The sequence below is a fragment of the Malus sylvestris genome, chromosome 15 (assembly GCF_916048215.2).
Source record: "Malus sylvestris chromosome 15, drMalSylv7.2, whole genome shotgun sequence".
Classification (NCBI taxonomy): Eukaryota; Viridiplantae; Streptophyta; class Magnoliopsida; order Rosales; family Rosaceae; genus Malus; species Malus sylvestris.
In genome coordinates, this window is record NC_062274.1 from 4,998,523 (window position 1) to 5,229,777 (window position 231,255).

The 231,255-nt window shown below is 38.7% G+C and overlaps 24 protein-coding genes, 6 long non-coding RNA genes and 6 pseudogenes across 45 annotated transcripts; 21 read left to right on the forward strand and 15 right to left on the reverse strand.

The window, feature by feature from the left end:
• The first annotated feature begins 502 nt into the window (after positions 1–502).
• LOC126601200 (3-oxo-Delta(4,5)-steroid 5-beta-reductase-like) lies at positions 503–2,140 on the forward strand. Its single transcript, XM_050267875.1, has 2 exons — positions 503–791; positions 864–2,140. Exons 1-2 carry the CDS (start codon positions 753–755, stop codon positions 2,001–2,003), a joined length of 1,179 nt encoding a protein of 392 aa, XP_050123832.1. The 5' UTR covers positions 503–752; the 3' UTR covers positions 2,004–2,140.
• A 6,711-nt stretch (positions 2,141–8,851) lies between these two features.
• Positions 8,852–13,045, forward strand: LOC126601220 (uncharacterized). Its single transcript, XR_007615698.1, has 6 exons — positions 8,852–8,936; positions 9,156–9,196; positions 9,318–9,378; positions 9,823–9,950; positions 10,565–10,637; positions 12,609–13,045. It is a non-coding gene; the product is annotated as an uncharacterized LOC126601220 (long non-coding RNA).
• Positions 13,046–13,668: 623 nt separating this feature from the next.
• LOC126601309 (3-oxo-Delta(4,5)-steroid 5-beta-reductase-like) lies at positions 13,669–22,134 on the reverse strand (annotated as a pseudogene).
• A 912-nt stretch (positions 22,135–23,046) lies between these two features.
• LOC126601312 (3-oxo-Delta(4,5)-steroid 5-beta-reductase-like) lies at positions 23,047–24,337 on the reverse strand (annotated as a pseudogene).
• Positions 24,338–26,625: 2,288 nt separating this feature from the next.
• Positions 26,626–29,085, reverse strand: LOC126601187 (uncharacterized). The gene is made up of 2 exons (XM_050267864.1): positions 27,177–29,085; positions 26,626–26,879 (listed from the first exon to the last, which is right to left on the reverse strand). Exons 1-2 carry the CDS (start codon positions 28,984–28,986, stop codon positions 26,797–26,799), a joined length of 1,893 nt encoding a protein of 630 aa, XP_050123821.1. The 5' UTR covers positions 28,987–29,085; the 3' UTR covers positions 26,626–26,796.
• A 531-nt stretch (positions 29,086–29,616) lies between these two features.
• Positions 29,617–30,614, forward strand: LOC126601221 (uncharacterized). Its single transcript, XR_007615699.1, has 2 exons — positions 29,617–29,726; positions 30,079–30,614. It is a non-coding gene; the product is annotated as an uncharacterized LOC126601221 (long non-coding RNA).
• Positions 30,615–32,018: 1,404 nt separating this feature from the next.
• Positions 32,019–35,035, reverse strand: LOC126601197 (uncharacterized). The gene is made up of 3 exons (XM_050267874.1): positions 34,272–35,035; positions 33,141–33,488; positions 32,019–33,058 (listed from the first exon to the last, which is right to left on the reverse strand). The coding sequence occupies exons 1-3, from the start codon at positions 34,704–34,706 to the stop codon at positions 32,435–32,437; spliced, it is 1,407 nt and encodes a 468-aa protein (XP_050123831.1). The 5' UTR covers positions 34,707–35,035; the 3' UTR covers positions 32,019–32,434.
• A 6,969-nt stretch (positions 35,036–42,004) lies between these two features.
• On the forward strand, positions 42,005–42,832 carry LOC126601215 (peamaclein). Its single transcript, XM_050267894.1, has 2 exons — positions 42,005–42,193; positions 42,511–42,832. The coding sequence occupies exons 1-2, from the start codon at positions 42,112–42,114 to the stop codon at positions 42,693–42,695; spliced, it is 267 nt and encodes an 88-aa protein (XP_050123851.1). The 5' UTR covers positions 42,005–42,111; the 3' UTR covers positions 42,696–42,832.
• A 1,753-nt stretch (positions 42,833–44,585) lies between these two features.
• Positions 44,586–49,677, reverse strand: LOC126601188 (aspartic proteinase 36-like). The gene is made up of 12 exons (XM_050267865.1): positions 49,338–49,677; positions 49,121–49,241; positions 48,093–48,520; positions 47,838–47,994; positions 47,475–47,557; positions 47,278–47,374; positions 46,811–46,880; positions 46,423–46,629; positions 46,084–46,205; positions 45,553–45,654; positions 45,357–45,454; positions 44,586–45,083 (listed from the first exon to the last, which is right to left on the reverse strand). Exons 1-12 carry the CDS (start codon positions 49,556–49,558, stop codon positions 44,903–44,905), a joined length of 1,887 nt encoding a protein of 628 aa, XP_050123822.1. The 5' UTR covers positions 49,559–49,677; the 3' UTR covers positions 44,586–44,902.
• Positions 49,678–51,331: 1,654 nt separating this feature from the next.
• On the reverse strand, positions 51,332–54,970 carry LOC126601190 (putative pumilio homolog 8, chloroplastic). The gene is made up of 6 exons (XM_050267866.1): positions 53,955–54,970; positions 53,649–53,811; positions 52,713–52,876; positions 52,363–52,621; positions 51,725–51,849; positions 51,332–51,627 (listed from the first exon to the last, which is right to left on the reverse strand). Exons 1-5 carry the CDS (start codon positions 54,935–54,937, stop codon positions 51,733–51,735), a joined length of 1,686 nt encoding a protein of 561 aa, XP_050123823.1. The 5' UTR covers positions 54,938–54,970; the 3' UTR covers positions 51,332–51,627; positions 51,725–51,732.
• A 4,130-nt stretch (positions 54,971–59,100) lies between these two features.
• Positions 59,101–62,367, reverse strand: LOC126601192 (metal transporter Nramp2-like). Its single transcript, XM_050267869.1, has 4 exons — positions 61,695–62,367; positions 60,960–61,096; positions 60,205–60,857; positions 59,101–59,891 (listed from the first exon to the last, which is right to left on the reverse strand). The coding sequence occupies exons 1-4, from the start codon at positions 62,294–62,296 to the stop codon at positions 59,670–59,672; spliced, it is 1,614 nt and encodes a 537-aa protein (XP_050123826.1). The 5' UTR covers positions 62,297–62,367; the 3' UTR covers positions 59,101–59,669.
• A 6,261-nt stretch (positions 62,368–68,628) lies between these two features.
• On the reverse strand, positions 68,629–71,173 carry LOC126601201 (E3 ubiquitin-protein ligase APD2-like). 2 transcript variants are annotated; one of them, XM_050267876.1, is made up of 8 exons: positions 70,971–71,173; positions 70,652–70,878; positions 70,423–70,519; positions 70,083–70,160; positions 69,727–69,947; positions 69,583–69,652; positions 69,185–69,485; positions 68,629–69,081 (listed from the first exon to the last, which is right to left on the reverse strand). In XM_050267876.1, the coding sequence occupies exons 1-8, from the start codon at positions 71,071–71,073 to the stop codon at positions 69,003–69,005; spliced, it is 1,176 nt and encodes a 391-aa protein (XP_050123833.1). In that variant the 5' UTR covers positions 71,074–71,173; the 3' UTR covers positions 68,629–69,002. The 2 variants fall into 2 exon arrangements, with proteins under 2 accessions (XP_050123833.1, XP_050123834.1); XM_050267877.1 differs by having other exon boundaries at positions 70,967–71,131.
• Positions 71,174–71,884: 711 nt separating this feature from the next.
• Positions 71,885–74,246, forward strand: LOC126601196 (cytochrome P450 81Q32-like; annotated as a pseudogene).
• An 812-nt stretch (positions 74,247–75,058) lies between these two features.
• Positions 75,059–77,355, forward strand: LOC126601193 (cytochrome P450 81Q32-like). The gene is made up of 2 exons (XM_050267870.1): positions 75,059–76,046; positions 76,669–77,355. The coding sequence occupies exons 1-2, from the start codon at positions 75,084–75,086 to the stop codon at positions 77,290–77,292; spliced, it is 1,587 nt and encodes a 528-aa protein (XP_050123827.1). The 5' UTR covers positions 75,059–75,083; the 3' UTR covers positions 77,293–77,355.
• A 9,888-nt stretch (positions 77,356–87,243) lies between these two features.
• LOC126601183 (receptor kinase-like protein Xa21) lies at positions 87,244–90,719 on the forward strand. 2 transcript variants are annotated; one of them, XM_050267859.1, is made up of 2 exons: positions 87,244–89,923; positions 90,122–90,719. In XM_050267859.1, the coding sequence occupies exons 1-2, from the start codon at positions 87,268–87,270 to the stop codon at positions 90,481–90,483; spliced, it is 3,018 nt and encodes a 1,005-aa protein (XP_050123816.1). In that variant the 5' UTR covers positions 87,244–87,267; the 3' UTR covers positions 90,484–90,719. The 2 variants fall into 2 exon arrangements, with proteins under 2 accessions (XP_050123816.1, XP_050123817.1); XM_050267860.1 differs by having other exon boundaries at positions 90,190–90,368.
• A 4,305-nt stretch (positions 90,720–95,024) lies between these two features.
• On the forward strand, positions 95,025–98,406 carry LOC126601184 (probable LRR receptor-like serine/threonine-protein kinase At3g47570). The gene is made up of 2 exons (XM_050267861.1): positions 95,025–97,538; positions 97,785–98,406. Exons 1-2 carry the CDS (start codon positions 95,087–95,089, stop codon positions 98,177–98,179), a joined length of 2,847 nt encoding a protein of 948 aa, XP_050123818.1. The 5' UTR covers positions 95,025–95,086; the 3' UTR covers positions 98,180–98,406.
• A 647-nt stretch (positions 98,407–99,053) lies between these two features.
• Positions 99,054–101,827, forward strand: LOC126601206 (putative cyclin-A3-1). The gene is made up of 8 exons (XM_050267885.1): positions 99,054–99,570; positions 99,805–100,037; positions 100,129–100,204; positions 100,318–100,394; positions 100,507–100,540; positions 100,634–100,783; positions 100,865–100,999; positions 101,089–101,827. Exons 1-8 carry the CDS (start codon positions 99,262–99,264, stop codon positions 101,158–101,160), a joined length of 1,086 nt encoding a protein of 361 aa, XP_050123842.1. The 5' UTR covers positions 99,054–99,261; the 3' UTR covers positions 101,161–101,827.
• Positions 101,828–106,871: 5,044 nt separating this feature from the next.
• Positions 106,872–109,506, forward strand: LOC126601204 (putative cyclin-A3-1). Of its 2 annotated transcripts, none has more exons than XM_050267880.1 (8): positions 106,872–107,368; positions 107,880–108,112; positions 108,201–108,276; positions 108,378–108,454; positions 108,567–108,600; positions 108,700–108,849; positions 108,930–109,064; positions 109,158–109,506. In XM_050267880.1, exons 1-8 carry the CDS (start codon positions 107,045–107,047, stop codon positions 109,263–109,265), a joined length of 1,137 nt encoding a protein of 378 aa, XP_050123837.1. In that variant the 5' UTR covers positions 106,872–107,044; the 3' UTR covers positions 109,266–109,506. The 2 variants fall into 2 exon arrangements, with proteins under 2 accessions (XP_050123837.1, XP_050123838.1); XM_050267881.1 differs by having other exon boundaries at positions 108,393–108,454.
• Positions 109,507–110,974: 1,468 nt separating this feature from the next.
• Positions 110,975–114,969, reverse strand: LOC126601191 (WD40 repeat-containing protein HOS15-like). Of its 2 annotated transcripts, XM_050267867.1 has the most exons (14): positions 114,746–114,969; positions 114,498–114,646; positions 114,063–114,399; positions 113,887–113,981; positions 113,751–113,797; positions 113,324–113,474; positions 113,175–113,238; positions 112,870–113,028; positions 112,668–112,789; positions 112,308–112,382; positions 112,055–112,108; positions 111,904–111,977; positions 111,608–111,682; positions 110,975–111,381 (listed from the first exon to the last, which is right to left on the reverse strand). In XM_050267867.1, the coding sequence occupies exons 1-14, from the start codon at positions 114,804–114,806 to the stop codon at positions 111,162–111,164; spliced, it is 1,683 nt and encodes a 560-aa protein (XP_050123824.1). In that variant the 5' UTR covers positions 114,807–114,969; the 3' UTR covers positions 110,975–111,161. The 2 variants fall into 2 exon arrangements, with proteins under 2 accessions (XP_050123824.1, XP_050123825.1); XM_050267868.1 differs by lacking the exon at positions 114,746–114,969 and having other exon boundaries at positions 114,063–114,407; positions 114,498–114,636.
• A 3,811-nt stretch (positions 114,970–118,780) lies between these two features.
• Positions 118,781–125,648, reverse strand: LOC126601195 (cytochrome P450 81Q32-like). The gene is made up of 2 exons (XM_050267873.1): positions 124,659–125,648; positions 118,781–119,535 (listed from the first exon to the last, which is right to left on the reverse strand). Exons 1-2 carry the CDS (start codon positions 125,565–125,567, stop codon positions 118,918–118,920), a joined length of 1,527 nt encoding a protein of 508 aa, XP_050123830.1. The 5' UTR covers positions 125,568–125,648; the 3' UTR covers positions 118,781–118,917.
• A 2,153-nt stretch (positions 125,649–127,801) lies between these two features.
• LOC126601214 (uncharacterized) lies at positions 127,802–128,127 on the reverse strand (annotated as a pseudogene).
• Positions 128,128–135,221: 7,094 nt separating this feature from the next.
• On the forward strand, positions 135,222–150,728 carry LOC126601194 (cytochrome P450 81Q32-like). Of its 2 annotated transcripts, XM_050267871.1 has the most exons (4): positions 135,222–136,059; positions 136,479–136,815; positions 138,215–138,666; positions 150,313–150,728. In XM_050267871.1, the coding sequence occupies exons 1-4, from the start codon at positions 135,485–135,487 to the stop codon at positions 150,485–150,487; spliced, it is 1,539 nt and encodes a 512-aa protein (XP_050123828.1). In that variant the 5' UTR covers positions 135,222–135,484; the 3' UTR covers positions 150,488–150,728. The 2 variants fall into 2 exon arrangements, with proteins under 2 accessions (XP_050123828.1, XP_050123829.1); XM_050267872.1 differs by lacking the exon at positions 150,313–150,728 and having other exon boundaries at positions 135,223–136,059; positions 138,215–139,204.
• LOC126601223 (uncharacterized) lies at positions 141,194–142,091 on the reverse strand. Its single transcript, XR_007615701.1, has 2 exons — positions 141,828–142,091; positions 141,194–141,741 (listed from the first exon to the last, which is right to left on the reverse strand). It is a non-coding gene; the product is annotated as an uncharacterized LOC126601223 (long non-coding RNA).
• A 425-nt stretch (positions 150,729–151,153) lies between the features above and the next one.
• LOC126601211 (MFP1 attachment factor 1-like) lies at positions 151,154–152,261 on the forward strand. The gene is made up of 2 exons (XM_050267891.1): positions 151,154–151,311; positions 151,451–152,261. The coding sequence occupies exon 2, from the start codon at positions 151,483–151,485 to the stop codon at positions 151,984–151,986; it is 504 nt and encodes a 167-aa protein (XP_050123848.1). The 5' UTR covers positions 151,154–151,311; positions 151,451–151,482; the 3' UTR covers positions 151,987–152,261.
• A 14,814-nt stretch (positions 152,262–167,075) lies between these two features.
• On the forward strand, positions 167,076–200,922 carry LOC126602482 (uncharacterized). The gene is made up of 2 exons (XR_007616133.1): positions 167,076–167,196; positions 200,892–200,922. It is a non-coding gene; the product is annotated as an uncharacterized LOC126602482 (long non-coding RNA).
• On the forward strand, positions 169,701–170,735 carry LOC126602480 (F-box protein GID2-like). Its single transcript, XM_050269363.1, has one exon. It carries the CDS (start codon positions 169,916–169,918, stop codon positions 170,510–170,512), a length of 597 nt encoding a protein of 198 aa, XP_050125320.1. The 5' UTR covers positions 169,701–169,915; the 3' UTR covers positions 170,513–170,735.
• On the reverse strand, positions 174,530–175,940 carry LOC126602479 (putative receptor protein kinase ZmPK1; annotated as a pseudogene).
• Positions 176,237–179,500, forward strand: LOC126602477 (protein MRG2-like). The gene is made up of 10 exons (XM_050269361.1): positions 176,237–176,550; positions 176,679–176,729; positions 176,900–176,913; positions 177,247–177,392; positions 177,781–177,821; positions 177,976–178,077; positions 178,168–178,244; positions 178,550–178,725; positions 178,910–178,994; positions 179,140–179,500. Exons 1-10 carry the CDS (start codon positions 176,335–176,337, stop codon positions 179,228–179,230), a joined length of 999 nt encoding a protein of 332 aa, XP_050125318.1. The 5' UTR covers positions 176,237–176,334; the 3' UTR covers positions 179,231–179,500.
• LOC126602474 (putative receptor protein kinase ZmPK1) lies at positions 180,463–183,094 on the forward strand. The gene has a single exon (XM_050269357.1). The coding sequence runs from the start codon at positions 180,481–180,483 to the stop codon at positions 182,953–182,955; it is 2,475 nt and encodes an 824-aa protein (XP_050125314.1). The 5' UTR covers positions 180,463–180,480; the 3' UTR covers positions 182,956–183,094.
• LOC126602475 (putative receptor protein kinase ZmPK1) lies at positions 183,703–186,312 on the forward strand. The gene has a single exon (XM_050269359.1). It carries the CDS (start codon positions 183,718–183,720, stop codon positions 186,136–186,138), a length of 2,421 nt encoding a protein of 806 aa, XP_050125316.1. The 5' UTR covers positions 183,703–183,717; the 3' UTR covers positions 186,139–186,312.
• Positions 186,505–189,446, reverse strand: LOC126602481 (uncharacterized). Of its 10 annotated transcripts, none has more exons than XR_007616130.1 (6): positions 189,087–189,442; positions 188,745–188,921; positions 188,484–188,578; positions 188,048–188,142; positions 187,316–187,419; positions 186,505–186,764 (listed from the first exon to the last, which is right to left on the reverse strand). It is a non-coding gene; the product is annotated as an uncharacterized LOC126602481 (long non-coding RNA). The 10 variants fall into 10 exon arrangements; XR_007616131.1 differs by having other exon boundaries at positions 186,505–186,879; positions 188,048–188,095; positions 189,087–189,440; XR_007616124.1 differs by having other exon boundaries at positions 188,048–188,095; positions 189,087–189,439.
• LOC126602476 (putative receptor protein kinase ZmPK1) lies at positions 192,580–195,099 on the forward strand. Its single transcript, XM_050269360.1, has one exon. The coding sequence runs from the start codon at positions 192,580–192,582 to the stop codon at positions 194,962–194,964; it is 2,385 nt and encodes a 794-aa protein (XP_050125317.1). The 3' UTR covers positions 194,965–195,099.
• LOC126602478 (transcription factor MYB44-like) lies at positions 196,840–198,216 on the reverse strand. Its single transcript, XM_050269362.1, has one exon. The coding sequence runs from the start codon at positions 198,052–198,054 to the stop codon at positions 197,101–197,103; it is 954 nt and encodes a 317-aa protein (XP_050125319.1). The 5' UTR covers positions 198,055–198,216; the 3' UTR covers positions 196,840–197,100.
• Positions 200,923–210,420: 9,498 nt separating the features above from the next.
• On the forward strand, positions 210,421–212,971 carry LOC126602136 (uncharacterized). Of its 2 annotated transcripts, none has more exons than XR_007615991.1 (3): positions 210,421–210,582; positions 210,718–210,915; positions 212,473–212,971. It is a non-coding gene; the product is annotated as an uncharacterized LOC126602136 (long non-coding RNA). The 2 variants fall into 2 exon arrangements; XR_007615990.1 differs by lacking the exon at positions 212,473–212,971 and adding an exon at positions 211,191–211,209.
• A 2,913-nt stretch (positions 212,972–215,884) lies between these two features.
• LOC126601947 (probable carbohydrate esterase At4g34215) lies at positions 215,885–218,523 on the forward strand. The gene is made up of 2 exons (XM_050268723.1): positions 215,885–216,547; positions 217,915–218,523. Exons 1-2 carry the CDS (start codon positions 215,924–215,926, stop codon positions 218,197–218,199), a joined length of 909 nt encoding a protein of 302 aa, XP_050124680.1. The 5' UTR covers positions 215,885–215,923; the 3' UTR covers positions 218,200–218,523.
• A 1,039-nt stretch (positions 218,524–219,562) lies between these two features.
• On the forward strand, positions 219,563–220,998 carry LOC126605388 (probable carbohydrate esterase At4g34215; annotated as a pseudogene).
• Positions 220,999–231,255: the final 10,257 nt, after the last annotated feature.

Genomic DNA, 231,255 nt, shown 5'->3' on the forward strand with positions numbered 1-231,255 from the left:
ACATTTTAATGGCCGAACCACATTTACAATCAAGACACTTATCTCTTTTGAGTATTTGTATCCGTACAGTCTGGTAACAGTTCAGCTTACTTATTTCTCACGAACATAATTCCTGGGACCTAACCCAGTGCTGATGATTCATGAACTTCGAAGAAACTAGCAGCCTTGTCTTCAGGCTCTAGAACCCAAAAGGCCAAAACGAGTTCCTTCCTCGGTTGCAATCGCAAGACGCAAAAGTCAGCAGTGCGCCCAATGCCACATCAACATATTTTACTCCCCGACCGAACTCGGCTAACGAGTTGGCACGTCTCGCACACAACCGAAGAACGTAATTAACTTATTAATTACTCGGCTTGTGCGCCACATGGGCTAGGTTGTTTTTAGGATCAACAGACCCTTATCTAGTTGCTTTTCATATCCTTAGTTCCCTTATCCAATGAAAGCTCTATATGAACCACTCATCTTGTGATAACTCATCTTGTGATAATAAACCAAAACACCTTTTGATCTTAATCACAATGATGCCATCAGATAATATTAATTTAAGATGATTATTTGCCTAATCGATCTCTTCCATCAAACTGAAATCAAGCTAATCTCTTCAGAATTTCAGGAGATAATTACCATGCTCTTGAAATCACAATAATATCGGAAAGATTTATCCTAACAAACCTTCTGTTAAATGATTTAGAATAACGGTCCAATAACGTAATATTACAACCTTCCTTCTTTTTCTCCCCCGATCAATCTAAATGAGCTGGTGGTGGGCAAGTGCTGTTGAAGCTGCCAAGGTAAGAACAAGTTACTATTTACTGTTCTAACTTCTTATGATTATCGTAAGTAATTATGAATTTAATTTGCAGAAGAAACACCAAGAAGATCGTTACGAACCACCAAGTATCCCCAAGAGCGTAGGGTTGGTGATCGGCATAACGGGTATAGTGGGCAACAGCCTCGCCAAAATCCTCCCGCTCTCCGACACTCCTGGCGGTCCATGGAAGGTTTATGGAGTTGCTAGGCGTCCGCGCCCGCACTGGAACGCAGACCACGCAGTGGACTATATACAGTGCGACATCTCAGACCCGGACGACACCCAAAAAAAGCTCTCCAAATTAAGTGACGTTACCCACATCTTCTACGTTACTTGGACTAACCGGTCCACTGAGAACGAAAATTGCGAGGCCAATGCCGCCATGTTGCGCAACGTTCTGCGCATCGTTATTTCAAACGCGCCGAATCTCCGTCACGTGTGCTTGCAAACAGGAACCAAACAATACATCGGACCATTCGAGACGTTTGGGAAAATTGATCATCATGACCCGCCTTGTTCGGAGGATCTGCCGCGATTGAACGCGCCTAATTTCTATTATGCCCTCGAGGACGTGTTACTGGAAGAGGTAGGGAAGAAGGAGGATATCACTTGGTCCGTCCATAGGCCCGGGGTTATTTTCGGGTTTTCGCCTTATAGTTTAGCGAACATGGTTGCCATGCTGAGTGTGTACGCGGCAATATGCAAGCACGAAGGGATGCCCTTGAAATTTCCCGGAAGCAAAGAGGCTTGGAACTGCTACTCTGATGCTTCCGATGCGGATCTGATAGCGGAGCAGCAGATATGGGCGGCGGTGGACCCATACGCCAAAAACAAAGCGTTTAATGTCAACAATGGGGATGTTTTCAAGTGGAAGCAGTTATGGAAGGTGTTGGCTGAGCAGTTTGAGATTGAGGAGTACGGGTTTGATGAGGAGGGTGAGAAGCTGAGCTTGGCGGAGTTGATGAAGGTGAAAGAGGGGGTGTGGGAGCAGATAGTGAAGGAAAATCAGCTGGAGCCGATGAAGTTGGTGGAGATCGGACAGTGGTGGTTGGTGGATCTTGTGTTCGGTGGGGAAGGCTTGATGACTAGTATGAACAAGAGTAAGGAACATGGATTTTTGGGGTTTAGAAACTCTGGGAATTCGTTTGTCAGTTGGATTGATAAACTGAAAGCTTTTAAGATTGTGCCTTGATGGTTGTCTTTGATTGGTAATGCTTTTAATTAGTTTGATGATGATGTTGAATTTTAGGGTCTGGGAAAATGTTTTGTTGCGGGTTTCATATCTTCTTGTGAACTACTTGATTTCTATAATAATGTTTTGTTTTGAAATTCTTATGGATATTGGATGAGCTTAGAGCCTATGGCAATTTGATATTTTATAAAAAAAAATTGCGCCTAAATAATAATGTTATTCTATAACATGTATTATATATGGCAACACAATTATTTAAAAAGTATTTAATAAATTTGACAACTGTTGTCAAATTAGGCAATAGAAAGTTTTGCCTTTAATTGACTCAACAACACGTAAGAAACAGATTCATTGAAGGTTCGGTTGAAGAGAATTTGCTGCTATTTATGTCTATTTATGTCTAGGTTTGGTTGAAGAGAATTTGCTAATATTTCTTTTGGAGATGTTCTTAGGTTAATACCACATGCTAGTGTTTTTTGGTTGACGTGTTTGGGGTCCTCTTTTGCAGATTACAAGTCCAGCTTTGTTTAAATTTGGCCTCATCAAAGTCCCGTGTTAACTTCCTAGCAATGACTAAAATATCGATAATATCGGCGAAATATCGCCGATATTATCGTTTTTCAAAGAGACCGATATTTTCCCACGTATCCCCATAATTGTCATCAAAATATTGCGATATTATCGAAACGATCGTCGTGGTTCCGTTGTTAGAAAGGCAGCCAAGGCTGCGTCGTCGCAGCTGCCTAGATCTCTCTCTGCAATCCAGGCTCAGACCCAAGATCTGCGCCTCTGTCGTCGAAAATGAAAAATCCATTTTCTCCGAATCCCAAAAACCCGCTCGGGTTTGAATCAAACCGTTTGATGGATCCCCTTGCCTGATGGTGCTCGCCGAAAGGTGAGAAAGGGAGGAAGAACGATCCACAGGTGGTGATGGTGCTCGCCGGAGTGTGCGCCATTGTGGTGGAGGTCACGGTGAGGTGTGGGTGTGGTGTGTTTGTGCTCCGGGAATGAGAGTTGCAGAGAGATAGTCATGGTTGCTTTGCTAGAGGTTTCTAGAAAAAGAGAGAGAGAGGGAGAGAGAGAGAGAGAGGGAGAAAGATTTCTAGGATTGTGTTTCACATGTTGATAGGAATTAGGAAATAAGAGAGAAAGAGAGAGAGAGAGAGAGACTTATGGGATACAAAAAAGAAGAAAATAAAGTAGAGGAAGAAGAATTGAGAAAGGAGGAACAAGATACGAAAAAGAAAATGTCAGATATAGGACTGGGAGTCTCAATTTGGGACCTTGGGTTATGTGAGGGAGGTGAGGTGGAGGGGTCACCATATGGTTTAAAGAAAATGGTCAACATTAATTTCATTCAAAATATCTTATATTTATTATTTTATTTTTTTAAATTAAATTGTTTTATTTGGGAAATCCATCTTTAAGACCTTGAAAGTCTCTTTGAAGAACAGATCATGCTATATACTTGAAACTCTAACGTCACATATACTATTTTTTTGTAAAAAAAAATAACACATTTTTCATGTCTTTCTTATATTGTACTAATTCATTATATATACATGATTATGGTGTGTTTAAACTTCTTTCATTAATTACTACATATTTTCTACACTCACAATGTTTGTCAGCTCGCTATATAATCAACTTAAATCAGTTAAATCCATCATGCAATGCATTTCCTTCCAATTTTTTGTGATAAACTAATAGATAATTGACTAAATAAACATTCTGCAAAGTTTCAATAAAAATTTACAAGTTTTTCTTACAATTTCCGTGGTTTTTATTCAATTTTTATCGATATTGATAATATCCCGATATTTCCATCGAAATTTCCGTATTTTTGGACTACCGATATTTCTGATATCATCGATATTTAATACCTTGCTTCCTAGTATATCTCTTTAATTGAAAACTACTTATTACTTTAGTCTAAAGAAGGTGGGAAAATTGCACTGTACAAATGAACAGTGTTTTGAACCACATTTCAGTTTATTTACAAGATTGCCACCGCCTCTTCAGTTTCAGATTGAAATTTTCGATTTATTTGCGAAATTGCCATCCTTCAGCGTGCACATGTTGACCATCGTAGAAAGGGTGGGGGTGGGGGTGGGGGATGGAAGCAAACCCGATTTTGTTCCAAAGATTTCTTCAACGACAAACTCATTTTGCTCTAGAGCTCTTCAACGACAAAGTTGATTCGGCGCCTCACCGTCACACACCTCGCCTTCCCTTCACTGTTGCACACCTCGCCTTACCTCGTTGCCGCACTCCTAACCATACCTTGAATCAATGGTAACATGCCAATTGTATATATTTTTTGTCAATTTTTATCATTATTCTGGAAATTAAGGTTTGATCTAAATTTGGTGTGGCTGTGCTTCAGCCAAACTCACGAATTAGGCTGAGAGGGAGATATATGGGAGGAATTGTGGACAGATTACAGGAAGAGAGGCGTGGGCTGGCAGGGAGGGGAACGGAGAAGGAGAAGTGAGGCTGCCAAAAAGGGGGTTATGGTTGATTTTTTCTCCTCAAATCAATTGTTGGTGTCGGTGATTGACGAGCATTGATTAGAGGGGAACTTTCATTTCCTTTGTTTGTTAACCAGAATGGGGTCGATGGGACCATGCTCTGTTGCACGTTCAGATGAGTGATTTCAGGGATTTGGGGGCAGAGAGAGTGATTTTAGGGATTGGTAATCCCATCTCGTGTTTTCCCCTCATCTCTGTCACGCTCAACCTCTCTCTATTCCTTTCTCTTTCATTCTCTTTCAGACTCTACCCTTCTCCCAACTCTCAATCTCTCTCAACTTTAGTGCTAACCCTAATTTGTTCTTTCTTTCCTTAATTTTCTCCATCCAAGCAATGAAAATTCGAATTGAGTTTTCATATTATTGATGCTTCACGGATAGAGAATGGAGAGAGTTGATTGAGGGAGTTGGTGAGTATGAGCTTGCACAGAGGGAAGAACGCAGAAAGAATGGGAGAAAACGATTACACAGAGACAAGGAGAGAAACAGAGAGAGATTGCAGAAAGAGGAGGATGACGAAAATTGAGGAGGAACCCATGTCTACAGAGAGTAAGTTCTGAACCAAAGCTTATTTTCTCTAATTTTTGGCTAACAAATTTCTGAAGCGGAAGAATCAAGGAACCTTGCGTTTAGAATTTAATCCTGTTGATGCATAAAACTGGAGGTCTTGGAACAACGTAAATCCGACCGTGAATCTGCAAGAAATGTAAATAACACAAGATGTATCGTGGTTCACCCCAAGGTTTGGGCTACCTCCACACTGATTGTATTTCTCTGAGAGTAATTATGAGGGAGAGAGTGTGAGAGCTTTTGCTAGAGGCTTAGGGTTTGTGAGGGTGAGGAGGCTCTTTTATAGAATAAGGGCTCCTTCTCTAATTACATATTTGCCTATTTTTTATTACATAATTACATTTAAGTCCCTCGAGTATTTATACGAGGTCTAAATACGAGGCCCTAAATATGGTATAAACAGTAGTCCCCTAAGTCTTCAGTCAAGAAAGTCTCTTGGCTGGAGACTTGAAATTCAGTCCATGTATGGGTCGAAGTAACTAGATGTTGTCTTGAACTGATGCTCGATATGAGGCAGTGCTCAATCTGAAATGACGCTCAACTAGAAGTAGCACACGCTGTGAGGCTGCTCGGCTCATGGCTTATGTTGCCTTGGTTAGCTCGGCTTGTGGCGTTTGAAGGTAAGGGAGTCCATTTTATAGAATAAGGGCTCGCTCCTTAATACATGAATGATGGGCTAGAGTTGATGCTCTCTAATGATGGTGAGGGAGTCCTTTTTATAGAATAAGGGCTCGTTCCTCAATACATAAATGATGGGCTAGAGTTGATGCTCGCGACGAGGCGGTTGCTCAGTAGGCAGCGATGCTCTCTAATGGTGGTGAGGGAGTCCCTTTTATAGAATAAGGGCTCACTCCTCAATACATAAGTTATGGGTTAGGAGTGACGCTTGCGGCTAGGCGGTTGCTCAGCTGGCGGCGTTGCTCTTTAATGATAGTAAGGGAGTCCCTTTTATAAAATAAGGGCTCACTCCTCAGTACATGAATAATGGGTGCTCTCTAATGAAAGTGATGGAGTCCATTTTTTAGAATAAGGGCTCGCTCCTTAATACATAAATAATGGGCTAAGTCCCCTAAGTATTTTTCATGAGGCCCAGTTGAGGCCCAATATATGGTACATAATGTAGTCCCCCAAGTCTTCGGTCAATAGAGTCTGTTGGCTGGAGACTTCAAATTGAATCCATGTATGGGCTGAAGTGACGGTTGTTCGGAGGCGGTATTTGTATACCCTGCACTGAAGCTTTGTAGGTGAAACTTTGCAAGTGAAGCTTTAAAGCTAGAGCTTTGTAAATGACGCTTTTGAAGCTAGAGCTCTGTAAATGAAGCTTTTGACATGAGTGATGCTAATGAATATTTATGTTGATTGACATGAGTGATGCTCATGGATGTTGACATGAGTGATGCTCATGAATGTTTATGTATGATTGACATGAGTAATGCTCATGAATGTTTATGTATGATTGACATGAGTAATGCTCATGTATGATTTGAAGTACTGTGTGTACTTTTGATTACCTGGTTGGTGGCATGAATGAGAGTACAGGTTGTACATTTCATCATCTGGTTGGTAGCATGAATGGCTAGTTGCCAAATGATATTAAAGTACGGGTTGTACATTTCATCACCTGGTTAGTGGTAATAGCGGCAGGTTGCCGAATAATTTTTGGAGTAATGGGCGTACTTTTGGTCACCTGGTTGGTGATAATAACGGCGGGTTGCAGAATAATTTTGGAAGTACTGGGCGTACTTTTGATGATCTGGTTGGTGGTAGTAGCGGCGGGTTACCGAATAATTTTGGAGTACTGGACGTACTTTTGGTCACCTGGTTGGTGATAATAGCGACGGGTTGCCAAATAAATTTTTGTGGTACTGGACTGACTTTGGTTCATCTGGTTGGTGCCATTTTGGGCTTATGGACATTCGCACGACATTCCAGCCCATTTATTTTGGGCTTTGCCTTTTCTTTTTTTTTACCCTCTGATGGGGTTTAAACAGATATCTCCGAAAGATAAGAAAAATAAATTACATCATTCAAAAACATTGTTGTAGGTGGGTATGGCAGATGGTTGGATAATGGGATAGTATATGCACAATTGAAGGTTGGGTAGTGGAATGGTAGATGGCTGCAGAAGCTTTTGCTTTACTTTTTCTTTTTCTTTCTGCTTTTCCTTTCTGCATGGTCCACGAGTCCCCTGCGATTATCCCTGGTCTTCCGCAATTATATCTGTCTACCCATGTTTTATGGCCTTTGAAGACCATTTGACTTTCCACTTTCTCCATCAGCTTTTTAGTCTCTCACTTCCTCTAAATTTCAGAAAAGCATTGATAAAGCTTTATAAGGCCTGCTCTGCTTAAACCCGGAACCGCCTTCCCCACTTTCGGTACCTCTACCTAATTTTTTCAAACCATCAGCTGGGTTCTTGGTAAAAAAAAGAAAAAAAAAACTCATCTTCATTGTGGAACCCGCCGGCAAGTCCATAGCTTCGGCTAGGAGCTGAGTGAAAGACCTGAAATCCGACTCAGGGTAGGTGTCGCCCCAGATCCGCCGCTGAAAAGGGGTTCTGCGGACGGTACTGGTCTTTACGTCGACAGCAGCGGCGATGTTGAAACTGTGACTTTGTCAGAGTCTTGGGTTTTGGAGGCTCAATTGGTTGGGCCTCGGCGTTGCAGGTTTTGCCTCGGATTTACGATGAGAGAGAAACAGTCTCAGATGGCTGCGTGTTGGGAAATAACCTCCTCCATGGATCTCTAGGTGTTAAAGAGTGTGTTGAGGACGACGGGGGTGGCGCACATGTGGGTGACGTCGTAAATGAGCCCTCATCGGCGTCTTCTTTTCAGCAGCAGCCCATAACATGGAGCTGCCAGTACTCGACGTCATGGAGTAGGTGGTAGGAGGCGCGAGCTCCGTGCGAAAGGGTGAGATCTCGGCGGGGGATGTGGAACCCGATGCCGTACAATCGTTCAGCAGTCGTCCGCGAGACCTCGCCGGAGCTCAATCAAGCTTATGTTGTTGTGTGAGTTGGAGTGTGAGCCTGTCCTCACTTTAGAGGAAATTTGGTATTTCTTGCAGCTTTTGCCTATGGCGGAAAGCTAAAGACGGAGAGAGACTGAGCGTTGACCACGATATTTTTTGTCTCTGTCGATGATGCCATCTCAACAGCCTTCTATAGTTTGATACAGATCAAGCTGCTTTTGTCTTTGTCGTTTTTTTCTTTTCAAAACAGAGATATGGGCTTTTCTGGGTATCTCAGAATTTTGAGAGAGAGAGAGAATGGTGTTCTTGGTTTATTGTGATTTTTACAGATTCACAGTGGAGGTGAAAAAATGAAAGAGAACTGACACAACTTTTCGTATCGATTCCCATAGACGGCGCCAAATGTTGATGTACAAAACCGGAGGTCTTGGAATAACGTAAATCCGACCGTGAATCTGCAAGAAATGTAAATAACACAAGATGTATCGTGGTTCACCCTAAGGTTTGGGATATGTCCACATTGATTGTATTTCTCTGAGAGTATTTGTGAGGGAGAGAGTATGAGAGCTTTTGCTAGAGGCTTAGGGTTTGTTAGGGTGAGGAGACCCTTTTATAAAATAAGGGCTCATCTTCTAATTACATATTTGCCCCTTCCTTTATTACATAATTACATTTAAGTCCCTCGAGTATTTATACGAGGTCTAAATACGAGGCCCTAAATATGGTATAAACAAATCCTAATTTTTTTCTCTTTGCAAGACAAAAAACTACCAGGGAAGGAAGAGACTGTTAGGAAAGTAAAACCCAGACCGAAGAAGACAAGCAATGGTGGAAGAACCAAGGCTGTAGATCTTTGATAAAAGGTATAAATCATTTTCGTTTCTGGTAGTTTGCCATTGCCTAAAATGTGAAATTTAATATGGTGTTGATGAGTGTGTTTGAAGGCGAAAGAGCTGATCCTGTAATTTGATTGCTTCTCACACTCGAAATCATTTTTGTTAAGTAATGTTTATATCTGCACCGTCTTCTAACTTTTTTATAAATGTTTTAACCCTGATCTATTGTTGATGATCATTTTGTAGCACTAACAATATCATCGCTCTTTCCATTCCTTTATTTTTTGGTGAGTGCTCACTTATTAATATTGTTGTTGCTTTTAGTTTTTAAATTTTATGAAAAAATGCAACCGTCAAACCCTGTTGAAGTGGATTTGGTATCTCAAGATTCCAAATTATTGTTTGCAGATGAGGGATTTGCATATTGCTAAAAGAGAGGAAGACATTGGCTACTGTGCTGGATATGTAGGTGAGTTGATGATTGTCCCTACTTACCTTTCGTATTCTTCACCATTTTGTTCCTTAACAAGTGTCTTACTTTGAAGGGGCTTCATAGATGCTTGGCAGAGTCCTGACATCAATTTTTTGGGGAATGGTGGCTGATATTGACTCAGATGAAGCCCCTATTTATATATCCTATTCATTTTTATGTTCTATCTTTTCTGACTTGGATGATGTTGATTGAATGAATGAGTTAGAAACTGAACAAATCAAATGGATGAGTTAGAAGCTGAAAATTACATTAGTTTCTTGCTGCTTTTTATGCTGAACAGATTTTGTGTATGTGTAGTGCTTTATTTTTAGGGTTATTTCTCTCAACACCATGTGAACGTACAAATGGTTCTTTCCCAATTCAACCAATTTAAAAATTGGGATTTTAATTGATGTTCGTCCATGGTTCCTTACTTTCCAGATGCATAAATTCACCTGGAAATTATTCATGTCAATGTCCCAAAGGATACAAACATGAAGGCATGGATGAAAAGAGTTGTATAAAAGACAACAAATGGTCAAAGGCCATTCTCCTCATTATTTCATTAGGTATGCATGTTTTTTTTTTCACATGTTAATATATAGCATATACGAGCCTAAATTTATTTTATTGGAGCCACTTTTGGATCCAAAATTCTCATAAAGTATGTCATTGATGAAAGTTATATTCTGGTGTCTTTTAGTGATCTTCATGTTTTTCGTACAAAATAAGATTGTTAGCTTTCTATGGTAAGCATTATTAACTATCAGGGATTTGTTTTCATATTGCATGAAATTTCCACTTTTTTCATCTTTGAATAGTCTCAAGCATGGTAAATAGAATAGCACTAGAAAGTGAGGAAATCCACTTTCTTTGGTCAGGTTGGATTCTCTACTATGACTACCATTTTTAATGGGAAGTGTTAAATACATCCTATAACATGACTGACTAACAAGCATGGTTGTTCAGATATACATGCAATTAAGATCTCTGACTAAATCAGATTTCTTTTATATTGAAGCAAATCTTGCCTATTAGGTGTTCATGAAAATTCCCCAGAGAGTTAGAAACAAGGATATGATGCAAATCTGAATGTAGGCTGTTTTGGTATGTGTGTGTGTACGTATAGGGGTGTTATATTGATATGACATGCTGCCTAATTTATCTATTTTTCGATTGTTAGATCAAAGAAGGAAGTTCAATTCATCAAGGATCAAGGTTTGGACTACTAGACAGCATGCTGACTTCGGTTAGAGGTATGGAAGTCTCGAGCTTGCAATCTTAAATTTCTGGTTCCCAAATAAGAAATATGCTCTATTTGATCCCGAATAAGAAATGACATAGGTATGTGGGTTCCATCGTTATTAAGTTGTATCATTTTCTACTTAGGTTACAAAAAACCATTATAATGAATTAATCATTTTTTTATTCTAAGGAAGTATGTATTCAACATTGTTTTTTTTCTGAACAATTTCAATCAATATAGCTATGACCATTTGTCTACTATTTTATATCTTCTGTTCTTTTTCCTTTTTGTAGACTCTCCTTGCCATGTTGGTCTCTTGCTGCTAACTGATTTAGTTGGGGTATCTTAAAAGAGTGCTGTCTTTACAGAGTCTTTTTTGTTTTTTTTTTGTTTTTTTGTGGGGTTATTTTTTACGGTGGGGATATTCCTTAATTTTTAAAGTGAGGAAGATTTAACAACGCATTTTTTTGTTTGTTTTGGTGGTGTTACTTTATGAATTTGTAGTTAGGGAGATTTAACAATGCCTTTTTTTGTTTGCTTTACTTTGTTAGTCTTGATAAGCGCATGTTCAACAACAGGTTGTTGAAATGATCACTTATATAGCCTCTACTGCAAAACAATTTCCTAAGAAATGTGTATTACTTTGTCTTCTAGATGAGCGTACTCTAATTTAGATTAGACATCAAGACTTGAAGCTTGGTTTGTTTTCTGTGTCTCCTTCACTGTATCTGTTCTGTGGATGAACAGGTAGATGTCAACTCTAGCATTTAATGGTGTTGTGCACTTTGATAGGTACATGTGAATGGCTCACAGGGTTTTTCTGAATCTGTAGGTCCAGGATTTATTTTTGAAAGGGCAAGTATGGTGTGATTCTTTTAATTCTCATCTTCAGTGCAAAAGTTGTGTGCAAAGTTTTTATTTACAGTTTTATTCTTCTGTATGCATTATGTTTATCTTCAAGTAAAGGTTGCTAATATTTTATTTATGAGTGTGTGCTGCTCGGTCTCCATTGATTGTTTATCTTTTTCGAGGGTATAAAGGGGAGGAAAAAATGCATTCCAATACCTCAGAATTCAACCTCCACCAAATTGTGAGGAATCCAATTCCTCCAAATTTTGGAGTTGGATTCCAAAATTTGCATGGTCTCCCAAATTTTTGATTCCCCAATATTGGGTAAACACCGGAGTAGTCCGTAATTGACTTTCAATTCCATTTTTTTGTTCCGATTACCCTTACATAAATGTATTTATGATATTTTAGTTTCAAGCCCAACTGTTGTTGCAAAATGTGCTATAGATGGAGCAACCAATGTCTTTCTTACTTATTTTTGGGCTCTTCTATCTTTATGTGAGGCATTTTGTACTACTGCTTTTGTAACATTGGGATGTTTCAAGATTTATGACTATGTGCATTCTCTCTTTCTGCACACTTTTTCTACCCTCGCTCCCTCTCTCATGTAGAGCCATTTTATGGTACAATGCGTTTATCGGTTCTCATGTCCAAGTTTTTTTTTCTGCTTTCAATTAAGTTTTGTTTGTATGTTATGTTTTCAAAGAATCTTTTGCACATATTTCAATTACGTTGTACTTGAATGTCCTGAACTCAAGTCAATCAGGATTTTTTTTTTTGGTTGAAACCATTGAATTTCATTGTACTTGAATGATATAGATGTGGGGATTACATTTACATAAGGATTGATTTTAACCATTGAATTTTATTTCATTTTTCCTTGGAGCTTGAGTAACAAGATCATCAAATTCTTATATTCGTTATTTGTGAGAATAAATCTACATGCATAACAATATTGTTACACTTCTACTTTTATTGGGTTTTTATACATTTTGTGTGTTTGCTTAGTCTTGTCTTGGAGTTGGATCCACTTTGTATAATGGATTGTGATTTGTTTGAAAATATCTTTAGTGATGATTTTGAGTATAATGTGTTTTTGTAATACTGTTTTTCTCTCCCTTTTGTAATCTAGTCGTGCAGAAGACATCTCCATTAACCGGTAACAGATGAAATTGTTTGCTGTCGAGGTTCCCGTGCAAAAGAGCGAAAATGCTGCAAGTGGAGGATAGATAATAGCTCAAGACACATGGTATGAGGGTGTAGATAAACTGTAAATATGCATCTGAAAAAGTTAAAAGTTAAGGCGGGGTTGGTTGTAGCTTCTCCTTCTCGCCACAATAGAAAATACTTTTGAACTGCATTAAGCTATTAATAAATTAAGCTTAAGCTATATTTTACTTATCAAGAATGGGTAAACTGTTTTAAATAGGAAAATTAAGTGCTTATATCAGGTAAACAATCAATTTTACAAAGTTTTCTAGTAAATTAGATATATAGTTTAATTCGAAGAGTTGTATTGACCTTTACTTTTGTTAAATTATATAGTTTAATTGCGTCCTCTTTTTCCAATCCCTATATATCTGCTCAACTCTTGGGTCAATTATTTACCAGTAGGAATGTTTAATTGCTTGATCAATGATGTTGATTCAATTTGAAGAAGAAATAGGACTTTTGTCCAATAGGGATTTGAAATAGGGATTGAGACTCTCACATATGAGTGAGATGTCCCAATTGTTCATTGATTCTAGGTGCTACGTCTTTTTAGTTGCTTTGTGCGAAAACTATTCATCTCTGTTGCGACTAATACATTCAAGTCCCGCTGCAATGCGCCGGCATATTTTCTCGTTTTCTTATCTATTTAAAGATTAAAATTGAATGAACAAACAAATGCACCTAACTTTAGATTTAAAATAACCCAGTATAAATTAAAGAAAACTCTCATCTTTGTGTTACACTTATCATCTATTTACATTTTACACTATCATTTATACTATCTCTCTAATATAGGTAAGGTCAGTTAACACATGTGAGTTCCATCTTTATTAAAGAGACAATACAAAAATAGTATAAATAAACAGTAAGAATAGCAATTTTTTATTGTAATTAAATATGCATGTTATAGGTACTCTCCCTAGGCTTCATTTTCTTATTTGTACACACACACACACACACATATATATATATATATGAACTCTATCTCTCTCTCTCTCTCTCTCTCTCTCTCTCTCTCTCTCTCTCTCTCTCTCTCTCTCTCTCTCTCTCTCTCTCTCTCCCTCTCTCTCTCTCTCTCTCTCTCTCTCTCTCTCTTCTTCATCATAATACATTTCACGGAACAATCTTGTAAGCCTTCATCTTCTTAATCCACGAAATGAAGGACTTTTGGGAATTCCTGAACCCCAAAAAGCCATGCTCTTTGCTCTTATTCATATTGTCCAACACACCCTCCCCACCAAACACAAAGTCAACAAATCACCACGCTCATTCTCCCTCACAATCTCATCCCATACACCGACTTTTGTAAACGTGAGTCTTCAAAAATAAGTATGTAAATATATTGTAAATATTAGGAATCCTTTTTTAGGAAGGATTATTTGTTGTGTCCTTTTTAATTTTAGTTTCCTTATAGAACAAGGATTGTATTTGTATATATTTCAAGGAAGTAATACAAGGAATTATCCCGTAAAAAATTCTATTTGGCATCAAGAGCCAGTGTTGCCGAAACCCTAGTTTTTCTGCTGTGCTTGGTTGGTTGTTTTTTCTACAAATCTTCTGCAGAAAACAGTGTTGTCGTGTGTGTGTGTACTCTTGCTGGTGTGTGCAGCAGTGTGGGTGGTGTTGTGTGTGGTTGACTGATCTTTGCACAGTGTCGTGTGTGTGTGGTATTGCTGCTTGCGCAGCAGTGTGGTGACTCATCGTCAGTTTTGCTGTTTCTGCCGTGTGTGTGTGTTTTTTTTTTCTGCACAGTGCCGTGTGTGTGTGGTAAAGCCGAATGGCATCAGAAAGAGGCAGTGGCGTGTTGAAGTTGAAAGGCAATAACTCAACCAATAATCCAGTATTGAATCCTGTCGTCATTCAGAGTGATGCGTCTGCTGTACCAAACACCGTGAAATTAAATAGATCAAATTATCCTCTTTAGTCCAAGGTTTTGGAGATGCACATCGCTGAACGCGGTAGGAAGGGCTTTGTGACTGGGAGTACCAAGGAGCCTGTTGAGGATAGTGCTGAATATATGACATGAGAGACAGGGAATGCAATAGTAAAATGGTGGTTAATCAATTCCATGGAACATGCTATCATGGGATTTTTTATTCACCTGCGTACTACGAAAGAAGTTTGGGAAGAGGTGGCTCGGACGTATTATGATGGTTCAGATATTTCTCAAATTTATGAACTGAAGGTTAAATCCTTCAGACTCCGTCAAGAGGGCCGGCCATTTGGTGTGTATTATGTTGACCTCAAGTCCGTTTGGCAGGAGTTAGATCAAAGGAGACCAATCAAGATGAAGTGTGTTGTGGATCTCAAGACCCTTCGAGAAGAGATTCAAATTGATCGTGTGTATGCTTTTTTGGCGGGTTTGGATGATATCTTTGATAAGGTACAGAGTGATATTCTACGTACTCATCCCTTACCACCTGTTGAGGAAGTGTTTTCTGTTGTTCGGCGTGAAGCACAACGACATGCTACTATGATGGTGGAAGTAACAACCAAGGTGGGCCGTCGTCCATAGCCATGATTTTTTAGCCAGCTGCTGTCCCTCGTCCTAATAATTCTTCTAATCACTCTTTAAATTCTCGTCCCTTCAACCGAGAAAATAAAGATGATTTGAAGTGTACTTTCTGTGGACAAACCCGTCATACTGAGGATACGTGTTTTGCTAAGCATGGGGTACCTGATTGGTTTCCAGAATTGAAGAAGAAATTGCATGCAAATGAACGTGGAAGTGCAGGGAACAATGGAGGTCGTGCCTCCCTAGCTACAGCCCCACCATCAGCAAAGGAGGCCGACACTCCTGGTAATGACCCGAGTCAATCCTTGCTGACTCGTTCTACCCATGGTGACTCGTCCTCCACCGCAGGTACTGTAGGGCATGGTCTTTTGGCCGCTGATCCTAAGCATCATACATGTTGGATTCTGGACTTTGGTGCAACGAATCATATGACATGTGATAAGAATATGTTTCAATGTATGACAACATCTCACAGGGAATATATAGCCACCGCCAATGGTACCCGTGCTCCTGTTATTGGTGCTGGCACCGTGTATCTCACGGCCTCTCTCCCTTTACACCGATGTTTACTTATTCCATCTTTATCACATCATTTACTGTCTATACCACAAGTTACTGAACAATTGGATTGTGTTGTTTTAATGTATCCGTCCTTTTGTCTACTTCAGGATATTCAGACCAAGGAGATAATTGGGCGTGGCACTAAGAGAGAGGGGTTGTACTATGTGGATGATGTCGTTCCTGGCAGAGCTCATGCAGTACGAGTGTTCCGTGATAGTAATATACAAGAAGTATGGTTATTGCATCGTCAATTAGGGCATGCATCCTTTAGATATTTAAGGCATATGGTGCCTAGTTTATTTAGTGGAATAAATGAATCAGACTTACATTGTGCATTATGTATTCTTGCTAAAAGCCATCGTGCTTCGTTTCCTCCTAGTATGAATAAAAGACCTTTTCCGTTTGATCTTGTGTATTCCAATGTTTGGGGGCCTTCTCCAGTTACTACTTCTTCGGGAATCCGGTGGTTTGTTACATTTGTTGATGATTGCACTCGTATGACATGGCTTTATGTGTTGAAAAATAAGAGTGATGTTAGTGACATATTTCGGTCATTTGCTCAGTTGGTTCAGACACAATATTCTTCTGTTATCAAGGTTCTCCGTTCTGATAATGGCGGAGAATACATCAATTCTGAGTTGTCGGGTTTTCTACGTGATCAAGGGATCCTCCATGAAACTACGTGTCCGCATACTCCGCAACAAAATGGGGTTGCAGAGCGTAAGAATCGCCACATTTTGGAAACAGCCCATGCCTTGCTCCTTGGGGCCTCCGTTCCTCCCCGTTTTTGGCCTGAAGCAGTTACATATGCCGTGTATGTTATTAATCGTATGCCTTCTTGGGTGGTTAGTTTTCAAACGCCTTTTCAAGTCCTCACACAACATGCTCCCGTGGTGTCACGTAATACTCTCACCCCTCGAGTCTTTGGTTGTGTGGCTTATGTTCATATTCAGAAAATACATCGTAGTAAATTAGATCCGTGTGCATTACGGTGTGTCTTTCTGGGTTTTTCTTCTCACAAAAAGGGGTATCAGTGTTACCATCCTGAAACCCGGCATATGTATGTAACCATGGATGTGACCTTCTCTAAAACAGAATATTTCTACACTTCGGTACCTTCTACTTCAGATCACCAGGGGGAGAATAATATTGTTGGTAATCTAAGTTGGTTGGATCTAGAGGGATATGTGATTATTGAACAGCGTGTAAGACCGGGAATTGTTGGTGCCGAATGTACAGAGAGTACCGAGTGTGTTGACAACTCAGATGATGGTGGTGATTTGACCGAGCCCATAAGAGAGCCTCGGCTAGAGGCTCGGCTAGCTAGTGCCGAGGAATGTCCTAGTGCTCAACAGTCCATTGCCGAAGCCACTACACTTGTTCTTGCTGAGTCCAGTACGCCCTCTCTCTCTAGTTCCAACGTGACGCCCAATACGTCTTCTTTGAATATTCCTGAGGTAAGTATTGTAAATGATTGTGTAACTGATCCAAGTAATAATGTGAGTACTTATAAATTCCACTAAGACAAAATCGAGGTGTGCCTCCTGATAGGTTTTCTCCTGAAGGGAAGGTGAAGTATTCGATAGCCAATTATGTATCATGTAACAAGCTTGCACCAGAACGTCAGACCTTGGTGAGCAATATGGAGTCTATTCAAGTACCAACTCGAGTGGAGGAAGCTCTAAAAGATCCAAAGTGGGCGAAAGCAATGGATGAGGAGATGTTGGCATTACAGAAAAATAATACTTGGGAGGTGATGATGCTACCCGCAGGAAAGAAGATCGTGGGATGTCGATGGGTATTTACAGTTAAATATAAGGTTGATGGAACGGTCGACAGATACAAAGCAAGGTTGGTGGCTAAAGGGTATACTCAAACATATGGGGTGGATTATCAAGAGACTTTCTCCCCAGTTGCCAAGATGAATACGGTACGTGTTCTTATCTCTTTAGCTGCAAATATGGACTAGCCATTAAAACAGTTTGATGTGAAGAATGCGTTTCTCCATGGAAATTTGGAGGAAGAAGTATATATGGATTTTCCTCTTGGATATAGCAATGGTGGGAATACTAGAGTATGTCATTTGCGTAAGTCACTTTATAGGCTTAAGCAATCGCCTCGTGCATGGTTTGATAGATTTACTCAAGTGATGAGAAGGAATGGATATCGTCAGAGTCATTCTGATCATACGTTATTTGTAAAACGTAAACAAAATAAAGTAACAGCCTTGATTAACTATGTAGATGACATGATTATAACAGGAGATGATGTTGATGAGATGTCCAAGTTGCAAGGAAACCTTGCAGCCGAATTTGAAATGAAGGATTTAGGAGATTTCAAATATTTTCTGGGAGTTGAAGTTGCTCGCTCACCTAAAGGTATCTTCTTGTCTCAACGTAAGTATGTGCTAGATTTATTAAAAGAGACTGGTATGTTGGGATGTAAGCCAGTAGAGACTCCTATTGTTGAGAAGCATCATTTGGATTTGAATCCAAGTCAGAGATTGGTTGACAAAGGTAGATATCAGAGGCTTGTAGGGAGACTTATTTATTTGGCTCATACTCGTCTTGATATTGCTTATGCTGTAAGTGTTGTGAGTCAGTTCATGCATTCACCAAATGTGGATCACATGACTGTTGTTATGCGTATCTTGGCATACTTGAAGTCGGCACCTGGAAAATGAGTATTGTATGGGAAACACGGCATTTGAGAATTGAAGGGTTTACTGATGCATATTGGGCAGGTGATGTAACTGATAGACGGTCTACTTCTGGGTATTTTACTTTTGTTGGAGGAAATTTGGTGACATGGCGAAGTAAGAAACAGAAGGTGGTATCATGATCTTCAGCTGAGGCCAAATATAGAGGAATTGCTCAAGGAATTTGTGAAATCCTTTGGCTACGAAAACTTCTTTTAGGACTTGGGTTTAAACCAGAGGAGACTATGAAGTTGTATTGTGACAACAAGTTCGCAAGAGATATCGCTGATAATCCAGTGCAGCATGATAGAACGAAGCATGTGGAGGTGGATCGACATTTTATTAAAGAGAAGCTTGAAAAGAAGATTGTATCAATACCGTTTGTAAAGTCAGAGGAGCAACTTGCAGATGTTCTTACTCATGCAGTGTGTGGACGAAAGTTTGGTGACTCACTTGTCAAGTTGGGCATGTGTGATATCTATGCACCAACTTGAGGGGGAGTGTAAACGTGAGTCTTCAAAAATAAGTATGTAAATATATTGTAAATATTAGGAATCCTTTTTTAGGAAGGATTATTTGTTGTGTCTTTTTTAATTTTAGTTTCCTTATAGAACAAGAATTGTATTTGTATATATTTCAAGGAAGTAATACAAGGAATTATCCCGTAAAAAATTCTATTACTTTCCCCTCCATCATCTCCACCAACCCTTGCCCAGCACTCTCCTCTTCAAACCCATACTCCTCAATTCCAAACTGCTCAGCCAACACCTTCCAAAAATGCTGCCACTTAAACACATCCCCATTGTTCACATTAATGCTTCGTTTTTCGCATACGGATCCACCGCCGCCCATACATGCTACTCCGCTATCAAATTCCCATCCGCAGCCACCGAATAACACTCCCAAGCTGCTTTGCTTCTGGGAAAATTCAAAGGTCTTCCTTCCTTCTTACATATAGCAGCATAAATGCAAAGCGCACCAATTATGTTCATCTAGCTATAAGGAGAAAACCCAAAAATATTATTAGGCCGATGTACCGACCAAGTTAAACCCTTTTTTTTCTCAACCTCTTCGAACAATACGTCTTCAAGAGTAGTAAAAATTGGGCACGTCAAGCCTAGGCAAGTCCTCCGTAAACGGCGGGTCGTGGGCTTTGACTTTCCCTATAGACTCAAACGGTCCGAGGTAGGTAGTGTTTGGTCCCGGTCTGTAAGGACACATGGCAGAGGTTCGGAGCCACTGGGATCAGAGCACACAAGACGCTGCGGAAAATGGCCCAGTTGACCTTAATATATAATCAGGCTTAAAAGAATTATTTTTTTTTCTTATTAAAAAAGTTCTTGTGCATTCAAAAGAACTTGGAAAAACCAATGTCTCAAAATCCAAAAAGATTCCTTCTTTTTTCCCTCAAACTATGGAAAATCATGCAGCGGTATTTGCAAAGATATAACAGACAGTCTAGAGCTTTACCGATGTTAACTCTAAGTGTTCAATCATTTGTATTTAATTACTACTTCTTCTTTCTTTCACATTCTAAAATCTAAGTATGAACTTCTCTGAAAAAATTCAAAACCTTGCACTGTCTCAACTAATGAATGGTCTGAATTGTAACAAAAATCGATTTCAAATCCTCCTTCAGCAACCTAATGACGTATAAAACATCAATCCCAAAAGAACCCACGTTTCAAAAACCAAGAAGGGCTCATTAATGTATATGAATGTATATGGTAACAAAGTAAATTACTTCGATGTGAATCTACAATCCCTGATACCAAACCCCCAAATTCAAATGGTTAAGCCTACCAGTCCCTCAAAGAAACTTCATGCTCTTCAGAAAGACACATCTAAAGTGGCCAAGAAAGTGAATTTAGGTTGCTACACCATAATTACGTTGGGGAAACCCTAATTCCTTCACTGCAACAAACCCCAAAACCCCCAATTATGTTGATCTCGCAGTTCTACACTAAAAAAGTGGGGGCGTGAATAATGTTATTTATTCTTCTATTTGTCATTTTGGTTCGGTGGTACTTCTTCGGACAATTGGGCTACTCATCTCCCAACGTAATTTGAGACTCAATTTTTTTAAAGGGGAATAACTAATGGTAAGTCACTGTTATCCATCCCTTTTGGGGGCCGGAAAGACGCACATAGGCATTTTAGCCTCCCCTGACCACAAGTCATTGTTGTAAGATGTTTGTGACAGGGTGGGGTTGGGTGTGAGGGTGCGTAGGGTGTTTATTGGCCGTTGGATCTAAACCAACAGACAAGATGAAAAATTAGCTTCCATGTTAAAAAAAAAGGGTTTAAATGTTAAAATGGTCCATGTGTTTTAGTCATTAGGTCAATTTAGTCCATATGTTTTCAATTTGGCCAATTTGGTCATTGTGTTTATAAATTATGATAAACTTATTTATAAAATTATGATTTATTTGATTTAAATTATTTAAAATGAAATAAAATTAAAAATTAAGAGAAAAATTATTCTCCTCTCAACTCTTTGATCTCCTCCCTAACATTACCTCCTCTATTGTCTATGTCACAACCTTAATCATTTTTTAGATTGCAAGTTTTATTTTTTATATGTGTAATTTCTCATTGATTTGCATTTTTTTGTAAAGAGAAAATGTAATTATTTCTCATATGATTATTATTATGAATTTTTTAAAAGAGATTGAATGAATTGTCCTTAATTAGCTAACAAAGACACGGGAAACTAAATTAACCAAATCGAAAACATGGAATTAGATTAGCTATATTACTATAACACAGAGACCATTATGAAATTTAAGCCAAAAAAAAAGAGGTCAAGGGCTGCTAAATGGTGGCGGCGGCGGCTGTTCGGTCCCAATCTTGGCCCTACACTTGATCTGACCCCAGTTTATCAATTTCTCTCGGCTGTTGGCCACGTTTTGGTTGATGGCGGATTTGAGTGTTTTCTTTTAGGGTTTGATTTATGATGTGTGTTCGACGTTTTAAGTTAATTTTGGTGGTTGATTTTTTAAGTTATGCAACCTTGTGAATTGTTGGTTGAATTGGGCGTTTTATTTGAATAGGCTTCTGCAAATTGTGTGATTTATGATGTGTGTTTGACGTTTTAAATCATTTACTATTGGATCACCAGCGCACAGTTGAGAAAATTATGTTGTTGGATTAACCAAAAAAGTTGTTGGTAGATTAAATAGAAGCATTAGAGCAGTTCCACCGGAGCAAAAAGAGGCCAGCACCCAGTGGAAAAAACAGGCTGGGACTCAGCCAATCCACTCCAGCCCGTGTGTTTGCCTGGCACCCAGCCCAAGCTGGTCTCCAAGCCAGCCCAGAATTGACAGACCTTGGGACTGGCCTATCTGACGCCAGCGTGACATCAGCCACCTTGGGACTGGCCTGTCTCGTTCCGGGGGGTTAATGATTTCGCACACCGCCAACAGCGCTGCGCCCAGTCCATCCACGACGCTGGCCGAGGGGAAATATTCCAGCTTCAAAGACGGCGCATTTCTTTCCGTGGTGGTCTCCAGCTTGAACACTACTGCCTCGTCCTTCAAAAGCTTGCCTCAGAAGTTGAGGGTCTGGACCAAGTCGAGAATCTGGACCCTCTGGGAGACGATCTGGTGAGAAGTGAGCAGCTTGGCCACGGAGGGATATGACAACGATGAGGAGAGAGGGGTGGAGAGGCATCTCTGCGGCTGCTCCATGAGGATTTTGAGAGAACAAGAGGAAGGCAGATCGGAAGGAGCAGTGAGGAAGGGAGAGTTATAGGGAACCTGACTTATCCTTCTTTTTTTTTTTAATAAAATTATTATTTTTATTATTTTATAATAAAAAATAATAATAGTTTAATAAAATTGACCAGGCTATTTTTTTGTTAGGGATGGAGATACTTTGGCCTATTACTGTTTATTAGGGTCTATTACTGTTCACTTGAGTGAATAAATGGGCTGGGTGCTGGCACAAAGTCCTTAGGGGTGGACTTGCTCTTAGTGGAAATTAAATGATAAGTTTTTCAAAACATTAAATACACAAGTTAAAGTAATAATTGAGTACACGTGGCAGAAAATGAATGAAAAAAGCAAGTAGGAAAAAAAGTCGGAGGGGAAGGTAGCTATGGTTCCTCGTTAATCTAACGACACTAAGAACCCACATCGCACTTTATTTTGAAATAAGAGTTTAGATGGCTGAGTGACAATTGTTTAATCACTTCAACTATAAAGCCTTATTTATAAATAAATTAAGAAAGCTTTAACCATGGTTCTCATCATCACTTTCAAAACTTGACATCTTTCCACTAACACTAGCATATGCCCCATACTTTGTGTTTGAAAATAATTTTTATTTTTATTTTAAAATGAGAAGGAGAAAGGGGGGAAATGTGGATTAGAGAAAGGAGTTTTCTTTTTATGTTTTATTTTTCAAAATTAAAGGATGTTAGGATCACTTTTGGTGAGATTTTAAAAAAACTGTAAAATTTAGTATATGTGAATTTACTTTACTGTTCACGATTTTGTTTTGTGGTAAAAAACATAATTATCTTTCTACTTTCTTTTAGTTAACAAAAATGTTATTATTAATATATAGTTTACATAACCATAGTTAAACTGGAACACTTCCCAACTAATAAAATTCTGAGTAACAATTATCTATGGTTTAGAGTGGGACGAAATAACGTACCCAAAAATAACAAATATCTCTTTGAATTTATAATACAAGCTCCTTTTTTTTTCGGTAACAATAATACAAGATCTTCATGGCACAATCTTGTAAGCTTTCATCTTCTCAATCCAAGAAACAAACGACTTGTACGAATTCCTAAACCCTAAAAACCCATGCTCCTTGCTGTTATTCATACTATCCAACACCGCCTCCCCACCCAACACATAGTCGGCAAACCACCACACCCCCACCTCCTCCAGCTTCGTCGGCTGCAGCTCATTCTCCCTCACTATCTCCTCCCACACCCCCTCCTTTCCCTTCATTTCCTCCACCAAGCTTCGCCGCTCTCCCTCCTCGTCAAACCCGTACTCCTCAATCCCAAACTGCTCCGCCAAACCCTTCCAAAACTGCTTCCACTTAAACACATACCCATTGTTGATATTAAACGCCTCGTTTTGGGCATTCGGGTCCACCGCCGCCCATATATGCTGCTCCGCTATTAAATCTCCTTCCGAGGCCATCGCCTAACACTCCCACGCCGCCTTTGTTCCCGGGAATTTCAACGGCCGACCTTCTTTTTTACAAATTGCCGCGTAAACGCAAAGCTCCCGATTATGTTCATCAAGCTGTGAGGAGAAAACCCGAAAATGTTGTACGGACGGTGGACCGACCACGTCAGGCCCGGGTTTTTCTCGACCTCCTCGAACAATATGTCCTCCAGCGTGTAGTAAAAATTGGGCACGTCGAGCCGAGGAAGATCCTCCATGAAAGGAGGGTCGTGGGCCGGGATCTTGCCGATGCACTCAAACGGTCCGATGTAGTGTTTGGTCCCCGTTTGGAGACTGATGTGGCGAAGATTGGGAGCCGCTGGGATAACGACACTGAGTACGTTGCGGAACATGGCGCCGTTTGCCTCGCAGTTTTCGAGTTCGGTGGCTCTGCTAGTCCACGTCACGTAGAAGATGTGGGTAACGTCAGTTAGTCCGGAGAGCTTGGTCTGGACGTCTTCGGGGTCGGAGATGTCGCACTGGATGTAGTCGACGGGGTGGTCGGCGCTCCAATTGGGGCGCGGGCGGCGCGCGACGCCGTAGACCTTCCATGGACCGCCGGGGGTGTCGTGGAGCGGGAGGATCTCGGCTAGGCTGTTGCCCACTATGCCCGTGACGCCGATTACTAGCCCCACGCTTTGGGATTCTGACGTGTCGGCTGCTTCCGACTTCTTCTGAGCAATTCACGTTAATTAATCAATTAAATAAGATAATCGGTGAGATGAGGAAACATATTATAGTAGTTAATAAACTGATTTAATGAGATTAGTGGTGTTATTCTTACCTTGGTAGCAGGAGCAGCTCCAGACCACCACCAGCTCATATTTTTGGGTATATGACGTAAGCTATGAGCTCTTCTCGGAGCAGTGTCCAAATGAAGAAAAGAGAGAAATTAACATTGTGGGCCTTATCCTACTGGGCTTGAAGCCCAACTACTCAAGCAAAATAGTACACTTTCAATCTATGCACTAGGCCCACATTTCTTTTGCGATCAAGGATCAGTTTCAGTGCTTAGGTTAAACTGTTCATGTGCTATGTATAGTAGCTCATCGGTTGATTGTGTTGAGAGTGTTCATCCTATTTTGGAGAAAGAATAGACTTTACATGTGCTTATTAATAAAGGAACCATCGTGTATTGCCAATTGATTTTATGATAAAACATCAACTTTCTTTGAATTTGATGTTGGAATCAAGTGATGGGTAGTTAAAATTTTAGTGTGACGCGCACATAGCTACATGATGTTAATTGAATATCAATTGTGATATTGTGTGTGTGTGTGTTTGTTAATTAACCTAGGTTCGAATGAATTAAAAGTCGGAAGTGTTTAGCTTGCCTACCACAAAAACTAACTAGGGTGGATATCAAATTGTAAATAGTAGAGATCTTGTCTATATTTTCTTTGCATGGTGTGGGTAAAATAGAGATCTTTTTCTTTCTACATATTCATAAACAAAATTTCTAAATTTAAACTCAACGTGCGATTTAACTGCTTCACCTAGGTGATTTATTTTGTAATATTTTGAGTCATTTAGCTTATATATAAGTATATAACACATAGAATTCGAGCCGTAACCTCCGGTTTAAGAATAAATGCTTACGCCACGTACAAATTACTCAATACAAACATTGGAAATAACCTTATGTTTTGTTTGAATTAGGGATTATCAAGTATCTTATGATTTAGTTTACTATAATTTTTTATTTTTCTTAAAAAGGGGGACAACTAGTTATCCATCCCTTTCGAGAGACGAGAAGACTCACAGAGGCATTTTAATCTCCCCCTAGCTACAAGTTTGGCTTCCACACCAACAGCAGGTTTCGAACCCAAGACCTCCAGTTTTTAATTTGAAGAAGGTCTCGCAATCCGTCATTTACCACTGGGCCACCAACTCGTGGTTAGTTTACTAGAAATTAGATAGAGAACTTTGAAATGATCAATAGGCAATCCATTGAGAGAGATTTGCAAGTCAGTATTTAAAATAAATCAATTGAAAATTCCTTATTTAGTGACTTTGTTATACGCAAGTCATGTATTATCAATCTGTCTATCTACTGTACCAGCAGCAGGTTTTGAACTCAAGACCTCTAGTTTTCAATTTGAAGAAGGCCTCACAATCCGTCATTTACAATTGGGCCACCAACTCGTGGTTAGTTTACTAGAAATTAGATAGAGAATTTTGAAATGATCAAAAGGCAATCCATAGAGAGAGATTTGCAAATCAGTATTTAAAATAAATCAATTGAAAATTCCTTATTTAGTGACTTTGTTATACGCAAGTCATGTATTATCAATCTGTCTATCTACTGTACCAGCAGCAGGTTTCGAACTCAAGACCTCTAGTTTTTAATTTGAAGAAGGCCTCATAATCCGTCATTTACAACTGGGCCACCAACTCGTGGTTAGTTTACTAGAAATTAGATAGAGAATTTTGAAATGATCAAAAGGCAATCCATTGAGAGAGATTTGCATATCAGTATTTAAAATAAATCAATTGAAAATTCCTTATTTAGTGACTTTGTTATACGCAAGTCATGTATTATCAATCTGTCTATCTACTGTCTTATAGTGTATTTCTAATTAATTTAGCCTAAATCCTTGATGTCCCAACACACCATTGTGATAAACACATGGACTCAAGATGATAAAGTTGAGTAAGTAGATCAGAAGACAAAGGCACTAAAGATAGAATTAGGTACACCTTTTTACCTTTTCATTTCGTCCTTCTCTTCAATGGAAAATTTTGTTTAATCGATATGCCTAAGTGGTCCTCTCCACCTTCCCCATATATTATAACAGTACATATATATAAATGCAGTTCAGTACTATTGTCTGGATTAACTACCAGACACAAAGTATGTTTTAATTAGATCATCAAATTAGAAATTTTGTTGCGCTTAACTAGCTCTCTAAATTCTAATTGACCAAGAAAACGCTTAACCTAAAGATAATACTAAGCTGATCGTGAAGAATAAATTAACGCATGCAGTAGTATATAGCTTTAAAAAGGACACAGTTTCAACTGCATAAACCCTAAATTCAACTAGAACATATCGTTAAATCTTGTGGTTATAAGTTTGCATCACTACTGATTTCCAATGACCCATCACGAAAACTTCCACTGATCAAGCCACGACCAAAGCTTACATCTTTTTCGTCCTTTCCATCTTTCTCCTACTCTCTTCCTCTGGTTGAATTAAAGGTTCTTCTAAAATGGTGGACAGACCTGAAAAAGATACAGCACAAAGGTGATTGATACTTCCACTTGATAAACCCTAAAAAGTTGCAAAGACGTACACACACCGCACGTTAGAAAAATGAAACAATTGTATTAACCTAATATTTGAATTTCAAACATTTACAAGTAATCTTACATGACATGAGTATATCGTCAATGTGTCGCTTTGTGCTAATGTTACAACCTACATAACGTTGTATTATTGGCACAAGACGCAACGATGGTTGAATACACTGTCTCATTCTAGTATTGGAAATTTCGAGTGCCAAATTTAATTTCACTTACCTTTCTTCTCCATCATAATTCTCCTCATTTCATCATGGTAATCTTGCTTGTAGTTGCCACTCTCGTATAAGTTAACCCTACCTTCCGACACTTGTACTTCTTTCATCGCTTGAAAGTCTTGATCATCACTTGTTGCCATCTTTGACCTGGCAGTGGCGAAGAGCCAAGTGGCGTCCATCTGTTTGTTGATCATACGTGCGGCATAGTATGGAACCTTCACCCGTTTTCTGCTCCCAGACTTGATGCAGCCATTGATGAACATCAAACAGTCCATCATGCTTTCTTTGGCCAATCCTTTCATGTCATAAGCCTGTGATCTTCTCCAAAGACTTCTGCTGTGAGAATTCACCGGACTCGACAAGCAGAGAGCTCTTGTCGAGTCTCTAATGGCGGCATTTGCTTTTCCAATAAGCAACTGACACTGAGCTCTATTGCTATAAAGCACCATTCTATCTTTTCTCAACCCTAATGGGCACATTTCTAATGCTTCAGAATACTTAATTATAGCTCCCTCTATTTCTCCCATACAAACCATATGATTTGCTTCTTGTTTAATTAAATCCACCAAAACCCTACTTTCCTCATTTTTTTCTTGAGACAACACTCTCTCCTTCCTTCTCCTCTCTACCTTCAAATTCCAAACCTCTTCCAAATATTTTTCAATTCTTCTGTTCTTGTTCAACTTGTTTAGAAGAAGTGCTTTTGTGATTGCTTCACCAACGTTTGATCTATCTCCAAGGCTTTTGAGTTCAACCAAATCTATAAGAAACGAGGCGGCCATATTAATAACTTTGTACCTCGTATTCGGGTCTTTGAGAAGCAACAAGAGGCAGTCGATCCCCATGTACTGCCAATCATCTGAAGACCTTGAGAGATTACACAGGCTCTCAATAGCTTCCTTTGATTCAGCAATTTTTTTCCTTCCATATTTACCATAGCACAAAATCCTAACAAGTCCAACGCCAGCTGGTGAAGATTGATTGACTAATCCACCCCACATTCCACACAATTGTTTCAAAAAATCCCCATTACAAATGAGATTCAAAGACCTCTCTTTGCAAGCAAAACAATTTAGGATATAGAGACACCAACACTGAAGCTGACTAGCCCATTCTTCTGCCTTGCGGTTCTCCATTTCAAATCCCCCAACACCTCTTGTGAGCAAATCACAATGGTATTTCTGTCTTTTTCTCTCATCTTTCACCCCCACAAAACTAACATACACCGCATCAAGACATGTAGAGGCTAATTTCATGGCTAATCTCACCACCTCTTCTTCGTACTCCGCCACAGCTTCGAATGTACTCTCGTAGCTTGCAAGATGACCTAGCGCTCGAACCGCAACTCTTTGCTCGACCCAACTCATCTTCCCTCTGAGGAGCTCCAAAAGCGGTGGAATCACGCCTGATGCCACTGCCTTTTCAGCGAACTCAGCCTTGTTCATGGTGTAAGAACCAATGACATGAGCTGCATAGTAAGGGATGTAGATGTTTTGGTCCCTCTGAAGCCAAGTATTACTCTTGTTGTTGATGCCTTTGTGGATAAACCGTACCATGCACTCAAAGATTCCAAGGGATGGGAACTCTGGGTCTTCAGGGTGAGCCATAGCAACATTCCATAGGCTGCTTAGCACTAGAACATTTCCTTGGTCTTCCTTGTGAGGTAGTTCCTTGAAACAGGCTGATGTTCCAGCTCTTCTCTTGAAGGAGTTTGGCTCTTTCATGGTACAAAAGAAGCAAAACTGTCTAGTGCAAGCCTGCTCTTTTGTGGTGAGCAGGTTTTTCTTCTCCCTTTTCTTCAGGGAATCCATGACTGAGGGCAAAGGTTGAGAATTTAGGGTTTTGGTTTTGTGGAGAGCAATAAGGGGAATTGAAAGGAAAAGGTCAAAATTGATCAAGTGGGCAGAGTGGCCAGGTGTTTGTAGCTTAGTGACATCAACGGCGCATGTATTGTATTTAAAATCTTATATTGTGAGGCATCTTTGTACTGTTGAATTATTTGTGCCTTTATTTTCGAGAAAGGTTAGTCTCCCCACGTAAAGGTTGTCATAAACAAAACTTTGCTTTCATGGTATATAGTTGTGTGTCTATCTCTTTAAATATATATATCAGTATATATATATATATATATATATATCATACATTGAGATTGCGCATTTAACCATTCATTACTCTGATTATGCTATATACTAAAGTATAATAAATTTTTGACTCATTATGTAATTACTGGATCATGTAATGAGAGAGATGGTGCGCGCGGCATGGAAGTTTCTCTTCAGTTTCTAGCTAGCTCATATAGAGGATCTGATTTCTAAGGTGGGTTTGTATTTTGTTCAATTCTTTTAATTGCATGAGGCGTTTGTTCATATAATTTGTAATATTATTGGATTCAATTTGTGTTGTGGAGTGGTCTTGGGTTTTTACAAATTGCTGGCCTTGTGACAGCCACATAGGTAACAAATAAAGAAGCATGTGGAATTGTCATCTGACATTGCAAAGCAAAGTGGTCCTCATTTCTGAAGGAAGGCCTTTCAGTTATTCTTCGAATCAGGTCTCTACTTTCTTCATTAATCTGCATTATTTTTCCTGTAAAATACTAATTTGTCTTAATACAGCTAATTAAGGATCGCGTAAGCAAGATATATCATAGATCCTCAAAATCTACCAAGTGTAATTCCAACCAATAAACATTTATTAGAACACAAACTTTCTGCTTTCAATGCACATTTGACATCATGTTGTCTGGAACCTTGATTTTCGTTTTAAGTTCCCTTGTCAACAGGTCTAATGCTACTCTACTATTAATCTTCTTCAAAAGCTACTCTAAAAACCAAAATCTAGGTCTTTCTATTCCACTTACTATTCTACTTATAATAATGCAGCAAAATGTATTGTGATTGCAGATGGGTTTGTTGCAAAAGGGAGTTGAGGGACCACAACCTGAAGACGTGGTATCAGTTTCCGACTTGCATGGCAAAGATACACTACCATCGTGACATCTCGTGTCATGTAAGTTGCTCTACTTCAGTCGGTTGTAACAGAAGGTGGTTCTTGTGGTCCTTCTCAACTTAACCTAATTCAAACAAATATTAAATCCATAACTAGCAAAACTTTTAGAAAACAGAGTTAGTAATTTAGTACAACTGGGTGGAGGTCTCAAGAATATGCGGCTGTTACATACACATACTATATATAGATTGGAAAACAAGAGGACATGAAAAGAGGCGATTTATTAGAGTTTAATCTTCTCTGGAAATGGTAATTAGGGTTTAAACAATACACTTCGATGATTCGTGGGAGTAACATGACTCTCTGGTGATTGGTAACCAAGTGTTGCGATGTGCAGACATGTTTCTGGTGTTTAGTTTATTGCTTGTTCGTAGGATTGGCGTGGAGAATAGCTACATCGGTTTATAAAGCTCATGATGATTAGAACTAATGCTTTTGTTTTTCAATATCCAAAAGATGATTGGAATGCAATGGTGTAGTAGTTAATTACCAGCAACTTCAAATCTGAGTTGCACACCTCTCTTTTTTTATTATTATTATTTTTGTTACAAGTGCTAATTCTGTAAAATTTGTGTCGTAGTTTATTCCAGTTGGTCTTCCATGTCTTCCCCAAATTGCTATTCCTTCGTTGAGTTTGAATGTTTTGGTAGGGCAGGAGGCGTATATATAATTATGCACACAAATTATGAGGAACTAATAAGACTTTCACGCAAATTATATGGTCCATGCAAGTTTTGTATGCATATGTATCACATAAACTTTGATTGGTTCAGGGAGGTCTCAGTTCTCGCAAAATAAAACGAGAATACAACTTTATGCAAGCAATCAACACCCAAAAAAATTGTTTGTGGGATATTGGAGGAAACTAATTTTATATCGCAAAAGATAGATTTCAATACACTAATCACACCTTAATTCTCTTGACACGGTTCTTAGTAGAGATATTCAAAAATTAATAACTTCAAATCTTCTACCAACAAAATCCCTATATCCTCAACCACTTGTCCTGTCACATACTCTCCGCAACCCAGCCCAATGGCAGCTGACTCCTCAACCACTCCTCCTTGTTTGCTTCCGCATAATCATTCGAAATGAGACCCCAACCGAGTCTGAGTACAAGATAGCAAACTTCAAGGTCAATAGCCAAAGCTCTTTGCAATCGTCCAAGTCAGTTGATTCAGTAACTCGCTTTCTGCAACTTTGTTAGTAATTTTTGAATAAATATTTTTGGAACATTTTTAGAGGCATCGAATCCACATGACTCGTCGATGGATTCCCGAAGACGACTTGCGCCCGAAGGATGATGGTGTTCTGCTATGTTAAGGGTTAGTGAATGTACATGTAAAATATGAGATAAGTCACACAGACGACACATGCATTTTAGTTGCATATGAATTTAATTTATAAGGCTGTATAATTATGGCTCATTTAAATTAACGTCTAATTGAATAAACCACTCAACAAATGTAAACATAGGACAACATATGTGTATATATACAAAAACCTTCCGTAAACAATCAAGAACCGTTTGATTCATTTTTTTTCCTTGTTTCTAAATTGTTTTGGTTGAAATCTTAAAAAAAAAATCAAGTACATTTTCCTTGCACGTGAATACGATTTCAAGCTCTCCCTCTATGTCGTAAACTAATATAGAGTATCGCTTTAGCTCTCATCCGGTGATCCTTTTGTTTTTGTTTTTTAGTCGTGCATAAGATTCAAGTCTGTAGACTTTACTACCAATACTTAAGCAGGCTTTGATTCTTTGGGCCAAACTCCAGACCTTTAGGCCTTGATCAGATAAAAAACCCTTACCAACAGGGGAAGAATGAAAGGGTGACTTCAATATTTGCATTTTTTCTTTTCAGTTTTGATTTTTCGCAAATCTAACTTTAAAAAGGTACAATGCAGAACCTCCAAGTCAATCTGAAATTAAGTACAATTTTGCATCAAACCCTACAAAATACGAATTTTACATAAATAGTAACTGATCTTAAGAGGAATCCTAATCAGTATTGGTTCTAAATGAGCTCCGTTACGCAGCTCAATCATCCACCAAAAACCCAAGTCCCGACTCCACAATGATTTTTGACTCGAGCACAACAATTTTTCAGGCACCTGAGAAAATCTACAGACAACTCACTATGTACAAGTTTGAAACTACATCGATCCATCACAGAAGTCCTGCATGCAACTCGGCTCCTATCTTACCATGCCTACCTTTGATATAAGTCAGTCCATACAATTATTCTTTCAAACATCCATCTTCCACATAAGATTACTTGCATTGCCTTCATGAGACTTCTCGAATGATGCAACTTTCGCCCGATATGCAGCTGCTGCCGCAGTGTTATTTACAGTCTGACCCTGAGGGAGCTCACAGGCTTCACTCATGGTAGCAAATCTTAGCTCAGCAGGAGGGATGAAACAGTCCATTGACAAGCCAGGGACATTGAATGCCACTTCCTCAACTGTCCAAGCTTCTTCCATCCTCGTCTTGGTGTGGCTCATTGCAGTTTCTCCAAACCTGAATAGGGTTACTACTGAACGTCCTGAGTGAGCGATCATAATCCCCTCAACGGGCTTGTAATCATCCAGGAATGAGTTGATTGTGGTCTCCCAGTAAACAGCATCACCTCCGTTGTTCTGAATGCGGGTCAAATGGGAATCTTCCAAGTGTACAAGGAGCCCTGTTTTCTGGCTGAAGTAGCCAAATAAAACATGCCTAATGATCTCCGCAGGCCCTTCGCTCCTGGCTTTCAGCGTCAAAGGATCTGCAGAAAGCTTGAGGATGAAACAATCCTCGCCATTTATCTTCTTTTCACCAATGCATCTTGAGCTGGTAAACATACTAGCAGTGGTTCGTGGGTCAAGCCCCTGTATTCAATAAATAAACACAGTGATTAAATTGTGCACGGCAAAGGCAAACCGAGCCAAACAAAGCAGGACTAGCATTTACCTGAAGTGCCCGTCGCAAGGGTCTGACAGGCCCTTTTGCAGCATGTGCACCAAGCCAAGGCGTGTGCCTCCACACAAGCTTTCCATTGCAACCAGCGTGAACCTTGCTGCCGCCAAGTGCCAGCTCCACATACCACATGTCTGGATGCATCTGCCACAGGACAAAGCCGCCCGAGTCTGCTGCTTTGGAGGAATTCTTGTTCCGTACAACCCTGTTGGCCGTTTCAAACTCCGAAGCGATCATTCTCACCTTTCCCATAGCATAAGCATTGTGGATTGAGTTCTGAAGCTTCTGCCCTCCTGATGCCGCTGTATACTGCTGCAATATATACTGAGCAGATGAACTCTCCTGCAAAACATATTAAAAAAAATTGTGTTTAGAGGGTTTCTGTAAAAACCGAAATGAAGAAAAAGGTCCTGTCCACTTCATATAGAATGATGAAATGAAATTAATCCCCACAGCCTTAGGTTTCACATCTGCAGATACACTTGGCGTCAAATACACAGATTCAACATTCCAGTTCAGTTCATATAAAATGCAGTTGAAAACTGAGAACTGCACGGTGAGATCACAGTTTGATGAAAATTGTAAAGGGTATGCGGTAAAAAGGAAAAGGAAAAAGTTGCACAAAGTGTGTATGAACACGATCGCCATCAAACCGAAAGATTCTTAGCTATCCACGGTTGTATATCCCCACATGTCCTCGTCGCGTGACACAAGGGACATACAACCGGTTGCAACGCAAATTCTTCTTTCGCTTATGATAATGAGATCAGCATGCGTGAAATCAAAGGAACTTACTCTAATAAACATGTGGAGCAGATAATCAAAATGTCCCACAAACTTTTATATAAAAAAATCCGACATGCATAGGAAACTAGTTGATGAATCTCTTTTTTTATTTTCTTTTCTGGAAATTGAAAAATGAATAAACAAAAAAAAAGGAAAAAAATCTACAGAAACATTAATTTTCACAAAAATGAACGTAAACTAAACCAAATTTATAGCTTCCAAAGTTGTCAGATTTATACTAAAATTTGGACCCTTTCAAGTTTTCAGCATTCAGAAAATCAATTTGGTTGGATTTGGAGGAGTAATCAGCAAAAGTTACATGTCAAGGGAAGGACTTACAATGGGTGTGTCTTTGATGCTAAGGTGAGGCAGAGGCTCAGTGGTGCTAACGTGCACCGGGGCGAGCGGAGCACCCAGAACCCCAAGCAGCAGGCGCAGATCCGACCTTTTGTAGGTGGAGCACGAAACCGAAGGCGCCCTGCACAGCTGCCCCTTCATCCAGTGGCCCCACTTCCCCTCCATCCTCGAATCTCCACCGTCCGTCCCATCGGGCCCTTCCTTCAGCGGCGACAGCGCCTCGGTGGGCCTCAAGTTCCCGGATCTCAGAATCATCAACGGCTCCGGCTGCGCCACGTGATGATTCCTCCGCCGCCTGAGCAGCCCCGACATTGGGGACCCACTCCTGGCCGGACTTTTCGCCCTCGACCTCCCCGGCGACAGCCCCCTCGTCACCTCCTCCTTCAAAGCCGAAAAAAAACCCTGCTTTCTCTCCATTTGACAGCTCTGCCCCTCACCCAAAATTCTGCAGAAGAAGTGGAAAAATGAGAGGTGTGGTTTGTGGGTTTTGCAGGGAAGAAGTGAGAGAGTGAGAAGAAAGAAGGGAGCTTTGGTGAAAGCAACTTCTGGGTTTTGATTTTTGGAGGAAATAAAAAGGGTGGTAATGATTAAACGAAGGAAAAATATTGCGCCGAGAGAGACAAGCAACAGCACACACTAGTATTACCACTACTGTGGGACTGGGGGAGCGAGCAGAGAGCTGTATTTATTTACATTCCCAGAATTTCCCTTCTTTCACTATGCCCTCCTTTTTTTATTTTTCTTTTCTTTTTTCTGTTTGTCTACTAATTACTGGAGAATAGTTGTATTTTCACTTTTGTACTTTTTTTCTTTGTCCGGCGGGGGATTTCGTTTTCGCCAACCAGCAGGAAGGTGTGAAGAGAAGAGCGGTTGGTTAATGGCTTATTTGTCATTTTCCACTCACCCATTTTCTTATTTGGTACCTTATTTTTGAGAAAACTTTTATGCTTAACGCAACACTGTAACATTATCATAAGCCAATTACGTACTGATAGACGTTAACTTATATAATTGTAACATTGTTATTGTGGAGAAAGTATTAAACAATCGGACCACGTGGCTATCTATCCATAAACACAAAAATACCCATCCAACCTTGCCCGTAGAAGACTGGTGCCACTATTCGGCCAGACAAACTTGTGGTCTGGTTGTTCAAACCAAATAATTTGTTTTCGAAATGCAACACTAGCAATATTCCTATAGCTTTTAATATCAAAAGTATTATTGATTTAAAACACTGTCACTGTAAAATTTTCGAAACATAAAATTTGTCCTCCTTATTATAAGGTTGCATAGGACCATAGCATTAGCATGAGCCGCTGAAGCGTGCAGGGCTACTACAATACGACGACGCCCTGACAAAATAAAAAGTTTTCTGGTTATGGAAAACTGGAAATTTTGGGGGCAAAATCTTTCTCGTGACCAAAATGATATGGCAGAGGCCGTGAGGATCTGTGACTCTGTGGGGGTTGGCGCCGTTTATCAACGGTCAAACGGCAAGTAATGTAATCTCCGATCTTTAGTTGTTGGATTGTTGCTTTATTGGCTGCTTCTTGTTGTTCGGTAAATTTAAAAACATGAAAACATGATATGTTTTTGGAATTAAAAAGTAAAAAAAAAAAAAAAGATCATGTTGGATGTCTTAATGAGTGTGAATCGATGGCTTCTCCTATTTTATTATCAGCGTGCAAAGCTTCCTAAGCATGCTCCATGGAACAAAATCTATATTTTTTTCCGTCGCGTAATATAATCAGCACAGCAAAACGCTAAATCATTCTTTAACTCAAAAAAAATATAAACAGGACAAATTTATGCACTCATGGAAAGAAATGTGTACCTTGTTTTTGACTTGGGAACCGAGCTTTTTTCGTTTGAATAATGCGTCATGTTAGAGCACCAAACTTTCAACGACTTTGATGAAAAATAACCTGCAAAACAAGTAAATTTTGGGGGTTGGTGTTGGCTACGGTTGGTCCTTTTGCGTTCAAATTGGTAAGGCTTAAACTCAAAGCAATATCTAGTTTGCGATTAATGTTTTTTATATATAGTTTCTATAGCTTCCTTGTTAGATGAGGAGATCGGTTATTGTAAATTTTCCTAGTTTGTAATTCCAAGAGTGAGAGGGAATAGTGATCAAAGGAAAATGTTGTTTATTTGTGACCGAATAATTACGAATTCAAGTTGTGGAAACAACATTTTAGCAAAATAAGGGTAAGACTATACTGTCTCCAATCCTTGCAAAACGGAGAGGTTTGTGGACTTGGAGTTGCCCTTTTGTTGTTGACCTTTTAATATATGACCACTTGTGATATTCTCATTAGTTTGCAACCTAATTGTCACGATTCAAAACAAAATCATTTGTTTTATAATTTGCAAGCCTCAATCTAAAGGATCGGCATGGACCTAGCCACCTAACATGGAGCCGGACTTGGGCGGGGTGACAAAGACAATTCCTTGATGGGTGTTAGATAGTTAGGGACCCCGAAAGGAAGCCTTGGTTGTTGAATTCGTGGGGACGTTTTTAATAGATTTTCTGTAGATTGACATAATTAATTGATTCTGCTACTGCCAGATGCCACGACAAACATCTTCCTGCGTGAGAGAGTTTGTTTGTCCCCTGCAATTATGTCCTGACCAAAAACTTAGGTAAACTTCTTCGGGTTCCAAAGGGAATTAGGAGGATGAGCTAACCATAGATTTTTGCAAAATTGAAAAATTAAATCAACTTACTTTTATACAAGTTATACGGAAGAGCAAGAAGCTTATCGGTGACATTTACATGAATGTTTCCAACATAGCTGAAACCCGCCATCAAATAAATAAGCCTTAATTCAAAAGAAAAATATCCTTTTGAAAGGGGAATTCGAACTCAATACCTCCTGTTGTGTATAAAGATGAATATTTTGTAACAACTAAGCTTCAAGTTTCTGACATTGTTATAATGGTTAAACATCTTATTTATCAACAAAAGAAACTCAAGTTTAAGATGTTCCTCGTTGCTGAAGACACCCCCCAAGAGCGGAAGTTTTCGTGACATTTCTGATTGTTTTGATAATTGGCAAAAAAATATCATTAAACTAATAACTAGTATAATAATATGATGTATAAACCAAATTTAACATCAATTAAAGGGACAAGAAATGTGGGATCTTGTTGCTTATACAAATTTATTTTCGTAACTCCAACTCACGTATGGTGGTCAACTTTATCTCGTATCATATTGGTCAATTTATTTCCTATATTTTATATTCATTGATGGAGACAATAACCGAAAATAAAATAAAGTGTCCCCCACTTACACACCTGCACTTCCTTGGTCTGAAAGGCGAAAAAGCACCAGCTACGCTAATCACGGGAATAAGTTAGGTTTCCATTTTTCTTGTTTAAGTGAAAAGTAATGGGCCCTCTCAGTCTTGCAGTCATGGACATCGGCCCATAAATGAGAAGAGTCAGGCCCAAAAAAGTTCATTTCAAACAGGCTGTGGCTTGCCAAGGCCCAAAGTTAAGGGCATCCCAGTCACGTGCTTTTGCAAAATATTACCGATTTGAATTTGGGAAACCCTCCAATAATGTAAAGAGAGAAGGGAACTTTAACGAAAAGCACCCGGTACTGTTCACTTTAACGAAAAACCACATTTTTACACTAAAAAGTCAATCCTGGTACTATTCACTTTACCATTTATTTTGTCCTTATCATTAAAACTCAAAGTTTTCAAGTCATTTTCATTAGTTTTCCTAAGAGAAGGGAAAACTGTTAGACCAGAGCGAGTTGGTTACATTTCAATTTTCCCATAGTAAACTAATTATGCATGTTGAAGACGACCACATGCAACCATTAATGATGTTTTTATGCATCAGTTGCCATAATATCATGGTTTTAAATGGCAATAATGACGCTTTTCAACCATGTTCGGACCATGAGCGCGTACATCATATGTCATTATATTAGTGAAGGAACTTTTGAAAACAAATCTTCTTTTCACTTGTATAATAGCATATTAAGTACTGCCCTGTGTTCCAAACACATTGAAAAATCTTTCCTATGAGTGCCCCATTTTTTAACATCAAACCAACTTTGATATGAAGAGCAACTTATAGAGAATGGGTTCACCACTATGTAGTGTTTTGGTTCAGTAATACATTGTCATTGAGAGAAAAACTTGAATATAACAATGCAATATTGAACAAAAAACACTACATAGTGAATTCATTCAGTATAAGTTATTCTAGTTGATATGGGTTGAGGACGACCCATTTACTTAGGACATACAATTTGGCACGTACATTTTCGGACCACCAGAGATTTTGTGGTTTTGGGTGGTCATTCATTTCACATGGAAGTGAGGCAACTATCAAAGACAGCAACATTTCACATTCAATTAATACTTTCGTTGTCCTTGGTTCAGGTGGTGGTTCCCTATCCTTCGTTCATTGTATCTCAACATGTTAATCTAGTATCGTATCATTATTTAATGTACATTGTATACGTGTTAAGTTCTTAATTTGATTGACGTGAAAAGACACGTTAAAAGTTATCTCGCATCAAAAGAGAAAACTTCGCCTAAATTATTTAAACGAGCTTGGAATTGAACTCCAATTTACATTAAAAAAAAAAAAACAATATCCAACCCAATTAATTTGAGGCTCTTTTTAAGGACTTAAAAATGTAGAACTCAAGACGATTCTCTCCAATTGTGTTCTTGTTAACTACTAACGATATGCATAACTTGATGGGCCCGAAGCTAATATTCTCATGGGCTCGAGCTCCGCTGGATGCCAGTAGGCAAGAATCCTCAGGCCTTTGTCTGCTTCGGACCTTCCTCAATATTTTGAAAACGATTTCTTTCTTGTCTTAAGGGCATGGACAACACAGCCCACACGCATTCGAAAATTAAACCGTGTTGGTGAGGAAACTGCCATTAACACATCTTTACTTACAAGCTACAACGTACCTTTGATCGATGGATATTACATCATCTCACATTTGTGTCTTGTGATTCAAACTCCTATCAAGTATATGAGCAATACCAATTAAGCCTAACCAAAAAAGCTTTTTTGCTTTTTTCCAAGGAGCATATCTTACGTCTGATAGATCATATACAAAAATTAAAGACAATCGTGTGAGACCAGCTCGTAGTAGTCTGAACAAAATACAACATTTTAGTTTGTGTTGGTTAGGGATTGCCCTTAGTAACTTGTCCAGCATGCATGAGATTTTATTATAAAATGACTCGATACAATAAAAAATGAAACTGCTTGATACAAGTTATATTTTGTTATGTGCAACTTCTTATCAACATAAATTTTAGGGAAATTTTTTAAAATGTCATATGAACTTGTACACATTTTCCAATTTGTTATATAACCTAAAATTTTAAGCAATTTGTCATACCAACTCTTTGAAATCATCAATTTGTCATCTCACCCTAACTCCGTTAAGTTTTCCATCCAAAATAAGTCCGCACATGACTTGTGTTCAAGATTATTTCTATCATTTAAGATCTTTTTACAAGTTTTTTACTTTTCTTTAATAAAAATCTTAAATTTTGTGTTCAAGGGTATTCATCTCGATCGTTGTGTTCGAGCATCGTATATGCATCTACAAATCCATTTTTTGGCACAAAACGTCAACTTGTTTCTTATATTACAGAGCCCATATAAAATTTGATTTCATAACATGCTAAACTGAATACCCTATAAATGTTTTGATCGAATGCAACTTAATAGAAGGAAGTAGAGTGTTAAAATGACAGAAATAATTATGAGCACAAGTCATATGCAAGGAACATGACTTATTTTAGATGAAAAACTTAACAGAGGTAGGGTGAAATGACAAATTAATGATTTCGAATAGTTAATATGACAAATTGCTTAAAATTTTAGTTTATATAACAAATTAAAAAATAGATATAAGTTCATCTAACATTTCAAAAAAAAATCCTAAATTTTGTCTTCTCTCGAATTCATGTAAGCCGACAAAAGTCAGCATCATGCCAGCTAAGTGATGCAACATGGAAGCTTGGAGATTCTTTATTGACATTGACTTAAAATTGAATGGATTAGAATTTTTGTTGAAATTAAGGAAGATAAACCAAAATATGGTTTGCAAGATGACGAGGAGAGGGCTTTGAATGTATTTGACTTGGTGTTTGGTGATAGGCAATGTTGAAATGGCAAATGACGGGACCGACCATCCTCCTTCGGTGGTAGTGGTATTATACACATTCACTAAAAGGCTAAAGTTTTGGCTCTCTGTTTTATTTCAACTTTAGACTTGGAGTTCTACGGTGTTCTAATTCTAAATCCGTCTAGAATTTTTTAGTTGTCAACAAAGTGGTTGGTTTACAGTTTAGGCAACTTAGGTATTATGTGTTCGTATCAGTAAGTGTGTAAAAGGACGCCCACAAGTTCATGAGCAATCGTCTACTAATACAAAATGCATTAATATCTGATGATCTCTTACACAGATTTGATCATACAACTCAGTGCTTATGTGTACCACTCTTTGCCTTTACCTACAACCTTCTTTGTTATTTAGGGACTGTTCGTTAACTTTTTGCAAAACAGTTTTTCGTTTTTAAGATACAAAAATGGGTGAAAAATGTGTTTGGTAGACTGAAAATATATTAAAAAAACAATGTTTAGCCTAAGTTTTGTAGAATATCAAATCGATGTTTTCTTTGTTTTTAAAAACAGTTTTCAAAATAATAGAAAATAAAAGATACATTATAAAACAAAGTTAAGAGTTCTAATAAAATATAAAATCATGTATGCCATGATTTTATCACTAATGTTGTTGCCGCCGCCGCCACCACCACCACATTCTTCATCGTCTCATCATCACCACTACCAAACATAAAATTATATATATATATATATATATATATATATATATATATTGATATTTGGTACTAGTAGTGCTTTCAATGTTTTTATTTTTTGAAGTCATTCTCGAACTACATTATTAAACGCATTCTCAAATCGCATAAATGCAAAATTCTATTTGTCGTTTTTTGTTTTACAGAATAGTTTTTCAAAAATTATTTTGTAAAGCGTTATTGGATAGACCCTTTAGCCATCTGTCCATTTAGTGAAAGATACAAAACGCGTTTTGTAGTCCACTTACGTGCCAATCCAATCTAATGCCATGTTTAAAGAGGCATGGGCAAATGTAAAAACATTTAACATTGACTTTTGGTCAACATTAAACTGACTAAATTCTTCGTTTTTGTTCTTTCCGGAGCTATATGCACTCCTTTTCCAGCTGCCTTCTCAATCCCCTTCTTCTTTTTATGAAAGTTATAGTACACTAGAACATCGAGAATCCTTTTTACGAAAATCTTTTTTATCAACTATAATCTCTGAGATTTAAAATCTATAAAAGTAGTTTCTGAAGTTATTCATCGTCAATTATTTTGGTTCTTCTGTGAGAAATTTTCGTTAAATTGAGGGTATTCAAATCAGCATTTCCCATGGTTTCTTCAATTTAATGAAAAAATTTCACCAAAATAATTGATCGTGGATAATCTTAGTGACCATCTTAATAGATTCATTGTCTAAAATTAATCTCCTATTTATTTTATTCTTACGTTGAAGCAATGATCTCCTCTGTAAATTTGCTTGTAAACAACTATTCTCTTATATTTAATTTAAACTGCATAAGTATTATACATTCCTACCCCTTTTACCTACCCCTCCTACTATAAATACCCCTCATTTCTCACATCTAAAGCACCATATACACTCACAAAAAAAAGGTTTCCATTGCTCGCCAGATTACTGATCTTTCCATCTTCAACCTCTCATCTTCTTCTTGGCAAAAATGAAGCTCGTCTTTGCAACCTTCATGCTTGTTTGCCTTGTCCTCAGCTCCTCTTTCTTTGAGGCATCAATGGCTGGGTCTCGTACGATCCTTACTTTTTTCAACTAGCTACTCTTTTTGTGTAATTAATTAACCATGTTTCTCTAGAGTTCATAATATTCTTCTTTCATTTTTCTTTCCTCTCTTAATTTGTTTCTAAAACTCGGAATATATGGCAAATTTGAGTTAGGTCAATTAGTTAGGATAATGTGTTCACTTTCTTACAGTCGAGTAAGAGTACCCTTTTATAGATTAAAGTAGTTTAGAATATAACTTTGAAACTAATATATATATATATATATATATATGGTGTTCTAATTAACCTACCTATTTGCATGAATTTTGTTATGAATTTTGCAGCATTTTGTGACTCGAAGTGTGGGGTGAGATGTTCAAAAGCTGGATACAAGGAAAGGTGCTTGAAGTACTGTGGAATATGTTGTGAGAAATGTCACTGCGTTCCATCGGGGACTTATGGGAACAAGGACGAGTGCCCTTGCTATAGGGACCTCAAAAACTCCAAGGGCGAGGACAAGTGCCCTTAATTGATTCATTTTCTTTTGTGGTCATTTGTGATGGTGTTGGTATGCATTTGTGCCTGGGAGGTACCCTACAAAATATTAACGAAAGTTGATATTATTGTGTAACTTTTATATATTAATAAAGTGGAGGTTCGTACCAATTGAAGGTGTATTTCATTATTTTCAAAGAATAATGATATTTTAGTAATCATTTAGCAAGAGTGTAACAACTCCGCCATTGTAAGCAAGCATTAATAACGTTCCTAACAAATTTTAACATTAAGTCGGTTAAGACCATTTATTTATGCATTCAAGATCTGCATTCAAGTCTTTCTCTTCAATAATATTGTTTTTTTGTATGTAACTTTGAAATATTGTATAACAATTGATATGAACGAGTTTATTCAGTTTTAAAATACAATGTATATGTCATTGTATTATTGAATTGGAGCGGTTGAAACCTTCCATATTCATACAGAGGAGGGATATGCGGGTGGATCTCTGGAGGAGGGTGGAGAAGAGATTATACAATATTGGTTGAAAAAGAAAAATATTTTGTGGGAGAGGTTGACAGATAACAATTTCACATGCATACATAGCACGTTTCATCTCTTCAGAGGCCATTTGTCATGCATGAGGTCCCCATCCCATATTCCGAGAGACCCAGTTGACACTCCGATTGGTACTCTGCCACGTCATATGTACTTGCAAGACCCAGCTTGTTACCGACTTGTTCCCGTCAAAACAATTTCTGCTCCCACCAAGTAACATGATGCCATGGCCTCAATTCCCCGTCACGTAAATGTTACGTACTCACAAATATATAGAGATGATGTCAACAGCTATGCAATCGAAGTACGACGTTAAGAGTTGTTATTGAATGATCGGAACATCCAACTAATTAGATTACCTGATTCAAGTTTTTTAGTCTCCCACACATTTAATGAATTCCTAGTAATTTATAGTGGATGTGGTTTCAATGCTACGTGTCATTCAATGCTACAAGTGTTTTACTTTTAGCGATTAGATTTGATTTCCACAACTATTCAAACCGATCTTCTATTTTCAATCTCAATCATTCAATTTCCTTTATCAATTATTGTTATGTAGTACTAAAGATACTTATGTCACCTTTATCAACGAGTGAACCAATGTCGAACCTAATTTTGTATCGGAAGTAGTTTCCACTCTCTCATATTTGTTTTCTACTCTTTTCCTATTTTCGGAAAGAGTAATGCTAGGTAGACTAAATTTGCAAACTAAATGATATATTACTAATAGAAAATAAGCACGTTAATAATTCAATCATCAACTTCTATGTCATTTAGTTGGCAAAAAAAATTCTACAAATTTAGTGTCTTCTTCCAAAAAAAAGAGGATTGCGGAAATTACTTGCGGTCTACTTATTAGGTTCCACTTGTTGCTTTGCAGCTAGATATCACATACGCATAGCTAATCTGGTTGCTTTCTTGGGGATAAAAACAGAAACTCCCCTTGCCCCCTCGAGGACGGTATCCAGCTGTGGCTGCCACTTTTAGACGTAAAACAATGTCATTGCTGGTGGGTTTTGTCTCTCACGTTTATTCCCGCCATAAGTATGTCTTTGGTACAACAAAATGATCCGTAAAGTTGATGCAATGCTACTCATACGGTTTGTGTTATGAGATGTGTGACAACACATCTTTAAGAGCGCGGACCATTTACGACATGACTTGTTAACTGCGTACAGTTCTATATACTGTTTTTCCACATCCCACCCACCCTCTTTTTACCATACTTCCATCTCTCATTTCTTCAAATGTATTTCTATTTATGTGAAGTGATTTTCGAACACCTCTTTTCTTCCGCTGCACATCCTTATTTATTTCTTTGACTTAAAAGTTAAATCCAAGCATTGACCATGAAAATCGATGGTTTACCGTTGAACCGAAGGCGAAAGGACAATTTATATAAAAATTAGCTGAAAGTTTGAAGAGTATTTTTATACGTACGTACAAGTAAAATGAAAAATATTTTATCCATAGTTTTCCATCACCTATTTGTCTTTCCATTTTCCTATACCGAAATTCTATTGCACAGTAATTGAGTAACAGAGGGATTGCAGATTTCATCTCCTCCGAATGTTCGGCTTCAATGCCCCCCCGTGTGTGTGTATTGCTTTCGGAGCTGCCCAATATCGGAATCTCCAGAGTGTGAGTCAAAGAAATTCTAACTACACTGGTACGAAGTTACTATCTAAGCGGTTGAAGCTCTTGCTCAGGAACAACGGCACTGGCACCAACAGGCTCGTACGAAACGATCTCTTGCAATCTATACTTCCTAACCAGCCATGTCCCCAATGCTAATAATCCGACAACTGAGGTAATTACAGATCCAACTACCACCGCCAAAGAGTGTTGATTCCACCACGACCTGCGATTCTCCAACACAGTCCAATTTTAACAACGAAATAATCTTCGTGTAAAACTCTAGCAAAATTCGAAAGCTAAACTGGATAAAGAAACATGAAAGGAAACAGAAAATCAAGTACGGCAAAGACAAACGTCCATGAGGCTATCATCATGAAAACTGGATGATGAAATCAACAAAATCAAATTTCCAAAACCAGACACTTAATTTAGTGAGGAGCAATTTTAGAGAGCGAGAAAAGAAAAGGATGAGAGAAAACGAGGTGAAGTAGCATACCGCTTCTTTTGAGGCTCAGCCTTCACTTCGACCAACTGATAACTTCCAAATTTCTGGGGAAGCTGCATATGATGCTCCTTTAAGCGTAGAATTATGCCCTGCAATATTGAATAATGATTAAGTCAACACTCTAGTCAGCAGATGGAAAAAACTCCAGTTGTAAGTACATGTTATCCAGCAACAGAAGATTTATTACCGTTGCTTTTGCAGTAGAAAAGCCAGTTGCAGATTCAGCAGGGAAGATTGTCCATCTAACAACGAAATCACTTCCTATATGGGTGTAGTTCATTAAGTGAACCTGAAAAAGAGTTAAGTGTTGTGGTTAGTAAGGTAATCGAAGATATACTAGCACACAGTAAGAACAGGAATTAAAGATCACCAAGGGTGGCAATCGGTTGGGCTAGAGTATGTTACCAAGAACAATGACCCCAAGCTTAAGCATTTATTTGACGAAATGACAATGGTGAAATCCACAGAATTAAGAAAGACCTCTAATTTTAAATATTATGGCACTTGGGAGAAGGGGGAATAATTTTATCTTGACTCTTTAGGCACAGGTCCAGAATCATACTTGAGATAAGCACAGTTGAGCCTTGGTAAAGCAAGATGCTACATGGTTAGGGCGACCCAGACCCAACCTATACCAATCATGCAGGACCCCCATAAAAACAAAACAAAAAACAAAAAACTACACTCTCAAGTCCAAGATAACGTAGCTAAACCATACCTGCGAAATATCAACTTCCAGCTCATGAGCAATAGAATCTGCGAGTTCTGTGAGGTTGGGTTTCATACTGTTATTGATGCTAAGCTTCATATCGAAACTTATTAGCCCTATTTGAAGTTCACCTACATATCAAACATTTGAGATGTCAACCAAAACAATTGAAAAAGTTGCAGTGGACAAGCAATTTTCAAATGCTTCACAAGAGAAATAGAGAAATTATAACTAAAAATGTTAAATTGGAGAAAAAATGAGAACCTAACATCAAAATGTCAGAGTAAGAAATTGTACATCAAGCATCATAAAGGTCATCAGAACATTTGACAGAAAAACTAACTCTACCTGGAAGAAGTGTTTCAGGCAATCCACCTGGGGCAATGTTAGGAGAAATTTCTACACTCATATTCCGGCCGTCAGAAGCTAAAGGTGCTGGAGGCGGGGCATTACTATAATTCAATTTCTTCCATAGTTCAGAACAATTAGTTTTCCAAAAGCCAATCTTATCGTTTTTCCGGTCATAAGTCACAAGAGTATTACGCGCAATGATTCCTGTACAATCAACAAACATATCGTAAGCTATCCCCACTTGCAGTTGTGCAAATGCTGGGACCAGTTTGGGACATATAAGGAGGAGGGCATATTTCCAATGTGTATGCAATACGTGGTTGTACAAAAGATTTGTAAAACAATACTAAACCATCTAATATAGAGTGATTTTGCAACCACTAACCTCCTAAAAGAGTAGTATCCTCGCTATTTTCAAAAATCCCCAGGCAATAAGCACCACCAACCTTTGTATGCTGAGGAAAAAGGGAACAAGCCAAGCAGAGAGAAAAACAATGCATCAAAATGGGTGTGTATTGTGAAATAAAAGTAATAAGACACACAATGTTAGTGCAACACATCCAGAGTTATAGTGGAGAGAGAAAATGCAATGTAGAAACGAGGCAAAACAAAATTATCACACTATTCTAAACTTTTGAACCCGGTATCAAAATATTTAAATAATAGAATATTTGATTTGTCCTATGGGATGATTGACAAGAGAGTTCTCTTAATCTTAACAATATTATAGATTATAGATAAGACTTCGAATTATGGAAGACAAATATACAGCCTCAGAACCATCTTAAATCAGATTTGCTACAATAATAATTTAAAAAATACATGCTCAAGAACAGTAAATAATCAAGTTACCGGGAACAGGTAATTCTCTGGAGACAGTGATAACTTCTGCCCATTGCCAAATACCATATCAACCTGTGGAAAAACTTTTGATAGTTGTGTGACATCCCTAAAGCACAATTCTGTGTTAAACTTTCAGATAAAGAACTAAGTCAATTAGTAAATCAACATGCAAACCTCAAGCTATGCGAGTTTTCTACAGGAATTACCTTCCAGCTCCTGAAAAACAAATATCTTGATAACTTGGGTCAGGACCATGGATTTGCTTGAGGGACTGAATTTGCCTCTTAATCTGCACATTTGCCAACCAAAAGATTTACCAATACTTGATGGTTAAAAGAGGGTGTCTGGTAAATAGATGACAGCAAACTGAAAAACCTCCCTTAAATCATTTCCTCAGGTAAATAGTTCAATTTTTTTCCTCTTAAGTAAACAATGAATCACCTTTTCCATTTACTTTTATAGTCAGAAAAAGAAAAGAAAAAAACCCTTGACCTTTTGATAGGTATCAGGATCAGCTAGATTTTAGAAGTATTAACACAGAGGAAGAAACTCAAAAGATGAAGACTTACAGCATCCTTGAACGCATGAAAAGCATCCTTTGGAAGGTACGCATAAGTAGTTCCACTATCCAATACAGTTCCATGCTTGCCATCAAAGATCTTGGGATTTAACTTCAAAGGTTTGCCGGCCACATGTATTTTCTTCAGGTCAATGTTGTAATATGGACTGTTTCAATCCCAAAACTAAAGTATATGTGTGAGATGCACAAAATACATTCTTCATGAAAATAAGTTTGAATTTATTGGTAATATAAAAGTCTGCACCTGCGAAAGCGATCTGAGTGAGCAAATACCATATCAGGGGGAGATTTCATCCCGCCAAGAACCATGGCACCCCCTCCTACACCCATCCCTCCGTAGCATAATGAGAATGAATCACTAATAACACCCTTGTCAGCAAGTTGATCCATCACACTAAGTTGACCACGACCCAAACCGATAATTCCATCAGCACGTTGACTGTAAAGATCACCAGTTTCAACATTTTCACAACCAAAAACAGCACGCTGGGGCACAAGCACACTCTCATTACCAAATGAAATGACGTCCTCACCAAGCACCCCACTACTAGAGCTCATCTCAGCATACCGCCGCTCATAAGTGCATTGAGCTTCTTTCCTGTCACAGTTACAATTGATATTGCACTTCACAGGTTGATATGTACTAGATAAATGAGGCTGGAACCTGGGGTCCTGCATAACAAAACCAATTTAGCTTCGATACAAATGAGTTAATTCAAATATATCCAAACATACAGAGAATCTGCAAGCAGTTAGTTAGGACTTCAACACACGAGTTGAATAAACCATCTACCTATGCAGAATGATTGACAAAAGGAGTCGGAAAACAGGAAGTGTTCAGCTCCAAACAAAAAAAGAACTAAGAACCCATTTGGTGAAGTTCTATTTTTAACTCCGATTCTTTCTTGCTTTTAGCACATGGAAAAGAAACTGAACACATTACTAGACTACAGCTAAACTAACGAATGTGATTCGCATTGTTTTAGACCCTACCTTCTTAATCTTAAGAAGCATACTAAACTTTATACTGAATTTCAATCAAGAATAGTAAACAACAATTATCGAGCTTTTATTGCTCCAAACAGCTGAAGTCAATCCTAAACCCCACTCGAACATTTCTGCGATGCAATTAACATTATTCGGATAGCATCCCAAACTAGAGGTATAGAAAATTGTAAAAACTAAAAGATATTACTGTATGATAGACAGGCAAAACCTAATTGCAGACTTAACGACTAATAACTAGAATTAAGCACGGAAATGAAGCCGAACCTGATGAATACCACACTGTTCACAGTCAAAGCAAGGCACATAAGTAACAGTACTTCCCGTATCCACAATCAGCGCGAATTGCTGCGGCGGCGTCCCAATCCACACCCGCGTCGTGTAGTACCTGTTTCCAATTCCAAGTTCCACGACCTTAAAATCATCACATAATTCGAAATATCAAAAGATACAAAATTTGGGAAATTTGGGAGGAAAGGCAAACCCGTTGGCGAGAAGATCGTCGTATAGCCTCATGTGGGCGTTGGGCACCGATCTCTGGAGCCGCCGGCCGTCGGGTCGCCGGTGGTGCCAATTGGATATGGGAGTCGAGAGATGGAGAGGGAGGATCATCGGACGGCGCTGATCGTCGGAGAGTGAAGCAAACACGGCGCAGAGGTTCAGCAGCAGGGAGTAGATGAGAAGGAGCGAGGTCCGCCGAGCCATGGCTGCTGCCTACTACGACGGAGGCGTAGAGTACTTTTGTCCTCCGTGGTCACACGGTTCAAAAGCAGTGCTTCACAAATGGAATTTCTTTGGACCTGAATTTACTTTTCATTTTTAGACGGCGGAATTGGCGGCGATTTGAATTATACGGCGGTAAAGATACTTTTGGGTCAAGGTCAACGGAAAAAAAGGTACTGATACGTGGGAGGGACGGAACAGAGTGCGACGAGGCATTCCGTCTCATGTTTGGTATGCCTAAAACGGGTGGAACGTGCTATTGTACAAAATGAATTTTGGGTAAATTTTCGTTCCGCCTCACTCCCATGAAACGACTCGTTCCACATCTGTGGAACACAAAATTATAACCTCTCCGTCTCCTTCTTCTTCCTCCTTGTTTCGATCCGAGGGAATCTTTGCTCCCTTTCCGTTCCATCCCGTCCCGTCCTGTCCCGTCCCATTTCCTTCCATCCCGTACCAGTGCCGGATCCAGGAAATAATATTAGGGGTCAGCAAATTTTTTTATACCAAAAATAGCATGCATATCGCTATTTCATCAAGTTCTGATAGGCCTAAAGTAATTGGAAATGCATACTACACACCTGTTAATGTATGCAAATGACAGCACCCAAGGTATTCATGGACATACATTGGGTTTTGATAGGCCTGAAGTCGGTTAGAAGGCATATATGAAGCCAACTCTAATCTTCAAAATGGCAGCACTCAAGGTATTTATGGGCATTCATCGAAATTCGGAGGGTCAGCATCTAAGGTATCTATGGATGTTCATCCAAGTTTGGGAGGTCAGCAAACCCCCATTGCCCCTTAATGGATCCGCCAGTGTCCCGGACCGTCTGCATACCAAAATGAACAAGGATTCTCTCACCCTCCTCTTTCCATCCTTTTTCTTTTCTTCATCTCATATTCTCTATTTTGTTTTTCTCATTCTATAGAAAATTAATATAAGATGTTAACGTAGTTTAATCATGACCGTTCAAATATGAGAAGAGATAAAGGGAGAGAATCCTACCCCAAAGAAAATGCCTTTGGAGTGGAATGTTTGCTAGCAAAAGCCAGAAATCTTCTCAATTATGTTTAGACTCAATAATTTTATTCGTTTTCTCTATAAAATATTTTCTTAATAGAAAGGAAAAATTGTCGCAAGCTTATTTAACTGTTGAATGAGAGAGGAAGAGGGGCGGTAAGCAGAGATAAAAGAGAGAATTGGTGAGTGGTGTGATTTCTTACCCTTTTTATTTATAGTAGTACAATCAGGAAATTATGTATTATTTATAGTAGTAAGAAACGAGATACATTACAATCAAGAAATTATTTTTAAAATGTTATAAATTCTATAATGATTTACTAGAATTTACACAAATTACATGCTGCAACAAAAATAACATTTTTCAGGCCTTCTTTGTCCTTTATTAGGAAAATAATTACCGAACACTTTTTCTCCTCCTACCTTCATGTCTGTTGTTTTCAATTGATTTACTTAATTCATATCCAATGGCAAAAAAACAAAGAGAGATGCATAAGAAACTAAAAAAATTGTGAAAATCAGCTCTAAAGATAAAACTAAATATTTATCAAGCGATTAAAAAAATATTACCGAACAATATTCCATCCAGAATTGTGAATAAACATTTCCCTATGTAAATATAAATAGCATCTGAAACTGAAACTTTTAGCAGTAAGAACACATACTATTACATTGTTTCCACTTTTACTGTTTTACATGGATAAAAGAAAAGAAAATTACTGCAGAGTTAATTCAGAATAATTTCTTCATAGCTATTGCCTTCCCAGTTGACATGACAGAGTACAACAATCAACTGTGGGAGCGATCACAATACAAAAACCTATTTCCCCAACACAAAACAGTTGGAGGATCACTCAACTCTACATCGCTCTATGATCCCCTCTGGACAGGATTTCGATGTTACAAAAACTAAAGTTAGCTCCTACCCGGCTGCTGATATCCACACGCATATTTTCCACTGTTCCAATTAACGAACCCTTGCAGCCCTACCGACAAATGTGACCTTGAAATGTAGGCGGAAGAAACCCTACAAGATAGCGAAAGAGATCAATCCCTCGACGATTCAGTTTGGGACAGAAAAATGAAACCAACGTAACAGACACCCTAGAGATGCAATTTCTTACTTGCTTGTCTATTTATGCCGCAGGCACCTGTCACGCCGAGCCAGTACCTTTCTTCCATAAGAATTCCCACGCAAGAAGTCGGAGTATAAACCAACCAGATTTAGTAGAGCTTCATGGTAGATACCCTGTTCTTGTGCAATAAATGAGATTTAAAAACCACACAATTGAAACTTAATCAAAATCGTCTAGGCTTCAAAGACAAAATGGACATATCAAAAGATCATTTCACAGCTACAGGGATCATAAGTTGATAATCAAGAAATGTAGAGTGCTAGGATAACGTATCAATTTAAACTTTCACAAAACATTATTATTTACAAAACGGATTTTGAGCCTTTTGCCTTTACATGGTGACCATATATGCACCCAAAAGAAGTCTAGAGACAGGGAGCTTAGCTAATTACGTTTACAAGTAAAATGAACAATACGGGCAAGTAGAAACATCCAAATGCAGTCCACCTTGCCGACACTAAATTCATATGTAATTAAAGAGAGTATGTCGAATGGATTAACACAAATATACATTATTGACCAAAAGGAGACACCATTTAACTCAAGCAACTCAATCGTTATTTGTACCGAAAAAAAAAAAGAGAGCAAGTCGATACTTAATAGGACAATCACTTAGATGATCTAACCTTAGAAACCTCGAGTGCTGTCTGGATGACATAGTTCCCATACTGGTGAACAAGAAGCATTGACACATTTGGGTGGGTAACCAACTCAAATATAATCTGTGAAGATTGTTCTTCGCTTGACTCAGACAAGCATTTCTCCACAACGCAACTACCGTACTTATTCAACGATACAGAAATATAACTGCCATGAAGTTGTCTCAAAAGATTTTGTGTGATTCGCGGGATCCTCAAACCCAGTAAATGTTGCACCACGTAGTTTCTAGGGTATCAGGAAAATAACGGAAAACATTAAGCAAAGATCCAGAGCAATATGTTAAAAAACTTAAGGACGAAGTTCCATAGGAACAAACCCGTAGCGATCTACTGCAAGTACTGTTGCTTTCCCTATGACAGCATTAACCAGGCGTTCTCTATTTTCACCACTAGAGTGCTCAACGCACTTTTGTAGCACACAACAGCCACTTTTGTCCTTCCCAATCGTAGAACAGTTAATAGCCACCACACATAGAAGGCCCTGCCAAAGAAAATGTGCCAGAAAATCAAGATATCATGTCCTGTACCTAGGTAGAGTGCATTCAAGAGCTAGTTACAAAGAGCTTCTAAAATGATGTTTTAAGCAATATGGAAAGATTGGTGCTTGTTGATCACTAAATCTTGTATCTGCAAGTGACATGCATGTCCCTTACTAGTTACGGTTATGAAGAAATTTTAAAATACAAACATTGGATGTGAAAATATGATGTGGAACGCAATATGTTTTGGGAGTGGGACAGATCTTCAGGTGAAAACCGTTGATATGTGAAGTAACTATGAAAAATAAAGATCATCTATCGAGCCTAATGATCTACATAACTTTCAATTACAAGATTCCATCATGTGATTCATGGATATAAAAGTCATGTGCTTCGCCGACATATTTAGAAATAAAAAGCCCAAAATTGTGGTTGTTTAATTAGGGTTGAAGCAAGATTAAAAACGACTTCCAAATGGATGTATTTGAATGAATCACAACCAATAATAGCCAATTACAAATAACATTAGGTACATGGATGATAGTTTCCTGCTTTCGAAAGCTAATAAGCTATAGTTGCATCTCTTCACAAGCTGTGAATCGGCTTAAAAATCACAACTTTAATGATCAAGAGTAAGTACTTATCATGGATTCGTGCAACCTATAACGATCACGAAAAAGACATGAGCAGAACTAGCAAACATCAAGCATGTAAGACTAGCATAATAAAATACAAAGATAGTTACAAATGGCGTAAACAAGACAAGAAAATTACCCTGTTGTCTTCCTCAGAAAAATTCTCTAAGCAATATTCGATCACATGTTGGCCGTTGTTGTTCTTACTCAACACAGCGGCACCAGGGCTCAGAGCTCCCATAATCAGCGACACTTGCTCTTGGTTAGTAACATACCGCAATAATTTCTGTACAGTGCGAGTCCTGTCACAAGAAAGATAGGAACAATTACCAAACAATTATTTGGTCAGCAATCTTAAAAGTTAGAACAATTACCAACACATGTACAAACAACACTGCAACGGACTTGTAACTTAAGTGGTTAAGAGCATTTACACAGACCATACCCGCGATTGTCCAGGGCAATACAAACCAGTGACGTATGACTCTCCATTATCAACTTCGAAAGCATACGGGTCCTCTGCTCTTCAGTGCAGACCTCCACAAGCTTCTGGACGACATAGTTCCCGTGAGGGTCAAGCATCAAAACGACCACATTTTCCATAACCTCCAAGAATATCAAATCAATCACATCCCTGTTCGGTGCAACATCCATTGTTTTCTGCAGAAAACGACAGCCGTGCTGCTCCTTGGCCAAAGCAGCAATTTTTCCGCGCAAATCAGCCAACGACAACCGATCCAGTGTTTCACTAAACCCAGCAATGTCAGAATGCACCCAGCACTCTTGATTGGGAACAAAGCCATTCGAGCCATTAGTAATATCAGAGTCCACCCAGCAATTTTCAAGACCAAGGTTCCCAAAAACCCGATCCCCGCCGCTCTGCAAGCTCAGAGCACTCTGTAACGACTCTCCGCCTCCAAAAGGCAACGAATTTCCGCCGCTATATCCGTGTTCGCTTGATGGGTAGTTCAGCGCCGATCCATTACTGTGATCTCCGCCGTCAATGCCAGAAATACGCGGCTGCTGGCGGCTGAAAGCTGACACATTTAGGCGAGAAAAGGCAGCCTCCAGGGTTTGATCAGAATGGGATTCTCCCCCAATGTGGTTCTGCGACGATGAGCTTCCGGGCACACATTCTGGCGACGAAAATTTCGGAGCCCAAAGCGACTTCGTTTCCGGGAAGCACCGAAAACCCTCCATTCTCCGCCTCAACAGGGATGAGATTCCGACTCTGGAGTCTTGAGAGAGAAAAAGCTTCGAACTTTCGGAGGTTTTTTGAGAGATAGGGGGATTCTGAAATTGCGATGGGGGAGAGACTGAGAGGAAGATTCTTAATTGGGGGGCAATTGAAAAAAAAGGGGAAAAGCTTGACCAGTCAGAGACTGAAATGGGAAGTGAGAGAGTTTCAATAGGGGTGTGAGTTTGCATGCAACTTATGGAAAGTTTTCATGCGAGAGAGAAAGCGTGAAGAGGAAGAGAAAAAAGTGGCCAAATCTCTCTCTCTCTCTCTCCGTGTTCGCGGCGTTTGTCTGTCACCTCAAACATTGGTCCCCAAAATAAAATATTAAAAAATATTGGGGGTCTCATTGACCAATAGGATCATTGTACTTTTAAGGCTTTGTACTTTCTTTCTTTGTGAATTTCATTCTTTCTGTGTTTGTTTGTTTGTTTTTTTTTTTAAATTTAAATTTATGTGCGAAAGAAGAGAAAAAATAAGAGAGCTTTTCGAGTACGTTTGTGGGGAGGTATGAAAAGTTTGAGAGAAAAGTTGGGCTCCTTTTAACCGGTTGACAGCAAGACCTGTTGCCTATAGTGTCAGACATAAAAGAATGGTCATCTTAGATATCTCGTGATCGTGATCGTTCATTGTACATCGTGTGATCAAAAATTATTTTAAAATTTAAAATTAAATATAAATAGTACTTAATGAAAACTGATTACATAATGTACGATAAATAGTTACGATCGCGCAAACTCAATACCAATAATAATTGCTGATAGTTCTAGTGTTATTTCTGCTCTTCAATCATCTGATTTTGATCATCCTTGGCCTCTTCATACGCAATGGTCTATTTGTTTGGATCGCATTCGAAAAATGACTTTCTACGCATCTCACATATATCGAGAAGGAAATCTTGTTGCGGACAATTTTGCTAACATGGGCTTGTCTTCTCCATCTTTAACATGGCATGATTCTCCTCCGATGGCGGTTCGTGCTACTCTGTTTTCTGACTATGTTGGCTTGCCTGGTTACCGCTTCTCAAATTAATGTGCATGTCGGCATCCAGGTTTGTCTCACTTTCCTTTTTTCTCCTATCTTTATGGTGTTGTTTGATTTGTTTTGCAGGTTTAGACCTTCATGTTTGGTTCTAGAGGGGGTTAGGTTTCATGTCCCCCCCTCTTTTCTTTGTATCATTCTCATTTTTTGTTTCTAGAAGGGTAAGGTTTATGTCCCCCCTTCTTTATAGTGTATTCCTTTTTGTTATCTCTGTTTTTTGGAGGGGTAAGGTTTATGTCCCCCCTGACTAGGTGTACCTTGTTTTTTCGTTATCAATAAAATTACCCTCGTACCGTCGAGGTTTTCCGAAAAAAAAAAAAAAAAAAAAAAAGTTACGATCACGCAGAATCCATCCCTAAAAAATTGATCCGACGATGATCATTTTCCCTCTCTAGGCTCTGCTTGAACGCATACCCTCCCCGGAGGGTTGACCATCATTAGTTTATTACACTGCCTCCTTTTCACTATTTTCATTGATAAATAATAATAAAAAAAAAAATAAAAAAAAAAACTAGCTAGGGACTAAGCTATAACCCGCAACGACCAATTGATCGATGATAAAATGAAATGTAACAAGCATAGAACAAAGTTTGAAACCGTAAATCACATGTGACAAGTATAATTATCTGCTACTTGATATCCTTCTCAATAAATATGTGTACATGCAAACTGCATTTGACAAAAACGCTATAGAAGAAACAAAGTCGCCAAAAACAATTTTTTCAGTCCATATAAAAAATAAGAGACCGCATTAAGAGCCTTGAAAAAAATTTAATGAATCACCTTCCCGTCTTTGACAGAAGCTATACGCACGGTAGTACTAGTAGTTTGTCTCACATTCTTTCTTGAAATAAGACGAAAATATAGGCCTCTCGGGTACGTTTTGTGAGTCAATTTCCAATGATAAAAGACTAGGTACGGCAGTGAGTCTTATAAGCTGTGAGTAATTGATGTTCATGTTGTTCACAGGAATTATTGCATGTACTGCTTACTTTTCAACTTAGTAGTCCAAAGACTAATGCTGGTGACAGAATGGATTCTACATATTTTTGATGTTATAGGTCTCACGTCATGTGAAAAAAGTCGAGATGAAATTGGAAGGAAAAATGAAACGTTGGTGTCTCTTGTATTTATTGATTTATCACGTTGATTTGTGCGATGTTGTTGGTCTCTAATGCAATGATGTATTGTGCGTATCAACTTTGGTAATACAAAATTCAAAGCAAAAGTTGAATTATTAAGTATGAGTAAGACTAATTGAATTATTAAGTATGAGTAAGACTAGACGCACTGACTCTTTTTTATTGTTTTTGCATAGTGACCTATAAAATTTTGGCATATCTAGCGTCAGATCTTAACAATTTGCCTCATTTAGAATTTTTCTAGGCATGTCAAATGTTGAGTTTTACAATATGGTTGTGTTCAAAGATGCAGTCCGCATATCAAGTGTCAAATTGAGACCCTCCCGCAATCGGTCTGTTGATCTACAAAACCGTTGTTTGCTGCTTAAAAGTTAAAACTGATCATTTCATTTCAAACAATCATTCATTGGTCCTTATTTACCACACACCAAACTGCTTGCTTTCTATTGAGTTTTAAAAAGATCCGACAATGTTTCCCTTTGTTTTTCGGCTTGCACGGTTGCAACCCCATCATGCTATAAGTAAGAACATCCACAATTCAACCAAAATTATCAGTCAATAAAAATTTTCTTGTTTTTTTTTTTTTTTGCATCAATGTTTAGTTTTGATTACCAAATTTTTACTGTATTGATGTTCAAGACTTTCTTCATCGTTTCATCAATTTTCTTCGGTGGTCTCATCTTTGTCACATTACCATTTGGGGAAAAACTTCATACTTGACTAGATCATACTGAATGAAAAAACTTTTTGACTAAAGGGTTAGAGGGTTAGATATTGTTAGATATTCAGAAAGATATGTTACTGATCAATTCTTAACCACATCGATATTGTCTCAACTTAATAATTTATTATTAGGTGTTAAGTTTTATCATAAAATATAGGGAACTTTAATTAAAAGCACCTGGTACTGTTCACTTTAACGAAAAACCACATTTTTACACTAAAAAGTCAATCCTGGTACTATTCACTTTACCCTTTATTTTGTCCTTATCATTAAAACTCAAAGTTTTCAAGCCCTTTTCATTAGTTTTCCTTAAAATATATTAGTGTTGTTAAAAGTAGAACCATACACGTATATATTGTATTTTATTTTCTCAATTCTCTTACGTGTGACTTATATTCAACGGAGGAGGATTCTCCTCCTTCCTAATCTCTCTCTCCCTTTTCCTCCCCTCATATTTGAACGGTCACAGTTAAACCACATCAACATCTTATATTGATTTTTTTATAAAGACAATAAAACAAAAAATAATGTGTGAGAGGAAAAGATGGAAGGGGATGAGAATAGGAGGAGAGCGAATTCTACTTCATAGTCAACAGATATTTGCTATGCAACTCAGAGAGGTTATATCACCCATGCATTGGAACCACAAGCTAAAACCTTCTTGAGGATGGTGTAGAAGTCTTCTTAAAGAAGACTCTCTAGCCTAGCCTTACAAGTAAGAGGGTTAGATATTGTCAAATATTTAGAGAGACATGTCACTGATTCACTCTTAACCACATCAATATTGTCTCAACTTAACCATCTATTACTAGGTGTTGAATTTTATCATAAAATGTCTCAGTGTTATTAAAAATAGAATCATACACGTATATATTGTATTTTATTTTCTCAATTCTCTTATGTGGGACACATTCAATAGATATTTCTCAGGGATCAGGATCCTCTCCTGAGCTAAGGATGAGGATCCTCGTGACCAAAAAGTGTTCATCCAACGGCTATAATTATTATAACTTTAAAGAGACCCCCTATTTGTAACCGTTGAATTTTCATCAAACGGCTCACACTCCTTGGTCACGAGGATCCTCATCCTCCTGATCCATTTCTCAGAGTGGTTATATCACCCTTGCGTTGGAACCACAAGCTAAAACCTTCTTGAGGAAGGTGTAGACTAGCCTCACCCTTTGTAACACACACTCAAACAGTAAAATACAATACAAATACGACTTATGAGTGAACTACTCAAATTTTCTTGTGTTATGCCAATGTTTGTTTGTTGATCTAACCATATTTTAGCACGAGCAAATCGTACGCATGTTGTAATCAGAACAGTTTCATTATCATAATCATCGCACAAAAAATCGTTCCACAAAATTTGGAAATCGTTTAATCGATTATGTACGGAAGAAATAATTTAGTTTTGGAACCATTCATTAAGGTCTACAAAAAGTGATTAAATTTGTCTGCCTGCATAAATTTTATTAAACTAAACTTTAAAGGGTCATTATATTCGCACATCAATTTACAAAAACGATACAAAAACAGTTGTCCAAACTTCACTTCCTCATTTTGTATTAACCCATCCTCTCAGAGGAATAAGAACTTACCAGTGTTACCATGGTACATGATAAAACTGTCACCTCAAGAATAACAAAGCAATTCGTTCTAATTTCTAAAGTTTAAAGAGGGGAAAGCTACATCTGTTACGGTGAAGGAAATTCATCCCAAATGTTGCAACGATGCTTTGTCCGTCCTCTAAAATGGAAAAAAGAATATTCCGTTCTCACTTTCGACCCGTGCAAAATGACTCTGTGTAGCTCCATTTTGCAAAGTTATTCAGTTGTCTGAATTTGTATACTCACTTTAACATATGCACCAAGGTTAGAGAATGTTATGTCGAAAGAATGCTTCGGTCCAGAAACAGTAGATCAGAGACCTCATGCCTAACTGGCTTGCTTTGGTCTGCAGCAGCACAACTCAGAAGTTCCGTGCTTCTTGCAATCTCGTGTGGATGTTGATTCAGCTACCTGAATCTGCCAACCTCTTGGACAGTGAACTGAAAAAAGTATAAGGAAGAACACCACTCCGTGAAACAAGATATATGACAAATGTTACATACGCAGCCGTGCCACTGCAGACCACAAGAGCAAACAGCACTCCTCTAACTTCAGAAATGAAGAAATCCAACAACAGATAACCATTGATCACCATCACCAAAACAGCCACAGTCCATGCCACTTTCTGCAACATAGATCTTGTCAATGAAATGCTTTACTTAACTAGTATCAATCCAATTTTCAGATTACAAAAAGTAAATGTTTTTTTAGCGTGCAAAATGAGCTGCTGATAACCATAGGATTAGATGTTTTCTCTTTAGAGTCCAAAAGAAATATGAAAGCTGAATTTGGGGATTTCAGAGCGATCCAAGATCAATATCAATCATGACTAGTTATTACTGAATAGATGAAGCAAAAACTATATAACGAAATGACTGTTCACTTAAAGCTATAAAGAGTATGGCCGAAAAGATAGAATAACGAAGTTAACAACATACCTCGAGAACAGGTCCAATCTTAAAGACCCCCATGACCTGCTCCTTGGACACCAAGGTAAGAAGTGGAATAAGAGCAAAAGGAATCTGAATCGACTGAAGGACATTGAGCCATTCATTCAAAACATCCAACGAAGCCTCAGATCTGTTAAAAATAATTGCTACAATTATAGTAGGCACAATTGCAAAACTCCGTGTGATCAATGCCCTCAGCCACTTCTTCAAACGGAGATTAAGGAATCCTCCCATTATAAACTGCCCAGCATACGTCCCCGTAATTGTGCTACTTTGTCCAGCCGCCAATAACCCAATACCCCAGATATAAAGAATCGGATAAAGCCCTCCTCCATACTTCTCCTGAAGAAATTGACCTGCATTTACTAGTCCTATACTGTCAGCTTGTTTCGTACCATAGAATCCCTTTGCAAAAACAGTGGTGACAAACAAATTGATCATGAAGGAGATCAAAAGTGCAATTGATGACTCAATTGAGTAGTAGTTTAGTGCCTCTTGAACCCTTCCTTTCTTGTTCGGATCAATGTTTCTTGACTGTACCAGAGCAGAATGCAAAAATACGTTGTGTGGCATAATGACGCAACCCACAACTCCCACAGCCTGCCGAATTGTTTTTGAGCTAAGTCTTGGAACCACAATACCTGCGAGGAGGAGGCAGTGGATCAACACATATCAGTACACCCCATAGTATTATAGTTTACTAATTTCAACATGTACTTTGCATAATAAAGTACAATTTTTACCCATTAGAAGTTCTTTCCCACTCGGTTTTGTGTCAACAAACATCCAGGCAAACGATAAACCCATAGTTGCTATGAGAACTGCAAACACAGCTTCCAACTTCCTCACCCCATAGTTCTCAAGAAATAAAAAGATGAAACTGTTGCACAAAAGAGAAAATACAAAACCCTAGTTAACAGAATTATCCCTACATGGCCAAAACCAGCCAACTCCCATACCCATTCACCATAAAAAAAGATATGAACTTGTCAATTGAAACATAAATTTACCACGAAACACTAAAAAATCTTTCATTCATCTGCAATTTTCACTGATAAGTAATTGAATTCTTCAAAACCATGAATCACCAACCCCTACTCATTGTAATTCAGTTGAATTTTCATCAAAAAGTTGAGTATTAATTGTGAGAGAATATTAAAGCCAACCAACTGGAATTTGACTCGATTCCAAATTTCCAATCCAATGCCACTTGATCAGCTCATTGTCCCAATAAATAGCATAAGTTCTTTTCAATCAATAGAAAATTAGCTACAAGATTAAATATTCAACCAAAAGTCAAGCTGAAAAATCACTACCCCACCTAATGATCCGCTTAAGTCAACATAATTAAGCAAAGAAAACCCAAAATACAAAAACAAATCAACAAGCATTTGACAATTAGAGATAACAAAAATCCCAAATCAAGAGTTAAAACAGAGTTAAAACGAGATTAACATAAGTAATCACTAAATACGAACCAATCCAACGCCGTAATCAGAACTCCAGCCCATAGCGGCAAGAACCCATGGCTCAGAATCTGAATCGCAATGGCGCTCCCAATGACCTCCTGAATATCCGCCCCAATCAACGCCAGCTCCGCCATGAACCAGAGCACGAACCCAGCCCATTTCGGATACTCCTCCCTACAAAGCTCCGCCAAGTGCCGACCCGTCGCGACCCCGACCCGGGCGGAGAGCAGCTGGACCAGGAGCCCCATGGCGGTGGCCCACATTAAAAGCCATAGCAGCGAGTAACCGGCAATCGCGCCCGACTGGAGATCCCCTTCTAAATTGCCCGGATCCAGAAATGCTATGCTCATCAGAAAACCCGGACCGGTGAACAGCCACAGCTTCTTCCACGAAAAAGGCGGGACCGCCGTGGAATCGTCGTCGACGGCGTCGTCGACGATCAGGATCTTCTCCCGCGCCTCGAAGGCCACCTCCTCCTCGCCGTCGTCCCATGTCGACGACGATGACAGCGAGAGCGACTGCGGCTGCAGAAGGCGGTTAGCTTCGTCGTCGTCGACGTCGTCTCGCAGCTTCAACGACTCGTCGTCGTGTTCGCGCAATTGGGCGCTCATGGTTTTTGTTCGTTAGTCGTCAACCGAAACGGAAACGCTTCCGTATCGGCGTTATTTTATTTTATTTTATTTTTGGGTTTTGTTATTGAGTTGGGATGGACTGTTGGGGACAGTGTTGGATTTGCGGCCCGACTGTGAGACGGGTCGGATTTTGCGGAGTGTGGAGTTGGCATTTTACAGTCGCTTTTTGACGTGGAAAAGAGAATATTTTGTTTTTCTGGCCATTAGGAGGTTGACACGTGTTAAATTGTCAATTTAGTGGTTATGGAAGTTTCATTTTACTTTTACCGTTTTGGAGCAAGCAAGGGATCAACTTAATTTTTGTTTCTTGCACCTTTGGAGAGAAGTGTTGGAATCTAAAGGTCTTCGCCTAAGCCGATCAAAGACAGAATATATGGAGTGCAAGTTCAGTGCAAATGGAGGCCAAAACGAGTTAGGGGTGAGGATCGGAGATCAAGAAATACCAAAGAGCGACCGTTTTCGTTACCTAGGATCTATCTTGCAAAAGAACGGAGAATTAGATGAAGATCTCAACCATAGAATACAAGCTGAATGGATGAAGTGGAAGAGTGCATCCGGCGTGTTATGTGACCGCCGTATGCCACTGAAGCTCAAGGAAAAATTTTATAGGACGGCAATAAGGCCGGCGATGCTGTATGGCACAGAATGTTGGGCGGTGAAACATCAACACGTACACAAAATGGGTGTAGCGGAGATGAGGATGCTTCGTTGGATGTGTGGGCACACGAGAAAGGATAAGATTAGGAATGAGGATATCCGGGGTAAAATAGGAGTAGCCGAAATTGAAGGAAAGATGAGAGAAAATCGGTTACGGTGGTTTGGACATGTGCAAAGAATGCCTACTGACGCTCCGATTAGAAGATGCGACTATGGGACAGAGGTTCAGGGCCGAAGGGATAGAGGAAGACCTAGGAAAACTTTGGAAGAGACTCTATGAAAAGACTTAGAGTACTTGGATCTAACGAAGGACATGACACAGGATCGAGCATAATGGCGTTCTAAGATTCATATAGCCGATCCCACCCAGTGACTTGGATTTTCCAAGTCTCCAACCGAGAAGTTTTCCTCACTCGGAAAATTAAGGGAACACTACCCCAACCTACATGCTCCACTCATAAAGCTTCAACATACAAGCTTCAACAAAAGAAAATTCAAAGAACTTAGCGAATAAGGCTTTGGTGTATTTAACACAATACGTTGAAATGAAGGAAAGCTTATTTATTGATATCCCCGATAAGCTACAAATATGTACATATACATGAGTCAAAATAAACACACAAGAGGGAGCCTTCACAAAGGTTGCTTAGGAGAAGTCTCAGCAGTCGGTAGAGCCCCAGAAAGAGAAGGCGCCGGAGGGGGATCATTTGGAACCTCAGTACTGGACAGAACCCTAGAAGGAGGAGGCATCAGATGTTGATCATTTGGAGCTTCATTACGCGGTACAGCCCCAGAAGACGAAGGCAATAAATGCCTTTGGAACAAACCCACAAATCTCTGATGATCAAGTAAAACCTGACCATCAGTTTCCTTCATCTGGTCAAGCTTCCTCTTCATGTTTGTAGCATAGTCATGTGCGAGCCGGTGCAACTGTTTATTCTCATGCTTGAGCCCTCTAATCTCCTGTTTGAGACTCATCACTTCAGCCGCCAATGATTCAACTTGGCGGGTTCGAGCAAATAGGCGTTGAGCCATATTAGACACAGAACCTGCACACTGAACACTGAGAGCCAGCGAATCCTTAACAGCTAACTCATCAGACCGTTTGGAAAGTAGTCTGTTATCTTTGGGAGTGAGAAGGTTCCTGGCCACCACCGCAGCGGTCATATCATTCTTCATCACGGAATCCCCAACGGTAAGAGGACCAGTAGGGGAGACGAAGGATGGGCGCCATATGTTGTCTGGAGAAGGCGGGGCTGCCTCTTCAACAAGGTTCAAGTCAAAACGACGATCGGAGGGGCCAGACATTTTCAAATGTGTTGAAGAGAGAAGAGGTCGGACAAATCAAGATCTTAGAAGTGCAAGAATGAAGCTTCTACTGGTGGAGATTTTAAGTGTGCTTTGGAACTTAATGCCAGCCCCTATAAAAATCTGCACTCGACGGAACTTCAGAAATCGAAGAGGCGCCTGCTCAGAAATCGAAGAGGCGTTTGCTTTCTCAAAAGCTGGGCTGCTTAGAGATCACGAGGGTTGATCTCAGAAATCGAAGAGGCGTTTGCTTTCTCAAAAGCTGGGCTGCTTAGAGATCACGAGGGTTGATCTCAGAAATCGAAGAGGCGTTTGCTTTCTCAAAAGTTGGGCTGCTCAAAGACCACAAAGGCCGATCTCAGAAATCGAAAAGGCGCTCGCTTTCTCAAAAGCTGGGCTCCCCAGAGACCACGAGGGCCGATCTCAGAAATCGAAGAGCCACCTACTTTTCCAGCCTTGTCAGCACCTGTCACACGCACACTCAGCTTTGCAGAAATTATGGGCATTCTGTCGAAGACTTCTGGGGAAGTAGAAAACACATGAATCTTACTGTTCAATCACCCACTTCCCACACGCAACAATAGCTCATGGGTACCACAGAAAACTTTGCCAAAGTTCTCTGCCAAAGTTGAGCACGTGAAGCTTGCAGCTCCCACTACATCGCTCTGACCAAGAAGGGTAAAAAAACAGCAAAGAAACATCACTAACAAAGTTTAGACCCATAAATTTTGAAGGTCTAGCTACCATATTATTACCCACAAGGGTAAAGGAACAGTACCACTACTGGATAATTGGAAAGTCCCTGTGTGTCAACCTCTGTGCTTCGTGGCAAGGTAGACTAGCAAACATGCCCAACATTTACTCACATTCGAGAAAACACTCCCAATAAGATTGCTTGCTCCAAAATCGAAGAGGCACCGTCCTCCGAATCTCGAGAGCCAGACTCCCAACATGACTACTTTCTTAAAAATCGAAGAGAGGGTAAAGGAACAGTACCATTGCTGGATAACTGGAAAGTCCCTGTGTGTCAACCTCTGTGCTTCGTGGCAAGGTAGACTAGCAAACATGCCCAACCTTTACTCACATTCGAGAAAACACTCCCAACAAGATTGCTTGCTCCAAAATCGAAGAGGCACCGCCCTCCGAATCTCGAGAGCCAGACTCCCAACATGATTACTTTCTCAAAAATCGAAGAGACACTGCTCCCCGAATCTTCGAGAGCCAGACCCCCAGCATGATTGCTTTCTCAAAAATCGATGAGGCATCGTTCTCCGAATCAATCAAAGAGGCGCTCGCTTTCTCAAAAGCTGGGCTGCTCAGAGACAACGAGGGCTGATCTCAGAAATCGAAGAGGCACCTACTTTTCTAGCCTTGTCAGCACCTGTCACACGCACACTCAGCTTTGCAGAAATTATGGGCATTCTGTCGAAGACTTCTGGTGAAGTAGAAATCACATGAATCTTACTGTTCAATCACCCACTTCCCACACGCAACAATAGCTCATGGGTACCACATATAACTTTGCCAAAGTTCTCTGCCAAAGTTGAGCACGTGAAGCTTGCAGCTCCCACTACATCGCTCTGACCAAGAAAGGTAAAAGAATAGCAAAGAAACAGCACTAACAAAGTTTAGACACATAAATTTTGAAGGTCTAGCTACCATATTATTACCCACAAGGGTAAAAGAACAGTACCACTGCTGGATAATTGGAAAGTCCCTGTGTGTCAACCTCTGTGCTTCGTGGCAAGGTAGACTAGCAAACATGCCCAACCTTTACTCACATTCGAGAAAACACTCCCAACAAGATTGCTTGCTCCAAAATCGAAGAGGCACCGTCCTCCGAATCTCGAGAGCCAGACTCCCAACATGACTACTTTCTCAAAATCGAAGAGAGGGTAAAGGAACAGTACCATTGCTGGATAATTGGAAAGTCCCTGTGTGTCAACCTTTGTGCTTCGTGGCAAGGTAGACTAGCAAACATGCCCAACCTTTACTCACATTCGAGACAACACTCCCAACAAGATTGCTTGCTCCAAAATCGAAGAGGCACCGCCCTCCGAATCTCGAGAGCCAGACTCCCAACATGATTACTTCCTAAAAAATCGAAGAGACACTGCTCTCCGAATCTCGAGAGCCAGACCCCCAGCATGATTGCTTTCTCAAAAATCGAAGAGGCATCGTTCTCCGAATCTCGAGAGCCAGATACCACAGACCACTTTTTCAAAGTGCTATGACAGAGTTAAAACATGTGAAACTGGCAGCTCCCACTACCGTGCTATGACCAAGCAGGGTAAAGGAATAGCATTACTACTTGTTGTTAGGGAGACTCCTATATATGTCGACCTCCATCCCTAACGGACAGGCAGACCTGCAAAAATGCTCAACCCTTCATCATATCTGAGAGGGCACTCCCAACGAAGCCTTTCAAAATATTCAGCTTTCTTTCCCCCCGATAATACCTCTGCAAACAAGCTATACTAGAGCAAGAATATCTCATATCATCAGGGTTAAAAGCAAGAGTATCCCATATCATGCTTTTTCCCTGTCTTTTCCTTTGGCCTTGTTTTTTTACCTGCAAGACAAGGAGAAAGAGAGCAATCAGTCAGCACTTGGAATCAAGCTTCCAGCCAGGAACTGACTGCCTGGAACCCCTTACCTGATTACTTACCTGGCATTGCTCTCGAGTACTCATCTTCAACATCTTACGTTTCCAGGGAAGATTCCGCATCTGCTTGAGGAACAGATAGGGCAAGTGCGAAGGATACAAGGAAGCATGTGGAGACAAGCGTAACAGCACACGTGCCGATACATCCATTACTCTGTCAAAAGCAAAAGTATCCCATATCAGCAGGGTGGAACGTACTCTAGATTTGATGGACTTGTTTTGACCCTCAAATTCTTCAGTCGGCCTTATACTCTGGAGGAAACCAGAAAACCCTCCAGCTCAGTTTAAGAATAAGCATGTGGAAAGTTACTTCTTCAAAAGCAAAAGTATCTCATATCATCTCTTCTCATTTTTCTTCTCTTTATCCTTCATGCTGCTGCAAGATGGGGAGAAGGTGAACAATCAGTCGGAGCTCTGATTGCTTACCTTGTCTGTCACCTCTTTCAGCAGACCCCCTAGCTCGGCGACTTGGGGGACTTCTACTACATGGTTTGTATCGCGCTTGACCAAGCCTGAAACTACAAGTAAGCTTCAAGTGAAATTGATACATTACCTTGTGCATCTCCACCAGTTAAAGATACCACCCCTAGATGGAGGAAGAGTACTTCCAGAGAAGATGCCACATCTACCTATGAGACAGATAAGGCAAGTCAAGACGACACCACACTCCGATACTTAGAAGTTTCGTGATTACGAGATCATTCTCCCACAATATTTCCTAATGTCATTTGTACTAAATCATTCACTTGTACTCACTAAAGGAGAGCTTGAACCTATGTACTTGTGTAAACCCTTCACAATTAATGAGAACTCTTATATTCCGTGGACGTAGCCAATCTGGCTGAACCACGTACATCTTGTGTTTGCTTTCCTATCTCTATCCATTTATATACTTATCCACACTAATGACCGGAGCAATCTAGCGAAGATCACAAAAAGCGATCGTTTTCGCTACCTAGGATCTATCTTGCAAGAGAACGGAGAATTAGATGGAGATCTCAACCATAGAATACGAGCTGGATGGATGAAGTGTAAGAATGCATCCGGCGTGTTGTGTGACCGTCGTAGGCCACTGAAGCTCAAGGGAAAATTTTATAGGACGGCAATAAGGCCAGCGATGTTGTATGGCACAGAATGTTGGGCGGTGAAGCATCAACACGTACACAAAATGGGTGTAGCGGAGATGAGGATGCTTCGTGGGATGTGTGGGCACACGAGAAAGGATAAGATTGAGAATGAGGATATCCGAGGTAAAGTAGGAGTAGCCGAAATTGTAGGAAAAATGAGAGAAAATCGGCTCCGGTGATTTGGACATGTGCAAAGAAGGCCGACTGACGCTCCGGTTCGAAGATGTGACTACGGGACAGAGGTTCAGGGCCGAAGGGGTAGAGGAAGACCTAGGAAAACTTTGGAAGAGACTCTAAGAAAAGACTTAGAGTACTTGGATCTAACGGAGGACATGACACAAAACCGAGCGCAATGGCGTTCTAGGATTCATATAGCCGACCCCACTTAGTGGGAAAAGGCTTTGTTGTTGTTGTTGTTGTTGTTGTTGTTGTTGTTGCACTCCATGGATGACGAAGTTCACGATGATAAAATTTAAATATGAAATTTAAAGTTTATGTTTATAAAATACATTATTAAATAGATAAGTGATACTGATCGATAATTGTGGCAGAAGTAGCAATAATACTAATTTTATTCCCATATAATTAATTTTCTTCTCAAGGAAGACAGAAGAATTTATACACAACTCTGCAAGTGATTGAATTTTTCAAAAACACGAGGCAATCTCCATTAGAGTTCACCAGACAGCTTCTTCTCCATGCTCCAGTGTTTGCTGGTAAATAAACCAAACCCGAATCGCTCTCTTCCACGCAGCTTGATCCGAAAAAGAAAATTTCCGTGTGTTTATTGAACAGTAAAGCAGTGGATTTTTGCATAAGTTAGAGTTTAATGGCACTCATTCTGTACATATACAACTCTTCTCTTTCCACACCCAAAAAATAAGATCCTCTCAATCACACTAACCACAAAACTTCACAGACCTTTGCTTCAGGGGTTGAACAATTTTCTCACTTTGTGAATCAGCCTTCTGCATATTGGACACACCTTATTCTCCCCCTCCATGATCCTGCAAGATTTATTTCGGTAAAAATCTCGAGAGCAAAAGCAATACATGTGTGAAAGAAGAATATGAAAGCGAGCGGTGTATCTATATCGGTGTATATATGTACCTTTGAGCACAGTCATAGCAGGTGGCACAATGACCACAAGGAACGAAGAAGGAATTGCGCTGCTCGTCGTAACAGATTACGCATAATTTTTCGTCGTATAATTCCTCCGAGGAGCTACTAGAAGCTCCTGAATCTTCATCTTCTTCATTTGTCCCGTATGTCTGTCGAAGAATCGTCTTCTGCGGCACTATAGGGTAAGTCTCGTTAACTTCTTCCACTGCTGTTTCAACTAAAGTACGATCCTCACCATCACAGGCTCCAAGGTATTTCAGTATCAGAAAAATAACCACCACAATAAACCCTGAAAGTTGGACATAAATAAATGATTGAAGCAATTACAAATTACTGAAAAAATACTGAAAGCTCAACAGAACTGAGGTCTATTTCAGATTTCGTACCTAAAATCGCAATGTAGGTAACTACGCGAGCCACGAACGAAAGCTCGATGTACCAATCACCAAGATCTCCCTGCAGCGACTTTGTTGGTTACGTTGGCACAAAATTAGTAACAATTTGAGACAATGTATGAGATCTGGCCTTACATTGTTAGGTGTTGTTAGTATGACATAGTGAGTATTGGGGAATACGAGGCTGAGCCGGCAAGACCCCTTCGTTGTTGAACAGACGTCCTTAGCTTTCGTAACATCATACATCGTTGATGAAACACTTACATTCACTAATGCAATTAGGCTCCTGGGATCTGTGTTTATGAATTCAAGGTAGTACTTGTCATCTTCCTCAATATTGTACTCAGCTTCTTTACCTAACAAAAAGCGCTTACGATGATCATTTTGCACATAAACTTTGTGATCAGTGTTTTTAGGCTCCTCGAACACGTTTTTTTACTTTCTGAAATCTAATTGTGCAACAATAGTTTCAAAAATGAAGAATCTGTTACCGATTTTGGGTTCATTGAGGGCGAGGCTGTCCTGAGAACTTGTTTGTTCCGGCTGCAATATTTCGACTTTTTGTTCCCCTGTCAAAACGTGCATTACATTTGTTTTAAGACGAGTCTAATATGTAATTAAGCTGCAAACAACAAACGATATTTTCTTTCGGAAGCATGACAGTTTTCATTAAATTTGCTCATCAAATGATGTTTATTTTTATTTAAATTTGGGTTCATAATGTAACCGAAACAGAAAATTTTGGGTTCTTAGTAAAATGCTGACGTGTATTGACGCATTCTTTGGAGAACAAAATTGGTCAAGAAAATAAATTGCAAATTGAAAACTTACCTTTAAGCATAACAACTTGTAGTTGATTTAAGATAGTAGCATGAGCTTCCAATCTCATGGACAAACTTGAACCCTTGTTTAACCAGAAGGAAAAACCCTGAACACAAAATTTCAACCTCTCTGGAGATCCAAATCAATAATTTGGAGGGAAAATGCAGAATTTGGGAAAATCCAAAACCCTAAAGGAAACAATTTGATTTAAAATAAAATGTAAATTTTCAGTTCCTACCTTGCGATTATATGATCCAAGAATCAAGTAATCGTGCACGCTCCAGTTTGTTTGGTGGTTCAATTTAGGCTCCTCCGAGAAAGCGTAGAGAGAAACCCCTTTCCTGTCAACGTCTCTCACTTCAACATGTTTGACAAACACGGCACTAGCCTTCATCAATCGCGACGAGCTCGGCCCGAGTTCCATCCGGCGGTCGCCATAGTACCCGTATCGGAGACTCACCGAAACTGCCAAAAAAAAAAAGTGAAATGCTCTGTTGAGATGGAAGGGTTAGCGGAGGAAAATTGGTACTGAAGATAAAAAATGTATGTGTACATGCCACATATCCAAAGGGTCAGAGGAGTGAGGAGTCGAGCCCAAGTCTCTTGGCACCGCTGAGGCCTGGCCGGAGGCGTCTGGTGGGCCCACATCGAGCGGTACATGGCTGCGAAGAAGGATGGCGAGGTAGCAGAGAGAGGTAGAGAGAGGAGGAGGTGTGAGAGGAAATTGTTGTTCTGCTGGAGGAGAGGAGAGGAACCCTTGGGGGATTGGGGGGTAGAAGACCAGTAGCTTTCCGTTTGGTAGTTGGTTTGGTTCTTCCATAAGCTCAACTAACCGTTTTTTGAAGTGGTTGGCGCAAACTTTGAATGGCAAGTTTTTATGAATGGTAGGTGTTAATTTCTGTTTGGGGCAATCTTGTACTTGTAAGTTGTAACTCGAGACATAGTTGTCACTTCTCAATGTGTGTTTAATACAAGAACCTTATAGTGAACACTTTTTTTGTTTTGTTTCACAAACGGTAAGATAATTACATTAGATTCATTCAAATTGAAGCATTATATAATATGAAAAAGCTAACGATTTTGTCGATTAATTTTTTTTTTATAAAAGTGGTGTAGTCGTCTATCATTTATTGAAATGTTAGGCATTGAATCTCTAGGTTCGATAATGAGCATTGAATCTCCAAAATCGATCCCCAACATCAGGTCCTCAAGTTTGGGTCCGAACTCCTGGTTCCAGACACAGGATCATGACACAATGAAAAATCTTTTAACAAACTATTAAGTCTTTTCTTAGGATGTCGTCCGACGCTGGAATTGAAGACGCTGTTTGTAAAAAGTTGGATGTCTTTGTATGGTCTATTTAAAATTATTCAAGCAGCTGTCTTGTTCGATACCATCGCTAAAATTTTGTACGCTTCTCTTGCATCTTATCAATGCTAATCAGTGACTAAAATTCAAGATAAAGTAAGATTAATTTTTCATGAACTAATAAGATGCTAAGACATTGATCTTATATTAACAAGAAAAAACAGCTCCAGCATCTCAACATATCAATGGAAACTTCATTCTTCTTCTTCTTCTACTTTTTACTCTTCATTTTCTTTCTTTTTCTCAAAAACTATTTGCAGAAAATTAACCAAAAACTCCCACCAAGCCCTCCTCTTTGTTTCCCCGTCGTAGGCCATCTCTACCTCTTCAAAAAACCCCTCCACAGAACACTTGCCGAACTCTCCAACAAACATGGACCAATCACATACCTCCGATTCGGCTCCCGCCCTGTCCTCCTCGTATCCTCACCTTCCGCGGCTGAGGAATGCTTCACCAAAAACGACATCGCTTTTGCTAACCGCCCGAAGCTGCTTGCCGGAAAACACCTCGGATACAACCACACCACCCTCACCTGGGCCTCTTACGGCTCCCACTGGCGCAACTTGAGACGCATAGCGTCCCTGGAGTTATTGTCACCTAATAGAGTTCAGATGCTTTCTAGCATCCGTCTCGATGAAGTCAGGTCCTTGATTTCCCGGCTCTTTCGAGGCGCGAAAGGTAGCAGCGAATTTCAGAGTTTGGCCATGAAGTCGGCGTTTTTCGAGCTGACTCTGAATGTTCTGATGAGGATGATTGCGGGAAAGCGGTGCCATGGGGAAAATGTGGCGGATTTAGAGGAGATTATTGCTGAGAACTTTCGGTTGAGTGGCGCTACTAATCTTGGAGATTTTCTGCCGGTTTGGAAGTATGTGGGGGTAAGTGGCCCCGAGAAGAAATTGATGACACTCCACTAGAAAATGGAAAAATTCATGCAAGATTTAATCCAAGAGCGCCGAGAAAAGCAGAGTGGCTCTGTTTCTGAACAGAGGAGCAAGTCCATGGTGGACGTCTTGCTTGCCCTGCAAGAAACTGAACCGGAATATTATACTGATGAGATCATAAGAGGCATGCTGCAAGTAAGCTCTCTCAACCAAAAAATAAATAAATAAATCTTTGAAGTTGAAGAATAATTGCAGTAATTTTCTGCTTAAAGATAATGAATTGTTTAATTGGTTTGGACGAAGATAATGTCCAATATTTGTTGTGTTATAATGCATCCAAGTTGCATTAAGGACTTGCCTGCACCAGGTACGCCGTTGTAGTGCAATATTCTAAATCAATAGCACAATGTAATGTGTTTTAACTATTGTACATGGAAGTTTGTTATTGGTTTATAATACCGTCACAGTCGCATAACCGGTGTAACTAAGTAAGTCCCTCTCCAAGTTACAATATAAAATTTAAGACAAAAACTACCAGTGTCAGCAAGTCTTACAAGGACTTGAGTTTGAGACAGTCTAAATAGAGATCTTCAGTTTCCCAAACTCCTAATTAGACCGCTTGACCAAAACATGTATACACAATTGTACCCAGGTCATGTTAGCAGCAGGGACAGACACCTCATCTGGAACCATGGAATGGGCTCTATCACTTTTGCTCAACAACCCAGAAGCCCTAGCAAAAGCTGAGACTGAAATGGATATCCACATTGGGCAAAGCAGGCTACTTGAGGAGTCCGACCTCGCCAAGCTTCCGTATCTCCACGGCATCATCAATGAAACCCTCCGGATGTACCCAGCAGGCCCATTGCTTTCCCCACACGATTCATCGAGGATTGCGCTCTGGGGGGCTTCCACGTTCCACGTGGCACGATGTTGCTGGTGAACATATGGGCCATACAGAACAATCCAAAGCTGTGGGCACAGCCTGGACAATTTAAACCAGAGAGGTTTATGAATGGACAAGGGGAAAGAGATGGTTTTGTGTTGTTGCCGTTTGGGACCGGGAGGAGGGGCTGCCCTGGGGAAGGGTTAGCAATGAGGATGGTTGGACTTGCATTGGGGTCTCTCATTCAGTGTTTTGAATGGAGAGGATTGGGGAGGAGATGGTGGACATGACTGGAGGGCCTGGACTCACCATGCCAAAGGCTCTCCCTTTAATTGCGAAGTGTAGGCCACGCCGAAAAATGCTTGCCCTGCTTTCTCAACTCTAAGAATATCCAGTGGGCCTTTTTGGTGGTTGTCTTATAGGAAAACTAATGAAAATGGTTTGAGAACTTTGAGTTTTAACGATAAAGACAAAGTAAAGGGTAAATAAATAGTATCATGATTGACTTTTTAGTGTAAAAATATGGTTTTTTGTTAAAGTGAACAGTACCAGGAGATTTTCGTTTTCATATATGTCTTCTCCATAAGTATTTGGGTGGTATAGTAGATAGGGTTTTTACCTCAAATGATTCTTGAGTGGATGGTGAAATACAAGACTTTGGTATCGTGCTTTACAATTTACACAGCACGTCAACATCATCATGACTACTAAATTTTGTTAAGGGTGTGGTATTCATGCACATTTTTTTACTTTTGACGCACATTTTCAATTTACGGTAGTTGGATAAGATGAATTCAAGAATATCAAAGGACATAAATTAACAAGAGGTGTGAGAGAAGTAAAAAATGATGTGTAGATAGCATGCCCATTTTGTTAAAAGAAATGTGTGGATAGAACACCCCTTTTGTGTGATGATATCGCACACATCTGGAGCCACAAATTGTCAATTGTGCCTAGCTTCTACTAATCTGATGCATACATTCAAATCAAAGAATTAAACAGTAAGATACAATCACGCACAAATAATATAACTATTTACAGAGTTCATAGTATATCCCATTACAATTGTCATTGTCACGTGATGAGTTAGTAACATGAGAGAAGTTCACCATGAAGTGGGGTTGCTTGTTCGATGCCATAACTAGATTCCAACGTCTCTCTTCCTTCTTATTTTTCAACAACCAACAAGATTTTTTTTCAAGTGGGGTTGCTTGTTCGATGCCATCACTAGATTTCAACATTTGTCTTCCATCTTACTTTTCAACCATTAATAAGAATTTTGACTAATTTTTCATAGGTGCTATCCACACACCTTATTTTATTTCTTATACACCTCATGATAATTTATATCTGTTGATCTTCTTCAATACATCCGATCCAACGGCCGAAAATTAAAAAAATATGTAAGAAGTAAAACAGGGTGTGTGAATATCACATCCATTTTTCATATAATCCTTGAAAATGTGAAATTTTAAACAATCAATATATTATAGAAAAAAGAAACTTCAAACATAAGTGTTGAAAGAAATGTGTGGATGGAGCACCCTTATATTAAGAAGTACATACAGCTTGCAGACATCAGCATATCAATGGAAACTTCATTCTTCTTCTTCTTCTTCTACTTTTTGCTCTTCATTTTCTTTCTTTTCCTCAAAAACTATTTGCAGAAAATTAACAAAAAACTCCCACCAAGCCCCTCTCTTTGTTTCCCAGTCATAGGCCATCTCTACCTCTTCAAAAAACCCCTCCACAGAACACTTGCCAAACTCTCCAACAAACATGGACCAATAACATATCTCCGATTCGGCTCCCGCCCGGTCCTCCTCGTATCTTCACCGTCCGCCGCCGAGGAATGCTTCACCAAAAACGACATCACTTTTGCCAACCGCCCTAAGTTCCTCGCAGGAAAACACCTCGGATACAACTACAGCTCCCTCACCTGGGCCTCCTACGGCTCCCACTGGCGCAACTTGCGACGCATAGCCTCCCTCGAGTTATTATCGTCCAACCGCCTTCAGATGTTTCACGGCATCCGTGCAGATGAAGTTAGGTCATTGATTTGCCTGCTTTTCCGAGGTTCTAACGGCCGTGAATTTCAGAGTTTCGAGATGAAGTCAACGTTTTTTGAGCTGACACTTAATGTTGTGATGAGGATGATTGCCGGAAAGCGGTACTATGGCGAGCATTTGGCGGATTTGGAGCAAGCAAAGCGGTTTAAACAAATCGTGACGGAAAGCTTTGAGCTTAGCGGCGTTACAAATATCGGAGATTTTGTGCCGGTTTTGAAGTATTTGGGAGTAACGGGGCTTGAGAAGAAGTTGGTGATATTGCAGAAGAAAAGGGATGGATTCATGCAAGATTTGATAGAAGAACATAGAAAATTGCAGAGGGGATCTGTTTCTGAACAGAAGAGGAAGACAATGGTGGAAGTTTTGCTTTCCCTGCAAGAAACTGAACCTGAATATTATACAGATGAGATCTTAAGAGGCATCATGCAAGTAAGTTCTTTTGTCCAAAATTTTTGAACTGTAGAATCAGATGCATTAAGTTTGTGCTTAAAGATAATGTTTTTTTAGTTTGTTTGGGTGAATACAATGTTCAACTAGATCTAAGAAATATAATAATAGAAATTTAGTTTTGGTCAATAAATACTGAGGAGTGATATTCACATATGTTTACTTCTCACGTACTCTTTTTAATTTTTATTCATCGGATCAAATAAATTAAAAAAAAAATCAATAACAAAAAATTACAAGAGTGTGTGCGGTCAACAACGTAAAGTTTAGTTAGTGTATATTTTATTGTTTAACATCTGGATATCTTAAATTTAACTAAGGTCAATGCCCCACTTTTTATGTAGTTAAAACTTATTTTTCAAATAAAAAAATGAGAATGTCGTTGTAACAGTATTTTAAATACATTACGCAATATAGTTTGTTTTAACTTTTTTACGCGACACTTCGTGGTCATCTTGTTATAAAACAAGAATGATGTTGACATTCTTGTTGCGAAGAAGTCCTTCCCGCATATTTGACCGCTGCACCAAACTATTTAGGTATACGCACTTCATAATCTGAAATAAACCTTATGGCTTAACTTTTTGCGCAATTCCACCCACAGGTCATGTTATCAGCAGGGACAGACACCTCATCAGGAACCATGGAATGGGCTCTATCCCTATTGCTCAACAACCCAGATGCCCTTGCAAAAGCCCAGACTGAAATTGATACCCACATTGGACAAAGCTGCAGGCTTCTTGAGGAATCAGACCTTCCCAAGTTACCCTATCTCCAAGGCATCATAAACGAAACCCTCCGAATGTACCCAGCAGGCCCATTGCTAGTACCCCACGAGTCATCAGAGGACTGCTTAGTGGGCGGCTTCCACGTCCCACGTGGAACCATGTTGTTGGTGAACATATGGGCCATACAACATAATCCAAAGTTGTGGGCACAACCTGACCAATTTAAGCCAGAGAGGTTCCAAAACCTGCAAGAGGAAAGAGATGGTTTTGTTTGGTTGCCGTTTGGGGCGGGGAGGAGGGGCTGCCCCGGGGAAGGCTTAGCGACTCGGATAGTCGGGCTGGCTCTAGGATCATTGATTCAGTGTTTTGATTGGGAGAGAATTGGCGAGGAAATGGTGGACATGAGTGAAGGTACTGGTCTCAGCATGCCTAGAGCTCACCCATTACTCGCAAAGTGTAGGCCACGCCCAAAAATGCTTTCCCTGCTATCTCAACTCTAAATGGGCCAATGCATGTTTTCGTACCCCGTTCTCTAATAACAACCGATATTCCAAAATATAGAAGCCATGTCCATCATGTGAAAGCTTTCTCAACCTAAATCCCTTTCTATTGGGATTTAGGTTTTGTTTTGAGTTGTGTCATCTTTTATTTACAATATCAGTCTTTTGTCTATGCTAAAAAAAAGAGATGATATTCCAACCAAAGTCTTCGTTACCATAAAAAACAAAAGCAAAGATAATTCCATATAGAAATTAAACTTTTATTATACATATAAGAAAAAACTCAAATCACATCAAACTGTTTATAAATTCCTCCATTAGTTAGCTCATGGGTTAAAATTTGAAACAATTCAGCAGAAGATTTGATCTCAGTGAACAATATCTGTAAAAAATCTCGAATCTCACAATATTGGGTAAGTTATGAAACCTGCAGCCCAAAATCTCATAATATTATATTTTTTTGAATTATGAAACCTGCAACCCAAACAGCTCTCAGTGTAGTTAGCTGTGGCATTATTGTCCTTGAGATTCTAACTTTGGACGAGGATGGTTGGGGACATGCAGAAGTGCGTCAAAAGTTCTATATAAAAAAATTGCAGCTACGACACGTTGTATTTGCTAAGTGTTAGTGGCAGAAAAATAGATACGACGAGATGATGCTGGAAGGAGGAAGAGGTCCGAAGGCTTTTTATTTAAAATGAGGCTCAAGCTATCCTGGTGCAGAGTTTATATGGGTGTCGAGATAAATTAATATGGCACTATACTAAACATGGTAGATATTCAGTTAAAAGTGGATATGAGTTAGCACAAAGTATGGAGAGGAATGGGGAATTAGGGAGACGGGGAGATGGGGAATCAAGCACTGAAGGTGTCCGAGATAAGGTGTGGAATGATATTGTTTAGATCAAAATTGTCCTCATACACTCGTTCTGATTCCTCGGGTGTCAAACCACGATAAAATGAATCCTGATTGACAAGGACGACGACGTCATGATCGTGAAGCTGTTCAGCTGTTGGATGACCAAATCACGGACCATCATCTCACTGGAAATCTGCCGAAATGCCAATGTGTAAGGGTTGGCGAGGTTGGAAACGATGGAACCGCGGAAGTAGAAGATCGGTAAGCGTGGGTGGAAGACGAAAAGAAGGCGGAGAGGAGAGGAGGCTGCCAAGTCGGATCCCCGAAAGAAGTGATGCTAGTTTCTCCATCACGTAGACGTAGTCAATCGTAGTCGTCCTCGGGGCATGATGGTTTTCCACACTCTCTCTCAGTCTTTCTCGTTTTCGCTCTTTATCTGGTTTTACGTTTTGGAATGGAAAGTCCCTGAAGATCAGGTTCCTTGTTCAAATTTCTTGCTCTAATTTATTTATTTATTTAATTCAACAAGCCTTATATATATTATCATTCTACAAACACATTTACTATCTAATTTTGGTTCATGTTGTGACTACTTACCTGAAGCCCAACCCCAAGTTCTCAGACTCGGGACGAGATGGTCGGAGACACCAACATGTGGAGGTGCCTCGTCGGAGTAAGGGCATAATTAATGGTTCTGTCCAAAAAAAGGTTGCTATGACACGTTGCATTTACTAAATGTTTAGTGGCAGAAAAATCTTCCTCGACATTTATGCGAAAACCCGCGCACCGTATGCTCTCTATGTGCTACATGGGACCCGCCCTTGTCTACTCTCTGCAAATTTAGATCATGTATTAGGTCAGCATACTTGTTTTTTCTTTGGCATTTGCTATCTAGCTCCCTGTTCACTCATGAGTCATGCTACAACATTATCCATAAAAATGTTATTTTATAGAAAATCTTGTTCTTCTGTGTTTAATCTTTGGACCTGGATTGTCTGCCCTTCCATTTCGGTGTTCTTCCGTGCTCTCTTATTTTGTGTGGTCACGGTTAAGCCACGTCAACATTTTATATTATTTTTTATAAAAATAATAAAACAAAAAGAAATAATAATATAAAATGTTGACGTGGCTTAACCGTGACCACACAAACAGGAGAGCACGAGGAGGGCACCGAAATGGGAGGGCAGACAATCCAAGTCCTTAATCTTTATGGTTTACCTTCAAAACTTTAACTTTACTGTTCAACATATGTCGAAAAGGTAGTTGAAAGTCTTAAGAAAATCATTCCAATATATTCTTGGAAGTGGTTGACAATGAACTAACACACCCTGATCCGGAGGATCCAGGTGTGCTGGCCGTCACGTGGGCGTGATGTAACCATAAGCACGACACGGAAGCGTAATAACAACAGAAATTCAAACCAAACTCAACATAACCACATACGGACATAACCGGACAAGTTTACAAGTAAACACATAAGTTCAGAGCATAGGTTATCTGCAGTCAAGTAGGACTAAAATAAGAATACATCACCCTCAGGTGAGTCCTACATGTCCCAAATCTGTCAGAAAGCCGGAAAGGACCTCGTGAGCCAACCACCGCTAAACTAGAACCCGGAGACAATTCAACATTGAACTCTACATCTCCGCCCGACAACAATCCAGGTAATTCCTCAGGGAAAACATCAAGAAAATGTCTAACCACCTTTACATTTTCCAAAATACTAAAAGCAACTCATTTAGCACCAAACGAGCTAAGTATCCTTGGCAGCCTTTCAATAACAATATCTTTGCTCTCACAGCATAAATGATGGCCTAACTCAATCCACTTTGCTCAATCACAAAGGTAACCTTTGATAATCCATATTGGCAAGATTATAACCTAACTAATCTGTGCTTAAAATCACATCGAAATCCACAATGTCTAACGGAATAAGATCAGCGGACATAATCACGCCCTCAACCATCACTGGACACCCCAGATACACACTATCCACAATACATTTATCTCCTCTAGGGAAGTTGTTTAAAGAATTGTTTAAGAAAAGTTCATTCCCCCGGCATATTGTGACGGCCAGCATGCCCTCCTTCGGGACGGGGTGTGTCAGTTTAAATCTTCCGATAATTACTCAATCATGATTAGCCCTCTACACAATAATTTTTCATCTGTGCTGAAAGTAGGTTGCAAATATGAATTGAATAGATTTATGTTAAAAATGTTATCATGTGATGTTACCATCAAACTAATAGATTTTTATAAGTTGTCTAATTTTGCACCGTTAGATCGCTATCTGAATTTTTCTCTCTTGTCAGCTAATTCCAAGAATGGCTTGACATGGACAAAAGCTAGTTGTATATATTGCTCCATATCTTTCTCTCCTTTACTTTTCTTCTACCTTCTATTTTGAGATATCTATGTGAGAGCGAAAGATTGATCCTCTTTCTCCCTTACCATATAGCCAGGTAGCATGCTAGTTTCCCAAAATAGAAAAGGAAAGGAGCAAATATTAATTTTTCGTTCTTTTCTACATAGTTAAATATGGGGAGAGTGAAGCTTCAGATCAAGAGGATTGAGAATACGACCAAATAGGCAAGTCACTTTCTCGAAAAGAAGAAACGGGCTGATCAAGAAAGCCTATGAAATAGCTAGTTTAATTATTTAGCACTCAGATTCATCTTTATATGCTAATATATCAAGGAAATATTGTTATTCTTTTTGGTCATTTGTTTTTTGTTTGATGGTATTGAAGCCTTGAAGAGATTCTTGCACGGTATAATAATCTTCCTGGGAATGAACGAGGACGGTAAGCAGATATAGACCATCATTATGGTTGTGATCACATTCGATTCGGTGCATGTAATCTTTCTTGTGTTTGTTTTGATGCATGGCTTTTCTTACTTATGGAATTATAAAGTCAACATAATCAAGAGGTAAGTAAGCAGCACTTACTATGTTACATATATTATTCCAAGAATATGTATATATATGTTTTTTAATTAGGAAAATAATTTTTACACTCTTTTGGTTTTCGTGCACACCCTGTTTATTTCTAACAATTGAGTCGAATACATAAATAGAAAATTAATGGACAGGAACAAACATGAGTAAAAAAAAAAAGAGAAAATGTTTGCAGAAAATCATTTCCTTTCATCAATTATTATCTTTATCTCTTTTAGATTTTTATTGAAATGATGATTAAATGTGCAGTTTCTCCAACGCGTTCTTGGTAAATTGTGGAAGGAAGCTAATCAAACCTATCAAGCAACCAGGTTTTGGTTACTTGTCTATCTTTTACTAAATCTCCTGGGCAAATGATCTGCTAAATCTAATTATTTGTACGTTGAGCAAAAGTTGATGAGATCTATTTGTAAAGGTGATTAATTGTTGCTATGATTTCATGTAGTCGATGGAGGCAGTCCGATGAGCAGTACTGATTCGGATCAACTGGAGGTACCTTATGAAAGAGAATTATTAGTTTTTCATATTCAAGCATGCACATACAAGTTGATTGACACGGCTTCATACATACTTTGTTTAAATCACAATTTATAAATTAATTACAGGAGATTAAACAAGAAATTATATGCTGCAAGTCACGATTGGAAGAAATGGAAAATCGACTAAGGTGATACTATATAATATACAAAACCCTAAATCCTATAGTGGCACATGTCTCCGATCACCGATAAATTACTATATATAATTAGCATGCATCCTATGTATGCATTCCTCTTATATACGAAGTGTCGACTGCTGGACCTTTCAAGGCGATGGTCTCTCTGAAATCAGGACATTGCATGAGGCTGGCTGAGTACCGGGAGCAGATCCTTGAGGAAATTTTAAAACGTTTGCGCGTGCACAAGGTATGTTACAGAATATAGAACTATAGTTGGTATGCTCTTTAGCTCAACTACATCTGTTCTGTTATACTGCGTATGTCGATTATATTAATTTCAGCTGAATTTTGTAATTGATGACATTATTTTATGGTAAAAACATGTACAGCAAGTTCTAGAGGAGTATGATTCTTCTGCTACAATACTACAGGTGTGTACAAAGATTTCTAAAGTAGCATTTGTTGTGTGTACTTTATTTTTAGGGATGTGATATCCACACACCCTATTTTACTTCTCACACACCTTTTTAATTTTCGACCGTCAGATTGGATGAATTAAAGAAGATCAACGGACATAAATTATCAATGGGTGTGTGAGAAATAAAATAGGGTGTGTGAGAAGTAAAATAGGGTGTGTGGATAGCACACCCCTATTTTTATAGTAATGTCCTAACTTTATACGGATTGGAGAAACTTTTATGCATATTGAGGACATCAACATGTGATGTTAGTTTTATACGTGGTAAAATATTAGTGAACGACAGACTTATCCTTTGTGCAAATACATATATTATAATTTAAATAAAATAATAACATCACGTGGTGGTGTTCTGATCCACTGAAAAATTAGTTACTCGATAATTATAAGAGCATATACTTTTTTTTTTTTTTTGTGAACGAGATAATATATTATCCGGACAAAGATGCCAAAGATACAAAGAAGCCTACCCGAAGGCAAAAGCAAATAACAGAAACTAGAGCAACTAGAGAGAAGTAGTACAAGGAGGTACAAACGACACCGCATCTAATGCTAAGTGTCACGTCTCATACTACCAAGAAGAGATTAAGGGGGACAAGAAAGACCATCATTACACAGAACATGCACAAGGGAGCATGGGGGTCTGGTGACCCAAACATTATCACATACCTCCCTACTTTGCCGCGACGCCAAAAGATCCGCAGCCATATTGGCCGATCTTGGAACCCAAGACCGGCGGCAGTCATTAAAAGCCTCCCCCATTCCTTTGTTCTGCGCTAGAATTGGGAAAGCTTTCCTTTTCAGTTCTGTCGCTGGTCTTGGATGCCAAGAACAGCCAATGGAGCCGCGGATTTCCTTGCGTCGCGGGGTTTTCAAGAGATGGGTTCTCGGGTTTGGGTTGACAGGCCCCCATCTTCTTTGGTTCTTGTTTTGAATAAGGATGGTCTTCCTTGCCCTCCTTAATTTTGTTTTGGTGGTGTTGGGGGTGACGCTCTTTGCTGGAGTGTCTGTGTGTTGGATCCCCTCTCATCGCTTTCTGTGTTGTCTGCCTCTGTGGTGTTAGCCTCCTGGTAGGCTTTTTTGTTCTGGTTGTTTGTCTTTCTTTTCAAAAAAAAATTGGGAAAGCTTCCCAACTGCCCATCATAGCCAAATCTCGAAGACAAGAAATAGATTCTAGAGAGTCAGATTCCAGATGACATAATTCCATCCCATATTTCTTCCTAACTCACACCCATGCAGCACAGGCAATGCTTCCGCCACAGCCGCAGTAGAGGCCGTCACCTTATATCTGACCGCTGCCACAAACCTGCCCACTTCATCCCGAGCCACCACACACACAAAAAGTATACATGCCGACAAGGAAATAACATAAAACTATTCATTATTTAATATTTTGAACTGTGTATATATGCAGCTACCGACAGCAACAAGAAATATAGATGAACTTGTTACAGGAAGTCCACACAATATTCTAGTTGATTGGCATCCACATGGAGATCCACAAGTTCAGATTCTAAACTTCTTGAATTCAAATGGCTTTCTTCCCCTAAGGGACTAAGGTGATAAATCAATTATATATTTTACTGGCCAAAGATGGTATATATGTTTATATATATCATTACAGCTATATAGAGGTTAATAAAAACTTATTAGTTTCATTTTAGTCAAATTAATGATTTTTTTTTTCTTGGTAAGGATTAGAGATCAGCCAGCTGAAAGTAGAAAAAATTGAAAAAATTGAAAAAATAAATAAATTTATTGGAAGGGAACGAACCCTTTCCTGCAGCTTCTTCAGGGGAACGAGGACTATATGTCGCCACAGTTCAATCCACCGCAAACCATCTTGCAAGAATTATCAAAGAGACGGGCCACATGGTTCACTTTGAGTACAACATCTTAATTGGAGTGAAGTTAGGATATTTAAACTCTTCTTTTATCAGATATACGATCGATGTTGGATATTACACAGCCCTTCATGTAGGAACCAATTAATGGGTCACACGTGGAAGATCCACATATCGACAACCACGTGGAGCTAAGGAGAGTCACTCTACACTCGGGGCCAAGGGACCCACCATCATCGTGCGTGGTCAAGGAGACCCACGCATCACGTGGCAATACGAGCCCGCTCATTGGCTCTGATACCAAGTAGAATTATCAAATAGTCGACCATATGATCCACTTCTAACAACACTAATATTGTCTCCAATTTGGTAATTACCACTTGCATAATCCGTCAGGTGTAGGGTATTATCATAAGAGACATCAATATTAGTTGGAGTGAAGTTAGGATATTTAAACAAGATACTTAAACTCTTCTTTTTTCATATATATGGTCAATGTGAGATATTGTAACACTATATACTGTAGTTACTACTCGCATGTTGGATGTCTCTAGAAAGAACTGTTTATGAATCCGTAATGAACTTTTAGTCTTTTACCTTGTTTGCTATCATGCTATAATAGTAATGCATCCTTGACGTTTTAGATAAAAGACTAGTTTTAATTAAGAAACGATGTAAGTAGTGGATTGCGCCTTGATGATTAGGCTTTTTATCTTTAACCCATTATATCTCGTGTTTAAACTCTTTGTTTTCGTTTACTATAGATTAGTGTTAGCGTAGAATGTTGTTGAACTAAAATTAAAAAAAAATTGATGGTGTGCGATGTCTCTATTTCTTTTTTCTTTCATGAAGAAAATTTGTATTGACAAGAAAACAAGTTTTGAAGACTCGAAGTATTAAGAGTCTGGTCCCTGAGATTTGTATAACTCATTACTTTGTTCCTTAACATTTCAAATCAATAAAAATGGTCCCTAAGATTGTTCACCATCTATCATTTTGGTCATTCCGTTAAAAACTCTATTAAGTGTTCCAGTTCTCTTGGCCGGAAGTTTGGGCAATTTTCAAAGCTTCGTAACTCAATCATTTCTTAACCAAATTCGACCCATAATACATCAAAATGAAGATAGAAAAGTGTAAAATAAGATTATACCTATTTGGAAGCCCAATGGCTGCCGGAGATGTCCGTAAAATAGCCTCAAAGTTGACTGGTCCGAGGGAAAACTGAAAAACTCACCGGAAACTGGGTAAACTTTAAACGTTCATAACTTCTTCAATACACAACGAAAACAAGTGATTCAAAAATGAAAATCATACTTCTCGATGAGACAAAGAGAATGATACCTTTTTTTGCATGGCTAACTTGCCGTGGTTTGGCCGGAAAACGGCTCGAAAGTGGCTAACTCTGATGGTATAAGATCAAATCCATATTACCCTTGGAGTTCCGCAAAGAGCAAAAAACAAATTCAACGTACGGATTTTTCCATTTCCACAGATTTCCTCAGTTTTCCATTTGTTCTTGTGCATTCAATCATAATATTTGTGAGTGTGGACTTGGCAAGCATTGAAAACAAAAAAGAAGTGAACAACCTTCTTTCTTCCTTTGAGATGCTAAAAGTCCAAATTAGCATACATTTTAAAAAGACCGCAACAAGATTTTTAAATCGAAAAGTCAATTGGCGTGAATTGGAATTCATCACTTTGATATCAAAATTAATAGCGAAAACAAATTACCTTTTAGTTGATTATTAAATAACTTTTGACATCAAACAGTGTTTGACATTATCAAATGGAGAGAAAACTTCAAAATATGTCAAAGTGTCATATAAGTCGTCAAATTTAAACTTTATATTTAAAATTTGATATCTTTTTAAAGATATTATGAAACTCATCTGCAACCAGTCGACTAGAGGTATCTTCTTCTTCTTAAAACTTCTACGATGTCTACTGAAATTCATCCTTATAAACAATAGTCGATCTGAAATTCATCCATATAAACATTTATTTGCACAACTAACACATCAGATAAACCCCTAAATTTGCATATTCTACACTATTGATGATTAAAGATTCCTCTTTGTAAAACTATCTAGATTCATCTATAGCATATGAACGAGTTTTGAAGACTTGACTCGTGAAGCGCGCAGCAAAGATAATTTGGCCAAACCATGACCTACTACGACTATCTCTATCATTTAATTACAAGGTTGGAAAGAATCCCAATAATCAACTGCTACTAGAGTTTAAACTCTAAACGTTATGCTTTGTAATTTTGCTATTTTTCACTATCACACATTCGTGTTTAAATCTGACTTTTAAATAAAATGTGTGCATAAATCATTTCCCTATAATTAACTTGTACCACAAAGTAAATTTTCAATACATCATTTGACGAACAAGGTTTAAGATTCAGCGCATCAAATCATTTGGACCCAGTCAAGCACGTCCAGCAAAGACAAATTGTCAAAATAAAGATCCATCTTCTTCAATCAATGAAATCCCACTTGACTATATATGCACTGACTAAGAAAATAATCCTTCCCCATACTATAGGCCTGACTAGTGAGGTTTGTTTCACGGTTCGTAAGTCGTCCATCTGTTTTCATGCATTTCAATAAATATTTTCACCCTAATTATGATTAGCAATTAAACCCATATGGAAATTTTACCCTTCCTGTATCATAGATACAAGTAACATATAATTTCCATTTCCTGTATTATATATACACATATATATATATATATATATGTGTGTGTGTGTGTGTTTGATAAAAATAATAGGCAGATCTTTTTCATATATAAAAACCCTTTGTACAATCACTTATTTTGCATCAAATAATATTTTTGAATTTGCTTATGTGGAACCTAGTCAATGAGTTTTATTCAAGTAAAAAAATTATGTTGGGTTTTACATTAAGAAACTTGTATTTCAAGGGCTAAAGTTATATTTTATTGATTTTTTAGAGAGAATTTTCATATAAAAATTTACAATATTAACAGTTTCGATCATAAATACAATTTTTTGATAACGAAGCACGAATTATTCTGCGAAAGAACTCCTTCTCATCATTTGAGAGACCAAGCTATTTCCTCGACTAATTAGTTGACTAACAATGCTTTCCCTCCCCTATAAACCCCATCTTGTAGTTCCAAATCGAAAAGCAAAACACAAAGCCAAGAGATGGATTTCCACTTCCATCTATTGCCACAACTTTCCACATTTTCTATTCTTCTGATATGCTTTTTTGTGACCATAGAGTCAGTAATTCCAAGCATTTCCACAGACAAAGAGGCCTTGATCTCATTCAAATCAACGGCCAATCTCCCTCCATATTTCTGGGACCAAAGCTCATCCCCCTGCACCAACTGGACTGGAGTTGTATGCAACAAACATGGCAAGAGAGTCATTGCTCTTGACCTCTCAGGCTTGGGACTCACAGGCTCCATAAGCCCTCACATTGGTAACCTCTCCTTCCTCCATTCCCTCCAACTCCATAACAACAAATTAACCGGAACAATTCCCACTCAAATTTTCAACCTGTTTCGCTTGAGGTCACTCAACGTAAGCTCCAACACCCTACGAGGTTCACTTCCACCAAACATAACCCAATTGATGGCACTCGAAATACTTGACTTGTCCTCAAACAACATCACAGGAATCCTCCCGCAAAACCTTGGACAGTTGAAAAATCTCCAAGTCCTGAATTTGGCACGAAACAATTTTTTCGGTCCGATCCCACCATCGATTAGCAACCTTTCATCCACCCTCACAAATTTGAATCTAGGTACAAACAGACTCAGTGGTACTATACCTAGTGAATTAGGTCACCTCCATAAGCTCAAAGAACTCGACCTCGCCGTTAACCAACTCACCGGGACCATTGCCTCATCCATATACAACATTTCCTCTCTAGTTTTGTTCACTGTGGCTTCAAACCATCTGTGGGGTCAGATTCCTAGCAATATTGGTGACACACTTCCAAATCTTTTGTACTTCAGGAATTGTATCAATCAATTCACAGGAAAAATTCCTCCTTCTCTACACAACATCTCTGGACTTCGATCAATTCGCATGTCTAACAACTTTCTTGAAGGAACAGTTCCACCAGGCCTCGGAAATCTTCCCTTCCTGGAAATGTACAACATTGGCTTCAATCGGATAGTTAGCTACGGTGACAATGGTCTTAATTTCATTACTACTTTGACAAACAGCAGTCGCTTAAGTTGGCTTGCCATTGATGAAAATCGGCTGGAAGGCCTAATTCCAGAGTCCATTGGCAACCTCTCCAAGGTTCTGTCAAAATTGTACATGGGAGGGAATCGAATTTACGGTAACATACCTGCCTCAATTAGTCAACTCAGTAGTTTAACTTTGCTAAATGTGAGCTACAATTCAATTTCTGGTGAAATCCCATCAGAAATTGGGCAGCTGAAAGAGTTGCAAATGCTTGGTTTAGCAAGAAATAAATTGTCTGGCACAATTCCAAACTCCTTAGGTAATATCATGAAATTGAACCATATTGATTTATCTGGAAACTATTTTGTTGGCCATATACCCCCTTCATTTTCAAACTTCCAGAAATTGCTTTCCATAGACTTATCTAACAATTCGCTCAACGGAAGCATTTCCGGAGAAATATTTCTAAACCTTCCTAGTTTGAGCACTATTCTCAATCTGTCTAACAATTTCCTGAGTGGAGCTTTGCCTGAAGAATTAGGATCTCTAGCAAGTGTTGCCACTATTGACCTCTCTAGCAACCAGTTTTCGGGGTTGATTCCCAGCTCAATTGGAAAGTGTACAAGCTTGGAAGGATTGTTCATGGCCAGAAACAAACTTTCAGGCCCCCTTCCAAATGCTCTTGGAGAAATGAGAGGTCTTGAGATTTTAGACCTCTCCTCGAACCAACTATCAGGCTTTATTCCTGATAAACTTCAAGACCTACGTGTCCTTCGATACTTGAACCTCTCATTTAATAACTTAGAAGGAGTGATTCCAAATGGTGGAGTTTTTAAAAATATCTCTAGTGTCCATCTTGAAGGCAACCCTAAGCTATGCATGCATTTCCCATGTGTGAAACGTAGGAGAAAGGTACTTGTTCGAGTTCTTATCACTACTGTTGCCTTGGCAACGTTGGCAACATGTATTACAGTTGGTCTTTTGCTACGTTTTAGAAAAAGAAGAGGCTCAGGCGGCAAAGCAACAGAAACTAATTCTGGTTTGCTACTAAAAGGGCAACATCAAATGGTCAGTTACGAAGAGCTACGTGGGGCAACTGGGAATTTCAACCCCGAAAATTTGATTGGAACAGGGAGCTTTGGGGCTGTATACAAAGGTCTTTTGAGAGAAGGAACTGAGGTTGCAGTGAAGGTGCTTGATATGAAAATGACAGCATCTTGGAAGAGTTTTATGGCAGAGTGCGAAGCATTGAGGAGCGTGAGGCACCGGAATCTTGTTAAACTGATCACCTCTTGCTCCAGCTTGGACTTTAAAAACATGGAGTTTCTTGCTTTGGTTTACGAGTTTTTGAGTAATGGGAGCTTGGAAGATTGGATTAGAGGCAAGAGAAAAAATGCAGATGGAGATGGGTTGAACATTTTTGAGAGACTAAATGTGGCCATTGATGTGGCGTGTGGATTGGATTATCTGCATCATGACTGCGAAGTTCCGGTTGTGCACTGCGATTTAAAGCCGAGCAACATTCTTTTGGATGGAGATATGAATGCAAAGATCGGAGATTTCGGGCTGGCGAAGCTGCTGATGGAGAGTACAGTGATTGCGCAACAGTCACTTAGCTCCACACATGTCCTGAAGGGTTCTATAGGATACATACCCCCTGGTTAGTACTAATTACACAGTTCTGAACTATTTCTCACTTGAAAGAATGTTTATTTATTTTTCAATATGCCATATGATACATGTCAATCATTGGTCGATTTTCGTGATAAGTAACACTTCGTACCAGTTAATCACGGGTGTCAAGTAAATTTGCTTGCTTTTTAATATACTAACTTGGAGAATGAATACCACACTGTAGAGTATGGTATCCACCAGAAACCCTCGACAGCGGGTGATGCATACAGTTTCGGTGTAGTGTTGTTACAGCTCTTCACCGGGAAAAGCCCCACCCATGAAAGTTTCACAGGAGATCAAAGCATCATCACATGGGTGCAGTCAGCCTTCCCTCACGACGTGATCAAAGTGCTAGATTCCGAGCTGCTAGACGATCTCATCATCACAGAAGTAGAACATAATTGCCTCATCTCAATCATTGAGGTTGGCCTCTCTTGCACGTGTGCTTCTCGCGACGGACGCATAAGCTTGAGGGACGCCCTTCACAAATTGGAAACTGCCAGAAAGACCCTTCTCAGCGCAAAGAGTGCCAAGCATCAATATTAACAACAATTGCAAGTTTATGTACTGATTATGTTGGAAAATAATAGTATTTGGGTTATTATTCGGGTTTTCTTTTAAGATTAGTTTTGGGTCTAGCCTATTAGTATTAGGGTTATGTTATAAATATAATGTCATGTAACTATAGAAAATAAGTTAGTCACAATGTGGTCGTATCGGTGATTTGTAGTCATCTCTCTCGTTTCAATTAATAAAGTTATATTATGTCTGTTTGTTATGTATATTCTGATTTTCAACTGATTATTGGTGATTTTATAATTTCAAATGCAATAAAATTAAAAGAAGGAAAACAATGTTTAGGAAATGATTTGAGAATTGAAAATTCACGGCTAATATATTATTTGATGTTGTCATATTCGAAAGTGAATTTTTTTGTAACTTTTCGAGTAGTTTTGAGCGATGAACACAAAGTTTTGCCCTATCAGGCTTGAGCCCTTTGCTTTCGGTAACTTAGTTGACCGTTTCTGTATTTACACGCTCAAACTTATTTCATCATAAGCACTACAAGAAAAGTGAGCAAAGTCACTAATATATTGTCACCAATTAATTATGATGTCCGTTGCTTAATTACATTTTTGTCACCAAAACATCATTGGTATGCATTACTCTTAGAGTCACTATTTCTATTGGCAATCGGAGAGTAAGTTTAGATTTGTAATATTTTTGCTACCAAAGTCAATTAGTGTCTAAAATAATAGTATTACTTAGGGGTGGGCAAACGGGTCTAGGAACCACGGGGCAGGCTGGGTCTAGCCGGTTAGGGGCGGGTACAAGTTTTGTAAAATCAAAATGGGGCGAGTCCATGTAATTGGCGGGGCGGGGCGGGTCTAAATTTCTGAAAAACCGGGTACCCAGGCCCAGATCGTTTCCACCGTTCATATATAAAGATTAAATCTCTACCATTCATTTCTACCCCTCTTTCTCTTAGTCGCTGACTCTCGCCTCCTCTCTCAACTTTTCCAGGATCCATCCTCTCTCAAGATGGACTCTTGCCTACTCCACCGTTTCCTCAGCGCCTACTCCACCACTTACTCCTCCTCTCGTTGAAGCCACGGTTGTCTTCATCGGTGCTACCCCAACCCCATCTTCTCTCAGATCAGAGTCGTCGCTCCCCTCTCCCACTTGAGTCGAGTCCTCTTGTGAACACCACCACCGCTGTCGAAACCCCCTCCATGAAAGACGCCTTCTCCAAATATTCTGATTACCTCAACAATCTTGTAATCCCTAATTTAAACTTCACCAATTTGCAGCTCTGCAAGCAACTCGAAGGTTTGTAGAATGACAAGCGGGAAAGGGTCGTAAAAGCAAGTCGCGATATCACCATTAATAGCTAAAAGGTCATCTTTAAGGTTCACATGTAATAAAGCTGCGACCTTTTGCTTGAAATTTTGTTTTTGTTTTTTGGGTTTTGGATTTTGGTTTTTTTTTTAATAATTTTATTTATATCATCACTGAAATGATGTTGCTGTGGAATTTGAACTTGAATAGAATCAGTAAACATAACAAAAAGGAAGTTCTGCAGAAAGCTGAAAAGGATTTAGTAGCTGTGACGGATTAGTACATTTCCCAGCTTGTTAAAGTGATGCAGGCTAAGTTTTTTCTTTTATTACTGTTACTCTGGGATTCTTTGAGAAAACTTGAAGCTTGAATTGTTTTTGTTTTCTGGATGATTTGGAAAATGGGCGAAAAAAAAGGACCCTTGTACCTGGCCCAAACCGGTCCATTTGAAACGGGCCGGGTTAGATCCGATTTTTATTTTAAAATTTGTTACATCCGGCCCGTTTCTTTTACACCCCGGTTCGGTCCGGTCCCTTCAAAATTGAGCCCAGCCCTAGTATTACTCTATTTGAGTCCCAATAAAAAAAATTAATACTCCAATTAAAAAATGAAATTTAATACTTCAAAATAAAATAATATAAACTTTCTATCTCTCTCTCGTGGTTTTTAAATTTTAGGGGTGTAGTCAATTTGGATTTCAAAGGATTTTAATGAACTTTTTTAAGTGATAGATTTCGAAAGATTTTAATAGATTCTACAATTTCATATAGATTTTGATAGATTATTATGGATTTTTATGGATTTGTAAGGATTTCTTATTTGACTTCTACAACATAAATTTTTTTCTCAGTGCACAATCTGAAAAAGACATAAGCATATATATATTTGTATGGAAATATAAATCAATCGAATATGTCTTTCTCTCTCGCATTTGAATTGTGATTTCTTTACAAAAAATAATTTTAACTAGCCAAAACAAGTAGTGCTTCTTAAATCAAATGTCTCAAAGTGGAGAGAGAGAAAGAAAATGGAGAGTGAGAAACAAAGATCGAGTTGCAAAGTGGAGAGAGAAAGAAAGCAAGGGGGTTGAAAATAAATTTTAGGGGTGGAGGTAGGATTTTGTTATGTTTACAATCCCTTCTCAAATCCTACAAAATCTCCTATTGAAAGAAATCTTTCAAAATCTATGAATTTATGAATACCCAAAGTATTTTAAAATCCTTTAAAATCCTCATTTGACTACACCCCCTAGAAGGTTTTCGAAATTTTATTATTTTATAATTTATTCTCTTTTTGGAGGTAGGATTTGCTACGACTATTTAAACATTTTTGAGGTTGTATATGAATTATCATTCATATCATTCAACACTAAACTTTGAGGTTTTCTCAAATTTTTATGGATTTCATTTGCTAATGGATTCTAGCTTAAGATTTTCGTTTGATTTCAATGTATTACAATGCATCATTATCTCTCATCATTATTTCATCACATGACAATTAGTCATTAGACAGATAATACACTTTCTGAACACATAGCAAATGTTTATTTGAAAGTTAAGCTATTAGGTCTAAAAGTTAGTTGCATGAGAGAATGTGTGTGTTATCATAATGCTGTAGTTTAGTTTTAGGCCAAAGAGTCATCATAATGCTGTAGTTTAGTAGGCCAAAGAGTCATCATAATGTTGTAGTTTAGTTTTAGGCCAGCCTCCCCCCCCCAAAAAAAGGAAAACTAATGAAAAAGGCTTGAAAACTTTGAGTTTTAATGATAAGGACAAAATAAAGGGTAAAGTGAATAGTACCAGGATTGACTTTTTAGTGTAACAATGTGGTTTTTCGTTAAAGTGAACAGTACCGGGTGCTTTTCTTTAAAGTTCCCAAAAAAAAAACCCACTCCACCCCACACAATAGGTTGACCCAAAGTGAAGGCCATCTTTAAGCCCATCACATAATGAATTGAGCAAAAAATCGGCTTACATAACGCCAGGCTGACGTCAGCCATATGAATTTTTTTTTTTTTTTTGCCGTTGGCGCGTGGGATACATGCAAACGTGGGCCCGTGTTCCAGCATTTAAAAAATAATAAATAAATAAAATGTCATAATCTTATCGTGGGCCACGTTTCTACTTTTAGGCTATTGGATTTCATCATTTTTTAAATCCAACGGTCTAGATTAATTAATTTAATAAAAATTGTTTAAAAAATATAGAAAAAAAGGATTATATATATACACGGAGATGGATTGTTTGCCCTCCCCTTTCCATACCCTCATGTTTTATGCGGTCACGGTTAAGCCACGTCAATATTTTATATTAATTTTTTTATAAAAATAATAAGACAAAAAATAAATGTTGACGTGGCTTAACCGTAACCGCACAAAACATGAGGGTATGAGAAGGGTATGGAAAGGGGAGGGCAGACAATCCATCTCCTATATCTACCTAACCATATTTCACAAAAATGGTACTTTCAGAAAATAACAGGTGACATGACAAGATTGGTTAAAAATTCTATACAAAATTTTTAAAAAATTATTTTTTTATTTTATTAAAAAATTAATAATATTTTAATACGAATTGACTAAACTCTTGGCCAGCTCATTTTTTTAGGGGTAGAGATGCACTTGGCCAATTATTGTTCATTGGAGTCAATTACTATTCGTTTGAATGGAGTAAATGGACTTTGGACCAGCTCATTTTTTAGGGGTAGAGTTGCTCTCATAACAACAGTCTACCGATCCCACAAAGGCAACAAACTATATCAGGAAAATGCTAGTGGTTCCCATAACCAACTGGTATTGGTTATCACACTTTGACTTTGAGATACGTCTAAAGTCGAATGCATTGATTACAATTTACAACATTGTGAAACAAGAAGTAGAGATATCACAATTTACACTAGAGTGAAGTCAGACATCAAATATACATCAGAAATTCATGATAACTCCTCTTGTTCCACTAAAATTAATTTAAACTAAAAACCAATATTGCATGGTACAAGAACCCAACTCTCAAATCACAGTGCCCATAACAACTAGATAGCTTAGGTTATAAGTATCAATGGAAATGAACATTAAGTACTCAACCACCACCAATGGGAACTATTCTCAAAACGCTCAAGAAATTAAGACAGCACGCGCACTTGACCTGATGCTAAGAACCGGGTCATCTTTTGCTTTTGGGCACTGAAAAGTCACTATTCTGGTATTAGCACACCAAATTTGACCAAGCACCTACATATCAGTTTCTGAACTGAACATGCATGTTTTAATATTTTTTCCATACGAGTTCAGAAGGAAACCCCCCAAAACACCATGAATTCTCACATTGCCGTAACATTATTATCTGTTCTTGCATGCATTTTCTTGAGTGTAGACTCAGCATTCACTCCAAGCAATGTCACAGACAAGGAGGCCTTGATATCATTCCAATCTACGGCCAATCTCCCTCCATTTTTGTGGAACCAAAGCTCATCCCCCTGCACCAACTGGACCGGAGTTGCTTGCAACAGAATCGGTGGGACTCAACGGGTTGTTTCTCTCGATCTTTCCGGCTTCGGACTCACTGGCTCCATAAGCCACCATGTTGGGAGCTTGACAGAGCTTCAAGTCTTGAACTTGGCGCGCAACAATCTCAGCGGTCCAATCCCGCCATCCATAAGCAACCTGTCTTCCACCCTCACAAGTTTGAATCTTGGCACGAACAGCCTTACCGGTATAATCCCAATGGAATTAGGTTTTCTTCGTAAGCTCAAAGAACTTGATCTTGCCGGCAACCAACTCACCGGCACTGTTGCCTTGTCCATATACAACATCTCTTCGCTAGTTCGCTTCACCGTTGCTTCAAACCAACTCTGGGGTGAAATTCCAAGCAACATTGGCGTCACGCTGCCAAACCTTCTCTACTTCAGAAATTGTTTCAATCTGTTTACAGGGAAAATTCCAGCGTCCTTGCACAACATTACGAAGATTCGAGAGCTCCGACTGTCCAACAATTTCCATGACGGTTCAGTTCCACCAGGCCTCGGAAATCTTCCCTTCCTTGAAATGTACAACATTGGTTTCAATCGGATCGTTAGCTATGGTGACAATGGTCTTGATTTCATTACTTCTTTGACAAACAGCAGTCGCTTAAGTTGGCTTGCAATTGACGAAAATCGGTTGGAAGGCCTAATTCCAGAGTCCATTGGCAACCTCTCCAAGGTTCTTTCGAAATTGTACATGGGAGGGAATCGAATTTATGGTAACATACCTGCCTCAATTAGTCAACTCAGTAGCTTAACTTTGCTAAATGTGAGCTACAATTCAATATCTGGTGAAATCCCATCAGAAATTGGGCAGCTGAAAGAGTTGCAAGTGCTTGGGTTAGCAAGAAACAAATTGTCTGGCACAATTCCGAACTCCTTAGGTAATATGATGAAATTGAATCGCATTGATTTATCTGGAAATTACTTTGTTGGCCATATACCCCTTTCATTTTCAAACTTTCAGAAATTGCTTTCCATGGACTTATCTGACAATTCGCTCAACGGAAGCATTTCCGGAGAAATATTTCTAAACCTTCCTAGTTTGAGCACAATTTTGAATTTGTCTAACAACCTTCTAAGTGGACCTTTGCCTGAAGAAATTGGAGTACTAGCAAATGTTGTCACTATAGACCTCTCCAACAATGGCTTATCGGGGTCAATTCCCAGCTCAATTGGAAAATGTACAAGCTTGGAGAGATTGTTCATTGCAAGAAACAACCTCTCCGGTCCTCTTCCAAATGCTCTTGGAGAAATCAGAGGTCTTGAGATTTTAGACCTCTCCTCGAACAAGCTTTCTGGTTTTATTCCTGATAAACTTCAAGAACTACAGGTCCTTAGCTTCTTGAACCTCTCATTTAACAGCTTAGAGGGAGTAATTCCTAATGGTGGAGTGTTTGTTAGAAATATCTCAAGTGTATATCTAGAAGGAAACTGGAAACTTTGCCGAGATTGGCCATGTGTGAAGAGTGGTGGTCAGAGGAGAAAAGTACTGGTTTTAGTTCTTATCATAACATCTGTTCTGGCAGCATTGGTAGGCATTGTGGTAATTGGCTGGTTGCTTTGTGTTAGGAAAAGAAAAGGCTTAGGCTGCAAAACAACACTTAGAGAAACTTCTCCTGATTTATTAATAAAAGGGCAACATCAATTGGTCACATACGAAGAGCTCCGCAGCGCAACTGGGAATTTCAACCCGGAAAATTTGGTTGGAAGTGGGAGCTTTGGGACTGTATACAGAGGGTTTTTAAGACAAGGGACCGAAGTTGCAGTGAAGGTGCTTGATATAAAAATGACAGGATCTTGGAAGAGTTTTTTGGCAGAATGTGAGGCGTTGAGGAACGTGAGGCACCGCAATCTTGTTAAGTTGATCACTTCGTGCTCGAGGGTGGATTTTAAAAACATGGAGTTTCTGGCCTTGATTTATGAGTATTTGAGTAATGGGAGCTTGGAAGATTGGATTAAGGGCAATAAAAAGAAAGCAGATGGAGATGGATTGAACATTTTGGAGAGACTCAACGTGGCCATTGATGTGGCGTGTGGATTAGATTATCTGCACCACGATTGCGAAGTTCCAGTTGTACATTGTGATTTAAAGCCGAGCAACATTCTTTTGGATGGAGACATGACTGCAAAGATTGGAGATTTTGGGCTGGCGAAGCTGCTCATGGAGAGAACAGAGATTACTCAACATTCTCTTAGCTCCACAAATGTTCTAAAGGGTTCTATAGGATACATACCACCAGGTTAGTACTAATTATTCTATTTCCTCACTTGCAAACATTTTTAGTTATGTTCAGTATATTCCATAATTCATTGCCGTTATATTTTGCATATTGTGTTGATATTTGGTCAATCTTTGTAACTTTAATGAATATTGTTAATGTATTAAGTACTATAGATTGATACTCGGTATCAGTTATTCGTGATTGTTTTAGCAAATGTGCTTTCTTTATAATTTTCTGACTTTGAAAATGAACACTACAATGTAGAGTATGGTTTTGGACAGAAACCATCGACAGCGGGAGATGCATACAGTTTTGGAGTGATGTTGTTGGAGCTCTTCACTGGAAAAAGTCCAACCGACGAAAGTTTCACAGGAGACGAAAACCTCATCAGATGGGTGCAATCAGCCATCCCTCACAACATGATCAAAGTGCTAGACCCCGAGCTGCTAGACCTCATGCACTGCCTGCCTAATGAAGGGCCGTATCTCATCCCAGCAGAAGAACATAATTGCCTGGTCTTAATTTTCGAAGTTGGACTCTCTTGCACTTGCGTTTCGCCTGACGGACGCAGTAGCTTGAGGGAGGCACTTTACAAACTAGAAACTGCTAGGCAAACTCTGTTCAAAGTTGAGAGTGTCAACTGTCAAGCGTTAACTTGAACAACAATTGCACATTCACGAATATGTTAACAGCGAAAATCTTCCGAAAACACGAATCTAGCACTCTCGGAGGCTCGGACATATGAGGGTGGTTTTCAATTTCATATTGCTGTGAATGACACACCCAAACCAATAGTTACGGCTGGTATGTATAAAACATTGTGTTTTCAGTATTTGGATTTGTAAGGACGATGATGAGAAGAATAATTTATTGCCTTTTTATGTTATTGTTTGATTTAGCTTTCTTTTTCATTCTGCTATGTTTGAATATCGATTGATTCAAAAACAAAAATTTTGAATATAATAATAAGGAATTAGACAAACGTCTAACATAAAAATGAAGAACCACTCAAGTTTTAATTGAAATCAAACAAAGTAAAAAAAAAAAGGGTCTGGGCTAAGCCTTTTTCGATCAAAAGAAGAATCAGTTGCACGTTTCTAGTCTCGATAAAGTGAAAGAAACCAATTTAAATGATTTGCTAATTTACAATTTACAAAAAAAGAAATTCAAACTCAAATAAAATAAAATAATTCTTTAATCAACTGACTTATACATATTTAAAAGAAAAATTATTGTACTTGATTTAGAAGAGTAGCACTTTCAAATCATGGCGCCCCAAATTTGTTTGCCCCAAAAGTGAATTATGAAAGTTTCAAAATTTGTAACCCAAATCAGACCCAAAAACAAACCGGACCGGGAAAAACCCCAATTTCAGGTTCACAAAGCGCGCAAAATCAAAGTTTTGAATCCGGTTCATTAGAAAGTCACGTCACGTGCGTTTCCACAAATTTTAAATTCGACCAAACGAACACGACAAACCGCTCCAAAAATTACTGAAAAACACAAAATTAAAAGCTTCAAATCCAAACAATTCGCATCAAATCAAACAGCGCGAAAAGAAGAAATTTTGAGGCTCTTCCAACATGGCGCTCTCCCTATCTTTCTCAAAACTTCAAAGCCTTCAACTTCCTCTACAAATCCCCATCTCCTCCCTCACTTTACACACCTCCAACTCTCTCTCTCTCTCTCTCTGCGTCCAAGCTACAGCGAGTAAAGTCCAAAGCTCGGTACTCTGAGAGCAATGGCCTCTACCACTGTGGCGGAGCAAGTGAACCGCAGTCGCATCACCACTCGCGCGGCTGCCAAGAGGAGGGCGATGGCCACCTTGGCGGAGGAGAACCAGTTGGGTAATAAGAAGCGCGCGGTGCTTGGAGATGTTACGAATTTGGTTAACGTCGTCGTTTCGGGCAACTCCAAACGGGTTGAGCTGCAGAAGCCCCATTGTGTCACCAAGAAGGAAAAGAGGGCCGAGGCGGCGCGTGAGTTTGAGGATCCGCATCTTTGTGGCCCGTACGCTTCCGACATTTATGCATATCTCCGCCGTATGGAGGTACAAAGATCCCACCTTTTCCCAAGTTTTTCGATTTCTTCATTCGATAAGTTGAACGGTGTTGGATTGTTCGATCGATCTTGATATTGGGTTAGGGTTTTGGGTTCCATTTTGATAATGGTGATTTGAATTTTGAAAAATCCTGCTACTTTTTGGGCTTAATCTCAATTGGGGTTTATGTTTTGTGAATTTGGGATTTTCGGTTTGCATTAATGATGGGTTGTTGTTGTTTAGGCGGAGCCAAAGAGAAGGCCGTTGCCTGATTACATGGAGAAGGTTCAGAAGGATGCAAATGCCAATATGAGGGCAGTGCTTGTGGATTGGTTAGTGGAGGTTTCAGAGGAATACAAGCTCCTTCCGGAAACCCTTCATCTATCTGTTTCTTACATCGATAGATTTCTCTCAACGAATGTTGTCCACAAGCAGAAACTTCAGCTTCTGGGAGTTTCTTCGATCTTCATTGCCTCGTGAGCTTGCATATCTTTGGATCTGTTTGTGAGTTTGTCTGATTGGTTCTGTTTCTTATGATCTGAAATTAATGATACTTTTAACTGATAGGAAATATGAAGAGATTGATCCTCGTAATGTGGATGAGCTCTGTGACATAACCGAAAATACATACACAAAAGAAGAGGTATTTGATCTTCTACTTTGTGTTTTATCTGTGATGATTGTCTCTTTTTACATCAGGATCTCAAGTAGATACATGTGCTTTATACTAAGAGTGATTTTTTGGTGGTTGTAAAGGTGATCAAGATGGAGGCTGATATCCTCAAATCCCTGAAGTTTGAAATGGGGAATCCAACTACTCGTACCTTCTTAAGGTAAGGATGAACCCGATGTTCAAAGGTCACTCTTTTTGGTATATTTAGTTGCTTCCCAAGCTTAAATGACCTTGGCTGAGTGTTTTTGTTCCTTTGGTGTATTGTTTTACAGAAAATTCACTGATGTTGCTCAAGAGAGTTACAAAGTAAGCTTTCCTTCTGCCCTCTAACATACATGTGGATTTGACATGTTTATGGTCTCTTGTACTAACTGCTTGACTGTTTTGTGTGGTTTACAGACTCCCAATTTGCAGTTAGAGTTCTTGGTTGCCTACCTTGCGGAGCTGAGTTTGTTGGATTATAAACTTGTCAAATTCCTGCCTTCTTTGATAGCTGCATCAGCTGCTTTTCTGGCAAGATTTATGACTCGAACAAAAACACATCCTTGGGTAAGGATATGATGAATTACTTATGCTGGCTTCCATAGTTCTATATGTATGAAAGCAATTACTAAGATGCATTCATTCCAGTGTCCAGCACTACAACAGTATACCGGATATAAAGCAGCTGATTTGAAAGAATGTGTTCTTGCCATACATGAGATGTGCTTGGGAAGAAGAGCAAGAAATTTGAATGTTATTCAAGAGAAATACAAACAACCTAAGGTACTTATATCAGAAATATGTTTGACCTTTTCTTATTTTCTAAATTTCGGAAACAATGATTCTAATGGAGTTTTATTTTTTGAATGCAGTTCAAATGTGTGGCACATATTCCTTGCCCTCAAGAAATACCAGTTCATTTCTTTCAAGATCTGAAAGCATGAAGAATGATCTTTGAGGCAAGGGCTTGTCCAATGTGATAGGAAGATCTGGCTTTAAGTTGATTATGGCGAGCTCAATGAAAGGGTGGTAATGTGGCCAATTGCCATTCGGTGAGGATGGGGCATCAAGTTTGATCTGCTTTGGTTTTTCATGATTGGATGCTCACTTCCAAAAACCGTTACTCCTGGTTAGCACATGATTAAACTTCTTCATGTTGGACTTCAGACATGGTGGTTCTATGCTTGCCATTCATTGGATCAACAGCGAATAAGCTTTGATGCAGGGTTATGGTCGAGCACTGAACCAAATTATCTGAAACCAAGGGGACATTGCACTTCCAACCAAATGTGGTGCAATGATGTGAACATGGGACCTAATTGTGGCAAGCCAAGATTTTCGAGCCACAGGTGGAACAATGTACATGAGCAAGAGCATTGCCCTTGTTAAACTGAAACAGCCAGCCCTTGCCCTTTTCGTTGATGAAACTAATTTAATGATCTCCCAGTATTGAGGACAAGAATGCTCATTGCTTATGGTCCCTTTATAGTTCTAGGTAGAATTTCATGGGTACACCTTTGTTCATGTAATAAGCTATGATGCAAATTTGTTTGCTGACTTCTGGTAAGTTTGGCTGTAAATGAGAATAGAAAATCATGATCTCTTACTCAAGTATGTTTCCTCATAAATTGGCGAATTGGAAATTCCAAATTTTAATTACATTGTATATTTGAAATTTTAATGAAAAATGTATTGAAAGCTGGAAATGATGAATTTATTAGCGAAGAACATATCAATTAGCAAGATTTATTTATAAATTATAAACATAAATAAACTAGAAAAACAAAAACTCATCAAAATTGTAACGACCCGTCCCCAAATTTTAAGGTTTTAATAATTTTAATTTGTGAATTTATGAAAATGCCCTTCAAAACAAATATGTTGATTGCTTTGTCGTGTCACATAAGATTCGTTTTCTTGGCGTATTCTCTTAGTACTCATCCCTACGAACACGTGGGCGTAAATGGAACACAATTTGGAGTTATTAACAAACGAAGTCGGGGACAAAATAGTAAATTGATTAATTTCTATAAGGCTCTAGATTTTTTGAGCCAAATTCGAAAAGCCACGTGTGTGGCTGAGATTGAAGGAAAGGAGAGATGATCGGTGGAGATGGAAAATAAAGGAGAGGTGAGGACCAATTGGGAGCAAGGAAGAAAATATCGGTAATATCGGAAATATCGGTAGTCCGAAAACACGGAAATATCGATGGAAATATCGGGATAATATCGATATAGATAAAAATTACATGGAAACCACGGAAATTGTAAGAAAAACTTGGAAATTTTTATTGAAACTTTACAGGATGTTTATTTAGTCAATTATCTATTAATTTATCATAAAAAATTGGAAGGAAATGCATTGCATGATAGATTTAACTGATTTAAGTTGATTATATAGCCAGCTGGCAAACATTGTGAGTGTATAAAATATATAATAATTAATTAAAGAAGTTTAAACACACCATAATCGTTTATATATAATGAATTAGTACAATATTTTACACTTTATACATTGCATGGTAAGATACATGAGTGACTAAGTACCACATAGAGTTCCTATGAGGTTCAAAATTTTCACTATCTTCATCATCACTATGTGTAGAGTAAGTGTATTGTGAAGAGTAGTCAGCAACCATAGCAATGGCTTTCAAGAACCGAAACCCAAAAGTCAATAGGAAACCGAATACTTCGGTATTTTTCGGGATTTCAGGATTACCAAACAAATGGGATTTGGAAACCAATCCCATATCGAAAATTTCGGTATTTTTCGGGATGGTTTTGGTTTGGGACTTTTTCGGTTTGGTTTGGGATTTTCGGGAATTTTTTCCAACCATACATGTAAGTGACCAAATAAAAAATAGAAAAATTAAAAACCACATGCCATTGACTAAGTAATCAATTGACACAATTTAAAATATAATACCACAAAAAATTTGGAATATGTGCAAATTTGTTTCTTGCAAAAAGAATTCAAAACAAAACCATATATATAAATAGTTTAGCATGTTTTCATAAAAACGTAAGTGGTATGGTGGTCAAGTCGCTGAAGGAGTTAGATGGGAGGGGTTCGAACCCCTTTATGTGCATGTTTGAGACTTTTCAGAAATTTTCAAATATTTTTAGGTTCATCTCGCGATATTATATATAATATCGCGATAATATCCACAATATCGCGATATTATCGATAATATCAATATTAGCGCAATATATTAACGAAAAGTAAAGGAATACTCACGAAATATCGTGATATGAAAAAAACGATAATATCGACGAAATATCGCCGATATTATCGATTTTTAAATCTATGATTGGGAGAAGGGAGAGGGTGAGTGACCAATTAGAGAGGAGAAAAAGGAGGGGAAATGAGAGAAATGAGGAGCACAGGATAACCCTTGACCCGATTCCTCCCCGCCGACCCGACTTGGTTTCTACACAACCCGGTGGTGATTCCGACGATTTCCTGGCGAATTGACCGTTGCCACCACCTAAAATCAACCCCACGACCTCCCTTTTTCACGTTACACCTAAAAATCGAGGGATTTGGGCCTTAATTTGTGAAGATCGAAGGCACAGCTTCAAGGGTACCCACGACGGTGAATCTGTCATTCCTGCAACGTTTTCGTTCAATTGCCACCACCAACATACTTCCCTTGAGTCCAGGAACAAAGCCGACCCTTTATAGGGTTTCCGACGGGTTTTAGTGAAATTGGAGCTTTTTTTCCGGCCAAATTGGTCTTGGTCGCAGGTATGAAAGTTGCTCCACACATCGAGATTTTAATTCCTGTAAAATTTGATAATTTTTGGAGTTATTGGATTTTCCGGCAAGTCGGGTGGCCGACCGCCACACGTGGCGGCATGTGAAGGAAAAACCCGAGGTTCCTCAACGTACTAAATTCAAATCCACCATCCGTTTTCCAAAATTATAACGTTTTAGCAGAGTTTTACTAATAGGCTCCTAATTGTGTTTAGGTGCGTTGGCAGGAAGTGATCACATTCTCGATAGTTCGAGCGGCTTTCGGGCAATGGAAAACTAGTGGGTGGACCCCTTCATAACTTATATATTTTTATAAAATATTGGCCTAGCATGCATTTCATATTTCGTGCATTTAATATGTTTTACATTATGCTTTCCCGATTTCTATAATTATGGTTTATATAGAATTCATGATTTAATTAAGTTGCTTTACAAAATATTATGATTTATTGAAATTACGTTTTTATGAGCAGATATGAATTATTGGATTTGCGTATATGGATTTCGATTATGATTTATATGATGGATTTACGAATATGGATTTATTATGGTTATGAAGATGGTTTGAGCTTTGATACAAGTTTTGAGTTATGTTTTCAATACTTACCTAGTGGGTTATCATACGGCACATCCGCACACCACAGGTATTGTCTATGGCCATAGGACACAGATGATGGAGGAGTGAAATATGATATATTATATACCCCCAGCTTCACCGCCGAAAGCGGTGTCAGACAACTTCACTAGTTTCGGCTAGTGTCGATGTGGATATATGCTATTTGATTATACTTTACCTGCGGGTGATGGACAAGTTATTCAGCTTCACCTTCGGGTGATGGACATGTACTGCCTTCGGACGACTATGATACCCCTAGTTGAGTACTTCACTGATGGCATTTACGAATTTTCCTTCTGGCAACGTTTTCAATATTTTAAGAATGGTTTTACACATATCAATTTTACAAACATCTTTCATTGCATGCTAGGATTTTCACAAAACCTACTATGTAGTATTACATATATGTTTTCAGAACATGGGGTTATTATGTTAAAAAATAAAATGTTTTCCTATTATTAGTATTATTATAAACTCTGGTCTACTCACCTTTTTTGGTTTTGCGCCCCCTTAGGAATTAGGATTGAGGCACATAATTCCAGCGTCAGGGCACTTCAGTTTAGTTATCCTCAAGTTTTCTCTGTATAGGTATCATTTTCTTAGTAATCCTTTCATATTATTCTTAGTAGTTGTATGCTCTGAACACGATTTTGCATCGGTTTATATCTTTCTAATTAAATATTTTATCGGTAAGCATGTTCAAAATGGCTTCGTCACCCTCGGGTGTCGACCAACACGTTTTTGCCTGGTATGTGGGGATATCGGGGTTGGGGCGTGTCAAAAACCATTTCCTGATTATTCTCTGTACTTCCAGCAACTCCTCCCTATCTTTGTTGGGTCTGTCTCCTTCTCGACTATTTTTGTATGATATTCTCGATGTCTTCCCCCACCTCTCCCATGCCCACCAATTCTTTGCGGTGGCTACTCCACCAAACGTCCGATGAATCTTTTCATTTTTCTTCTCTTGTGCGTGATAGGGACTTGCTTTTGCAATCCTGCTTAACTTCTATATGCAGGAGAAGGGAGAAGGAGGTTTAGAGTAGTGGTTGAGTGGTGGCTCTGATACTATCTCGGTTGAATCAGTTGAATGGGTGTAGAAAGATATTTAATTTTTATTTTCTTATTTTATTTTGTATAAGGGGTAAAATAGGAATTACAGATAAAGTTTTTATTTTTTTTAGCTGGGTGTAGAAAGAGTTTGGTTGGGTCTAAAAAAAATTACCCAAAAAAAAAATGTATTTAAAAAAAAAAAAACCTTGCCATTTATTCCTTCCTCAAATTCCTATAAATGAAAAACATTGCGTCTATGCGTGAGTTGTATGTCAAAATCATTCTATTAGATGAGATTAAAAAAACCTTTTTAATTATACAGAAATTCGGTGGACTAAACCAATTCCATTAACAAAAATTGATAAGGAACAACAAAAGTGGGATTTCTCAGCTCCATTCAATTTCATCCTCTGAAATTTGAGCCAATTTTTTTATTTTTTATTTTTTATTTTCGGGTAAAAATGTGAAATTAAAGAAAAGCCTCCGTAATATGATTTTTTCTACGAAGATTTATCAATTCGAAAAGGTTAAAATCGTCAATTAAGCTTGTACAATCCTTTGTAATTTTCTCATCAGATGGCAGAAATGAGTGTCCACAAGGTCTATGAAACACATGGTGGCTGAGGAGAGAGAGTTGAAATAAATATATACAATTTTAATTTTGAAATAATATTGGCAAAAAAAAGAAGTGAAATATTATTACTTTTTTTTGGTGGGTCTTTCTTTTTGTTGGAATGGTGAGTCAAAATAGAATATTATCTTAACATTGAGAATAAATTTATTAATGTCTTAAAAACTTCGATAATTGTAAAATTAAAAAATATAGAAGAGAAAAAATGCTTGACGAAAATTCAAGCAAAATTCTAAAATTTCAAAAAATTGAACCAAAATTGAAGCAAGGGCGAACCAAAGGTACCGTTTGGTACGTGAGACGGAACGGAACGGAGTGGGACGATGCGTTCTGTCCCACGTTTGGTGCGCCTAAAACGGGTGGAGCACGCTGTTTCACGGGGATGAATTTTGGATGAATTTTCGTTCCGCCTCACCGTTCTGGAACGACCCGTTCAACATATGTGGTGGAACACAAAATTATAACCTCTCCGTCTCCTTCTTCTTCCTCCTTGTTTCCATCCGAGGGCATCATTGCTCCCTCTCCGTTCCTTCCCATCTTGTCTTGTCCCGTCTAGTCCCATTTCGTTCCGTCCCGTCCCGTTTGCATACGATACCAAAATTTTGGAAACAGCAGAAACCCAGAGGCGCCAACTTTACTTTTTCAAAATGGCGCTCTCATTTTACTCACTACAAAACTCTCTCTCCTCCCTCACATTCACCCCCAAGAACCCTCTCTCTCTCTCTGAGTCTCCGACCCAAAACCTCGGGACTCACAGATTCAAACAGCGCCAGCCATGGCGGACAAGGAGAACTGCCTGCGCTTCACGAGGTCGATAAAGAGGAGGGCCGAGGCTGCAGTGACCCCGGAGCAGCTGGCCACCAAAAAACGCGTGGTGTTGGGAGAGCTCCCGAATGCCGTCGTTCCGGCGAATAAAGTGTCCGGGGCGGAGAAGCAGATCCAGAAACGCGGCGCCAAAGGCAAGGCGAAGAAAGCAGTGCCCCTGACCAAAACGATACAGCAGCCGGAGACGGCCAAGGACGTTGATGCGGCGTCGGATGACCCCCAAATGTGTGCGCCGTATGCTCGTGACATTTATGAGTATCTTCAGAAGCTCGAGGTAAAGGGTTATCGAATTGCAGCTTTCTTTTTTAAATTAGAATTTATTGGAAAATTGGGAGCTGGGTTTTGTTGATTTTTGGGTTCTTAATTTATCTGTGGGTTCTGGTTGCATTGAAATTTGAATTAGGGATAAAGGCTTAAGCTTTCTGGTGATTAGTTTATGTCATTTTTTATTAGCTAAAGATTAAGCTATATATAGGAACTTCTGGAATATCTGTAGTCTGGCCTTGGTTTGAAGTGGAATTTACTGGAAAATTGGAGGTGAGTTTTGTTAATTTTTCGGCTCTCAATTTACTAGTGGTTCTTCTGGTTGCTCTGAAATTTGAATTAAGGATAAAGGCTGAAGCTTTCTGGTGATAGTTTATGCAACTTTTGATTAGCAAAAAGTTTCAAGCTTAATTTAGTAAGTCTCATAGTCTCTGTATTTTGTTTTAGTTTGAATTGGAATTTGGGGGTTATTTTGGGTTTTGGGGTATCTGGGCTAATGGTGATGATCGGTTAACATTCAGGAGGATGAAGATCGAAGACCTTCACCCGATTACATGACAAAGATTCAAAAGGATGTCACTGCCAATATGAGAGGAGTCTTAGTGGACTGGTTGGTTGATGTTGCAGAGGAATGTGAACTCCTTTCTGACACTCTTTTCCTCACCGTTATGTATATTGATAGATTCCTATCTGTGAATGTTCTCAATCGGAAGAGGCTTCAGTTACTCGGTGTTTCTTCAATGCTCATTGCCTCGTAAGTCCCCAAATCAAAGAAATTTTAAGTCATGTTTCTTATTGCTAGAGATCCAAATTGGTAATCTTTTGGTTAATGTGGCAAACAGAAAGTATGAAGGGATCAGCCCTCCACATGTAGAACAATTTTGCTACATAACTGATAATAGGTATGATAGGGACGAGGTAAACTTTCGTATATCTTTTCCTCATCTTAGATTTTAATTTCTTGCATCTCATTCGGTTTTGTAATTGTAGAAGTTAGTTGATACTTATTTTCATTGAAGGTGTTAGCAATGGAGGCTGATATACTGAAGTCCTTAAATTTCAACTTGGGAAATCCGACAATAAAGACATTACTAAGGTAAGAAGTCTTGGTACTGATGTTCTTGGACAGTTTTTATCATATTCTACTGAGGTGCTGAGTTTGACAGCTTATCAGACTGATTAAAGTTCCTTCTCGTTTTGGTTTGCAGGAGATTCACTACATTTGCTCAAGAGAGCTACAAAGTAAGCAAAACCTCTGTCTCTCTGGCATGTGAATGTGCTACTTGGTGTTGCGGGTCAGTTCATGTGAGAAGCTAATTAATTGCTTTGTTCTTTTTATAGGATCCTAATCTACAGTTAGAATTTTTGGGATACTACCTGGCAGAGTTAAGTTTGTTAGATTATGAATGTGTTAAGTTTTTGCCTTCTTTGGTGGCTGCGTCGGTTACATTTCTTGCAAGATTTATGATCCGACCGAAGGACCATCCTTGGGTAAGTAACTCGTTGGAGAATTTTAACATCATTCAACTCAAAGTATTGAAGGCAATTGCTGAGTCATTTCATTCTTGCAGACTTTGTCCCTGCAACGATATTCTGGATATAAACCAGCTGATTTGAAGGAATGCGTTCTTCTCATATACGACTTGCATTGTAATAAAAGAGGAGCGTCTCTACAATCCATAAGAACAAAGTACAAACAGCATAAGGTATATTCAGGCTAAAATGTTTAACCCTACTGATTTTGATTTCATTATCCACACCAGAGGGATGTTCTGAATTGCGTTGTTTTCTTGAAACAGTTCAAATGCGTCGCAACCATTTCTTCTCCTGCAGAAGTACCATCTAACTATTTTGAAGATCCGAAAGAATTTAACTTTAGCTGTGAGATGAATCCGGGAGGCAGTTAGTTTGTCAAAATCCGTTCTGATGATGCAGCTGCTTACGTTAATCGTTGTGATATAATTTCGTAGGGTTTCAACTCTCAATGGTTTTGCTTAGAAAGTCCCCACTACCAGTAGGGTTTTAGTTTTCTTTGATCGTAGGTTATTTGTTAGTCGAGAGAAGTTAGGTTGATGCTTAAAGGGTGTGAAAGCTTGTAATATTCCATGTGTTTTCAATCCCTAGAAATTTAGAAATGGTGTTTATAAATCCCAGTCTCGTATTTTATCTTTTTTTCCTCCTTTTGTTTCACTCGCATTCTGCTTGATAGATTTGAATCAGGCAATTCAACACAATAAGCTACACATAATTGCAGACCTCGGTGTTGACAAGTTTACAACAATAGCGCCCTCTGCATTCAAGTTCTAATTCCGTGTTTTGATTAAATGATAATATCGCTTGAACAAATAGTGTTAATGCTATTTATTCTTGAAATAGCATTCCATACTTAAATTGTGAAATAATAATAGAGTGGTGTTGTATTTCCATGCTTCATAAAAAGTGAAAACGCAGATACTCTTTCCTCACCCACCAATATTCCCAAAACAACCTGACATAATTTTTTGTTAGATTTAAAAAAGTTATATTTGAAAACTTTGAGTTTTAACGATAAGGACAAAATAAAGGGTAATGTGAATAGTACCAAGATTGATTTTTTAGTGTAAAAATATGATTTTTCGTTAAAGTAAACAGTACCGGGAGCTTTTCGTTAAAGCTCCCTCATTAAGACCTTAGTTAGTTACAGCAATGGAGGATGGGTTAGGTTTACACCATGTTTGGTTCTAGAGGGGTTAGGTTTCATGTTCCCCCTCGTTTCTTTGTAGTATTCTCGTTTTTTTTTTCTAGAAGAGTAAGGTTTATGTCCTCCCTTTTTTCTAGTGTATTCCTTTTTGTTGTCTCTGTTTTTTGAGGGGTAAGATTTATGTCCCCCCCTGACTAGGTGTAACTTGTTTTTTCGTTATCAATAAAATTACCCTCGTACCGTCGAGGTTTTTCAAAAAAAAAAAAAAAAGCAATGGAGGATGGGTGCCATTCTCACTGACGTGAATTTGTACTCATCATCTCTTTACACCCCAAGCCAAACTGCCATGGACACCCCCAAACCCTCAACCCAACCGCAACACCCCCCAAAACCACGCCACACCGACACCCAGTTCCCCGCCTCGGTAGCCACCCATCGCAATACCACCACGCCTCAAAACTGCTCCGGTGCATAATCTCTATCATTATCCATTTTAATATAAATTTTCTGTGGAATCTTCCATGAAATCCTCTGTGAAAACCTCATGACGATCATTCTAACAACTCACTCAATATTGCGTTCGCCTTCCTCCACTTTGGTTCCTTGGTAACCAAAGAATATGAAACCAGTAAATGCAAGGATGGGAAAACCAAAACCACCAGATCCTATTGCAATGACGGATACAAATACAATTCCTGACAAGAATTTTTCATTGTATTGGAATGTTCACTAAGATGAAAGCAATCACCAACTTCTCACTATGATGTTTTAAGTATACAACTAATAATTATGTGGCAAAACTTGATTGGTTGGTCTTTAGGTCTTTAAGGGTCGTTTTACACGGATGAATTTATCAATAAAATTATTATTTCCAAATAGGTGAGAAAATAAGACAATTGAATGAGCTTAGCAGCACTAATAATATTAAGTGACACCTGAAAAAATCGACCGTTTTGATGTCATTTAACGCATACAATCCAGAAATAATTGGTAATCGGTGAGAAATTTAAGATGTCACATATTAAGATATAAAGCTTATATTCTATGTTACAATCCAACATGACCAAAAAAAAAAAAGAAAAAGGAACAGAAAAGTTCAAGGTAAATCATTAAAGTTGACGTTCTACATTCGGAAATCCATGACACATACTATGTTGTTAGCAAAACATGCCGCAACCTTATCGCCTTCCTTGTTCCAACAAACTTCAAATATCCCACCATTTCCTGTGTATGTTTTTACAATTTTGCCTTCCTTCACGGACCATATGTGCATGCACTTATCCATTGATCCACTCGCCAAGTACTCACCATCTGGGCTGAATGCAACAGAGTATACCGGATCCCTACGATTGCCATAAGGACGGTCAGTAGATTGCAAATACAACAAGTTAACAACGAAAACATTACACTCTCATCGACAAGTAAACATAACGCTATGCTCAAATATGAAAATTTTACAAGTGGCTCTTGTGTTTGTTGGTTTGAAATTGAATTCATTTTGCCTCATTTTGTTTTCAGGTTTAATACAGTAAGGGCTGTTAGCAGCCATATGGTATGGCTAGGAAGTACCTGTGGCCATCGAAGCTGTAGAGAAGTCTCCCTTGTTCCACATCCCATAGTTTTATAGTTGAGTCAAAGGAAGCACTGGTCCACATAAAATTTTGAGGAACATAAGGAATGTATAAATAAGGAAACAGCATCTACCCTTTTAAGCCAATGACTGAAACAAACGCGAGTAATCATGCATGCAGAAACACATATAGAAAAGGCGTTCACCACTACAAATCATGTAATATGATTAAACCAACAAGGGTGCAAGTACTTTGGCTCCACTTCCATGCATTCCAAAGGAGCCGCAGATTTACCTTGCTAGCACTAACTGCTGATTGGGATTATTTGTGCCTGGTCCTGTAGGACTCCATCGTATAGTATATATCTCCTGAAAATAATGCATCCATCACAAATTGTGACCTGGGATACTTTTCAACAAATTCACAAACAGAAACAAGCAGGTACCTTAACATGTTCCTTCAAATCATGCAAATATTTGTCCTGCTTCGTACTCCATATCTGCATGAAAAGATGAGTTTTCGGCACATTCAAGAAACCGACAATAATGAGAAACCCTTGAAACAACTGTTTTGTATTAAGGAGACATTAATAGGGTGTCAACGTATTGTAATCAGGAAACCCGTCACACGAGTGTAATATCATGCAACGTTACAGATTGGACATTTGAAAACAAAAGCATGTCAAATGTCTAGTTCACCTTAGCGGTATAATCATCAGAGCAAGAAGCCAACAAGGTCCCGGTTGGATCCCACTTAATAGCATTAACTTCGCCCTGAAACAGTAAAACTATGTAAGAATAAGCCAAGTGTATGTAGCTCTTGAAATTCATGCCTCCTCAAGTTATTTTATTTCACACGTATTCCCTAATGGGCAGCATCAAATGTATCATGACTCGTCAGGCACTCACTCATAATATCATACACCTTGGAATGGGCAGAGCAGAGTGCTAATTGGTCTATTTTATAACTGTAAACATTGTGTTTAATTCAAAAATTGACATAGTAACTAAAAAGCAAGGAGATACTAGAAGATTGGTTTGTTGAATTCTAGAACAAACCTGATGCCCTGAGAAAGTTTTGATTGGTTGGATCTCTCCAACCTTGCAAACATGTATCAAAGTATCGGTGGAGCAAGTTGCAAAAGAAATATTGTTCCGCCAATCAACATCCAGGGTTGGAGCTGAAAAATAATTTGTGGCTTGCTTAACATATTACAGAAATTGAAATTGAACAAGCCAACCGTAGAATGGAGTGCAGTACCTGAATGAAATTCAAACTGCTGTTTCCATTCTCCGCTCTTTATGTCCCAAACAATTGCTGTTTTATCCACACTGCCACTCAAAAGATAATCACCTTTCTTGTTCCATTTCAGAGAAAAGATTGGGCCTTTATGTCTGGTTAATGTAGTCTTTAACTCTCCTGCATAAAAATGTCATCAGTAATTAGAAGTAAATTAATGTTAAGAAGAACTTAGGGATAAGCGCATGCTATTTAAAATCAACTCGACATTACATTCACCAGACTTTACTCGCAAGCATGTTACGACGGTTAACATAACAACTCACCATCTTTACTCCATATTCTTGCTTGTCCATCATAAGAACCTGTAGCAAGCAACGTCCCATCACCCTACAAAATGACAAATGTTTTAGCAAATATATAATGTGAGAGAGTCATGTCAGGTTTTCAACTACAGAGGGTGATAAAAACTCACATTCCAATCAAGTGTCGTCACGTCCTTGCTTTTCTCATTGGCTCTACCTTTGAAATGCTTCAACACTGCAACATTTGCAGGTTCATTTTGCATGCCAGATCCACAACTGCCATCTGCAATGGTCCAAATTCGCGCCGTTGAATCTCCAGACCTACACAAATAATATACATCTTCCATGTTTACGCATGTGCCCCCACCTTTTATCTTACAAAGCTGTTGGCGTGAGTTGTTTTAGCTAAGGAATGTAATTATTAATTTATTTGTTTCCTTGTAGGATTTTATTTCCTATTACTATATGGTTCCACTCCTAAATTTAGCAAAAACAATATCTCAACTCAAGCCACTTCTTTTCGAGTCATTAAGGGATAAAACACAATATAAATCATTTGATGCTAATCTGCCCGGTTATGAAAGACAATATACTCACCCAGATGCAAGAAGGGAACCTGATGGACTCCATGCACAAGCAAAAACCTGCCAGGAATAAAGTAACAAGTTACGTCAATCATACTTGATGAATTGAAAATTCTAAGAAAATGTACAACGCAGGGATATATCCAAACCTCAGAGGTATGGCCTTCTAGAACTGTTAAATCGCGACTTGGAATTTCACAAGGCAAGGATGTTGAGATTGGAGTGATATCCATTGGTTCCACCCCTATTTCATATTCATGTGCAACTTAAAGTCTTAAACTTTACAATTGGGAAGCTTAAACAGATATAAAGACGCGAAATTTACCCCCAGAAGTTTCATTTTCTTCAGGTTCCAACTTCTCCATCAAATTACAATCCTCCTCGTGTGTCTTCTCCTCAACTTTACCAATTTCTTGCTCTTTGTCCTTCTCCAGCTTATCGTCTCCATCCTCCCCTTCTTCTTTTTCCTTATCTCTCCTCTCCTCCTCTACTTCCCTCCCATTCTCCCTTCCACCTTCCTCCTTGCTCACATTCCTCTCAATCGCCGCGGCGTTCATCCTATCCTTCTTCTCCCTCACCATTTTCTGCAACTGGTATGCATCTTTCGTGATGAGATCCAACGGTTGCAGAAACGACAAGTCTTCCTCCATCTCCGCATCACTCTGTAAACCTAACACAGCCACACATCAGCCCCAAACTCCACACTTCCAAATTCCGAAACCACGAAATTCAACAACGAATAAAAAAGAAAGCTACTTACATTGCTGCTCAAGTCCGCCTCCAGCTCCAGAAACTGAAGCCCTTTCTGGAGGAAAGTAACGAGCGCGCCCGGCGGAACTACATTTCCGTCGATCGAGCTTTTATCGATGCCCGCCTCGAATCCGAAAGCGTAAGCTGAGTGCGTGAAACCTGAAAAAATCGAGAAGCTAAATCAGTGAGCTTCGGAACAATTTGTAGCCAGAAAAATGAGTAATTGGAAGCAAAATTGGAGAGGGAAAAGAAGGAGACCTGATTCGTGGAGGTAGCGGAAGACCAGGTAGTTCAATTCGGTGGAACTGAGGGAAAGCATCGCCGGAAAAGTTCAAAGCTCAGCCTTCAAACCCTAGGGTTCAGGTGAAACCGCCAGTCCACCGCCTCAGTTGTTGTAACTCACTTTTCTTTTGGTCAGAGTTGTTGTAACTTACTGGCTGTGCAGAGAGAGGGATGGCCGTTGGGGGGCTGTTTGTGAAAGTGTCACGTGTTTTAACTGTAAGTAATAAATGAGGAGCATATCTGGCGCGGCTGGGCGCTTGTTAGTTATGTTGTAGTTGAGCGGCGGCAGCCGGCGTGGCGTTTTGGTTGGGTTGGGCCCATCTTGCATACCAAAAATTTGGGTCGGATTAACTCTGCACTAGAAGGATTCAGAAGTTTGGGCCAAAGTTTTTAGGTTCCTTTTACAGTTGGGCCAAACTTTAAACTAAAGAAAATAATTGCAGTTTTAGGCCAGCTGGACATAAAAAATTTGGCCTAATCGGATAATTGTTCGTCGGGATCATAAGGTATTCAAGAGATAGTCATGCGATAAAAAAAATCGAACTTAAATTTCTGTGATGAAGCTTGTTAGAATTTATGATCGATCGATTAGAGATGTCCTAAAACTACACCCCAAATATCTATAAGCGATTGATCTAAACTCTTTTGCTTCCAAGTCCATGCAAGAATTTCAAGACGTAGGCTTTCCATGCATGGCTCATATGCAGAGAGAGAGAGAGAGAGAGAGAGAGAGAGAGATTAGTACCAGTCACGGTGGCGTATAAGACAAGCAAAAAATGGTCGTCAGAGCTTGGATCTTTGAATAAATGGGTGGATGCCATGTCTTGGCGCTTCATTGGGAAGGAAAGGAATTCTCAAATAAAGCATGAAAAGGAAGACAGATTTTTCAATGTGATTGGTATACAGAGTGGTATACCATGTGTTATTATGTAAATAATGAGATATGTGTGCTAAAAAGTTAATAACTTAAAAATAAAATTTATCATCATTTTTATTAAAACACATGATGAATGGTGTACTACTTGTATTTCCGTGAACGAAAATTTCTCAAAATGGACGAAAGGAGAATAAAAACTTTGGAAAAGACTCGCGCACGCATGATTTGACCACTCAAAGTAATCCTCTACTTTAAGCAAATAATTGAGATATATTATAATTTATCTGTCTCCGTAAATAACAAAGAAAAAGAAAAAAGATTTGAATTATTGTATAGTTGCAAATTCGTATGGTAACCTTTTGCATGAAGAAGGAAAGTCCTTGTTCTTTGGATGCATATGAGGATGATGATTTCACACTTTCCAATGTTGTAAAAAGCAAATATGAGGGTGATGGTTTCACACTTTCCAATGTTGTAAAAAAGCAACATATATATTTTCATGGGAAATTGTTCGGTATTAGAAACATGACTCATTTTACATTTTATAATACAATTAGTTGAAGTTGATTTTTTTTTAAATTTAATTAATTGTATTTAATTGTGTTTGCGAAACACCGAAAAATTTCTGATATTTCTTTCTGTATTAAGCAGCTAGAGAGAGAATAACATTGACTACCTTCCAAAGCCGACAAGCACAACCCGTCCACACAACTAGCATAAGATATGGCCAACTTCGCTATACTCTATTTTAGGGTTTCTCACCTTCGTCCTTCTAACTTTTATTCTTCATAGTTTGGTCCATGAACATTTACAATTGTCTTTAATTAGGACAATTTGTTACTCTCTGTTATGAAAGTTGATACAAATAATCATGTGGCGTGATATAAGATGTAGGTAAAAACAAATAGACTTTTTCTATCTATAAAAAAATTGGTTGCACCCTTTCATTCTTCTTCTATTTCTCAGCGTTTCTCTCTATTGTTTCTTTAATATTTTTTTAGTTTTAGAGTGACAAAAGCAAACTCAATAACAACATGTCGGTGTAATCTATTTTGCTTTAGTCAGAATGCGCATAAAAAGTAATCATATGTAGGGTTGAGGGATTGAAGAAACAAAATAATTCGTGCAACATGATATACAACCAATTATGTCGACTGATAGAAGATGAAAACTAATTCACATCGACCGATCAATTGTCGGTTTGAAAAATCAATAAGCTACTTACAATAAATCCATTTAGTGTTTGCTATATTCCTTGTATCCCTTTCTATTTGTGCAAGTGTACTTCCTCTTAGTTTAGTGCATCGGACGATTACCAACCGATATGTCGGCACGGCGCGGTTTCGCCCAATACTCCACCCAATCCAGATCCAAGGCATAGTCACCCGATTGATGTCAATTTCTATAACAAACGTCACTATTGTCCTCATTAGATGCACTTTATATAGTTCAGGACCAAGTTGCGACGAGAAATAATCTAAGAACCAAAGTGAAACCATTCCAAAAGTTAAGGAACACAATTGCAATTAACAGAATAGAAGAAAAATAACCTTGGCTTGGAGTGGAGTGAGATGCATGAGTTTTAAGGGGACTGGAAAGCCTGGGAGGGTTTCTGACCAGAAAAAGAAAGCCAGGAAAAAGAGTTCTCGTGCAAAACAAAGAAATTTTATACAAAACAAAGGAAAAGCAAACAAAAAATGTGCTCTCGTGGGAAGCGTCCCTTGTCTGCAGGGTATACTCAATTGCACCACATGTCACCTTTTATTTTCCCCTCTCTCTCTCTCTCTCTCTCTCTCTCAAGTCTCAACACTTCCAAACAAAGTCATGCAGCTTTTCCACACTCTGCCTTTCTGAAACTCCCTCTTCAAACCCCTCCTCTTTTCATCTCTCCTCTCAAACCTGAAAGTTGAAACCCCACAAGCCACAGTTATGCAATTTCAGAAGTTCGTGGTGCTAATAGTCTTGGTCTTTCTCCCAATGCTGGTTTCCGGGGACAAGGAAAACACAATGCAACTTGGTTTGCGCAATCAGCACTACTCCTCGTCGTCACCGAATAAGCAAGCAGACAAGGAACAAGAGAATAATAGGCAGCAGCGGCGTTTGAATTCAAAGCACTCGTTTGAGGCCTTCTTTTCAAGCAAGAGGAGAGTTCCTAACGCTTCAGATCCTCTCCATAATCGTTGAGGAATTAATCTGAAGCAACAAACAAATTAACGTTTTGAAGGTACAACTACTCATTTTGTCAACTTCATCAGGCTTCATCGGTAAATGGTTTTTCTTAACAGACGTGGGTTCGGAGTGTGCCCACCTATATTAATCTATTTGGTTGTTTAGTATACCAAATTGTTGTGTAAATTGAACTTGTTAATTATATTAGCACCGGCGGGCCCCTACCCCTTCAGAAAAGAAGCCTGAAGTGAACCTGAAAGTTCCTGTTTCTTTTTTGGATTGTCCATTTCTGTCCCTTCCAGTTCTCTAATTTTAGGTCTTTTTTTAGGATATGCAATGTACCAGTGAGAGATCAGTTGCTATATGTAGTCTGATACTTGTTTTAGTAGCCACGATTTTACCCGCATTGCAATTTTTTGCTACTTATGTGTCTTCAACTTCAACGGCATCTTATTATCTTATTATCCTTGAACTTTCACGACACACGGTTGTATTGTTGTTGTTATATTCATGTCAATAAAATAAAGGAGTAAACTATATTTTACAACCTCTAACTTTGAACCACATAATTACAAATTCATACATCGTCCTTTGACGAAATGTCATGCATAAACTTACGAACTAGTTGAGTAAGAATCCTTCATGTATATAAGGTTAGAATGGTGCTATCCACACTCACTTGTTAATTTTTATCTTTTAATCTTCTTCAATTCATTTGATTTAATGATCAAGAATGAAAAAAAAGTTAATAAAAATAAAATAAAATGTGGATAACAGCAACCATAAAAATTATTATATTAATAGATGTTACGAGAAATTCACATAAAGATGATAACCTGGTTGCATTAGCTGTATCCTGAATGCTGTTGCCATTTGTCCCCCCCCCCCCCACCCCCCCCAAAAAAAATTGAAAATTGCCTTTTGACCTTTGAAATCTGTACGGATCATCCGATCAAGAACAGAACAAGCACTTTTTAACTGCAAGAATTATAACTTTGAACTTGATTATTACAGTCAAACCATATATATTGATTAACTATCAAGCAAAGCAAAGGAAATAATCTAGCAGTAGTATTGTGCTTTGGAATTTATGGTCCAATTTTTACGTGGAAGATAGCATGATCGGGCGTGGTTTGCAAATAGCCTCCAAGGGCTTCACCCTTGGCATCGTAAGCCCCAAGCCCTCACTCATGTCCACCTCCTCTTCACCGATCCTCTCCCACTCAAACGACTGAACCAAGCTTCCCAGCGCCAACCCAATCAACCGGTTCGCTAGGCCGGCCCCAGGACACCCTCGCCTTCCAGCCCCAAATGGAATCAGCTTATACCCTTCGGATCCCTCACCGCTCCACCCTTCAAACCTTTCCGGCTTAAACTTTTCGGGGTCCTCCCATATCTCAGGGTTCCTGTGGATAGCCCACGCATTGATCATCAGCATTGTGTGACGTGGGACGTCGAATCCCCCTACCACGCAGTCCTCTGAGTTTTCATGAGGCACTAGAATTGGAAATGAAGGGTACAAACGATGCGTTTCGTTGATCACATTTTGTAAGTAGCTCAGGTTTGGCAAGTCTTGCTCTTTCAACACACGATGATCTGGTCCAATCTTGGTGTCTATCTCGGCTCTTAATTTCTCCATTGCATCCGGATGGTTTAGCAAGAGCGCCATTGCCCATTGTAGGGCTGTTGACGTTGTGTCTGTCCCAGCTACCAGCAACACCTACAATTAGTATTTGATTAGTAGACATTGATAATTCAAAGGGAGAGATTCTGTTATATCATCGAGACGATACACACCTGTGGCGTGACTTGGCCACCTATATCGTGATCACGTTTACTCAATGTACAAACGCGTGGTTCCGTGACCATATGACGAAAGATGCATACAAACAGATGTATACACATAATCACTCAAATATTTGATCAATGCATCTACCTATATCAAGTTCATGTGGACAGGGATGGGCATTTTATCCATGATTTTTATTATGAAAAGTATTAGGAAAATTATCCTTTCATTTTCATTAACTCAATAAGGTTACACACTGATGCCTTATATACTAGTTACTCACTAGTATTAGATAGCTAACTAATTACACCTTCATCAACTCATCACTCACTAATTACAAAACAACCATAACAACCTTAACTGTTTACAGTTTTACCCTTATTATCCCCCCTCAAACCGAACTGAGGTAGCCGAAGGGAGAGTTTGTCTCGGAGAAGATGGAATCTGTGCTTGGACAGAGCCTTGGTGCATATATCAGCAACCTGATCTTGAGTACACACAAACAAAACTTGAACTTGATGAGCAAGCACTCTTTCCCGAATGTAGTGATAATCAATCTCCACATGCTTGGTTCGAGCATGGAAGATTGGATTTTTAGCCAATGAAATGGCAGAAATGTTGTCACACCAAATCTGAGGGGAAGAAGGAAGAGCAAGACCAACATCAAGTAGAAGCTTACTTATCCATGTCAGTTCAGCTGCAGTGTTAGCCAAAGATCGATATTCAGCTTCGGTCGATGACCGAGCCACAGTAGGCTGTTTCTTGGCACTCCAGCTTATAAGGGAGTCACCCAAATAGACACAAAACCCCCCAGTAGATCGGCGATCAAGACTGCAACCGGCCCAGTCGGCATCAGAGAAAGCAGTAAGAGTAAGAGGTTTAGGACATTTGGGAAACCATAAGCCAAGAGACAGGGTACCCTTTAGATATCGGAGAATGCGTTTGACGGCCTGAAAATGAGCTTGTCTCGGACAGTGCATAAATTGACAAACCAAATTAACTGCAAAAGACAGATCTGGCCGTGTCCATGTTAAGTATTGCAAACCACCAACCAAAGATCTATATTCCTCAGGGTTATCAAGCAGAGAAGAGTCATGATCCAATTTAGTTGTACTAAGAGGAGTGACACAAGGTTTGGAGCCTTCCATGTGGGCTTTGGAGAGAAGATCAAGAATATACTTGTGTTGAGAGAGAAGGATACCAGATGAAGACCGCTTGACTTCAATACCAAGGAAGTAAAGAAGAGGACCAAGATCTTTGACAAGAAATAAAGAACTGAGCTGAGAAATAACATCTTGGCAGAGTTGAGCATTTGGTCCAGTAACAATAATATCATCAACGTAGACCAAAATGAAGATCAACGCAGGAGCCTTCTTGACAAATAAAGAATGATCATTTGAGGAACCTGAGAAACCCAGAGACTTCAATGCAGTGGTGAGTTTGTCATACCAGGCCCTGGGGGCTTGCTTGAGCCCATACAAAGATTTATGGAGATGACAAACATGATTTAGCTTGGTAGGGTCTTCAAATTCTGGTGGTTGGATCATGAACACAGATTTTGTCAAGTTACCATGCAAAAAAGCATTGCTGACATCAAGTTGATTGAGAAACCAATCAAACTTTGCAGCCAAAGTGAGAAGTAACCGAATAGTAACAGGCTTAGCAACTGGACTAAATGTCTCAGTATAATCAATACCGTGCTGCTGATGGAAGCCTTTTGCAACAAGCCTAGCTTTGTACCTATCAATAGTACCATCCGGTTTTCGTTTGATTCGGAACACCCATTTCGCACCAACCAAGTTCTGAGTGGGAGATGCAGGAACTAGAGACCAAGTTCCAGTTTGAATGAGAGCATTAAATTCTTCTTGCATTGCTCGACGCCAATGAGGATGTTTAGAGGCTTGAAGATAGGTAGAAGGTGTATAATCGGGAGAGAGATCAGAAGAGATGGGATACTTGGTTGCCATAAGTGCTTTGGGTTTAAAAATACCCGATTTGGATCTGGTTTGCATGGAATGAGTATTGAGAGGGATTGAGGGTGCAGAAAGAGGAGGGTTAGGTAAGGCAGTAGAAGAGGGGACAGGAAGAGATGGGGATGGAGAGGGTGAAGAGGGAGTTGGAGATAAGAGAGGAGACAAAGAGGAAGAAGGTTGAGATAGAGAAGGAAAAGTTAAAGTGGTGGGAATAGGATTGGATGGTTGCAAAGGAGAAGAACTAGAGCTGGAATGTGATGGCGGAGGATGATCCTGTTGAGCAAAAGGAAATGTATCTTCATCAAAAATAACATGCCTTGAAAGATACACTCTGCCAGTGGAAGGATCAAGACATTTATAGCCTTTGTGGTTTAAACTGTACCCCAAAAAAACACATTCCTTGCTCTTGGGATCAAGCTTGGAAGTTGTATAAGGTTTCAACCATGGGAAACATCGGCATCCAAAAATTTTCAGTGAGGTGTAATCTGGAGATCTGTGAAATAGTAGTTCCCAAGGTGAGAAGTTGGTGGTTGTTGGCATCCGATTGATGAGATAGATAGCTGTGGCAAAAGCTTCAACCCAATAAGACTGAGGAACCTTGGATGCTGCTAGGAGAGTTCGAGCAGTTTCAACCAAATGCCGGTGCTTGCGCTCAGCACAACCATTTTGCTCAGGTGTGTGGGGGCAGCTTAACTGATGGGAAATGCCTTGTTCTTGAAGAAATCGGATAAACTTGAGACTCAGAAATTCCCCACCAGAATCAGATCGCAAGATAACAATCTTAGTACTGAGTAAAGTTTCCACCAACACTTTGAATTGCACAAATGTATCAAAGACATCAGATTTAGACTTAAGAGGAAAAAACCAAGTATACTTGGTGTAGTCATCAACAAAAATGAGATAATAGCGATATCCATTAACAGAAAGGAGTGGTGCAGGACCCCATACATCAGTGTGCAAGAGCTCTAGAGGCCTACTGGATGTACAAGAAACAGAAGCAAAAGACAACTTGGAACTCTTGCCTAGAGCACAACTGGAGCACACAGATTTATTTAAAGTACTGGAAACTGAAATACAAGAATGAGTTGCTAGTTTACGAAGAATGTTGAGAGCAGGATGACCTAATCTATGATGCCAAGTCTGCGGGGAAGCTTTAGCAGAAGCAGCAAATGCCTTTTGATTACCAGCAATAGAAGATGCATGAAATGGATAGAAACCAGCTCTCACAGGACCTTTAAAAAGCGTTTTCTCCGAAGAAAGATCCTTCACAATGAAGTGAAAAGGATACAAATGAATAGAACACCAATTATCAAGAATAAACCGATTTGCGGAAATCAAATCTTGCTTAAGATGAGGAACATGCAAGACAGTGTTAAGATCAAAACAATGAGAACCAGTATTAAGTGTAGAAGAACCAGAATTGAGAATAGGCAAACCTTTGCCATCACCAATATACACTTGCTTAGGTCCAGTGTAAGGCTCAGGATTCTGCAAATTGGTGGAGGAATGAGTCATGTGCGAGCTCGCACTAGAATCAAGAAGCCAAGTAGGAGGGGTAGATGCATGATAAGCAGCTGGAGAGTTCTTGTTACCAAAATTGGGATTCATGCGCTGAGGACACTCAACAGCTTCATGATCCAATTGGCGACAAATTTGACAGGAAATCTTTCTGTGAGAATTGTTGTACTGAGAACGAGGACCACGATTGTAACGAGGATTACCCTGAAACCCGCGATTGAATCGTTGATTGCCCTGAAAACCTTGATGATTCCGCTGTGAACCACGATTTGTGTAATTACGAGATTGAGAGAAATTGCCACGATTTGGAGTACCATAGGATTGGGAAGAAGAGCCGTTCTGAGTAAAGAATGCTTGCGGACCAAAATCACCAAGAGGTGTGGGAAGAAGACCAGCAGAAGCATTAAAAGCTTGAACGGGAGTAGAAGGTGAGGTTTTCTTGCGAGCAGTCAGTTGAAGCTCCTTACTCAAAAGCAGCCCATGAAGTTCATCAATAGTGGTTGAACCCAGGCGAAATTGGATTGCATCAATGAAAGACTCATACTCAGAGGGCAAACCATGTAAAATGACAAAAATCAACTCAGAATCTTCGATTGGAGCGCCTGCATTGGCAAGAGCATCTGCGATTTCTTCAATTTGTTGAAGATAGAGCGCAGCCGTAGAATCACCCTTCGTGATGCTACGAAGACGAGAACGAAGCTCATGAATGTGCGATTGCGAAGCCGTTGCAAGTCGCGATTCCAATTTGGACCAGAGCTCACGGGCCGAATTAACTCCAACAGTGTACGGAATTAGGGCATCCGAGAGAGTAGAATTGATCCAAATCAAGATATTCTGATCATTCTCAAACCAAGTAACATACTGAGGATTGAGAGTAGAAGTTTGAGTACCCGAGGAGTCAAGAAGGAATTTCGGCGGAGCAGACATCGTGCCGTCAATGATTCCGGTGAGATTGTACCGGCGAAGGATGGGAGCGAACAGAGCACTCCAGGTGAGATAGTTCGTCGATGTGAGCTTGATCGGCACCATAGATCCAATATTTTGGATCGTAATCGACGATGTCGTCGAGGAGAGAGAAGAATTAGGACAAGAAGCAGATCCAGAAGAAGGAGATCCAGCCATGGTGATTACTAGGGTTGGAAGAATCGAAGATTAAGAAGCGGGAGATTTCTAGGGTTTGAAGATTCGAAGAGGAAGAAGCGGGAAGCAGAAGGAGAGGATCGGCTGTCGTAGGAGTTAGGCGAGTGATACCATATTAGGAAAATTATCCTTTCATTTTCATTAACTCAATAAGGTTACACACTGATGCCTTATATACTAGTTACTCACTAGTATTAGATAGCTAACTAATTACACCTTCATCAACTCATCACTCACTAATTACAAAACAACCATAACAACCTTAACTGTTTACAGTTTTACCCTTATTAAAAAGTTCATATTTAATATCGACTACGACTTTGATATCAAATTAGGAAGAACCATGGTATGTTTAGCCTAAATTTTCACTTAACTAGAACATTGCTGCATACAAAAAGAGTTGCAGGATTATGTGTAATTTACCAAAATGATTCCCTTGACGATTTCGTCGGTGTATAATTGAGGCTCTGTTTGTTGTAGCGCCAAAAAGTTGTCGATCATCAATTTCTTCACCTCTTGGCCGTTCGATTCAAAACCCGCCGCCAAAATCCCACGGCGCTCCTCAATCAAACTCTGCAAGAAGCCGTCCATCGTTTTCATTAGCCTCACCATCTTCTTCTCCAACCCCGTCGCATCCGTCCACTGCAAAACCGGAAAAAAATCTCCCAAATTAGTCGCCGCCGATAAGTGCACCGCCTCCCTCATCACCTCCCGGAAATTCTTTGCCTCCTCGTCCTCTGCCACGTCTTCGCCAAAGTACCGCTTCCCCACCACCGTCATCGTCATCACGTTGAACGCAAGCTCCGTGAATTTGGACTTGAGCTCGACCTTTGACCTTTTCATGATCTGGGTCAGTAACAGACGGACTTCCCCTTGCCGGACGCTGGAAAACGCGGCGAGGCGGGAGGAGGAAAAAATCTCGAGAGTCATGATGCGGCGGAGGTTACGCCAGTGGTCGCCGTAGGGAGCCGCCGCGACGGTTGTGAAGTTGTAGTGGAAGTGTTTTCCGGCGAGCAGGCTTGGGCGGTTGGCAAAGGCGACGTCGTGCTTGGTGTAGCATTCTTCGGCGGCAGAAGGGGAGGAAACCAGGAGGACTGCGCGGGAACCCCATTGGAGGAGGATGATTTTACCCAAGTTTGAAGAAAGGGATTGGAGGGTTCGGTGGACTGGATGTTTGAGGAGGTGGAGGTGGCCGATGATTGGAATAGATGGCGGGGAAGGGGGTGGATTTGTAAATTTGGGTTTTGGTTTAATTTTGGTGAGCAGAAATGTGAGGAAGATGGCGATGAGAGCTGAAGTAGTATACCAGAAGAAGGGCGACTGTTCTTCCATCTTTTGATTGATTGATTTTTTTGGTCAAATGTTGAGTTTTGATTCATTTTCAGTGTTTTTGGTCATTTTCTTTAGTTTTAATTTGAGTTTTACTGCATAATTTTTAAAGATTTTGGCACTTTGTAAGGGAGACAGATTGACTGACCTCTTGGTTGAGTGTCCTTCTAATCTTCTTTTATTTGTGTAGTTAAGGTGAAGTCACTTTAATATTTTATATTATTATTATTTTTTATCTTATTATTTTTATTAAAAATTAATATAAAATATTGACATGATTTAATCATGATCGTACAAAATAGAAAAGGATGAAAAGAACATCCAAACAGAAAGACAGACAATCGGCATAAAAACCAAAGAAAAATAATGTAAAGAAATCAAAATTATTTGAGTGCAAGATAAGGGATAAAGTTGAGGAGCTAGAGATAAGACAAATGGCAGACACTTGTTCTTGAATAGAGCCGCTATGGAACATTTTTTATTTAAATTTCAACATTGTTTAGAAGCAAAAGCATTACTTATGAAGAAAAGTACTTTTTAAAGAAGCAATCCCAACAAGCCCATACTTTCTAGAGATGTAATCCCGAGCAAGACCGTAGACATTTACCTTAGGCAAGTCTTTGTTAATGGATACATTGTATAGGACTTGGATTGTCTGCCCTCCAATTTCTGTGCCCTTCTCGTGCCCTCTTGTTTTTGTGATCACGGTTAAGCCACGTCCACATTTTATATTACTATTTCTTTTTGTTTTATTATTTTTATAAAAAAATAATATAAAATATTAACGTGACTTAACTGTGATCACACAAAACAAGAGGGCACGGAGAGGGCACCTAAATGGGAGGGCAGACAATCCAAGTCCCATTGTATAGCCATCATCCTTGAACTTATAGTTCCAGACTTCGAGTTGCATTTTTCTCTCAGTTTTTTTTTTTTTTTTTTCTGGTTGTCTTTCAGCTTAAATAATATATAAATTATGCACTCCTCAAACTGGAAATGAAGCAAAGGAGAATCAAGAAACGAAAATAAACAAATGTGTATGACATTCTTCGGCGATGGAAAGCGAAGAGACCAGGACTCTACTGGAAACCCACCGGAGAAATAGAAGTTTGCCGTGTTTGGAAGAAAGAGATTGGAGGGTGCGGTGGATTGGTTCCCGGAGAAGATGGAGGTGGCCAATAATGTATAATTTTGGAGTACTGAACGTAGTTTTGATCACTTGGTTAGTGATAATAGCGGCATGTTGCCGAATAATTTTGGAGTACTGAACGTACTTTTGATCACTTGGTTGGCATGTTGCCGAATAATTTTGGATTATTGGGCGTACTTTTGATCACCTGATTAGTGATATTAGCGGCAGAGTGTCGAATAAATTTGGAGCCATAAGGCCTGATTCTTTTGGGCATATGGACCTTGGCCCTCCACATGACATTCCAGCCCATTATTTTGGGCTTCCCGTTTTTTTTTTTTTTTTTTTTTTTTTTTGTTTTTGTTTACCCTCTGATGGGGTTATACAGATGTCTCCGAAAGATAAGATAAATAAATTATATCATTCAAAAAATAAATCCGACCCTCTGCTCAATGGGTCACGCGGCCTATAATTCTCTTTTCTGCATGACATTACCATCGCAATTATGTCTGCTTCTTTTTATCTTCTTTTGCTTTCTGCTTTGCTTTTGCTTTTGTTTCTGTTTCTTCTTTTCTCTTTTCTTTTCTGCTCTGCTTTTGCTTTTGTTTCCCACTCCATTTCCTACAACTTTCAAAACTGTAGGGGTTGGATTATTTCTGCTTGCTGGGATGAAATATTAGGGAAGCATGATAGGAAAGCCACAAAGTTGCACTACTGTCGCTAGCCAATTGCCTTTTACTTTTCCTTTTCTATTTTCCAACGCCTGCAGACTTGCTTTTGCTTTTTCTTTTCATTTTCTACTTTTGCTTTTGTTTCCTTTTTTTTTGCTGCATGGTCACTGGGTTGAGATTCCGAGTTCGAGGGATCCGAGTCGGGAGCAAACGTTCTTTTGAGCTTTCACCTGCAAAGTCTTCGATCACCGGAGTCCTCATTCTTAAGCAGAAGGTGGAAAGAATGGGAACAGAGTCAGGGAAAACATCAGTGATGTGGGGGATGTTGAACCGCTTCTCGAAATCCCTCTGGAACTTGGATTTCCAGTCAGGATCGCTGAAATCAATCTGCTATCAGCTCTGCCTCTTGCTCTGGGTGAAGATGCAGCTGAATGCGATCACTCTCGTTCGCCTAAGAGAAGGCGAAGCCTAGAAGCGAAGAGACCAGTGGGCTCGAAAGAGGCCTCGTGGAGGAGGTCTCGCTTGATGTTCCTCGTGTGCTCGGCTAGGGCTTCCTGCTCCTCCTTGAGAGTTGTCGTGTCCTCCTGAAGATCGTGGAGGGGTACTTCTGGCCCAGCGATCTGATGCTCAGTAGCAGAATTTCAGTCATTGCGAATAACTGGATAAAGCTGTCATTGTGCTTCACAGCATTTGCTATGAACCCCAACGATTTCTTTGAGTTCTGGACACCCGCGGAGGAGCTTGGCGATGTTGATGATGCCATGACGACAGAAACTCTGTTACACATAGCGCAACGGTAGCGCGAGTGTGACGAACTGATAGAAAGTGAAGACAGAGACAGTGAACGGAGAATCGAAGACTCTAAATCCCGCCCAAAATTATTGGTTTCGGCGTTGAGGGTTTTAAGACTCTGAACCGGCAGCAATGGAGAAAAACAGTAGTGAGAAGAATCGGATGTATAAGTTATAACCCCGCTAGGTTGCTCAATTTTATAAAATGTGACGCATCAGAACAAGGTCTGTGGAACAAACAGTTGGATTGAAAGGAGAGGGTGGAATGAACGGCCGGCCCGGCTTACTCCATCTATCCCTCACCAAGTTCGTTGCCAATCCCCAAGTTTTCAATCCGTCCGAAGAGAACCGTGTCGCTTGAATTGCCCAAGTCGCCAGGGGGACTACAGATTCCCAAATGATATTAGTAAATAAAGTCGATGGGGGACTACAGATTCACGGTGGAGATGAAAAATTGAGAGAGAACCGACATAGTTTTTCGTGTCGATTTTCATAGACGGCGCCAAATGTTAATGCACAAAACCGGAGGTCTTGGAACAACGTAAATCCGACCATGAATATGCAAGAAAGTAAATAACACAAAATGTATCGTGGTTCACCCTAATGTTTAGGCTACGTCCACACTGATATTGTATTTCTCTGTTTGTGAGAGGATGAGAAGGTGAGAGAGCTATTTCCCATGACCTAAGAATTTGCCTCTCTTAATGAGGAGAGTGAGGAGTCCTTTTATAGAATAAGGGCTCCTCACTTATTATATATTTGCCCTTTCATTTATTACATAATTACATTTGAGTCCCCCGAGTATTTATACGAGATCTAAATACGGAGACCCTAAGTATGGTACAAACAAGTTACATGTATTTAATACAATCATAATCTTGATGAGTAATGCTATTCATACCATATTTTTATACCATATTTATATATCATCTTAGGTGATATCTGATGTAGACAGCCACATCATTTGATAAATTTGCAAAACCTAAGGAAATGAAGGAGAAAGACTCCTCGTATATCACGATCATCATTTAATTAACTATTTTTTCTTAATTATTAGTTTATTAAATAATAAACTAAATTTAAAAATCTGATTAATTCAAATGATGTGATTGTCCACATTAAATGCCACCTAAGGTGATATGAAAATGTGGTACAAAAATATGGTATAAATAGCATTACTCAATCTTGATAGCCAGATGGTGATTGTATTAAATACATGTATTTACATGAACTATATCTGACCGTTAGATGGTATTAAATATAATATTGACATAAATTATATTTGATTGTAGGTGATGATTATATTAAATACATCTAAGGATTATAGCTAATCATTTAGATTAATAGTTAATTGTTATATGTTTCATTGTTTCTACTCTCAAATCATAATTAAAAACAAAAACAAAAACTCTCGAGCCCCACTTGATAAGGCAACAACCACAACCACGACCTGCACTTTCCAGTTTTCAATTATTTATTTTAAAAATTATTTGTCTGAAAATGCTTTTAAAATGACAGTAAACGTTTTTTGTAAAATTGAATTTGGGTTCCAAAAGCTTTTAAAGTGCTTTTTGGAAGAAGTACCAGATATTTGCTTCTTAAAGTGTTTTTATTTTTTTTTATTTTTATGATTCATTTGGATTTTTACTAAGGATTGGTTTCAAAAATATTTCACTACAAGTGTTTTCCGTCATTTTAAAAGTACTTCCAAACAAGTCCGATGACATTTTCTTATTATAGTGAGCGTCGATTTCACATTAGATACTAGAGCAAATTTACTTTTTATATTGCCAATTTTATAGTTGAATCTTAACTTTTATAGAACTAGAGCAAGTTCTAAGTGATGAGCCCAACAACCTACTAAACTAAACATGGTAAATACCAATATTAAACTAAACATAGTAAATACCAAAAATATATATGACAATATTTAGGAATTTCTTATATATTCATTAATCTCCAAAGTGGAGTATATATAGGAGTTACAATTGGTATTACATATGTACTTCACCAATGTGGGACAATAAACTACTATTTACACTTTAACTAATATATAACTCGCAACACTCCCCATCAAGTTGGTGCAAAGATGTCACGCATGCCCAACTTGTCAAACGAGTTGGAAAACATACTATTAGACACAGCCTTAGTGTCACATCTCGGCCCGGGAAGTGATCACTTCCCGGGCCTGCTTCACCACCGTAGCACGATATTGTCTGCTTTGGGCCCCGACCACGCCCTTAGGGTTTTGTTTCTGGGAACTCACACGAGAACTTCCCAGTGGGCCACCCATCATGGGAGTGCTCTCGCGCGCTACTCGCTTAACTTCGGAGTTCCGATAGAACCCGAAACCAGTGAGCTCCCAAAATGCCTCATGCTAGGTAGGGATGAGAATATACATTTAAGGATCACTCCCTTGGACGAAGTGGGATGTTACACTTAGTAAGAGCAATCTCAATAGCAGCCTTGTTATCACAATGAAGTTTCATAGCACATTTGGGTTTAAACCGAAGATCTCTCAACAATTTTTTCAACCACAACAACTTACATACACCATGAGACATACCACGAAACTTAGCTTCTGCACTTGACCTAGCCACCACTTTTTGTTTCTTGCTTCTTCAAGTAACTAAATTGCCACCCACAAATGTAAAGTATCCAGATGTAGATCACCCACACTAACTGCATAAGCAATGTTAGGGCGAGTGCGAGACAAATAAATTAATTTCCCCACAAGCCTCTGATACCGTTCCTTATGAGTAGGAACTTGATCTGGAAATAAACCGAGACGATGATTCTGCTCAATCAGAGTATCAACAGATTTGCAATCTAACTACCTGTTTCAGCTAACAAATCAAGAACATATTTTCGTTGAGACAGAAAAATACCATGCTTGGATCGTGCAACCTCGATTCCAAGAAAATACTTCAATTCACCCAATTCTTTCATCTCAAACTCAGTAGCTAGGTACTTTTGAATGCGTTGTATCTCCTTCTGATCATCACCAGTCACTATCATGTCATCAACATAAATAATCAATGCAGTTAGCTTACCATTTTGTCGCTTTAGAAACAAAGTATGATCTGAATGACTCTGGATATATCCAAACTTCTTCATTGTAAACCTCCCAAACCATGCTCTAGGATATTGTTTCAAACCATACAAGACCCTTCGTAACCTGTATACAACACATTTTCCAGGAGATGTTCCAATACCAGGTGGAAGATCCATATACAGTTCCTCCTTAAGATCACCATGAAGGAAAGCATTCTTAATATTAAACTGCAACAGAGGCCAATCCTGGTTTGCTGCTAAGGATAGAAGAACATGCACAATATTAAGTTTGGCAACATGAGCAAAGTTCTCCTGATAGTCCACCCCATATGTTTGAGTATAACCCTTAGCAACTAATCTGGCTTTATACCGGTTAATAGAACCATCTGCTTTGTGCTTAATAGTAAACACTTATCTACATCCAACGACTTTCTTCTCGTTTGGTAAAGGAACCAAATCCCAAGTAGAATTCTTTTCCAAAGCTTCTATCTCAACTTCCATGGCATTAACCCACTTAGGGTCAGACAAAATATCTTGCAATTTTGTTGGAATTGATACACTAGATAGCTGACATATGTAAGATGCATATGGTTTGGACAAACGATGAGTAGACATATAATTGTTGATAGGATATTTGGCTTTGGCATGCATATCAGACTCATATTGTAATTTAGGTTTTCCACGATTAGCTCTTGGAGGCAACTGATAAGTAGAAGAATCGTCATAATTTACCTCATGTATGCCACCATCTTGTACCAAACTGTTAGAAGAATCATCACTGGACGAACCATCATCAGGCAACTCGTTAGACATATTAGTAGCAGGCAACCGATTATTAGAAGGTAATTCGTCAGACATGCTAATAGGCAACTCGCTGGGCACATCTGATCTGTTGTCAGTAGAAATAGTTCCGGGAATAACAGGTGACCGATCATTATTTGTAGCCGATTGATCAGTATCACGCAACATAATAGGTTCTGTTCCCAACTCTGCCTGTAACACATCATCTATACCATCTCTTCAAATCTGCACTTCACTCCCCCTCTCTCCCTGAAGTGGAGAGGCGGAAGAGGGCTTCACAAAATATGAAACTTCCTCATGGAAGGTGACTTCCATGGTAATATAAGTTTTTTGAGTCGGATAATGATAACACTTATAACCTTTTTGATTGTTAGCATACCCAATAAAGACACACCGGAGAGCACATGCATCAAGTTTACTCCGCTGATGAGAGTAGACATGCACATACACAATACACTAAAACACTTTCGAATGAAGCTTTGATACAGAAACAAGATAAACATGTTTTTGTAGCACATCAAACGGTGTCTGAAAATCAAGAACCCTATTTAGAACACGATTGATCAAATACACAGCAGCGAAAACAACATGACCCCACGAATGATGAAGAACACATTTATCCAACATCAAGGAACGAGCAACCTCCATTATTTGATGATTCTTCCGTTCGGACACATCATTTTGTTGGGGTGTAAACGGAGTAGTTGTCTGGTGAATAATACCATGATCTTGAAAAAAAAAATGCCAAAGTGTGATTCACATATTCTCCTCTGTTATCAGACATGAAGACCTTAACTTTGGTCTGAAACTGAGTAGACACCATTGTACAAAATTTTTGAAGAAGTAACGGAACATCACTCTTATTCTTCATCAAAAACACCCAAGTTAACCAAGTACAATCATCAATAAAAGTAACAAACCAACGGAATCCATTAGAAGTAACTTTCACCAGACCCTACACATCAGAATGTATCAAATCAAATGGTAAAGTAGCTTTAGAATCACTTACAGGAAATGAAGCACGATGACTCTTAGCCATGACACATGTTTCACACTTGAACTCTGAATCACTATAAGTGCGAAACAAAGAAGGAAATAGATGTTTCATATAACTGAATGATGGATGTCCCAATCGTCGATGCCACAACCAAATTTGATGTCTGTCATCTACTTTAACACTTAAAACTTGATGATTATTTGAACCAGAAACAACAATATCCTCCATAGTCAAGATGTACAAACCCCCTATTCTTTTACCATGACCAATTATCTTCTGAGTTTGAATATCTTGAAAATAACAATATGTAGGGTAGAAGTGAGCAGAACAATATAAGGTATCAAGAAGTTTTCCTACCGACAAAAGATTGCACTTAACATCAGAAACAAATAAAGTACGGACCAGTGATAAGGTTAGAATCAGAGAGATAGTGCCTTCACCCTTCACATGGGAATGTGCTCCATTTGCACTAGTAATATACGGATCACGAACATAGTCACATAACTCATCAAACACTTTAGGGTCACTAGTCACATGATCAGTGGCCCCAGTATCTATTATCCATTTATTTGTTCCACCAAGATGCATAACAATATTATGATTATATTGAGCCACTGAACAAAAATCACGAACAATAAAGGCACAAAAGATACACAGCAGAATGAAAACAATTTACCAGAATACTGTAGCAGAGACTGTTCACGGCACTGTAGCATAGCACTATTCATGTCACTGTAGCAATAACTGTTTACGGCACTGTAGAGGACCACTATTCACGCACTGGGACATTATTCACAAAGCAAACCACTATTCACGCACTGTACTGTAGCGTTACTATTCACTTTTCTTTTTTTTTTTTTTTCACGAAGGAAATCACAAAAAATGTGGACACAAAATTAAAGCACACAGGTCACCAAGAGTGAACCGCTCTGATGCCATATTAAACTAAACATGGTAAATACCAATATTAAACTAAACATAGTAAATACCAAAAGTATATATAACAATATTTGGGAATTTCTTATATATTCATTAATCTCCAAAGTGAAGTATATATAGGAGTTACAATTGGTATTACATATGTACTTTGTTGATGCATAAAATTAGCGAGGACTTTGGTACAACAGAAAGTGTTAAGTTTGTGACCTTCGCTAGATTGCTCTGGTCACTAGTGTGGATAAGTATGTAAATGGATAGGGACATGGAAGCAAACACAAGATGTACGTGGTTCATCCAGATTGGCTACGTCCACGGAGTAGAGGAGTTCTCATTAATTGTGAATGGTTTACACAAATACATAGGTTCAAGCTCTCCTTTAGTAAGTACTAGTGAATGATTTAGTACAAATGACATTCGGAAATATTGTGAGAGAATGATCTTTATTTATAGAAGAGAGTTTCTAGTTTCATTCTAACATTGACACGTGTCGTGTTGTGATTGGCTTCTGATGTTGACACGTGTCGTGTTGTGATTGGCTTCTGATGTTGACACGTGTCGCGCTATGATTGGCTTCTGATGTCGACACGTGTCGCGCTATGATTGGCTTCTGATGTCGACACGTGTCGCGCTGTAATTGGCCTCCTGGTTGGAGGGAAACTCTTATGGGTCTTTGACGGTATAACGTTGATCGGTGCTCAGTAGTTTCGGGATTGGTCAAGTATGGTACAAACATACTTTACCAATATGGGACAATAAACTACTATTTACACTTTAACTAATATATAACTCGCAACACAACCCATGTGCTCCACATCTTGGAATAGGAATTAACTTGGCTTTTTAAGATTGTGGAGGAGTTCATTCTCAAGATATTTTATATTAGTTCACGAAATTTTGTTTTTATGATCAAAAGCGTTCATATTACAAGTCGCTTTGAAAATATCATCTCTGCAAGAAATCAATTAAAATAAGGAATTTTAGTTAACTGTAGCAAATACATAGACAATTTACAATTCTTTTACTGAATCCGTCCATATTTTTATACTGTTTGATGACTGAATGATCTCATGTTTTATTAAATTAAAGCAAAAATGATCTTTACATAATGATTTGTAATATAAACAATTTCAATTATGAGCACAAAATTCAGTGTATTAGTCACAAAATATTTTGAGGAGAAACTCCTCGATCTTAAGAAGCTAAGTCTTTCTTCTCTCGATATATATAGGGAGGCCGGCATACTTCACCACACAAGCATGTCGTCATAATATTTTGTGTTACTCTCAATATGATTGCTTTGTGCTACCAACAACCACACCAATTTCTCCCTCAATATGAACCTTTTTTTAGTTTGAGTGCCTTATCCTGTTGAAATATAATATTGGTCTTTTCCTAATCCCCACCACATACTTATTTAGTCCCAAGTCAATCCTGGCGGACAATATTATGCAAAGATTCTTGCATATATTAAGAACTGTAGTGTGCAAACTCGTAGCTCTGGACAATTCATATGTAAAACCACAATCAAATACCAAAGAATGGAAGAAACGTACTTCTGGTACAGTCTAGCACTACTCATCATCTTCCCTGTGATTCTCAAGCTCTCCATCACTACAATCACACAAAAACGCAATAAGAATCTTCCTCCATCCCCACCATCTCTTCCCATCATTGGCCACCTCCATCTTCTTAAACAACCAGTCCACCGAACTCTCCAATCCCTTTCTTCAAAATTCGGCAAAACCATACTCCTCCGCTGGGGCTTACGCAAAGTCCTCCTAGTGTCTTCGCCTTTGATAGCCGAAGAATGCTTGACGAAGCACGACATCATCTTCGCTAACCGCCCGCGCTTGCTCGCGGGAAAACACTTCAACTACGACTTCACAACGGTCTCTGTAGCTCCCTATGGAGACCTCTGGCGCAACCTTCGCCGGATTATGACCCTCGAGATGTTCTCCTCCTCCCGCCTCGTCATGTTTTCGAGTGTTCGACAGGGAGAAGTTCGGCTTTTACTGAATCAGATAATGAAGAGTAGAAGCGTACCGATCGACCTCAAGTCCAAGTTTACCGAGCTTTCGTTTAATGCGATGACGATGATGGTTTTGGGAAAGAGGTACTTTCAATAATTCAATTGTTCTAACACAGATGCTGTTTCTAATTTCGATCGTTTCGGTTCAGCTAATCTCAATCAACTGTCAATTAACACGATTCTGTGCGGATTAAGTGTAATTATCTTAATTTTTTTGTGTGATTATCCTCTGATTATAGTTTGAAATGTATCCGAAAAGTAGGATACTTGTATCTCAACAGTAAGATACACGTATTCCATCAGTCAACAACGTATCTATTGACTTGGATACGTATCGATTGTGTATCCGTACGTATCCCTCATGTAACCGTATTCCCGCGTGTCAGATACGGGATACGTTGGTTTTCCCCCTTGTCCATGCATCTAGTATCCAAAGGAATGAAACCAAGTTAGTATACATTGAAAACTGTTTTGTCAATTTCTCGATGTTGGATACTCAACAGGTATTATGGTGAAAATGTTTTGGATGTTGAAGAGGCGAAGAATATACAGAAGGTTATGCGGGACGGAGTGGACTTGTCCGGGGCAACAAATCTTGGAGATTTTTTACCCTTTTTACAGTGGATGGACATAACGGGGATTGAGAAGAAGATGGTGAGAATAATGGCAAAGTTGGATAGCTTTTTGCAGGGCTTGGTGGAAGAGCGTCGTGCAATTTTGTCTTCAGATTTTGCATCTAATGGCAAAGAGGTTGGCAAGTTGATGATTGATAATTTGTTGAAGCTCCAAGAAACGGATTCCCAGGTTTACACCGACGAAATAATCAAGGGAATTATTCTGGTGCGTAATTTTTAATTAAATTTGCAGCTGTTTTACTTTCCAACCATTAGCTTTTTGGGATTTCATAATTAGTTGCCGGTTTCATGGACTTATTAATCAAAAGAAAAATTTGTCAATGTCATGCGTAGCAGCTGTCGCACATCATATTATACTTTTTTTTTTTTGGTTGGTATAACGAGGGTATTATTAGAGGGACAATGATTGTCTGTCCTCTTATTTCTTGTGTTATTTTGTGTAATCACGGTTAAATCACGTTAATATTTTATATTATTTTTTATAGAGATAATAACATAAAAATAAATAGTAATATAAAATATATATGTGGTTTAACCGTGATCATATAAAGGACACGAAAAAATGTAAAAAGGCATACAATCCTTGTCCAATATATACAATTGATTTCTGGTCATATCGTGGTCTTATCCACACTTTATACATTAACCATATGGAGAAATAAGTTTCGAATCAACTCCAAAGATAAACATTATGTGATTATTGTACACCACACATTACAATTCATGTCTCTTTGTCATTTATATCTGTGCAGTATTTTGGGCTGACGATTGTATTTATGTTACTCTTTACATAAAGAGTAAAAGACTGATTGAAAAATATACACCGAATTACATGTTGACGTAAAACAATTAACAAAAACGAAAATTAATGAAAATAGTTTGAAAATTTTGAGTTTTACTCAAAATGACAAAAAGATGTGATAAGTGAATAGTATCAGAAGTGATTTTTTAGAGTAAAAATATCTTTAACATTAAAAGTGAATAGTACCATAAGTGTATCGTTAACACTCCCTTCACAAAATTCTTATCCAACTATTTTATACATGCATGTAACTGCCGACATCAAATATATGTATAATATAGTCATCAATGGGTAATGTTAGGTAGACTAAATTTACAAACTAAATGATATGTCATTAATAAGAAATAAACACGTTAATCAACATTTAAATAATAATTCAACCATCAACTGTTGTTTGTAAAATTTTATCTACAAATTTAGCCTCTCTAATATTACCTTCATTACACCAACAAAAAAAAAATGTAACAAAATCCTTAAGTAATAATTCAACTATTAACTGTTGTTTGTAAAATTTTTATCTACAAATTTAACCTCTCTAATAAGGACAAGGATTGTCCGCCCTCTCGCTTCCCGTGCCCTTCCGTGCCCTCTTGTTTGTGTAGTCACGGATAAACCACGTCAACATTTTATATTACTAGTCATTTTTGTCTTATTATCTCTACAAAAAAATAATATAAAATATTAACGTGATTTAACCGTAACCTTAAAATTGGATAGCAGACAATCCTGTCCGTATATATTATCTTCTTTCTATTTCTCACATGTCACCATGATATGACCAGAAATGCATACATTATTGTAGGTGTTGCTAGTAGCAGGGACAGACACTTCATCATCATCTCTTGACTGGTCAATGGCGTTATTGCTCAACCATCCAGAGGAGATGGAGAAAGTGAGAGCTGAGATAGACACAAACATTGGACAAGAGCGTCCGTTGGAAGAGCAAGACCTGCCAAAGCTCAAGTACTTACAAAATGTGATCCATGAGACGCATCGCTTGTACCCACCTGTCCCACTTCTAGTGCCTCACGAAGCTTCTGAGGACTGTGTGGTGGGGGGATATGATGTGCCACGTCACACAATGCTGGTGATCAACGCTTGGGCCATTCATAGGGACCCTGAGATTTGGGAGGACCCTACAAAGTTTAAGCCAGAGAGGTTTGAAGGATGGAGTGGTGAGGGCTCTCAAGGGTACAAGTTAATTCCGTTTGGGAATGGAAGGCGTGGATGTCCTGGGGCTGGCTTAGGAAACAGGTTAGTTGGATTGGCGCTGGGGAGTTTGATTCAGTCTTTTGAGTGGGAGAGGGTTGGTGAAGAGAAGGTGGACATGGGTGAAGGTTTGGGCCTTGCCATGCCAAGGGTCGAGCCATTGGAGGCTATTTGTAAACCACGCCCAATCATGCTGTCTTCTATGTGAAATGACATTGGCCTACGCCCTAAGCGTTGGCCACCGTCACGATCAATTTTTAAGAGTTTAAGAATTAAGAAAGGCATTTCGACCTGATGAGACGTTCCACTAGCCCGCTTAGGAATTCTCATAGATCGCAACTTTCACTTAGATAAAAAATAGATAACTTCCATTTTACTTTTTATTTTTTCAATAAATTGTAAGAGACTTATTGAATACTTGGAGGAACACTCATTAGATGAACAATTTTATTTTTTTGTTTTGAAAAGGGAAAATCAGAAAGAAGACCTTATGTTCATGCATGGTGATAGACTGATGGTACTAAATTGACCCCTTGTTATGAACAATTCTATATTATTCTTAAAAAGTGTGACTTATTCGGTACATGATTGTTGTTAAGGTGTGACAGGTTAGTCCATATCTTTTAAAAGTTGCTAAAAACTAAATTATACTAGTAACTTTGAAGTTTTGAAATTGTATGAAGTTATATTTTTTGTTTGTTTGAACATTTAATCCTTTGTTAAATATCGATGACATTTCATATGTGAGACCTACTTGTAAGCATATAAGCCACATTTGCACTATTTGGACCAAATTGTGATTAGTTCTTGGTTTGGAATGTAAAGCATCGATTTTGAATAGTTGAAGCTTTACGATGAATTCGTTTTTGTCCATATGACGCATATGTAACTTAGACAGTAGCAGCTTATAATACAAGAGAAAATCATTGCAAACTTAGCCCACTGTTAAAAAGTAAATGTGAAGACGTAAGCGGCCCACTTCATTCAATGGGCCTAACCCAAACCCAAGACCCTAAACAGCTAACCTAACCAAGGAAACCCAGCAACCAATCTAATTAGCCTTTTTCAAAAAATTAAATGAAATAATAAAGAAGGAAAAAGGTGAACCGTCAAACATTTCACTATTAGCATTAGGGGTGGGCACGGTTTGGTTCGGTGCGGTTTTGAGTGAAACTAAAATCGAAACCGAAATTTTTTACGGTTTGGTTCGGTACGGTTTTGAAGCCAAAACCGAAATGAAACCAAACCGTTTGGTTCGGTTCGGTGCGGTTTCAAACGGTTTCGGTTTGGTTTTTAAGAAAAAAATGTACAATTTGCAATTTAACATATAATAAGCATTTCCCATTAGCAATAGGAAAAAGACATTGGTTATATAAACAATTAGCATGTTGCATGCAGTTGTGATGTTAAAACATGTTTGTGCAACAAAAAGGTGTCCCGTACAAGGTATAACATAATACAAATTAAATAACTTTGAATTCATTAAACGTGAGTGAAACTTTCATACTAGAATATGTGATATCATGCTTCAAATGAGTAGACTTCATTAGATCATTGTTCGACTCTTGATAACAAAATTAGTCCACCCTTGTACATATATGTGTGTGTGTGTGTGTGTGATGGTATATAATAACAAAGGTCCTTCAAGTTAATGAACGAAAGAAAGTGATTAATGATGATATTCTAGTGTGGTTGAGTCCATACTAAGTGCATGGATTCTAACAAACAACTGATTAAAACATGAAAATTTTAATACGGACATTTAATTAAATGTTTATTAATATTTGCGGTGCAGTTTGGTTTTGGTGCGGTTTTCAAAAGTCAAAACCGAAACCAAACCGTTTTCTATGTTGCGGTTCGATTTCAAAACCGAAACCGTTCCAAAACCGCAAAACCAAACCGTTCAGTGCGGTTCGATTTGGTTTGTGTTTCTGTTTCGGTTTTTGTTTCTAAGTGCCCACCCCTAATCAGCACTCATGATCCATTTGGATTTTTACTAAGAATTGGTTTAAAAAAAAATTTCACCAAAAGCGTTTTTCGTCATTTTAAAAGTACTTCCAAACAAATCCTATGACACTTTCTTATTATAGTAAGTGTCAATTTCACATTAGATACAAGAGCAAATTTACTTTTTATATTGCCAATTTTATAGTGAATCTTAACTTTTATAGAACTAGAACAAGTTCTAAGTGTTGAGCCCAACATCCCATGTGCTTCACATCCCTGAATAGGTATTAACTTGGCTTCTTAAGATTGTGGAGGGGTTCATTCTCAAGATATTTTATACTGGTTCACAAAATTTTGTTCTTATGATTATAACCGTTTATATTACAAGTTGCTTTGTAAAGATCATTTCTGCAAAAAATCAATTAAATGAGGAATTTTAGTTAACTGTAGCAAATAGATAGACAATTTATAATTCTTTTACTGAATCCGTCCATATTTTTATACTGTTTGATGACTAAACGATCTCATGTTTTATTAAATTAAAATAGAAATGATTTTTACATAGTGATTTATAATATGAAAAATTTCAATTATGAGCACAAAATTCAGTGTATCAGTCACAAAATATTTTGAGGAGAAACTCCCCAATCTTAAGAAGCGAAGTCTTTCTTCTCTCAATATATGAAGGGAGGGCGGCATACTTCACCACACAAGCATGTAGTCATAATTTTTTTTTTTTTTTTTTGGGAAAACTAGACATTGTATTCTAGGGCCCAAGGTCAAACAAAGATACAAAGAGGTCCATAAACCACATAAGTACAAAACAAAATAGTGGACGTGAACAGTACACACAGAAGGGCGCAAAACAAGTTTTGGGGCCCATGACAAACACATACAAAACTACAGAACTCCCTAGAACCTTGCAGTCCCCTCCGTTGCCGGAAATGTCGTGAGCCACCATCACAATCCGCCCAGCACTCCAACCAACTAGTGCTCCAACACCGCAAAGCATCCACGCCAGTGTAAACCCACGCCCCGAACCACCATCAAGCAACCACCGCCCAGAAACGAAGAATTTAATGACTCTTACCACCTGCAAACTGACGACAATGCCAACAAAGGCAAACAAATAGAAGGTGGTGGTGTGTACACCCGAGTAAAAACTCTACGCACCTTCCAAAGAAAACACAGCTGAGTGCTGTGAAGAAAAGAGGTTGCAGATCGGGAAAAAAGAAGCAACAAGGAAGGATAGAGCCCACCTGAATTGGGACTGGAAGGAATTGGGAAAACAGAGTAAGAGGGATAGATGAGAGACATGGAAGTGGAAGGAAAACTAAGGTGAGGGTAGAAAGAAACGGAAGAATGGAGGAAGAAGGAAGAAGAACAAGGAAGGACAACAGAGGACGGTCACTGACCCTTGCTGGAGCTCGGGATGATGGCTGGGGAATAAAAACGACAACGAAAAAACTCACACAGAGAGGTGAGAAAGACTTTCAAAAGAGAGAACGACTCTCATAGAGAGAGAATTTCAGGCTCTCGTTTGTTATCATTCAGTCTGTCGTCATAATATTTTGTATTACTCGGACTTGGATTGTCTGCCCTCTAATTGTGGTGCTCTTCCCGTGCCCTCCTGTTTTTGTGGTCACGGTTAAGCCACGTCAACATTTTATATTACTATTTCTTTTTGTTTTATTATTTTTATAAAAAAATAATATAAAATATTAACGTGGCTTAACCGTAACCACACAAAACAGAAGGGCACGGGAAGGGCATCGAAATGGGAGGGCAGACAATCCAAGTCCGTATTACTGTCTATATTAATGATTGCTTTGTGCTACCAACCACCACACAAATTTCTCCCTCAATATATAACACTGTCAGATATGGGAGACCGGCATACACCACCAAATTTTACAATTCTCCATAAGTAGGTACTTAAAAATAAGAAACAAGGCTGGAAGTATTTCCTCATAAATACTAATTAGCTGGGAGTGTACTTTCTTTTTTTCTTATTCTTCAATAGACAAGCTGGTCTTCGGCCTCCAAGGGCAGAATTAGAAGAAAAATATGGACTTTTTTTTAGTTTGAGTGCCTTATCCTGTTGAAATATAATATTGGTCTTTTCCTTATCTTTTCAATCAATTCCAAGTCCCACCACATACTTATTTGGAGTCTGCCCTTCTTTTACCATGTCATTCTCATCCCTTCTTGTGCGATTACGATTAAGCCTATTTTATATTGATTTTTTTATGGAGATAATAAGGCTTGTTGACGTAGCTTAACCGTGAACGCACAATATAGAAGGGGATGGAAAGGATATGGTAATGAGAGGGCAGACAATTTGCCTCCTACTTATTTAGTCCCAAGCAATGTCTGAAATTTCGATATTATCGGCGATATTTCGCCCATAATATCGTTTTTGTGAGACACTGATATTTTCACACGTATCCACTGAAATATTGTCCAAATATCGCGATATTATCGATAATATCGCGATATTTTAGGCTGATGCGAATCGAAGAAGAATGCCGGAGCTTCTACAGCTCCGACTGACTGTAAAAGAACACCCTAGACTTCGATCTAGGTATCAAAATGAAATACAAGATGAGAGGAATGTTTTTATAACTTATGTTTGTCGTGAAACGATCGGAGGTGTTCAGAAAGTTCCTCGACACTCACGGCCTCGCTGGCGAGTTTCTGGGTTCCACTGTCCTAGCTGCATCGAGAAAAAGATAGAGAAAGACGAGTTTTAGATGGTGATGATGATGCCGTTGACGGAGTACTACGAACGACGTAGAGGGCGTAGAGGTTAGGGGAGATAGAGATGGCACCGACGAGGCGGAAAACGCGGACGAGGAGGAAGGCGAGGGAGGAGCAGAAGGCCATGTGGGAGAAGGATAGAAAAACTGATGTCTCTGTGCGTGTGAGAGATCTGTGTGTGCGTGTGGGAGAAGGGAGAATGGAGTGTTGAGCATAAAAAAAAAGGGAGGCTGATGCATTGAAAAACAATAATTGTCATGCATGCTGGATTACGAAAATGCCAAGTCCAAATATCATTGAAAAAAAAAATACAATTGTCATGCATGCCTGATTACTAAAAAGCCAAGTCTATAAAAAACTATATTTATTCATAGGTGTTGCACAACAGCTGTGCTTGAACAAAAGTTAAAAGCAACAGCCATGCTTGAATAATGGTAAAACTATCTACTGAAAAGTATACCCCTTGTCTCCCATCTTGGAAGGATTTGATTTGTCATAAACCCATGGTACAAGCCCAAGAGAGGACTAATCACTAGTCTTTTGCATGAATTTGGATGCATGCGTGGAACAAAAAAAAAATAATAATAAAAATGAATAAAGATGCATAAAGCTGCACATCAAAACTAAAGGGATAAAAAATTCCACCATTTTGTACGAAGAAATCATGCAAGTTTCCAAAGCAAAGAGTTTCCACCAAAAGACACCTGCAACAAATCAAGTATAAAAAAATATACATCGAATGAAATTGCGGAATGAGCATTCAAAATACAAAGCAGAATGAAAAAGTATGAAGCCTTACTGACCGTTCTGTTCTTCTCTCCAAAAAAAAAAATAACGAACAGTTAAGAATGGTACAAGAGAAGCTCGTGCGGAAAAACTGATGAAAAAAAGTTCAAAAAGGATTTGGAACTTATCTAAAACCACTAAAATGGGGGAATTTGAATTCTTTTCTCTGTTAGCCACCTAGCATGAGATAAATCCCTAAATAAAAAATAATAAAATAAAATAAAGAGAAGTTTGCAACAAACAAACTTTTGAAAAGAAATAATGTTGCCCACGCGAAGAGTTTAGACTTGGAAATCCAAGTCGTACAAGGCATGCATATAATGTCCCCTATCAAATTAAATTCTATTGCAAACAATTTGCCACGCCGAGACGAGATGACTTCACTTTCGGTCAGAGAAAAGTAATGTGGAACAAGGACTTCCTATTTTTCTGCAAAACGTGGAAGGTTTCTTGCAAGACGTGGGAGGTTACATGGTTAGTGGGAGAAGGTGGCGAAAGTTATGGCCTCTATCTCCCCTACGTAAAAGCTCCCGAGGCTTCCTATGATGCCTATAAATAGGCATTAGTCGCAGTAGAAGAAAGGAGGAAAACGAAACAAAAAAGGAGGTAGAGACTCTGCAGAAATTAAAAGAGAAATCAAAGGAGTGAAGTGCTGTGGAAGTTCAAGGAGACATTGAGATGAGAAGACAATGAAGAAAAAATAGAGAAACGAAACAAAGAAAGCAACAAGCATTCAAAGCACTCAAAGGTATAAAATCATTTGTTTTTTTTTTTTGTTTTTTTTCTTGGTTGTTCCTCTCCACTTTGCAGAAAAAGGGGAAGCATTGTGCTTCTTCAAATCTCTCCCATTCCCCGAAGCACAAATAAAGGTAGGGGTTCTAAAGAAAGCTAGCCCAAATCCTTTCCCAATCTCCCACTAACCTTCAAGAGATTGCCGAATACCACAACTTCACATAACACCAACAGCCAGAGCAGCCACAGTAGCCACGCCGTCCTCCAACCTAGCGTCACATCATGCTCCATTTTTCTCGTCGACGGTGTAAAAAAAGGTGGCCATGAACGAAGTCTTCCGGCGTGAGAACAACAAACCGCAGTGGCTGCCGAAGTTGAAGTAGTTGCTGCTGCTCCGTTTTAGGAGCTCGGTCCTAAGAATTTGGCGGTTGCTGTTACTCTGTTTTAGGAGTTCAGTCCGAAGTTGAAATGGTTGTTGCTGCTCTGTTTTAGGAGCTCAATTCAAAGAATTTGGAGGTTGCTGCTGCTCCATTTTAGGAGCTCATTGGAAACTTCGAATGAAGAGGAATATGACTCGAAGAATTTGACACAAAATTGGAGAAGGAAGTCACTAAAAAGAAGGATGCTTCTAGCAAAAGATAAAAAAAAAACCCTGTCGCAGTTGTTGTCTTACAGTTAAGAAGAAATAGAGGTTGCTGACGAAAAAGAAGAAGAATTTCAGTAAAGCATGTGAAAAAAATGGAAATCAGTAGCAAGCATGGAACCCTACGGCAAAGAAAGTCGTTGTTGATCTTCCCTAGAGTCCGTATGAAACCAAAATGAAAACAATGGTCGACGATATTAAGCCTTATGTGACGGGATCTAAAAAGAGCAACAATACCAGTAACCATGGATGGCAAATCATGATCGTCATCACCATGAGGAAAGCCACTTAGGTGGTACTGAAGTTAAAGGATTTAAATAAAAAGGCGTTCCTTTTTTGTTTAATGCACCAAAAGACCAAGCTTTTATTTATCCTTGGTGCTTCTGCTGAGCACTGAAATCATGGAAAGCAAAAGAAAGCCACTTCCCCATCTAAATTACGGGCTTTATTTAGAATTGAAGTATGGGGACAAACTGACAAAGGTCCCAGAAAAAAAAGAAGGAAAAATGGGCAACCTCATCTCATCGACACCAAACGAAAAAAATGAATAAAGGCTAAGTCTGCTCACGTGGAGGAGAAGAGAGGTCCCAGAAAAAAAAAAAAAAATGGGCAACCTCATCTCATCGACACCAAACGAAAAAAGTGAATAAAGGCTAAGTCTGCTCACGTGGAGGAGAAGAGAGGGTATTGAAATTGGGAGTCCAGTTTGCACCCCACGTGGGTGTTGAACTTTGAAGCCTTAAAGGCATAAAAAAAAAGAGTGAAGCTTGCTGTTCAAATGGGTTTTAAAATCCCATGTTAAAAGAGTTGAAAGTTCAAAGGAAAAAAAATAAAAAAAGTGGAGTGGCTTTATCCTTTGTAGAAATCTCATTTTCTGTCTTCTAAGCTACTTAAAGAGAAGACAAATTAAAGTCCTATTGCACAAAGTCTATTAGGCGATTACCAAAGGTCATATATATGGGTTTTAAAATAGGTCCAATTGGCTTTTCAGTTTACCATGTCTGAACACAAGTCTACAAATCCAAATCAAATATATTACGAACTATGCCGGTTTGATTCAGTTAAGGATACGTAGGCAGTCTGATATCAAATTTTAGACGCAACTAAGAAATCAAGACGAATCCCTGGTTTATATAAACTAAATTTATTTCTGCTGCTTTGAACAAGACCCTTGTGGGATAAATCATGTGAAGGAACAGAGGAAAGAAGAAAGAAGCTGCAAAGGAAAAGTAAAATTAAACTGCAAATTTGTCAGAAGAAAGAAGCTGCAAAGGAAAAGTAAAATTAAACATGGAGTAAGAAATGGTACCAAGCTAGAGTCAAATGCCAAAATATTAGTGGGTTTATCAGAAATAAACCCGTTAATTTTACTCTACGCTCAAGCGGCTGTTGACCTTAAAAACTACCAAGCCTACGTGGCGCGCAGGCCGAGTAATCTATAAGCTAACTACGTCATTCGGTGAATGCGGGGCGTGCCAACTCGTCGGCTGAGGAGTAAATTTGTTGATGTTGCTTTGGGTACCGGGCTGACTTCTGCGTCTTGCAATTGCGATCGAGGAAGGAACACGTCTCGGCCTCTTGGGTTCTTGAACCTGAAGACAAGGCTACTATTCTTACGAAGTTCACGAATCGTCGTCGTTGGATTCGGTCTGAGTGATGTTATTCGTCAGAGTAAACTCACGCTAAATCGACACCAAAGTGTAAGGACACAAATACTCAAAGCGAATATAAGTCTTAATAGTGAACGTGGTTCGACCGTCTGAATGCCGAACTCTAAATCCCACGTGAGAGTATTCAATCATAAAATAACTCGGCGTGCAATGCGCCGAGCTCAGTAAACTGTAACACCTCACTTCGTCGAGAAGGCTAATGAGATGACCTCAATCAATAAGGATTTGGAAATCCTTCTCGACCGAGACTTGGATAGGTAACCAACTATCCTCGCCGCAGTGCTGTTGATGTCAACGGAAGATGCTGTGAGATCGGTTGATTTTACGGCGACAGGGCTATCTATGCTGACTTAAGATATCACCAGTTACTTTCACAGTGTTGTTGATGCCAACGGAAGATGTGTCAGCGAAAAGAGAAAATAAAAATCTTAAAGTTGTTGAGAGAATTTGAGCAGGGCAGTTGTGTGTTGAATTGGAAGCCCTCGAACGATGTACAGCTTCCTCTATTTATAGCACCGAATACCTTCAAGGTCGAGTTAAAAACCTACCCGGATTAGGACTTCTTTTCCTGATAAAACACTAACTCGACCAGTCATATTTTCACTATAATTGTGAACCTAGTCCTTTATTGAGCCGGATTCACTTCCGGGTTATTAATCTTGCCGAGACTCCTCATTGCACCAGGATTCGACTCGTCATGCAGCATGACTTAACCGACCCAGGTTTGGAAGCCCACGACCTAACCGATCCAGAACTAAACGAACCCTACTAACCCTGTCGTAAGGCCTTCTGGGCCGAGAATAATTCTACACTCGGCCCAAACTGATATTTTGGGCCCAAACAGCGGCACAAAACCACTTTAAATGGGACAAAGCAGCCTCAAATGGCTAAAAGCCGATTCAATGGCACGAAGCCATATTAAATTCTGATGGCACGAAGCTGCGACAAAACCTAACGGCCCAAAGCCGTATCAAATATCAAATAGCACGAAGCCGAAGAAAAAGTCAAATATCAAATGGCATGAAGCCGCAATAGAATCTCAAGTGGCACGAAGCTATGTTAACTGGCACAAAGCCGTATCAAATTTCAGAATGATATAAAACCATATCTAATTTATAAATCACTCAAATGGCTTAAAGTCCTTGCTTGTACAAGTTTAAACTGCATGAGGCATTAAAAGCTTCAATGGCTTAAAGTCCTCGCCTGCAATAGCCTAAATTGCATAAGGCACAAACGCTCCAAGGGCACAAAATCCTCACCCGCATGAGCTAAAACTGCACAAGACATCAAATCCAAACAAGTATCAAGCATACAAAGAACTACGAGTGACTTGATCCCTCAACGAGGGTATGTAAGCAATCTAGGGCTCTACCTATACGCAGTCACATAATCAAATAAACACCCAAATCCCCAAGTTACGATTTATTCATATTAGAATCAAAGGGTATTCCTTTCCCAAAAGAAAGATTGTAATTAACAGGCGCGTAGCCTAGAATGGGTCGAACTCGAATTAATAAAACCCTATTCGAAAAATGAACGAGGGTGAAATTAGGTCGAGGGAATTATTTGTTTACATATTATGTATAATTTTTGCTCAACAGGGAGAAGAGAGAAGGATCGAGAGAGAGAGACTGAGGTCTCTATGTGCGTGTGTGATCTTTGTGTGCGTGTGTGGTCTCTATGTGCGTGTGTGGTGGCGTGTGATGTGAGAGTCTCTGACTCTGTGTGTGTGTGTGGTGGGTGGCGTGTGAGAAAAAAAGAGCATCCAAATAATTCAAAACCCTGACAACTTTTACAACTTGTACAATGTTTGACAAGACAAAAATATTGGTGGTTTCATCAAGATTCAAAACCATTTCCCTATCCTTCATATCCCATTCTTGTTGGGATTGAATCGAGCGACTCATAGAAAGAATCCGAGACTCAATCTTCAAATGATTTTGCTTATAGACAACGTCAACCAATCTCGGATCCATATGGGTGGCATGTTAACAATTACATGCAAAACTATTTTGGAGATTTATCATTTGATGACTACTTTTCACAATACACTTACTCTACACATAGAGATGATGAAGATAGTGAAAAATTTGAACCTTATAGGAACTCTATGTGGTACTAAGTCACTCATGTATCTTACCATGCAATGTATAAAGTGTAAAATATTGTATTAATTCATTATATATAAATGATTATGGTGTGTTTAAACTTCTTTCATTAATTACTACATATTTTCTACATTCACAATATTTGCCAGCTCGCTATATAATCAACTTAAATCAGTTAAATTCATCATGCAATGCATTTCCTTCCAATTTTTTGTGATAAACTAATAGATAATTGACTAAATAAACATCCTGTAAAGTTTCAATAAAAATTTCCAAGTTTTTCTTACAATTTTCGTGGTTTTTATTCAATTTTTATCGATATCGATAATATCCCAATATTTCCGTATTTTTGGATTACCGATATTTCCGATATCATTGATATTTTATACCTTGATCCGAAGTCAATCATGGCGGACAATATTAAGAACTGTAGTGTGCAAAGATTCTTGCACATATTAAGAACTGTAGTGTGCAAACTCGTAGTTCTGAACAATTCATACGTAAAACCACAATCAAATACCAACAATGGCGTAGCCACCCACAAGGCTAAGGTGGGCTGTAGCCCAGGGAGGTTTTCTGTAAGGGTAGTGTTATCCATGTACTCATTTTTACTTTTTACACTTTTCTTAATTGTCGGTTGTTCAAATTGAATGAATTGAAAATGATAAAAAATGTCGTACCCAGTGCACAAGGCTCCGGCTTTACGCAGGGTCTGGGAGAGGTGAATGTCGGCTAGCCTTACCCCCATTTATGAATTGAAAATGATCATTGACAAAATATTAATAAGGCTGTGTTGGAAGTAAAAATGGGTTTGTGAATAGATCTATTCTTTTGTAAACTCATGCTTATAGCCTACTCAATTTCAATACTTATTATTATTTAATGTATATTTAGTAGAGGAGAGGTAGTAAATAATAGTTTTATGCTAAAAATTATAAATTAGTTTTACCTCTAATCGCCCTTTATTCTATTCTTTAAAGAAAAAAACCATTTACCCTATGTAATTTAGCCTCTGTGGATGTCCTGGGGCTGGCTTAGCAAAGAGGTTTGTTGGATTGGCGCTGGGGAGTTTGATTCAGTCTTTTGAGTGGGAGAGGGTTGGTGAAGAGAAGGTGGACATGAGTGAAGGTTTGGGCCTTGTCATGCCAAGGGTCGAGCCATTGGAGGCTATTTGTAAACCACGCCCAATCATGCTATCTTCTATGAGTGAAATGACGTAGGCCTACGCCATAGCGGGGATGGGGGAACGAGCTTAAGCTATATGGTTCAAATTCGTTTCTTGACAAGAATCGAACCTAAGACTTTTTATTTACAAGTGAAGAAAAATACAACTAGACAGTAGTATTAAGTGCTAAAAACTCTAAAGTTACGAAATCTTAGGATGTGACGTGTATGTAAGGGAAAAATATATATTAGTAACTTTGAAGTTTTGAAAGGGAATTGTTATTGGCATTCCAAAAATCTCATTTTGCACTTCAAACTTTCTATAATTGGAAGGAAAATCACACATGTGAGGAGTGTAGAATGAGATTTTTGAAGTGCTAATAACAATTCCCTTTTGAAATTGTATTAGATTATACTTTTTGTTTGTTTGAACATTTAATCCTTTGTTAAATATCGATGACATTTCGTATGTTAGACCCACTCGTAGGCATATAAGCCACGTTTGCACTGTTTGGACCAAATTGTGCAATCGGTTCTGATTTGGAATGTAAAGCATCGATTTAGAATAGTTGAAGCTTTACGATGAATTCTTTTTGTCCATATGACGCATATGTAACTTAGACAGTAACAGTTTATAATACAAGAGAAAATAATTTGCCCAAACTGTTAAAAAGTAAATGTGAAGACAGCGGCCCACTTCATTCAAAGGGCCTAACCCAAACCCAAGACCCTAAACAGCTAACCTAACCAAGGAAACCCAGCAACCAATCCAATTAGCCTTTTTCAAAAAATTAAATGAAATAATAAAGAAGTAAAAAGGTGAACCGTCAAACATTTCACTATCAGCGCCTATCAGCGCCTATCAGCGCTCACTTCTAAGGTAATCCATCTTGTTAAGCTTTAATCTCACCTATATATGTACATATATATATATATATAGATTGTTTTCTCGCATTTGAAATTCACCAACAAATTGTTTACTATCTCTCATTTTCTCTATTTATTTTTTTGAATTTTAGTGTTAATTTTACCTCCACAAATCCTCATCGAAATGTCGGATTCCGAGAGCGCCGCCGTAGCACCACCGCAAGACCAAACCTCCGCCATGGAGCCCGAATCCCAACAGCAGCACCACCACGACGCACCAGCTCACAAAGAGAAGCCCAGCGTCCTCACCTCCTTCAGCATATGGCCGCCGACCCAGCGCACCCGCGACGCCGTCGTCAACCGCCTCATCGAGACCCTCACCACGCCCTCCCCTCTCTCCAAGCGCTACGGCACCATGGCTGACAACGAGGCTTCCGCCACCGCCCGCCTCATCGAGGAGGACGCCTTCGCCGCCGCCGGTGGCTCCGCCGCGACCGAGGAGGACGGGATTCAGATCCTGCAGGTTTACTCCAAGGAGATCAGCAAGCGCATGCTCGACACCGTCAAGTCCAAGAACGCCGCTGCTTCCGCTGCTCAAAACGGCGCCTCGGAGTCCGAGGCTGCGAGCTCTGACGTGGACCCCACCGCTGCTGCCGCCAGTGAGGATGCTAAGGCCGAAGAGTACTGATCTCTCCATGTGTGTTAGGTCACTCTTAGCTTCGTATCAGGGCTTTCATATCGAGATCTATTTGTATTTATCATGGATTTCTTGTGATGCCTATATACTTAATGACCTGCTAAATATTTAAACTTTGGTAATTTCGCATTGTGCTTCAATGTTCTGTGGATTATATTATCTGGATTTCTGTTGTGAGTATTGATCTACTGAGTCTTGATCTGCTTTGTTCGGAGATGTTTATGCTCAAGAATTTATAAGGAAGTCGGTGCATTTGGAATTTGAAATTTTTCGAAATCTTTCCTATTGCATAATCTACGTGTTTTATGGCGCTTTCGGTTGTTCAAACTGTTTGGCAATTCCATTTCGACTTCACTACTAGCTAGATCCCAATTTCTGAATCAAATTTGTGTGGTTATAGTTCAGTATGTTTACTTATGCATAATGTTGCTTCTTGGAGCATGCATTTGGTCCTTTACATAATCAGAGGTGTTTTCGAGTGTTTGACAGCTGGTTTTTTGGTAAACCATGTTAAACTCTTGTTGCATTGTACTCTTTTGAGAGTTTAGATTGTCGGTACAATGTGATTGCAATGGTATGAGAGTTAATCAGAACCATTCTTCGTTGAATTAAACCTTATTTCGGAAGTAGTTCTTCCTATTTTCTATGTTTCATTTATGGAAACAAAGTTCACATTTCTCACAATTATAAGAAACCTTTTCCTTTGTTGTGAGCAAACGAACATGATTTCATTTTTGGAAAGGTTCGATATTCTTGTCAAATTAAGCTTTCGGTGAAAGTGATATTGGCTAATGTTGCTTAGAGCTTTCTTGTCGAGTTTTAGTTGTTGTTCAAGCATGTTAAACTCAAAAGTAGTCTACTTTCTATCTGCGTATGCAAATCTAATTTTTTCATCTCATCTTTTGTGCAACTGCTTTTGTTGCACCAGTAGCAGATAATCTGGAAAATAAAGGTGAACATTTTGGGTTAATGTAATTTGCTTGATTTTTTATGGTTTGCAGAAAGTTCGAACTCCCTTGAGGTCGACTAGGATTTGATTAAGAGTATTATCGGTGTGAAATGGTTGAGTATAGTTTAGATTGGTGTCGTGAGTTCCCGGCACTCAGACCTTGGAAGATTTTTCTTTATGTTAGGTTGATTGATGTCTTGTAACTTTAATTGTGTTACTGCTACTGTGCCGAGGATGTTTTTCTTGCAGATGCCTCTTTTTAGTGGATGTCTCGTTTGACAATAAGCGATTTTTGCCGTCCTCTCACTGCAAGTTTCTCCTAAGTGCATCTAATCTTTGGACTAGCTCCCAGTTTGTCTAGTGGATTGATATTTGTATTAGTTTTTCAGTTAGCTGAAACCTTGTTTGTCTTGCTGATCGCACACCATTGCTTGTTTGTCTGCATTTTCTTAACAAGTGGACGTGCAGCGGTTGAGCATGCCGTGTTAGACGGTTTATGCGATGCCGCATCAAGCTTTGAAGATGTATGATGAAAATACCACACACATGGATCTTTTTCTACTCATCAAATCAAGGTTTGAATCTGTCATGACATGTTCTGTATATTCTACCTCTCTATTCAGAAATTCGTTGTGCATTGTATTTTCGTCTTCCGTCCCGTAATAACGTTATGGAACGGCCCCGTGTTGTGTTTAGTAGTTGGCCTTCCGTAGTTCATCCTTCTCTGTAAGAATCTGATACATCAAGTACAAAACTAATGACTTTTGAGAACTTATTTGATAGGGCCTTTTTATTTGCTATGAAACTTCGGCTTCTTCTTGTGGCCCTTGGAATATATTCAAGAGCTGCTGGTGATTTGAGGTCTTCTTATTTTGCCTTCATTATGTGCTTTAGGGCTATACGTTGTTGGTATATAATCATTGAGAATCAGTTTTAAAGAATTTCTTAACTAGTAGATGTGAGTTAAATCAATTAGTCACGTCAGTATATCTAACCGGATCGACTACTTGCACCTAATTTTAAATCTCTTCCCATTCTGTGTACTAGAGTTGATTACAATATTACTTTAGTAAAAGAATTCCTATCGAATTAGAGCTCGGTTATGCACATGAACAAGGACAATACATAATATATTGTAAACTCTACACCGTAATGAAATTCTTTAGTTAAAAAATATTCTATGGGTCGTAGATTTAATTTTGTTCATGGTATCAGAGCTAGGTTATACAGATGAGTAACACAATATTGTGTAACAACATTCACACAACATAGTCCTGATACCACAATGGAATGAGAACTAGACCCACGGCCAATGGTTGGAGAAATCATGTTTTTAAATTAAAATTCGAAATTGTTAATGCGCGATGTGGGACAACAAAACTAGTTGTCACCAGAGCGACAAAACACACCAACACAACACTCGGAGCTTCTCCATTTTTATACTCTCTCTATCTTGTTATGATGTAAAATACTTGTATTTTGTTCCATGTTGCCCAATAATATCCTCAAAACGCAAGTTTAGATGTAGCTCAAATCCAAAGAAAGGCTGAAATCCAAGCTTGTTGGAGAGCAAATAAGATGTCACGTAACTCGGCCACCAAAATTTCACCACACCCGAACTAGCACAAAAATTAGACAACCTATGACTCGTTAGGTTGAGAAAATTTTCATTGTGACCGGAATACAAGTGGTACATCATGTGTTTTTATATAAGTGGTAGGGAATTTTATTTTTTAAGTTATTAACTTTTTAACACACATATTTCATTATTTGTATAATAACACGTGATGTATCATCTCGTATTCCGATCACACTAAAAAATCTCATGAAAAGGAGAGTACTGCAATATCAAAATTTGATTAAATTAAAAATAATCAAATACCTTTTAAGTTATTATATAACACATTTTAATTTTGTTCGATTGACTAATTGGTCTCCTGTATCATTCCCTAGTGAAGCCGCAAGAGAATGATTTCAAACTATTTCAATTAATTTTCTTTTCTTATTCGGACATCAACGGATTGATTACTTTAGGTGGATTGGACTTGGAATTTTAAGGATAAGATGTTGCCAAGTAAAAGTAAGCAGGCCGCTGGCTCCAGGTGGATAAATTTTTGTCTTGTTGCTAATTTAGTCGTAGAATTCAGCTTATTTTCTTTTCGATTGAGCAATTTTTCTTTCATGATACATGTTAGTAAATGGTTTGAAAAATTAACAATAGATTTTTTATATAAAAATGTAATGAATCATTGCAACGTTCAAATTTTGCATAAAACTCGCATCACTTGGTGATACTTTTGTTGTTGCATACCCCAGATTAAGAGCTTTACTTAATCAATTAAAGATTAAAAAAAATATTATTTTCACACAATATTTGATTCTTTCTTCATTGAAACCTTGAGTTTGAGTTTAGGTTTTATGCATGAGACAAACCGACTTTGGTGAAGTTTCCAAAAAAAAAAAAACACTAAAAAAAAAAAAAAAACTAATGAAAAGAGCTTGAAAACTTTGAGTTTCAACAATAAGGACAAAATAAATTGTAAAATGAATAGTAATATGTTTGACTTTTTAGTGTAAAAATGTGGTTTTTCGTTAAAGTGAACAGTACCGCGGATTTTTCGTTAAAACTTCAAAAAATAAAAAATGAAACGGACTTTGGTGACTCCAAACAACTATAAACGTTCAATATGCTTTATTTTTATTTTTTACTTCTATTCAGACCAATGCAAAGCAATGTGGTCGTTTGGTTTATTTGTCAAAGTGTTAATAGATGTTGATCTTGTCGTTGCTCCTCTAACGTAACTTCGAGTAGAACGGATAAATAGTGATATAGGTTCAAGATATCGCAACATTGTACATCTTCTTTCAGCATGTAAGATATCTCGATTGATTCTAAATCTGAGAAACCCCAAGAGTGCGAGCGCTCCTAAGAAACCGATGGTGGATATACGGTTGAAAAGATTGATCAGGTTGAGGGTGATTCTCTTCCATTACCTAATAAAGTTGGTCAAGTGTTGCTGGCTCAAAAACAAATGATCACAGATGCTATGGAGTAGTCTCGGAAGCAAGATTATTCTCTTGTGCATCGGACAGAGACTGAATTGGAGTTGGTTTTATCACTCCCCTGCAAACTGATAGGGAGGCCACGAACTGGAAGTTTGGACAACAAGAATTCAAAACGAACTGCAGACAATCCCTTGGTAAGGAGATCAGTGGAGGAGACATAGCCAACAATGATCTCTTTGCGAGTTACTTTTTCACGGACATAGTGATAGTCGACTTTGACATGCCGCATACGCTGTTGATAAACGGGATTGGAGGCTATGGAGATTGCACTAATGTTGTAGCACCAGATGCGGGGTGGAGAAAGAGGGAGATGAAGCTCTCGAAACAAGGTATGATACCCAGACAAAGCAACGACAGTGTAGGCAAATTAACGATATTCAACTTCTGTACTTGATCGTGAGACACCGCTTTGCTTCTTGGAGCTCCATGAGATGAGGTTGTCACCAAGAAAAATACAATAACCACCAGTTGACTGACTATCATCAGGATCCCTAGCATAGTCCGTATTAGCATAGGCAGTGAGCTGAAGGGAACTTGGGCGATAACTCGGGTGATAGACAATCCCATGATTTGGAGTAACTTTAAGATAATGGAGTATTCGTTTAACCAGAACCCAATGAATCGTTGTGGGCTTATGCATAAATTGACAAACCTGGTTAACGACAAACACAATATCAGGACGAGTGAAGAGAAGATACTACAAGGCACCCACAACACTACGAAACTCGATGATATCAGACAATGGTTCGCCATCCAAAAGACTGAGGTGTTGGCCACTAATTGCTAGTGTCGAAATTGGCTTGCATTCCAACCTTTTGGTGCGTTTGAGAAGATCAATGATATACTTTGTCTACGTAAGATGAAGACCGGTGCTAGTACGATGAACTTCCATGCCTAAAAAATAATGTAGTAGTCCAAGATCCTTCATGGAAAATAATGTGCCCAACTAATGAATCAAACGAGTTATATGGTGCATTTTATTACCAAGAATAAGAATGAGGTCAATAACCACTAAACCATCAAAGAAAGTAAATGACGACGAATCTGCATGAGAATATATGAAACCCAAATTCTCCAAGTGTTAGGAAAAACATTGAAACCATGCGCGAGGAGCTTGTTTAAGACCATATAAGGAACACTGCAATTTGCACACATGAGATGGACGTTGAGGATCAATGAACATGGTGGTTGCCGCATATAGACCTCTTCACTCAGGTATTGTTCGGTATGCAGACGGGACGGGACGGAACGGAATGGGACAGGATGGGACAGGACGGGACGGAACGGAGAGGGAGCAAAGATGTCCTCCGATGGAAACAAGGAGGAAGAAGAAGAAGACAGAGAGGTTATAATTTTGTGTTCCACGGATGTGGAACGAGTCGTTCCATGGGGTGAGGCGGAACGAAAATTCACCAAAAATTCGTCCAGTGGAACAGCGCGTTCCACCCGTTTTAGGATCACAAAACATGAGACGGAACACCTCGTCCCACTCTGTTTCATCCTGTCCCACGTACCAAACGGTACCTCAAAGAACCATGGAGGAACGCATTTTGAACATCAAGTTGACGAAGTGGCTAATTGAAATGAATAACGATGGAGATAATTAACATGATAGTAGCATGATTAACAACGGGACTAAACGTCTCACTGTAGTTCAAACCCTCTTGTTGATGAAACCCGTTAGCCACTAACTGTGCCTTGTAACGCTTAATTGATCCATTAGAGCGCCGCTTGATTTTATACACCCATTTATTCGGAAGAATGTTCATAGTGTGTTGAAATGGAACCAAAGTCCAAGTGTCGTTACGTTGTAAGGCATTGAATTTGTCAGCAATCGCCTTTCGCCACTCATAATCTTTATTAGCCTGACTAAAACATGTAGGCTCAACTAAGCCGTTAGCAAAAGTAGTAACACAAGCATATTTGGGATTAGGTTTGCCAATGCCCATTTTGCCTCAAGTGACCATGGAATGAGACAAGTCACTTACCTCGAGAGTAGATGAAACCGGTGAAGTGGGTGCGACTGGTGGCAGGTTGCTCGACACTTGGTAATAAAGTTTCTAATGAATTGTAGGTGATGGAAGTGTCACGAGCTTGTGCAAACGCAACAATGGTCTTATACTGAGGACCGACTCTACTCATAATAATGGCGACTAAATCGGATTTAGAGACGGGGGCACCAAAAAGAGCAAGATTGTCGGCAATGACGTTGATTTTGTCGAGATAGTCAGCGATAGAAAGATCACCACGATAAGTATTCATCAATTCAGTACGCATCTAGATAATATGATTGCGAGAATTAGAAGCATATTGTTCCTGAAGGGACGACCAGGCAGAGGCCGAGTCAATTTTTTTTTACAATCGTAGCAAGAACCTTGGGAGTAAGTGAACTCGTAATCCAAGAAATGATCATCTGATCAGTTTGTATCCATTCACTATATAATGGATTAACCTTGTCAGTGAGTTTTCCATTGTCATCAAGAAGAAAAGTAAACGGGTATTTGGTTTCACCAGTAACCAAAGACAATAAGTTGCGGCTATGCAGCAAGGGAAGGAACTGAACACAGAAGAGAGGGTAGTTGTTGCGGTCGAGCTTGATGGTGAGAAAGTTCGTGACAGAGGGAGTAGCAACAGCGGAGGAGGAAGAAGACGTCATAACTGTAAAAGACCGAAAAAAAAATTATAATATGAACCTTTGTCGTGAGACACTGGCTCGTGATACCATGAAACATAGTAATTATGAATCTCAACTCAATGATCGAGTGAGCAATGTGCATTTATATTTATAGGATTACAAGTCATACATATGTGGAACTAGGATTACAACACGTGGACTAAAGAGAAGTTGAATCAGGATTAAACATGGTCTGCAGTAGGCGGTGCAGCAGGGGCATCTTCTGAGGATTCCTTGTTGGACTGGAATTCTGTTTGTGCATCAGACAGAGATTGAATTGGGGTTGATTAATAGGCTTCTTCCGAATGCAGTACTTTGTCTTGTATATCTTCAGATCATTGCTCACTTCTTTTGTTTTTTTAACTGGGTACTCATATTGCTAAGAATTCCTTTTTTTTCTTTCAGAGAATGTGGTTAAAAAGCTCAGATTTTACTCTTTGGTTTCGAACACATGGGTTGGGCTTCACTTTCCGGATGATTCAATGTCATCCCTCGCAGCTAAGTTATGGGTTCATAAAGGTAAGCTTCGGTTATGAAATTGGTCTAATCTGTCTCCAATTAGCAAAAGTACCGCCAATTTCTGGACAGAAATACAGTCCACAAACCAAATAAGGCCAACGAGTAGGAGACGAAAAGGATTTCCATTTCCCACTCTTACAGTAATCAATGTGAAATTTCAGTAGGGTTGTCACATTGCGTGATCATATATACAAAATGTGAATTAATAACATTGCACGACGATGTAATTTTTTTTTTATCCTTTTATGTTATAACAAGTGAATTAGTAATATATATACTAAGTGACCTGTGTGAATCGTGATCTTAACGAGAAAACTTCAACTTTGAACTAAGAAAAGAAAAAAAAAAAGTAAAGTCCAACTTGTCCATAGAAGGTAAGTAGATACTGAGCAAGGTTTTGATTATTTGGTAGACTCGTCACTCATCAGCTGCATGATATAAACACAGTGCGGAAACAACAATGTAATAGGCCAGACAATAAAAACCGAATTTAACGAATCAAGTTACTAATATTTGGAGCTTAATTAGGTAACAGCAAACCATGCGTAATCCGTTTTACAGATTTCCTAATTATTTCACTGATGATGAACTAAGACTGAAAACTTACAAGTATATTTGTGAATTTCCTAGGCGGATCAAAAACAAGATCCAAAAAGTCACACCTTGTGCAGCGTGAACATATAATAAATATCAAACAAAAGAATGAGAGAAAGAGAGGAGAGGCAGGGATTCATTAAGTTAATGGCCAGGGCCTTTTTTGCTAGGTCCAGAGGCCAATCTAAAGGCCAAGCTCCTCATCGAAGGACGACGATCCGTACTGCTGCTCGAGCTGTAATTAGAAGAAACAGCAAAGGTAGCCATTCCTCCTCCTGCCTTCTCAGCCCCATCACCACCTTTGCATCCGCCACGAGTGGCGGTGGCATTATCGCTCGCCGTCCTTGATTTTAGGGTTCGGCAATCCACTTGAGCAAACTGCGACAACACAATCAGCACCATGAGCCCCATCACAACCCACACGCAGCTGGAACCTGCTGAGTTCTTCATTGACATCTTCAACTAACAAAACACACAATATTTCCTCTTCAATTTTCTGGTTGGTTAATTATTTTGTTGTGTCGAAAAGGAAGGGATAGCCACTTGTATATATACAAGAATTTTAGTTGCTGATGACGGTGTGGCTTAGCTATTCATGTATTGGGGTCAAATAACAAGACGTTTGACTTTCCCTTGTTTTCCTGTATTTTTTATTTTATTTTTTCGTTGTAGCTAGTTTACTTGTGTGTGTGGAATGGAGTGGCGAGCAAGGCGAGGGAGGTGAGCTTTTACGTTGAAATTTCTGGTTCGTTTGTGCTGTTGGAATTTGACTTTAATATTTCCAAACGAAAAGAGCAAGAAAATGTTTGTTGGTCTAAAAATCCTTTAAGTGTGTCTGTGTTTTTTAGTAGGAGCCTTTTGCATGGTCACGTTCGATACCCTAAAAGGTTCACACCATGGTCGTCATCTATGATCGATCTAACGCGTGTGTGTTGTTACATCTGTAACTCTGTCTCTCCTTATTCTAATTTCTATTTTTGTACATAAAAATGCAGGACAGCCAATTTGAGAGGGACAATTAAAAGCAGTGTTTGTTCAGACATGGCATGTATGACATATATCTAATTTTTATGAAATCCATTTTCTTTATTGAACAGTCGACTCAGACAATGATCGTCGTGAAGAAAAATTGAGATTACATCATAAATTAATTGGTAATATAGATAATAGCTTGAAAGGGCATGTATATGAAGTTTGGTAAACTTTTGAGATACCCTCACATGCACCCTCGCATCTTGAGAAATTTTAAGCTTAAGACGTGGAGAATACAGATTAGGTGACGTGAATAACGTGTTGTCATTGATTTTCGCAAATGGGCCAACATGCACTCTGATATATGATAAAAAAAAGTTGGTTCCAATGAAAAACCAATTAGCATTACTAAAATTAGTCCAACTCCTTATAAAATATGAATGCAAGATTTGGTGAACTTTCTATGTGTCACATTTCTTCACTGGTCGTACCATTATATAGTGTTATTAACTCATGTGTTATAGTATATATAGATGCACAAGATGACTAATTAGTAGTTCATAAACCTATTATATAATATTAATAAAGAGATACACATGGTAAATGATGAATTGATAACACCCCATGCAAATGTGACGGTGGAAAATATTACTTCGAAAATAAAAGATAAGACGGTGATGTGTGTAGTGGGGACAAAGGGGAGAGCAGGGAACATTGATTTTCCGAAATCAAGGTTGGCTAAAATGCTTTAAAAAGAGGGTTACGTATGTGCCATATTAGGTGTGTTTTCTTTTTTTCAAAGCATACTTAAATTAGTCCAAAGAGAGCCAATTTCAAGGGCTGTTCAAAGGGAGGCATTCGGATGTGCAAGAATTTCAACGAGCCACTTTTCAAAAACATACTCCTTTGATTGTGTGGATTTTCTAATTCACTCCCCGTTTTACAGGTAAGTATGAATAAGAGGAGTTGGTATGGAACCGTGACTTTGTCCAGCTTTTTAGCATGTATACGAAAAGTTGGACATTTTGATTTCCAAGCCATGACCCCGCATACCCACTTGTTTAATTTATGGATAAAATGCAGATCATTAGATAATTATTATTTTTTTGTTATAACCACAAAGTCAATTCACTCCAGCATTACTATCATGAGAAGTGAAAATGAGATAGTTTTATTAAAAAAGACGGAAAATGCGATCTACGAAGAAGGGCATAAAATCTAATCTTAACCATGATAACAACCATAACAAACAAAATCTCCAACAACCAATACAAGATAGGCCAACAAAAGATGACTTATCCAAAACAGTAGTGTGCAAGCCCTATATAATCACGATGAATACGCCAAAATGGAATCAGAAGGAGAATCTCACCAAACAAGATCTTGTATCAGAACATAAATTAATTAAGGTTTTTTAAATTAGAAAAAAAAAAGCAAAAAAAACAAAAGAGAGTATATAATTCAAGCTTCCGTGAGCATGATAATTGCGTAGTCAATAAAATAGAGAGCATAAAAATACGAACAAAAGAGATTAGAGGATGAAAATTCTGCTACCAATGATATACAATAGATTTCAAATGACAAATGCCACTTAATTATACCCACCATTGGACAATTAGTTTCTCATGTTTACCACTATTCACATATTCATTACTCACCCAAGCCCCCATATATATGCTAAAATCGAAACTATTAATCTTAGTTAATTGTTTTTTATGGCTGCGAATAAGATGTCATTTACATATTCCTTCTACATGGCTAACTAAATTAACAAAAAAAAAATCCTAATAGTAATATCAAATTTGATTTAGGTTAATAAATAATTTTGTAACTCGTTTTTTTAAGAAAGTTGAGGTTGCACCATAAGATAAATTGGCAATATGAAGAGTAACTCAACTCTTTATATATATAAACACGCAAGCCTCTTGTTTCTTTAATATGAGATTCATATCCTCAACTGTGTTTAGTCAATTAATTTTATTTTCATCGCAGGTTAATACTCAATACATGAATATTTTACTCTCAACCTAAATCAATATTATAGCGCTTGTCACCTAACCAAGCATGTTACTAATTCTGGGAAAACTATAATTTCAGCAGAATTATTCTTAATCCACAACTGGGATCTAACTAATGGACAACTTTGAATATACCACTCATGGCTTGCTAAACACACCAGCCTCCTCATTATTTTGGCGATACAGCTTTTAGCAATTAGCCCATGAAAAATTAGCAACCCTGCTCGTGAGTCATGAGCTTGACAACTGAAGTCATAAACAAAATAATATTAATTACAACTTAATTAGGACTTAGGAGTGAGTTGTGTATCATATGGGTCATAAAATATTGACCTAATTGGCGTGTAAAGGAATGAAAATATGATATATTTTTAACTCCAACAGCATGTTTTTGTTCTTTGTGTGTTTTGGTCAACTAACTCAACATCAACAGCATGTTAAGGGCTGGTTTGGTATTGCTGTGCTTTGAAAAAAAATTGATTTTTGCTGTGCTGTGAGAATAAACTCATTTTTGCTGCTTCACGTTTTTCAGCCTTTTTTTCACCCAAAATTGTGAAAATAAGCTGTTTTTAAGTATTTACCAAACACATTTTTGAACTCAGCTCATTTTTATATCCACTTTTTATAAAAGCACCTTAGTACCAAACCAGTACTAAATAAGACTCTCGTGAGGTTTGTAACCAAAGAGTAGTACATATATGTGATATGTCAAGCAAAGACGGCGACCGCAATTGAGGACCACGGACCACCATACCCGGCAACCGCCGCCTGAGGTGGCATCTATCTGCCCAGTTGATAGTTGACATCCTCCATCGGATATTCATATGTTCACGGGATTTGATATAATTCTACTTTTTGCAACTGAGATCTCGATTTACTTCCATATGAATGCATCCGAAAAGATCTTATAACTCAGTGTTGAAATTGTCTTTTCTGATTTAGATATGAATTAGATACAGCTCGTGTTATACTTTGTTCATATTTTATTGTGAACCAGCCGGAATTGATGTTACATGCTAATATGTATAATAATAAGAAACCATACATATTATAGAACCTTAAACGAGCAATAATGATAACCTACAAGTTGATTTAGATTATATCTCTAGTATTGATCCACCGGATCAACTGATTGATTATATATTAAGGTTATTGAACTTGGAATTGTACAACACGCCCTCTCATATATATTATGTAGATTACAGACAAACGTTGAGTTTATATATAAAGAACGTGTTGAATAATATTAAAAGTCTTGTTTCGGTCATCTTATAAAACAAATTTCAATTAAACAGTTCTACTTCTAATTGTATCAAGGCTTTTTCATAAAAATCTCACCCCTATTAGTTGCAACGTTAATCCTAACATGTTCACATGTAAATCATGGTGCATTTTCTAAGACAAAATCTATTTGTATATGTCCCAAAAAAAAAAACAGAAGAAACGTGTACCATCAACCAAATTCAAAAAAAAAAAAAAAGGAAAAAAAAAGGGAAGTAACTTAGCTAACTCAATGGCTTGCATGTTTTGGTTCTGCAAGCCACCAAAATTTAAATTAGGGTTGTTATAAGATCGGGTTGGAGGGAGATAATGATTAATATAATAAACAAACAGATCATGTTTCACAAGAGTCCAAAACTCTTCCAATGTTTTAGGGTTTGCCCCTCTTGTTCAATGGCCTATATATATACTTGCACAATGTGTTGCATGCCTTAATAAACCAAAACAAAATGAAGCAGCATGGCATGATTGGCACCATTAAACATCCCTTCCAAATGAAGTTCTCCATTTTGTCTGTAATCATCTTTCTCCTCATCCTCTCATCCGCCATGGAAATCGAAGGCTCGAGGTCTCTTGTAGATAAGCTGATATCTCCTACTAGTTCAATAAGTAACAGGTTGAAGATAGTTAAAGCATACTCTGGTCCTAGTAGGAGAGGGGCTGCCCATGCTTTTCTGCATATCAATCTTTCTTCTCCGAGAGCTCAAGTCAAGAAGTTGACCACGGCTAAAGCATTTTCCGGTCCGGCTAAAGGCGGGGTTGGCCACTAGATCATCAAACTCACCGTGCAGCAATTGCCCCGATGGATCATCACAATTTTATTTTTAATTTGTAAATTTATTCATTTCCATCTTACAAATTTTTTTTTTTTTTGTTTCTGTTGAGAAACATTTGACAGTTGTTTGTGCAGAAATGCGTTTTGTACTGCTTACTCTCTTGGTCTCCTAAAATGTTGTTGGGATGTCAAGCAAGATGTTGTGTTCATGTCCATGTTCAAATCAAATTAAAGTTTTTTTTTCCCCTCAAAACGAGAGAAGGGGAAACAAGGAATGGTGGTTGTGTGCGGGAAACAAGATTTGTGATGGCAAAAGTGAGATTGTAACTTGCTTGTTGGAAATTTAAAAGAATAATTAGAAGTAGGATTACCACTTCACTTTAATTTTAGCATGCATATAATATTTCACAAGTTTCTTTTTGAAGTTTGTTTTGCACTACTTACAAATAAATAATTCTATTAAAGTTATCAATAATACAAGGATTCGCTTGCATTTTGAAAACGTGTTAACTTGCGTGTTGAAATAGTATTACCCATGGCATATACATAAATGGTAGGTGATAAGGTAATGTATAGTCACTCACCTTGATATCATCTATCAAGGGTGGAAAATAATTAGATGTATTTTCACAGTTTTAATCTCCACCCTTAATATCAAATCTAACAGTGAATGACCATGAATTCTTAGCCATCGGGTGACCAAGTAAACTGGACTCTACACATATATTAAATAATAATCAATACTCTTAATTTGAAATAAAAATTAAAAAATAAAACAATTCATACAGTAAGCATAAATGTATTTAATTAAGAATAAATAAATATAATGCTTCCATTTGGGCTGGGCCAATGGACCTTAAAACAACTAACTTGAATTTTGCAATTGGGTTGGGCTCATTACCTAAGTTTTGCATTTGGGTTAGACTTCTATATCTGTTTCCAAATTGGCCTTGGTTCTGTACCCGGTGAAGTCCACTGTGAGTGATAAGGATGTTCTTTGCGCAGCCTGGTGGAAAAAAGATTTATTGCAGTTTAACAGTTGGTCCGTGAGTTTTCTCCAATATAATGTTTTATATAAAAAATTTAGAGAACTTTAACAAAAAATCACATTTTTACACTAAAAAGTCAATTATAGTATTATTCACTTTACCCTTTATTTTGTCCTTATCGTTAAAACTCAATGTTTTCAAGCTTTTTTTTATTAGTTTTCCTAAAATTTTACCATTTAAGTAGGATTTTTCTACTTAAATAAGCGATAATATAAGGAGAATTAGAGCTTGGATGCATAAGAAGAAGTGAATCTCCTCTAGCCAATATAGATACATCCACATCCACATCCACATTATCAAAGTGAGTTTCAACTTTACGAGGCTTATTCATGGACAACTCATTTTAAGGTTTCAAGGATAAAGTGAGACGAGTTGAGTTTCACGGGGCATAATTATAATTAAACCTTGAAAAGCATCAACTTAATTTATTTTCAATGCTTAATACAAATGATATTCTACTTTAATTCAACCTAAACACACAGAAATAAAATGTTGCAAAATAAAGTGCACAAGTGTAAGTGCATCCAATTTAACCGATGTAATTAGGGCGACGTCTGCTTAAATCAGCTTGAAATTAAATAATAAACTCAATTAATGGGAACATAAAAACATAAAAAGATGAAGGAAACCGGATCAATATTCGGTTGACTTGAGGTAGAAAGTTGGGTGGTGCCAGAAACGTCAATTTCATTGACGATACTGGAAAACAAAAAATTGTTGGGAATCTTTGATACAAAAAAACAAGAATAAATTTGGATTTAGACGATAAAGATAAGAGACTGCTTCAAAAAGAAGAGGAGAACGTGGTTTAGTGCCCACCACTCCCCTCTCTCTCTCTCTCTCTTTTTTTTACTTTTTCCTTTTGTTGTTTTTTCTGCCTTTTTCTCGACATAGACCCTTTCATAAACGAATTAATTATTTTAAATTATTTTTTATTTAATCTCATTGGACCAATGAAACGGCAGAAAGTGTGGCGGAGGCATTGGCTTCCCCTTCCGCCCCAACGCTCCTTTGAGCTTTTGTTTGAGAAATTTTTTCATTATGACATGAACACAAGTGGTACATCACGTATTTTTATATAAGTGGTAAAATTTTTTAATATTTAAGTTATTAATTTTTTAACACACATATTTCATCATTTGTATAAGGGAACTTTAACAAAAAGCACCCGGTACTGTTCACTTTAACGAAAAACCACATTTTTACACTAAAAAATCAATCCTGGTACTATTCACTTTACCCTTTATTTTGTCCTTATCATTAAAACTCAAAGTTTTCAAGCCCTTTTCATTAGTTTTCCTTTTGTATAATGACATGTGGTGTTCCACTTCGTGTTCTGGTCACACTGAAAAATCTCTCATTTTCCTCAACTTAAGCTTCATCTTTTTCTATAAAATAATATGTGGCCTTCGATTTGATGATCAAGCAATAGTTATGCAGATTTCTATCCTATTTTTTTAATAAAATGATATCCGATTTTTTTTATTTTATTTTATGATATTATTTTGTTTCTGCCACTTGATTTGTTTTTAATTTGTTTAATTCAACGATTAGAAAAAAGCGCAATGAGAAAAATGAGAGAATAATTCATTTTCTTATTTTAATCGATTTGTGTGAATGAACTCATGATTGGGTTAATGTTAAAGAAAAGAATGTTAGAGTTTGAGTCTAAATACAAGTTACAGCTTCTCTTATATCTAGCGTTAAAATTAACCAAGGAATTATTAAAAAAGAAACTATGAGTGAATTGAGGAAAAGAACGTAAAAAGATGGATAGTAGTAATAGTCTTCATATCATCTCGTTGCATTCACTTATTTTTCCACTTGCAAATAACATATTTTTATCGTTAAAATTTTGTAAATGGAACCTAAAATCACTTAATTGTCATTTGAAAATCATCCGTACAAACACTACCCAAATCAGAAATCTTCTAGTCATCTAAATGTATCAAAATAAATCAACAGTTTAAATACTGGTAACATATTTATGATGAACCGTTAATTTATTTTGATTATTCAACAGTTTAAATACTAGGTAACATTTTTATGATGAACTGTTAATTTATTTTGATTATTGAATGACTTTTTTTGTATAGACAATCTTCGTATAGAGATTAAGAGATTGAGTTGTTCCAATTACAAAAATCTTTATGGTGAAGATACATATTTCAAGTGGGAAAATGAGCTCTAAAAGGAAACGAAAGCATTATTCTTATGGTAAAAGCTATGAAGGTTATTGTAAAAAATATTAGGGTAAATTACATAGTAGTCCTTCAAGTTTGAGGTTACAACTCTATACAGCATCTTTAAAACATCTCACTTTCTTACCTCAGTACTATTTTATTTAAAAAAAATACATCTGTTTCATTTTCCATCTATTGATCCGTTAAGTGCTGACGTGGCTACCAATGTGGCACAACACGTGGCAAAAAAAAAAATTAATTAAAAAAAAACCACCTGAATCTTCTTAAAAAATAAAAAATAAAAAATAAATAAAAAATAAAAAATCTGAAACCCACCTCCAGCAACCCCCCACCCCTGCAAACAAACCTAGAAACCTTACCCCCATTTCCCCCTGAACCACCTCCCTCTCCTCCACTCTCTTCACCTCTCATCCCATAAAAGAACCTAGCAAAGCCCCACCCCACCCCCACCTTCCCTGATCCTTTTCTCTTCTTCACCCCCACCCCCTTTCTCCTTTCTCTCAATTGCAACCCCACCCACCCTCAGCAAACCTAACTCCATCCAGACCACCACCAACCAAGCACTGAAAATTTCAAAATTTGAAGGACAAAATTAAATGCATACCTCGTTGTTGAAGTCGACCGACTCACCGACAAGCAGGATTCAGATGGGGAAAGAAAGGTGAGTGCGAGTTGCAGAGAGGAGAAAATGGTGGGTGGGGTTGTAGATGAAAGAAGGGTGGGGGTCGGGTTCTGGGTGAGCTGGGTTGATAGGGGGTTGGGGGTTCTGAGTGAGGTGCGTTGCACTCGGGGGGGGGGGGGAATGGGGTGAAGCCGGGAAGGAGGGGAGAGGGTGGCGCGGGGGGGGGGGGGGGGTGGTGAAGGAAAGGGTTTGGTGGGATAACGAAATCTAGGTTGGGTTTTTTTTTGTGGGGGGTTGCGGGCAGATGTAATGGATTTCAATTTTTTTTTTTTGAGAAAATTCAGGTAAAAAAATAAAAAATTGCCACGTGACACTCATTTGGCAGCCATATGGTATAAATGTGGCAACCATGTCAGTATTTAACGGATTAATGAATGAAAAATGTAACAGACGTATTATATTGAAATAAAATAATATTTGAGGTATGAAAGTAAAATGTTTTAAAGATGTTGTATGAGATTGTAATAGACCTCAAATCTGATGGGGTATTATGTAATTTACCCAAAATATTATTATACATATCCTAACAAGATGTCATATTAAAGAAAAAATAATTATTGATTTTTACAACTGTTAGGTGTTTGATTTTCAATTTCACTCATTCATTTCACAAATCATTTAATATTACGCAATATTAAACAAATTTATGTGAATATTATAGTTAAATCCTTAAAATATATATATTGACGAATTAGGACACAGTTGGCCATATGTTTTGGATTAATAAAGTAATTTTAATTTGTGTTGTTAACGCAGGAAACAAGTTAAGGAAGCAGCCAGATAAATAAAAAGGAGAATAGGCAGGTAAAAGATAAGAAAAAGCATAGTAAAAAGAAGTGGGAATATTCGTCAAACGAGACACACAAACCCAAAGGCGCATTCATTTCACAAAATTGTCGTCTTCCAAAACGCACGAAAACAGGTCCCCCACTCCCCCCCGCCCCCTCTATATCCACCCCCACCCTCCTCCTCCTCCCTCCGCATTACCCACCCCCTTCTTTCCACACACCCCCACAGCTTGTACAATTTGGGCTCTGGGTTTTCCGATTACCCACCAAATCTTCCCTAAATTACTTTAAAACCTCCGATTGTAAGCGATCGATAGGAAGATTCGGACTGGTGGGTTGTAATCGTTCGATGAAGAGAGCATCATCGGGGGACGATTCGATGGCGGCGGCGAGTTCGGCGGATGTCAAGATGAAGAGGGTTAAGGTGGAGGAAGAGGAGGAGGAGATGGTGGTTGACTGCGTTGACCAGGATGAGCTGAAAGGGGCGGGGTTTTCGAATCTGGACGACAATCTGATCTTCGAGGTGTTCAAGCACGTGGACGCGCGGACGTTGGGGGTGGCGTCGTGCGTGAGCAAGCAGTGGCACAAGACGGCGGAGGACGAGCGGCTCTGGGAGCTGATATGTACCAGGCAATGGGCTAACATCGGCTGCGGCAACCAGCAGCTGAGATCTGTGGTCCTCGCGCTTGGCGGATTCCGGCGGCTCCACTCCCTATCCATCTGGCCGTTCAGTAAGCCCTCCTCCGTCTCTTCCAGCTCTGCTCCTTCTTCTTCCTCGTCGGGTGCGTCCTCCTCGGCTTCGCCTTGGGCGACGGCTCCGGTGAAGCCGATGCCGAATCCAAAGCCGCCAACCGCTCGTTGGGGAAAAGACGAGGTGAATCTGTCGCTCTCGCTTCTCTCGATTCGGTTTTATGAGAAGATGAACTACGCGAACAGGGGACGATGATCAGAAATTAAACTCCACAATGAAATTATATATATTATATATATTTCGTAATTTCAGTTGGGTTTTCCCTCTTTAGATTTGAGTTTTTTCTCTCTAAATTTCCCTGATTTGGATCTGTAATTCTTGTTAGATTTTGAATCCTTTTGTGTAAACTAAGGTAATTTCTGAATTATTATGCACTGTAATTCCACAATTTGATCTATTGGAATTTGGGTTTGCTTTCTATCTGGTGTTTGTTTCTGGGGATTTGGGGGGAGTTTGGCGGTGGTGGTGTTGATTCGCGGGGCGGATGATTCGATTGGCGAATACGGACAGACAGAAAGGGGAAGAGATACCAAATGGAAGGGGAGGGTACGGTCGTAATAAAAGGCTTGTTTCTGGGTATTTGGCGGGTTCGAAAGGGTGCGAATAGCAAAATGGCAGGTTCGAAGGACCAAGTTGTCGTATGTATTGGGAGTGCTCGTATTTCTTGGAGAATTGCGAGACTGCTTGCTGACGCATTGGTTTCTGTCGTAATTTTGTCTTTGGCTTCTTGTGCCCATTTGTCTCCTCATGTTGGCTTGCCGCTGCAGACTTTGACGGGGTTTTCCTTCCAACTGGAGGAAGGGAATGCCATCTTCTTGTGTTTCAATAGATTATGTCATCAATGCGAGAGAGAGCCAAATTCAACTAGTAGGGCAGATGGCGTTTCAACGCCATCATTTAAAAAAAAATAAAAAAAATAAAAAAAACCAAATAAGAGGGTTATAAGCACAAAAGCATAAAATTTAGTCCTCTATATAATACATAGATTTTCTCTTGCCAATTTAGCCATCCATTTAATGTCACATGCACTTCATTCTGATTTGAAGTGCATGGCTCGGACACGTAGATAGAACGTATCAAATGTAAACTCTCAGTCTGCATAAGAAAATAACCTTGTACGTACAAAGTTGTATACTTGTACATGAAAAGGCACAAAACCCTATCCGTGGAGAAGCGAATACATGTTCGATTCCATGGACATGTACTGCATAAAAACACAGAGTGACAGTATCTTGGCCCGTGACCGTGATGGACAACTAATAAGAATTCTCAGTTATTTACTACTGTTAATATGCTGAGGTTTGGATGCATGTTGTTGACGGCAAGCAAAAGGGTGAGGCTTACGACACAACAAAATAGAGAGAATCGATGGGTCGATGGATGTTGGTAAACTGAACTGCCGTTTTAGTCTTTTGTGGCGTCCCTTTGCTTAAACCCCCCTGTTCTTTTTTCTTTGGCCGGTAAACTTCAAGAGTTTTGGTCTCCTTGAAATTAGCTTTTTGTCAGATTCTCTATTTCCTTTGTAGTTTCATTTTGCATTTGCTATCGTCCTAAATCGGTGATTAATAATTTCACTGCATTGATTTTAGTTAGGCCAGTGTGATTAGTCTATTTACTATACAAAACTCGGAATTTAACCAATGCAGTCTATAGGCGATAGCTAATGCGGTGAGTGACGAGTAAAAATATTTTCTTTGGTCTTCTGTTTGGCAAGACATACCTTTCCATGAATTTTTTTCCCATTTGGACCAAGAATTTCTAGACTCCATTACTCATTGCTCTTCTGAATTCTGAACCAACTGTGAATTATGCTAGTTTGGAATTCGTAGGCAGCGTATGAAGATTTGCCACCCAACTCCATGTACTAATATTTCAATTCTCGCCACCTTACTTTTGTGTAATTTCCCAGGTTTCTTCAGTTTTTTTTTGGTTTGTAGCTTCCCACTGAAACATACATTCTCCTCCAGTTTTGACATCCTTGCTATGCATTTGCTGTACAAAGAAGTAAAACATAGATAATTTGTTCAATTTCGTCGGGCAAATTCGTTTGTTATTTGGATAGACTCCTACTTATGACATGAAATTTTGACCCAAAAATACTTCAAATCTGATTGTGGAAAATGTCTCCACTCAAAAGTTCAGATCAAATATGAAGTAGAATATTTGGCTCATTTCTTTGAGAGAAATCATTTTCGTAAGAATTTCTTTTCTTTTTTTTGGGTAGGGGGCGTCTCACTTAGTATGAAACCGTATCACATTTTCGAAATGTATACAAAACAATTTATATTATGTATTTGACGAGTTATTATGCATGTGTTAAACTATAATTTGTGCGAATGAGTGATTCTTTTTGACACATTCCAGTCCCGGCTCCGCCGTAGCACGATATTGTCCGTTTTGGGCCCCGGCCACGCCCTCAAGGTTTTGTTTCTGGGAACTCACACGAGAATTTCCCAGTGGGTCACCCATCCTGGGAATGCTCTCGCCCGAACTCGCTTAACTTCGGAGTTCCGATTGAATCCAAAGCTAGTGAGTTCTCAAAAAGTCTCGTGCTAAATGAAGGTGAGCATGTACATATAAGGCACATCACCCCTTTCCGTTGGTCAATGCGAGCTCTTACAATCCACCCCATTTAAGGGGAATCTGGCATCCTCGTCGGCACATCCACACCCAACGGTAGCTCTGATACCAATCTAACACATCTCAGTCCCGGCTCCTCCGTAGCACGATATTGTCCACTTTGGGCCCCGCGCTCACGGTTTTGTTTCTGAGAACTCACATGAAAACTTTCCAGTGGGTCACCCATCCTGGAAATGCTCTCGCCCAAACTCGCTTAACTTCGGAGTTCCAATAGAATCCGAAGCCAGTGAATTCCCAAAAGGCCTCATGCTAAATGGAGGTGAGCATGTACATATAAGGCACATTATCCATTCTCGATTGGCCAACGTGGGATCTTACACCTTCTATAGCAGGAGCCAAGCAATGTCCATACCTAATTGAGACTTTAAAGTTTGACACATCAACAAACCGAATGTTTACTAAAATTCGATTCAGACCATTATCAATTCTAGTCCACCTCCGTTCAAGACCAACTGTGGAGAAGAAATTAAACAGAAATTATCGAGTGCAAAATACTCTTAACTGTATCAGTTATGCTCTTGTACCTTTTCAATATACTTAGTTGGGCCGGGGTACCCAGCTCAAATCATGTGTGCAGACTCAGAAACAACTAATTTGGATCAATATTTGTGGGCGGAATCAAAAGACAAAACGTATAAATCATACAATATATATATATATATATATATATATAGAGAGAGAGAGAGAGAGAGAGAGAGAGAGAGAGTTAATAGTAACAAGCATTTTCTCCTGTCAAAGAAAATTTAATATTCAATATCTAAGTACTCCGAACTGAACTTGGGGTGGATTTGCGGTATCCGAGTCCATCAGATTACGTCCTCCAGTGAATCTTTCAAGTCTTGAACCAACCCTCGTGCACTTTCCCAGCCATTTCTTCCTTCCCAAGTCAAAAATATGAATCTCACTTTCCCACCTCCTCCCCACGCACTCGGACACTACTATTTATAGCACCCGAATCCCCACTCTATTCTTCCAAACCAAATCAAACCATCGTCGATCATTTTGCGATATATTCTTCTTCAAGATGGCAAAAAGTTTGAAAGCCTTGTGCTCCTCACTTGTTGTTCTTCTCGTCGTAAGCTCTTTGGTTTCGTGTATGTTGGAGGCTCGTCCTCTTAAGTTGGGGAACATAGACAAAGAGATGGAGAGTGTGTTCGATGGATTGTATATTGGAACAATGAAGAATGAAGGTCCGAGCGACGCAGGAAAGGGTCATGCGTTCACTGAGTCGGAAACCCTAGGAGGGATAAAAGATTCTGGTCCTGGACCTAGCGGTCCGGGACACTGATTGCAGTCAGCCATTGCCATTCGAACTAGTGATTGACTCTTTCATGATGTTTAAGCTAAATATTTTTATGCAGTTTTTAGGTATATTGCATAAACAAGTTCAATTTATTTTAATTGTAATGTAATGCAGCTCAGCTATGATGTAATCATATAAAATAATAAAAGTATGTTTTATTTGTAATACCTAGACTACCGCTAGGCACATAAGTTGGTTTGCTATTACTCGACTTTCATTCTCCGATTTGGGATAATCACAAAGTAGAAAACATATACGACACGAGTACATCATCATAATAGCATCTCGTAATAATAAAATAAAGATGTATAAATTCTTTTTGTTCATATATCCTTGTTTTATTGATACGTAACTCTATGTGGCAGTATTAAATTGTTCTCCTCCAAATGAGGTAGTTTCATCCTTGTCATGGAGGGTAAAGAGCAAATGGTTCAGAAGGTATGTCCAATTGGAATCCTAACAAGGAGTAAAGTATGCCGCCGGGACACGTTGTATCAATTGTTTATGGAAACAATATCCGAAGCTGCAAGGTGTAGGGCGGCTCTGTTTCATTGAGGATGGTGCATGCTTTTGACCGGCAAATGAAGAAACCAAACCTGAAGAAACACCTGTCCTCACAAAAACCATGCAGCCATGAAAACAATTAATCAACATTCATGAATCATATGTCACTAGTCCATCATGATATCTTAGGAGTCATTGATTACGATTTCATTTTTCAAATTTTAGTTTTTATTTTTTTAAATAAAAAATTCAATTTGTATCAATTTGAATTTTTAAAAATTGAAAAAAGAAAAACTGAAAAGCAAATTCCAAACAGAATCTATATCTTTCTCACATCATAATTCCCTCCAAATGAACGGTCTATGATCTCTCCCATCCTTGATCCAATCGCACCACTTTCATTGCTGTAAACATCCACTTTCGACGTAATCGGCTGGTTGTACACCCAGTCCGGTGCAACGTATCCTCTCGTTCCTCGTATCCTCGAAAAGCTCGATTTTTTTAGGCCGTCCCTGTTGATTAGCTTGGAGAGTCCAAAATCTGCAACCTTCGGTTGGTAATTTGAGTCCAAGGGTGTGTTTTGAAGCTTAACATCACAGTGCAAAACCCACTCCAAACACACTTCATGCCGACAAGCAAGGCCTATCGCAGTCCTGACAGCAATCTCAAACCTCTTCTCCCAATCAAGAACATTGGAAGATAACTTCCCGGCCAAGGAACCATGCCCCATTACTCGTAAAAAACGGACTGATTTTTCTCTGAGCAATATCCTCACATGTCAATCAAGTGCATATGATTCAACCTCCCAACTGTGTTAGCTTCACCTAGAAATTCAGCTTCTCCTTGATCAGCCTCGTTAAGGTGCTTAATCGCGGCAACTCTCTGATCAGGCAATACACCTTTGTACACTATTCCTCCTGCCCCTCTTCCAATCTCTTCACTAAAACCACGCGTCGCCTTCTTGGGCTCGGTGTAGCTGAATCTTTTGAACCCATGCAGCAAGAACGTACCCCTGCATATCCTCAATGGAATCTCGCCGGGTAGTAGTACTTAACAAGCCCCAAACCAAAAGGACACAAACGACCTCAAACCCGCCAACTCCAATGGCAAACAGAGCAGGAAATTCACTGGACCAGCTACACTGCTTTTCACATAATTTCTATCTAGACCAAAAACTCTGCTTAAGCAGGTTAACTGATACTGTTCTTGGGGCTTTTGGTAATACAACACATGGATTTCGGCACTCTCAAGTACAAATCTCCCCAAAAGCTTGGTTACCTGTGTCCATTGAGCAAGGTTGTCTTACGGTAACAACTATAACTCGGTCTGCCAGGGAATGCGAGAGTATTGGAACCCTTTGAAATTAAATTCGGGCTCGCAACCATAGTGCCAATCAATGTGATTAGTCATTTTTCGTAGCCTGGAATGCAAGAGCATTTCCTACCATATTTTGGATCATATCTGCATGCGCTATTGACTCCGCAAATTCCACGAATACCTCATTGTATATACTCACAATTCTCGATGCAAAGCATTAGCGCCAAAACAAATTGCCCTGAACAATAATAAAATGAGACGCAAAGGCTCCAAGTCCAAGACTGCGGCGAGTGATACCACTGACACTGACTCGTCCGCCGCCGAGTCCGACAGCTCCGCCACCAAGACCGATTCCGACAAGATCCACGACGAAAACTACGACGCTTCGCCCCCTTCCCCCGATTCCTGCCCCTTTACCGAGGGCGAGAAGGCCCTCGCCTTTCACAAGGCACGACTGTACGAGGCCAAGGTACTCGCTTTTCTGCAGGCGATTGAATTGTATTTCTGTATGGTTATTAGGGTTTTGTTTCCCTAAATGTGACAACAATTACAACTTTTTGCTGATTAATCGCTCGTGCTGTGCGTTTTGATTGCAAGGTAACCGATGTCCGATATAAGATGGATTGGGAGTTTTATGTTCATTACGCTGTAAGTATGAACACTAATTTTCTATAATTTCTGATTTTCTTCGATCAAACATACTAAATGCGTGATTGTTTCATCTGTAAGCTCAAATTTTGTATCTTTTCTCGGAAGTTAAATGCCGTCTGATTTGTGTGTGGTTGCATTTCTTGATTGTATGTTCTTCTGTCCTGCAGGGATGGAACAAAAGGTGAGCCCGCCTTCCTGCTTAAAGTTTCCGAATTTTGGGTTCATGTTCATTGATTTAAGATGGTGGATTTTGGAAGCATGCCCTACTTCAGTTTGTGTGTTTTTTATTTTTCGGTTATCATTTGCCATTTCGCTTCAGTTTAAGTGGTATTTTCGCCTTAGTTTATTAGACCGCAGCAGATGTTATTATGGGACCATTATATTGTAATTGATTCTGATGACGGAGGTTTATCGGAGATGAAGGCTAATGCCTAAGCTTTCATTGGTTAATATCTCTTGAAACTTCTGTTTGATTTATCTTATTGACCTTTTCTCTCTTTTTTGCTCTCAACAGTTGGGATGAGTGGGTAGGGTTGGATCGTCTGATGAAAAACACTGACGAGAATAAGAAGAAACACCAGTACCTCAACCAGAAACAAGGAACAGACAAGAATGCGAAGCTAATACGCACAGCGCATGCTAAACCAAAAAGTTATAATGGTTGGTTTATCATCTCTAACTTTTCTTTTGTTGTTGCCCAATCATGAAGTTTGGATTTATTCTTGAATGTTAGATGTAGGGTGTGGAAATTCTGGCATGTTACATGAACCATCCTATTTTTGGGCGACCTTTGAGGTTTAACGGTCATAAGTGTTACCCTTCGTAGGGGTAAATATAATGGATATGAGATACTGAAAAAGTAACAATGTAGTTAACTAATTTACCAACATGCATTCTTCGTTCACGATCATAACTTGAATATGGTTCTTGAATTAGGATGCCAAGAGGTTAGGTACTGAAAATATATCCTGTTTTATTAACTTCTCTTGCAATTTGAAGGTGTATATAATCTGCATTGTTCTTACTGTTGGTATGAAATTATGTGCAGTGTCTAGAGGGAAGAAGCGAAAGAATGACTCTGTCTGTAAGGTATGCTCTGTTCATTTGTCTCCTAAACCATCCTTAGATTGCCTATCCAGGCTTATCTCTTCCAGATATTTTGCCATCACTATACAGAAGTTTGTACTTAATTTAGAGGCCAACATGAATGTTACAGGTTTTTTCTTTTGATTTCAAATTTTAGGACAAAGGTGCCTTACCGATGGAAGATCTTGTCCTTCAAATGCCACAAACACTAAGGAAACAACTAGCTGATGATTGCGAATTTATTACTCATTTGGGCAAGGTATTGTGAATTCATTACTCAAACCTGAATTTATACCTTTGATTTATTCATGATGAAATCCCAGTTAACGATATCCATATTTTATTGCAGCTTGTTAAACTTCCACGTACTCCAAATGTGGATGACATATTCAAGAAGTATCTAGATTACAGATCAAAGGACAGTAAGTAAGTTTCCTTTCTTCCATCCCTTGGCATCCTATATTTTTTTTTAATTCTTTTATCGGGTTCCATTTTACAAAATATATATCCATTTTGAATTTTTTTTTGAGAGAGTAAATTAATTTTCTCAAGGATTTACTAATGCCGCTTCTCATACATTCTACCGGTTGGTCATCAACTGGAATTTGGGGTCTAATTTAATTAATTTGGACCTACAACATTCACAACTTTCAACTTTTGTATTTTCTAGAATCCAGTTTGCAGATATGCACTTGATTTTAGCTGATGGACTATTCTTAATGTGAATCCAGGAAGATTGAAGCTCAATCTGTTGAAGAAATCCTGAAAGCACTGTGTTGTTACTTTGACAAAGCACTACCGGCAATGCTTTTGTACAAAAATGAACGTCAGCAGTATGAGAAAGCAATCACAGATGATGTCTCTCCGTCATCTGTCTATGGTGCCGAGCATCTATTACGGCTCTTCGGTATGAACATACTTTACTACGTAACCAAATGGTGTGTTTCTAAATAGAATTGTGTTGAAAAATGCATATCATGCTTGAGCATGCTGTTGATTTTGTGGTTTTTCATGCTTTTGAAGTCTTTATTATATTAAGAGGTAGTCATCATAAGATCTGGACTTGAGATGTAATTTTTTGGTATTTGCAGTTAAACTACCCGAGTTATTGTTGGATGCTAACACTGAAGAGGAGACGTCGAAAGCGTTGCAGCAAAAATTGGTCGACTTTCTCAAGTACTTACTTCTACTTGCTCTCCTACATAAATACCCAAAATTATATCTTTTCTTTATAGTACGCAGGTTTTCGTAATCCCACGAGTTTTTGCTTTTTTGACCTCATTTTTACTCTTGCCGATTGATCATGCATCTTGTCATGAAGGTTCCTACAGACGAACCAGAGTGCGTTTTTCCTTTCTACCTATTATGTACCAGAAGATATTGAAACCAGCACCAACAAACCAGATGTCTAAGCGCGGGCACACTTGCAACATTTTTGTACATTACACCGCAGAAGAGCAGCTGTTCATGATGTCTCGGCACCATTTTGAATATTTCATTAGCTCGAAAAGCCGTTGAAACTTAATGTGCTCTGGGTGCACATATTATCATGTAAAATATCTAGTTGGACCATGACCGATGCCTTGTAAATGTCTGCGGCCCTATGCCGTCGAGGTTGTATCTTTTGTGATTAATCTAGTTACAACATTGGCTTGCTGCTAATGTGGGGGAGGGCCAAAGAATCATGGTTTGTTACCCGGGGGATTCGATACTTCGGCGTTCTTGTCAAATTTTGCAACCGTGCTGATCCGTTTGGGTAGGTCTAATTTTCTAGCACCTCCATGATAATGAAGGGTGGAAAATTTTCATTTCACACATCAAATAATTGAGGAGCCCTTTCATTCCGTTGGAATTTCCAACACATCAAATAATTGAGTTAATTTTTTAATTCAATTCCGTCACACACAAGCAGTGGATGCAGATCATTTCGTCAAAATTGCTGTCTTGAATTTCCAACGATGTCTTCACATGAAGATGAAGTTCTACTTGAAAATTTGGAACAAAAAATAATAAGTTAAGGTAGACTGCATGATCAAACAACTTTCATATTAGGTGAGACTAGTGTAAAGTTAAGTAGGACCAACATGTAAATGTCCTATTCTTTCTGCGGCAGCCGCCTCTCGTTGTCTTTTCGATCGTGTCACATCTTGTGAGATTGTGACGTTCCATAAGCTGCTACTTGAACCCTAAGATGCAGAACGTTAAGCGGGCAACGGGTCTTTGGCCTCCGACCGTCCAATTGGAAACCGTGTCGCTTGAGTGGTACAACTGTTTTGCCTGTTGCAAATTCTCAACGGTCAAGATTGTTTGTTGCCCTACGAATAACATGGTCGGACATTTTACTTCATTTTTCTCTTTTAATAATGAATCATATTTAGTGCAGTAGTTTCAGAAATTTTTTAATTGTAACGGTGATATGAATGATACACAACGTATTTTTATGTAAGTGATGGAAAATTTTAATTTTTTAGTTATTAACCTTTTAACACATATAACCCATTATTTATATAAGAACACGTGGTGTACCACATCGTGTAACGGGAACACTGAAAAATCCCTCCGTAGTTTGATGTACATAAAAAATGTCCAGTTTTGCTCCAACTTTGGTCTCCATCAACCCAATTGATGCGGGTGTGGTCCTACAACTACATACGCACAGTTCATGACCGTGTTCTCTAAATTTAGTTCAGCTCTCTGCAGCCAATCCCATTCCCCTCTCTCATCTCAAATGGCTACTCTGTTTCTCATTTTTCTTCTCTCTCTCGCCATTAATTCTCCACCTTCGTCTTCAACCTCCAACACTCTGAGCAGAGCTTCTTCCCTCTCTGTCGAGAAACCAGAAGATGTTCTAATTTCACCTGATGGAGTTTTCACCGCCGGCTTTCACCAAGTTGGTAACAATTCATATTGCTTTGCCATTTGGTTCTCCGAGCCTTCATCATCCTCCGACCGCCACCAAAACCCCACCGTTGTCTGGACTGCCAATCGCGACCGTCCAGTCAATGGAAAACGCTCAAAACTCTCCCTCCTCAAAACCGGTAACCTCATCTTAACTGATGCTGGTCAGTCCATCGTTTGGGCCACAACCACCACATCACTCTCACCGGCTCACTTAACCCTCCACAGCTCCGGCAACCTGGTTTTACGAAACTCCGATGATCATGTCGTTTTGTGGCAGAGCTTTGATTCTCCGACCGACACCCTTCTTCCGCTCCAACCCTTCACCAGGAATGCAATGCTTGTCTCCACAAGAAGCCAGAGCAACTCCTCCTCCGGTTTCTACAAGCTCTTCTTCAACAATGACAACCTCCTCCGTATACTTTTTGACGGTCTCGAGGTCTCCAGCGTCTACTGGCCCGACCCTTCTCGTGTGAGCTGGGACAATGCAAGGTCCACCTACAACAACACCAGAACAGCCATGCTCGATTCTTTAGGCAGTTTTGTCTCGTCGGACAACTTGACTTTTATGTCAACTGATTACGGTGCGAGGTTGGAGAGGATGTTGAGGATTGATTTTGATGGAAATGTTCGATTGTATAGTCGCGAAAGGGCGGGGGAAAAATGGGTGGTTTCATGGCAGGCCATTTCGGATCCATGCAAGGTTCATGGGACTTGTGGAGCAAACAGCGTGTGTAGCTATGACCTCGGTTTTGGTAGGAAATGCTTGTGCCTTCCAGGGTATAATATGAGAAATCTTACTGATTGGTCTTTCGGGTGCGAACCTCAATTCGATCTCTCTTACACGAAAGGTAATGCGTCTAGCTTCCTCAAACTTTCACAAGTTGAGTTCAATGGTTATGATTTCAACTCCTACACAAATTACAGTTACATGGAGTGTGAGAGCATATGCTTGAAACTGGAAAACTGCAAGGGGTTTCAGTACACATTTGACCGTGGAAATGGTTTTTATAACTGTAATCCCAAGACGCAATTGCGAAGTGGGCACATGTCGGATTCTCAAGGGTACCTCTATCTGAGACTGCCTAAAGCCTTCCTCCTCTCGAATGGCTCTGGCATAAAGGCACCAAAAGACTACGGGCTTATATGTACAGACAGAGTCATTGATCTCAACAGAAATTACGTGAAAAGCCATGTTAGTAAGCCAGTGAAGTTCCTGCTTTGGTTTGCTTGTGGAGTGGGAGGGTTTGAGATCGTTTGTATTCTTTTGTTTTTGTGTTTGTTAAATAGTAGAACTCGGAAAAAGTCCAATGAGGATATGCAACAAGGGTACCTTCTTGCTGCAACCGGGTTCAAAAGGTTTAGCTACACCGAGCTCAAGAAGGCAACTCGGGGTTTTATTGAAGAAATTGGAAGAGGTGCAGGTGGATTTGTGTACAAAGGTGTATTGGATGACAAACGAGTTGCAGCGGTTAAGCTTCTTAATGAAGCTATTCAAGGAGAAGCTGAGTTTCTAGCAGAAGTTAGCATGCTCGGGAGGCTGAACCATATGCACTTGATAGAAATGTGGGGATATTGTTCTGAGGGGAAGCACAAGCTTCTTGTTTACGAGTACATGGAGCACGGTTCTTTGGCCCAAAATTTGTCATCGAATGTGCTTGATTGGGAGAAGAGGTTCGAGATTGCTGTGGGCACTGCGAAAGGCCTTGCTTATCTGCACGAGGAGTGCTTGGAGTGGGTTTTGCATTGTGATGTTAAGCCTCAAAACATACTCTTGGACTCAAACTACCAACCAAAAGTTGCAGATTTTGGACTTTCCAAGCTATTTAACAGAGGCGAGCTTAAGAACTCAAGCTTTTCAAGGATAAGAGGAACCAGAGGCTACATTGCGCCGGAGTGGGTGTGCAATCTGCCAATCACATCAAAAGTGGATGTGTATAGTTATGGGATTGTTGTGTTGGAGATGGTGACAGGAAAGAATCCTATGATGGGAGGGGATGCCTTTGATGGTGAGCAGCGAAGACTGATCTTGTGGATGAGGGAGAAGGTAAATGGAACTAGCTCTATCAAACTACAGATAGAAGAGATCATAGACTCTTCGTTTGAAGGCGAATACGATGTGGAGAAGGTAGAAGTTCTTCTGAAAGTAGCTTTACACTGTGTGGAGGAAGACAAAGATGACAGACCAACCATGAGACAAGTTGTTGAGATGCTTTTACACCTTGACGAAGATTGTTAGGTAGTTATGTCTTGTGAGGTTTAGGCTGTGAGGCTCGCTTGACTCAGCAGCACATATAATTTTAGTATTATTTCCTTTGATTGGTAGTTTTGTTTCTGCCATGTTTGCTTGTCGTATCGATTTTCTAATGCTTGCTCAACTTCTCTCTCTCAAATTTCTACCAGTTAAATGTCTTGAAAATAGGTTTTATCATGGTAGAAAAACACAACTTTACGATTTGTACGCAACTTCTCTAGCAGGAATTGCTCAATTCTCCTGTTCTCCATTGAGAAAATCCTAATGGCGGAAATGATGAAATCATTGAGAAATTTTGGACCATTTAAACGATGACTTAAAAACAGAATTTAAGACTTGAAGACAAAATATAATTTTGTGAGTCCAATTTTCCTCAGCATAGCAATGATACCATCTCTTGGTGCGGAACTACACTCCTAGGCCAAGTTATCCAACTACTAAAGCAGTAAAGCAGCCTACCTACTCTTGCTCAAAGCAGTTGGAGGAAATCTAGCCCCTGATAGAACGCCCCAGTCCCTCGCTCAAGTAAAATATATGGCCGCCTTGACATAGTTCACACACTTGAGTTCCGTTTCCAATCAGTCGAGTTATTAGAAACTCCTTTTTACCACCATAAGTACAGAGTGGAAACAGAAAACCATATTAGTCTTGGTCAATTATTGGAAGCAGAAATCTTTGTTGCCTGTGGTCCTACATAGCAATAATACCATTTGTTGTAGGACTGGTTTATTAAGTGCTGCATCTCAAATGTTGGATTCATTCATTGGTCACATGGGCACCTTGTTTCTCATTTTTCTTCTTTCTCTAGCCATTAGTCCCCTTCCTTCGTCTTCAGCATCGGACACTTTGCGTAGAGGCTTATCCCTCTCTGTGGAGAAACCCAATGATGTCTTAATCTCACCGGATGGGGTTTTCACTGCCGGCTTTCACCAAGTTGGCGACAACTCATTTTGCTTCGCCATTTGGTTTACCGAGCCTTCTTCCAATCACTACCAAAACCGCGCGGTTGTTTGGATGGCGAATCGCGACCAACCGGTGAACGGGAAATACTCAAAGCTCTCACTCCAAAGTTCTGGCAATCTCATCTTAACTGATGCCGGCCAGTCTATTGTTTGGGCAACAACCACTACGTCACTCTCGGCAGCTCACTTGTCCCTCCAGAACTCAGGCAATCTGGTTTTACTAAACCTTGATCTTGTCGTTTTATGGCAGAGCTTTGATTTTCCAACCGACACCCTTCTTCCACATCAACCGCTCACCCGAAACACAATGATTGTCTCCATGAGAAGCCAGAGCAACTTCTCCTCTGGCTTCTACAAGCTTTTCTTTGACAATGACAACCTTCTGCGTCTACTTTTCGATGGTGTTGAGATTTCAAGCGTATATTGGTTTGAGCCATGGCTTACAGGCCAGGCTGCTGGAAGGTCCACGGATAACAGCAGCAGAACTGCAGTGCTTGATTCGTTAGGCAACTTTACTTCGTCTGATAGTTTCACATTAATGGCAGCTGATTATGGTGCAGGATTGCAGAGAAGACTGACGGTTGATTCTGATGGAAATGTTCGATTGTATAGTCGAGAAAAGCCCGGAGACAAATGGAGCGTTTCAGCGCAAGTCTTCTCCGATCCATGTAAAATTCATGGCGTTTGCGGAGTTAACAGCGTCTGCAGCTACGATCCATTTCATGGTAGAAAGTGCTCTTGTATTCCGGGTTACAAGATGAAAAATCATACTGATTGGTACTATGGTTGCGAGCCTCAATTTAATTACACTTGCAACAAAGGTGAGTCAACTTTCTTTAAACTTTCAAAGCTTGAGTTTTTCGGGTATGATTACGGTTACTTTGAAAACTACACCTATACGGATTGTGAGAATTTATGCTTGAAACTATGTAACTGCAAAGGGTTCCAATACTCTCGCATCCCTGACCGACCGATATTTAGCTGTTACCCCAAGACGGTATTGCTCAATGGATACCGGTCCCCTAGCTTTTTTGGGGACCTGTATTTGAGAGTGCCTAAAACCCATGTTTCGTATTATCAAAAGCCCCAGGAAGAGTATAGGTTAAGCTGCTTAAGCAGAGTTGTTGTTGGTCTAAATAGAAATTATGTGAAGAGCAGTGTGGCTAGTTCAGTGAAATTCCTGCTCTGGTTTGCCATTGGAGTTGGCGGGTTTGAGATCATTTGTATCCTTTTGGTTTGGGGATTGTTAAGCAATACTACTCGGCGAAATTCCAACGAGGATATGCAGGGATATGTTCTTGCTGGAACAGGGTTCAAAAGATTTAGCTATGCCGAGCTTAAGAAGGCGACACGGGGCTTTAGTGAAGAGATTGGAAGAGGGGCTGGAGGAATCGTGTACAAAGGCGTGCTGGCTGATCAAAGAGTTGCAGCGATTAAGCTTCTCAGCGAGGCTGATCAAGGAGAAGTTGAATTTCTAGGTGAAGCTAACACAATTGGGAGGCTGAACCATATGCACTTGATTGACATGTGGGGATATTGCTCAGAGAAAAAGCACAAGCTTCTCGTTTACGAGTACATGGAGCATGGTTCCTTGGCTGATAAGTTATCTTCCAATGTTCTTGATTGGGAGAAGAGGTTTGAGATTGCTGTCGGGACAGCGAAAGGCCTTGCTTATCTGCACGAAGAGTGTTTGGAGTGGGTTTTGCACTGTGATGTTAAGCCTCAAAACATTCTCTTGGACTCAGATTACCAACCAAAGGTTGCAGATTTTGGACTCTCCAAGCTAATCAACAGGGGCGGCCTTGAAAACTCGAGCATTTCGAGGATACGAGGAACGAGAGGATACATTGCACCGGAGTGGGTGTACAACCAGCCGATTACGTCGAAAGTGGATGTTTACAGCTATGGGATTGTTGTGTTGGAGATGTTGACCGGAAAGAACCCTACCATTGGCGTTGGTGGCGTTGAGGGTGAGCAGAGAGGACTGATTAATTGGGTGAGGGAGAAGGTTGATGGAAGTGGTGGGATTGGATCAAGGATGGGAGAGATCATAGACCGTTCAGTTGGAGAGAATTATGATGTGAGAAAGATGGAGATTCTGTTGGAAGTAGCTTTGCGTTGTGTAGAGGAAGACAAAAATGCAAGACCTACCATGACCCAAGTGGTTGAAAAGCTCCTGCGGATTCACAAACACAGAGACCATTAAGCGGTCTTATTACACATCTGTTTGTTTCTTATATACTAGCCTCTCCGCACGCACTAACGTGCGCGCAAGAGGCATTTTTGCATCACGGGCGCAACGCGCCCCTAAAGATGTATTGTATTAGTTTTTTTTTTTCCATTGTAATTGTCAAGATATATTTTAAATGTATTGTGCAAAGAGGAACTTTTTTTTTTTTTTACCATGCACGTCCAAATTTTTTTTCATGTTTTTCATTTTTACTTTGCATAAAGTAAGGATTTAAATGTTATTCATGCGCATGTGAGAGGCATTTTTTCATCACGGGAGCTACACGTCTCTAAGAATGTATTGCTTTAGTTGTTTTCTTATTTGCCCATCCAAAATTTAAACTTTGAAATACTAACACTCATTTTTCCAATGAATTTGTGAGAGGCCAACATCCATGTTTCCTACTACCTTTTTAATAGATACCTTCAAGTGTGTATTTTCTTCTTCTTTTGAATAGAAGTAGCAAGCACAACCTGGAATAGTATTTATCCAAGTTGAATGAAATTTGCATTCTATTGAAAAAAAACACACGTGCTCTACTTTTTTTAACCATTCAGAGATCGAATAAAATTGGCACACTTGTTCGGGCGTTTTCTACCAACCTACACAGAAGAATAAGTATGATCACAGTCAGCTACCACGAAAAATGCTATATTGCTCCTATCATTTCTCTCCATACTTGATATGTTGAACTCCCATTGAAAACTTTTTGTATTCCTATATAAAAATAAATAAAAAATAAAAAAATAAAAAAGCGCAATAATCTATTTGACAAAAGAAATAAGCAGATAAAGGAAAAAAATACTGTAATAGTTAAGTAACATATGAAAGTGATACTATCCTAAAAATCATGTCCTCAAATGTGTATCATCAATTTAATTAAACTATAGTGAGCATCACATTAGTCTTTTTTCTTTTTTTTTTCTTTCTTTTTTTGTATGTGCAACAACACAGTGCAAGGGTTAGAATATATTTGCATGTATATGTTGCATAATATAACATGTGTAGAAGTTACAGATGTGTTTGTGTTTCTTCAATTTTGAGTTCAAAATGAACGTCATAATTTCAAGTACCTTCATCTAATAGCTAATAATGACAATTGACATGCCAAAGAGTTGAAAGAATTCAAGAGATTAAGGCATTTGAAATTCACCAATGGGCCTGGAATTGTCTTTGAAATTAGAAAGCTGTAGAATTCGTCCTCTCTGAGAGAAATTTAGTTCTTCTCTGAAAATTGGATCACCCTCCCTCAGGGTCCTAGGGATAAATATGTATGTTTTCAAAGCTACTGTCAATGACAAACACAAAAATAATACAAACAAAGTTTAACAGGAATCAAAACAAATGTATACATGATAAGCATATTAATCCATAAGTCAACGATGATCCATATACAGCCGATAAGAAAAGTGTCATATAAGTGTTGCATTGTCCCATGTAAACTGGGACAACATTGAACGGGACCAGTAGAAGATTCACTTCAGAATAGTTAAAATTATATAAACTTATTTTTCCGTGTAATTATGCAATCAAACTCTTGTATTTACTTTCTTGCTCGTCCACGGTATCACAAAGCAGTGCACCACTGGCAATGGATTAAACACTGCCCAAAACAACAAACACCAAGGCCTGCCTAACCAATGAGGTTGCACGCACAGATCCTCACACATGACTCTGTTGTGTAAATCATCAACACATTGTATCCAGTGAGGCAATGAAAAAAGGACTACCTTGATTCTTAGATTAGATGTTTAAGCTAATAAGCAAGCAAGACATCGATATGTTGAAATCCCATGACATTCGGCAAGTACTTACTAAATCTTTAGTCCATATAACAACTCAGAACATTTTGAATTGCACCAAGAAAGAAAGCTAGCAATCATACCTCAGCTAACCCACCAGCAATGACTTCGATCGACACAAAGGTCCGAAGCTGATCAACATTAACAAAAAAACCAACTCGCTAAAATCAATCCAAACCTATTTCACAATTACAAAATGTGTTGAAAACCGAAAATGGACGAAAAAAGCAAAGAAGAAGCATTCAAGAGATTAAGGCATTTAAATAATTAGACGAAGTGGACAGATATCAGTAAAAAGTTGGGGAGGGAAGTGATAATCTCTGCACTGAGGCAGTAAAAAATGAATCCAACTAATCCAATCTATTCCCTTTTGTCGACTGGCTATTGTGCCACACAGTCCCAAAGTTTAGTTTTCTAATTTTATGTCTGGTAAATGTGTCAAATCCATTTAAATAAATACACTTAAAAGAAAATTCAATGAGAAAATTCAATGGAAAAGGAGAAGGCACGGAGAATTACCGTTTCACTCCATTCTGGGCTTCAGAGAGTGACGGAGGTCTTCATCGCAACAACTTTATTTCCATCACTATAAACCGAAGCATAAACCCTACAAACTTCCATTACAGATAAGAGGATTACATATGAACCTGTGCACTGAAAAATTTAACATCTAAATTTTCTTTGTCATGAAAATTGAAAGGAAAACGGATGACTGAAATTGAAGAAAGACAAAAGCCTACATACTCGAAAGGAACACGACATATATAGTTGTAAACGTACCTTTGCCGACCTTCTCTTTGAGCTTTAGGAACCAGAATTGCATTTACTGTAAAACTGAACTGCAATGAAAACCCAATGAGGGGAATCCCTGATCAAAACAACATCCATCCTGAACGTGGTGATTCAGTTTCAGCTGCAATAATCCTTCCTTGAAAGTATAGACAGTATGCTAGTAGCCTAAAATCCCAAAAAGGCAAAACGCATTAATAAAAAAATTCAAACTTTAAAGCGATTTCACAAATTGGGAATTGGGATCAATAATCTGAAAATCCAGTTCAATTTTTCATTGCTCGGATGGAAAAAATTGAGGAATGAAAGAAAAAATTAGGGTTAGGACTGAACTTGGCACTTGATCCAGAGACGGTTGGCTGAGGCCGGCGTGGTAGAGAGCTTGAGAAACCTTATCGAACACACCAAGGGACGTCCACAAAATGCTTTCTTCGATGAAAAACGTATCTCCTTCGTCCTTCTGGTACGCAGCGGTGGTGGCGGCTCCAAACCGGCGGGAGTGGCTGAGTCAGAGCAAGCTGATCTGAAACGAAGACGAAGTATTAGAAAGAAGAGAGAAGCAGTGCTTGAATTGGGAAGGAGGTTGATCGATGTACAGGGAAACTGCTATGCAGAAAACTGAACGTCCTGAACGTGGTAGTTTTTCAATACATATTTCTGTGCGGTTATTATTTTTTTACCAGTTTATCCTATTTTTTGAAATGTTTTGGGTTTGGTTGTGAAGAAAACAAAAGGGCTTTCTTGGCATTTTGAATGTTTCACCTCTTTGACCTTCTCCCTTTATATATATAGATGTAATGTTGTCCATACTATTACTGTACTATGTTACCTTTACCATCGCCTCCACCTAAATCAGTGCCATCGGCAAACTCATTAAACCTAGATTTCCCCAAAAATTTGGCTTAATTCTTTCTGCACCAACCAAATCATCTCGATCGCGTGTGTGGGCTCTCAACTGAAGCCCAAAACCCAGACCAACTCGCCACACGCCGAACAGATCATGGCGGAGTCCTTGTGGACAGAGTTGTCTGCCACTAGCAACGGTTCTTCGTGAGTCGGGGCTAGAAAGGTTTATCCAATCGTCATATTTCAATTTATTTTTACTTATAATCCAACGATTGTGATTAAATGAGATTAAATCTAATGGTAAAAAAATTATTTGATGGCCTAAAATTCAACGGCTACAACGATTTTAGAAAAAGTTATAGTGGTAAATCAATTTCATCAAAAACTCTATAAATACCTATGTTTTTGTTGAAACATCCATAAGAAATTCACTTTTTTCACACAATTCTTCCCATTTTTCTTTCCATCCACTTTCAAACTATTTCTTCCCTTTCCTAAATTTTTCAAGATTCCAAAAGATCATGTACCTAATTTTTGTAATTTTTATTTACTAATGTCTATTGTTTTAATTATCGTGTTTTAATTTGTATGTGGTGTTTTAATTATTGTTTGTATTAGTATTTGTTGTAAGATTGAATTATAGATTTGGGTTTAAGAATGGGGTATGTCGTTTGATTTTCCATTATTTATCGAAATTTAAATTTTTAGGTAAAAATGTTCATAAAAATAAATTAGGATAGTCTATATATCTTTTTTTTTTTTAAGTTACCGGAAAAAATTAGACAAAAATCATTATTTAATAATCTCGGCCTAAAATTTTAAGCCATAACCATTGAAGGAGAAAAACAATTTATGGGTTATGGCTTACAATTTTCTAGCTTAAATTTTTAAGCTTTAACCCCAACAATTGGAATTGGTATTACAAGGACTAAACCTTGCAAGTCGAATACTACCAAGAATGCACCACACGAGGGAAATGGTCTCACCACTTTCTGATGATCTTGTAACAGTTGACAAAAAAGCCATGGTATGAGTCATCAAAGAACCATGAGAGACAATGGTCGAGCTTCCTTCTGTGGTCCTTTGTCTAACCACACAAACCATAAGAAACATAGAAGGCGCTCTCCTTGCCAGAGTGAAGGAGCTACCGCAACTAGGAGATGAAGACGGAGAAGTTAGAATATAGGGAAAACATGGAAGGGAAGAGAGGGACAATGCCAAGAAAGACTGTTGCTAACCCCAAAGGCTAAAGGCAGGGTCGGCTACGGATGAGGTTTTTTCTCAATTTTTTTATTTTTATTTTTAGTAGTTCTAATTAGTAGCTCTAATGCATATACTTGAAACGTTTTCATTAATTAAAAAAGTGTACAAGAGTTGAAAAATCAAAATACTAGTTGCATGTTATTTGAAGATATCACTGAATATTGTGCTGCAATTTGTAAATATTAAATATATAAAAGAACTTTGGATGCTTATAATACCCAGCGGCTCCTGTTGAATCATATGCATCGATTACACAAGGAGCAGCCTTCAAACTCAAAGGTAGCTACCCACTACCTTCCCTTCCATCGTTTCTTCTAGCCACTTGGAACTTGATAACAAAAGTTTAATTCTTTTCCATGAATTACGTCGTTTTCTTATTCATACATGAATAATCTAATTCCATCTTGAAACTAAATAATACGAATAGTCTAATTTTATTTTGAAACTAGATAACACAAATAGTCTAATTCTATCTTCAAACTGAAGCGCTGGATTTACTTGCAATTATTACATGCATGGGCAGGTGGAGAAAATTTTAATTGTGACGGGAACACAAGTGGTATACCTCGTGTTTTAATAAAAGTGGTGGAAAATTTTATTTTGGCCTAATCGGATAAATGGTCCCGTGGTCATAAGGTATTCGGATGATAGTCCCTGTGGTAAAAAAAATTCGGATTTAAACCCCTGTGGTCTAAGTCTGTTAGGATTTAAACCCCTGTGGTATAAGTCTGTTAGGATTTATGCCCTTTTGTTAAATAATGTTGACGTGGCTGCCACATATATGCCACGTGGCTGACAAATGTCTGCCACGTGGCAAAAATAATAATTTGTCTGTTAGGATTTAAACCCATGTGGTCTAAGTCTGTTAGGATTTATGCCCTTTTGTTAAATAATGTTGACGTGGCTGCCACATATATGCCACGTGGCTGACAAATGTCTGACACGTGGCAAAAATAATAATTTTTATTTTTTTTTTAAAACCTGAATTTTTACAAAAAAAAAAAACCCAGAAGCTCCCCCACCCTCCGCCCGTTCCCCCCCCCCCCCCCGCGTCGGACTTCTTCTTCTTCTTCTTCCCGCCGGTCTCCCTTCGCGACTCCTCCCTCTTTCTTCTTCTTCTTCTTCTTCTTCTTCTTCTTCTTCTTCTTCTTCCCCCCCCCCCCCCCCGCGTCGGACTTCTTCTTCTTCTTCCCGCCGGTCTCCCTTCGCGACTTCTCCCTCTTTCTTCTTCTTCTTCTTCTTCTTCTTCTTCTTCTTCTTCCATGTCAGCATTATTTAACAGAAAGGCATAAATCCTAACAGATTTAGACCACAGGGGTTTAAATCCGAATTTTTTTACCACAGGGGCTATCATCCGAATACCTTATGACCACGGGGACCATTTATCCGATTAGGCCTTTTATTTTTGTACATATCCCATCATTTGTATAGTGATACATGGTGTACCACCCCGTGTACCAGTCACACTGAAAAATCTCTTGGGCAGATGCTAATTACTTCTCCCTTTCCACAATTTTTCAAAGAAGGCTTCAACAACCACCACTGTTCCAATTCCAAAGAAAAAAATAGTCAAAAGAATACAAACTAATAAAAAAAACCCTCTATTGACCAAAAAATAAATAAAAAAAACCCTAATTCATGCAACTTGCAACTCTATCTTCTATAATAACCACAACATTTTAAGCCTTTTCTTTAATTTCAATCACAATTTGCATACATGGCTTCTACATTTTTGTGCATTGTTCTTCTTTTTCTAGCACAATCTTCCCCGTTGGCATCATCAGCGTCCAATAATCTCAAACCCGGATCGTCTCTCTCGGTCGAAAATTCAGCCGACAAATTGATCTCAACAAATGGCATGTTTTCAGCTGGATTTTTTCCGGTGGGTGAAAATGCGTATTGTTTCGGGATATGGTTCACCGAGCCAGCAGCAGCCGACGCCGCCACTCAAAACCTCACCGTCGTTTGGACGGCCAACCGCGACCAGCTGGTCAACGGTAGGGGATCCAAGTTCACCCTACAAAAAAACGGCAACCTTATTCTAACCGATGCTGGAAAATATACCATTTGGTCCTCCAACACTGTTTTTTCTAATTCTCTGGCCCAGTTAATTCTCAAAGACAACGGAAATCTTGTACTTCTCACTCTCAAGGGTGTTGCTTTGTGGGAAAGCTTCGCTTCCCCCACAGACACACTTTTACCACAGCAGCAACTTACTAGGAACACAAAGCTTGTCTCTTCAAGAAGCCTCACTAACTGTTCATCCGGGTTCTACTCTCTATTTTTCGACAATGATAACACGCTTCGGCTTCTTTACGACGGCCCAGAGGTTTCGAGCATATACTGGCATGATCCTTGGCTGCTAAGTTTGCAAGCTGGAAGGACAACTTACAACAACTCTAGGGTTGCAGTGCTAGATGCTTTGGGGATTTTCAGTGCATCGGATGGACTTAATTTTATGTCATCAGATTATGGCGTGAAGTTGCAGCGAAGAGTGAAGGCGGATGTTGATGGTAATCTCCGATTGTACAGTCGAAAAAGCCCGGGAGATAGATGGGTTGTTTCATGGCAAGCAATTGCTGAACCCTGCAAAATTCATGGCATTTGTGGGCCTAATGGTTTGTGCACGTATGAGCCTAGTTCGGGTCGAAAATGCTCGTGCCTTCCAGGCTACGAAATGAGAAACAAAAACGACTGGGCTTATGGATGCCAGCCTACTACAGAAGGTTTCAATGTGTCTTGTAAAAGTAGTACAGCTCGAGATCAGTTCGACTTTATGTATCTTCCGAGGGTTGAATATTTCGGGTACGATTACTTCATTTACGTTAACACGTCATTAGAAAAGTGCAAAGCTATATGCTTAGAGTTATGCAACTGTCCAGGTTTCCACTACAAGTTTGGAGGTGGCCATCACAATTGTTATCCCAAGACTCAATTTCGAAACGGTTATCGCACGCCTGGTTTTACAGGAGAGCTGTATCTGAAGCTGCCCAAATCCATCCTTTCTTCGTATAATGCTACTGCAAAAGGATTCAACATGTGCTCGAGCAAACTCACAAGCCAGCTTTCCAGAACATATGAGAAAAAAAGTACAAATGGTTCCGTCAATTTTATGCTGAAATTTGCATCTGCATTGGGGGGTCTTGAACTTATCTGTATCATTGTTGTGTGGTATTTTGTGATGCGAAGCAGCGAAGAGAAAGAAGAGTCGGATGTGGTTACACAAGGCTACCTTCATGCTGTAACCGGTTTCAGAAGATTTAGCTACTCCGAGTTGAAAAAGGCGACACGAGGTTTCAAAGAAGAAATTGGGAGAGGTGGGGGAGGAATTGTGTACAAAGGCACATTGTCTGATCAACGCGTCGCAGCAATCAAGCAGTTGAATGCTGCAACCCAAGGGGAAGCAGAGTTTTTAGCGGAAGTGAGCCTGATTGGGAAGCTTTACCACATGAACTTGATCGAAATGTGGGGCTATTGCGTGGAAGGCAAGCACAGGCTTCTGGTTTATGAGTACATGAAGAATGGTTCCTTGGCTGAGAAGTTATCTTCCAATGTGCTCGATTGGAATCAAAAGTTCGAAATTGCTGTGGGGACAGCAAAAGGGCTGGCTTATTTGCACGAAGAATGCTTGGAATGGGTACTACATTGTGATGTGAAGCCTCAAAACATACTCTTGGACTCGAACTATAACCCGAAAGTGGCGGATTTTGGCTTGTCCAAGCTTTTAAACCGAAGTGAAGTCAGCAACTCGAAGTTTTCGAGGATACGAGGAACAAGAGGCTACATGGCACCGGAGTGGATTCAGAACATGCCCATCACTTCTAAAGTGGATGTTTACAGCTATGGGATTGTTGTATTGGAGATGGTGACCGGAAAAAGCCCGGCGGAAGGTGTTCAATCATCGGAAGGTGGAGGGGAGACGCAGAAGAAGATGATGGTTTCACGGGTGAGGGAGAACATGAACGGAGGATTTGAAAATACAGAGAGCAAGAAGGGAGAAGGGCTCATGAAAGTGGCTCTTCGGTGTTCGGAGGAAGACAGAGATGCAAGGCCTACTATGACGCAAGTAGTTGAGATGCTTCTACAGTATCAAGATGACTGAGAGTCCGAGATTGGAAACTCTTTAAGGTTATATTTTGGAAAAAAACCGCTTAGGTTTTTTTTTTCTTCCCTAATTTGATAAAAACTGTATCGATGTCCAATAATGTTACTCAGTTTATTTTTTCCTTGGCTATAATCTTTTTTAATTATTTAAATTATTAATATGCTCTTTAAATTAAACTAAATTATTGAGAAAATGGTTCAAACATACATCATCTCCGGTTGGTGCAAGACAAGGGTAAGGGCCCTAAATTTGGAGTACCCCCCAGCCCAAAAAGCCACAGGTCCAGGAAGAATAAGGCAAGTGGTAGGCTATGTCAAGCCCGAGCAAGTTACGTCCGGCTTTGCACCAGCAAGTAAAGCTAATGTTAGCATAACGTCAGCCACATTGTTTAATTTTTTTTGTGTGTGGTGTGTGCAATTCATGCGCAGAAGAGAGTGTGAACCAACAAGAGCTGCAACAATTGCACTAGAGCATCCCAACGCCTCTTTGACGTAGCAAATTCTCAGTCGTTGGATTTCTAAACGACCCGATGATCTAGACCGCATGATTTTAAATGGCAAAAAAGTGTGGAAAAATTACCATTTTAAGTCGTGGAAAAATTAGGTGCATTGAATTTCTCATGAGTTTGGAAATCGACTGTAAAAAATGATACAACAGCAAAAATTATAAAATAGGAAAAAATTATGAATTTTATTGTTATTATTTTACAATATTCACACTTAAAACAAACTTACAAGGGTTAACGAGCGTAATTAAAAATATCATCACACCTACAGAGTATAAAAAGTAAAAAATTATATTTATAAATAGTAATGCCATTGCCCTTAACAATGATGGAGTTTTACATAGACCTAACATTTTCAACCTGACCCGATTCGACCAGTTAAAATTAGTATTTGGGTGAGTGATAAACAGGTCGAGTGGTTAATGGATCAACCCGTTAATCACTCGTTAAATAACGGATCATTTTAGATAAATCCGTAAAACCCGTTAACCATCTGTTATTAAAGACTTTTATGTAATTTCAATAGTCCTAAAAGAAACCCGTTAACTTAACACCCGTGTTTCTGTACGTCCTTTCTCTCTCCTCACTGTTTCCCTCTCTAGAGAAGCACAAAGCTACCAGACAAGTCATATCGAAATCGCTGGTGACCAATTCGTACCTATCGTCTTTCTGATACATAAAATTCCTTTTCTTATCTATTTTTAATTGTTTATTTATGGAACGATTATATGCAAATTCCACAGTTTAGACTATGTTATAATTTAATTGAAAGTTTGTTCGGAATTTCAGTTCCGAATTTGCTTGAAATTTTGAATGGGATATGCGAGATGGTGTGATTTGAGATATAAACCCCAAACCAAAAGACTAAGAAACCGATCATCGTGTATTCTTATTGTGTACTTCACATTGTGCAGCAGGGAAAGCCCTTCGATTTTGAATCCTTGATCTGGTTATTTCCTCTCTGGAATTCGAATTCTACTCTATAAAACGGGGCTGTAATTGATTTGGATGAAATGTACAAATAAAAATAAAATAAAATAAAAATAATTAACGGAGAAAACAAATGACTCATTAGCTTAACGAGTTAAGTCTGAATGACCTGTTAAATTAACAGATCGGGTTCACAGATTGAACCTCATCCAAACTCAATGAACCCGACCCGTTTACAGGTCTGGTTGTCCTAAAATAACATAAGTATTATACAAAGTGAGAATAAGAACAAGTTAATTGGGTTGCCTGCTGTAACCAATTGTGGTTCCGTCAACATCTTCATTGTTAACCAACCTAATTGAGTAGAATTTCAATTCTTCAAAATTTCCCAATTTATATTTTTGATTTACCAAAAAAAATATTTGAAAACAAATTGGTTGAAATTTGCGTCTACCCAGTTGTGCCCTCCATTAATAAACATGCGCAGTTCGGCCATCTGTACACTACCAAAATGATTTTCACTAGTAATAAAAACAAAAACGAAAAAGGGAAATTTAATAACAGAGTTGGATCTTTTTTCTTTTTGTTTGAGCTTTCGGGCTAAATTCATCTGGTTCCTTCTCGATCATCTTCTCGATCATCTTGATGATCATCATCACTAGCACTACTACGTCATTCTATCTGGTTCCTTCCTGTAGCTACTCGATTTTGCTAATCCCGATACGCTTTATGACAGCGTTTCGGATGGCTTCAGTCTGCATGCACTGCCCCTTCTGCTCAATCCCCGTCATGTAGTTCCTCACCTCCTTCCTGATCATCTCCTGCATCACATCCAGGAACTCCGACCTGAAAAACTGCTGATTGTTGTTCAAATTGCTCTGACGCGGCGGCGGCAGCAATCCTACCACCGGCGGTGGAGCTGCTACCTCATGTGGTTGCTCTACCATCTGGGTGGGACCAACAATCGGATTGGATCCGAATCCGGACCCCATATGATTCGACCCGTCACACGACTCCGACTCGGATCCGGGAAGCGAGAGGCTGAGCGAGGTGGGCGGATCAACGGCCACAGCTGATGTCGCGGCCTCCATCGGCGGCGGAGCAATGGGAGGAGGTACGGGTCTCGCAAGGGGGGTGAAGACCTGAGACGAGGGAGAGACACCGCCGTGCAAGCTAGAATCGCTCAAATCGGATCCGGACGGGCTACCCGGGTTAAAATAGAGACCCGTACCCGAAACGGCACCGACGCTGGCGGATCTTTTGTGTGGCGGGTGGTCATGGACGTCGGAGCACAAATCTTCGGACATGGAGGAGCATTTGCGCTTGAGGGTGGAGTTCCAGTGGTTCTTTATGGCGTTATCGGTGCGGCCGTTGAGCAACCGGGCGATGGTGGCCCACTTGTTTCCGAACCGGGCGTGGGCCCTGATTATGGTGTCGTCCTCTTCGGGACTGAAGGGGCGGTGCTCCACCTCCGGGGAGAGCTGGTTGCACCACCGCAGACGGCAAGACTTGCCGGATCGACCAGGAATCGACTTGCTGATCAGCGACCAGTTTCTTGGGCCGTAGATCTTGACCAGATTCTGTAACGCTTCGTCTTCCTCGGGGCTCCATGGACCCTTTATCCGATCCACCACCTTCTTTGTGGAAGCCATAGAAAACAAATCCTAATTTTTTGTCAAATTAAATAGAAACTGAAATAAAGCTCGAAAATAATGATAAATAATATTCTAGAGGGAGGCTAGAGGGTTTAAGAAGGAGAAAGAGGTGGCGGCGTTGGCGGCGGTGGCGGAGCCTCACCTTATTCTGAGAAGAAGAAGGTGATACAGGTGCGGGTGGGTATAGATATATACGAGGAAAGAGATATAGGTAACTGGGGATAGCCGGTCCGAGTAACCGGTCTGAGCCGTTGCGAGTGTGGATTTTTCCAGGCAAGGCAGTTATTAGCATACAGCTGTCAACTACCACGCGTCGCTTCCTTTTCCCTCTAACCTACACGTAGAAAATCTAATCGCTCCATCTGTTTAGCCTTTTTATTTTTTTATTTATGAAAAAAAAAACAAATGGAAAAATTAAAATAAAAGTGATTTCAAAATTATCTTCGGCTACTCTTGCCATTGCCCTACTCTTTTCACTAGAATCTTGTAAAGTCTTCTCAAATTTGAACGATAGGCTCCGAGATGATGATCAATGGTGGAGCCCCAAACGGTTCAACAACCTCCAAGTTAATGAATCTTGACTAACTTCGATGATCACCGTTTATTTGATTGATAAAAACGTAAGTTATGTTAGATGATTAAAACAGTATGTTCTGTTCTTTGCAGTCACGTTCACCTTTTTTCTAATAGTTTTAGTTTTTTTTAATATAACCGGGTAACAATGGTTATTTCACTAGTTTTCTTTTCATTTTTTCTTTATTTAATTTGAGTTTTAAATAAATATTTAATTGAGCAACTTTAAATGAGAAGTGGGAGGTGAAGACGGTAACAGTAAACAATTGAAGATATGTCACGTCTCTAAAACCGCGGGATTTAAATGTTGAGCGGCCGTTTTGGAAGTTAAACAATGACCGGGAAGTTGCTGTTATTAGATTTTTTATTATTTTGTTTAACTTATTTTGTTAAATATACCAACAAAAATAACTTATTTTGTCAAATATTTAAATTGAAAAGTCACTTAGTTACGGTCTGGTGGTAATCAATTTTACTTGTAAGGATAAGGTCTTAAAATTTGATTGTCGCCAAATGAGAATTTGAACCATATTATTATTAACTCATTGTGAGGCTAAGTCACCTCCTTCATTTTAGTGTAAGTAATACTGTTTATTAAAAAAATATATATTTAAATTGAACGCAATCACGGGGTTCAATATAAGGAAGACATATTTGAGTGTCGCCTTCAAACGATCATTTTTGTCAAACCCGTAATTATATAACTAAACGACAGCATAATATATTATAAATTCAGACAAATCAAACAAAAATTTTATTTTATAAATGAATCACGAATATCACTTACAATTTCACGATCACGCTCAAAAACTTCTCCAGATAACATTTGTGATCTTTATCTGGAACAATAAGATCTAAATTTTTGAATTTGAAAAATGAGAAATTAGATGTTAATTAGAAAGGGAAGGGTAGGGTTTGGTTTAGTTGGGGGTGGTGGGGTTGGAATTGGATGGGAAGCGTAAGCAAACGGATGATTTTGACCAAATGCCAGGCTGGCGATTTGGCGGGCGAGAAAAAGATTTTTTCTAAGAGAGAAGGGAAACGGACGCACGGAAGTGCTGATGAGCTGACTTACGAAACGACCAAAATTAAGTAGCAGAATCGGGGGACGAACGGTATTGCAAATCTGTCCGGTCCAGCCTGTAAAATCTCAGGCCCACACTACTACAGTGGGCAGCGGCCATCTCCCTAACTGCCTACTTCTCCAACCGCCACGTGCCGGTCACGCTCCCACCACCTGAAACTGAACTGCCATAACCGACCCCACCGTCTAACCGGCGGAATTGATTCAATTGAATGGTTTGTTGTTTGGTCCCTTCCTGGTTGCTTCATCCCTTTGGACTTTGATCTTCAAATTAATTTCAATCTGGTGGAGGTCGCCTTAGGTCTTATAGCAACGGTGTTACATCTTTGCAACTTAATACCACATCTAATTATTAATATATAGAATGTAAAGAAATCCATCAATTAATGGTTCAAAGAAGTTAGTATGGTTTGACATTTTCAATTACCATATATAATTTGTTAGGATGTACATAAGAATTTTTATTTTATTTATAAAAGGGCACCCGTTAGTGGTTTTGCCACAGCAATCCACCATTCCGGGAGTCGAAAAGACTCACAAAAGCATTTCAACACAACGTATCAAAAGTTGAATTTATAATCTAAATTCATCAAATTTTAGGTTCGATTAACTTTGTAATAACACTGTCTTTTTCACTCAAATATTAATATAATATAATATGGAATACAAAGAAAGATTTTTGGTAGCATTGTCGCATATATCAGCTTTCTCAGCACCATTGAAGAGACTAAAATACAAGGACCAAACTTTATATGAAGTTGGTTGAACATAAAACATGATCAGACGCAAAATTACAAATGTAGTTCAAAGTGTGACCAACGTTGATTACGAAAGATGTTCTTAAGCATGATTGGCCTATATGACAACTCACTCACTCACAACAATAGCAAACGAGAGCTACTAGAACTAAAATAAAACTATTATAATTCTTGTGTCAGATTAATTGAACACGACATGTAATTAAACGAACTTGCCAAATTACGACAGTGATTTATAACTTATAAGAAGAGGTGTGTGGGAGGGATTAGCAAGACAAAAGCGTGAGGATGGAAAAGGAAAGGAGAAACAGGAAAAAAAATAAAAAATGTGTGATATCCGCATATCATTTTTTACTCCTCACACACTTTTCTAATTTTTTGATGTTGGATCGGATGAATTGAAGAAAATCAAATGATAGAAATTAATAAAAGATATATAAGAAGTAAAAATAGATGTGTGTATAGTACATTCAAACAAATTGAGAAAAGGAGAGCAAGGAAAGCAACAAAAAAAGGGTTATTATCTCTCTAGTGAGTATTCCCCTATCTTTAACTTAACCAACATGCAAATGTCGTTACGCGGGAAACAGCTGTCAAATAAACAAATACACGTAGGCACACTGTTACCCGCACCCGCCTCCCACCTAACCCTGTCCTTTAGCCGTACTCCTCACGCGACTTCCACTGCCACACGAGTGTACCTCACGTGAGGTACGCAGCCCCACACGCCGAAGGTAATGGTGAAGTCATCACCTGCCCAAGGTGCTAATGGGCGCCTAATTAATCTTGAAGCCACTAATATACTGCAACTTGCAATGCCAATGGGTTTTGCCTTTTTATTTTTTATTTTGTTTTACCAAATACATTTCTACTTGTTATGGTAATAATTATGTTTTGTGCCATTAAGTACAATTATAGTACAACCTTAAATATTTTAGGATGTGTTTTACCTTGCTATTTAGTAATTGAGTTTCCTTAGCTCATGTCATAGTGGCATGGTTCCAATTGCTCTAAGCGGGGAAGTAGACTGCGTTGGCAGTTGCAGTCCGGATCTTGATATGTAGTATGTCTCACCTAATCCTCTATGACATTGACTAAATTTTTTTCCTATTTGTATTGGTTTTCCTTAATTATATATATAATCAGACGTTTAGTGTTATCATTATATTGAGAATCCCAAATTGAATAATGCTAATAATTTATTTATAATGGAAGTAGAATTTTTATTTTTTTTTATACTAGGCCTTTTGTTAAAAGGAAAATTAATTTGTGTTTTTATTGGAAAATAGAAACATGTGGCTTAGTTTGTTAAGAATTTTTACTCCTGTCCAGTATCTAAAGTTTCGAGTTTACTTTATCACTTGTATTTTTTTTTTTTAACAAAAAATAGTATCTATACTAAGAGGTGAGGAAGTGGGTCAAGTTTCACAATGGGTTAGCTAGAATAATGTGGTTCAACACCTCCTTTGGTGAGAATTAAACCTAAAACCTCTCACTTACAAGTGAGAAGAAATATCACTAAATCATAGTACTAAGTGATACTTGATTACTTGTATTGAAAAAGAAAAAAAAATTAAAAAGCAAAAGAATAAGGGACCATTGGCCGATATTAGAGAACATGGCGGATGGAAGAATTATCCCAAAACGTGGGCACACTAGTGGATAGCATAGCATGGGTTTTTACAAGCAATACCTTCTCCCTTCTCCCAATGGGTTTAATATGTCTGTCTGTGGGACAAATGTGGCAGGGCCGCAGCCAGTCCTTTCTTTCTCATAAGCTGTATCCAAGGAAGAAAATATCGGTAATATCGGAAATATCGGTAGTCCGAAAACACGGAAATATCGATGGAAATATCGGGATAATATCGATATCGATAAAAATTACATGGAAACCACGGAAATTGTAAGAAAAACTTGGAAATTTTTATTGAAACTTTACAGGATGTTTATTTAGTCAATTATCTATTAATTTATCATAAAAATTTGGAATGAAATGCATTGCATGATGGATTTAACTGATTTAAGTTGATTATATAGCGAGCTGGCAAACATTGTGAGTGTAGAAAATATATAATAATTAATGAAAGAAGTTTAAACACACCATAATCGTTTATATATAATGAATTAGTACAATATTTTACACTTTATACATTGCATGGTAAGATACATGAGTGACTAAGTACCACATAGAGTTCCTATGAGGTTCAAAATTTTCACTATCTTCATCATCACTATGTGTAGAGTAAGTGTATTGTGAAGAGTAGTCAACAACCATAGCAATGGCTTTCAAGAACCGAAACCCAAAAGTCAATAGGAAACCAAATACTTCGGTATTTTTCGGGATTTCAGGATTACCAAACAAATGGGATTTGGAAACCAATCCCATATCGAAAATTTCGGTATTTTTCGGGATGGTTTTGGTTTGGGACTTTTTCGGTTTGGTTTGGGATTTTCGGGAATTTTTTCCAACCATACATGTAAGTGACCAAATAAAAAATAGAAAAATTAAAAACCACATGTCATTGACTAAGTAATTAATTGACACAATTTAAAATATAATACCACAAAAAATTTGGAATATGTGCAAATTGTTTCTTGCAAAAAGAATTCAAAACAAAACCATATATATAAATAGTTTAGCATGTTTTCATAAAAACGTAAGTGGTATGGTGGTCAACTCGCTGAAGGAGTTAGATGGGAGGGGTTTGAACCCCTTTATGTGCATGTTTGAGACTTTTCAGAATTTTTCAAATATTTTTAGGTTCATATCGCGATATTATATATAATATCGCGATATTATGAATAATATCGCGATATTATCGATAATATCGATATTATCGCGATATATTAACGAAATTTAAAGGAATACTCACGAAATATCGTTATATGAAAAAAACGTACCGATATTATCGATTTTTAAATCTAAGGCTGTATCAAGGCTACATTCCGGCTCCCTGCACCCTGATCTCCTCTCCTCTCGATCTGCACGTTAAACAAATAGTAATATAATCCAAGCTTGCAAATGTTTAGTCATGCAAATTGTATAAATATAAAAACACATAAAATTGAATCAAATGGCTAAATATTCATGGATTAGTCGACCCATTTTTGGCACGTACAACTTTTTGAAACATAACATAAAAATTAAACAATTCCGATCACGAGGAAGCACAGAGGATTGTCAACAAAAGAAAGTCTTTGATAAGCGACAGTCGCAACATGGAATATGCAATCTAGATACGGGTTGGTCCAACTGAAGGACAAGTTGATATATAAGGGACCCATACCATCGTAGCATGAGATTATGGACACGGCATGGTATGGAAATATTTGGAGTTAAAAGAGCATCTCAAACAGCCTAGCGGACGACGTTTAAGAAAAACTTGACGTAAACACACCCAAAAGACTAATTCAAAGGCATAGCTAGATCTCATTTTGTGAACAGTTATCCAAATGATTCGATCTCATTATAAAATAAATAAAAATTTGAAATAGATTTAGAGAGTATTGTCGGAGTGATATTATTAAAATGGCCAACTATGAGGCCAACTATGAGTCTATGAATAATTTTTGTGTAATTCAAAGGTCAAATTTGGACATCACTGTGAGAGATTTTTCAGTGTGACCGGTATACGTGATGGTACACCACGTGTCATTATAGAAATGGTGATATATGTGTGCTAAAAAGTTAATAACTTAAAAAATAAAAATTTCCACCACCCCTGTTAAAACACGTGGTGTACCACTTGTGTTCCCATCACAGCTAAAAATTTCTCCATCATTGATGGATATGCTTTAAATTTAAGGAATTAACCTTTTTGCCAACAACTTGCAATTTGACATGAATGCGTTTTTGATGCACAAAACTGGAGTTCTTGGAACAACGTAAATCCGATCGTGAATCTGCAAGAAAGTAAATAACACAATATGTATCGTGGTTCACCCTCAATGTTTGGGCTACGTCCACACTGATATTGTATTTCTCTATTTGTGAGGGAGAGAGAGCTCCTTTGTGAGGATGAGAACTCTGAATATGAGAGTGAGCCCTCCTTATTGTGAGGGTGAAGAGACCATTTTATAGAATAAGAGCTCCTCACTTATTACATATTTGCCCTCTATTTATTACATAATTACATTTGAGTCCCTCGGGTATTTATAGGAGGTCTAAATACGGAGGCCCTAAATATGGTACAAACAGTAATCCCCCCAAGTCTTCAGTCAATAGAGTCTTTTGGTTGGAGACTTGAAATTCAGTCCATGTGTGGGCCGAAGTAACTAGATGTCGTCTAGAACTGATACTCGATATGAGGCGGTGCCCAATCTGAAATGATGCTCAACTAGAAGTAGCACATGTTGCGAGGCTGCTCGGTTTGTGGCTTATGTTGCCTTGGTTGGCTCGGCTTGTGGCGTTGAAGGTCATGGAGTCATTTTTATAGAATAAGGACTCGTTCCTCAATATATAAGTGATTGGCTAGAGTCAATGCTCACGGCGAGGCAGTTGCTCAGCAGGCGGCGATACTCTCTAATGATGGTGAGGGAGTCCCTTTCATAGAATAAGGGTTCGTTCCTCAATCCATAAGTGATGGGTTAGAGTTGATGCTCGCGGCGAGGCGGTTGCTCAGCTGATGGCGATGCTCTCTAATGAAGGTGAGGGAGTCCCTTTTATAGAATAAAGGCTCGCTCTTCAGTACATGAATAATGGGTGCTCTCTAATGAAAGTGATGGAGTCTCTTTTATAGAATAAGGGTTCGCTCATCAATACATAAGTGATGGGCTAAGTCCCCCAAGTATTTTTATGAGGCCCAGTTGAGGCCCAATATATGGTACATAATGTAATCCCCCAAGTTTTCAGTCAATAGAAACTGTTGGCAGGAGACTTCAAATTTAATCCATGTATGAGCCGAAGTGGCGGTTGTTTGGAGGCGGTATTTGTATACCCTGCACTGAAGCTTTGTAGGTGAAGCTTTGCAAGTGAAGCTTTTAAGCTGGAGCTTTTGTAAATGAAGCTTTTATAAATGAAGCTCTCGAAGTTAGAGCTCTGTAAATGAAGTTTTCGAAGCTGATTGACATGAGTGATGCTCATGAATGTTTATATAGGTAATGCTCATGAATGTTGACATGAGTGATGCTCATGAATGTTGACATAAATGATGTTCATGAATGTTTATGTATGATTGACATGAGTGATGCTCATGAATGTTTATGTATGATTGACATGAGTGATGTTCATGTATAATTTTTGGAGTACTGGGCGTACTTTTGATCACCTGGTTTGTGATAATAGTGGCAGGGTGCCGAATAAATTTTGTGGAGTACTGGGCGTACTTTTGATCACCTAGTTGGCGATAATATCGGCAGGGTGCCGAATAATTTTGAAGTATTGTGCGTACTTTTGATCACCTGGTTGGTGATAATAGTGGCAGGGTGCCGAATAAATTTGGAGTACTGGACGTACTTTTGATCACCTGGTTGGTAATAATAGAGGGTCTGGCTCTTTTGGGCATATGGGTCTTCGCCCTCTACATAACATTCCAGCCCATTATTTTGGGCTTGCCGTTTTTTTTTTTTGTGATTACCCTCTGATGGGGTTTATACAGATGTTTTCGAAAGATAAAAAAAATAAATTACATCATTCAAAAAAAATCCGACCCTCTGCTCAATGGGTCACGCCCATAATTCTCTTTTCTGCATGCCATCACCACCGCAATTATGTCTGCTTCTTTTTATTTTCTTTTGCTTTCTGCTTTTCTGATCTCCCCGCTCTTTCTCTGTCCACTCATGTTGCTTTGTAAGGTATCTTTTGCTTGCAAACCACTTGCTTTTCTTGGATAGCCTAGTCGTGCCCATCCATTCTCACTCTTCATTTTTCTTTTTCTTTTTCTCTTTTCCTTTTGCTTTCCATTGCTTCTCTCTCTCTCTCTGTGCTTTGTCACATTGGCCAAAGAAAAGTCCACAACTCTTAGATCTCAATATCGACGTTTTGAAGTCTTGCTTGATCAAAGTCTTGCCGCTAAAGTCCTTGTCGGTGAGCAACTTTAATCAAGATTTGATCCAGGGAAACTTCTTGATCTGTAGCTACTTAATTCGATTTGTGCTAGGAAACTCCACCATCAATAAATCCTTAGAAACAGCCAAAAACCTAAGTGCAGTTGGTGTTGTGTTCACCACGGATGCTTTTGTAATCGATTTTCAGCTTAAATTTCTGACCACCGTGATTCCACGTCTTTAAGCGGGCACTGAAGGTACCAACCGGTGAGAAATCAGAATCCCCAAAGGTGTGATGGAGCTGAAACTGGATCTTTGAGTCCGAACCTAGATCCGAAAGCCTTTTCCGGGTCGTCGATGCAGTTGTTGATGGTGACAGATGAGTGGATCGCGTGAATGTGAGATCAGGAGACTTGGTATGCAGCCCTCATTCTAAAACAAACTCTTCGTCGTCCACCAGGAGCTCATCGGATTGGGAAGCTGCTGCTACCCAAAACAAGCTTTATCGTGTCTTGCAGAAGGAGCATCCGTCAGGGTTGAAAGTCTGGCAAGCATTTCTTGTTCAGTGACGATTTTTCCTTGAGAGCTAAGGAACATCGTACGCTGGACCGGAGGAGACCAAAATCCGTTCTGCTCGTAATCAAAGTCGAACACCGTGGCATCGAAGAACTTCTGCAGAAGTCAATCGGAGGTAGATTTTGGGACCAACTACATAGTTGGACAAGTGGAAGGACGACATGTGTCAGGTAACCCAGGTGAGGATGAAAAAGAAGGAGAATATAGCTCAGACTCAGTACCAGAAGACATTTGGACAAATTGGAACCCAGAGTCACGGAACTGGAAAGATGAGGAACTTATAACTTGACAAAAATAATATGTGTCGGGTTGTTTGGAACTTGGGTTTCTGCAGATTCACAGTGGCTGTTCTGGTGAGGTTGTGAAGGTTTCACGGTGGTGAGATGAAAAAATGAAAGAGAACCGACATAGCTTTTCATGTCATTTCCCACAGACGGTGCCAAATGTTGATGCACAAAACCGAAGGTCTTGGAACAACGTAAATCCGACCGTGAATCTGTAAGAAAGTAAATAACACAAGATGTATCGTGGTTCACCCCAATATTTGGGCTACGTCCACACTGATATTGTATTTCTCTGTTTGTGATATGATTGTGAGGGAGAGAGAGCTTCTCTGTGAGGATGAAAGCTCTGACTATAAGAGTGAGCCCTCCTTATTGTGAGGGTGAGAAGGCCCTTTTATAGAATAAGGGCTCCTCACTTATTACATATCTGCCCCTCCATTTATTACATAATTACATTTGAGTCCCTCGAGTATTTATACGAGGTCTAAATACGGAGGCCCTAAATATGGTACAAACATGCGTAAACTTTTTTTTTAGCTAAGAAGCCAAGTAATGTGTGTCTTGGTATAAGTACTTAATATTTATTTGAATTTGACAAAAAAAATAAAGAAGGAACATTAATCATTCCAGTGATTATAGAAAGCTCTATTGCATAAAGGGCCAGGGCCTGTGGATCCGGATCTTTTCCCTCCCATTTTCCTTTCTTTTCTGTCTCCTCCTATTTGAAGTTTTGAACGTTCACGATTAAGTCATGTCAGCATATTATGTTGCTTTCTTTTAGAGAGAAAAAGAAAAAGAAGAGAGAGAGAGAGAGAGAGAGAGATAGAGAGAGAGAGAGAGAGGAGAGAACTAGAAAAAAAGGGAATGGGAGGGAAAAAATCTTACTCTCGAGCGTAAGTAAATGTGACATGAAATGTGGAGTTGTGAAAATTTTTTGACCATTTTTCTTTAAGAAGTTGCCCACGATGGTCAAATTACTTTAGTCTAAAGAAAGGTTTTACAACCATGCCATTCGTATTTATGTTGGTTTTGGGTCAGTAGCCGGATGTGTTGGCTTTAGCTGGGAAGCCCGACCCTCAGTAAGACCCAAATTATTTAATTATGTTTTTGCCATCAAAGATTACAATCCAATGGTAGGGATGGTCTATTATGACGGGCAATTTTGTCACTCTGTTTTGGGTGAGATAGGGGGTCAGCGGGCAGCTATCATTTGTTGTCGTTCAATTACGGTTTTGGGGAGGGTCTATTAGAGAGAGAGAGAGAGAGAGAGATGGCGATGGAAAAAGAGCAAGGGGGAGGGGTAGGGGTCTCGGCACTGTTGATGCAGATGGGAAGGTGGGTATAGTCAGAGAAGACCATATGGGTCGTCGGGATTTCAAGGAGACGGGGTAGGGGTCATCAACAAACCCTACTAAGAGTGGGGTATGCCAGATCTTGAGCTGCATGCCTTAAATCCAAAGATAAGTTTCTTTTTTAAATTGTATTCTTTAATGTTGTCTTGGATTTTCTAATTGTTTAGTATGTTAGGTCCGGTTTTGGGGGATTTGTGATTTTATATAGAGAGATGGATAGGGAGATTGAGATGGAGGCAGATTCTCTGCCCTCCCACTTCCCGTGCCCTCATGTTTTGTGTGGTCACGGTTAAGTCATGTCAACATTTTATATATTTTTTTATAAAGATAATAAGACAAAAATGAATAGTAATATAAAATGTTGACGTGGCTTAACTATGACCACACAAATAGGAGGGCACAGGAAGTGGGAGAGCAGAGAATCTGCCTTCGATCGAGATAGACAGAGGGAGGAGAAAGCATGGCTGTGTGCATTTTTTGGGATTAATTAATGGGTTAGTGAGCAGGGTCATCGAGGAGAGAATCACAAAGGGGTGTATGGTAGAGTATGGGTTTTTGGTTTTTCCCTCTGATTCAATAGGTTATGCACTATTTCAAAATAATTGTTTATTGTTTTGTTTTCCTTTTGCTTTGTTAGAACCATCATTTGATTTTTGGGTTTCACTATGCTCATTTATGTGCTTCTTCAAAATTTTCTGGTGTTTGCTTCTCATTCTTCTGTTGGTTGATTTTTTTTTCCCATTTCTTGGTTCCTTATGTATTCCTTGGTTCTGTCTAATTTTTGGTTGTGGGATGATACTTGCAGGTGAACTATGTGCACGGTTTTTTGGGATGAGTTAGGAAGATCCACATGAAAACAACATACAAGATAGAGAACTGGTATGTTGCTTTGTCTTTCTGTTGGATTTTTATGTTTATGTTATGCTGCTAAGAGGATTTTAAAATGTTCTATATCTGTTTTGTAAATGTGCTTAAAGATTGGACATGTTCTTGAATATTAGCCATGTTGTTTGGATTGAATATGTGATTGAATATTGGAGAAGATACCATCTTGCTTGATTTCAATTAAAGACTACTAATTTTATCGGCTTATATAAAGTATCTTTATGTTGAAGATGTGTTTTGTTCGAATCTCTAAACTGAACAGTGCATCCATAACCTCTAGGTCTGTATCATGCCTGGTAGGTTATCTGAAAACATCATTCTGATATATATATATATATATATATATATATATATATATATATGTATGTATGGACTTATATAAGGAGTAGTTAGATAATTAAGCTTCACACAGTAATTAGTGATGTTAACTATGAAAAAAACCTGATCGATTTCCTTCCTCTCAAACAGTAGAAACCCTCATCTCTCACAGTCAATACAAGCGAAAGCTGCATTAATTTTGGTTAATGCAGGTTTTGAAATTTGTGATGATCATTTTCACATTTCTATAAATTATGAGAGAAAAAAGCATGTGAAAAAGCAATTAGTCTAATTATGGCTAGGATAAAAAAACCATCTGATAAACTGTGGCTTGGTTACACTGCAATTTCAATTTGGGATTTGAATTTATTTACAAATAATGATCCTTTTTAAATTTAGAAAATAGCATGTTAAAAGACCAATTTTGTTTACAGGAACTTGAATAAAAAGTAGGCCATGAGTGAAAATCAACCAGCAAAGTTTATGGTGATTCACTAATTTAAACATAAACCAGCTTTGAAAGTCATGCTCACCCATTCGTCCTAGAATTGGATTTTGTTTTCCATGCATTTGAATATTAAGCTTTGTCCATAATTCGCTAAAAAACATTGTCTATTATGTTTGTGTACGGATGGGTGAATTGAAGGCTTTATTCGAAGACTTCCTACAATCTCAACAATTGCAGTTGGAGGAAACTACCGAATAAAATGGTAGTCAATGATGTTCTTTGTTATTCTATTTTCATATAAACAATACAAATTTTTTATTTCTCATAATGTAAATTTTTTAGTTTAATGAAATGTAACTAATTTGTTCTACATAGTATATAACCATTTGAATTTTAGGTAATTAATGTGAGATGGTGATCATATTCGATTTGTGTTTGTTATGAGACAGTGGAGCTTTCTATATGTTTATACCTGCAACACCAGCTCACAACAATCCTCAACCCTTCTTCCTTGCTGCTCGACTTAGTTTTGAACGAAAAAGCTCCTCAAGGAATCAATTTTCTCCCCCTCTTCCTTGCTGCTCGACAATGGAAGGTTAGTTTGTGCTCCTAATTTCTTTTAGGATTATTTTTCTGCTATGACAATGTTTGGTTGGTGAGAAACCTCAATAAAACTGTAATTTTGTATTACTAAAGCATCTGCATTGTTTTTTCGGTCAATCATGTTGGTTATTTGTTCTCAGAAATTCAACATTTACTAAGCATTCTATGTTGCTGCACCGGGATCATATATGCTACCAAACTAAACTAAACTAATATAAACTGAGATAATGCATTTTCTGACTTTGATAAGTTGTCGCATCATCCTAGGACATAGTGTTTGGTGCCATTTTCATGGATTTGAGCCATATTTCTATATCAAGGATCACCCCCAACAATATATCTAGGTTTCATCAAACTCTTGAGGTAATATTTTGACTTTATTTCTTGAACAGCCCAGATGTCTTTGTTTTTTGTTAAGTTGCATTACTTTAATTCGTTATGTCTTTTCAATTTCATTAACATTCGATAACATGCAGGAGCATGAATCCTACATGCAGGGAAATGCATTCTATGGTTGATTATCACATAATTTCTTTGACGATAAATGTTCTCCCACTTCTTTCATGTCTTTCTTTGTGTATCATTGTACTGGTCTAATTAACTCTTTGTAAGAACTATATTTGGAGAACAGTTCTCATGTGTCTTGCACCTTGCATATCTATGTGTACAGCAATGTTTCCATCATGTGGCTTATGCCTAATAATGTTTTATTCCTCTTATGCTTCCCCAATCTGTCGGGCATTCTTGAAAAAGGCATACAAATTGATGGCCTTTCAAATTTATATTTTTGGTGTCCTGAAATTGAGCTCACCTAATGAAAGCCAATATCTATTGTAAATGTGAATTACAGGCACTATTTTATATGTCTCCTCTTACCGTTTTTGTCAAAATTATGGGGAATTAAGATATTATCTGCTGCCTTCTCTTCTCTTTGAAACTTATTTAAATTTCATTTAATTTCTCATGCTAAATATCATACCAGCTCAGCCTCTAAAAAAAAAAAGAGGAGAAATTATATGTGGCATAGTATGTGCATGTGTCGTATTTTGCATAGGGTGATGTTGTTGTAGGAATGACTCTCTAGCTGAGTTGGTTGTAACATCTCCCTCAACAAGAAAGAACCAAACATAATTGATTCTTATCAAACAATGCAATTTTATAAGATTTCATCAGTGTTGAAGTTTGTCCTCAATGTCCTCATATTGTCAAAACTATTATGCATGTTACGAATGGTCTGATAGTATTCATATAGGGTTTAGGGTTCAATGTTCTCATTCTTGTTTCGTGTGTTTTTAATCTTTTCTGATCAACTACTATGTTCTGATTCATTATCCTGTTAGTTAACTTTCTATGTACTTTTGTGTAGCCATGGGTAATGAAAAGGGAAACAGTTATTGGGAAAAAGAATTGCCACCAAATTTTGACAGAAGTAGGATTGAGAAATTTATTCTTGCTTGTTTTCTAAAATTAATTATGAGCTTTATGTGCAACGTGGAGAATGTATGGGTTATTATTTCTTTCTGCTTTTAACTTTCTTGGGAACTTTCAGGTACGAGGGAAGACTGGGTTGCGAAAAATGCAAAACAACCAGCTACTAAACCAGTAGATATGAGCGTCGGTTCCAACAATTTGGTAAAGGATGGAGCAAGAGGAAGCGATGCTTTTTACAGTGGCAAAAGCTGCTCCTCCAGTGGCAAGATCCCGTGGGGTAGAGTTTAACTGTTGCAAAATAATGGTCAGTTGGTCGGACGATATTGACTTCACCAAGGGACAAATGAGACATGGTATAGTAAATATGAAGTACAACTTTTTTGTTACATATTAGACCGAACCGGTTTGAGCATGATAGAGTTGATTGGTATGAGTATGACTGGTTTTAAATTTTTTGATGAAAAGGTATTGTTTGAAACGTATGATGGCTAGAAGATAAATAATGGGGTTTAATAGAAAACATAGACAGTTCAAATTTTAGATTTATATTAATGAATTTTGTTTGAAAATTGGATTTATATTTGCAATTCACATTTATATTATATTTTTCTTCGTAAGTGGTCTTCTCCAATTTTGAAACTACATTCTCCTACCCTCTATATCTACTAAATGAATGATATGCATACCCAGTATCTAACAATGTTCATTAGCCTCCGCATCCATGAACATGCCTTAATATATTCTCCATCTTGCAAATAAGTGGCCAACTTTTTTTACATATTTGTTCTCAGCTGGACGATGCTTGTAATTTTATAGTGGCTTGCTTCTTCTTTTCCCTCCACTCTACCATGACTATTCAATCCTTTTTTTAGGTTTTGAACAATACTATTAAATGGGTTTCAACATTGGATTTAATAAACCTCTAATACAGGTTTATAGTTTTGGTTTGGCTTTTATGTTTTCCACCATCGCAGATTTTCCCTGATTCTTTCTATTATTTTTTATACTTATAAATGAAATGGTTTCCTGGATTGCAATTACTTTTCAGCATCCAACAACACTGAATAGCATTTGGTATACACTTCGCTTTTGAAACCCAATCAGAATTATGGCCCGGTCAGTATTGAGGATCCAATAATTCCAGGTCTCTCTTTTCTCTTTTTTCTCTCTTTCCTCTCTTTCCCCCTCCCTATAGTTTAATTTATGTAGTTTAATATAATTAAACAGCTCTATTTAATTTAAGATTTAGTTGAAGTGTTTGAGATTTAATTAAGTGATAAGTTTGGTTTCATAGATCAATAGTAGAAAAGAAATGTAAGATTCAAATAGTGGAGAAAGAAAGGCCTTTTACGATTTTAGAAGATGCGGTCCATGGAGATGATTCACTTGATAGGAGCATTGTGATTTGTGGGTTTTCATATTTGAATTAGTTCTATTATGTTTGCAATGCGAGTTCTCGAAATCGTTTGGTTCTTCTTGGACCCTACAATGAAGGAAGGTTATTGAAAATCTTTTAGTAAGTTTGGGGCGTTCGTAATTACTAAAATTTGTTGCAAGAAATTGGAGGATGAAGAATGTGAATTATCAAGCGGTAGATGCAGCCACCCATGACTACAGTTTACCATCTTTATTACTTTCGGATTTGAATCGCATTTTAAAGACAAAATATACAATTTGTAGTGTATTTCATTCGTATTTTTATTTTACTTGACAACTTAGATGCTCGAATAAGAATGGAACACTTTTTCTTTTTTTTGTTAACTGCTAAAACAGATGCCTAGCCTACAGGACATATATTTTGCCATCTTAACTGCAGCGGTAAAATATGTGTGAATTGCATGTTGCTTCTCTTTCATATGGAAACAGGGCTTCTGCATATTTTTGGCTTTGAACATTTGTGCTTGGAAAATTAGCAACTTGAACAAGTACTTAACACTTTCTATGTTTTTATTAACTGCACATATTTTGCCATCTTAACTACAAGGGCAAAATATGTGTGAACTGCATGTTGCTTATATTTCTTCTGTTTCTTAAGGAAACATAACTTTTTTGGAAATCATCTATTTCTATTCAAAGACGTTCAGTTTCTTCCCACTCATTGTACAATGTGTTTATATATCAACTCACTTGAATGTATATAAAAGCAAAACTGCTTATCTTATTGACCTTATTCACTCATGTATCTATTTGTTTGTTCATAATTGTGTTGAATTTATTCGACTTAAATGTGTTTTATTTATCCGATTATGCCTGAAACAGTTGATTTCAGCACCAACGCGCAGGCTTAATTTCTAGTTGGTTTCAAAACTAAGTTTTCCCATGCAGCCTGAGCTTCCTTTCCATTATTTTCAGACACAGATGTCGCGTCCAATTGGTGGATATCCCACTTCTTTTTAAAACCTTGGATTTTGTGGGCTTGCCTTGTTCATTATGAAAGCCTTTGTAGACTTGAGTCGACAGAGAGTTTGGTCTTTCCTGATCCAGTCGAACCAAGGTGAAGTAATGCGGGACTTGTATTAGGGATTTTATTAGTGATTGTTTCAGGTTTTTGTTGTCTAATAACATTACTCGAATTAGTTAAAAATAATAAAAAATCAATCGAGGAACCTAGGATCATATAGAGTCTGAAAAGAGGGGAACATTGTCGGGTTTTAGCGATCGGGGTTAATTTCTAACAAAAAAATGCTATCGTGATTAATCAGAGTAAGTCTATTAGAAAACCCTCTAGATCTCTCAAAAAAAATTTGAAATCTACAACAAAAATATCTCGTTATGAAAAAAAACGCAATCAAATGCTTTAAGAAAAGCCTTCACGCAAAAAAAAAAAAAAAAAACGATACAAATGAAAAAAAAAATCATGCAATTCAGGAACGATGGAGCACATGCACATCTAGGATGGAACCGGGGCGAATTTGGTTCAGATGTGCCATCCCCATATCTGAACCCGTTTATTTTTCCCGAATCCGAACCCGTAGAATCCCCGAATAGATTTTCCCCATAACCGAACCCATTGGGTGACGAACTTTTGATCAAGGAACGGTATTCCCCATTATGATATTTAACAATCCCTTTTCATATAATAAATATTTATATTTTTTTATTCATTTATGAAATGGTTCGGTTTCGGGTATGGGTTTGGGATGGATACCCCAATAACCATAACTGAATCCGAAACAGAAAATTTTACCGACGGTTACCCATAACTGTATACCCGGAATCTTATGCCTGAAACCAAACCATTCGAATCGGTTATTTGCCGGAATCGAATTTGACGGGTTAAATTGTCATCCATATGCACATCCTGCTTCCCCAACCCTATAAAGAGAAAAGATACATTTTCACACTCAAAAAGGACAACGTCGCGGAAAGCTCAAAAGGATCCAAAAAGTAGCATGCTTATGGCCGGCCATTGGATCAAACGTAGTTCAATGTCTAACATTTGCTCAACCATACTTGTCCATGTTTGGTTTGGTGGTAAGTAACACTATCATTTAAAAAAGCAAGACTCTTTGCTATCAAAATGCCTTCAAACTTAAGGGAAAGGAGAACCCACAATTACCTGTCCCACAATGCTGCTTTTCGTGTTTGTCTTGTCCCTTGTGGCTCAAGCCTGCTCAGCATCTCCAACTGCCCAACAACCAAACCAAAAAACAGATCAACATGTCAAAAGCATATTCATCCTGGCCGGACAGAGCAACATGGCAGGTCGAGGTGGTGTGGTTAACGACACCACCACAGGCATCGTCACCTGGGATGGTGTCGTGCCGCCAAAGTGCCGCCCCAACCCGTCAGTCTTCCGGCTCGACGCAAATCTCAGGTGGGTTAAAGCACGCGAGCCTCTCCACGCCGACATCGACGTAGGGAAGACCAATGGGATTGGACCCGGTATGGCTTTTGCCAATGCGGTCTTGGCCAATCACTCTAGTACGGTTGGCCGGATTGGGTTAGTCCCTTGTGCGATCGGTGGAACTAACATAACCCAGTGGGCACGAGGCTCTTTTATGTACAACCAGATGATCGGGAGGGCCAAGGTTTCGTTGCAGAATGGTGGTTTGATCAGAGCACTTCTGTGGTATCAGGGTGAGAGCGATACAGCTCGTAGAGAAGACGCTCGGTCTTACAAAAACAGATTGGAAACTTTTTTGGGGGATGTACGTTTGGATCTGCAATCTCCAGATCTCCCAATTATCCAGGTACGATTATTTAGTATTGTTTTTATTATTATTTTTTTAAACGATATTATTTACACTATAAGTTGGAAAAATGGGCCAAGTTTCATAATGAATTAGCTATTATGAGCTTCAAATTTATCCTTGTTAAAAATCAAACATAAGTCTTCTCACTTCAAAGTGAAAAGAAATATCACTAGAACATAGTACTAAATGACATTTAGTATTGTTAATTAATTACTCTGTTTTTGTTTATACTAAAGATAAACTACTCATAGTGGCATTCGAATATAAGAGAATGAACACACTTCCCTAACTAATTAACTAGCGTAACTTACATTTACATTAGTACTTTTTTTTTTCTTCAAAAAACCTTAACTAGAAAACTTTTATTGAATCAAAAAAATGAAGTTACACCTAATCAGAGACATGAACATTGGTCCTCATAGCACAAGAAAAAAATAATAACATGAAATTCAAAAAAAAAGGATGACATAAATCTTATCCCTCTTAAGAAAATAAATAAAAATACGAGGCGCCAAACCTTTCTAAAGAAAAATCTATTAGGTCTAAACTTCAAAACAAGTTCCAAAGCACCAATAGCATAGATTAGGAAATCAGGAAAAAACACACATCATGATGAAGGACAAACATGTGAATCGGAATGCACAGTCAAGTCAAGAAAATCCGAATGTCAAGAAGAACAGACTGCCGGCATAGAAGAGTCATGCCAAACCTAGACAAGCCCATATTAAAAAAAAAAAAATTGATAACCACATTTACTTTAATACTTAACTTTATTCTTTTAGCTCTTTGGCTTTTTGCCATGGCTTTTCCACTTAGTCCTTGATCTTGTTAATCCAAAGTAAGCAAAAGCAGTATTTCCTAATTCCTATATGATGTAACGTTGTTAGCTAGGTTTAGATATTTATAAAATGTAACAAGTTGTTGAAGTCGGTATCATTGTTAACTAATTTATTTACAAGTTTGGACGATTCCTATGAAAACCTAGTGCAACTTGGCATTTCTTAATTGAAATATTAAAATTTCTGAATCAAGGGATTTCATTTCACATCTAAGCTCAGAGTTGGAATGGAGACAGGGAATTGATGGGCAAATTGTTTCTTTTCATCTCGAGGTCCTACCCTAATATATATGAAAACAAAACCTATCAAATTAATAATGTCATTTGATGATTGAGTTGATGAATTGAAATGCAACGCGTTCGATCTCTACACTCCTTAAAAAAGAACATACGTCTTACAGAAAGAATCTCTGGTCAAATAACATATTACTTATTTATCTAATGATGGACTAATTAGTTGGATAATATTGGTTGATCTGCAAGTCTAAAATGAACAGTGTGGGATGTGTTTTGGTTATATAAATAGGTGGCTCTAGCATCTGGGGAAGAAGCAAGTCTGATAGAGATAGTGAGAGAAGCCCAGCTGGGAGTCGACTTTCTAAACGTGAGAACCGTCGACGCGAAAGGTCTTCCGTTGGAACCTGATGGCTTACACCTCACCACCCCTGCCCAGGTTCAACTTGGGAAAATGTTGGCTGATGCATATCTTCAATTCCTGCCCAGCGCCATAAGTCATGCTCCAGTAACATATCCTAATTATATTTTCCATTTTCTACTTTATTTGGTATTGAAAGTTCTCACCACGAGCTAGCTAATTTGTTACTTCCTTTATTCAGTGTTCACAAATCCAAATGTATTTAGAGTAATGGCCAAGCTACTATCCTAATTGATACAGTTTTAGGACCCTTGTGCTTCAAGCATTAGAATTGTAAGAATTCATCGATCACGACGAAAAAGTATGAAGAACTCAAATCCAAAAGGCCCAACGATTCATTAAACCGAGTCGATTGGGAGCCTAGATGATCTCCTTTCTCTGCTCTGGGTCTGCTTAAGGACCAGCTTTGAGACTGACAAGAACACAGCCCATATGTCCAAATACCCAATTAAATTTAATCCAAATTTTAAATAGACCCAACAGTTTGTTTTTCTCTCATGTATGTTGGAACTTGGAACTCTAGTTGGACTTAACTATTTTTTTTTATAGTAATGCTATTCATACCACATTTTTATATCACCTTAGGTGGCATCTGATATAGACAGCCACATCATTTGAAAAATTTGCAAAACCTAAGGAAAGGAAGAAGAAAGACTCCTCTTATACCACAATTATCATTTAATTAACTAGTTTTTCTTAATTATTAGTTTATTAAATAATGAACTAAATTTAAAAATCTGATTAATTCAAATGATATGGTTATCCACATCAAATGCCACCTAAGGTGGCATGAAAATATGGTACAAAAACATAGTATGAATAGCATTACTTTTTTTTTTAAGTACAACGATATATTTTACACTATGAAGAGGAAGAGTTCGGTTAAGTCACACAATGAGCAACCTAATTTGGTATCGAATTCGCCATCCACGAGATTCGAACCTAAGACCCCTCACTTACAAGTAAAAAGGAATACCACTCACCATATTTTTTATACTACATTTGTATCACCTGTCTAATATAAGACTTATCAATACATGTGTGTTTTATATCTATTAGAAAGATGGTACAAATGAGATAAGACAAATGTGATATGAAAAATGAGATAAGAGTAACATTTTTATTAGTGGACACTAAATACATATTAACATTTTAATGCCTATTTTGTTGTTTGTTTAGTACTCCAAAATTTGATATTCGATTAAAATTTACAACCAATTATTCCATTTGTGCATGTCATTTTTCTAAAATAGTATTTGGTTTTATATCTAAATTTCCTTGCAAAGACTTGGAATAGATGTTGTAAAACATGGAAAATAATCCAATTGTCAGTATGCTACAGAAACAAATCCACTGCTATAGTTTCACCACCACTGCCACCTTGGGCAGTAGATAGAAACCCTAAAAGCAAAAAAAAAAAACGCAGTATCAACCACGAGTAATAATTACAGCGTGAAGCCCTGAGCGGAAATTAACAATTACTCTGCTGCTCGTAGTCCCAAGTAAAGAGAGACAAAAAACAAACCACATTGGCCATTGCAAAAATCAAATCATGGGCATGTCCAAATGGTTTTTGTTTCTCTCTGTTTTACTAATAACCCAATTCAATGGGGCTGCTTCCGTTGCCAGGAGCATCTTCATCCTAGCAGGTCAGAGCAACATGGCGCGGGGGTGTCAGCCGCGGCAAGTGGGACGGGAACGTCCCAACCGAGTGCAGTCCCAACCCATCAATCCTCCGGCTCAGTGTACAGCTCATATGGGAGCAAGCACACGAGCCACTCCACGCCGACATCGACCTGGGAAAGACGTGTGGGATTGGACCAGGCATGACATTTGCCAATGAGGTCCTCCGAGCCAAGGGGTCGGGATTTGGGGAAGTGGGTCTGGTTCCTTGCGCCGTAGGCGGGACTAGAATAGGCGAGTGGGGTAAAGGGACTCGGTTGTATAGTGAGTTGGTGAGACGAGCCCGCGAGTCGGTCAGGGGCGGTGGAGTTATCCGGGCGCTTTTGTGGTTTCAGGGAGAGAGTGACACCGTGAGAAAGGAGGATGCTGAGGGGTATAAAGGGAATTTCGAGATGCTTGTTTTGGACCTGCGTTCTGGTCTTCATCTCCCTAACCTTCCTGTCATCCAGGTTTGCAGCACTGCTCTTAGTTTGTTTGTAATCCCAAATCATTATGGACTAGCAATCTTGTTCTCATAGAAAGTGCTTTTGTTTCGACATTAATTCTTTTACTGTAAGTGTTTTTGATTGAAGCATGTCGAAAAACCTTGCGATACTTAAAAAGTGTGGTGATACCTATCGAAAGAAAAGGTGGGATTATAATTGGGTTTTTCATAACATACCTGTTATTGCATATGATATTAACTTATAAATATTTGTTACTGAGTTAATACATACATTTTTGTTTTCAGAGTTTGATACTTTAAATGTTTCTCACTAGCGTCAATTGTTAGCGAAATTACACTAATTAGTCATCTAAATTTTTAAAAAAGTGAGACTATTTTTTAAGTTAAACATTGTCCAAAGCATTTTAATTATCATATTATGCTTTTAATCATTCCTAAAGAACGGTTTTATAGGAATACACATGAAAATACACGATGTGCCTTGTAACTAAGCGTTTGAATTATTGTGGTTGCAGGTGGCACTGGCTTCTGGAGAAGGCAAATTTGTAGAAATAGTGAGGAAAGGTCAGTTGGATGTCAAGTTACCAAATGTGAAATGCGTTGATGCCAAAGGATTGCGTCTCAAAGAAGATGGCCTCCACCTTACTACTGTATCTGAAGTCCACTTGGGCATCAAGCTTGCTCGTTCCTTCCTTGATTCTTATGGCCACCATCTTTGATCAAAATCAACCCTAAATATCCAATCAGATGGTGAGATTCTGAGAGCCGAGATGTACCCCATACCTTGGAAACTTGTTCAAATATAGAATCCTTTGTTTTGGTCGTTACTGTGCTCACACTTTTGGGTTAGTCTTTAAAAATTCCAACAACAAAGTAAAAAAATATCAATCCAGTTGGAATGAAGCAAATACTCGCAGTAGCTAGAGTGGTTCTATACACAGTCAACTTGAGTGTCTAAAAACAGTAATTGGGAATTTAAAAAATAATCCGTAGTGAGTTTAGTGACCTAGTTGAGCCTTGCAAGAATGTCAAAAATTTTGGTTAAACTAGCACTTGAACAATGTCAAAAATTATTTTAGCTATTCAGTTTAACTTTTTGTCTTCAACAATACTCTCTATTTTAAGAAACTTTAAATAGTTTATAATTAACAATTCAAACTCAACCCAACACCCTTCTATCTCTTCCTTCTTTTCCTTGATCAAGGATTCACCCTTAAGTTTTTTTTTTTTTTTTTTTTTAATATTTAGCAAGTGAATAGTTGCTCGCTAAATTTAAAGAGTTATTGTTTATGTTGCAATAATAAATAAGGAGTAATTAGGTTTTCATCCTTATTTTTACTACTCTATCGATTAAAACCTTATTACTTTTCAATTTTTGATCAAGGTCCTTTGTATTAATAATATCATTAATTATTTCAATAATAAAATATTTTTTATTTCTAAATATATTCATTTAATATTAAAAATGTTACAATTAGTATATTTATATTTATAGCTAAATTTTTTATCATATATTTTTATTTTTAGTTTGTACCCATTTTTAATTTGCAACCCTTTTTTAATTTGTACCAATTTTCCTTTCAATTTTAATTTGTACCCATATATTAATTTCTTTTTGTGCCCATATTTTTTAAAGTTTTATTTGTATTGTACCCATATTTTTTTATTTATTTGTACCCATTTTTATTTTTGCTAAATGTACCCATTTTGAAGAATGTACCCATGTTTTGATACAATAATTTTTTGGTTATTTTTTATGAATGTACCCATGTTTACACACACACACAATAGTATATTTATATTTTAATATTTTTAATCCCAAAAATTATGTTTTTTATTTAAAATCTCATTACTATAAACAACTATAAATTTTAATTTTTAATTTAAAAAATATAGTAACGTACATAGAAATAAATTATCAATTAATTTTAGGGACTTGGATCAAAAATTGAAAACCAACAAAGTTTCAGTCAAATATTATTCATAACTAGGGACCGCATCCAAAGTCTCCCAATAAATAATCTTTTACAACATCACTTGGAGATGAATTTTTTAAATTTAACTCTTTAAAATAAAATTTTAGTTGTTTTAAAACATCTCTTGGAAGTGCTCTTAAAAGTTTGGTTCATGTACTGTACGAGGTTTATTCCAAGAGGTATTCTGTCTTCGCCTCTTTGGGAGCGTGGGTTACTCTCCTCCATGGGCCTAATTAAAACTGTTCATTTGGCAAATGCCGGAAGGAATATATGGCATTATTTTGGGACCAGATCCTCTCCTGAGCTAAGGATGAGGATCCTCCTCATCAACGAGTGTGGACCGTTGGATGAAAATTCAACGGCTACAAACAGGAGATCCCTTTAAAGTTATAATAATTGTAACTGTTGGATTTTCATCCAATGGCCCACATCACTTGATGAGGAGGATCCTCATCCTTAGCTCAGGAGAGGATCCTGGTCCATTATTTTGCTTAGTAGTTTGAGACACTGCTACAAAATAAGACTTTCATAACACTTGGTTAATTTTTTAATGACATTCTTTTATTAAAAATGTTACTAAAATAATACTATGATACAACTTAAAAAATTATTTGAAAGATTATTTTAAAAAGAAAAGTGGAAGACTTATTCTTTAAATTTCTCAAAGCTCACGACTCCATCAACACCACTACCCAACAAACTCCTAGATCACAAAAAGTTATATATGATGGATTAGAAATGCCTCACACATGCTTTTGCAATGCTGTGCATTTTCTAATTTTTCGGCTACTTTTTTGTAATCAATTTCTTCTTTATTTTGCCCAACTACCCTGGAATGTGAAAATTTCTCAGCCAAACAAACCCTACAGTACCTATGTCTCATCGAATTCCGTTCCATCTCCTATTGTAGATAGTGGCAACTAGACTAGTTGAGTCACTAATTGCGGTTCTTGGGGACGGAAGAGGATCCTCTCTTGAGCTCAGGATTGAGATCTTCCTGATCATGAAATATTGGTCATTCAAATTTAATTTAACAACTCCAAACATAGGGGACCTCTAAAAGTTATAATAATTGCAATCGTTGGATTAAATTTAAACGGTCTGGATTTCGTAGTCAGGAGGATCTCATCCAAAGCTCAGGAGAGGATCCACTTCCTTGGGGACATATATCAAGTGCAAGACTAGCATAGAGCCTCTCTAGATCTATTCCTCCAAAATCATCAAATCAATTCATTTGAGCCCTTAAAATTTGATTTAATAATAAAAAATTATTATAACTTTTAAAAGTTTTTACCAACTTCTCTGTTTTTAACCGTTTGATTAAATTTCAAAGATCTGTATCACTTAAGTAGATAGCTTTGAAGGAAGAGATCCGATGAAGATCTCTTTCCGTACAAGACTTCCATTGGTTTTATGATTTTACAAAAATTCATGGTGGATTTAGCCACAATGACCTACACAATGAGATACGTGGACACAAAACGAACAGCTCACATGATACGTGATAGAAAATTTATGATTGTATTTCTTAGTCAATAAGATTACAACAGATGGTTATATATACAACTAATAAACCTATGAAAATGACAGCTCATCTAACTGATTTACAGCTCATGAAAACTAACTATATCAGAAAAATATCTTCTAAGTTTTATCTTTTACAATATTAGCCTTAATATCCCCCTTCAAACTAAACGGAGGTTGTCGCAAAGCAAGTTTGTGACGGAGAAGATGAAACCGAGCTTTAGACAAAGGCTTTGTGCAAATATCAGCAAGCTGATCTTGGGTGCAGATGAAGTGAACCGAAAGAGCTTTAGACAAAACCTTCTCTCGGATATAGTGGTAATCAAGTTCAACATGCTTTGTCCGAGCATGGAAGACAGGATTTTTCGCAAGATGCATAGCAGAAATGTTGTCACACCAGAGCTTAGGAGGAGAGGGAAGGGTCAGACCGACATCAATCAAAAGCTTGCAGATCCAGGTGAGTTCAGCAGCAGAGTTGGCTAGAGAACGATACTCAGCTTCAGTGGAAGAGCGGGCCACAGTAGGCTGTTTCTTAGCACTCCAGCTAAGTAAAGATGTACCAAGGAAGATACAGAAACCACCAGTGGAACGACGATCCAGGGAGCAGCCGGCCCAATCAGCATCAGAGAAGGCAGTGATGCTAAGAGGTGTGGGAGTTTTAGAAAACCACAATCCAAGTTCAAGAGTACCCTTGAGGTACCGAAGAATCCGCTTGACAGTTTGAAGATGGGATTCCCGTGGTTGATGCATGAATTGACACACCAAGTTGACTGCAAAGGACAGGTCAGGCCGAGACCAAGTCAGGTATTGCAATCCACCAACGAGGGACCGATATTCTGTGGGATCAGATAAGAAGGGAGAATCATGATCCAGAGGAGATGAACTGAGGGGAGTTGCACAAGGTTTGGCACCATCCATTTTGGATTTCTGAAGTAGATCCAAAATGTATTTTGTCTGAGAAAGAAAAATACCAGAGGACGACCGGTGTATTTCTAGGCCAAGAAAATAGTGCAGTGGGCCCAAATCCTTGATAGAAAATTTATGATTGTATTTCTTAGTCAATAAGATTACAACAGATGGTTATATATACAACTAATAAACCTATGAAAATGACAGCTCATCTAACTGATTTACAGCTCATGAAAACTAACTATATCAGAAAAAGCAACAGGACTGAAGGTCTCCGTATAATCCAGACCATGTTGCTGATGGAACCCTTTCGCAACAAGCCGGGCTTTGTACCGAGCAATAGTGCCATCGGGGTTCCTCTTAATGCGGAAAACCCATTTGCAACCGACCAAGTTTTGAGAAGGTTGAGATGGAACAAGAGACCAAGTGCCAGTACTGAGCAAGGCATTGAACTCTTCCTGCATAGCCTGCCGCCAATGAGGGTGTTTGGAGGCTTGTAAGTAGGTATTAGGAATATAGTCTAGAGATAGAGAAGAGGGAAGGGGATGCTTAGTTGCTGTGTAGGCTTTAGGCTTGTAGATCCCAGACTTAGAGCGAGTTTGCATAGGGTGATTATTAACCGGAGATGAAGGAGGAGGAGGGACTTGAGGTGGCAAAGAAGGAGAGGAGGGAAGGGAAGTAGAAGGTCCAGGATTAGGAGTTGAAGAAGAAGAAGAAGTGGACGGAGACAAAGATGTGATAATAGGAGTGGTAAATGTTAAAGATGTGGGAATGGGATTGGGACAGGTACTAAGAAGTGGAGACAGAGAGGAAGAGGAAGGAATGTGATGAAAAGGAAAATGAAGTTCATCAAAGAGCACATGACGGGAGATATAAATCCGTTTTGTCACAACATCGAGACACTTGTATCCTTTATGTTGCAAACTATACCCCAAAAATACACAAGGCTGACTTTTGGGATCAAGTTTCGAGTGAACATAAGGTTTTAACCAGGGAAAGCACTGGCAGCCAAATATTTTGAGTGTATGATAATCTGGAGACTTGTGAAATAGAGATTCCCAAGGAGAACACTGAGAGGCAGTAGGAAGCCGATTAATCAGATATATAGATGTAGCAAAAGCATCAATCCAAAATTCATGGGGAACTTTAGAGGCAGCAAGAAGGGTGCGTGCAGTCTCAACAATGTGCCTGTGCTTCCTTTCAGCACAACCATTCTGTTCGGGGGTGTGAGGACAGGTAAGTTGATGTATGATGCCATGTGTTTTCAAGAAACAGGAGAATTGAGTACTAGTAAATTCCCCACCAGAATCGGATCGCAAAGTCACAATCTTAGTACACAACAGATTCTCAACCATAGACTTGAATTGAGTAAACACAGTGAAAGCTTCAGATTTGTATTTAAGTGGAAAGAACCAGCAATATTTGGAGAAATCATCAACAAAAATGATATAGTAGCGGAAACCGTGAACAGAACTAACTGGTGAGGGACCCCATATATCAGTATGTAAAAGCTCCAAAGGCTTGCTTGATGAACAAGAAACAGAAGAAAATGGTAGTTTTGAACATTTTCCCATCGCACAACTAGAACACATAGACTGAAGGGAACTACCAGTAAAGGAAATACAAGAAGTTGAAGCAATCTTATTCATTATTCGAGACGAAGGATGGCCTAATCTTTGATGCCATATATCCTGAGAGGCCTTGGATGTTGCTGCAAAAGCATGTTGAGCACCAACAGAAGAATTTGTAGTAGAAAAGGGATAGAATCCGTCGCGTACAGGTCCTTTAAAAAGCACCTTCTCCGAAGAAAGGTCCTTCACAAGAAAGTGGAAAGGATACAGGTGAACTGAGCATTGATTATCAAGAATGAATTTGTTGGCAGAAAGCAAATCTTGCTTTAAGGCAGGAACATGTAAAACATTCTTAAGATCAAAGCAGTGAGTATTAGTAGAGACACGAGAAGAGCCAAGATGGAGAATAGGCAAACCTTTGCCATCGCCAATGTAGACTTGTTCAGGACCAGAGTAGGATTCAGGATTTTGCAGTTTTGCATAGGAGTTTGTCATGTGAGAAGAAGCTCCAGAATCAAGCAACCAGGTGTGGGGAGAGGAAGATGTAGTAGCACAAAAGGCAGATTGGGACGGAGCACCAAAATTAGGATTGAGGCGTTGGGAACACTCCATAGCTTCATGGTCAAATTGCTTGCAAATTTGACAAGTCAGTCGTTTGCCAGAGTTAAAGGAATTTGAGTTGTTGTTGAATCTGAAGCCACGATTCTGAAAATACCGCTGATTATTAGGCCTGGTGTAGTGATTGCGCTGAATATTACCCCTGAAATTTCCACGATTTTGCGAACTTCGGAGATGCGAGCCACGGCCTTGATTTGAAGAAGAAGTGGAGAAACTCTGAGCGATGTAAGCCTGAGAGGGAGGAGGTTCAGTAGGTGTAGGCAAAATACCAGTAGAAGTATTAAAGGCTTGGATCGGTGCAGAGGAAAATTTCTTCCGATTTTCGATCTGAATCTCTTTACTCAACAAAAGACCGTGGAGTTCATCAAGAGTTGTAGAACCGACTCGGAATTGAACAGCATCCACAAATGAGTCAAATTCAGGAGGTAAACCATGAAGTGTAACAGAGATTAACTCAGAATCATCAACCGGAGCACCAGCGCTGGCCAAAGCATCAGCAATTTCTTCAATCCGTTGAAGAAATAAGGCGGCGGAGGATTCACCTTTGGTAATGGTGCGAAGCCGAGATCGGAGCTCATGAATGTGAGAGTGCGACGCCGTTGCAAGTCTTGATTCAAGTTTAGACCAGAGCTCGCGAGAAGAATTGACACCAACAGTATAAGGGATCAAAGAATCAGAAAGAGTTGAATTTATCCAGATTAGGATGTTCTGATCATTTTCATACCAAGAAACAAACTCAGGATTCAAGATTGACGTGCGATTTCCAGAAGAATCACAGAGATACTTCGGCGGAGCCACCTGAGATCCATCGACAATGCCAGTAAGATTATAGCGCCGGAAGATCGGAGCAAATAGTGCACTCCAGGTGAGATAGTTGGTGGTAGTGAGCTTAATCGGGACCATTGAACCAATATTCTGGATGGTAATGGAAGAAGGTGACGGAGAAACACCATGAGAAGACGAGTCATGACCAGAGGAAGGAGACGCCGCCATGGAAGACGATTAGAGTTGCGATTGAGAAGAAAGAGAAGGCGATTAGGGTGACGATTGGGAAGAAAGAAGCGGTGCGAAAGCAGTGTTTAGGGAAAGGATCGAGAGAGAGTCGTAAGACAGATGGCTCTGATACCATGATAGAAAATTTATGATTGTATTTCTTAGTCAATAAGATTACAACAGATGGTTATATATACAACTAATAAACCTATGAAAATGACAGCTCATCTAACTGATTTACAGCTCATGAAAACTAACTATATCAGAAAAATATCTTCTAAGTTTTATCTTTTACAATATTAGCCTTATATAAGGCTAATATTGTAAAAGATAAAACTTAGAAGATATTTTTCTGATATAGTTAGTTTTCATGAGCTGTAAATCAGTTAGATGAGCTGTCATTTTCATAGGTTTATTAGTTGTATATATAACCATCTGTTGTAATCTTATTGACTAAGAAATACAATCATAAATTTTCTATCAATACGTGCTCGGCCCTGGTGCCCCCTTATTTCTACACTATAGCTTGGTTCTCTACGAACGGCACTATATTTATCATCTATGGTCGCCCGCCTGATCATTTTTATTTGGAGGTGCAAGTTTCAGAGTTGTCCGAGTTCATTTTCTTTTGCACCACTACGTTTAATATTTATTTGGATTTTTTTAAGTAGTATTTATTTGGATTAAATGTAGTAACTTTATGTTTTGTTTTGAATTGTGTTTTTGCTAGGGAAGTGAAGAAACAAACGAGCAAGGAGCAGTGGAGATCAAAGTAAGGACGGTAGATTATCGATCGCCGGCAGGGGAAGACAAACAGCCCAAGAAGGAGAAGGTTGAGGTGGTTCATGAGATTCGAGATGGAGGAGGTAGTGACTTTGTTGATCTTGATGCAACTGCTGCAGTTGCACATACCCTCAAGTCAGCCAAGGATTCCATTTCTGGAAGTGACAAATATAAGATCACCAAATGAGTGAGACCATTAGATATGAGAATATGTAACATGTGCATGTTCTTTGTTTGATGGGATCCGGAGGTGATCCCAGTCCATTTATCGATTACACTAACCTTTTTTGTGACAAAATCACAAAATCCTCCTAATGTCTGCAGAAGGATAAAAGGGGTACCTATGAGCCATCCCAAATCCCTTCCCTCTCCTAGTGCAGAAAGAGGGAACTAGATGACTCATTGACAATTGAGGTCGAGAGCTTTTAAAAGTTGTGTTATGTCCAAGTTGAAATTATAGCAGCCGGCCGGTGCAATATTTCCCCTGGCCCATATATTCGTATGCTTTTCAGAAAATATATTGTGAGCCTCCGTTACAATGTCCTGCTTACCGACATTACTAAAATAAAAAAAGCATAAGAAATATGTGCTGACCTGCAACACTATGAGATTCGTGGACACGAAACGTACAGCTCACATGATATCTACTGGTTTGGCCAACTAATTTTGTATAATTTGTAAGTGGGAGTTTTAGAATTGTCTGAGTTGAATTTTGCGAAAATGAATACTTCGAAAGTAAAGAATTTTATCCTTCCTTTTATTTGTGCTATATGTTTTGTTAGTGTTTTGATTAATTGTAGTAATTCTGGTTTTTTAATATTAAGAGTAACTGGTAATTTTGCAGGGATCAACTGGAGAAACAAACGAGGATATCAAGGTGCAGACAGTAGATTACCGATCCCCAGCGGGAGAAGACAAAGAAGCGAAGAAGGAGGGCGATGAAGTGGTTCATGAGATTCGAGACGGCGGAGCAAAGAGTGAGGGCGTTCACCCTTTTGCAGGTGCAGCTGCTGCCGTAGCAAACACCATTCAATCAGCAAAGGATGCCATCTCAGGCGGTGCCAAAAAATCCAAAGATGATAAGACCGCTGAATAAGTGAAAGCAGCTGGTGCATGATGACATGATATTATGTAACGTTCGTTTGTTTGTTCAAGTGTATATATATTTGTATTTCTTTGTTTTTGCTTAGTTAGGCATGTTATATGTTCTATATGACATGATAAGACATTGTGACATATATGGTTTTCTTTTATAGCAAAATTTTGTTAGAAATTATGCATCAAATACTATTGTCCCACCGATGACCGTTTACATCAAATTCAACAATCAAATATGTGTCGACACTGAATATTTATAAGTACTCAAGAAAAATTGAGTAAATGGACTTGTTAAGTGGTTGTCCTCTCTATATTGCAACGATTTTTTGACGAACACCCTACACCTAAAAGTGTATTGGGCATGTCCAACCTGATATTGAACGTTTGGCTAAGTTTCCCAACAATATCAATGCAATATGCGAAATTAATTACGGCAGTCAAAAGCCGTGACCCCAAACAATTGGAAGTATGCTGATGTTACGAATGGGCAGTCATATGAAATAATACAAGACCAAATTTTTTTGGAAGATTGACATGATTATGCAACACAAGTTATTAGGGCGTCTAGCCAAAGAATGCTGCTTCAAATCAATTGCGTCTCTACTGCTCCAGTAAAGATGGCATAAGCGTTTGCCCAATTCAATTGCTTCACATCCTCACTGATGTTGTGCCCTCCATATTGCCAATTGCCTACCTCCTTTTAATTTAAAATCCATTCCGAGAGTTTGACAAAATAATTTACAATTTATAATTGCATGATTGTATTTCTTAAGATAAAACACCACTTTGCTTCACGAATAAGTAGTTAAGTTTGAGAAAATATAAGTGTTAACCATTTAGACCGTCTCTTTGAAACTTTAGTGTTAACTCTCTAGTTTAACTCCTTCCACCAGAGTCTGCAGGAGACAAGAGTTTAGGCCACTTTACTAGACCCTACTTTCACCTTAGTGCCATCTAGTCCATGGTTCTCACATATGCGGTGTTATGCATGTGGTAATTGGTGCGTCTCTTTAAAATCTTTACTCGTTAACAAGTCGAGTAGTAATTTCTTCCCAAGAGCATCTATAAAAGGTCAAGAAAGATCCAGCCAAGCTATGCCCAACTAATAATGTCCAAAGGACCAAATTATTCCCAAATTGTCAACGTTTTGTTTGATCGGGTCCCAAATTGTCCCAATTTAAGTTTGTTGTGTATGGATGAATATCTAGTGCAATCAATATGGGCCAGCTATGGATCCCTTTGTGCCTTTTCATTTTCTTCACATGAGGAATTCAGGCCAACTTGTTTGAGGTACTCCTATAACCTTATCAGGCTATGGTATCAAACATGTCAGATGAATCACAATCAGCAATCTGACAAACACAAACCCTCGGCACTTTCACCATAAAAGTGGCTACAAGAATCTGAATTCATTTGGCTACTTGTGACAACAAGAATTTTCGGATACCCTACCTAAAATTAGTTACATTTATTTCATCCAATTAACAGCTAATAAGGTGTGGTACTAGAGATTACGAAGAGTTGTGTTGTGCCAGTTCATCAGGAGAGTACGTATGCCGCCCATCCTTTAGGATCCAGATCCTCTTCAGATCTAAGGATCTTGAGCCTAGGA

Bases quoted from the DNA above. Each gene is read 5' to 3' on its own strand.
- LOC126601200 (XM_050267875.1), top strand. From the start codon at position 753: ATGAGCTGGTGGTGGGCAAGTGCTGTTGAAGCTGCCAAG. The intron at 792-863 runs GTAAGAACAAGT...TTTAATTTGCAG, and splicing joins GTGCTGTTGAAGCTGCCAAG to AAGAAACACCAAGAAGATCG.
- LOC126602477 (XM_050269361.1), top strand. From the start codon at position 176,335: ATGAGACGCAAAGGCTCCAAGTCCAAGACTGCGGCGAGTGATACCACT. The intron at 176,551-176,678 runs GTACTCGCTTTT...TTTGATTGCAAG, and splicing joins CACGACTGTACGAGGCCAAG to GTAACCGATGTCCGATATAA. The intron at 177,822-177,975 runs GTATGCTCTGTT...TTCAAATTTTAG, and splicing joins AGAATGACTCTGTCTGTAAG to GACAAAGGTGCCTTACCGAT.
- LOC126601194 (XM_050267871.1), top strand. From the start codon at position 135,485: ATGGAAGAAACGTACTTCTGGTACAGTCTAGCACTACTCATCATCTTC. The intron at 136,060-136,478 runs GTACTTTCAATA...GATACTCAACAG, and splicing joins ATGATGGTTTTGGGAAAGAG to GTATTATGGTGAAAATGTTT. The intron at 138,667-150,312 runs GTTAGTTGGATT...CTTAGCAAAGAG, and splicing joins GGGGCTGGCTTAGGAAACAG to GTTTGTTGGATTGGCGCTGG.
- LOC126601187 (XM_050267864.1), bottom strand. From the start codon at position 28,986: ATGGATTCCCTGAAGAAAAGGGAGAAGAAAAACCTGCTCACCACAAAA. The intron at 26,880-27,176 runs GTAAGTGAAATT...TATCTTTTTCAG, and splicing joins AATTATGATGGAGAAGAAAG to GTCTGTCCACCATTTTAGAA.
- LOC126602474 (XM_050269357.1), top strand. From the start codon at position 180,481: ATGACCGTGTTCTCTAAATTTAGTTCAGCTCTCTGCAGCCAATCCCAT.
- LOC126601195 (XM_050267873.1), bottom strand. From the start codon at position 125,567: ATGGAAGAACAGTCGCCCTTCTTCTGGTATACTACTTCAGCTCTCATC. The intron at 119,536-124,658 runs GTAAATTACACA...TACTAATTGTAG, and splicing joins TCGTCAAGGGAATCATTTTG to GTGTTGCTGGTAGCTGGGAC.
- LOC126601947 (XM_050268723.1), top strand. From the start codon at position 215,924: ATGCTGCTTTTCGTGTTTGTCTTGTCCCTTGTGGCTCAAGCCTGCTCA. The intron at 216,548-217,914 runs GTACGATTATTT...TTATATAAATAG, and splicing joins CAGATCTCCCAATTATCCAG to GTGGCTCTAGCATCTGGGGA.
- LOC126601190 (XM_050267866.1), bottom strand. From the start codon at position 54,937: ATGCAAACTCACACCCCTATTGAAACTCTCTCACTTCCCATTTCAGTC. The intron at 52,622-52,712 runs GTTTGTTCCTAT...CTGATACCCTAG, and splicing joins CTTGCAGTAGATCGCTACGG to AAACTACGTGGTGCAACATT. The intron at 51,850-52,362 runs GTTAGATCATCT...GCACAAGAACAG, and splicing joins CAGCACTCGAGGTTTCTAAG to GGTATCTACCATGAAGCTCT.
- LOC126602475 (XM_050269359.1), top strand. From the start codon at position 183,718: ATGTTGGATTCATTCATTGGTCACATGGGCACCTTGTTTCTCATTTTT.
- LOC126601188 (XM_050267865.1), bottom strand. From the start codon at position 49,558: ATGGCTCGGCGGACCTCGCTCCTTCTCATCTACTCCCTGCTGCTGAAC. The intron at 48,521-49,120 runs GTTCGGCTTCAT...TTTGTTATGCAG, and splicing joins AACAGTGTGGTATTCATCAG to GACCCCAGGTTCCAGCCTCA. The intron at 45,455-45,552 runs GTAATAAATCTT...TCAATATTGCAG, and splicing joins TTTCTACTGCAAAAGCAACG to GGCATAATTCTACGCTTAAA.
- LOC126602480 (XM_050269363.1), top strand. From the start codon at position 169,916: ATGAAGAGAGCATCATCGGGGGACGATTCGATGGCGGCGGCGAGTTCG.
- LOC126601197 (XM_050267874.1), bottom strand. From the start codon at position 34,706: ATGGAGAGAAAGCAGGGTTTTTTTTCGGCTTTGAAGGAGGAGGTGACG. The intron at 33,489-34,271 runs GTAAGTCCTTCC...TATGTTTTGCAG, and splicing joins GCATCAAAGACACACCCATT to GAGAGTTCATCTGCTCAGTA. The intron at 33,059-33,140 runs GTAAATGCTAGT...TATTGAATACAG, and splicing joins CCTTGCGACGGGCACTTCAG to GGGCTTGACCCACGAACCAC.
- LOC126602478 (XM_050269362.1), bottom strand. From the start codon at position 198,054: ATGGCTTCCACAAAGAAGGTGGTGGATCGGATAAAGGGTCCATGGAGC.
- LOC126601192 (XM_050267869.1), bottom strand. From the start codon at position 62,296: ATGAGCGCCCAATTGCGCGAACACGACGACGAGTCGTTGAAGCTGCGA. The intron at 60,858-60,959 runs GTAAAAATTGTA...TCCTCCTCGCAG, and splicing joins TGGGAAAGAACTTCTAATGG to GTATTGTGGTTCCAAGACTT. The intron at 59,892-60,204 runs GTATGTTGTTAA...TCTATGTTGCAG, and splicing joins AGATTGGACCTGTTCTCGAG to AAAGTGGCATGGACTGTGGC.
- LOC126601206 (XM_050267885.1), top strand. From the start codon at position 99,262: ATGGCCTCTACCACTGTGGCGGAGCAAGTGAACCGCAGTCGCATCACC. The intron at 99,571-99,804 runs GTACAAAGATCC...GTTGTTGTTTAG, and splicing joins CATATCTCCGCCGTATGGAG to GCGGAGCCAAAGAGAAGGCC. The intron at 100,541-100,633 runs GTAAGCTTTCCT...TGTGGTTTACAG, and splicing joins TTGCTCAAGAGAGTTACAAA to ACTCCCAATTTGCAGTTAGA.
- LOC126602476 (XM_050269360.1), top strand. From the start codon at position 192,580: ATGGCTTCTACATTTTTGTGCATTGTTCTTCTTTTTCTAGCACAATCT.
- LOC126601215 (XM_050267894.1), top strand. From the start codon at position 42,112: ATGAAGCTCGTCTTTGCAACCTTCATGCTTGTTTGCCTTGTCCTCAGC. The intron at 42,194-42,510 runs GTACGATCCTTA...TGAATTTTGCAG, and splicing joins GGCATCAATGGCTGGGTCTC to CATTTTGTGACTCGAAGTGT.
- LOC126601193 (XM_050267870.1), top strand. From the start codon at position 75,084: ATGGAGCACCCTTATATTAAGAAGTACATACAGCTTGCAGACATCAGC. The intron at 76,047-76,668 runs GTAAGTTCTTTT...TTCCACCCACAG, and splicing joins TCTTAAGAGGCATCATGCAA to GTCATGTTATCAGCAGGGAC.
- LOC126601211 (XM_050267891.1), top strand. From the start codon at position 151,483: ATGTCGGATTCCGAGAGCGCCGCCGTAGCACCACCGCAAGACCAAACC.
- LOC126601183 (XM_050267859.1), top strand. From the start codon at position 87,268: ATGGATTTCCACTTCCATCTATTGCCACAACTTTCCACATTTTCTATT. The intron at 89,924-90,121 runs GTTAGTACTAAT...ACCACACTGTAG, and splicing joins TATAGGATACATACCCCCTG to AGTATGGTATCCACCAGAAA.
- LOC126601184 (XM_050267861.1), top strand. From the start codon at position 95,087: ATGAATTCTCACATTGCCGTAACATTATTATCTGTTCTTGCATGCATT. The intron at 97,539-97,784 runs GTTAGTACTAAT...ACTACAATGTAG, and splicing joins TATAGGATACATACCACCAG to AGTATGGTTTTGGACAGAAA.
- LOC126601191 (XM_050267867.1), bottom strand. From the start codon at position 114,806: ATGCTTTCCCTCAGTTCCACCGAATTGAACTACCTGGTCTTCCGCTAC. The intron at 113,798-113,886 runs GTTTGGATATAT...TATTCCTGGCAG, and splicing joins TAGAAGGCCATACCTCTGAG to GTTTTTGCTTGTGCATGGAG. The intron at 112,790-112,869 runs GTACTGCACTCC...ATTATTTTTCAG, and splicing joins GCAGTTTGAATTTCATTCAG to CTCCAACCCTGGATGTTGAT.
- LOC126601201 (XM_050267876.1), bottom strand. From the start codon at position 71,073: ATGTACCGCTCGATGTGGGCCCACCAGACGCCTCCGGCCAGGCCTCAG. The intron at 70,879-70,970 runs GCATGTACACAT...TTTTTTTGGCAG, and splicing joins TCTGACCCTTTGGATATGTG to TTTCGGTGAGTCTCCGATAC. The intron at 70,520-70,651 runs GTAGGAACTGAA...TTTTGTGTTCAG, and splicing joins TTGGATCATATAATCGCAAG to GGTTTTTCCTTCTGGTTAAA.
- LOC126601204 (XM_050267880.1), top strand. From the start codon at position 107,045: ATGGCGGACAAGGAGAACTGCCTGCGCTTCACGAGGTCGATAAAGAGG. The intron at 108,277-108,377 runs GTAAACTTTCGT...TTTTCATTGAAG, and splicing joins ATAGGTATGATAGGGACGAG to GTGTTAGCAATGGAGGCTGA. The intron at 108,601-108,699 runs GTAAGCAAAACC...TTCTTTTTATAG, and splicing joins TTGCTCAAGAGAGCTACAAA to GATCCTAATCTACAGTTAGA.